General features: G+C 35.4%; 9 protein-coding genes across 17 annotated transcripts; 4 read left to right on the forward strand and 5 right to left on the reverse strand.

The window, feature by feature from the left end:
• The first annotated feature begins 10116 nt into the window (after window positions 1–10116).
• On the forward strand, window positions 10117–25833 carry LOC121425214 (exonuclease mut-7 homolog). Of its 3 annotated transcripts, none has more exons than XM_041621220.1 (15): window positions 10117–10242; window positions 11095–11526; window positions 12411–12584; window positions 13746–13799; window positions 14437–14576; window positions 15882–16059; window positions 18377–18576; window positions 19120–19285; window positions 19842–19906; window positions 20639–20775; window positions 21294–21403; window positions 21896–22049; window positions 22509–22696; window positions 23281–23610; window positions 25064–25832. In XM_041621220.1, the coding sequence occupies exons 2-15, from the start codon at window positions 11191–11193 to the stop codon at window positions 25730–25732; spliced, it is 2901 nt and encodes a 966-aa protein (XP_041477154.1). In that variant the 5' UTR covers window positions 10117–10242; window positions 11095–11190; the 3' UTR covers window positions 25733–25832. The 3 variants fall into 3 exon arrangements, with proteins under 3 accessions (XP_041477154.1, XP_041477155.1, XP_041477156.1); XM_041621221.1 differs by lacking the exon at window positions 10117–10242 and adding an exon at window positions 10327–10453 and having other exon boundaries at window positions 25064–25833; XM_041621222.1 differs by lacking the exon at window positions 10117–10242 and adding an exon at window positions 10706–10725 and having other exon boundaries at window positions 25064–25833.
• A 6689-nt stretch (window positions 25834–32522) lies between these two features.
• Window positions 32523–42828, reverse strand: LOC121425104 (neuroguidin-like). Its single transcript, XM_041621081.1, has 12 exons — window positions 42700–42828; window positions 40146–40202; window positions 39338–39450; window positions 38361–38595; window positions 37946–38048; window positions 36808–36900; window positions 36352–36383; window positions 35657–35712; window positions 35029–35077; window positions 34597–34712; window positions 33950–33968; window positions 32523–32729 (listed from the first exon to the last, which is right to left on the reverse strand). The coding sequence occupies exons 1-12, from the start codon at window positions 42727–42729 to the stop codon at window positions 32667–32669; spliced, it is 966 nt and encodes a 321-aa protein (XP_041477015.1). The 5' UTR covers window positions 42730–42828; the 3' UTR covers window positions 32523–32666.
• Window positions 42829–60194: 17366 nt separating this feature from the next.
• On the forward strand, window positions 60195–69972 carry LOC121425516. 2 transcript variants are annotated; one of them, XM_041621591.1, is made up of 9 exons: window positions 60195–60745; window positions 62768–62851; window positions 64117–64239; window positions 64782–64877; window positions 65274–65360; window positions 65838–65966; window positions 66452–66628; window positions 67562–67645; window positions 68634–69972. In XM_041621591.1, exons 1-9 carry the CDS (start codon window positions 60704–60706, stop codon window positions 68679–68681), a joined length of 870 nt encoding a protein of 289 aa, XP_041477525.1. In that variant the 5' UTR covers window positions 60195–60703; the 3' UTR covers window positions 68682–69972. The 2 variants fall into 2 exon arrangements, with proteins under 2 accessions (XP_041477525.1, XP_041477526.1); XM_041621592.1 differs by lacking the exon at window positions 67562–67645 and having other exon boundaries at window positions 60201–60745.
• A 3211-nt stretch (window positions 69973–73183) lies between these two features.
• Window positions 73184–94682, reverse strand: LOC121424789 (pantothenate kinase 3-like). The gene is made up of 8 exons (XM_041620565.1): window positions 94547–94682; window positions 90950–91181; window positions 83578–83942; window positions 82953–83203; window positions 81218–81394; window positions 80704–80827; window positions 78221–78346; window positions 73184–77824 (listed from the first exon to the last, which is right to left on the reverse strand). The coding sequence occupies exons 2-8, from the start codon at window positions 91062–91064 to the stop codon at window positions 77633–77635; spliced, it is 1350 nt and encodes a 449-aa protein (XP_041476499.1). The 5' UTR covers window positions 91065–91181; window positions 94547–94682; the 3' UTR covers window positions 73184–77632.
• A 2173-nt stretch (window positions 94683–96855) lies between these two features.
• On the forward strand, window positions 96856–108168 carry LOC121425562 (pyridoxal phosphate homeostasis protein-like). Its single transcript, XM_041621647.1, has 7 exons — window positions 96856–97025; window positions 102564–102671; window positions 102958–103069; window positions 103529–103663; window positions 104243–104385; window positions 105067–105165; window positions 105795–108168. The coding sequence occupies exons 1-7, from the start codon at window positions 96930–96932 to the stop codon at window positions 105903–105905; spliced, it is 804 nt and encodes a 267-aa protein (XP_041477581.1). The 5' UTR covers window positions 96856–96929; the 3' UTR covers window positions 105906–108168.
• Window positions 108169–111150: 2982 nt separating this feature from the next.
• LOC100134945 (mortalin) lies at window positions 111151–127703 on the reverse strand. Of its 2 annotated transcripts, XM_041620664.1 has the most exons (13): window positions 127428–127703; window positions 126077–126411; window positions 124930–125128; window positions 123776–123882; window positions 120462–120624; window positions 119957–120049; window positions 119305–119514; window positions 118515–118742; window positions 117498–117602; window positions 116523–116640; window positions 113966–114060; window positions 113080–113313; window positions 111151–112557 (listed from the first exon to the last, which is right to left on the reverse strand). In XM_041620664.1, exons 1-13 carry the CDS (start codon window positions 127527–127529, stop codon window positions 112453–112455), a joined length of 2094 nt encoding a protein of 697 aa, XP_041476598.1. In that variant the 5' UTR covers window positions 127530–127703; the 3' UTR covers window positions 111151–112452. The 2 variants fall into 2 exon arrangements, with proteins under 2 accessions (XP_041476598.1, XP_041476599.1); XM_041620665.1 differs by lacking the exons at window positions 124930–125128; window positions 126077–126411; window positions 127428–127703 and adding an exon at window positions 124510–124572.
• A 2555-nt stretch (window positions 127704–130258) lies between these two features.
• LOC121424849 (ras-related protein Rab-24-like) lies at window positions 130259–149140 on the reverse strand. Of its 4 annotated transcripts, none has more exons than XM_041620668.1 (9): window positions 148643–149140; window positions 147893–148219; window positions 143516–143584; window positions 141796–141874; window positions 140586–140653; window positions 139748–139847; window positions 137660–137710; window positions 136333–136392; window positions 130259–135092 (listed from the first exon to the last, which is right to left on the reverse strand). In XM_041620668.1, the coding sequence occupies exons 2-9, from the start codon at window positions 148016–148018 to the stop codon at window positions 135028–135030; spliced, it is 618 nt and encodes a 205-aa protein (XP_041476602.1). In that variant the 5' UTR covers window positions 148019–148219; window positions 148643–149140; the 3' UTR covers window positions 130259–135027. The 4 variants fall into 4 exon arrangements, with proteins under 4 accessions (XP_041476602.1, XP_041476601.1, XP_041476603.1 ...); XM_041620667.1 differs by having other exon boundaries at window positions 148637–149140; XM_041620669.1 differs by having other exon boundaries at window positions 147899–149140.
• Window positions 149141–155433: 6293 nt separating this feature from the next.
• LOC121425419 (casein kinase I-like) lies at window positions 155434–185583 on the forward strand. The gene is made up of 7 exons (XM_041621465.1): window positions 155434–155887; window positions 159544–159650; window positions 162531–162657; window positions 166746–166844; window positions 167148–167287; window positions 182043–182196; window positions 182556–185583. The coding sequence occupies exons 1-7, from the start codon at window positions 155717–155719 to the stop codon at window positions 182808–182810; spliced, it is 1053 nt and encodes a 350-aa protein (XP_041477399.1). The 5' UTR covers window positions 155434–155716; the 3' UTR covers window positions 182811–185583.
• Window positions 185584–191832: 6249 nt separating this feature from the next.
• On the reverse strand, window positions 191833–213822 carry LOC121425105 (ATP-dependent RNA helicase SUPV3L1, mitochondrial-like). 2 transcript variants are annotated; one of them, XM_041621083.1, is made up of 15 exons: window positions 213306–213822; window positions 212593–212670; window positions 211326–211548; window positions 210591–210759; window positions 209701–209812; window positions 207961–208038; window positions 202521–202664; window positions 201407–201535; window positions 200861–200954; window positions 199741–199831; window positions 198480–198689; window positions 196553–196729; window positions 195718–195866; window positions 193735–193925; window positions 191833–192650 (listed from the first exon to the last, which is right to left on the reverse strand). In XM_041621083.1, the coding sequence occupies exons 1-15, from the start codon at window positions 213679–213681 to the stop codon at window positions 192280–192282; spliced, it is 2592 nt and encodes an 863-aa protein (XP_041477017.1). In that variant the 5' UTR covers window positions 213682–213822; the 3' UTR covers window positions 191833–192279. The 2 variants fall into 2 exon arrangements, with proteins under 2 accessions (XP_041477017.1, XP_041477016.1); XM_041621082.1 differs by having other exon boundaries at window positions 191833–192653; window positions 213306–213821.
• Window positions 213823–220856: the final 7034 nt, after the last annotated feature.

Raw genomic sequence — 220856 nt, forward strand, 5'->3', positions numbered from 1 at the left:
AAAACAAAAGAAATAGTGAGTGACGGACATCAAGTTGATTCTCTCATTTGCATGTGACTAAATCGTGCATAGTACAGTATACCTATTGTAACTTTTTTTATTTTACATCTGATTTTGATGAAATTTTCAAAAATATGCTTGTTTGATTTTTCTCTATTGACTCAAATCAACATTTTTCTGAGGTGGACTTGATCTTTAAGCAATATTTTGTGAAATTGATTATGAGTCATATGCAGATACGCACGTCATGGCGGCCGGGGGGGGGGGCAAGAGCCAAAAAGTTTCCCGGTCATATCATTGTACCCGAGCAAAAAAGGAGAAGCTTCAATGCGTGATATGGGCATAGCACGGCGCGCGCGGCAAAAAGTCCTGAGCGAGCGAAGCGAGCAAGAAAAATTCACATTTTCCTGAGAATCTAACTCAGGCTGAGATTGAATTTTACAAAAGGTATTCAGAAAATAACATCATGTCTTACTTTTTTTTTCTCGGTTTTAGAACTTTATTTGGGGGCCAATTAGGCTATGAGTGAATTGAGTCAAGCTAGGGCAGTGGCGGCGCCAGGATTTTTAACTCTTTTTTAACCTAGGGAGAGGCAAAAGAACATTGAGGGGCGGGGGGGGGGGGGCAAATCGAGCGAAAATCGATGCACCCTGCATACTTAAAGGTAGATCAAGTCCACCTCAGAAAAATGTTGAATCAATAGAGAAAATCAGACAATGCTGAAAATTTCATCAAAATCGGATGTAAAATAAGAAAGTTACGACATTTTAAAGTTTTGCTTATTTTTCAGAAAATATTTATGTACGATTTAGTCACATGCAAATGAAAGAATCAATGATGTCCGTCATTCACTAGGCCTATTTCTTTTGTTTTTATTGTTTGAATTAGACAATATTTCAATTTTTGCAGATTTGACAATAAAGGGATGGTCCGGGCTGAAAGTATTTATAACTCAATAAATAGAGTAGAATTCACTAAGCAAAATGCCAAAAATTTCAACAAAATCGGATGACAAATAACAAAGTTATTGAATTTTAAAGTTTAGCAACATTTTGTGAAAACAGGTGGGCTGATGACGTCACATCCCCACTTGTTCTTTTATATTTTATTACAGGAAATTAGGTTTATTCAATATTTTCCCCCAAGAACTAGAAAAATTGGATTGACAACTGATTTAGTGCATTAAATATTCATTGCTGCAACTTGTTTCATATAAGGGAGACATATTATTCACACAAGTATGAAACAATGAAAAAGTTATGATTTTATGTAATAACATAAGAAAACGGAAAGTGGGGATGTGACATCATCAGCAGGGGCCGCGAAACGGGGGGCTGGGGGGGGGGCTTCAGCCCCCACTTTTTTCCAAAACCGTGTACAAAAACGTAAAATTGACAATATGATTGTGATTTTTAGCATGGTCAGCCCCCCCCCCCCACTCTGAAAACTGTTCCGCGGCCCCTGTCATCAGCCCACCTAATGAATATTCACGACGACTGTTTTTACAAAATATTGCTAAACTTGAAACTTCAATAACTTTATTATTTGTTTTCCGATTTTGATGAAATTTTCGGCATTTTGCTCAGTGAATTCTACTCTGTTTTAATAATATTTAAACCTGACTGAACCATAAAATGTTAAACAATGGTAATTCCACATGTTCAGGGCGAAATAAAACTTGGTTTCACTTTACAATGAGGAGAAAATTCGACTATTTCATGTTTCATATGCATTTAATGAAATACAATAGAAATAGTGAGTGATATGAGTTCCCTCATTTGCATAATGACCGGGATGTCATATAACTATTCTGTGAAATTAAGCAAAACTTGAAAGTGTCATAACTTTTTATTTTACACCCGATTTTGATGAAATTTTCAGTGTTGTGCTTGCTTTATTTTTCTCTTTTTATTCAAATCCATTTTTTGTTGGGGTGGACTTGTCCTTTAAAAAAGGTTGAGATTGAGGTCTAAACCTTTGAAAGCTATTTAAGAATGGTATATGCCAGGAGGAAGATCCTCCCTGCGCAGAGCATTGAAACTCTCGTCTCTAATTCGATTGATTTTCTAAGATTATTGAACTTCATTACTATGAAAAATCATCGGAGCGCAAAAAGTTGAAACTTCTGTGATCTATTGAAATTACATACATAATGATCAGTGTATAATTTCCTCGACTCATCCTGAAGCGCTTCAAATTAAGTGTCACAGTTTTATACTGCAGGGCGCAAACACCGGAGATGAGTGTGCAGGGATATGACACAAAGTTAAATATGACACAAAGTTTTTCATTGAATTTGATAGAAATGTAGGATGGTTATTTTGTCATTTTGCTATTTTGTTTATTTCCTTTATTCTTCAGCCGTTGTACATTTCTGTTCTGTCTAGACTTTAGTTCATTTGCATTTCTTTTCAGTACTGCCCTTGCAGTCTGAACTTAGGTTATTTGAGTTTAATGATATTCAGATGTTGTTTGAAGGTTTGCATGGTGGCATGTACAATTGCTGATGTAGTTTACGGTACACCATGTGGAGTGTTATAGAAGCAGTGGATAGAAGAAGAGAAGGAAGTGGATAGGCGAGAAAGTGGAGGTTTGAGAATAGAGTATTCTTTCTTGAGAATAGTCCTGAAAAGGACTGTAAACCAGAAGGAATGTTGAGTGAGAACAGCTTGAGTAGTAGAGCTGATGAGGAGATGCTGGCTTGCGTCGGCGAGTAGAGATGATGAGTAGTAGAGAGACTCGACGTTTCGGACAGGTTGACTGTCCGTCTTCAGGAGTGAGTGTTCGCTCGGCGTGCGGCGGTACTTATGGCGTGCGTGCGGACGTGGGGGAAAGCTCTGGGCCGGCGGTCACGGCGGGCTGACGTCGTAGGTGGCGCTCTGTGTGTGGGTCGGCGGTTTACATTGGGGAAACCGGCCGAGACTTCGACACCAGACTCAAGGAACACAAGACCCACCACCGACGCAGCGACTGGGACCGATCCGCCATCGTCAAGCACGCACAACAAGAGAATCACCGCATAGAATGGGAAAGGAGCCACCTAATCACCAACATCCGGCACTGGAATACCAGAAGGGTCAGGGAAGCCATTGAGATACATCAACACAACACTGTGCCTCAAGACCCTGGCCTCCACATCAACAGCATCTGGCACCCAATCCTACGTCACCATCAAACTTCTAACCAATCCACAAACAACCAGCCGTCCACCGTCACTCCACCGAGCCCTCCTACCCAACACAGCAGTCTGATTGCATCACCAACTCAACCACGAACTCCGCCGACACACACACCACCGCCGCCGACACCTCGCTACAACCTCCGCCGACGACCCAACACCTCATCCGTACACCAGGCCACCCACTCACTCCCGCCGAAGCTCACCCGACGAGTCCGCCGGCCAACACGCACAGAACGCCACCATTGATGTACACACCGCCGACTCACACACACGCCGCCGTAACTCACGCCGCCCTCTACTCACCACGTCCGCATACGACGCCCACTCGTTTCCCGCCAAAACCGCCGACCCACACACAGAGCGCCACCTACGACGTCAACCCGCCGTGACCGCCGGCCCAGAGCTTTCCCCCACGTCCGCACGAACGCCATAAGTACCGCCGCACGCCAAGCGAACACTCACTCCTGAAGACGGACAGTCAACCTGTCCGAAACGTCGAGTCTCTCTACTACTCATCATCTCTACTCGCCGACGCAAGCCAGCATCTCCTCATCAGCTCTACTACTCAAGCTGTTCTCACTCAACATTCCTTCTGGTTTACAGTCCTTTTCAGGACTATTCTCAAGAAAGAATACTCTATTCTCAAATCTCCACTTTCTCGCCTATCCACTTCCTTCTCTTCTTCTATCCACTGCTTCTATAACACTCCACATGGTGTACCGTAAACTACATCAGCAATAATGATATTCAGTTGTCATTCATTCATTCTTTGAATGCCTTTCCTCCAATTCTCTTTTGTCATCTTCATTCCTTCTCTATTCTCTCTTCAGGTGTTCCACTCATTTTTTCCCTCACCTGACTCCTTAGTTCTACTTCCATTATTACATAATCACCAGACATCTTTGTCATCTCATCTCATTCCTTATTGGTTTATCTTATGAATTGGGTTCTTACATTTTAGTTCGATCCTTCCATTTTCTTTACTTTGATTGGTTGTTATTTCTGATTTAAATATTTATGTAAATTATAGAATGATTTGATTTTAGCTGAGGCAAAGCAGCCCAGATATTAAACAGTGCACTACCAGACTTCTTCGGTTACAGTTCTATTTATTTGCGTCTTAGTTTCACTATTTCCCCTTCAGTTTGATAATTGAGTTTGCTGACTTAGAACTTTATTTTCAACTCCAAATTTATAATTTTCTCAACCTTACAACTGGTGGCAGCGGTGGGATTCGAACCCACGCCATCGAAATGACTGGTGTCATTTTGCTATTTTGTTTATTTCCTTTATTCTTCAGCCGTTGTACATTTCTGTTCTGTCTAGACTTTAGTTCATTTGCATTTCTTTTCAGTACTGCCCTTGCAGTCTGAACTTAGGTTATTTGAGTTTAATGATATTCAGTTGTTTGCTGACTTAGAACTTTATTTTCTACCTCCATACTTATAATTTTTTCAACCTTACAACTGGTGGCAGCGTTGGTTCGACATCTTCACACCATTTTTCAACTTTCCTCGGTTCCACAATTCAGTTTTGTCTGCATACTCATCTTTATCATCTGCTTTGGGAATAAACTTTTGCGTACCTCGTCTGTCTTTTTGGTCTACCCGGTGCTATCCAACAGCCAATCGTCTTTCTGCTCAACTTACCTGGTGAGTGACGACTCCTGTTTAGTCCTGAGTATATAAACCTACAGTACCTGGTCGAAGTGAAACCGCAATCATCTCTGAACTATATCCCGAATACCTATATTTGTCTGCTACTGCCTCTTTCTTCAGCCTGAAGACTCTCTTCACACCTTTAAGAGACTCTTCCCTCCTTTCCGACTGAACTTTTATTTTGCCACCCTATCCATTTGCTGTGATTCTATCATGTCACGCAACTATTCTTTGGACACTAATGCCTTGCTATCACGTATCGATAGTTTGGAACGAGCCCTTCAACATCTTCAAGGCAATGTTACCCAACTTCAGGCAATGTTGTCCACATCTGCCCGATCATCTCCAAATAATGTTGCCGCAACGATGTGCAACAAGACGACACAGACGGAGCCTTCTCACGTGTCTGCGCCAATGGACCTTGATACTCTCAACCACCAAGTAAGTGAATTTCAGAATGAGGACAGAAATATTTCAATGCTGAAATACTTCCTAGAACATGACATTAAACCTAAAACCAAGGAGATTGCTGATTTTGAGCCCCAAATGCGTCGACTCCTCTGGCAATACCAACGTTTCTTCCTGAAGGACGGCAAACTCTTCCGCAAACGAATGGCCTCTGATCGCACTACTGAACAGCACCAACTCGTCGTTCCAGCAAACATGGTTCCTGATGTCCTGATCGCTTTCCATCCGCTTGATAATCACACAACGTTAGAATGCTCAATTTCCACCATCTCTGAGCACTTCTTCTGGCCTAGCATGAAGCAAGACGCCACTCAATTTGCCACAACATGCAGCGCTTGTCAACTCGCACAAAGCCACGAATCATCAGCCAAACTGGACCAGATGCCAGCATCAGCCATCCACACTGCAGTTTGCGCCATAACTGAACTAACGAAAGATTTCATCAGACGCACAGATCCACCTAGAAGTTTGAGACGGAAACAACATCGAAAGAATCGGCACAACTTTCGCAAACCACCAGCAGATCTCCAGCCACCATGTTCACCTCCGAGAGTTCACCATCCGCCATCACCAGAGAACCCCTGGAAAGATTTCTCTCGCATGCGCTCTTATTTCGCTCATCAAGATCACAGTACATCCTCATCGCCAAGAGACTACCGTTCGCGATCACCTCATACAAGGGACCATCACCACTATCATTCGCCACCAAGATACCGAGATTACTCACCTTCAAGAGAACTGTATCCTGAGAACCATGCCATCAACTCACCTGATAGAACTAGAGACTCATCTTCCATGCAGGTATACCTATCGTCATTCCTTTCATGAACATTCCCCAGTTTGAACAATTACTCTTGAAATGAGAAACTCTTTGAACTCGGTGCTCTTATGCCATTTGCAAACTTTTTAAAAGTCTTAATGATCTTTGGTATGATTTCGGAACTATATATGTGCAATTTCAAAAGAAAACCTATTGCTTAAGAACCTTTTCAGAAGGTGCCAAGCATTTCATGTGCGTTTATGTGTGTTTTACTCTGAACGCAAATATACATGTATCTTGAGTGTATTTTTTTAATGTTCTCAAAATGCTTCAATAAAACCTTTTACAAGGGCATCATTTAAAAAAAAAAAAACTTTAACAGAGAATTTCAACTTTGTGATACAGTACAGTCATTACAAAGTTTTGAATTTGTCCCCCCCAAAAAAGGGACATAAAAAAAATTGTTTTATTGTCAAAATTACTATCGTCTATTTTTACCTTCATTACAGCTCATTAAACAAGTTTATTGAAGCATTCACTTTTGAAAAGTTTAGAAAACATTTGTGCTTATACATGTATCTCAAAGTTACAAAATTCTCAATTGTCTTTTAAAAGTAAAATTGGTAAAGTAAACATAATTACATATTTGCCACACCCACTCTGTTATCTATATGAATTTTTATTCTGCAGTAATTTTAGTTTATTTGATCAACTTCAATGTCAAATTTCAGTATTTTATCTTGTACTTTTTGATATTCATTGTTCATTTGAGCTGTCACAATTATTTCATTTGTCTTGTGCTCTCATATATTTTTTTTCCCATTTTTTTCATAAGTCCAGGAGACATGATTTTTTTTTCAAGTTGGCAAGACATGCATAATTTTATTTAACCAAAGAGGAAATTTTAGATTAAATTTGAAATATATATATTCATTGATTATAACAAATTTATCTTTTCTGAAATAAAACAAAATGTTATTTTTTTCCTTAAAACAGTATTTCATTTCATTGCATGCAAGTAAAGATACATTGAAATTATTTGCATGTTCATTTATTTTTTTTACTGAAGCATGTAGTAATTTTTTTAATGAAGTTAAGCATATCATGCCAAAAATGAAAAGGTCAAAATTTTACTAGATTATTTTTTTCTTCAAATTCTCTCATTCTCTCCTGGTTTTGTATTTATGTATTGTAAATATTGAATTTTATTGTGTGATTTTTGTTTCAATATTATGTAAATAATGTTAAATGTTAAAGTTGTTATTCTGGTCTTGCCGAAACTGATAATTATTTTACTTTTGATTTTTAAAAATTGAGGACAATTTTTTGTAAGGAGAAAGTTTATGTAGGATGGTTATTTTGTCATTTTGCTATTTTGTTTATTTCCTTTATTCTTCAGCTGTTGTACATTTCTGTTCTGTCTAGACTTTAGTTCATTTGCATTTCTTTTCAGTACTGCCCTTGCAGTCTGAACTTAGGTTATTTGAGTTTAATGATATTCAGTTGTCATTCATTCATTCTTTGAATGCCTTTCCTCCAATTCTCTTTTGTCATCTTCATTCCTTCTCTATTCTCTCTTCAGGTGTTCCACTCATTCCATCCCTCACCTGACTCCTTAGTTCTACTTCCATTATTACATAATCACCAGACATCTTTGTCATCTCATCTCATTCCTTATTGGTTTATCTTATGAATTGGGTTATATACATTTTAGTTCGATCCTTCCATTTTCTTTACTTTGATTGGTTGTTATTTCTGATTTAAATATTTATGTAAATTATAGAATGATTTGATTTTAGCTGAGGCAAAGCAGCCCAGATATTAAACAGTGCACTACCAGACTTCTTCGGTTACAGTTCTATTTATTTGCGTCTTAGTTTCACTATTTCCCCTTCAGTTTGATAATTGAGTTTGCTGACTTAGAACTTTATTTTCAACTCCAAATTTATAATTTTCTCAACCTTACAGAAATATTGTACTTTTTTATTAAATACGACACGAATTTTGAACCTTCCTCTTTTTAAATGAGGAACCTGTTTGCTCATGGTTGTCTATAGCCCGGTTGTTTATAGTATGAGCTGAAAAACGGAAGAAGTTGCCTATATAGGCCTATATGACAGCAGAAATTAGTATATAGATTTTACCCGCCCGGTAGGTAATATTGTAACTCCTTTTATTACAATGATTTAAAACATTGGAATTCTCTTCCCAATGATATAAAGGAAATACGAAAATTTTTGCATTTTAAGAGGAAATTGAAAGAATATCTTTCACTTGAGAATCAATTAGAGAAGATGGAACTGAAATGTTATATGGTTGATTTAGCCTGAATACTGACCACGATCTTTTCTCTTTTCTACCAGGTATTATTATTTATTTTACGTAGTTTGATTGAAGTTTTTCTATCGATATGTCCTTTCTTCTATTCTTTCTATTTCTTTGCTCTCTTCCTTCTATTCTCCTCTTCGTGTTGTTATCATTTTCGCTGTTTGCTATATTGTATCCTTATTCTTTTTCTTCCTCATCCTTTTTCTTTCGTAATTCTCCTTCTCTCCCCCGGGGGGGGGGAGGCAGTCAAATATATTGCTGTATACACACGCGTGACCAAGGAATTTCCAAACACCCCCTAAACGAGATTTTCTCTGTTTTTCGCGGTCTTTATTCGCACATTTTGGCCCCTAGCTAAACAAGTTGTCGCCAAAATATGACCTCGGGGAAAAGCTTGGCAGAAAAAAAACATACCCTAAACACATTTGGCTATATAGTCTTAGAAAAAAAAGCTTTGGGGGAAAAACCATACCCTACGTTTGACCCCGCGATTGACCATTGACCAGTCTATCAAAGCCACCCTTTTTCTTGAAAATTTGTGTATTTTATATAACGAGTCCACGCGCGGACCGCGTCCAAAACTGAAAAACATCCATTTTAACGCGTCTTTTGGTCATGCATGTGTACAGCAATGGTTGGGCCTTTCACCTGAGAAGGATCCGTTTATGCTGTTAGCAATTAGTGCCTGTTAGCAATTAGTACCCCCCCCCCCCCCGCTTCTGCGGCCCCTGTATATTATCTCTATATCTTATTTATTGGTAAAAGTAAATTCTGAATTTTTTCTTCGTTTTTTAATATGTAAATAGTATAATTTTACCATTTTATTATCTTAATTCTATAGGCCTATGTCGAGGACCCCTCTAGAAATAAGCTTCCGAGCTTTCGTGGATCATCATATGCAAGCCTGCTGTTTTTAATGCTACTGTATAGGTTATGATGACTTACCAAATAAAAATCAATCAATGAAATCGTGCTGACCCACGTACGGAAATAAAAGGAAGTGCGGAAATCATTGTTGCGTGATCAATTTGAAGAAAAAAAAGAAGAGAGATGACTTATATACTCTACATACATTAGGGCATGGAATGATTCCATGCTCTAATATACATTAACTTTAACTGGCAAGAAATATTAGTCCTATCAGCCGAGATAAAGCTATCTTTTTTCCCTTTCCTCCCTTCGCTCATTCCCTTTCTCCTCTCATCTTTTTTTTTCTTTTTGGGGATGTTTGGAGGAGCCGGGCGACCGCCCCCATGGCGGCCCCCTGGCTACGCGCCTGTGCCCCCACACAATTCGGACTACGTTTTGGGTTATGAAGTTTGCATGATTTGGTAGTATTATTCCAAAGAATGTTTGTAAAATATTCATTAAAATTATTTGTAAGACAAACTTGGTCAAATCTTAATCTGCAGGCTGGTTTTATTTCTACTATAGCTGTAATCTACCCGTTCGTGGCTTGACTCTCAGAATTTAATATTTCTACCACTGCCTGCGATTACTAAAACTTTTTTATTCACTGGTGCTAAACATTTAACCTAGCTGAAAATCTGTGATGGGTCACAGGCTTGATGTAGAACTGTTAGAAGCTTGAAAACAAATTTGAAGAGAAGGAAATTCCCGAGAGATTAAGCAAGCTTCATTTTCTTGCTTCATTTCATGAAGCAAGCATCATGAAGCAAGCTTCATTTCCCGATTCTTTTTTAAATTGAAATTGAGGATACCATGCACGAAGCTCGTATTATAATGGAGGAAGTGGGACTCTGCGACGATTTCGCATCTCTATGTCTAACTAACTAAGACCAGAGATTGATCAGGACGAGATGCCTAATTAGCTAAAAGATCTTCCCGTAAGCTCAAATACTCCAGTGTCTTTTTTTTAGGACTAGGTGTTCTTTTGATTTAGCAGAAATATAACGATTCTAACTTCTAAGCTCTTGCGTTAGCTCTGCGAGTGCGACTGCGAGGCTAGCCCGTGATGACACCGCGCTGTCCACGTCCAATTTGTATAGCATGCAACTTGGGGAGATTGTGTTGCAACACTTGCTCGATCACTCGCAGGTATTACGCAATCAGCTCATCCTCGTAATCAAGCAATAAATAGCCAGCAGTTTATATATAGTAGGAATAGTAGATGGAAATCATGAACTAGCACTAGCAGGCAACTGAAGGCATTATCGTGATATTGGGAACCACCATTCACTTCATACAGCAGCGCTTTATTCAGTCACACGCACGGTTCCCTATTTCCACCTCCATTCACTTTGTACACAAGTGCGTGTACACAAATCTACGAGTGGTTCCCAAAACCACGATTTGGCCCAACTGAACTGGTAAGCAATCCCCAGGCCGGCAGTAAAGGTAGCAGATTGTTGAATTACAATTTTACATTTGCAGATCTGTTATGGGTTTTAATTAAGGCGCGTAGATCTACTGGTACCATAGTCAAGTAATAGATGTTTTACTTTAGTCAGATAGTCTATATCTAACGTTAGATATGAATATTTATGCCTACATGATCTAGCTAAGTTAGACTGGGCTATAGAGTCATGAGAGTATTTTTATTTACATAAAAATCAAATGAATAGGCCTAGACCTCGGTATAGATCTAAATCATTTACCAATACCATGTTTTGCAATGATTTAGGTTAGAACTTTTGATTGGTTTTCAGACTTCTCTACGTGTTGCTCTATTTTTGCAGTTAGATGTTACCAAAATTGAAGCAAGAAAAAACAACTAGGCCTATGGTTTCATCCACGTCCACCCTGAACTCAACAATATAGAACAAAAAGCAACAATGATGAGTGATCCAAAAGGTAGTAGAACTAAAGGTAGCAGAGTATCCGATTCTTCAGGTAAAGCCTGGGTTCCAAGAGCACCAAAGGATGAGAAGCCAAGGTTTGAAGTTTGGCTGGAGCCAATGGAAGACCTTTGGGAGGAGCAGAAGAAGCCTCAAGTATGCAGGATGTTCCATGAAGCACTATCATCAATGGAACAGAGGGTACACCATTCGTTTGTCTTAGACCTGATAGATCACAGTCGGGATTTACGCAAGAGAAAGCCGGATACACTTGCACTTTTCATCTTGAAGGAGTTTGATGCCATGCTCAATATCAAGAAAATGGCTAAAGAGGTGACTATTGAAGCTGCTAGTTTTTGTAAGCGGATATTTTTTTAAGCATAATGGTACACCCCTTTAAATCTGTGGAGCTGCACCAATCCTCCAGATTTTGAACCTTGATCTTCTTAATGTTGTTTTGAAAACTAACTATTCTTAGCTTGTGTGCACTGATTCAGACTGTTTGCAATTTGAGGGAGTTTCTCAGGCTATGAATTCTCATTTTACAGGTAGTAAGTGCCTGTTTTTTTTCTATAAAATTGTGTTTTTAATCATTTTGATTTATATTTGCTTTTAAAGTTGAAATAAACATGAAATCCCTGTAGATCAAATTCTCGTTCAGAAGCATTTCAAGACAGATTTGGTATAACTTTGAATTGGGTTCACATATTGAGGAGATTTAATGATTTTGAAAGCAATTTATTAGAAAAACGGAAAGTTTTAGCACACGCACATACCAATTTGTAACTGCACTATAATATGTCATGCATAATTAATTTAACAGGATTATCATTTGCATAGATATTTCATTACAATAGTTTTAGTACAAGTAGCAGCAGCACATATTTGTTGTTGCTAGATATTTTGTTTTACAGATACATGTAAATTATCAAATTAATAATTTTATATTTTTTCAAACATCAATTTAAAAAATAATTTAAAAAAAAGATATATTTTAAGTGTTTAATGTAATTATTATTATTATTAGTTATTTATTGTAAAGCGCTTTGATCATATTTTTGGTAAAGCGCTATATAAGTACCTGTTATGTATGTATGTAAATTACTTTTAAATTACATTGTGAAATTCTGTATTTCAAATCAGGTAAACATTGCTAACAAACAGAACACATAGACCTTGGAAGTCATGATTGATTTTCTGACCTGTTATTTCTAAAGGAATTGACAAGAATCCTGACACCGGAGCTGAGGATGCATGCCTTTCACCTGGCAGCCAGTTCTCATTCTAATGTCTTTGATATCCTGTCTAGACTCTACAATCTGCAAGGACCTGATAACTCTTTCTTGGTTTCTAGAGTAAGGGTCATGCTTGCAAGGCAACAGTTCAAAGAAGTAAGTGTAACTTCAGCAGTATTCTGTTTTACTACAGGCAGTATACTGCACAACTAATTTGAATAGCATTTGCTTGAATCCTGAACTATGCAATCTGGGCCCTGTCTTACAAAGAGTTACGATTGATCCTATCAATCAACTATGGACAGCCAGCAACATCAACATCTAAAACACATGTTTGTTTGAAATATTTTTCAGATATGATTTTCATACATTCATAGTTTTCTTGAAAATTCATTGTTCTCTCTTTGTTGACCAAGGACATTGTGCAAATTTCCTGAAGAAAAAAATTGATGGATTTCCATATACTTGAGATTGATTGGATCAATCGTAACTCTTTTGTAAGATGGGCCCCAGTTCTTGATTCCTTTTTAATACCAGAATGTTTAATTTCATGATGTTGTCATATACAGTGGTGCTCAAAAATTAGTGAGCCCACTAGAAAATGAAGCTATTTAAAGTGTTCAATTGCTGCCATGTTGTAGCTATTTGATTGTGACGTCAGGTGATATAATATTACATTCAATAAATTTTGTTTCTCTGCGCTCACTGAACATTGTAGTGTTGTCTACATTCAACACTCAGCATGAAGGAGTGCATTTTTGTTGGGGTTCACTCACTTTTGAGCGCAACTGTAGTATATATATATATTCCCACAACAGTAGAATGATAAAAAAAAAAAACTAATGACATAAATATGTTGGCAATGAACAAGGAGATTGGAATTCTGTTTAAAACAACCATATTTTCTGAAATACATTATAATTTATTAATAGTTCATATTTTACATTACATTTTTTTGTTTTGTTTTATAAAGTGGTCAATATCAAGGTAAATATTCCTACAGGTACAGGTCTTGAGATTTATAGTCTCAGCGTTCTGATTTTACAAATTTTGATAACTGTCTTTTTATTGTTCTATTGCTTTTAACCAGAACTTCTCCTAAGACACAAATCCATATTCTCACCTAAGTTTGATTCCTCTATACATACTAGAAGGTGTTAATACTTGGACAGGTTCTAGAAATAAAGCAAGGAGTAGGAGGAAGGGAGGGAAAGAAATGATAAGTGCCCCATTTATTTCCTCTCCTAGATAAGTTGTAGGTTCTTTGTTAATAGCAATTAATCTGATATTTTACCTATTTCTCTTTCTCTTTTACAGGCTGCAACGTGTGTGACAAAAGTGAATCTTCATGACTGCTTTTCTTTGGAAGATGTAAGTTTGTTTGTTACAAGGGAAAATATTTTGTAACAGTCTTTTGAAGGACATGTCTTTGGGGACTTTGGGGTAGAAGTCTTTGCCATTAAAAATTGCCACTATGTTTTCATTTTGTGATCTCTAGCCTTTGAGGCTGCCTAATTTTTGAATGAATTTCTCTACCAGTTTGTCTCAGCTCAGCTAACTACATCAAAAAATACTTCTTGATCAGATTCATTGCATTCATTTTTTCTGTAGTTTATGAAGAGGTATTGTTTGTGGAAGGACCACTTTGGATTTTTTTTACTGTGAAATATGAAAAATATAAAAATGTCAGCTTTGAGCCACTTGTGCAATGCTTTATAGCATTCGGGTGGCTTGTTATATACTGAGCCATCCCAGGGGTTGTTACACTTAAGTTTGTATTTTTATTTCAAATCTTTCTTGCTCTCCATTTTCTCAGTTCTGCTTGTCTTTCTATTTTTTGTTTCTTTTTCTTCATCCCCCTTTTCCTTCTCTTTTTTTTTTGGGGGGGGGTGAAGTTGTTTATTGTTTTATTGTGGTATATCTTCAATTTATTCTTCAATGCTTCATATTTTATTGATCCACATTCCTATTCCTCTATCTCTTTTATTTTCTTTCTTTTTATCTTCAGATCTGCCTGCCTCTTATTTTCCAAGACAAAGCCAACATGGTAGAGAAGTACATTCAAGGTCATCCTGAATTGCAAGAGGCTCTTATACGAAAACTGGATGTTTTCTGTGAGCAAGGGTACGACATTAATGCATATCTCAGGTTAGTATTTGTACAGACTTCAAGTAAGCAAATCTCCTACAATGCATTTATCTAATCAGCACTAGGTCACAGAAAACTATGATGTAATGAAAAATCTGCTTGCTCAAGTCAAACTTCTATGCAACTCAAGATGTTATACAGAAATATGCTCTTTTTCTGTTAAAATCATGTAATTGAAGAATCATGTATTGGCACACTTTAAAATTCTCATTTGTAGAAGACTGATACTTTCTATAGGGCACATTTGTGTATTATAATGCAAACTGAAAATGAGTTTAAAAGGGCACTGTTAATTCCAAGTTCAAGGAAATGGACATTGAGACCAATCAAATTGGAATACAACGTTATGACCTTGAATCAAATTGAACCTTGGAAGCTAGTTTTGATTTTTGCGGTCCCAAATTATGGAATAGTTTACCAATTCACCTTCGATCATGTACCGGTATTTCTGTTGAATCGTTTAAAAGACATTTGAAAACATATTTATTTTTACTAAATAGGTTCATTATTGCAGATTGAAATAATCGCTAGAGGGTATTCATTTGTCTCGCAATCTACTATGGTCAACAAGGAAATTCGTGATCACTCTCGCAAAAAGTGTTCACTGGCTTTCTAGGAAATTCGTGATCACTCTCGCAAAAAGTGTTCACTAGCTTACAAGTTCACGAGCTTTCGAGTGCCGCTGCAACTCTTTATCAAGTGACACGGATTATCCGATATCGTACTGTATTTATACTAACCTCCAAGACCCTACGCACAACACATTTTTGTTGTAGTGTAACTGTAATATTGGAGAGCAATTTGTACAAAGCGCATAGAGCAATTTCAATTGATTATGCGCTATGTAAGTACCAATGTATTATTATTATCAAATTGCACAATTTTTGTATGATCACAGTCGCTCTTTTCACTGTTAATAATAAGTAACATTTATGAGGCGCCGATTACCTAGCTGCCTATTTAGTGATGTACTAAATTTCCGTGGCTTTATGGGTACCCTGCTGGGTACCCATTCACCTCACCTGGGTTCAGTGCAGCACAAAGTAGATAAATTTCTTGCTGAAGGAAAACCCACCGTGGTTGTGATTCAAACCAACGTTTCTCTGATTGAAAGATGACAGTCATTACCACTAGATAATGATGCCCTCTTCAAATAGTTATTTTTCATATTCCCATAAGATCACTTACAACAGACATCTACCGTATATTTTGTTAAACTAATGAATAGTTGTATGTATTATTTGCAGATAATCAGATTGAAAATGTTTATTTGTAAACTTCTACATGCATTATTGAACCTTGTAGTGAGATGGATGTTCCTGTGCCAGGGGTTAGGGTTGAGAAACTGAGAAGACGTCACTTGTCCAAACTGATCCTTCGACTGGTCAAGATGTTCAAACTAGACATGTCCATCTGTCCCAACACTTCAAAGTCCAAAGATATCGGTGCAATCAAGTACCTCATCCATAAGAGGTATATCGAGGTAACTTTGACCAAGTATTTTGTGATGTACAGTACACTTTAAAGAAATAGGCATGATTAGTTTCATTTGCTGGATATATGCCTTAAAAAGAGATTTTCATTTGGCATTTTTGTACTGGAATTGTGGAAAATTCACATGGGGGCTCGGGGCGAATTTTCCCCAGAAAATCCAGTTTCACTGCAGTGTTATAGCTTATCTAGTGTTGCAGATTTTAGTGGGTTGTGAAAGTAGCCCCCCCCCACAAAAAAATAATGATAAAAATAAATAAATAAATAAATAAATAAATAAATGAATGAATGAATGAATGAATGAATAAATAAATAAAGATTTCACGAAAATTGATAAAAAATAACAATTATGCCTGTTGTTGACCTTTTGGTGTTCGTGTTAGGAAGATGTGTTAATCAGCACAGCACCAAACTTTCATAGAATGAAGCTAGTTCTTGATGAATCTCTAGGATGAATCAGTAGGTGTTGAGATATAAGAATGTGATCTGATTACCTGCATGAAGGTAAAGGAAGGCAATCTGAATTGTGCTTCCTACATCAACACCATCGCCAATACTGAACTTGAAATCAATCATTGTTATACATAAGGGATTGTAAAGAAGCAGAGTATTCCTTGTCTCACCTGCATAGCAGAGTGAGACTATAAGCGCCGCTTTTCCGACGGTGGCGGCGTCAACACCAAATCTTAACCGAAGGTTAGGTTTTTGTCTCACCTGCGAAGCAACATCAAATCTTAACCTGAGGTTAAGTTTTTGAAATGACGTCATAACTTAGAAAGTATATGGACCTAGTTAATAAAACTTGGCCATAAGGTTAATCAAGTATTACTGAACATCCTATTAGAGTTTCATGTCACATGACCAAGGTCAAAGGTCATTTAGGGTCAATGAACTTAGACCATGTTGGAGGAATCAACATTGAAATCTTAACCTGATGTTAAGTTTTTGAAATGTCATCATAACTTAGAAAATATATGAACCTAGTTCATGAAACTTGGACATAAGGTTAATCAAGTATCACTGAACATCCTGCATGAGTTTCACGTCACATGACCAAGGTCAAAGGTCATTTAGGGTCAATGAACTTTGGCCGAATTGGGGATATCTGTTGAATTCCCATCATAACTTTGAAAGTTTATGGATCTGATTCATGAAACTTGGACATAATAGTAATCAAGCATCACTGAAAATTTTGTGCAAGTTTCAGGTCTCATGATTAAGGTCAAAGGTCATTTAGGGTCAATGAACTTTGTATAACTTTGAAAGTTTATTGGTCTAGTTCATTAAACTTGGACATTAGAGTAATCAAGTATCACTGAACATCCTGTGCGCATTTCAGGTCACATGACCAAGGTCAAAGGTCAATGAACTTTGGCCGAATTGGGTGTATCTGTTGAATTACCATCATAACTTTGAAAGTTTATGGATCTGATTCATGAAATTTGTACATAAGAGTAATCAAGTATCACTGAACATCCTGTTCGAGTTTCAGGTCACATGATCAAGGTCAAAGGTCATGTAAGGTCAATGAACTTTGGCAATGTTGGGGTTTTTTGTTAAATAACCATCATATCTCTGTAAGTTTGTTGGTCTAGTTCATAAAAAGTGGACATAAGAGTAACCATGTATCACTGAACATCTTGTGCGAGTTAGAGTAGTATTCAAAGTCAGCACTGCTGCTATATTGAACCGCGTGATGCAGGTGAGACGGCCAGAGGCATTCCACTTGTTTAATAAAAGCATAACTTAAAAAGTACATGGACCTAGTTCATGAAACTTGGCCATAAGGTTAATCAAGTATTACTGAACATCTTGCTTGAGTTTCATGTCACATGACCAAGGTCAAAGGTCATTTAGGGTCAATGAACTTAGACCATATTGGGGGAATCAACACCAAAATCTTAACCTAAGGTTAAGTTTTTGAAATGTCATCATAACTTAGAAAATGTATGGACCTAGTTCATGAAACTTGGACATAAGGTTAATCAAGTATCACTGAATATCCTACATGAGTTTCATGTCACATGACCAAGGTCAAAGGTCATGTGAGGTCAATGAACTTTGGCCACGTTGGGGGGTATTTGTTGAATTACCATCATATCTCTGTAAGTGTATTGGTCCGGTTCATAAAATGTGGAAATAGAGTAACCAAGTATCACTGCACAACTTGTGCGAGTTTTAGTAGTTTTCAAAGTCAGCACTGCTGCTATATTGAATTGCGTGATGCAGGTGAGACCGCCAGAGGCATTCCACTTGTTTCATCATTCATTCTTCTTTACCTTTTTTGAAAAAAAACTTTAAATCTCTAGGAGTCAATGCCACAAGACACTTGGGAAGATCTGATAGTCTCAACCATAGGAGACAACAAGTCCGTCCAATCTGATTTCATTGACCAGCTTGTATGGTACAATGATATCCCTGCAGCCGCCCGATGGGCAGTGCATTATGGGATTGATATCAATGAACTGCCTGATGCAGTTGTCCAAGAACTGCAGAACTCTGAAACCAGGTATATATTGTTGCAGCCTTGATGTCACTTTGATGATGGTGAAGATGATAGTGGTGGTGGTGATGATGATGATGATGGTGATATTAATGATGGTGATGATGATGATGGTGATATTAATGATGGTGATGATAATGATGATTATTATTAGTAATATGGTGGTGGTGGTGGTGGTGATGATGGTGGTGGTGGTTATGATGATGATGGTGGTGGTGGTGGGATGATGATGGAGATGATGATGATGATGATGATGATGGTGGTGATGATGATGGTGGTGGTGGTGGTGGTGATGGTGATGATGATGATGATGGTGGTGGTGGTGATGATGATGGTGATGATGATGATGATGGAGATGATGATGATGGTGATGGTGATTATGATGGTGGTGATGGTGGTGCTGCTGATATTACTGGAGGAGGAGGTTAAACCCTGGAAGATGGAATAAGTAGAATTTATATATTTGTGATAATTTATTGAAACAGATTTGAAATTATTATAAATTATGGCTTTGTCATGTATTTAGCATTATTCCTATTTTTACTGAAGCAATGCAGCTATCGGAATACAAGATGGAGCAGAAGAGAACTGGGATGATGAGGTAGATGATACTCCTACTGTTGATTACTACCCCCTTAATCTTCCTGATGATAGGATACTGATCGTCTCTACGTCTACTGATTTACAACATTGCCTTGCTGACCTTACTAGTAAGGTAAATAATTCAATCATTGACTCGATAATGACTGGATTCTTTGATTCTATTCTAGAAGTGTTACCGTTGTAGGAAAGATGGAATTAATCATAGTCAGCTATCAAATTCTTCCCATTATGTGGTCTACAATTATGTATGATAATAATAATAATAATACATGAGATTTGTATAGCGCAGCTTCCATCTTGATTAGATGCTCAAGGCGCTTAAGAGCATAACAACAAAAACTATTTACATATAATACATGTCTGAGCAATAAGTCAATGTCTATCAAAAAACACTCTTATACAGGTATGTATTCAGGTTGCCCTTGAAGGTGGTCACTGAAGTCTGGGTTTTCAAATGCTGTGGAAGAGAATTCCACAGGCTAGGCCCTGCATGAGCAAAGGCCTGTTCCCTGCATGATTTCTTAGCAACTTATGATGACACATGCTTAAGTTTGAATGTTATAATAGATTTATTTGAGGGTTGCTCTTGGATAGGTACATGTAAGTGTCAGGAATGTCTTGTCATTTCTTACGTCATGTTTTTTTTTTATTTCTTCCTCTCTCGACAGCCTAATAGAATAGTAGGAATAGACATGGAATGGAGACCATCATTCACCCCAACACAGAAATCAAAGTAAGCATAAAGAGACAGGATTCATGTCTTCATACATTGTCATGCCTCCACCCACTGTGGTTGCAAAAAGACATTTGGGTGGTTTTCCATCCAACTTTTCTTCCCATTATGGTTTTCGCAATAACGAAAGAATCATTTTTAACTCGGTAAAGCTGTACATACATAAAAGAGTGATAATTCTATTTCTAATAAGAAATTTGGATCATGTTGTCAAATTTTAAAAGGCAAAGAGGTCATTTTATACCCAGAAATATCTCATTATTGTGATAACTAAAGAACAGCTTGAGGGATCATCTTCAACTTGGCTCATGTACATGTATGTTTATGTGAATGAAAGTGATCTGGGGAGTGTTTCATCAACATTTTCATCCGACAAGTTGTCAGATCTGACATCTTTCTCTGATGTTGATTGGCTGAGAGGTACAGTTACTATGGTAACTGTCGGATGAAATGGGACTTGTCGGATAAAACGTCCGATAAGTACTTTCATGAAACGCCCCCCAGATCAGATGTTACGGTTAAAGGTCACAGAGTTCATTATTTGACATCGTTACAAGGAGGTGTACAATATAGCTCTTGACCTAGCGATGATGGAGGTATACATACTGCAGTTCAGAATCCTTGTTTAAATTTAAAATGATAGATCAGTATGTTGTCTCTACTGCCAATTTTTGTTGATATTGAAATATGTGAATCAACTTTGTTATTTCAAACCTTTCTCTTTTTTTTTAGGGTAGCCTTATGTCAGATAGCAACCGAAGATACAGCGTACCTACTGGACATGCCAGCCCTGTGGGTAGAAGAAAGCAAAGATATCGTCAAGCATTTCTTTCAACAGTTATTACAGTCTGAAGACATCCTTAAACTTGGTAAGGAAACTCAAAGATATCTGTTCCAGTATTAAGTTATTTCTCTCCAAGATTTTAAGGTTAATGTTGCTCTCTTAAATCTGATAGAGCTTAAGATACACCAAGCATTGTTTATGCTTTCTTTCATAGAGCCAGGGTAATGTATAGTACACTATCGAATAGGCAACTAAGTAATCGGCTCTTAATTCTTTTGAGCCAGTTGAAGCACTGTTAAAATGACTTTGCTGACATAGTTATGCAAGCCCGCATGACACAAGCAAATTACTGTAAAAACAACATTCTTGATAGTCCTATGCAAAGCCGATTCTTTCAAAAGCTTTTTACCACAGCATCATAAAGACAGATTTTTTTTAGAATTAAAGAGTTAAGATTATAGACTTCTGTAGTATCTGACTATAGAAAGAAAGGCAAGGTACATACTAGGTACTTTAACATTAAAGATGTTAGAGACAGAATATACTGGTGCCGTGTTAGTGCCTATCGATATGATAATTCTATTTCTGTTGTTATTTTTGTAGGTTTTGAGATATCTGGTGATTACAGGATGTTGGGTCAGTCCTACCCAGAACTCCAGGAAACACTGAAGGGAGAGAAAAGAACAGTAGATCTCAATGGATTAGGCAAACAGGTATGCTACATATCTTACTGAGGTTCTCATCATTTATCAGTCAATCAAAACTACATCATGAGGCAGTTATGCATAACATTGTGTCATGGATATGACTTGCTATTGATTTCTTCATGAGTAATCAATAGTTGTATACTCTTGGTTATTACTTGTTTCACATAGCCTGAATGGGTAGGTGAGCTTATGGCTTGACATCGGTTGTCCGGAGCGGAAATGCTTCTACTTCACCACCACGTCTTGTCCAATATCATTACTGTTGCACTGTTTGCATTGTATAATAGCATTTGGTAGGGGCTTTTGAAATTGTACACAAGTATTCTTAACACTCAAATATTCAAAGTTATGTATTGTTATTTTAAAAATACACAAATGCTGCTCCTCCTTTCCATTTCAATCAAGTTTGATTGCAGCTATTGTAGGGATTCATTATTTTAAGAAATCTTTATTGTCAATGGCTAAATCTTTGCTGTTTTTTCATATTTCTCATTGTAGATCCTGAAGGAAATTCCAAACCATGGGATCAGACTCAGCTCTCTTGGATTGACTGACTTGGTTCACTTCTGTTTCAACAAGTACCTTGATAAGAAAGATAGAATATCTGACTGGGCACGTCGTCCTCTACGGCCGGCTCAAATCACATATGCTGGTAAGTCTAATGGTTCTGAAAGAGAGCAGGTATGATTAACCCCTCCAAGAATTAGCATCGGGTCTGAATATATCTCTTCAGTGAAAGTGACTGTCATTTAAGATAATGGTATCATCGTGAAGCACTTCTTGTCCCCTTAATAATTTTAGTCAATTGTTTGTCATTTTATTCAATAATGGATCTGTACTTATGCAGTGTAACTGGTCTGAATATATGCCCAAGTGAATTTTAATGCAGAACATATTCCTAGTCATTTCAAACATATTATACCTCCAGACTAATAAGGAAGTGTAAGTTTATACCCTAAAATATTTCACTTTTACTCAAAGCTATAGCAGAGCTTAAGCACAGATCTGTCCTTAATCCACTTTTTTCAGCAATAGATATATTCTCTAATTTTTAAAGAAATTTTGTTTTATATTATCATAAATATACTTCATTTTATTTCATCCCCCCCAGCCTTAGATGCTTTCTGTTTGCTAGAGGTTTATGCCCATCTTAAAGAGATTGTATCATACCACGGTCTACAGATGAACATGGAACCATGGTACTCCAGTAAAACAAACAAGAAATCAAAATCAAAGTCTAAACCAAAACCAAACAAAACACCCAAAGAGAAGCCTTCATTTGAAGAAGCACTCAATCAGGTTTGTTTTGTATCTATATATTTGATCTATTCAATCACTGTTTAATGTCTGTCTTGCACTACAATATGATATGAATGAGTGCCGATGAAGTCTCCTGTTATGGGTTTAACTGTTTTGTGAAAATAAGTGAAAATTTAAAACGACATCCCTATTTTACATCCAATTTTGATGACATTGTCAGCATTACTCTCTTCTTCTTCTCTCTCCCTCTTCCCCTTTGCTTATTTTACTCTTTCTCAAACTTCTATATTATCTTTTAATTGGATATAGGTCTTGACGTAGAATACTGTAATTACGTCTTTATTCATTTGCTTTGTTATATTTGTATATTGTACATCATGAATTTTTGTAAATTGGCCCTTTCAGCTTGTGCTGCTGGTCAATTTTTAAGTGCATATATACCAATAAATAAATAGATTATGCTTGTTTTTTCTGTTTATGCAAATCGTTTTTTTTTGGGGGGGATGAATTTCCCTTTTCAGTAAATTTTTGGGCTGCCCTTGACATATTTTAAAGAATTCATCAGCCTTGGGTTCCATAATGCACAGGGAGAATTATTCAATACTTTTCTGTATCATTTGTAGCCCCCTAGAGGTCCACCTATATCACCGGGTCAACTCGCCGTTATATGCGACAACATGCTGCAAGGATTAGGGCGCCATCTAAGGTCATGTGGAGTAGATGTTAAGATCCTTGATAACGATGATGAACATGAGGAGGCCGTGCAGATTGCGCTCAAAGAAGGACGTGCGATTCTGACAGCTGGATCACCATATATCATGTTAAAGTCTCGAGTGGACGATGGTCAAATCATGTGTGTTGAAACTAACAGGAAAGCCAAGCATCAGGTTCAAGATGTTCTAGACTTCTTCAACGTGACGGTCACTCCCTCAGATATCTTCAGTCGATGTCAGGTGAGATGAAAATAGATATCTATGTGTAGGGGTACTTAAAGTAAATACACTTGCAACATACCTTTGTTCTGACAGCACTATTATTTGATAAAGAAATTCACACTTATTATGCAAAAGGGAAAAATTGTCATGATATAATAATTTCTCATTTGTCAGGTATCGTGATTATGTTCCCAAGGGGGCTGTTTCATAAAGCCGTTTGTAAGTTAAGAGCGACTTTAAGAACGACTTGTGATCCTTTCTTATGTGCTAAACCATAGCCATTGAATCTACCATTTACAACATGAAAGGATCACCAGTCAGTCTTAACCCTAAAAAGACTGGGGGGGGCTGATTCAGCCCCCCCCTCGACATTTTTCGCGATAAATCCGCCGCACAAAATTTTTTGACCGCGTCGCTCACTGACTTTTTACTTTCAAGTCTCGCGCAACTTTTGAGACCAAAATTGTGACCCCCGGGTACGCGGTTCGGAAATTACGCAACATTTCGTAAGTGCATGCAAACCCAAAATTACTCAAAAACGTGAATTTGTGTACAAATCCAATGCAAATAGTGTTTTTAACCAAAATTCATAAATGTATCATTATTTTTCCTTTTACTGCTTAAAATCAATTAATTTTATCTTTTTTATGGTCCAAATAAAATCCCCGACAATTACCATTGAAAAAACAATAAAAAACAAAAAGTCGAAAAACAAAGAAATACATAAGAAATTTAGAAAACAATAGAATACATAAGAAAATAAATGTGATGTTGAAATTTTTTTAAAATAAATTTGATCAGATGCCTATCTAGAGTATGTGAAACAAAAATTAGCATTTCAGGGGCATCATTTTATTAATTACAGCAAACTTATGATTTTACGCATAAATTAGCATAATTAATGAAACATGAGATTTTTGCAGAATTTGATGTTACAGTTTTGTAGATAATGCCATGGGTAACGCGTGTGCCAATTTTCGTCGCGATCGCGCGATCGACAGCCGAGATCATAAGGGGGGCTGAATCAGCCCCTCCCCAGTATTTTTAGGCGTCGCAATAGCCCAGTCTATTTAGGGTTAAAGTCGGTCTTAACTTACGAACAGCTTTATGAAATGGCCCCCTGGTAGTGTAGAAAGTGCATAAACCGGGAATAAACTGTGTTGGCATGATAGAATCCCTTGACTGGGATATCAGTAAAAGTGCTTACATACCTTATTGCAATATACTAAACAATGAAAGTGGATTTTTTTAAATATAATTTATGATAATTATGTGTAATCCCTAGCTGGTGTGTTTAGTGTACAAATGATTGATAGTTTTTATGTTATTACTCTTGTAATGATCATCGCATCTGGAGAGACTGTGTCTACATTTAAATGTAGTCTGAATCAGATGACTTGTTTTAGACATCTGCAAAGTGTTTAAGATCATATTATTTTATATTTAATCCATCCTGTCTTTGTTTGTGTAGGTATGCAATGGCAATGTGTATGCCAAAGTAACCAACCCTGATATGAGAAGGCTGTGGCTCCACAAGCAAACCCTCCTGGGCAAGTCGCGCTACAACGACGACGATGATGACGTCTGTGGAAACTATGATGATGAAATGATAAGTGGGTATGACGATTACGAAGATGAGGAAGATGAACTGCGTTTGATGCGCCCTGTAAAGCAATCTTCAAACTCTGGACAGGCAGCGACAAAGGATCCGGTGCAGGATGGTGCAAGCCAGCTCTGCGTGGTAGGAAATCCATACGGATACCTGACATCACATGCCAGCAACAAAGACAGATCCACAACCTCGGTAGATTCTCCCTCAGACTTTGATCCTGCATCTGTATGCTCTGCTTCGGAGGCATCCCTTGGAGCTTCAGGATACATGAACAACTCACCGGTGGTCTACCTGGAAGATGCTTTGGACTTCAGCAATGTCAAGATAGGAAAGTCTGTTGACCTCCAAGTGGACTTGGTTCCGGAAGGGATCTTGAATCAGATAGATCATTTCTTTTGTTGTGCAATGTGTGGTAAGGTTTACTGGGAAGGCAAGCACTTTGTGAAGGTCTGTAACCAGTTTTCTCATGTCTTGGATCGGGGAGAGGATAGGCAAGGCAGGTTACATGATGGAAATACACAAGTTTAAATGTGTTTGTCATGATTTTAAATATTACACTTCAACAGATTTGTCCTGAGTTTCAGACATGGGGTTATGCTTTGATCATTTGCACAATAAATTTGTCTCAAAACACAAGTCCTTTTCAGGAATGATAAGAGATAAAAGGGAACAGGTTAGCATTCTGTAATGGCAGATCCCCTGCAGACTGAGAGGCAGATTCTTCACTAACATCCTACTCACTTTGGTTATTATGTATCATCCAATTAACGTATGAGGTGGGTGTTTCATAAAGCTGTACGTAAGATACGAATGACTTTACACATGACTGGTGATCCTTTCTTGTGCTAAGTGATATTTCTATTTCATTGAGCTATGAACATGTTCCAGTCATGTGCAAAGTCGTTTGTAACTTCACGAACAGCTTTATGAAACACCCAGCAGACTTGGTATCAATTCACATTGATATAACATAGAAATATTACAAGAACCTTTTTTTTTTTTTGGTAGGGCACACTATAGAGTTAACCTAATTGAACTAGCAATCCAAATTACAGCCCACAGATGCAGAGTAGACATTAAACCGAAGAGAGTAATTTTACTGCAATCTTTTTCCTGCTGGCTATATATTTTAAGTTTGTTTTCTGCAACTTTATTAAAGAGAATTCAACAGAATTAGATGCTTATTCTTTGCAGTATGACAAATTATGTTTTACCATATTTTGTCATCATTAAGAAATATAATATTTTTCACAAGAAATGAGACCCAATATATCGCTCTTTTTTTAAGTTTAATTTTGTGTAATCTTCTATTTTTTATATCACCTTTATACCAATAGAAAACACTCATGTGTAATCTATTAAAGTGCTTATTTCTGTATCTCTTTTAAGGCCAGTCTATTATGCACTGTATGAATGCTTGTTCAGCAAGGTACAACAAGCAAATGAAAGAAGCTCAGCAACATTGTAGTATCAGGACATAGTTTGATTAAATCATGTGACCTATAGGCCTTGTCACGTATTTAAATTAACAAGCATCAAAGGGGTACTCTGGGCTAAATAGAAACTGGTTTGAAATAAGTAAATGATGAAAAAATGCAAATCACTGAAAATTTCATTAAAATTGGATATAGAGTTGAGAAATTTGTAAAAAAAAAATTGTGTCCACATGAATGTGTAATGAGTGAGCTGAATTCCCCCCCCCCCCCCCCTTTGTACTTATGCATATTTTCATACTGTGTAAACTTGAAAAAAAATAAAGCTTCAAGGAAAGATTGACCGTTGAATCAATTTTGTAAGACTGTCATCGCTGTAACCTTTTTTCTTTGATTGCAAATGGTTGCAAGGGAGATTATGTTTTAAACATGTACAAAAAAATAAAGGAATACAAATTTGTAAGATTTCATATTACACTAAAAAAAATGGAAAGGGAAGTGTGTACATGACATCAATAGTTCATTCATTGCATATTCTTAATGACATATATAGAACTGTTTCAATAGAATGATTTTCAAAATGATAAAAATCCTTATTTTTTTTTAATCTGACTATGATGAATTTTCAATGATAATGATATGCTAGTTTGAGAATACTTTTTTTTAATTGAGTTATATTAGTGTTGAAATTCAAAATCCCTTTGATGTTTAACTCAGGTATGTCTTTCTAAACTAAACAGCGAGTAATCAGGACACATTTTATACTAACTTTCATGAAAAGTAAATTGTCTAGCTTGTTTTCAGCAAGGCAGCACAAAAATGTCTCCTATCTCTGCAATAATCTTTATTGCCCGATATCCAATTGACACTTGTATTTAAACCAGTTTTTATTAAGCTTTTTTTCATAATGTGTTCTACCATAACTGAACAAGCCATAGGTATTGAATTGAATTCATTTATTTTTCATAAAAAACATGCAAAATCAAGAATATACAAACATTACAAAGTATGAAAATAAGACATTATACAAATAATGTATCATACTTTAAAAATCAATGCAAAACTAGAGATGCAAATAATTTGTTTATATATATATACATATTAGGAAAATTAGATGCCCATGAAAGCAGTATGCTTATAGGGTTGGGTCACCCTGAATATATGTGAATCGGTATGATTGATACATTCCATTTGCATATTTTCTTTACCTAGAAAGTATTTCAAAGTTTCACTGCCTGACTGAGGCTGAACTGTAAGTTAGTATGATGAAATTTTCCTGCCACTTTAACATGTAATTTTGTATTGAACTTTTCCCTTTGATATGAAGTGTGTTTATTTGTTTGTATATTGTGTATCACTACCCTATTCAATGTTTATGCAATTGAGGATTGAAAAAATAATCATACTCATTTTACTTCCTCAATCATGTAGGCATTTTTATTATTGTTATTCAGGGCATTAGTCAATATGATCATCAAATTATGTCATTTTAAGAAAAAGTCTTTTTTTTTTAACTGTACAAGTTGTCAAAATGGGGCCAAGCTACTTGTCAAATTTACAAAACAATGACAGTCATTGCGATTAGTAGGAGAAAGATCTATATTTAAAATCATCGACCTCAGAATTATAGTGCAAGCAAAAAAACATCATTGAGCTATGAGTAGCTATGTGAAGCTTTAATTGATTTATAAGTACATCTTGTACATTATACATTTTCACAAGTTTTCTGTTGGTCTCTATATATGAATCATAAAAGTTATATGCCTATTATCTAATGTAATATTTTTTATATGTTTTTACAATACATATAAAATGAAAATACATGTGCTTTTTTAATTTAGTCATTAAAACTTATTGTATTTGGAACGCATATAATCTTCTGAACTCATTCAGCGAACAAGAAGTGATTAACTGAAAATGTATGCAACATCATTATTGTCCAGTTATGAAACTTTAGGTGTTTGAATAATGGAAGTATATTAATTTAGATTTGATGTCTCAACTTGTTAATGCAGTTTTCTCTTGATTAGAAAAAAAAATGTATAAATCATACACAATATATCTGCAAATCCTATGCCATCATATTACATTATATTAACCCTTTGAACCCGATAGGCCAAAATACCGGCCTGAAGCCATGTGACTTAAAAACATCCATTTCTAAATGACAGGTGATCTTTTAAAAATGATGTCATCTTTATAGTATGTGTAGGAATATTTGGTTGATAATGCTTTTGATTTCATAGGTTTAGAATCCAACATGGCCAAAATATGGAAACATGCAGTAATACACGTACACGGTGTAATACGCAGCGAGTCACCTGTTGACTATAGGGGAAGCTATTGATAAATCTGACTTTAGTAGTGATTTGAAGCCTAAAGCAGACACTAAAGAAAATAAGTCTGTTGATAGACTAGGTCTACAAAACTCTACAAGAAGCTTCACCACAACTTCAGCTGAGTTGGGCTGGTGTAGGGGTGAATGTGGAGCGTTGTGGCCCAGTGGATAAGTCTTCTGACTTTGAAACAGAGGGTCGTGGGTTCGAATCCCAGCCATGGCGTAATTTCCTTCAGCAAGAAATTTATCCACATTGTGTTGCACTAGACCCAGGTGAGGTGAATGGGTACTCGGTAGGAATTCCTTGAATGCATGAGCGCTGAGAGGCAGCTCGAGCTAAAGCCGGGGTAATAATAATAACAATGCGCCTTGGAATAGAATATTTCTAGATAGATGGCGCTATATAAATGCCTATTATTATTATTAATGTGGTTCCACCGGTGGATACTGTACCCGCTGTCAGATATTTTTCATAACGGCAGGTATCATTCATACTTGGAACCATATCCACCAGGTTTGAAACAGTTTGATGTTTGCAGATTCGATTCCTTGGCGGATTAGGTTCAGATTGACTACGTGTATTCATTATGACTCGGCAGCGCATGCGCGGCTCTGGCAATATTGGGGAGAGGGGAGCCTAGCGAGTTCGTGCGCCGCGGTCACGTACCACATGACGTATACGTACATACTGTACATGCATGAACGATAGCAAGAACGATATCTGCTGAAGAGAAATTGCGGGAGAAATTGATACTGAATCTGCCGGACGTGGAACACTATCCGCCAGTAGATTGTGTTGACGAATACCGTATCTGCCAGTCTCCAGATTTGCCGCTACACCGGGTACCAGCGGGGGGAAGATGCTGCTGGAGCTAGAAACATTCGAATGTGTAAATATGTGCAAGTAATTCACGGTGTGGGTCACGGCCACCCCTAATAATTTAGGGTGCAAAGGGTTAATAGAGATGAAAGTCCTGGTCATTGTGCCTTTAAAATATGTGTGTGTGAAGTATGCTATTTTCTGCTTCTGTATAACTGGACTGGTTTGAAGTGATGTTTACTGTGACATTTAACCAGCTAGTCATAAGCATGCATTTCATTTTGAATATGTGTATTTTTGCTTCCATTGTCTATCTAGCACCCCAATGTAATCATTAAGAAAGTATTTATTGCAACATATTGCTGCCATCTATGTGGCCATCTTCAATTCATTTTTCTCCAAAAATTGAATTTCTCATTGCAGTATTGGTTTTATTTATTATTATACAACTGAAAGTCATATCTTTTCTGCTCTTGCCAATATTTTTGCATAAATATGAAATAATAATTTTGCTATCTTGTTATGATCTTCCCGAATCCTCGTACTTTAATACTTTTTCATTGTTTAAAGGGTACTTGTTAAAAACGTAATTTGTGATATACCAGCTTGGCGTTGGTACAGCAGAAAGCTGCTTGGAGTTCCTACAGTAGTTATTTCAAAAGAATCACACATTCTGAAATTAACAATAGCATGCAGCAAGGCTTTTAAGCAATGGACATTCACAATACTCATTTCTGCGATCTAGTCAGGGGGGGCAGTTATAAATTTGGGGGTAAATCAAAATATGCACATTCACACATGGCAAAGCACTTTTCAGCAGAAACATGTATTATAAATGTGTCTCTCACTGTAGATTATTTCAGACCAAAATTTGTTTCTCATATGAATGGCATGTATCTGAATGAGAATTATTCATAATGGAAAGTTCTCATTTCAAAGACTGTTATTTTTCATTGATTACTATTGTGTCTGTAATATCAGCTGTACAGGTTCATTTTGTATGAAACTCATTCTCGTATATTTTTAAAAGAGCCAAATGTCATTTAATATTTCTACACTATAATTTTGGGCATAGGATTTTATTTTCTCACAACGTGAAGTTGCAAATAAAAAATAATAATACATGAATGATGTACTGTGTGAGGAGCTTTTGTTTTCAAATATCTTGTAGAGTAGTAATTCTGTTTATGCATGTGTTGTAAAGAAAGTATTAAATTATAGATATATATTTATGAACTTATGGAAAATATGCAATAGGTAGGCCTGTGCAATTTCATGTTTTAATTTAACCAATTTATTCATGCTGGAAGGGCTGAAAAAATAACTGTGTGACAATATTGATTACTGTTTTATAATATTGAGATTTACTTGTAACCTTTGACAAGACCTCAAATATTCACACGCTTTTCAAATATTGCAATATTCTATTGTATGTTGTATGTGATAATCAGATTTGTCGTGACTGTTTCTTCAGAATGTATAAGCTTACACCTAACGAGAATAACTTCAATTGAATCAAGTGTTCAATTGGCAATTATTTAGAAAATTTTACATATAACACCATCACCATCATGGCAACATCACCATCATCATCATCACCATCATGGCATCATCACCATCAATATCATCATCACCATCATGGCATCATCACCATCAATATCATCATCACCATCATGGCATCACCATCATCATCCATATCATCATCATCACCATCATCAATATCATCATCACCATCATGGCATCATCACCATCATCATCATCAATATCATCACCATCATGGCATCATCACCATCATGGCATCATCACCATCATGGCATCATCATCACCATCATGGCATCATCATCACCATTACCATCATCATCATCACCATCATGGCATCATCATCACCATCATGGCATCATCATCACCATCATCATCAATATCATCGCCATCATGGCATCATCATCACCATCATGGCATCATCATCACCATCAATATCACCATCATGGCATCATCATCAATATCACCATCATGGCATCATCATCACCATCATCATCAATATCACCATCATGGCATCACCATCATGGCACTATCACCAATATTATCTAGTTACAACACAATATAAACAAATGAATTTGCAGGGTATTATTTAGGCCCCAACTTGCAATACAATTTATTTCCAAATAAAAAACATATGCAACTGTAAAACATAGTTTTACAAACTTTCTTACATCAGTGTTTACTGCAACTACATTCACTGATCTCGAAGAGTTAAATTTTTTATCTGAATGCAGCACTTAAAATTACAAATTTGCTTCAGGACCATCAGATGTAGTAAAGCTTAATTTCTGGTTTTACCAATCTAATACCAGGGAAGTGGAAGAGAAATTTATAAAATCTATACGTTTTTTTTTTTTCAATAGATTAATAATATGAAATTACCAAAGGAATGAGGGAATGAAACTTAACCCTAATGAGACGGGGGGGGGGGGGCTTATTCATCCATCCCCTGCAACATTTTTCCTTATTTTTAAAAGTACATTTTATCAGAATCCTATTACGAGTCGGTTAACAAAAAAAAATGCATTTTAGGGGCAGTAATTAGAAATAAGATTTTTCAATGAATTCGATCATACATATTTGTACATTATGCCATGATGCATGTGCCAAATTTTCTCGCGATCACATGATCGATTGCTGGGATCATAAGGAGAGCTGAATCAGCCCCCCCCCCCCAATCTTTTTAGGGTCAAATATTAAACATTGTTTATTTATATTTCTACATTAAATTCAGCACCTAAATCTGATCTGAACATTGAAATGAAAAACTACATATAATAATCCAGAATGTTCATTCTGATATTCTTTGCAATGACAACCAAGAAAGTAACTTTAAAACTTTTTCTTTCTCCTCTTCAATGCTTTCGCAGCTTTCCTCTTGTTGGCCTTTCGAAGCTGAAATAAAGGAACAGAAAAGTTTTTAAAGCATGATTTAGAAATGAGGATTAGTGTAGGGCAAATTAAATAAGAAACTATTTGTCTTTCTTTCTCTACATACATGTATGTTACAAAGGTGTTTTAAACATTCAGGCAATACAGGTCTTCAGTATAATCATGAAATATTGTGACAATTAGAAAAAAAAGAATCACAGAAAAATCAAATATTGGAAGAAATACAAAGAGAACCCCAGAAAAGCTTAGGGTCCCCTTTGCATCATACAAAAATTCATACAAACCTATTTTTTAATTTCCAATACCAAGCGGAACAGTAATTCCTAGTTTTAACCAGTATTATTACTTGATTCAATGAGAAATCATTTCAGGAGGAAACTTCAAGGAGAAAATAAGGCTTAGAATTTGAAGTTCGCTCAAATTATAAGGCATGCTTGATAAACAAAACCCAGTGAAACTCTGTCGTCTGTGGTTTAAAGGGGAAGTTCACCCTGACAAAAAGTTTATTGTAAAAAAAGCAGAAAAAAAAAATATATTGCTGAAGGTTTGGGAAAAATTCATCAAATAATTAAAAAGTTATTAGAATTTCAATTATTTGATTTGTGACGTCATATGCGAGCAGCATTCCTACATAGCGAATGGTAAAAAATCAATGAAATGTCATTTTCTCAGAAAATTGAAAATGGTTTTCACTGTAACTTTTGTATATCAATAGACAAATCATTTCACACCCGATCATGAAAAGAAAAAAAATTAAGTCATCAGGAACCATACAAAATTTGAAATTCATACATTTTATATTACATAACACATGGGGCAGCTGCTCGTTTATGACGTCACAAATCCCAAATTTTGAACTTTAATAACTTTCTTACTCTTTAACAGATTTTCCTCAAACCTTCACCAATATTTTTTACTATTTTTTCTGCTATTTTTACAACAAAGTTTTCTTCAGGGTGAACTTCCCCTTTAACAGGAATGTTTTATCATCGTTTTGCTTATAAGTTACCACTTCATATTTTACTACTGTTGATTGATATCCCTGCCTCATACAGTGTAGCAATTTTCTCTTATACTGATAACACTCTTCCATGGTGTGCTGTCTACACAAACATTCCTACAAAAACTTCACAAGCAAAATTTATGACTGAAGTGTCTCATCAAATAATAACCATGCAGACTATTGAAGTACAATCAATGTCCAAATAAAATAGATATCTTACCTTGCTTGACAACTTTCCCCTGAAAAAGAAAAGATGGAATGATAAAGAGAATACATGATACCTGTCAGTAAAAGCATTGGAATTTTCTTTGCTATACAGATAAGAAGTGTGTAAACCAGTCATAGTTTACAACAGCAATGACATGTGTTAGGAAATAAAAAAATATTACTATTTCTGCTGTCCTAATCTACCGTAGCATTCAATAATTCATATCTGCTATTATTTAATTATTCAGTTTTACTTGGCACCATATGTACAAGACTACACTACAGGAGGTACAGCACATTTTCTCATTTCACAACAAACAACTGTGTTACTATCAACAACTTTAAAATCACATGCAACTTGTTTTATGGTAACAAGAAAAGATCAATGTAAATTACAATAGGTTTCAAGTGTTTTCATTGCCTTTGAAAATGTAAATTCAATTTTCATTTTTGATCTTTCACATACATCAGCTAACTTGCTCAATATCTATATACATGTAGCATTCACGTATTGTATTAAAAAGATCCAAAATTTTGCTTGTTTCACTCGCTCGCAGCTTTCCAGACATTTTGCCCCATACGCCACTGTGTAGGGGTTATAATATTTCCTTCATAGTTCATTAACATTTTCATAATTATGATATAAGATATTTGTCTTACTTCTTTCTTGGTGGTCCATCCATGTCTCCCTCTATGTCTCTATCCAACACACTGATGTTATCAAACCTTGTCAAAGCATCTAGACTCGCCATGGTCGTCATATTACGCTCTCTTTGCTGTGGAAAAAATGTGTATATGAGAGTTTATAACAAGGGTGACACTAGGATATTTTGATAAGGGAAAGGGGGAGGGGGCAAGATGACCAAAAAGTGACACCATTTCCCCCCCCTTTTATTTGAATGACAGCGGTCATCATATACATTAAGACTAACACCTTTTTTAAAACCATTTTTCTTCCCCATTATCTCCATTCTTTTCTCACTATAAAAAGTAATAAATACAGGGGCATGGCAGTGGCCCCTCCCTGCCTTTTTTTTAAATTGACAGGTAAGTATTACAAATAATGACAGTGATAATAAGAAGCATACATACCTTGTCTTTCTTGGTTACAGGAAGTCTCATGAAATTCTCTTCCTCAAACCTAAAATGTAAAATGGCAATGGGAAAGATGGTGATCATTATTTACAGCATAGTTTGGCAGTATTCATCAATTAAAATTCAGTCATAATGCATGTTTTATCATCTCTTTTCTGGGTTAGAACAAGGTGAGATGTCAGGTCCTTTTTATATTAAGCAGAGTGTTTTGATCCATGGTTCAAAAAGCCTGTTTGAATGCTTGTTTTCTAACTTGTGATGAGGTGATGAATTCAAAAAATGTTGTGTAAACTTTTTTGTAAATGCATCTGATAAAGGGCAGAGAACATGTTTGTAAGTGGTGAAAGTTGATTTACAAGCCATAAGTGCAGGCAAAACTGAAAAAAAAGGTTGAGAAACATTAGTGAAGTTTGGAGGTGATCCAGAAGAAATGTAGGGATAAAGGTTGGTGATGATTAATCTCTCTCAACTTCCATCAGGACTACTTGACAAGAATAAGCTCAAAATGTATAAAGAATATAAAGCTTTTTCTCAATCTAATCAAGTGACAATGTATTAAGAAATTTTTGTATAGACCTATCCCAGAGAACACAAACAAGATATCTGTGCCTTGCTATCAACTTACTCATTTTTCTCTCTTGCTTCTTTATCTTCCTTGAGCCTGTGCAAGCTCCTAGATTCCTGGAGATAGCAAATATGAATGACATCAAGAGATACAACATCTATCAGTCAGAAGACAACTCCTTGAAAGCTGTCAGTCAACACTGACACAGACAACTGCGCTCCTCAGCCAATCAAAGCAAAGGAAAGACGTCAGATCTGACAACCATTCAGACAATAAATGTTGATGAAATGCCTCCCAAATTTCCATTATCATCAAAGGTATCAATACTGTCATAAATTTAAATCATAGCATTCAAATGGTCTGCAAACTTGAAGTTTTACGACTTCCCTCCCCTGATTTTCTTTTTGGCCTAATAAAACTGAAAGTCTAATCTTAAAAATATTTATTTGATGGAATGGGATGGAATTTCTTTATGGCAATGCTCAATAATTATTTCAATCATCACAATCTGCTAGATTTGTCATGTGACATACATTCATTCAGCATTCATTTCACCAGACCTGAAATTTGCATGACTCTGGTACACGATCAAAAAGTTCATTTAGTCTCTAATTCTTATAATTGAAGATATGCATCATTGTAATCATAACGAAAGAATGAGATCAGTTGTAAAATGTGACAATTGATTCCTTCCAAGTCAATAACAGTTGATGTCCCTACTGTATACACAAATTATAAATAGATAATCAACATACCCGAACTTCTTCAGGGCCATCATAGTACTCGGCTGCGAGGAAAGGAAAAAAATGTTTTAATTATTCTATATAAGTGAATATCATTTAGCATAATGCAATTAAATGAAGTTAAAAATACTCCAACAGATAGAGACAATTTCATAACCTTACAATCAGTCTTCATTTATTTTTTATAAGGGAATTATGTACTCATAGTGTTTGGGTAACATTGTTGTGTTAAAGGTCTGCTTGTAAATCTTAAGAAATACTAAACAAATTAGCAAAACAATCTCTCAATTACATCCTATGAATATTCAAGAACTTTGATAAATCTACACCCACACCTAGTACATGAAAAGCAATCATCCCCAAATGTTTTTCAGTTGCCTCTGCAACTATACTTCTTCATGCCCTATGCTTCATTTACATACAGCTGAGCCTTGGTGGACATCATGTCCGTACAACCATCATACTAACCTCTAAGTTCTCTAATCATCTCACTACTGAGGGCTCTCTTCTTAGCTTTCTCAAGTTGACGTTCCCTTCTCTCCTTCTGTGTCTCATCACCGTCTGTGATCAAAGTTAGATAATATTCAAGATAAATGGCATCATTCTTAGATTAACGGTAGGTACTGGGGCATCAATGAATTTTGATACCATGGTATGTTTGTTATCATCTAGATATCTTTCATATTTAAATACTGTTGACTTTTGTTAAATTGTTATGTAGTCATTGTTTATATATATTACAGAGTATATATAGTAGGCTCAAGATAGTTCATTCTTAAAAGCATGTTTCTATCTAGACTAGTAGGGGCCATACTTGACTAGCATTCATGCTATTTTCTGGTTCCTATTATCCTTGCTTTTCTATGTATTCATAACTTGTAAATTGGATAATAAATTCATTCATTCATTCCCATTACATATAAATCATAACAGTGAATGTTCAAGAATCAACTTTTGGTTGCTACCATAGATAAATCCCATCAAGTATCACATTCCACTTTAGCATTTTGGAGCTGCAAGAGGAATTATCGCATCAAGTATCAAGTATATATAAATGTAATAGCCTGTGTCAGTACACGATAGTCCCCTGCCTAATCTTAATTGTGGAACATTGTGGCCCAGTGGATTGGGAGAGTCATGGGTTTGAATCAAAGCAATGGGATAATTTCCTCAGCAATATATTGATCCACATTGTGTTGCACTCAACACAGGTGAGGTACATGGGTACCTGGCAAGGATTTAGAAAAGGCGTGATAGCAGTCTGTAGAGCGGTGGTTTCAGATACCAATGACCCGGCTTCGATTCCCACTTGGTGCCCTTTAGGTCCCTTGGAAATGACCTCAAGCTGTCAGTCTCCTGGTTGCACGCTTACAAGCATTCATGCTTTCTTAGCAATCAGATTTTAAAACTATCACCACCATTTATTCTTTGAAACACTGAGCGCCCAATACATGTAGTAGCTCTGCTCAAACCAGGGTACTTATGCCGCATGTATGCTACAGCACATTTACAGGCTTATGATAAAGAGCTAATAGGCAAGATATAAGCAAGTATGATTATCATTAAGTTAAATAGTACTATTACGATACCAGTTAATTAGACCTACCGTAGTACATAGCAGCAACTTTGGGAGGAACATATTTCTTGGGTTTCTCAATCTTTTCCTCTTCATCTTCATCACTATCTTCCTCTCCTTCCTCATCTTGTAACTATAGATGGAAAATAAAAGACTCCAATTTTCATACTTGGAATAACTACCACTCATCATATGTGATTGGTAGTGCATGGATATCGATATGACTTGCTCACAGAATTGATTTAAAAAATATTCTTTCTATCAACATGAATAGAAATATGTGAATATGTTGCATCGTATTTCAATATTACTCTTTAGCCAACTTCTCGTTACTTATAATATTGTGACATTTGTGTATTCCTTGTGCCCCAAGTGGGGTCAACGGAAAGTCCCAAATCAAAGTTCAAAGCTCTGAAAATTCAAAGAAACATGAAAGTTGACTTACCTTACTAATGAGTCCATCAGGGTTGGGTTTGAATCGTAATGGATCATTAGCTGCTGGGACACCTGTGGATGCAGTCTTGATCAGTTTGTCTATCTGATACGTAAGCTTCTGATCTATAGGTCTCATCTTCTCCAGGACGGTACGATTCTCAGCTAGACGCAAGACGGCAGGGTCGCCATTGATGGACTGACCTTTGACCTTCTGCAGCATGATGTAGGTCAGGTCCATTATGTAGCTGTTTGGTGAAAGTTGAAAATATAAAATTAAATCTGAGAATACTTCATGAAGATTATTATTCATTTTCTACAAGTTTAAATTATATAACAGAGTTACAAATCACATTAAACATCAGATCAGAACTTTGATTCAAATAGCATTAACTGTTTTGTCTAATTTAAAGTTAGGCTGTACTGTCTATCCACTTTATCTAATATCCACCTGGTCTAACACCACTCAGTATATCATTAGATGTAGTTCAAGTATGAAACAAATTTTTATTTCACAAAGTTAAAAATAATAACCAAACAAAGTACAAAATAGACCATCCGGGTATACTACTTATACCATGGTCACATTTGTTCTACGGCGGCCGTACGGCGAGTTGAAAACAGCCGTTTTAACAATTTTTTGTCCAACTACATATAGGTGGTTTGAATCAAAATTAATAAAACGGCTGTTTCCGACTCGCCATACGGCCGCCGTAGAGCAAATCTGACCAAGGTATTAATGACAGACCAAATGATAGACCATTTGTGTTTGGCCCATGAAGTAAACCAAGTAAATATAAATTGTCATCACTCGCGTATCCAGCCTCAACCATGACAAAGAACTGTATGGGCCCATGTACAAGCATGATAGAGTCACTATTGTCCTCAGACAATTGGGCCTATGTAATGCTTTGTAGGATCTGATGCTGGATACGCGCTTGGTTGCAATGTAGCAGCTTTTGCTCATGAGAACAACTCGATTAAACAAACCTTAATAACAAGTGATGTTTGACCTCTAAAAAGCTGACCCCTTTAGCCGTACATGTAACTCCATCTTCAACTTTCTTCTGGATCCCTTTCACTGATTTAGTTACTCCAGATACCTGTCAATTGTGAAATAATATGAAACTAATACTATAACAACAAAACCAGAGTGCCCATATTTTGCATACATTCCTGTAGCTCAAAAAGAAATTACCATGTTATGTCATTTTCTATAAGACTATGAAAAATATTTGAAAAACCTTTATCAATTTTGTTGTCTGTGCTGCATTCATTCAAAAACTGAACTTTTACATCAAGCAATTAGTATAAAATTGATGATTTGCAAGCAGATTTCAACAAAAAAAAAAAACATTTGAAAAATACCAACCAAACCTATAGTAGTTTGACTTTCATAAGATATTATCCTCCTACTATGATTGCTGACATTAATTCTTGCAAAATTCTCATCTATGAAATATGTTTAATAAGTTTATTGATGCCATTGGTCAATTAGTTACCCTGACCCATCAGTGGTTGAAATATGGAAATCAATTAAAAATAGTTTTAAAGAATTCAAGGAATTTCACAATGTATAAAATGGATTCTAACAAAACATGTCTGACAAATAACTAAAATGAACAAGAATGACAATAAAATGATCAATAAAAAATTGAACACTGAAAATTAAATGGCTTAACCTTTTATTATTTTCTACATCAGATAGAATAGTAATTTCAGATTTGATACCTGCCACCAAAAAACACCACAAGGGCCCATGGTTATTAAGAAGGTCTGGAAGTCTTCTTATACTTACTTGTTCAAGAAGACCTTTAAGAAGTGTCTTGAACTGAAGCAATTCAGCTTCTGGTACCTGCAAGTAAAGATGGAGTAAAATTCAATCACAGAAATTTGATGTAGTCTTTCTTTCAATTATTGTCAGCTTTGGAATCATCAAAATGTTGAGATTCTAAATCCAGTGAAATCTGTGTAGAAGCTTGGAAAAAAAGTAGCAACCCTTACATAACATGGTAAGGTCCCCCACGTCTGCACAGTCCCCCTTGTCTGCGCACACACGTGTTTACATAGACCAAAAAGCTTCATTCTATGTTATATTGGTTGTTCCACTGAACTCTGTTGGCTCCACTCACCAATAACAGAGACGGAAGTTCTAACTCGATCTGTACAGGGACTTAATGGCCATACGTTTATGTACTAAGTTCGGATAAACCAGGGAAGTGAAGTTGCGTGACAGCCAAAGTATGTCACTGTTTTTTGTCCTTTTAACTTTTTTTTCCTGTTTTGGTGCATTTCAGGCCAAAATGGAATAATAACTTAATATTATTCTGAATGATCTATATTTTGGTCCAGTTCCTTTTAGGCCAAGTAAAAAAAGGAAGTAGTTGATCGTCCGGGTTTTTTGAGAGGGAGGTCCTTACTATTTGCTATCTTACTATATTTTTTAAGAACAAGGAGGCATTTTCTCGGCCCGTTTTTTGACATCAGTGATGAGGAAGGTCTTTACTATTTTTTTTTGCTATTTTTTATTCAAATGGTTGTCAGGCCATGTCAAGCTTGAATTATGTGATCGGTGCATGCTCAATATTAACAATAAATGAGTAGAAATGTATATATATATATATAATCTAAGGAAAATGTATTATGCGATAAAAATCTATTGATGTATTTATACTGATGTATACCGGTACTGTATTGTTGTAAAACAAAATGTTCATGTCAAGTGAATTATTTAAACATTATTCTATATCAATATATTTATGTAAAGGTAAAAAATGCAGGGGGGTGGGGTCATTTTTATTATCATGGAGCCATGTTTATTTTTCCAGAGCCAATCTCTTTCTTAGCTCTGGACACGGTTTCACATCACAGTTTTCCAGCTGCTTGTATATTCATTTACATGTTGTTTAATACTGTTCAATTTTTATTCATTTTTTAATTGATATGAAATGTTAAATGATGATTGAATTAATTGTTAATTGTTCACACAATGTTTATTATTTCATGTTTGTAACTGTTAGATCAATTTACTAACTAATTTTTACAATTTTCCATCAAATTGAATTGCTCAAGGAAGAATTTTGAACAGAATTGGCACTTCTTGGAATCCCATTAATGATTTTCAATCTTGATAATGAATAACCCACTTGAAATTAATTTTTTGAATATTCAATGCACTGCCTGCTGACGTTAGAAAACTCGCTAGAAAATTCAATTCATTTAACAAATTCACATGTTGCGCCAGCACAGTCAATAACATCATCCCAGCGCTGCATTAACCCAACACAGTCACAAACACAGTCAATCACCGTAACACGCATTCGAAGTACAGTTGCTATCACTCACCAAAAAACCCGCCGAAATACAAATTTACGTCATTAAAATTTATTTTTCTGGTCCAAAGCACGCGATGAATTAGTTCAGATTCAGGAAGCGGATCCCCAAAATGCACTAAAAATGAAGAAATCTGTGATCTTTCCCGAGTTTGCAAACTTTATTTTCTCGCTAATTTATGATGGTATCTTCAAAATTCCAATGGAAAACCAAATCAGAATTTTCTTTCTTGCAGTTACGGCGATATCGGACTTTGCAATTGTTTTTTTAAGTTGCAAGAGAGATCCCAAAGCACATGAGAGCAAATCGCTCGCCAATTTTGTGATTTCTTGCGCTATCAGCAGCCATGAAAATAGTAAATATCAAGAAAATTGATGATGCATGCTGCAATGAAAAAGGGAACATCACAATTTTTTTTTTTTCCTTAGCCAATTTTTAAAAGTAGTAAATAGCAAAAATGTTCATGCGGCAGCCAAAATAGAGCGCGAGAGGACGATCAACTTTCTTTTTTTACTTGGCCTTATAGACAAAAATCGATGAGCCCCATCCAAGTTAACCCCCCAATCTGCACAATTTCGAGCCGTCTGTGTACGACTACGACTACAAGGTCAAGGAGACATTTTTTTTATGTTTTAAAAACTCAAAGCAGATGGCATGGCTGCCAAAAAAAATGCCAGCTGTCGACAATCACACAAAAACAGTGCCAAAAAAAGTCTAGCATTTGCATTTGTCCCAAAGAAAAAGAGAAAATAAGCCAAACATTGCCAAACTTATTTTGCCACACATGGAGGACTAGTAAGAACAAGGTTATATTCATAGAGATATATATCAAATTATCATAACCTTGTTCATTTGAATGAGTACGAGTGAGCGCTCCACGTCCACGGCCATGTTCACCCCTCATAACTGAATGAGTGGGACTAAATTCAAATTTCTTACGACTAGAAATTGACATAAGGAGTTAAATGCAAGTTAAAGAAGGATATACTCAAAATCCAGAATCTGATATTCGGACTTACATTCAATGAACCTCCATCGTCGGAATTCATCACTTAGATCTTCGCTTCTCAGGAATTACGTAACAAGAAAATTAGACAGTCGGATCGCGGAGAGTAAAACGTGTTGCTTCCACCTTAACTCAACACTAAATTTATGGGAAGCCAAAATTGTCAAAATTTTTACTTACATCGCATGATTATTGTACTCTTTTCTAACTCATCATGGTAGAGAAAGTTATCTTAGTTATCCTTCCAAACCAGTTAAGAATGATTTGAGAGAAAATGAGCTGATACATTGAAATCATACTGTTATAGATTTATGACACTATTGGCTATCCATACTACTAGCTCAAACCACAATTTTAAAGGACAAGTCGACCATTAAAAAAAATGTTACGCCACTGCACACCACTGATCTTGAGAGATCAGGGGCCTGTTGCATGACGAGATGAGCGATACGTAGGAACGTCCTAGGACCATTCTTCCGAGATAGGAAGATTGGCGACAAATCAGCGCTTTCCGTTTCACGAAGGCAATTTTGTCTTCCAAGTCCGCGACATCGTTTGACATCGATATTATCGGAAAAATATTTAGTCTTCATCGTCACCTGAACCTTTTATTTCGGAATGACGACTTTTCATAAAATCATTTATTTCAATAAAAGGAGATCAAATGATGTTTTATTTATTACTGATTGTAGAATTGATGTATGGAGCTTACTTTATGAGGTAAAAAGAGAAAAAACCTCAAAGATTCACAAACATAACTGAATAAAATCGAATTTTTCATTATTTCCCTTATTTAGAACACGATGTCCTTTTAGAGACACCTTTCATTGATATTTCAACGAAAGAGACCCTTGTCCGGTATAAAATTGATTTGACGAAGTAATTTCAACATTTTATGAGTTCAATATTTTGTATTTTTATAGAATACTTACATTTAATTGTAATTTTGCAAATTATGCGTTAATATGTTATTTGTTGAGGTAAATATAGGGCTTGAATGGAGTAAACAATATCAACAGTGTCTGATTGTACGAGACTAAAAGGGAAAATATGAGAGGCTGCGTGTGAAAAATCTAATTTATTTATTTGATTTGTCAGATATAACGCAAGAAATACGAGTGTTTATAGAGTACCTCAGATGCATGAAGAGTAACCGAAGACAAGGAAAATATGAAAATTGCTGCAAACATGGCCAAGTAAATAAAGTAGTGCTTTGCAATAATAACTAAAACATAGAAAAAGTTGTGCAATCCACAATGGAGAAAATAGTATTAACAGGAACAATGCTAAAAATTACAACGATCATATTAACGTTGGTCATATCTAAAGTTGATCACTTAATTTTTTTGAAGTTTATATAAGGTTTAAGAATATACAAAATATATATGTACAATATTTCAAAGTTAAGTAAGGGAGGAGTAGAGACTACCGTGATCCTTTTAACATGACATAGGAGCCGAAAGGGGCCACCCTACGATTTAAAATGTGCTTCTTTGTATGGATTTTCCATAATATTTTATTTGATGAACTTATCTTCATTAATTTTTGTAGCGATTGTGATGGATTCGTGAGCTAAGCCTAATCTGTATCTTAGAATGAGCTATTTTGATACTGCAGATTTTTGTTTTGTGTCACTGTTTCACATCTCAAGTTATCCCAAATCCAAGAATTAATTTTCATTGATTAAAATTAATCTCATCAAAAAATAATGTTTAACATCTTAGTTTTGTATCGTTTTTTTTTCTTTGTTTTTTGCTTAGCGCTATAAACATGCCCTTTTTCCTTATATTATTTCTTTTAAGGAAGTTTGTTTTCATGTTGTTGAATTATTTATGAGAAAGCATGAGGGGTCAGAGAGATAGTGTCGCCCATTTCGATAGTTCAAGTTTATTTTTTTTATGGAAAAGGGGTGGGGATATAGGACAGAGGGAGAATAAAAGAAAACATATTTAAAAAATATTTGGGCCTACATTACCCCGGAGAAGTTAAAATGACATCCGTTTTTGGTCGTCTAGTCGACGTGAAATTGACGACAACTAGCCCCCATATAAAAGATAACTTGGCGCCATCCCAGATAAAATCCATCATCAACCCCCTAAAAATATGTTTAAAGGTGATATGTCAGAGTGGCTTGCCGTAAACGCGTTTTCTCTCAATGCCGACGGTGGCGGGCGGTGTGCAAAGAAGATCATGCCTACGTAGGACATGTCTGGAGGTGTCTTTCCAAGGACCATTCTTCGTATCGCTCAAATCGGCTTTGTGAAACAGTTGAGCGATATCTCGTTCTTACGTAGAATGGTTCCACGAAAGACCATTTCATGCAACAGGCCCCAGTGCTGCACACACGTCAAGCCAAGGGGTATCGGGATCATGTCGGGGATCATGTCTTGTTAGGCGATAGATCCCCCAGAATCTAGTCTGCTGTGCAAATTAACTCTTAGATAGATAGATAGATTTTATTTTCACATGGTTAAAAACCCCAACAGATACAGAGTCTGATTTACATTGGGGCCGTGCCATGAATAAAATGTACAAAGTAAAAGGAACCCAATCTTAGTATACATGAATAAATACATAAAACATGATAATCGTAATTATATTACCAGGTGATAATACAAAAAGTTAAGTTTATAAAAAATAATAACGAATTGTAATCAAATGATAAGTTGGAAATATACACAATATCTTCAATATGAATGCATAATACAGAAAAAATAACATTATTATAGGGTGAAATATTACTGAGATACATAATTATAAATGGATTAATTTGAATTATTGAGAAAAAAAACTCTGTCTAACAACACTGCACACTCACCCTTACATACAAACAGATACACACCCAGGGGCAGATCCAGCTTTCGCCAATAGGGGGGGCGAAAAATATTTTCATCAACATTTTTCTTGATTGGCCGCTATAATCTGATTTTTGTTGTTGGTTTTTCAGGGGTTAGTCCTAACTAAAGACTGAAGTTCAGTTTTTATTTTTTATAAACAAGATAAGGTATCTCATGTGGTCTTAATATGTTTATTTCATTTTATTTTATTTTATTTATTTCTGCATTCAAGATAATATATGCAACATAACATCAAGGTGATACATTTAAGTTTTACAAAGCAATAAAGCAATAGTCATAATAAAGCAATGAAAAATAAATATCAACAAGAAGCAATATTCAATCAAAAGAAAATAACAGTTTAAATGAATGCAGGAGACCGCCATCGTGAGCGGTTAAGCTTGAAAATGATGGCGGCCTCGAATATAATATGCGAGTGCGAAGCGCGAGCTCAAATTCTTTGATATTTTATGTCCTTAGACCTGAAGATTCTGAGCAGTTTTTATAATCATGAACAAAGATAAGTATCCAACTAAACAAATCGAGCGCGAAACGCGAGCCGAAATTTTAATATAGTAACGTAAAAAGAGACTCAGTTAGGACTGTTTTTAGTGATTAATGAAGAGGATACAAATATCACCAATTAAATAATGAGAGTGCGAAGCGCGAGCTCAAAATTGTTGATATTCCGACCTGAAAACTGGACAGTCTAAGCGCGTTTTTATCTAAATAAAGAGCAAGCTGTGTGTCTCAAACAATTAAATGCGAGCGCGAAGCACGAGCTTAAACTTTTACTGACATGATAAAGGGGCATTTCAAGAAACTTTGGTGAGAATTTCCAAAGAAGATAGGTATCTCACAAAATCAAATAATGCAAGCGCGCAGCGCGAGCTGAAAATTTTTATGTAGATTAACAATTTGTGTAAATCAAACAAAATAATGAAGCTTGATGTGCGAGCTAAAATAATATTGTGTGCAAATTGATTTCAGAACTGGATAGAGTAAGTGCAATTAAATCCTCTTGAATGAGATTCTTTACACTGGCAATGCGAGCGCGAAGCGCGAGCGAAAATTTCAATATTTTCCAATTCTTCCCCTCACCCTTTTCTTGTTTCCTATCGGGTCGGGTCGGCCGTTACGAGGCTGTAAATTACACATCAACCTCTTTCTTACTTTTCTTTCTGTTTTTTTCATAGTTTCTATCAAGTTAAAGAGTGCACTTTATTTCTGCAGGTTGTCAAATAGGGGGGCCGGGGCCGGCTCGGCCCCCTCCTGGATCCGCGCCTGCCACCTACAACCTTCCAAACACCCGTCATCATTAAGCGGCATCCCTATGACATAACGCATACAGGCAAAGTGGGTAAAAATCGTGTAAAACATTAAAAAGGGCGACATACCCCCCCCCCAACCTATCCCTTTGTGATTCATTTCCTTAAATTAGCTAAAGCCCTTTTGAAACTGGTAGTGGTATTAGATTGTTGCATTTGAATTGGTAGTGAGTTCCAGCATTGAGCCCCCCTGAACGTAAAAGTTTTCTTACCAGATTCGGATTTTGCTTGGGGGATATTTAAAGTTATTGGACCTGACCGTGTATTATAATGTATGCCTATAAAATGAATTAAATATGTCGGTGCCTGTCCTGTCATATGTTGAAAATATCAAAAAGTACTGGTTTAGATTTGATACCTGCAAGATTTTTAAAAGATGGGGCAAGAAATTTGTACAAACCTTTGAATTATGTTATTAATTTATCTCTTATGTCTTCTACCTTTCCTGATGATATGAAATTCGCAAAAGTTACCCCGCTTCATAAAAAGAAAGATAAAACTGACGTTAGTAATTATAGGCCTATAAGTGTATTAAGTGTAGTGTCGAAAACTTTGGAAAAATCTGTTCATGCTCAAGTGGAGAAATACTTCCAAGAAACCAAGCTAAAATATGAATTTCAGTCCGGCTTTCGTAACGGATATTCCACTGAAACTTGTTTACTACATTTAACAGATTTTATCAGGAATGAAATTTCACATGGGCGCATATGGTTGGAATGGTTCTCCTAGACTTACAAAAAGCCTTTGATACTGTAAATCATAACATACTTTTGAAGAAATTAGAAGTGATGGGTTTAGACTCTGCATGTGTGACATGGTTTAGATCATATTTATCTAACCGTCATCAGGTATAGTTACAATGCAGACGGTTCTTTCTGATTCACTGCCTATTAAATGCGGAGTCCTTCAAGGAAGCATTTTAAGCCCCATTCTTTTTATGTCTTACATCAATGATATGTGTACTTGTATTAACGAATCTAAATTAATTTATATATTGATGAAAGTGTCTTGCTATATTCAGATACAAATCCCAAGATAATTGATAAAAAAAAACTTAGTGCAGATTTGGCAAATTGCATCGAATGGATGTCTGACAACAATCTAACCTTACACGTTGGGAAAACGGAAAGCATTTTATTTTGTTCGAAACGAACAGAATACACACGATTTCAAGGTTTCATATAATAATCAGGTAATTGAAAAAAAGAATTCAGTAAAATATTTGGGGATTAATATAACAAGTAACCTATCATGGACGAGTTTGGTAGACTCAATCGCAAAAAAGGCAAATTCACGCTTGAAAGTTTTGTATAGATATCAAACCTGTTTGAATATGAAGTCTAGACGTATTTTATGATTTGCTTTAATACAATGTTTATTCGACTACTATAGTGACTGCACTTCGGAGTGCTGATTTGTCTAGTTCAAATTTGAACGAGAAAAATCAGCACTCCGAAGTGCAGTCACTATACACGCTCTTTAAGAGCTGAATTAGCACTTCATTTTTAGAGTGTATGCTAATGCGGCTAATTGGTACAGTAGTCTGGGTGTTACGGATAAGAAAAGGCTAAGAATAATCCAAAATGAAACTGTGAGATACATAAATGTTTTAGGACCAAGAGCACATGTCGGATGTAATGAACTTGAAAAGGCAGGATTGTTTTATGTAGATCACAGGTCACAACAATTAGTATTACACCACGTGCATAAAATATTCTATTCGGATAAATTAGATCATTATAATTTTTTAGCAAATAATTTCACCCGTGTATCAAATATCCATAGGTACGATACTCGAAATAGTAATTTTAATTTCGTATTACCAAAACGTGAAGGACATATTGGAAACACATTTTATTTTAATGGCATCCAATCTTGGAATGCTCTTCCTGATAAAATAAAAGCCGTTAATTTTTTGTCAATTTAAGAGTGCATTAAAGAATCACCTAAAACTGGAAGCTGCTCGAGAACAGCATTACCAGTAAAAAATAACACATTTTGCACAGTTGGTTTCTAGTATTGTAGATAATGTATACATTAGGGTATGTTAAAGTATATGTTTGCTTCAGATGTTTGCAAATTATTTGACTGATGGATATGTTTGTATGTATTTTATTTTATTTCTTTTCTATTTTTTCCCATATTCCAGTACTTGTCGTAGTTTATACTTTTTGTTACAATATGTAAACGTTTTATAGTAACTATAGGACCCCATTGGAAATAAGCCTTTCGGCTTTCATGGGCTATCCTGTCAAGGTATTCTTCAATTTCATTGTAATCTCCTGTGATATTCTTGACGAATAAAATCAATCAATCAATATCTTAAACATCATTATAGCAATGTTGTCTCTTCTGTTTTCTTGTAGCGTTACCTATTTTAATTTATTTAAATTTTCTTTGGAAGATTGGAGATCGATTTATTATTCGGGCAGCCCTATTTTGTAGCTTTTGAAGAACTTTCTGATTAATCTACCCGCAGTTACCCCATACAGCATCACAATAGTTAAAATGTGACATTATCAGGGAATTATAAACAATAAACAGATCATTTTCGTCGACGAAGTTCTTCAAAGACTTTAACATGAATAAACCACCATTTACTTTCTTCTGAATATGATTAATATGGTTTTGCCATGTTAAATTAGAATCAAGAATAACACCTAAATATTTACATTCATCTACCTTACGTAATGGAGTACTATCAATAGTATATAAAACATAGCATTTTCAATTTTACAGAGCCTTTGTTTGGTACCTAGTACAATGTACTCGGTTTTATCGATGTTTAAATGTAGTTTATTTTTTAATCAGCCATTTTCTTATGTTTTCTAGGTCTTCATTAATCTTACAACATATTTCAGTTGGGCTTTTGTCTGAGCAATAAATCATCGTATCATCTGCATACAAGCTAACTTTACAATGTTTTAAAATAGATAGTAGATCATTAACAAATATAATGAATATGATATGATCGAGTTAAGGGTCTGAATTAATGTGCAGCCATACCTCGTGTATGTACTGAACATTGATCTCTCCACTAACTCTCTCAGCAAGTTTTGCATGTGATATAGTGTTTGCCGCGGGTCTTTGCGTGGAGACACACTTGTTAATCAAAGTTTCAATCGGTTTCAATCAGGGTCTGTGCCTGCAGACTACCCAGAATCCGCCTCTTATTTATTTATTTATTCATTTATTTATTTATTAATCTATTTATTTATTTATTTATTAATCTATTTATCTATTTATTTATTTTACATTATTAATGGCAAATCTTTATCCAGAGTAGCTGCTCAGTGTTATACAAAAAAAATATGTGAAATTACACAATACATGTATATACAATTAAAACGTTCATTAAAAATCACGTGTCTTCCACATGCAGGGTTTTGCATTATTATCTACTTATCTGCCTATTATCAAGAAACCCCTAAAATAGTAATGTAGGTGGTATTGAAAATGGTGCAGTATAATTATAGCTACGTTAGTTTTAATATTTGCTATGGGGGTCAGTCGATCGCTACCTCCCCCATCCCCCATTTATTCTGTGACCAAGATCGTTGGGCAACCAAGAATTTGATCATTATTCCATGGTGGGTTATTTCTTCCAGTTTGCACGAAAACAGTCGAGTCGAGGCACCATCATCGATATTATGATATTATTTAGGGCCGGGGAACAACCTTTTTTTACTCAGATACAGTCTAGTTCCTCCCCTTTCCCTCTTTATCTTTTTCCCCCTCGATCCCCCACTCGCCGCGATGCTGCTCCTAAATACAGGCGCAGTTTTAGGGGGAAGGGGAGGGGGAGGGGGGCTTTAGGGACTGAAGTCCCCCCCAAAAAAAAAAAAATGCTCAAGCCCCCCAAAAAATTTCGAACACAAAGAAAAAAAGATATACAGTTTATCCCACCAAAAACGAAAACCGAGATGGTTTATCATAACTTAATCACAAATAAAATAGACAAAATGATCACAGACTGTAAGCTTCTAGTTTCCTCTTTCATCTGAAATAACTTACATTATACCTCATTCATGCACGAGTGAGCTAAAATAATTTGAAGGAAGGATACCAAAAAGTCATTTGGCGAGCGGTATCTTAATTTCATAAAGAAAATCACATCATTTTGAAAAGTTTGATATCAGCTGTTTAATTTGATATCTCAATCACAGAGAATGGTCAAGAAATTGCATATTTCTGTTTATTTGAAATAAGGCTTGAATTTCAATAATTTCATAAAATTACGAGGTTTTACAAGCTAGCTTTCAGATTTGCTTGACACCTCTCGACACTCCATTTTGTTGACGATCAAACATTTTTGCATGGAGTCTTTTGTTAACCATGCGATAGCTTCGGTTGGAAACCGTTGAAAACTCGTTAAATTATGGAAATGCAAGCATTGTTTTGAAGGAGCAGAACTTTGTTATTTCTTGACCATTTTCTGTGTTTGAGGTATCAAAATAATGCAAGAGCAGATATTGAAGTTTTAAAAATGCCTTTGTTTTAAAACTTAGATACCGCCCGCCAAGTGACTTTTGGGTATCCTTTCTTCGAATTGTTTTTGCTCACTCATGCGTGAATGAGGAATCTCTTATGTTGTAACAGATGAAAAGGGAGACTCTAAGCTTTACAATGATAGGTCGATTTTATTTGTAATTAAGCTATGATAAATCATCGCTAAATCTCGGTTTCGTTTTTTGTGGGACGCACTGTATATATAGGTCCTATATGCATGTATTGATTAATGCAGTATTCCATTCAGTCCTGATTCCATTCATGTTGTCAAGTGCTCTAAAATCAAAGTTTTTACCACTCATATTCGAGAATTTTCTCGCTAAACGCTCCCTCGCAAGATAGCATCTAAATGCAGAATACACTAGGATATCCTGCAATATTGTAGACTGCCTTGTATTTTTTTTTCAGATTAACCTCCCTATTTACCCACCACGAATATAACAATACTACCGCCATAAAATTAAAGTTCTAACTCTGAATTCTTATTGTTGGAAATTGCTCTGCCGCTATATACTCCACGATTGAGGCTAAACTAATAAAAAATATATAGTTTAGAGTCTGGAATCTCCCTTCATGTTTTGTGTGGCGGGAGGGGGTAAAGACAATACCACAAACTTTTGGCGCGCTCTGCGCGCAAAGTTATTTTGCACGTGACGCACACACATACATACAAAAAAAATACAATTTGATAGCTTTAATGCTATTTTTATGTCAAGTTTGATGGTTTTATATCGCTTCATCAGATGTTTTTCAAATTTTAAGTTCATAAAGTGCTCCTCATGCAAGGTTTCACTTCAAACATGTTCTCACGGGTAATATTTTTAAAAGGTGTCATTGGCATTAAAACCCCATCTCTTGCCATGTTCTATTATACCTTTTTACGTTCAAAGTCTCTAAATTTTGAGAATAAACGCCTGGAGAGAGTAGCAACACAAACCCATTTCCTGATAACCAGTCCAACCTCATACATAAACCCATCAGACCCCGAAGCATGTTAGATGAAAAATTTCTCAAGAATTTTACACTCGGTCGCTACGCTCCCTCGCATGATATTAGAAATATGTTTATACTGGGAGGGCCGGGCTAGCTGCTTGGTCAGAATAAGGCTACCCACAATAGACCATTTTGATTGTATTAAAATAAACCAACGTCGAAAAATTTTCCAGCCACCAGAAACCGCGCCTGCCTAATATAGTAAAATTAACCGCCTCGAAAAAAAATGACATGCATGCAATTGAAGTAGGCTGACACCTGTCTAGCAGTTTATATCTATTGCATGTTCATGAATATAATTATGTCCCTTTTAATAGGTGAAATACTGATGGAGCGATCCCAGGAGCAATCATGGTCACATTTTGAAGAAGCATATCGACCCCCCCCCCTCCATATCATCAAGGGATCCACCACTGATCAATGTATTATAAAGCAAAGAGACCTTGAAATTTCAGAATGATAAAATGGTCATTAATTACAGGCGAATAAGAGGGCCATTATTCCACTCGAATTATGTACATAAAAATAAAAGCGCGCAGCGGCACATACAAGTAAACAAATGAATTGCATATCGAATGGTTACCACGCAAAGTTAACAACCACTTAAGGCATGATAGGGGTCGAAAATTACTGCGCATTTAAGGAACATATATACTATTGCAATCCTTCATCTTAAGGATTCACTGGGGAGCAATAATGGAAGATCTACAAAGGAAGGGGATGAGCCCCCCCAAAAAAGAAAAAAAAAGAAAAAAGGGCAAACAATTAAACAGCGCGACGTAACTATTATGTCTCCTTTACCCATGCTAGTTATTATAATGGCAACTTGTTACCAAAAACACTTAATTACATCAGCGAGGATCCTGATGAGATGATAAACAAAATAAAGTGTTGCATGTCAAAATCGGTTACAGAGATGTGGCATTTATATTAACATATAAGTTTAATTTCAAAATGCACCTTAACGCTAATAAGTGATATAAACGGAAACGACTCCAGACCGATCAAAGCTATTACTTTTTATTTTGTAGTAATCTTTATTATTCATTCAAATAAAATTCATATACATACGTCATACATGATGGAAAAAAAATATTACGTTATTTCGTTTTGGAATCTGCTTCTTTTTTTGTGGGTGTGACTGTAATGGGACTTTGACAGTTACTGTATACATGTATACTCATTTGATGAGACTGATGTATACGTGTGATTTGTATCGAGGGTGATAATGTGCAATTCATTTGTGAGATAGGTGTTATATTTGTTCCCCGCGTGTCGGTAGCATGATGTCGACAGAAATAGAATAAATACGAATTCACACACATGCGAAAATTCAATTAGAAACCTACAAACCTATATTTATCCCATGCATGTTTGTTGAATCGCGCTATCATTGTGGCAATGGCAGCATGCTTGGAAGATTTTTTTTTTTACCTTTTTAACTTGTTTCCTTACTTACCTAGGATTTGGGTGGCAAAGTTGTTTAAGAGTGTTAAAATTAATGCATCCGTACCGTGTTAAAAAAATGGGAATGGGAAATTTATGAGAAATGTTTCGCAGGGTCAGTATTATTTCGCCTTCCCCCTTGACACAGAGTAAACACAAGCATTTCTGTTCAAACAAATTTCTGTGAGCATTCCAAAAATGGACATTGCTCACTCAAGTGTACATTCTCTTTTATTTCAATTGGCTAAAGATGCAAAATAAATGTTAGAGAAAAATCGGCATTTCCGCGCAAACCAATTTCAGTGCGGTTTACAAAAAAAGGACAGTGTAATATTCTATCAAAATTTTACTTTCATTTGATAGATGAGACCTAAACCCAAGAATAAAAGAAATATCCACATGTTGTATATTTTTCAATTCCCAGGACTCTTTAAAAGTGTAAACTTTTTATTGATATGCACGTACTGTATAGTATATGTTTTTTGTTTTGTTTTACATTTGTCGAGGAGCAAGGTGACCTAAAATGGCGTTAATTTTTTCTCAAATTGAATCATGGGGGTAAAATACTTCAAAGATCAAAACCTCTGTTTTAATATCTTCTTTTCATTTTCATAATTTTCCCTTCTCTATTTATGTTGCACTAATAGAAAGTGGGGGCGGCTGACCATGCAAGCAATCACAAGCAGATGGTATTTTTTTCGTTTTTATATGGTTTGGGAAAAACGGAGGGCTGAAGCCTCCAGCCCCTAAATAGGAGGTTCAACCCCTGCGATCCTACATAGCGCAAACCCTGAATGTCAGCAGACCGATAATATTTTGGCCGCTTGCTGTCATTACGGAGCTCAAACAAACAATGAAAAATATATCGTTTGTTAGCCCCTGCCACCCTCCCGTTTTCCCTACCCCTTCCCCGGTATTGTCATAATATTGTGGCTATAAAGATATTTTAGAATGAGATTTGCTGGAATTAAGGTGATAAATCTGTGCATATTTCCCGTGCAGCTGCAAACATCCAACGAATAATCAACGATAGACTTTCATACTCTAGGTATACACCTATCTTGTCATTCGTAATTTTTTTCCCGTGGAATCATCTCTTATAACATTCTGATACCAACATTCCAACAATCATTATTTTTTCTTTAAAACAAAATGGGTTTTGCTGATGAGAAACAAATTCATTTACAGTACCTATTGGAAACGTTTATTGAATAGGATAAGTTTATATAGAGCTCGAGTATGCCTGTCTTATTCGGTAAGAAAGTGAGACATCAATTATGGTATTATTCATTTTTTGATAGATTTTTAGACATTTCATTTGATTTGCTATTCCCGTAACTGGAGTTTGATGCAATTAAACATAATCTGCTCTGATTCAAGTGAGTGCGGCATGTATAATTCAATTCTCATTCATCTGGAAAAAAAATCACAGTATTGCATAATAATTTATGTATCGTTTTTCTTACCAACTGAGTACATTTCAAGGAATAATTTCAAAAGCCAATAACAAAGTTGAAAATGTTCTTCAGGCATGTCCTCTGAAATCAACCTCCAATAATCAACGATGTCGATCCATTTTCTTTGGATAGGGAGGGAAGGAAACATTTCCAAAAGTTTCGACAAGCTCCAGAGCAAAATGATATAGGTTAAGTTTGGAGAGAATGAAAAGAAGGACTATGATCATAATCATGATTTCCAGCGCTGATCATGCTGGTCAGCGTTGGAAATCAAGAAAATAGAATGTATTTTGTTGTTGAGATTTGAGCATGATTAATTGGTATCAGAAGATGCCGCATCCCACCTCCCCGTCGTTTAGGTGCCGAAAAGAACATGGGGGAATCATGTTTCAATATACAGTGCGTATAAAAAAGGACAGATTTGAAGTCTATAAATTTTTTGTTTCAAATTATGAGCTCTATATGTTGGTGTCAATAGGTGCTTTGAGGTCTTATCCTTCAAATGCCATCAAAATAATTTAGTTTCGTTCATGCTTGAGCGAACACGGAATGTTTTTGTCTGGGGATAAAAAGGAGACTTGCGCCAAAATGGCATAAAATCATAAATATGATGGTCTTGCTAATCAGCAGACTTCCTCTTAACCTTTTCATTATCTTTGCCATAATTTTCGAATTATGAGGTCAAAATTTGTTTCCAAATCTACTTAATTACTTGAATAGTTCTGTTGTTGTTCGTTTTTAATCTGTTGACTTTCAGGTTTGAATAATCCTTCTCTGAGCAAAAACAATTTTTTTTCAGCCGAAGTATGGGAGAGCGTCATTTTTCCCCCAAATCCTTTCATTGTGTGCTACAAAGGTTATGGTGCCTTTGTACAGTGGCATACTGAGTGGGGGATCGGGGTGCCCACCCCCCCAAGCAAAGTTCTGTTGTTGTTCGTTTTAAAAAAATCATGCATGTCCAAGAAAAAAAGTGAAAAGGAAAATAACAGAAAACATAGAACAGGTAGAAAGTGAAATATGATATCATTTTTTGAATATTATGTCAAAATCACAAAATTGGATATTTTAATTAAAAAAGTGGAAATGTTTTGCTTGCTTCGCAAATTTTTATTACATTTTACCCGATCTGCCTTATCTTGCTCCTTCAAAGTCGACTCAATAGGCTACACCAATGCCATTGAAAGACATGAATCCTTTCCTGTCCGTCCTGCCAAGCACATAATTAAACTTGAAGGATTCAATAACCCCTTGAAAATAGGATTCATGTCTTTTATAGGTACCATAACATAATTTGTTTCACATAATAAAATGATTTGAATAATTAAAAATTCTCCCAATTAATAATGCAAATATTCTTACTTGGGTTGACAAAAAGTCTTCTTTTCTTACTTATGAAGGAAAATTCAAAGGTAAAAGAAGTTTAGATGAAAAACAAAATAATTCAGGTAAATAGATAATTTTGTAAATGAAATTTTAACAGCATAATTTGATAATTATGGCAAAGATAATGAAAAGATTAATAGGAAGTCTGCTGATTGGCCAAAAGTCTAATCATCAAGTTTCTCATTTTTGCCATTTTGGCGCAAGCCTCCTTTTGAACCCCCAACAAAAACTTCCAATGTTCGCTCAAGCATGAACAAAATACATTTTTTAAAATTGCATTTCAAAGATGAGATATCAGAGCATCTATTAATATCAAAATATAGATAAAATAACCTGAAACAAATTTTTTATAGACTTTTCAAAACTGTCCCGGTTTTTTTATACGCACTGTATAGTTGTTAAAACGTCACCATACAAGTTTTTATTTCCCTACCAGATGACATGACGATGAAAACATGACCGAAATATCGCATCGATTGACAACAAGATAGTGAAAGACTGCGTCATCAAGACCGTATATAATCACTAATACGTACGAGCAATTAATGACGATTACAGATTCGATTAATGAAAAAATATCAATACGATTCCTTGCTATCGCGAGATTAAAAGCGTTCACTACAGCATATCGATTGTATGCAGTAATTTCAACTCCGTAATTATGAGTTGTATTATTATCTTGTATCATAACCAATATTTTTTTTAATCATCGTAAAACGAAGGCGCCGAAATTTTGTACGCATGGCTCAATTTAGATAATTTTTTCCTCATCACCGTTCAGCATCTTTTGTAAGAGATAATAGACCGACTCGTTTCATTTTATACCAAGCGTGAATTATTTCGGTGATATATTAAATTTCTGTGTTTTGATGCTTGGAGGATATCATACTGGCTTAGCAACACTGACGTAGTATGGATATTATGTTGGTCCATGCAAAACTGAACCCATAGTGATTTCTTACATGACATTCTATCTGTCATTTGATCATATTAAATGTTATCAGTGATTTGAATGTTTTATCATTTTGCCTCTAACTCGAATATTCTTGGTATAATTTTTTTTATATAATTCCAATTGAATGTAGGCCTATACTCAATGAAATGACGCCATAAGCTTATAAACCTGACAGAATGACATGTGCACTTACTTTTGGTTTAATTTGAAGGTTACAAAATTGTAATTTCCTTTTATTTATGTGTCATTATTTCGCATTAATTGATTATCAAATCTGTTTTGGTATATGTATCTACATGACGAAACGTGTGGTGTACTAATAAGCATCAGTTTAACGATTTTTAGAGATTCTGTTACTGACGAACGAGAGAAATATCTTATATGGTTTCAGCTTCACAAAACATACAAAACGGGGAATAATACTACCTTTCCTTCACACGTAACAGCAAATAGAACAAAGTGCTTTAGCGTTACCCGTAGCTTAGCAATACGAGAATACAAAAGTTATATTTACATTTTAACCTTATAGGTCTCACAGGTCAGCTTCGCGGGGAAACAAAGTTGAATTTCACAACGTAGTTTCGTAATACATAGAGCATAGCCGATGATAATGCCGAAACGGGAACTCATCACTATATATACTCTAATGGCGGGTAATATTTATCTGTTTACTCGGATGGCCTTTTATCTGTAGGGGAAGGCCGTGCATGATTAATAAATGATACTGATGTCGTTATTACATTAGGATCATCAAAAAGCGGGGATACGATTGTTGGATGAATGACAAGTCGGGTTTGCTCAGTGTTTGCTGCAGTCCAAATCGGAGTTCATTAACGTCGTGCTAATCAAGAGGATATGTCGCCCATAAGAGCTTGTTCATTATAATGGCATCTTCATTATGATTTTGTAAGTACATAGAGGCCGTATAGGCGGCATATCGTAGATTATAATTAATAATGATTTTATGGTTGATATGAAAATTTCTGTAGTTAAAATGAATGGAAATTTCAAACTAGTTTTCTTTTTTATAAAAAAAAACATATTGACTCTGCATGATAATCATGTATTAACTGTTTCATGGACATGATGGAAATGTCTTTGTATTAATTTTCAGAAACTAAAATGCATGCTCTAAGTTATAGATTTGGTTGATTGCTTTTATTTGCGATTGGTTTATATATCACGACAACAACGAACTAAGTCCTAAATGGGAAAATTATATTAATATCATTATTGCAATATTGACCTGTATGGAAGTATAGGCCTAAGTCAATTGTTTATATCATTTATTGCAAATATGTTTTGATATTGATTTGTGTAAGATTTTTATATTTTATCATTGATTTCTTCTGCATTCATATCATTCGTATGATACAATTTTCTTAACTTAAAACCATGGTATGTTTATTACCGCTTTTGGCTTGAAAAATCTGAAAATAATATTCGTCATAACCGTTGGATATATAGGTCTACGGACAATTAATGCATGCTCTTGGTGCCTTTAGTCCCAGTAAACAATATACACTAAGTGACTATATTGAAATAACAAAACGGTGGGCAAATTAGAATATTGTGACGTAACAATGATTGTTTTAATTCTTTTATACTCTTACTGAGGTTCATTATATTTTGTATATAGGTATTATAACACCGATAGAGGCCGGCATGAGTTCGCAAAAATTAGAAGACACGAGCGCTAAGTCTTAATTACTCATCACCATTTCGTGTCTTCCGAGCATATATACCTGTAATCACGGTCGTTTTGCTAAATATTTTTATCATATATATATATATATGTATGTATGTATGTATAATCCAGAAATATATTTCATTTCATTTTACTCACTGGTTTTTGCAACATTTTTAAATATTTTTTATTATTCTTAGTAAGGAATTTTGGGTGTTTTTTTAAGGGTTGATTGAATTACAGTCATTTTTCTTTTGCGTTTACGTAACGCAAATGCCACTCATTATATAAAACTATTATTGATATTTATCTGACGAGCAAGAATAATAAAATCGTACGGGGTGGGGGTGTCTCCTGCATGGCTAAGATGTTAATCCTGGAGATGTCTCCAAAAATGAATGTCATACCTTTATACACTGTATATAGGACGAGCCAGTCGTCAGACAGGTGATCGTTCTGTACCTGAGAAGACCATATCCTTTATACAGTTTGACGGAAATGTACGGAAACTTTTATTTGAAATAATCAGTATGTGTAAACATAATAAACACCCCCACCCCTCCAAAAAAAAGAGAAAATGTGAAATTGCTTTTTCAACTAATTATAAAGATCATCTCGGCTTTTATCCGTATGTCGTTTTGAAAACAAATTTTACGATGCGATGAAGTGCTAATGGCATTCCTGACGTCGTTTTTTTTTCATCAATAGAACAATAGGTGTGTGATATACTCCTTTTCCTCGGGGCATTTCTTTCATCCTGTTTTATTTTTGCTTCTTTTTACACATTTTTACCAGTTTTGACATTTGAACAATCATAGGGGATTGTCGCTCCCTGCCCCCCCCCTTGGATCTGCATTATAAATTTAATCATAATTCTGTCACTATACAGTAAATCTGCATGCAGGATGTCAAATGACGGGTATCTGATTGAATTAACATCTATTTGAATGTATCATCATGCAGTTCAGGCACGTGAGACGACACGCTTCGTTACGTAACATCGCCTCTTCGCTTGATTGAACATCTGACAACATCAACCGAGTAATCAATACTCTATACATCAACGAACATTGCGAAAGAAAAACATATTATAGATACGAATTGCATCCGTCAATCCAACACAGCCATTTAGCATAAGTATTTTATTTTATCTATTCTGGGTCTAAGGCCATATACATCATTCTTGAACCCATCTGTTGAGCGATCTCCGACCTTAACGGAGGAAGGATACAAGAGAAAGAGATGTCGTATATGCCTTATGGATTTGTGCAACTTCAAGATGTTATTTTATGAACATTATATCGCCTATTTAGAAGGACATGACTGGATGATATAACTTTTCAGTATCGGTTAATGATAGGAAACTTTTGACTTGAATACCTGGGACATTTACTGGATTTATTTCTTCTGGACTAAAGCATCATGGAGCCCCTGGATGACCAGACAAATAAAGAGAAAATAAGGGTAAGATTTCATTTTCTATGAAAAGCATTTTAATAAATCTTTATCTCACTTTCTACATGTTACTTTGTATGAGAGACATTTCGAAATAAAAACTTGGGTTTAATTTTATTGGTATCAAAGCACTGATATGCATGGGGACGAAAAACATGGATACAGAATAAGTTTATTGGTCCATGGATGCTTTATAGGCATGTATTTAGATTCCAATTGCTATCGACATATTCAAATAGATAAGAAGGTGGATATAGATAAAAGGTCGAAAATAGGTGAGAGCACTGTAATATATAATTTTGCAGAAACAAATTACTTTCTATCCTTCAAATCATTATTCATTGGAATTGTATTTTCAAGTCTGTGATAAAACTTTAATCAACAGTTATCGGGGATAAATATGTATCGGAGTTATATTCATTCTTTTAGTAACCATGATACGATGACAAATCGTCTGTATGGTGCATATTATCAATGAACCGAGACATAAATCGATACATACACGACGTCCCGACAAAGAAGATACACCTGTCTGTAAACAATACCAACAAAACACGATAGATTCACTCAAAAGGATCAATGAGATTTTAACAACGTGGGGGCTCTAGTCAACGACGCTCATTGGTACAATAAAACCACCACTTGAATTGAGATACGGCTACATTGTTTAAGAATGGGAAGCCCTCTTTACCCCTTAATTTTTCTGCACTCAGAGGCATTAATCCCGGGGCTGGGGGACACGTGCCCCCACCCCCCCAAAAAAAAAAATCGAGGATGTGGGACACAATCAGGCGTGCCTCTTTCAACAATGTTTTGAAGTCTTCTATAGTACAATGGGTTTATTTACTCAAGAGTTATTTCACATTTGTAATTTAATTGATTTGGGATTTAGTTTCATATTTAGTTTTCCTGTTAATGTCAGTTCCGGATGATGATCGGAAATAAAAGGTCGAAAATTTAAAACTCACGAATTATGGCTCTACTCGGAGTTTCCTTTTTGTCATTTTATTTGATAATATGTGGCAAAAATGGATTGAGAATGGGTTCGAATTTACATTCTGCTCGTTTTTAATTTGTTTCTCACTCCATGTGATCGCTTGTAAATAATACTTTAGGATAATTTCAGGATTGTTCCAGCAGCTGGATACCGATTATTATATTTTGAAAAAAATGGTGGCTAAGTTTCTGATGATTAAAATGATTGCACAACGATTTATTTTTGTTTTAAAATTTAAACAAGTAGTTTTAAGTTTTACACAAGTTGTTTTAAAGTTTAAACAAGTTGTTCAATTTTTACACAAGCTGTTTTAAAGTATATATATATATATATAAACAACTTGCTGTTAAAGTGATAGGCTTAGTCAACATGCTTGAAATTTTAAACACCATCTTTAGCAGATTAACATGTTTATTATCTAACCATCTTTCATTGACAATAAGCTATACTTTTTAAAACAATTTTTATTTGTTTGATTGTTTTACAATGGCTTTATTAAAGTTCAAGACATAGATAATATAAGACAAATATAATCATTTACATAAAAAGACCAGGTCCATCGCTTCATGTCAAACGAATGACAGGTCAAAGCATTAACATGGGTTACAAAACAAAACATTTATTGAAACTGAGGTATACCAATACATAATTATCTGGAGAATTATAAATGCAGGAAATTAAAATTAGAATGGGGTATATGTGTAGAATAAATTTGCCATTGCATATAAACTAAAAATGTTCAGCGAATATATAATGGGATAAGACGATGGTGGTCATCCATTTCCTTCTACGGTACCATCTTAATTATTATTTTAATTTGAATTTATTTATAATATACAGACACAATATAGTTTGTGAGTTCAGATAAACCTGGTTAGGTTCTGACATTGCAAAGTCGTGAAAGTGATAAATAATAAGGTACATTTGGCTTAAACTAAAAAGTATGATTTAGTTAATTAACATGGGGATTTTTACGAGTCTTAGTGTGGTAATATATCTAAGGCTAATTGATTGCAATCCTAATCAATTTACAGCATCTATGTGCGGCAGTACAAGCTGGTCAGCTATCGGAGATTGAGGCATTACTCCAAGAAGGGATGTATATAAACGTAGACGAGGTAAGAAAATACGCTTATTTGAAAGTGGTACCAGTTCCCTCCAAAATAATTGATTCGCTAATTAATTCGCTTAGGCTGCTGAAACTCCAAGATATCAACAAACTTCAACATTGTATGTTTATGTAGATCTATAAACTCCCAACTTCCATCCAAATATAGTGATAATTTGTGTACCAATTTTAAATGTAAATTTGTTGATACTCGCTCTAGAAATAATTTGTATATTCCGAAATACAAACTAAAAAAAGCATGATATCTACAAATGAATTTTAATGTTTTCAATAGTACATGTAAAACTGGTTGTATATTATACACAATTGTTGTTGCTTCTTTGTAATTGTATCAAGAATGCGTGCTGTATTTTAATCATGTGTCATGCCAAGTTCTTACTTGCTTGTTCGCCTCTCAATGCTCTTTTCTTCTCCCCTTTTTAGCCCTTTCTTTTTTAAGTGACACAAGCACCTGCTTTCTGGGGTTTTTACACCTTCTTCCATGTACATAATTTACACTGAAAGAAAACCCGGTGTTGATTTAACACCAGCCGGAATCTATATATGTCAACACCAGAGAAGTGTTAAACAATACCAGTTTGGTTTTGGTCTAAACCAGATATGAGTTTATACAACACCAGTTAGTATAAAAACAGTTTGATTCCAAACTGATGTTATTTCAACACTTCTCTGGTGTGGACATGTATAGATCCCGGGCTGGTGTTAAATCAACACCAGAGTTTTTGCAGTGTACATATTGTATTTTACGTTATTGTTTTTGTACTATATTGGTTTGTATATTCTACATGAAAAATACTTGAAATGTCAATCGGAAGAAAATTAATGTTTAATTGAATTGAATTGAATTTTATTTTTAATTCAGACTTTTGAGTATTTGTGACATATTTCAATTGCATTTCGACACTTTTACAAGACTATCTCTTAACTTTATCAGTTTACCACTCTCTGAATGCGTATATAGTGTTAAATAAATAAAGAACAAGCTGCTCAATTTATAGAAAAAAGAGTGTTACATCAGACGTGCATCTTCTTTTTCTTTTCCTTCTTCTTCTACATCTTGTTATTTTTTTCTTCTTCTTCGTGGGAGCAGCAGCAACAGCAGCAGCAGCAGCAGCAGCAGCAGCAGTAGTAGTAGTAGTAGTAGTAGTAGTAGTAGTAGTAGTAGTAGTAGTGGTAGTAGTAGTATAGTAGAGGTAGTAGTATAGTAGAGGGTTATCACAATATAATTGAGCTTCATCTTTTTTTTCATTCTAGGGTGGGAACATGTTGGCCAAGTCCTTATATCGTAATCTTCTGATGTTAGCTATTGATTCAGTCCAAGTCGAGGCGGCTAAACTGCTAATTGAGAAGGGCATTGATGTCAACCATAAAACATGGGTAAAAACTACGCTCTAACATCATTAAATCCAAATGAAGATAATCAGATGCACATAAAACGAGCTAACGAACCATTCCTGTCCTAAATTACTCTTTTACGTCACACATTTTACAGCAAAAGAATGTTGAAGCTCCTATTTAATATAAAATCATTATTGTCTACTTAAAAAGCAAATTGTATATTCCAACTATTTTCTTGCCTTGTACATGATTTGGTATTTAACTTGAATCATGAGGATGGACATAACAATCACGATGTTGATTTATAATTCTTTATGAAATAAAGAATTGAATTAAAATTAGTAACACTAATTTCAGATCCGCGGACGTGATTTTTTTCTATAAAGCATTAATTTTTGGCAAAACATTACATTATGCATGTTATGGTGTGCTTAAAACTATGCATCTTGTGCACTGACTTTCTGAAATCATATGATATTTTTATGTTTGTCAACTAAAAAGATACTAAGTGTTAAGAATCCTTTGTTAAGTATTTCAAACAACACATTTATCATATGTTATCGGTTTCTCCATTTCTACAGGGTGTAAATGGCAAACAGGGAGCCAGAGACATGGCACAAGAGTCTGGGCTTCTTGAGATTGTTGATAAGATTGACTGCAGGTTACCAGTGTCAAAGGTGATAAACTTTGATCGGTTTGTAGTTCTTATCGTGTCCAAATCAGTATACTCGAATATGATTATTTAATGCCATTTCTTTCAATAAAAATGTTTTTTTTTAAATATATATATATAGCCCGTATTCTGATTTAACTTACAGCATATGGTGCCATTCGGTATTCACTCTTGGTGTGTATGTGTGTGGGGGGGGGGGGTCAGTGGCGAGGAATGATACCAGAATTTTGAAGAGGCCATGACATGGCAAATGGGTAGAACTCTCGAGCGAGCGAAGCGAGACGTTTTGATACAAAAATCTATGATTTTCATGTTTGCCATGTATACGCCTTCCCCCAATAAATACAATTATCAGAGAATAACATACCTAATTTATTTTCATGATTTCTTTTATTTACAGCGTTTATTTCATGCAGTGGTTGATGGTCAGCAAGATAAAGTAAATAATCTTTTACGGCACATCGACGCTGATATGAACATGAAAGTGGTAAGATTGTATGAGCACTTACTTTTCAGGTATAAAGATTAATTCAGTGATGACCCCCTGGCCCGTTTCGTTCGGGAACTTTCATTACCTGTCATATTTAATTTCCCGGGGAGCGATTTATATATATATATATATATATATATATATATATATATATATATATATATATATATATATTTACAATTCATGATTAAAACCAACCACTTGTTTGTCCGAATCCCGCCTTTCTTTCTTGTATGAAATCCTGGATCCGCCTAAGTTGATTTACATGCTTAAATTTGGGCTAGAAATAATATCTCAGTCTAAAAATTGTTTATCTTAACGTTTTGGTGGAAAAAAATCTCATCAGTTTATACGTTAAAATTGAATTTCAGAAATTTATCATATAAATGATATAAAATAGTAATTTGTTGTCGATAACTTGAATGTCTAGCTGATCTATGGCATGAAATTATTCTCCCTTCTTGTGTCATACAGGATTTACACGGTGACAAAGCAGCTGGATGTAGCGCGTATACTCTTCTCATGATCGCACTGAAGAACGGCCATGTTGAGATCGCCAACGAGCTCATTGATCACGGCATCGATCTAGACTTCGAACATCAGGTAATGAACTAGTAGCAAAAACAAGAAAGCACTTCGAATGAAGAATCCTGATGCATTTCATCCCTATGATATGAGTTCTTTTTAACATATTAAACTAGAGAAGACTTTTGAAAATCATTAAAACTGAATTATGAATAGGCCCCTTTGAGTTTTGCAATGTTTCATGGCTGGGCTCTTAATTCATCAATCTTATTCGACAATATTATAATAAGCTCACTTTTTCTTTTTCAAGATAAGTATCATCTAATATTTCTTTTTGTTCAATCATCATGTTTAAATCAGATAATCGCATAGGCATACTGTATATAGCTAAAATAAAAATCAAGCTACTTGAAGATTGAGTCAAGTTGAAGAAGAATATTTAGAGCATTTGAAGTGCTCATGAAATAACAAACGACTTTACAATACATCAAACGTTAATCCCTGCTGGAAACATTTTTAAGCAAATAATTCATAAACCTACTATGAATTCCATCTATTCTTAGGAATGGGATCGCCCAGATGATACCAGTGATGAAATCATGGTTGAGTCTTATGACGCAAGAAAACTTGCTATGGATACGGGTATGGTAGGCGTGGCTAAAGCTATTGATAAACGAAAAGGAGCAGTAGCCAATGGTCATGAACCAGTGTCACCGTCAAATGGAATCAATCATAAGGAGGTAGGCATGAAGAAAAGAATCGTTTTCATTTTATGTTATTTTATACAGATTTGAATTAGTCAAATTTGCATACTGACACCTCTAATGTACGGTTAACAATACTAAACACAATCATGATAATACTCGTTCAATATTCGATATCCCTCTCTCGGGCCCTCTCTCCATGTCTCTTCCTCCCTCCCTTTCTTCCTTTCTTACTCCCTCCGTTTGCCTCTCCCTTTATTCTTTTCATACATTAGTTATCTTTGTTTTGCACTATTTATTGATTTAACCAATTGGCACCTAACATTATATTTTTCAATTGATATATAATATTTTTAATTCTACAAATCTGTTTTGCTATCATCACGATAACAATCCCAGGCTACCGCATGACGTTACGTTCGTTTCGATTCATTGCGTTCAGGAGCACGGGCTACACCATAAAATTGTTTAAAATTAAAGCACGTTGTCTAAGCCCGTCGCTCTATGCTCTATTGTTCAAACTTTTATATATTAGTTGTTTGAATTTTTTTAAAGAACTTATGTAAAAGTTTAAACAACTTGTTGAACATTTGGTCAATAATTGTTAGCGTGGTGGACTTAAAACTTTTTAAACGGCATTTTACTGCAGTAAGGTCAAATCACCTGGTGGGTGTTTCATAAAGCTGTTCGTAAAGTTACGAACGACTTTACGCACGACTGGAACATGTTCTTATGTCATAACTCAATTACATATAGAGATATCACATAGCATAAGGATCACCAGTCGTGCGTAAAGTCATTCGTAACTTACGAACAGCTTCATGAAACGGGCCCCAGGTGGGCCCTACCTTTAATATAGGAAACCGAGTTCAAGAAATATTTTCTGTTGTATATAAATTATGGCAAATTACAATCTGTCGTATATATGGCAAAGTGATGATATCAACTTCTTCACATACTTTCATTTAGCAATCTGATGTGGAGGTGAATTCTAACCATGCTAACACTAATACAACTCAATCACAGATGCCTACTAACACCCAGAAAACAACTGTAAGCATTCCCATAAAAAAACATCCAAAAGTCTGTCCATGTTTGAGCATTTAGATGTACTAATTTTTGTCTTACTATCATCTTAATATGTTTCCTTAAAATGCACAAATTTTCTAATCAATTATTTTATTCCAGATAGTGGATAAGAATAAAAGTAAAGCTTCGGACAAACATGAAATGTTTCACATATTCCATCATTGGCAATAAACCATTCTACCTAATCACAGTCATGGGGCCCGTTGCAAAAAAGTTGCAATCAATCGCAACTCTAAAAATCTTGCGCAACTTGATTTTCAACCAATCAACAGCGCGCATTTGGGACTTGCGATTGATTTTTTGACTTGCGTTTAAACGCAACACTTTCTGCAACGGGCCCCTGATGACGTATGTTTTAGTAAATGAATAAACAAACAAAATCTTGAGGTCAATTCTGCATAAATTACTTGTTGCAAAAGGGCAAGAATTAACAAACTTTCATGTCATTTTTAACATCCTGTCTGAAAATAACCGAATGTGCCGTTGTAGAAAGAGTTGCGTTTAAACGCAAGTCAAAAAATCAATCGCAAGTCCGAAATGCGCGCTGTTGATTGGTTGAAAATCAAGTTGTGCATGATTTTTGAGTTGCGATTGGTTGTAACTCTTTCTGCAACGGGCCCCAGGTCCCATGATCTTTGTTTGAATAATGAGTTGTATTATAAATAGATAAATTTCTTGCCATGATTTCGTCTTCATATTATCGCTTTTGTTTCATTACACTTCTAACAAAATGTTGACCATAATAACTCTGAAAGAGCCAACGTGTGCTCATATTAAAGGAGTAATATAGAATTCATTGTCATCAGTATGTAGGCCGGAATATAATGGGTTTTTTTTTAACTAGTTTAATGCCGTTTCAGCTTTTCCCCATATTTTTGTTTAGATACTGGAATAGATTATTTTGTGCTATAGGCTTAACGTAATAAATATGGCCAATTTTTTCTCTTTCCAGGCACCAACTCAAGTTAAAGCCTCCGGATGTGCATGTGTCATTTCTTGATGATGGCATCATTCAGCGAGGAAAACTCTTTTAAAAAGAGGGGCATCGAAATGATTATATGAACACTTTCATTCATTGTTCATCTCTTTCAAGAACATGGAACCCGTGTTCAATCGTATATTCAAACACGATGACATTCTCCGACGGATAAGAAAAAAATAAATAGTTTAAATTTCCATCTGGGGGAAAAAGTCATAGACGTTTGATGAACTATATTAAAAAAAATCATCGGTTTACATCTTCCACAGAAGTGATACAACTCTGTTAATGGCACAACTCTATAGTTCGAGACAATATTGTTTGCTCGTGTGTTTTATTTTGCATTTTCAACCGCAGTTATCCAAGTAAAGTATGCGATCTGTCAATCAATCTTTCTATATTTCCATTCATTCGTAAATCCATCTATATATCAATTAATCAATCGAGAATAAAATAAACCAGATAATTGCCTTTTTATTATTCAAACGATTATTGCCCATTGATCATTTTTTAATGGTCACTTCTAAAGAACGGATGCAAATACTGTATTAGCTAATACAATACAATATGAATGAAATGTTAATGAAAATTATTTCTGGGAAATTCATGGAAATAATATAGAGTGTAATTTGGACAAGAATTTCAGCAACTTGCTCCATCACGATAAAGTCACGTGATGGTGCTGATGATAGTGCAATATGAGATGTAATCTCCATTGGCAAAATTCTATGATCGGTTAATCATCTCATTTTTATTATGTAAATCAGTATTTTAATGATTACATTACTAATTTATTCAATATGCGAACACTACAGAGGTTTGTGTGATTATATACTAGTGAGTGTTGATCGTATGAAAATGATTTGTCTAAAATTGTGTTCAATTTGTGTCCTTTTTCAATTACTCTTCCTTCCTTTTCACCCTTTATTTAAATCTTCATCTACTATTCCCTTAACTTCTCCTCATTCTCCTCTTTTTCTACTTCTCTCCTCCTCCCCATTCAAAAATCCTTTCTAACCATCCTTCTTCTTTTACTCCTCCTCTTAACTATTCAAATACTTCTGCTTCTCCCCTTCTTTTTATTCATCTAATAACCATGCACCCCCCCCCCTCCTTTCCTTCTTCTTCTACTCGGTTGACAGTTAATTGTCCTTTGAATTTTCGATAGTGCAACCATATCGTGTTCAGGCCTATGACTTTGTATAAATAATGATGTATATAACTGATACTTGTACAGAATTATGATCCTGTGTATTTATATATATATTGATCAGATCACCAAAGAAAATAAATATAGATTACACGAAAAGTTAAGGTGCTTGAAAATTTGTTTCGTAAGAAGATTGGATTGAAGAAGGGTTGGAATGAACGAGAGTGTATGGGTCAACACGTCAATTGATAATAACGATACTATGATTGAAGTGATTGTAATGATCATGCCAATACTGCTGCTAGTGATGATGATGGTGGTGGTGGTGATGATGATGGTGATGATGATGAAGAAGATGATGGTGTTGATGAAGATGGTGGTGGTGGAAGTGGTGTTGATGATGGTGATGAAAGAGATGATGTTGATGATGGTGATGATGATGATAGTGATGATGATGATGATGATAGTCATGATGTGGTTGATGATGATGAAAGAGATGTTGATGTTGATGATTGATGGTGATGATGATGATGATGAAAGAGATGATGATGTTGATGATGGTGGTGATAATGATGATAGCGATGATGAGGTTGATGATGATGATGATGGTGATGATGATGATGATAGTGATGAGGTTGATGATGATAATGATGTTGATGATGATGGTGGAGGTGGTGGTAGTGGTGTTGATTTTTGATGAAATATTTTTTTACATATAAGTGAATTTCATGCCTGAAAAGATGCCTTAAACGGAATTTCCTTCCTCTATTTTTTCTTGCATATTGTGCAAAACTTAATGTTTTCGGCACAAATACTAATTATGTCAAGGAGCTACAGCTCAAACTTTCTTAAAATGTCACCCTTGATACATGGCCTCTTTTAGATGGCTCACTATTTTTCCATCACGATACAAGACGAGATTTCTGAAATTTCTAAGTAGCATAAAATCAAGAGTTCTGATTGGCCGCGCTGTTTTCAAAACAACAGGCGCGGGTAATTTGAAGAGATAACCACATGGTGTGAGTGACCTTGTATATATAGTGACCTAGTGTGGAAACTGTTGGAATTTGGGTGGGTGTGTGGTCTCTATGACCAATCAGAGCGCAGTATTCTTGTTTTTAAGCTGCTTAATGTACTTGGCCTATGAAAAGCTGGATGCTGACCCATCTAAAATACATCTTCTTATAAAAAATTATATCCTATTAAAGCTTAGTTCTTTTTTGAGCCCAACCAAAAATTAAGTGTAAAAAAAAAACTTATGTCGCATGAAAATAATCATTTTGTATCATGATTTAGATCAAAAGTTTCACCGATAATACAAAATCTTTTTAAAAATCCAGACATATGATCTGAAAGAATGATTTTTCTTCTTTATAACAATACCAAGAACATGAAATTTGGTAAATATTCAGAGCAGCAATGGCCAAATAAAGAGGCGTTTTCGTCCGTACCAAGCTCATTACATATACATAAGCCTTCTTGTCATGCATATCACTTGGATCATGGACCTATTAGGTCCATGCTTGGATACAAGAAGCTACTTTACCTGTCAACTGACTGTAACCCCTGTTGATTACAAAACCTACTTACTATTCCATTTATTATTTTAAAGCAGGTCAATGCACACTATGGCCTGTATTCTGAACTTGGGTTTAAGTTAAACTCAAGTTTGAAGTTGTGGTTTAAGTATGGGAAGCCAAAAGTATTAATTTGTTATTAAGTTGTATGTTTCTTATGTTTATTGTGCTCTTTCCTGATTCATCGATGGTGAAGCCAATAATCTTTTTATACTTCCTAGACAATTATGAATGATTTGAGAGCCAAATGAGCTGAAGCATGATATCTCTACTGTGAGTGCTTTATGCAACAATTGGCTCGCCATACTTGAACCACAACTTTAAACCTGAGTTTAAGTTAAACCGGACTTCAGAATACGGGCCTGTATCTCTAAACTACAAGGAATCACATCTCAGACAGAATTGCTAGAGATTCAACTCAAGAGGGCCAGGTGGCATTTCATGAACTGTTGTAAGTGATGCATAGCTGGAACCTACTACTTACGGGTATAATTGCACAAGAACATATAACCAATAGTGCGTAAAATTAACTTACAAACATATTTTTTTAAACGACCACTGGGACAGATGGTATTGGTTACACTATAAAGTGGTTATAAGATGGCCCCTTTTCTTACAAACAAATTCTGCATGACTACAATGTTCATAACACAATGGAGAAGATTCAAAACAAATTTACATATTAATTGAAATTTTATTTCATCCTTGTATCCAATATGTACATAAACATTCATTATATGATGAGTGCTACATTATCACAATCTTATTCAGAATACAAAATAAACCATAAAAATCAATTTGAGCCTGAAATGGCAATTGCTTATCCACATTGTACAGAATCAAACTTCATATGTATGTCTTTACAAACCACTGGGTTCAAAAGTGTACCAAAATTTTATATACAAAATATACAAATGGGACTTGAAGGGGAAGTTCACCCAAGTCAAGTTGATTTTGATAAGAGATGAAAAAGAGAGAGAAAAGTTCTAAGACAAAGAATTTACAAAATCCATTAAATAACAGAGCCTTTGTAATTTTTCATTTCATGATGTCACGTACAAGCAGCTGCCACAATGACATGTTATATCAATTCAGAGTCCGAGTCATTCGTGATGACTGAAAATATATTTCTTGCAGAATCATCCCTGAAATAATGTGTGTAATGACACTGAATGTACATGTAAGATCAATGAATATAGAGGGCAGCAACACCAGCAATGTTCCTGAAAAGTGTTGAAGCCCTCTACGTTCGTTGTGTAAAGTGGTAAACTTTTTTCTGAAGCTGGAATATTATAGTGTCAAATAACATATTGGGGAACTGGTTGAATGTGACCTTACATAACAATGAGCATATAGGCCCGAATTAAAAAAGGTGGTTTTGAAAATCCACGGTTGAATCCATGGTATATGCAGATTTCCTGTATAAATTACGCTTAATTTAGCGCGTGTATAAAAAATGTCCAATGCTGATGCATGCTTGATGCCTGTTACCATGGTTAAGTACGCTATTTCATTCATGAGTCCACTGTTTGAAGAGTGGACTCATGAGTAAAATAGCATGGAAAACCACGGCAACAGGCGTTAAATTTGCGCACTGTGACAAAAGCGCTCATCAGCATTGGACATTTTTTTAATATACGCGGTAAAATAAGCGTAATCCATAACGGAAAGCTGAATAAGCCATGGACTCAACCGTGGGTTTTCAAAACCACCTTTGTGAATTCGGGCCATAAAGATAAACTCATTATTCTTTGATGGATTCTTATCAAACCTTCATTTTTCTCTTCTTTTTCAACTTTTAGAAAAACCAGCATTAATTTAGGGTGAAGTTCTCCTTCGAACAAACATCTGGAAGAATTTCATTATCATTTACAAATTATCATAATGGTGTATTATACGTTTATAACACATATTGCTGTAATAACATTTTGTACTTGTCAATTGGCTGTTTTCATAACATCACCATATTCAATACTCATCTTTCTGCAATGTCTGGATATGTCTTTGTAATTCAAGAAAGAATTTCATCTTGATAAAAATTATTAAAAAGCAACAGTTTACAACTCAGTAGGAGCAACAACCTGGATTTTCTATCAAAACCATGAGAACATAGAATTCCTGTCCTTTCTGATGAACTACAATCAATCATGATGAAAGAAATATGATTACTTGCATCCACACACTTCACAAAGACTGAACACAACCATGACATTCGGAAACTACTACAATACATGTAAATGGCTTTTTTTCTTATTCTGGGATCAACATCAGGGGCCCATTTCATATAACTTATAATATGACAAATTTGAAATAACAGTTAAAAAGCTACTGAAATCCACCAATTTTAATTGGCTGATTGCAAATTTGTTGTAGAAATAATGCATTTGTTATTATAACAAGTCTTTAGGAAACAGAACCCAGTGCAATGGGTAGCTGTAGGCACAAGACAGAGTAATTGGTTTGCAAGTGATGTTTCAATAACGATCCATAATAGAGCCTAGGTCAGAATCACACAAGTAATACCATTAGTTTGGTGCTATCTCAATAGATGATCCCAACAATGGACTCCCACTGTGGAAATGCCCATACATATGACTACTTGTATGATAATAATAATAAAGTCTAGTTTTTGTGTGTTTGTTTTGGTGCACTTGCCATGGTTTGAAAATATGAAGGAAGGGAATCAAGAGCTAGCTACCAGACTTCAAGAAAATAACTCACACACTTGGCAAGATAGTACTTGAAAAATAATTTCTAAAAGTTGTTCTCAACAAAAACTTTGAAAGATGTCTTACAAACATCTACAGAAAAGCTCCATGCTCTCCCGTATTATGTTAATGATGTATGCAGTGCATGTTCTGATATGTAGCAGTCACAAGAAGTATTGGCATTGTGGAACATAACATAGTTTGCTATGCAATTTTTTTTTTAAATAAACCATCAAATACGTAAAGTAATCTCTCAATAGGACAATTTTGAAAGCCTTTGGGCTACTTAAGTAATTTACAAAACTGGATTCAACATAAAGTCAGTAATGGTTTTCCCAATTTTCTGATGTTGTATAGAAGAATAATGTCACCCATTCTACCTAGGCAAGTAATCTCAGAACATGAGGGATAGATCGATGAATAAAAAAAAAAAATTTTAGATTGATGAAAATCAAATGAAATTGAGGAAAACTCAATGACCTTAAACCCTGTTAAACACTATTAAAATTAAAATGTGTCAATATATAAAACATAGTATACAAAACAACAACAAATATAGATACATGAATGTATAAAATAAAACTAAGAGTTAAAACTCTGTATATGTACTGCTGAAACTCAAACATAAATTTAAATAATTTAGCGTATCATTCATATACATCATAATGATGGTACATATCATTTAATGATTAATAAATATTTATGCTTTCATTATAAACATTTCTTGAAACTTCAGAGCTGAAAGAATATAAACATTCACCTAGATTCCCATCATAATGACAGATCACTAGAAAAATGAATATGCTTTGAAATATGGCATGCAGTGCATTGTTGTAGTAAAGTGTGCAAAACTAGGCCTTAGAAGGTAATAATTAGGTCCCTCAAAGAACATTCTAAAATGCATCAATATATTTGTGCAAATTTGAAAGAAGAAATCAAAATCATTTTGAATTATGACGATGAAACAAAAAAGCATTAACTATGCATAAAAATACTGTCATTGACACCTATATGGAGAATTCACTTAGAAATTTTGGATGTACCTTTTGCGAAAGGACTTATAGAAATAAACAATGCATCTCCTCAAATGTTGAAGATCAGCTGTCAATAAGTAGCTGGGCTTAACTTCTATTAATATATTATATACTATATTTAGTTACTTTTATTTCCAAGAATACAATGACACTCATAGAACCATTCAACAGAATGAAAGGCTTATGTTTTTATACAATAATCGTTAATAAAGATTGTCACAAGACATGACACCTAAAAGGAAGGGGGTGGGGATAACAAGGCAGTACAACGGACTTAGTCCAATATGTCATGAATCCACAATCGGTCCATTAGCTCAATCTTAAATACAATCATAAATACATGTAATAGACAGGAAGTGATTGGAGTAGGGCCTGAACACCAGAAGTCTACATTACACAAACTGGCAGTTTTGTCATGATTTGAGCAAGTGACTACATTTATAGTCTATTTCAAATTCAGACTATTTCAAAGATTTCGGATGAAAGATACAATGTACACTCCAAAACACCATATGGACTCAATCATCATGGACTCTGTTACTTTAGTCAGTAAGTACAACTTCAAAGCAAAATCTTAATTCTTAACATCACTGAATGGATGGTGATGTTCACATATAGCAGCATTTAGAGTAAGAAATAAAAAATGAGCATGCAAGCCAATCGCTGACAGTGTCAGTGTCTTTGTGTCTGATAATTCCTTCCATCATGAATGATGATTCAGTGGAAATATTGCTTCAAAAATATACTTACATGTTGGAATGTCCAGGTCATTCTTTATGAATAAGCTACAGGATACTATATTATATAGAGACTGAATGATTTCTGAGCAATGCACAAAGAATTAGTTTGCAAGATGAATTTAACCTACTTCCTACTTTCACCACAGAAAATAAATTAAATTGCAATTTGCACAAATATTTATGAATAGAATACTTGAAAAAAGGGTTTCTGTCATTACAACATTTAGTTTTATACTGTTGTACAAATGTAAGGAACAGAACATTGACTGCACAATGGATTACAACTAAATTTTACAAAAAAGATCACAATTGTTTTTTTTTTTTTTTACTTTGGATGGAAGAGGAAGAATTTCTTCTGAAGCCCATAAATCTTTGGTCAAGATACAATGTTATCATCACTCAAGTATCAACTTTCTGATCTTACAAAAGCAAAGTGGCTGTTAATTTTTTTTTTCATCCTGGTATCTAACATTAAGGCAATCTGTTGGTAAAAATTCTTCTTTTTCTTATTTTACATTTATATCCTCCACATCCTAACTGTTTTATTAAAGTAAAAAAATATTCAAAGAATCTGGTAATTAATTCTATTTCTGTTTCTGGTAACTCCTGTAGGAACTCGGCAGGACAGCTTTTTGCTGGTAATTAAATGCCAAGCTGGTATATAACCAATTACATACATGTGGGAAACATTTTAGGTGTAAGTTAATCAGATATATTGGCTGACCTTATGGACGACAGATATTACTTTCGGGTCTTGTTATCAAAGTGGAGACAATGGCAGAGTGGGAATTCGAACTCACAACCTTGCGATTATGCTCTAACCACTAGACCACACAACCTTGTCCACATGACAAGACAATAACTACAGCTCAAGGACAAGCTGATAAAATCATTTTGATAATTCTTAAAATTGGGAATTTGTAAACCTAACACTCCACTCTGCTCTGAAGTACAATGATAATGGTTCATCAAATGACATTCAATGATACCATCATCATTAAAGATGAAATACAAATAATTTTACTCACTAAAATTGAATTTACAATAACCACCTTACTGTGAGTTGATAATTATTTCAATATTAATCTTTAATTCATCTTATTTTTAAGTCATTGACTACATCTTTTTAAAAATTCATTTTTCGTTAAATAATATTATTTACAATTTAGCTTGGCTAATGATGCAGAAACACAGAACTGTATTATTACAACATGCAATCATTGAATTCATATCAATTAAATAATGTGTGTGAAATTTGTTACATTTTCTTTTTTTATATTCATTTGCCCAAGATTGTTTGAAATTGACATGAAAATAATACTAACTTGCTATGAACGAGTTGCGACTGTGTTATATTGCTCTCATTAGATTCATGTCACCCTCGGCAGCATCTCAGTCAATATGATAAAATTTGGGCAATATTTTATATGCTGTACCTCTATTGAGGCCAGTACACAAACTATGAAATTTCCCTTTTGAATAATATCTTTCACATTCACTTGCCAACTATTCTCATATTTCCATCCTTCACATGACTATATCTCCACCCAATCTACCTGAAGTATCTCAAGACCAGTTACCATGGAAACACCACACCCAAATCTTCCATTTATCCATCCTGAAATCAAATCATAAATCAGCTTCACTGAACACTACTGGCACCTTGCGAACATGGACAAAAACATCAGCTCAGGCGCTAAATATCCCTGATTTCATACTGGAATTACACGAAGGTCACTGATCTCAGGTCACAGGGTCAAAGGTCAAAGAGAGACGTCCTCTGCTGTGCTTGCTTCTATATGGTTCTCTGCACTGCCATTGGCTAGCTGCTCCTTGCTGGTTGACTCTGAGATAACAGGGGTCTTGGTCTGTTTGCGTTCCATGTCAGGACTAGGACTCCTATCGTCCGTGTAGCCAACATTCTCTAAGAAAGCACCAACAGCACCAAAATAGCCCTGGAATATGGAAGGTAGACTAGAATTAAGACATGAAACTATCCAGGAATCTCAATCACAAGTGTGATAAAGGTGATGTCTTAATTGAGTGCACACATCGTCCGAAGACGCTCGAGACACTAGCCCATCAACAGTTCCTTTGAATTTATATAGAAAAACTACATATATATGTTAACGAAGTCAACAAACAGATACTACAAATACAAGAGAACATAATTTACAAAAAAAGTAGTTAACCTTTATATCAAATTTTTCTGCTGGTGAATATTTGTTCTTTTTAAAAAGTGTATTAACAAGCATTATCCACACACAACATGCCTCCTCAGCAACTACAAAAAATGAAAAAATTAAAACAGAAGCATTCAGAATCAATAAATTTCTGGTCTGCTGTTTTACCTCGTGTTGCAAGAAAAGAGCCTTCTTTGTTCCTTTGGTCCAATACTCCATAGCATAGGCTAACATTTTCTGTGCAATTGAGTTGGTCCGAAGGAAGTTTCCAGCAAACACTATTCGTTCTATACCCTATGTATAATGAAAAGATATCAATCAATTACGATCCAGTACATTAATCCATTAATCACAAAGTGCAATGTACATTTGAATTATTTAACCAATTAAGTGTTTTGTTGGAAGCAACAAAATTAGTCTAACATTGAAACAAAGTGATATGCTTCTGCAGATCACCATTGTAGCAACTGAAAGAAAAAATGTGAACTTGATTCCAGAAAACTCAATTCAATTCAAAGTGGTTTATTTATATTAAAAAACTTAAAGGTAAATGCTAGTTTTGGTAACGATATCAAAATGAGTTCGTACAGAATCCAATGAAATGACCACTAAAGTGTCTGTTTGTATAAATAAAACGCATGTGCCGAAGGATTCTGGAAGAAATTGTGTAATTGCTGAGAAATCAGCAAATAAGCACGGGATTCGGGTAGGGCGTCGGGCCCGACGCCCTAAGCAATAATTATACATTGTCCCACGTGCGCTTATCTGTGTTGGGGATTTTCGGTGTGAACATTTTTCAGCGTAGATTTCAAGATTTCACAAAGTCCAGTTAATGTAACTGTACCAGATCTAGATCCTCGATGATATACTGGCAATTAAGCTTTGTTTTACAGACTTTCTCATGAAATCAGTGTTAACTGCAACTACTGGAATTTCTCTTTAAATCACGAATACAAAAGTTTTGACAATACACTGATATTGATAGGACATATCATAGTGTACAATATAACACAGCTTTCATAATATGCCAAGCTATCTGAGTAATGAAATTGAAAAATTTATACACCAAAATATTTACTTACAAATACAGTATTTATCTTGTCCTTTTAGCTAATCATACTAACAATGATCACACCTGCAGTGTGTTGCATAAAACATTTTAACCAGAGAAAACTCTGGTAAAAACTGAAAACTAAGGTTAGTTTGATTTCTGCCATTGACTTTAACACAGGGCAAAAACTCATGTAAAAAATACCTGAATTTTCTCAGGTAAAAAGTTTTATGCAACACTCAACTGCTCTGAGTCTGTAATCACCCAAATCTAATGAAATGAATTATCAGCATATACAATGCGTTATCATGAGATATGTAATCTGCATTGTTGATTAAGTCTCTAGGCCCAAATTCACAATGCAAAAATTTTGTGTGCAATTGCACTTAGCACCATTTGCAAAAAGTGCACATATATTATTGGACACTGCTGAGTGTACAAATTAACTCTTAACATGCCACGCACACTACTAAGCCAATGCCACAGTGCTAATCCGATGCTAATCCCCTGTGCCAGCCACAAAACCCCCCTGTGCCACATTGATTTTGGGATCGCGAGTCGTATTCACTCCTTCCATTAGTCATGATTACAATTGCTTCTAACTCTCTAACGATTAGTTTATCCACAAAATATTGTGTAGTAAAGTTGTAGGAAATTTCATACCCCTTATAATGATGTCCTCAATATGTGGATTGGTTATTATCTTTACCGCTAAAATATGAGTTGTATCAAGTAGTTCCATTTTGTGGAGTGTTTTGTATGGATCAAAAACCTAGGTCTCTTCTCTCTCAGAGGCGGAGCCATATCTTGTAAAAAATGTAGAAATACTCGAAAAAGTCTAATGTAAACCGCATGAGTAAGTTTATCTGTCAGAAAGCAGAGTTCACACTGCACACAATAGTGCTAATTACGGCGTGCATGCGATGCGCAATACAATGCAAAACGGCGTAACAATGATTGTTATTCCGAATGTGCGCAGTCATGCACGAAGCAGGCGAGGGTAGGAAACAATGCAAGCACAAAGCAATCAATAGTAGGCGTGCGAGCACGAGTGTGGCATGTTATAGTAGGATGCGTAGCGTGCACGAAGCACTCAATGAGTTAAGTGCATTTACAGTAAGTACCAAAAACCTGCAGATATCGTAGATTTTAACTTCAAATATTGTAATTATAAATTGGCTTATTGAGCTAGTGGGTGTTTCACCAAGCTATTTGTAAGTTACTAGTGAATCTACCACAGCTGGTGATCCCTTCTTAGGAGCTTGATCCAAACCTATAAAAATTTGGTGCGCATAATTTACTTACAAGAATGGATCACCTTTTGTTCCTAAAGTCTCTTGTAAATTACAAACAGCTTTTAAAAAAGACCTACCGGGGGGGGGGGGGGAGGGGGGGTGTTTCACAAATATTTTAACATGACTACGAGTCGCGCTTTATATGCCCCGGCACTGCTGCGTATTGATCAATAAGTACAGGTTGCATGTAATGTACGCGTCTGAATATAAGTGTGACTCTAAGTCATACTTAAATCTTTATGAAACAACCCCCAGGTGTGTTTTCCATTAAAAATCATACCAAAAAAAATGTTAAAGAGTCTTACCTCTCTCATAGCAGCCATCATTGCTATAGACCCAATATTATTAGTAATAGTTACTAGAGTTGCTCTTGCTAAGTCACACTTGCATGCATCCTCCCTCTTCTCTTTGATATGCATATTACCAAAACTGAAATAAAAAGAAAGATAAATATGAGGATTTACTCCCTTCCTTTATGTGTTTAAATTATCATATTCATTCAATCATCCATGATTCATTCGCTCATTTATTTATTCGGTTTTTTGTTTGTTTTTGTGTTTTAAAAATGTTTCCAAGATAGAACTTTGCCAATTTGCATAGAAATACAGAGATTTAGACACAAAAATCATGTTGCCAATTTAAGAACTTTAATGATAATAATATTTTCAAAAACTTTTTTTTAATCAAACAAAAATGCAATACAAATGGGAACATTTTTCATCTCATGCCCTTTGTAGATTTTAAGTGCTCTTCATCAAAATTTATTTGGCTTTGAATTTATCACTCAATCCGACTTGAACAGAGACAAGAAATATTTACCTGCTGGCGATTGTGGATCCAGGAAGACCAAATCTTTCATAATCACCTCCATAGATGTCTCTAACTAGTTTGTCTGCTTTAGTGTTATCTCCTTTAGCAGCCATATCAAGAGCCTCTTCAAATGATTCACAACCAGTTAGTAAGCAACATAGACCTAGGAAAGTACCTCCACCAAGACTGATGGTGGTAGACAAAGACACAGATAATTAATTTTAAGTTCCAATGGGTATTTCAAAAATATCTTTATAAAAGTCATGCTTAAGAACCTACCCACACATGAAATTTAATGTATAATCTCATTGACTTGATACCTTCACGTGCAGAGCCAACCACAAAGTATTGAAATGGACCCATACATAGGCCTTATTAAGGTTGTTCAACTGGGGAATTATTATCATTATTGTTCTTGTTGTTATTGTTATCATTGTTATTATTAGTGTTTATTATCACTATTATTATTATCATCATCATCATCATCATTATTATTATTATCATTATTATACAGACTTAGATTCATTTGCAGATAGACTTTACTGTTCAAATACAGATTGCATGGTATCTAATTTTAAATCTGTTGTACTCTCAATTAGATCCAAGATTGAATGAATTTATAATTGTCTAGATATCTAATCTGGTAATTTTTTCTTGAGAAAACAAGTCCAGCTTTGATGATATTTCATTTAGACCCTAGTAATGAAAATCAGAAGAATCTTTTGTCCAATTGCAGATGAAATAAAGCTGGCAAAGTAAATTCCTCTTGGATGTTATTTTAATTAGACCCTAGGAACGGACTAATCAAACTATCATTTAAATGTGGGTCATGGTAGAACTCATAATCACTAATACTGATGTATTAATCAACCTCGTCTCCTGAAGGACTATCTATTATTCAGCCTTCATAAAACCAAAATGACAGGATGTACCTTGGAAAACTGAAGGTTAATCTCCTACCACTTTTTCTACAGCCTAATATGTTGTCTCATTCTGAATGGTCTAATCCCAATGTCTATCAGGAGTCTCATGAGTAATGAGTCTATCTTTTAATCTTTATTTATACATTTATTTCATTAATTTATTTATTCATTTATTTCATTTCCAGGCAAGAAAGCATGACAGAAATAGAAACATTACAAAAGAAATGTAAAATTTAGCACCAGCCGATGCATGGGGATCACCTAAAAGAATTGAAAATTCTGTCGAGAGGTTCTCCACAATGGCTAGTGCCTACATGGAATAACACAAAATAGCAATAAATTCAAACATGTAATTACAATACTTCTGTATAAATTAACCTTCATTGTAATATGAAGAGAGAAACAAAAAACAAGGTTATCGAATTAATACTTTAAGAAAAAATGTAGATTGGGTCAAATCAGGAATTAGTCATTTATCACACTAGAGACAGAGATGGTAGGTCAATTTTAATTGTCACTTCGTTTATGCTGGGCAGTGTAGTGTAGAACACACTGATAGTAGACCAAGTGGATTGAGCCTATGAATTAGGGTGACAAGAAAATCACTCCGGGCTTTAGTTCGTCGAAGATATAGGGTTAGGGTCGCAATATGGTTTTGTTGTACATAAATTTAGGGTAAGGTTTAGGATAGGGTACAGTGTTACATCCAGGGTTGAAGTTGGTCAATCCATTAGTGTGTGGAATTTACAGCGGAGCAATTGTCATGGAACCGGAAGTAGACTATCTGAGAAGCATCAAAACCAATTGAATGTAAACCCTACCTTGTTCCTGTGACTCTTTCAAAGTCATTATGCGAACGGACGGCCAGCATGCTGACCCCTGACCCAACATTGACCACCAGATATGGGTACGGGTTCTTAAAATCATAAGGGACCTTCTCACTGGCCTCATTGTCTAAGGGATCGGGATGGTTCCAGTAGTAGCATTCATTGGGAAGTAATCGGTCAATGAAGTGGATCCCTCGTATTAGGCAATTGAATTCATCAGCTTTCATTAGTTGCATATTGACAGTCTGGAGAAGAAAGTGAAAAAAAAGTCTCAGAGATTAGATCTTGAATATATTTAAATAGAATTGAGTTTATATAAAATTCTGTTATTACTAAAATCTGGTTGTTATTACTAAAATCTGGCATTTATTCGCCAAACAAGCAATAAAGTTACATGTTTTAGTGAGTTTTTGACAAAGATAGAGGCTATCCTCCTATTTGTAAGACAGATACTGACAAAGGAAGTTATATACATGTAGCTTGGATGATTTTCTAAATTGTCATCACTTGAACTGTCATGAGCTTACTCACTCTTATTGAATAGTAAATCATGGTTTAAAGATGAAAATAAAAATAAATTCCACCCAATGTAAAAAAGTTAAATGATGTGTCTTCTTACCTCTAAGATATCTCTTTCAAATTTATAAGCCCCGCCCCCTGTTGCATGGAGAGTATTTGACACACTAGAAAGATTCTTGTCTTTAACAAGGTCCAAAAACTGAGACATGTTGTACGTTGGGAAACGTATAAAATGTATTGTCCCATGATGGCCTAGCACTGGTACATTCTCAATCTGCAAGTGGGCATCCCGTACACCGGTCTCTCCGTAAGCCACCGTCGACGTCAGGTAGCGCTGGATTTTATCTAGGGTTCCTGGCTCTACGCTTGCATCAGTCGGAGTGTTTGAGTTCTCTATGTCGGTCGGTTCAAAGTAAACAAGTTTCACCAAGGTACCACCGATGTCCACTCCGCACCATGGCATAGCTGAAAGACAAAAGAAAAAGGAAAATTAATCGAAGGATACTTAATATCAATCAAATACCAATGGGAAATTAAAGTATTAAAAATAAGCTCAAAAAATTTGTTTTCTAAAAAAAGATATCCCCTTATTATTTTCTTGGACAGAAGAATTTCCTTTTTTTGGTCATATCATTGTAAGTGCTTTGTGCATGTTCAATGGAAAAGCGGCAAAGCGCAATATAAATATTTAATGTACATATGCACAAGACACCGTTCTCACTACGTTCCTAAAACTAGTTCAGTGGAAACCAGTTTAGTGGAAACTAGTTTAGCCCGTAGTGAGAATGGTCAAAGCGATCTTCCAAACCAGTTTGGGAAACCACCTCGTGATGTAGTTTTCAAGAGCGCTTCGCCTCTGGTTTTAGACTTTTAGCGCAATTGAGGACACAACCGTTCTTCGCACATTTTGAGCACACTACTCCACACAACAGGTGTAGAATTTCGCACGAAACGTGTCCCCCCACTGAGAGCGTTTCCAAGAGCAACAAGATCACTTTACGTGAAGTGATTTTGAAAACCACTTTTGGGAATGCTAGCAAAGCGATCTTACAAACTGGTTTCCAGTATTAGTTTTAGAAAGAGAGAACGGTGTCCAATGCATGTTAAGGTTTAAGTCAAAGTTCCTGTATTAGCAATTGCCGTTATTAGGCATAACAAATCTACAAGTAGAAGTACATGTATGTACATGTAGGGCCCGGGGGGGGGGGGGGGCCACTTCCATTCACGAGTGGATACCATGCGCGACCATGGGGTCTTGAAAAGCACCCTAAACACGTAATTTCCATATTCTGAAAATGCACCCCTTAACAAGCATTGGCGTGTGAAACCCTACCCTTAATAAGTATAAGAAGTTACAAAACGATACTCTTTATGGCAAATATTCCCTGAAATGAACCCCTAAACAAGTGCAGGAATTTTTTTATTGTTACGGGTCCTTCGGTCGTCGGCTTTACCTTATTTGGTTTAGTACGACCCCACCTTCTAAACCTCGCACAAATCGGACTCTAAACACATAGTGTTGGGGCAAAAAGGACATCCTTTATATATCAGTTTAATTTTGTTTTTTCATTTCCGCAAAATCGACCCTAAACATGTAATTTTCCTATCAAAATAGATACCCTTTTTTCATTATTTTTTGTGTTTTTGACACCCTTATCACATTACATACGTAACGTGCCCTATCGTGAAAAAGACATCCTTTTTACGTGTTTTTTTGGTCGCGCATGGTATCCACTCGTCAATGTAAGTGGCCCCCCCGGGATGTAGGGTTGTTTAATTTCATAAATTCTTCAATCTAGAATGGAATTATTTTCTCAAATTTGATTAGGCAACAGCATTTCTGGTTGTAATGTTAGTGTAAAGTTTTCACCTAGGTTGTGTACAGTCTAGAGTTGGAAAGGCAATCTTGTGTAGCACTTAAAGTATTATGAAGCAATGTGCAATGCGGTACCAGGAAAAATCATTTCCTGTCTAGAATTAAATATAACTTTAATGCTTTAATACTAGACAAGTTTTGGATTAAGGAAATGTGTAAATTAATTATGACCAATTACCGGTATTACTTTTTTTTTTACAATAGATGTACAATGTACATATCTGACCATGCTAGATGTGTATTTATTAGTTACATATAAATCATTTCCAAGAAGCTTTTTTACAATGTACATACACATGTATCAACCAGGAAATTTGTTTAACTCTCCAAATTGCAAATCCCACACTAAGAACAATATTTCTAGGAAATTTCTAAATGAAAATACTGATTATAAAAACAAACAAAAACACTGCTACATTTACTATAGTCATACCCCAAATGGTTCATTCACATTTAAGATCCCATGTACATGGCCAGGGGGTGTTTCACAAAGATTTAATATTAAGACTTAGAGTCGCACTTAAATGCCGATGCATATATGATATGCAACACGCAATCTAATTGATTAATACGCAGAAATACTCATCCTCTTGGCATGATCTGTCCAATGCAATTATGCCTTTAATAACACACGCAACTAAATTATAATTAAGCCTTAAGTGCGGCTCTAAGTCACACTTTAATAAATCTTTGTGAAAGTGGTGAAACATCCCAGGAAAAAAAAAGAAGCATGTGCCATATAGTTTCTACAGTGTACCAGCACAAAATTCAAATGCTATAAATTTTACATGTAGATTGAATATTAAATTCAGTGAGTTGAAAATGCAGAATTTGTATTGGAGTTGTCTGGAAAGCCAATCATAGAAGTGTGTATGGCTAATGAAACAAGTTCTACATGTACATGTACATTGTATTAAACTCCATTTCTTCAGAAATTAATTAAACACTGAAATGTAGGCTGTGTCTTGTATCAATCCTTCAATACACAGATCTACAGTACAGTATTCAAATATTCAATCTTATGTGTAAATGCAAAAAATATGAATAATGGAGAACAACTGTGGCCTCAAAAAACAAATTCAATACTACTATCAAATGGAAATGCAGTATTATGGGGTCTACAACTTCAACCATGTTGGATGCCCGGCAGTTAAAGGAAAAATGATTGACACTTATCCCTGACATCATCATAGATTAGATGTGCTCTATTCGCACCATTAATTTTTTTTTGGGTGTGAGGTAAGCTCATTCTGAATTCACATCTCACTGCTGAGTACATGTTCTGATCAAACACTAATACGGTATTCTATTTACAAATCAAATACGGTACATTAACAAGCACAATAGATTCACGTCATATACCAGGTGAACAAACAAATGATTTCTAACCATGAACATCACGGGTAAATCATACGTCATGTACTGTACATGTTCATGTTGAAGTAGATGTCTTCCCACATCACCATTAAAAAAAGAAAAGAAAATACAAATCGATTACATGTACTCATTTTATCCAGAATCAAATCCCCATCACACACAAACAGTAGGCTTTGTTGCTCTTTATGTACAATTTTTTGACAGTTCTTTCTTTATTATTTTAGTATGATTTTTCCTCACAATTCACCTTTTTTTCTTGAAAAGTTGCAGTGGGAAATGTGGAAGAGCTGCTATATGTAGAAAGTTAGTGTGAAAAATGCTGTGTAGGATTGCTGGTAAAAGTCAGACTTTTAGTAGTTTAAAAATCTTGTCAAGCTTCGAATAACGATGGCCATGAGGAATGATGGTACAAGTACTTTGAATGTTTGCTTAAAATCAAACGAATTGGAGAGCACTTCATGAAACAAAAATAATGTTGTTATATTAGTTAATAGAATCCATTCCTTGCATCTGATTGGCTCAGAGCTACTTCGTCAGCCATCATCACTATTTGCTTAAATACGAAAACATTTCCCTGAACTGAAGTGAACTCCACTGATCATGGCTATTATGATAAAGTTGCATGCCCTCCTCGTGAGCAGAGTCTTTATTCAGCCTTTTCACATGAGTGTGATTTAATGTGTTCACATTCTATACAGCTGTACAAGTGTGCACACTTGATCTACATGTAAACTAATCCACAAATTGTCAAACTCTGGCTAAACTCAACAGCCTGAAATCATATGCCATGGTTTGAATCTGTAGTCCAAAACCGTGGTTTATGTATGCATATATTCTAAAAGCAGTAATTCTGCACTAGTGCCTATTCTACACACATATTGAGGAAGACTCAAAGAATTGAAAATACCATTCAGATATATTTTTTTTCCCTTTGTCCATGGGGAAAATGTACATACATTGCCCGTAGTATATTACATTGGGTCTGTGAGAAATTGAGTTGTGGTTTGGACAGGCACTGGCCACTGCAGTGACAACACTGTTGACTACATTGTACTTTGCTTCTCTTACAAGTTTCCTTTAAACAATTTTCAAAGATTTGTCTTCACGGCTCTTGTAAATCAAAAGCCACAGGTAATTTGAATTTCAATTGTTGGGAATCACGCTCATGTGAAAGCACTTTATTAGCTCAGGAATTGGTGAAATTGAGGGTACCGGTATTTTAAAGAACTTCCTGTGCAGTTTTAACAGCTGCTGGTATGGCCTGGTATTCTACATGTACATGTAGCCTTATACTTATCCTCAATTCCTCATCCATATCTCAGAGTGCTAATCAATGATCACCAAACAAAAAAGATACATGTATATTTCTTTGATTGTTAACATTACAAGTACATATTTACATATGTTATTCCAGTAAAATTGTAGGCTACAATCTAGCACTCATGGTATCAAGGCACCTTAAAAGTCAGAGGTGCACTTGCAGGAATCCTGCGAATCTGCAAGCATCTTTTTTTATCACTTCTCTTCACATTCTGTAGACAAAACAATAAGGATTGCAGAGAAAGACACTTTTTAAAAAGACAAAACATTTGAGGTGCTATGCACTATGCATCTTTTTTGGCAACTTTTCAGCAAATGTTTCACAATATTTTGACTATCATGAATGTGAGAATTAGTGATAAAAAGACACTTGATTCTTGCATGATACACAGCTTTCACTTATTATGCTGGGTGCATATGGGAATTCTCTTGAAATTTAGTCAGCCCAGAATTAGTGGAATATTGTCCCCAGACTCCCCACCCCCTCCCTGAGTTGCTTGTTAGATTTTACGAAGGTAATTTATCCTTTTTAAGAGAAAATTACCTTGGGGGAGGGGCTGTCATTGAATTTACAAGGAGTCAGTAAACTTTCTCTGCAACCTAATAAAGTTTTATGTTATCCTAGATCTGTTCCTACATAGCCTTTAGTATTCAGAAATAGCAGCTGATGTGAAATATAATTATAAATATCACATTTTGAGACTGAATATTACTGTCCCAACCAAACAATTTTGCAGATAATAATGTTTTCTTATCTCAGTTTTGATAGAGAAAATGTACAAAAATAATCTTGTTGAGTACAGGTACATAATATCAACAATCAACACTTGATTAAAGTTTAAAATTGAGAACCCACTTGAACACTTAAGCACTGGATAATCACGATTTGCTCTATAAATAATACTTATCTGATAATAAAATAAAAACAATTCTACGTTTATATTCTAAGTTAAGCCTGAGTCATATCGATTATTTTGAAAACCGGTGTTCGACAGCTTTAATTCGATCGAACATCGAATCATCGATGCATCGAATATTGATGGCGGGGAATGTTGCTCCGGCCGCGTCGCGTCGATGCGCTATGCATGCACTGACGGTGTGTGCGCTGGCCGGGTGAGCGTTGCACTAGCAGATGACAGAGCAAAGTTCGTTTGTATTTTCCATGATCACAAAACACAAAAAAAGGCCGGGGACCAATGCAGAATTCTTCCCAAAATATCTTCAACAATGATATTTGCAGATGACATCATATAAGTTTAAAACGAAACATTAATAAAGACATGAATCACGCAGAGTCGATCCGAATGATTTTCGGTCAACTAGCATTCGCAGTCCAGACTCGCATTCACCAGCCCCGTCCGCAGCCCTGCACACTCACTCTCCCGAAACGACATTTGCTCTAATTTTACTATAAACGCTGTGAGACTTGTATTGGTGCAACTCTTATCATACAGCAACAGTAAACTAAAAATATTTATGTACTTGTTTTACAATACATGTTCACGTGCATGTACATGTAGTACCTACAAGTAATAAAATACATAACATTGTATTGCATTAACTAGCATTCATTGGCACAGACTCTAAATCTAAAATCTAATCATTATTGTGTCAGTATAAGAATGGATCATTTTATGGCAATCAATGATAACTTTCCTTGATTTTGTTATAAATTTCATAAAAATTACTATATTTATCATTTTCTTAACAGAATTGGCATTAATGAAGAATAAATTATTTTATCTAGGCCTACTTGTTTGAGACTTTGAGTTTGAAAGAATCTTCACGGTACAGAGCTTCAATTCTATTTGTACAATAGAATTAGGAGCAAATATTTTCACAATAACTACATGTTTGACTTGAAGGGAGGTCAGCCATCATTCCAAAATTATGGTTTTACTGACTGTGACGAAAAATAGGCCTCAACATGACACAATATTCAGATTTCAGTCTTTATTGAAACACTGCATTCATGACGTAGCGCTGCATAATCTATAAGTGTTTTATGGAAGCTAGACAATCCAGACTAAAATTGTGATACACATGATAAACTTTACTGAATAAGTTTTCATGCATGATAAATGTGCCATTCAGGCAGATTTCAAAAGTAAAGATTTGTTCTTATAATACATGTATGCCAAGGTCAATCTTTATTCCTTAGTTTGAAAACACCCTCCTATTCAGACCCATTACTATCAGCTTAAATGAGAAAAGAAATAGAAACAGATCATTCACAAGCCTAAGCCAAACTCTGCATCAATCAGTAATCATGCAAGTCAATGAACCAGTACTGGGGCCGTTTCATAAAGAGTTACAACTGTTGTAACTTTGCCATTATGGCAACTACCATGGCAACCTTGATTTTGATTGGCTGCTGAGCCCTGTTACCATGGTACATGTAGTTGCCATAATGGCAAAGTTACAACAGTTACAAGTCCTTTATGAAACGGGTCCCAGTACATGCATATCCAACCATGAACGTTTTTGCGTACACCCCTCTATATTGCACATACTCCACTCGACATCCACCAATTAGAACTTGTGTTAAAGCATTCTCTAAAATTTGTTAAGTCCACAGCAAACACATCCTACCATGTAAAGATGGATATGATTTCTCACACAAGTTAGCAAAGTCTCATTTTCAATATAACACCATCCAGGGAAAACACTACTTGTGGACTCACGGCAAGGTCACCCAAAGAAAGATGCAAAGCTTTGGAAATCAAAAGAGAGACCCCATGAAATTTCAATAGGATCCAATATAAACAGTAATATGATGTAGCAAACTGGGGCTGGTGAGCTAAAAAGTAGCCCCCTGAAAATAACAATAATTTTCCCTGGCCCCATCAGCCACCATGCAAAGGAAAACTGATCAAAGATGAAAGAACGATTCACTTACGGGGTACTTTTGCCTCTTTCTGGCCCAACTCGGCCTCTGCCTGCTGTTCCAATGCTTCTGCCATTCTCTCAATCAGACAGGCAGTATCCTTCTTCTCCTCCTCTACACCAGACATACTCTGATCCCTAGCTCAAATCTTTGCTGATACCGGGCTTGATATCTGCGTGCAGGTTGCTTGTAGGCGGAGACCGGGCCAACCAGCAGTGTTTGCGCACACAGGGCACAGTTCAATCTACGATAGCAAAGGCATGATACAAAATTAGAAAATAAGAGCTGAAATGCATGTCAATACAGATATGATGTTTGCAAATTTATCAGTGTGTTGAGAAAACAATGTAGAATTTAAAGATCATGCTGTAATATGTTGATACAGGAGATTTGTGCATATACACACACAGGTACAATGTAGTATTCTAAAGAAAAGGATATGACCAAAAAATGTGTATCCTATAAAGTCCCTTGATGTCTTGGAAACTGATTGTGTTTAGGTGAGCTGATTTTGATAAGTCACAATATCCCTGGATATACATTGCTATATTAAAAAGTTAAAACCCCATTTTTGTCTACTTTCAGAACACTGAAGTAATAGAACAGCCAACTATCAACAAAAATTGAATTAAGTTGCTACATGTAAATGTACAATGTAGGTAACCGGGTGGTTGTTTCAAAAAGCTGTTCGTAAGTTACGAATGACTTCACTAATGACTGGTGACTCTTTCTGGTGCTAGGCAGCTACAAAATACATCCCTTTTGTAGATGACTTAACACATATTGTTCACATTGTCTGTAAAGTTGTGTGTACACATGTAGCTCTACGAATGTCAGCTTTATGAAACACCTACCAGTTGTTCTGAAGGATAATATTAACTGGCACAATTATAAAGTGGTTAAAACCTTGAAACCAAATGAATCATAGAGGTTGAGCGAATCATCAAGGAATTTATGAAACCTTTTCATGAATCACTAATCGAACAACACCTCCAGGCTCATGCCCATGTGTATATGTATTACAATAATCCAGCTTACCCTATTACCCAGTAGTTTCAAATTATTATTATTTTTTTTTTTTGGGGGGGGGGGTAATTATGACATTTACAATTTGGCATACATGAATGTAACACAACACTCTCAATCCATTCCCGGAGGGCTCAGCAGGATTCTTTTATGAAGTATCCTAATTGTAAGAAGGGAATATTATATATAACTTTGATTTTCACCTTTTCAAAAAATAGATTCGGGACAGTTTCTAGCCACACCAGTCATAATCTGCGTTTGCAAATGCTAAAGAAGAGGATAAATATTAAATAATATCAAGTCACAAAGTTCTCCAATTCTTATGTGGTTTTCTCTGATTTCTCTAAATATTTCACTTATTTGCTTCATTTTGCACGATATAAGTTAGGATCAAACCCTTTTATCAAATTATACGTATATGACTTGTACAGTGAATGACTGCATTAATTACCTGCCAGCACTATATTACTGTGTACAATTGTAAATGCAACATTTTAGCATATGATTGGAATTCATGTATAATTTCAAAAGGAAGACAGCAAAAAGAAACATGTACATTTTTGCACCTTTATCAAGTCTATGTTTTCTCCAAATAAAAGAAAATTAAAATAGCTTATCTGAGATTATTGTTGGGCCAAATAGTGCTGTTATCGATAACCAATCTAGAGCTAGTCTTGTTGGTAAATCACTTGTTTTTTTGCCACTAAGTGATATTGATAACCCTTCTCTCATTGTCCATAATACCCGCTATTATGTAGGGACATGACAGTGATTTTCAGGCTTTCAGCGATTTCACCGAATTCATGGAAACAGCCTTTGAAAGTGGCTTTTCAAATGGAAAATCACAGAAAAACATATTTTTCCTCAAAATGCACAGAACAGCAACAGAAATTACTCCAAAATCTCAACAAAATATGACTAGCCATAAAACATGATCTCATCCCCACTTTGCTATAATCATGACAATCCAAACATCACGACTGCACTCAATTCGATTTGATCAAATCGAAAACGCGTATGAACAGATATATTGTTACCACCATACATTTTATACTGTTTACTACTATCAGCACAAAACTTCATTACCAGTATTTGGCAAAGTTCAATCAAAATTTTAAAAAGTAAAAACAATTTGGACTTCATTCCACACATACAATGTATCATCATGATGCACATCTCTGATTACTTTAAATAAAGTAGAAATAGTAATAAACATCATTTATATAGTATCACATATAAACCCTTAATTTGTATTTCTAATTCTATTTCTAAGTTTAATATTCTAATCCACTATACATAGCTAGCCACTAAAAAAAATCATACCTCAGTCATATAGTGACGTATTGTATTACCGGACACTATCATATTTCCGGACGCGCATATAACTGCGTAGGAAATCAATTTCGTACCGTAAGACTTCCGCAGTTCAATATCACAGATCAATTCAAAGAACGAGATTGCAAAAACAAGGCGAAAATATAACTTTTACCTTATTTTTCTCTAAAAATGACAGAAAATGCTTGAAATAACATATAACACAGTTTTGGCATTAACAATTGATCCCAATTGATCTATTTTCTGATTGAAATACGGACCTGATTTGCCGAATTTCAATCTCGTACGCTCCATCGATTAAATCGTCGACGGCTAGTTCTCAATGTTCCCGGTACCCCGGCCGTGCGCGAGGTTTACCGTGTTGGAGAGCCGTCAATGATCGACAGCGCATCGATAGAACTTAACTTGATGACTGAGTCTTACGATATGAACGAGCATCATTAATTGGAAGTGCAATATCGAACGCGCAATTAAAAAAAAAAAAGGAATAGCAAACGCAAATTTATAACAAAGATCTGATCAGAATCGTTATAAGAAAGCAAACAAAAACTTAGAATTTACTCATGAGATGATTAATCTCGAAAAAATCACACCAATTCTTTCTTACATCATTATAATCAAGAATATTTTTACCCGTCCGGCGCGCGTCCGGAATTACAATATAATTTGTCACGCACGAAAATAATTGTTTTTCGCGGAGGGGTATGCGGCAAGTGCGGTGCAAAGAAAATGGTTGGAAAATATAAAATAATTTCATCCTATTCATGATTTTCAGAATATTTGGAATAGCAAGTGATAATTTTTCGTGATTGTATTTCCTCTAGTTGTCATTTTTAAAGCACTGAAATGAAAGTGTCCGGCAATAGGATACACTGCCATACTACAACTGTTACCGCCCACTACACACAATGCATGCAGGTTTAAACAAACACACACACACACACCCTCGCCTAGCCTGCCTTTGCATTGCACACACCGATCAGACCATTTATCAGCCGATTGACGACTCATGCGTGACACCCATGCCATGCGGCAGCTACACACACAGCTCAAGAACACAGCGGCCTAGTACTAGACAGTGCATGCATGCAACAGAGCTATAGCGCTACGCCTTGAGTTACCGTACACGTGATTATTGCGATACCGGTACACAATCGCCAACAAGTAAGACAAATGTTTAAGTTTGAATTTAGACGGGATTTAAATGAAAAATAAAACTGAAATTTTTCAGTATTGACAAGAACTGACCGTAAAATAGATCTGTAGAATTCCCTGAAAACAAAGATTTTCCTTCACTGTCGACCAAAGCAATAATCGGAGATTCTCGTGACTCCTTCGCTCACGATCACTTTGCAGCCAAACAAATTGTTTACGATAATTATTCTGACGTCACAAACTCGGAAGCGACGTCACGATCGACGCAGTGAACAAGGGGTGGGGCTAGCTTTCTTTAGCTTTCTTGATATGATACCCACCCCCTCCCCCCAAAAAAATGCTTAGTTTGAGCCCCTTATGTGTTGCAATTTATAATTTCCGAGACCTTGCACACAGCCGCCCAAACCTTTTTCAGTAAACAAACTTAATACAAAAGGGTAGAGATTACCATCGAATTATTAATATAGCATCGGGACATTACCTTGCAGCTAGCCACCTGCATACCATTCCCCGTTCACCATGCAGGCCTGCCTCTCACCCCCTCCCCCTTTCAAAATCGTTCCACGAACATATAGGACCATACCCTGTATATGATTTGAGATTTTTCAAACCAAACAATTTTTTTAATTAAAAAAAAAGATGCCTATATGAATGTACAATATTAGTGTATCGCCGTGCACACACTCAATAATTTAGATTTCTCTGTTGATACATATCCATTTGCCCTGGCCCCCAATAATATAATTTCAAAATCTTTAAAATTTCTATGCAATGTTGGAAATCTAGAAAGGACTGGGAAGCGCTATATAACCATTAAACCTAATTGGCATAAAAGTATGAAACGTAATTTTTCGGACCGAGTGCAAAATGAGTGTCTTTTCGAGAGCTTGTTGACAATTTTTTCCCCCACCGTTGTCCCCAGGCAATCCCCAATCAGATATGGACCAACGCCCCTGCCCCTGTCCTGTGCATATATTATCTACAATACCATATTGTGTAGGCAGTGCAGGGCAATAATCACGATTCTTTGCTAATTCAGACTTGAAAAAGGTTATAGGCATACCGCCTAGAAAAATCGTTTAAAAAAAATCCCCATTTGTTTTTTTGATGATTAGTTCTTAGTCTTTAAATCGAAAATTTGTTTTATTCACAACTTTAAATTGAAAATTATATATAGATACCAAATCAAGCATATATAAAGCCCCGAATACAATGAACACACGTTCAAAAATGGCTACAAGGCCGGCTATATTGTATATAAAGCCTCCGTTTGATTATATTGTTATATTATAAGTATAATCAATATAGACAAATCGGTATAAATCAGCTGAGGGAAAGGTTGGATAAAGCTAATTGGTCAGATTTGTAAAATTTTAATTGCATGCGTAAAAATAAAAGCTTTGATGACTTCAGACTTTCGATACAAGTTTGGAAAAAGCTGAGTTGACTAACCCTTGAAATTTAGAACAAATGCATCTAGTATATGAATAACTTGAAAATTTACCTTTTCGACTTATTCTTCGCTATATAGGGCCTATTGAACTCCTGATAGGCAGCTGATGATAGTGATAGTTTTGAAATATGCCCCCGGAGGGGCCACTTACATTGACGAGTGGATACCATGCGCGACCAAAAAAACACGTAAAAAGGATGTCTTTTTCACGATAGGACACGTTACGTACGTAACGTGATAAGGGTGTCAAAAACACAAAAATAATGAAAAAAAAGGGTATCTATTTCGCTCGGAAAATTACGTGTTTAGGGTCGAATTTGCGGGGATGATAAAACAAAATTAAAATGTTTTATAAAGGATGTCCTTTTTGCCCCAACACTTCGTGTTTAGAGTCCGATTTGCGCGAGGTGTAGAAGATGGGGTCGTACTAAACCAAATAAGGTAAAGCCGACGACCGAAGGACCCGTAACAATAAAACATTCCTGTACTTGTTTAGGGGTTCATTTCAGGGAATATTTGCCAAGAGTATCGTTTTGTTTCCAATACTTGTTAAGGGTAGGGTTTCACACGCCAATACTTGTTAAGGGGTGCATTTTCAGAATATGGAAATTACGTGTTTAGGGTGCTTTTCGAGACCCCATGGTCGCGCATGGTATCCACTTGTGAATGGAAGTGGCCCCCCCGGGAATATGCCTATAATCAAAATTCGTAAAAAATATTTAAACGAGTAATAAGGCCAGAGGAATTCCTATGGTATGTTTAGCAAAATAGCAATAATTCTCAAGATGCCATATTATAAACAACGTGAATATGCACTTTAAAAAAAAAATCAAAAATAATCCTATTTGACTGTTGCCAAACTACAAAAATCCCCCTTTCTTTGAAATTTGATTTGCGAACCAAGGACGCCGTACATGAATGATTGTGTAATTCAGAATGTTGTGAAGTTCGAGAGAAGACGACAAAAAGTGTACTTTGAAATTTCTATTTTAAAATTAATGTTTTTTAAAAAGAAATTGTGGAATGCAAAGGATCATAATGACTGCTGAAAATAGTGTGGCCAAGGCACTGAGATCTGTAGGTGAAAGGATTCAAGCAGCCTCCGTGCAAAGAACCTCGGTAAGTTCGCCAGCACGACCGGTACCCTGTGCTATGCCATGCCACCGGCCTCCGCCTCCGCGGAACTGACGCCTTGTCTGATCCCTGGCCGTGGCCGGTTGCCGCTCTCAAGCTGTAGTGTATGCTCTAAATTAGTGAGTTCACTTCAAGTTCAAGTTTGGGAACCCATGATAAACAGTGTTTACACTGGCGTAAAGATGGAGGGGGGGGGGCTCTTGCCACCCAATATTTTTTCACGACCAAGAAAAAGAGAGAGAGAGAGAGAAGGAAAGAAAAAGAAAGACAAAGAGAGAAGCACATGATGAAATGAATCCAGTAATACTATGAAGGGGGGTTGATATCAATTACTGAATATTATTATGGATTATGATCTGTCCTATCACAAAATTTGATTTTTATAATAAAAAGGTCAGAATCTTTGCTCGCTCACTCGCAACTTTTTATCAGTTTTACGTGATATACCATATGTAGCTCTAGCCCCCGCAAAATTATTTCACCACTGCCCATAAAAATTAAGTATAGTTTGTGAAAGAGCCCCTGGCTTTGCGGCGCTAATTCAGTTTTGCACCGGCCAACTTCGCGCAAATTTCCCCACCATAAATTGTTCGCAAAGACATTTACGAACAATGTCTGGTGCACCACTAGCACTAAGGATGTTTTTTTGTTTTCCCCTCTTCATTATTGTCTCACCTGCATAGCAGAGTGAGACTATAGGCGCCGCTTTTCCGACGGCGACGGCGGCGTCAACATCAAATCTTAACCTGAGGTTAAGTTTTTTAAATGACATCATAACTTAGAAAGTATATGGACCTAGCTCATGAAACTTGGCCATAAGGTTAATCAAGTATTACTGAACATCCTATTAGAGTTTCATGTCACATGACCAAGGTCAAAGGTCATTTAGGGTCAATGAACTTAGACCATGTTGGGGGAATCAACATCAAAATCTTAACCTGAGGTTAAGTTTTTGAAATGTCATCATAACTTAGAAAATATATGGACCTAGTTCATTAAACTTGGACATAAGGTTAATCAAGTATCACCAAACATCCTGCATGAGTTTCATTTAGGGTCAATGAACTTTGGCCGATTTGGGGGTATCTGTTGAATTACAATCAAAACTTTAAAAGTTTTTGGATCTGATTCATGAAACTTGGACATAATAGTAATCAAGTATCACTGAACATCCTGTGCAAGTTTCAGGTCACATGATCAAGGTCAAAGGTCATTTAGGGTGAATAAACTTTGGCCGAATGGGGGTATTTGTTGAATTACCATCATAACTTTGAAAGTATGTTGGTCTAGTTCATAAAACTTGGACATAAGAGTAATCAAGTATCACTGAACATCCTGTGCGCATTTTAGGTCACATGACCAAGGTCAAAGGTCAATGAACTTTGGCCATAATGGGGTATCTGTTGAATTACCATTATAACTTCGCAAGTTTATTGATCTGACTTTTGAAACTTGGACATAAGAGTAATAAAGTATCACTGAATATCCTGTGCAAGTTTCAGGTCACATGATCAAGGTCAAAGGTCATGTGAGGTCAATGAACTTTGGCCACATTGGGGGTATTTGTTGAATTACCATCCTATCTCTGTAAAGTGTATTGGTCTAGTTCATAAAATGTGGAAATAAGAGTAACCAAGTATCACTGAACATCTTGTGCGAGTTATAGTAGTTTTCAAAGTCAGCACTGCTGCTATGTTGAATCGCGTGATGCAGGTGAGACGGCCAGAGGCATTCCACTTGTTATATAAGGTAATCACATTTTAAAGACAATATCAGGGCCCCCATTGCATATACTGTAAGTTACCATTAGAGTAAATTTGCCATCCAATGGTAACTGATGTGGTCACAATGCTCGTCAGCCAATCAGAAACAAGGATTTCAGCGAAGTTTCTGTTGGATAGCAAAGTTATGATATAATAGAAACTTTTATGCAACAAGGCCCAGTAATGGTGCAACAAGGTCCAGATCTTGTTTTGTAAATGTCTATTTTTCTTGCTGATTACATATCATTTGTCTTCTATATGATGAAAAAGATTTGCAAGATGGTGCATATTAGTGCTGCAAGTCAGGCGGCATGTTCGGGTTCGGTTCGGTTCGGCAGGGTTCGGCAATTTTTTTCCGAACTTTGGTTCGGTTCGGGGTTCGGCAATAAATGCCAAATTATATTTAACATATAAAAAAATAAAGATCGCCGACCCACAAACAAGTGATCTCCAGCATGATCTGACATATTTATAATAAATTTTGTTTCTAAAAAGAATAGTTATGAAAATTGTTGAACTTTCTTTTGTTTCAATCTTTAAACAAAAAATAAGTCATTTCTACTTTCTTTTTTAAAATGAAAATTAAAAAAAAAGAAAAATATTCATAATGAGAGAATCAGGACAGAAACAGAATTACAAAGATCAGAATATTTTTTTCATGATTATTTCAAGTAGCTATGATCATGATCGATTACGATTAGGCCTGGGAGTAAACATCGATTGATCGAATGGTTCGATTGGCATGCCGCCAATCACCAATCGAAAACAAAAATTAAAAAAATTTACACTAATCGAAAGTTCGGTAGATCCTGATTATGACATTGGGATAACTCGAATACCCAAGTAATAATAACAAAAACAAGAAAACAACGATGACAACGGTTTTTGAATACTTCATACAGGTTTAAAAATTATGTTACCGAGGTAATTTTTCAAAAATTATCAATGATTGTATCACATTCACAGTTACACACCAACATGAAAGCGCTCCGAAAATTTTAATCCCACCCGACCTTGCCGTCGATACACAAAATAAGTCATTGTCTGCGTGCACAAAACAATAAGTAAACACACAACCAGCTCACTTGAGCTGATTGGACCTTCGGATAGCCAATGAAACTTTGGGAAACAAAGAAGAAGGCACGTGGTTCCCTTATCAGGAAAGGTCATGACTTCAGAAATGAATTGACCCCTCCCCCATCTGTGTGTGTGTGTGTGTGTGAGGGACAGAGAGAGAGAAAGATAGGGTGGGAGCCGGACAATTCCTTTCATGTTTCAAAACAATGCAACCTTTTTATATCCCCCTCACACAATGAAAACGACATTCCAACATGCGCCCGTCTTCCCCAGTACTTTCTCGACTAGTCTCCAAAAATAGACCCAGTTATACATGTAGGTTCAAATGATAAAAAATCGTAATTTTGAAGGTATTTCAAATGAAATATTTTGCAAAATATATTTTTTTTAAATACATGTGTAGCATCGTGGACAGTGCCACAAGTGGGGGCGGAGACATGGTGTGGGCAAGGGATGAAATTTTTCAAGTGAAATGCTCGACCTGGGGTCAATCTCAAAGAATAATGAATGAGTTGTTTACGTCTTTGGGCTGATCTGGGCTGATTCATTCATATGAAGGGGTGTGGCACTTGGAGGGATGTATGCATGATGCCAGAGTAACAGCATTGATTTAGGAAAGATTATCATTGGAACAATATACTGAAAGATTTAATCTCATTTCATGTAGTTTCTTTTGATATAAAAATCATGGAAAAGGGGGAAAAGGGCCTACTTTCATTTATGCTAAACATGTGACTTTGATGGAGATTTCTTCATGGGGGGGGGGTCACCATAAATTAGGTCACCTATTGTGACTTAAAAGACGTGATTCCCCAACGAACAATCGAATCATTCGATTATTTTTTCAGGAAATAATCGAATGGTGAAAATGACAATCGTCCCAGGCCTAATTACGATGTCATTGCCAACGCAGCTTCTCAAATTGGAAAGTGTTGATCGGGAATGTCGAAACAGTAGACATACAACCTCCACTCAACTGTTATTATACCGGTAAAATTCACATTCCAAAGAATATGAGTGTTTTAGAAAGTCCCTATTTTCAAAAGTGGTGAAATCTGGTCAATGAATTACTTTAAAAAGATAAAATATCAGTCCATTCTTTGTCCAGAAAGATCGACGCTACGTGACTTCAAACATATTTCCAACACGAAAATGAGTACATGGGACTACACTGTATTTTAGTGTTGTGAAATCACCCGGCGTTGATCGTCAGAACTAAGACGGAACTGATAATTTATCATTTCATTTTCAGTAATTGACCAGATTAAACCACTTTTAAGAAAATATTGACAATGGAAAAACGTTTCAAGTTCGGAATACGAATTTTACCTGTATAATAGCAACCGAGAGCAGGTTGTTTGGACTTCCTGTTTCAACTTTCCTTACCAACCATTTCCGGAACATCGATCAGGGAACATGCGTTGATTTGGTTTGAATTTTTATATTTTCTGTTTTTTCACCCTCATTCCTTCATCTCTTATTTATTTACCTTTTATATTAATATGGAAATTTCAGAAGGTGGAATATATACTTTACCATTACTTTGTCAGTCACAAGGAATTAATTTGTCTTGTCTTTTTCTTTTTTTTAAATACAAAACAATTAAATGTACGTCCGATTACAGCAATACGTAATTCAACTACACTTTTTAACTGAGTTAAGCTTAAAATGTCCCCACATTTTATAAGGAAAAAAAATATATTCATGTTTATAAAAAAAATTGAAAATGATAAAAATTTAATCAAACACGAGACCGAAACTGTCATACTTTGTCATTTACGAGGAATGAATTTATGTCTGGTTCTTTTTCTGTATTAAATACAAAATGATTAGGTCCGATTACGATCACGATCGATTATGGCAATACGTAATTACACCACACTTTTATACCGAGTTAAGCTTCAAAATGTCCCCTCATTTTATCAAGAAAAATATTTATGTTAATAAAATATTCTTAAGTTGATAACAGTTCAATCAAAGACGTGATGGGAGCTATCATAGTGGATTTAAAAAATATATTGAGTGGAATTCTCTTTGTGCACAATCACTAACCAATATTTTTTTGTTTAATTTTATAGTTAAATCTAGTATGTAGTCATCGCACTTACGCATTGCATGTTAACATTTTTTTTTACCGAACTTCCGAACCAGGCCTTTGTGTTCGGTTCGGTCCGGTTCGGAAGTGCCAAGTTCGGCGAACTTCCGTTCGGTTCGGCGGTTCGGTTGCAGCACTAGTGCATATGCACAAACATCAGATGAAATGGAAGTCTGATCATAACTGATAATGTGTTTTGTTTTGTTTCTACCCAAATCATTTTGGAGAACTTGGAACAGGCAATATGCTCCGTTTATTTGGAAAAATTTAGTTTAAAAATAACTCGTGTCATAAACAAGAGGTTGGTAAACAAGTCACTTGTGAGTAGCTCTCCATGCTTGTATGTCTTGTAGAATAATTTCCATAAATCAAAATTTCTCACAAATATGCGGTGATCTACCTGTTAATAATTATGGCTTCATTACTTCTTGATCACTGGATGTTTTCTTACGAAAACCAACACTGAGCAATTCAAACAATCATGTAAATTTCCCATTTCTCAGACATTGATTGTCAAATGTGGCTGTAATAACTGTCCCCTTTCTAAAAAAACTTTCTACATTTATGATTTTTCTTTTCTCCTTCCAGACCATACCCAGTGTGGAACCAAGACTAGTAGCAGTGAGTAAAACCAAACCAGTATCTATGATCCTTGAGGCTTATCAGACAGGACAGCGCAACTTTGGTGAAAACTATGTAAGGACTAACTTCCTTTGAAAAATACAAATAATCAAATAATTAGAATTTACTTTCTTGTCATTTTGGAAAATGTTGAAGACTAGTAAGTGAAAAAAGTACACAAAGATTGAGAGCTATTTAGCCCCTTTTGAATTACTATTTGTTTAAACAATATTGGTTCAGTTGATGTAAGATGTCATTTTGAATAAATAGTGGCAGGAATAATGGCCCCAATACAGATGTAACAGGTAGCTGTTTCAGCCTTTTTTGTAGATGAATTTTATTTTATTTTCTTTGCATTCAGGTACAAGAGCTAGTTGACAAATCTCATGATGCCACAATAAGAGAACAGTGTACAGATATCAGGTGGCATTATATTGGTCATCTTCAGAGTAATAAGGTCAAGAAACTTCTCAGTGAGTATCAGATTTTCTATTGAATGAGGATGAATTCTTTTGGATCAAGTTAGTTTAGTTTGTATGAAAACAGAAAAATTAATTATATTGAAAAGTTATTAGGGGGTTCTACAACTGTGAAATAACACATGTTAGTCACATTGCCAATGAGAGGATGCCCACATTATTAGTGATCTCAACATCCAAATTCCCATAACTTGCTTATTATTTGTAAAAAAAAATTCCCCAAACTGTCACTGAATTGTTTGATTTTTCTGTTTTCACTCGAGCTAACTTGTACCAAGAGTTTCATTCTCCTTTAAGATCCCAATGCATATAAACCTACTATTTAAATTTTAACTTCAATTGATTGAAACATAACTGATATGACATGCTACCTTGCTAGGTTGTTTTTTCTTCTTATTTTGGTACAATGCTTTTAAAACCACAATTCAATTGTTTATCTATTTTCTTATGTAGGCTCTCCTAATCTGTACATGGTGGAGACTGTTGATTCCAGGAAGTTAGCATCAGAGCTTGAGAAACATTGGAGCAAAGAGACAGACAGAGGAACTCTCAGGGTCTTTGTGCAAGTCAACACAAGTGGAGAAGCAAGTAGGAAATTTATATTAGTTTATTTTTTTCTTTTCTTCATGATTATTCAATTAATGGCACGTAATGCCTGAGCGATAGACTGTAAATTCCTGGAAATATTTATGTAAATGTATGTACATTTGGACATGCTGAAAACTCCAAACTCGGTTGTTTATGATCAGTCTTATGACTGATAAGTGAAATAAAAGGCAAAATATGTTTTTATGACTCTAAAGTCATTAAAAGAACTTGGTTGTACCTGTTTAATTCTGGCTCACCGCCTGTATTCTCGAAAGAGGTTTCAATTGTACCATGGTATAAAACCATGGACTATGCAGATTTGTGTACACATTCACGCTTATTTCATTGTTTACACTTGGGAAAATCCAATGATAAATGCATGCTTTTGGCAAAGGAGGCCTAATTAAAGTGTGATAATACCAGATACTTGCATGTAGTCTTTGGTTTTGTACCATTGTACAATCGAAATACTGTGCATTGTATCTGTATCAACTGTATAGTGTTCAGTTCTATATTGGTATCATGTGTTATTATCATGAAACATTTGAAAGAATTGAAATTTACTATTTCCATTTCCAGATAAGAGTGGTGTGTCACCTGAAGAGTGTAGTGGAGTAGTAAGACATCTCTTTGATAACTGTCCTAGCTTAGAGTTTGCTGGTCTCATGACAATCGGATCATTTGATCACAGCCTTGACGATGGTCCTAATCCTGATTTTCAGGTATGTACAATTACTCAAAAATACATTTTCAATCAGTAGTTTACCTTGCCCCATCAAGTCCACTGATAGAAATGTTTGATTATGACCAGGAAAAGACATTATGGGATTTCAAGTTTGGTGTTGGTGTTAAAAGCACAATTTAGATTGCTTTCTTTAGCTAACATTGAATATGAGTTTACAAAATGATCCAAATAATTTTGATGCCCTGCTCATGTAATAATTTAGTCAAAACCAAACTAAACCATTTATTAATTTTAATTGACATACATCTATGTAACAAATATATCTCACAGATGCATTAGTTGCTGTTGCATTCTGTCTGTCTTTCCATATTTCTTGTAATTGTTCTCAGGATAGCTTTAAAGCATTTGATGGATCAACTTCAAACTTGGCACATGTAGTTTTATTGGGGTGACAATGGCCTGATCATATTTGAGGGTCACAGAGTCAAATGTCATTTCTGTCCATCACTAATATGGTTCCTTCATTTAATAACTTTTCAAAATAAAATTTTTAACTATGCATTTGCAGATCAGATTTTAAAAGTATTTGATGGTTTAGAAATTTAATATGTAAAATATTATAGCTCTGTCTATAGTGGAGGCATAAATGTTGACTTACTACATTGAGTAAAAGATGCATCTATCTTTACACTTTGTATTTTGTATTGTTTTATGACAGTGTCTAATCAGATGTAGAGAAGATGTATGTAAGGAATGCAGTCTGGATATTGACAAGGTAGAGCTTAGTATGGGCATGTCACATGACTTTGAACATGCAGTGAGTATTCCTCTTTCAGTGATAAAAAGTTATCATTGTATAGCAATTTGATGTGGTGATAATCATAATAATCTGCAATTTTCTTGACATGCAATTTTCAGTAATAGTTGGCACATATGCTGCTTAAGCAGGTCTTCAGGCCCAAAGTGCTTATAAATTGTTCATGGGTTCAATTCAAAATGTAATTTGGCATGAATAAAACTAAGAAAAAAAGAAAACTAAAGAAAGTCTTTAAATCCTAATACTCCTTTTTTGAACTGTCTTTATTTCAAACTTAAAATGTTTTAGAATAAAAAAAAATTGTCTCGATTCGAAATATTGAAAAAAAGTTATTTTGGGTCCCCCTTTTTTCTGTTGAGAACTGAAGAATATACATTTTCTAATTCCTGGCTACAAACTATTTAAATGTAGACATTTATTTGTATGTATGGTTTAGCTCCTTCAGGAACTCGACTGCATGGTAATTACACAGGATTTTGAGAATTCATGTTGTGTAGGTGTGCTTCACAGATGTATCCAGATGTAAGCATGAATATCAAATTATGAAAGTGAGCAGCAAGTATAATGACCCAGTTCTAATGAATTTAAAAAATAATTAATATGACGTTTACTCTCCATTTGTGTTACAGATATCTGTAGGGAGTACAAACGTCAGGGTTGGAAGTACTATATTTGGAGCTAGAGAGAAAGCTAAAAGTAAAAGTGAACCACCTGTGAAGAACAAGGAGGAACCAGCGTAAAGCTCTGTTTGAATCAGTGAACTGAATTTAATAGTACTCCACCATGAATATATCAGTTGGACTAACTTAGACTGATATAACTCGGTCTTCTATGAAGTCTATGTTAACTGCTTTATTATATTTGCAATATGAATGTAACAATGAATAACAATCATGACAATAGGATGATATGAAACATGTACTGCTTGTTCAATAATAAGTTGATTTGTGACATTAAAGGGAATACTCACAAAGGTTGAGGTACATTGCTTTTGGAAAATTCTTGAATTATGTAAACTTTAATAAAATGTATTCATTGTAAGGTTTCTGAGCAGTATTTCTAATCTTAAATGAAGATGGTTGATAAATTTCACAGAGGTTTGAACACTCAATAACCAGCAAATATAAGAGTGAGGATGTCCCAGGCAACAATATTACATGTAGGTAGTCTTGGGTTTAGGCTGTACAAGATTTTCATTTTGTCTACCTGTATTTGGACAGCCATCTTGAAATTGCCCGAGACATCTTGTAGCATATGTTGTGGAGATAAATTACACATTATATTTGTCTGCCTGTCAACTTAAGTGTGCTGAACCCAGGGGTCTTGGTGAAATAAAAAGATACATTTTAATCCATATTTGTTCCAATTTATCCCCACATTTTTTATTTCAATTGTAAATGTGAGAAGATTCTGTTAATGGGGGGGTGGGGGATTACATTAGATTTGTGTTGACCATGTACTTGCCAGCATATTCGAAGAGAATAGAATATAAGTGCTCATGTAATTCAGGCAAATCCGTAAAGTAATCAACCTTTTGTCGGTCCAACTCCAGGGTTCCCAGCCAATCAGGGGAAATTATTTTACTTTTACCAGTTAGGGATAAATCAGGGAATTTAATTTTAAAAAAATACCTCAAATCAGAGAAAAACAGACTCTTATATTTTGTTGCTTATCGAAACAACATCTATTGAATGACTGGTTATGGTGGTACTAGTTAATTATACATTGTTGTTTTTATGTTGAAAATACATGTAATTAACTGCAACAACCTAGAAAACATGCGAAAATGGGAATGGGTTTAAATGATTTTCAGGGAATTTTTAAACTTTATCGGGGGAAAATCAGGGAATTTTGTGTCCGTAAAAACTGGGAAACCTGAAGTCCCAGTTTCTGCTAACCCTACTTCACTTCATTCATGAACTACTCAAGCTATGATAATTTCAGAGCAGTATTGAATATCTCATAAGAACTAGAAAACAGACATATTATTTCAGGAGGGTCTTACATATACAGGGTTGCATGTCATTAACCTTTCACAATTTGTAGATTTGAGTTGGTCAACATGGTACATGTGTTACCACTCAATTACATTGCTGTGACCTTAAATTTTGTTTTTTTCAATAATTTGTTATCAAGATATTTAAATTCAAAAGTACTTAACTTAACCTACTCACAGTGCTATCATCTTTCAGATATTATTTTTTAATTGGGGACACTTTTTTTTTTTTAATTTTCAAACTGTTGATGAATATATTTATAATTAGGGTTGTTCTGTTGCATGATCATTCTATCTTTTTTCTTTTTGACCCCCACCCCCTTTCAGATCTCGGCCGCAAAATGTCTGATCAACGTTAAATATTCCTCAGATGTTAAGACACCTGTTAAGGGTGCCACTGTTAATTTTTTTTTTTTGCAGATGAAATCGTTTTTGTATTTCATAATAGTGGATTATGGAAAAAAGATTGGTGTTATACCAAATATTTTGCAAAAAATTGGTGAAAAGCACCGTGTACAAAAAAATGTTCAAACATATTCTTTTATTACTAATTGTTGTGTTAATTCCATATGTATTCAATTGTTTTAATGATTGTGTTCCAGAATCTAATTTTGATTCATTTGAAATTAGGAAGTATGGTTCAAATGGCTTAGAATGTGAAATTAATAGTGTTCTGTGCAATTTATGAAATCAGTATTTCCAATTCATTTGTACAGAAGTTCCTGAAAAGTGCATTTTTTTAGCTTACAAGCAATTACAGAATCACTAGTGACCCTGTAATCTGGGAAACGAGAGATACAAACGTTTTTATTAATTATTAAAGTAGGTCCCAACTTGTTTAGAATAATGTATAGCATTCATGAGGTGCTGTTGCCTATTCAATGGCGCAATACATGTATATATTTCCTCAGCTATAAGCTCCAGTTGCTAAAAACGCTTGGTGCATGATAATATTAATGAAAGTTTTTGTAAAGCGCATAACACATTATGAGTAACGTCTCTATGCGCTTTCAAAGGATTTGGATATTATTACCCCGGCTGTAGCTCAAGCAGCTTTCATGTGCTCGGCATTTCAAGGAATGAAATCCTGCCAGGTACCCATTCACCTCACATGGGTGAGTGCAGCACAATGTAGGTAAATTTCTTGCTAAAGGAAAACATGCCATGGCTGGGATTTGAACCCATGTCCCTGTGATTAAAAGACAGAGTAGTAACCACTAGACCATGCACCCCACCGATACACTGTAATTCTAATGGAATACACTAGTCCAGAGCGAGTTCAACATTTGATCCCAAGTGGAGTTTATAGGAACATTAATGACAAAAGAAATCTATATTAAAATCACTCATTTAGGCCACATGTCTGTATGCTTGTGAGCAAATTGGCAAGATTTATCCGGATCATCCTCCCCACAAAATCTCATGAATTGCGAGATTTTCTTTTGCAAGAAATTTAACCTCTGGCAAAATGCAATCTTATTGTACCATTGGAAAGAGTAAATTTCACACCTTTATGCCTGAAAAGATGCTTCAATATAATTTTCTGTTTTCTATTTATGATTGTGCAAAAAAGTAGAAATTGAAAGCCCTAATAATGTTTACATCATCACAAGTTTGAAAGTCTACTTACTATGCCATACTTGATAATGCATTTACTTTTAATCTGGTGAAGATCAGTCTCTCACTGCCAAGGTACAGAACAAGATTTCTTAAATTGTTTGAAGAGCAACCTATCATCTCTATATGTTATAGAGAATACTAGCATTTCATAAATTATCAAACAAGAAGGGCTTGAATGGGGTCATAACACTTATAATTAATTTTTCAAATTGCATTCTCAAACATCCTATATGGAAATGATTAGACATGCAACCTCAAGTATGAGAAAAATAGGCTTGCCAGGCTTGGTATTGGGCATGACTCATTTGGGCTACCTTTAACTTTAATCTTGCTTATCCATGCATACAGATGGTATGTACATGTATTTTTTTAGCACTGGACATATGGTTGTGTTTAGGCAACTTTTGTATATATTTTGCAAATTTAAATGTGGATGCAGCTGTATAGGTGCAGTTGACTTGGGACAGTTTTGTGTGTGAAATCATTTGATTTATTTCCTATAGTACAGGCATAATTATGCTTTTAGCCCTTACTGTTTTGAGGATCTATCTGACTAAACTTGTTGAAGAGGCCTCAGAACCCTCGCTGCCTGGAGCTAAGCCAGACACAAACTACATGATCTGTTGCAATCATATTTTGAAGAAATCGTAATATCATTCGATATGAACATTCCAACAAGAGAATCTTCATGATCAGTGTTCCAAATTCTGTAACAAACACTAAAATCAAAATTCCAGTCTACTTCTAGCTTCTTGGAGGAATAAAAGCAAATTCCAAATCGTAATGACATCATCAACTGAGAACTGAAGCCGATTTAGACTTTACTCTAACCACAGGGCTTGCAAGGCAGAATTCTGATTTTAATATTTCTAGCATTATGCTGAAGTTCAAATCAATTTACTTCTTGGAAACTTCATATTTAAATGCAAAATGTGATTTTTAAAAATTAGGTCGTAGTTGGATCATGTAGTGTACAGCGGGCTTTAGAGAGGCTAAAAAGCCTAGGCTTTCTTGATACACAAGAATGTTAATTAGTTCCATAGACATTTCACTAGTCTATATCAACGTGTGTATATTTATGAATGGATTGTCCGATAATAAATTACCAATATTTTCTTATTAAATGTAACTTTATGCACAATGTTTTGATTTTTTTAAAATGTCAGTTCAGATATCAAGTGGATGAGAGATTAAGAGAGTGGGTAGAGAAAGGCTACCAAACTATTTTGTTTGTGTCAATTCTGAGAAGAAAAGGAACAGTTTCATTTCATTGCCCTTTCGCCCCAAAAGAGGAACTTCTTGACGAATTGCTAAATCTTTCACTCTTTCAAACTAAAATCAGCACCGTATGCAACATTTATTGACATTTGAAAATACTCGTCAGCAAAGTCACCAAACATGCATTCATGAGCACTATTTTCGAGGAATGTAAGATCGAAAATTTTAGAAATTCCTGCTTCTCCATAGGCAAACAGATGTGGGTTGGACTTGTATCAGGAAAAATTATGAATACGAAACAAATGCCTACATTCTATAAGTGTCAGTAATTTGTAATTGTACATTAGTTTCTGTATTCAAATATATAGAGGCTCATTCAAACAATGTGCAAGAAATCACTTCAACAAAGCCAAGGAAACCTTACTAATACATGGTGCAACTAATCTGCTGATATAAATGTAATATGAACTTGTATGTCAGTCACCTGCTCAAAGGAAAGTCTTTTGTCAAATACTGCACTTTGCACTCAAACCTATGATTTGGTCATTTTTTTTTCGAGGGATGAATAAAAATTAAAAAACTTCAGTACTCCCCTTTTTGTAATCTCATACCCGATTGGCTTTGTACAGAGCTTTGTTACCAAGGTTTCTGCACAATGATTGAACAAGCCTTTTATATGGGCAGTTTCATAAAATGGTCTTTGCAACATTATACTGGACATTGTTATGAGGCACCTGTATCTCCACTCCATGCCACAAGAGTGTGCTGGTTTCAAGGTATACCATGTGTTTTTTCATGGGCATATGTTAGTCCTGAAAAGGACCAGCCAAACTCAACATTCCATACCACAAAATTATCTCATATTAATAATTTGTATGAATGAAAAATTGTGGAAGACTTCTAATAAACATGCTTTACCAAAGATGGTCTAATGAAAAGATCCTTTCATGAAACTGCACCCACACCATGAGATTTATCCTCTTGTCTTTTCACACTTAAAACTGGCTTCCTTTTTTTTGGTTGCATTTGATAACAAAGTTTTACGTATCAGCTGTAGAATTCCACAAAATGGTAATCTAAGCACCGAGGCAATTATTCCTTCAATCATTTACTAAGCTGGGAAAGGGATATTCTCAACACAAATAACTATACAATTTGTAGTAATTACATTTATTTACCACAGCAATGGAAGTACCAAATTACAATGAAATAATGATCTTTCATTATTGATTTGTACATGTTTAATTTCATATTAAATTTTAAGGATGGGCAACCATTATACAGCCATGTATATAGTAAATTATAAATCAAAATACTTCTGAGACATATTAACCTGTGGACTACTGAATCTTCTCATTGCAATAGACTTTGTACAGGGATCACCTGCTTTCTGTAGCTAACAGGTTAAGCAAAGCCTTTGCAAGAAGTGACTAAAAATTGATTAAAGTGAATACATAATGATCTAAGATAATTATCTCATAGAAGTACATACAAAAAAGGAGCTTCTTGGACTTTGTCTGTATGAGGACCCCTGTAACACAGATTAGTGATTGATCATATGACTGATTTGTAAGATGGATCACATTTATCATTATGTGCAATGAAGCATACATATAACTGTACAATCAATTACTGAACATAGTGTTACAGGCCCCTGGATATAAAATCAATAGGATTGTCCTGGATGGGATTAATCTAGTTGATCAATTAGAATTCAGTCTTTATTAATACCATACTATCACATATAAATTACTGTCTGAATTCATAATATCACTATGAATTGAAATATAAGGATCTGCTTTCTATTCATGTTTGCCAATGTATAATAATTTCCTGTCTCGATCTTGAGACAAATAAAGTTATGACACTTACAGAGTAAATATATCAGATAAGGTGAAGAAAGAGCAAAACGATACTAATCGTCCGTTGATAAGAAGCAAAGACGTGAAAGGTCAATGGGAGAAATATTCATGTAGCAGCCTTACCTTTAGAAGAGTTATACTCATACCATCAAATTCATATAATCAATAAAGTACTTGCTGACAACATAAATGTAATTTTAATTTTCTTCAGAAGCAGCATGTTGTCAGTGATAAAGACGATCCATAAGAAATGCTCATTTCAAACTGTACACAAAGGTGTTGTCTTGTACTTTTTTCTAATACTGGTCCATATGACACGATCTTCATTTCAAGTCAATTTCAATTGATAAGCACTGCACTGTGTATGTAAATCATTTACAGATTTGTAGGCAATCTAAGTCATACTTAATTGTAAACAAATATCAAGATTCAGACACATTCTTCTCTCAGAATATCATCTCAATTACAAGGGCAATGTCTTCTTAAAAAAAATTCAATACATTTACTTGAGTGGGTATACAATACACAAAGACGAGTAGACGCACCTATTATTATTTATATATCTTAGAATCTGTACAAGGTTTAGTCCTTCTAGTTTTCTTTCTTTTCTTGGTCTTGACTCCCTGAATCCGAGGTTGAATCTGAGCTTGAGTCAGAGCTTGATGATCCTCCAGATGATTCACGCTCTGATGCCATCTATAAATAAATATATAAAGAGGGGGAATAAATCAATTTAGGGGTCTACTCTGTGTTTTTATTCATGTTAGGTCTACCTTAGTTGAATTTCTATAACTATAATAATTAGATTTATGGAAGTAATTTTAATTTTAACAAGACATGCAAGCATGTATTATTTCTATATCTCTCATTTCAAAATAACAATCAAGTCCAACATTGCCATCATCACTAACACCATTATAGTCCTCACAACCATCAACACCATTATAGCCCTCATCATCCCTACCATCACCCTGCCCACCACCACCATCAACATCACCTAAACTTACTGGTTCGGGTTCAAGCCGGGTTTTCTTCCTGGGTCCCAAGGTTATCACCATTACATCATCAAGATCACTACCACCACCATCATCCCTACCAATCATCACCACTACCACCATTGCCACCATCATCATCATCACCACCACTATCACCATCCCACCACAACCAACATTACTACAAACATCACTACCTCCACAAACACCACCATCTTCCACTCACCTTCTTATAAGCCATCTCGAAGAGCTTAAGTGATGCCTGTTGTAAAGCAGATGAAGCTTCCCTGATGTCTTTGGGACTCTTGTTGTCCTTGTCGGCTAAGACTTCCTTGACATTGGCAATCTGTTCTTTGAGTTTACTACATTCCTCTTCCGGTAACTGATCCTTGAACTCCTCCATCTTGGTCTCAGTGTCATGGATGATGTTTTCAGCTGAGTTCACAATCTCAACACGCTCCTAAGATATTCCAACAACAGCAGAATTAACAAAGTTCAAGCTCATGTTTTGAAGTCTATCATTCTTTGACAATTATCCATAACTATTTTGTCTTACTATGAAAACTACTCTTTTGTTACAAATTCAATAAGGGTCACAAAGTTTCAAGCCTCGAAGAAACCAAGAAATAATGAAGCAAAAATTTCACTGCACCCACATGTATCATCAGAGGTATTCACAGTGACTTGTAGAAACTATCACAGATGCAAATATGAATACAACCATTGACGTTCAAAACAAACATTCAGACACTTTACAAATAACTTTGCAAAATCAATGAATAATATTCTGTTTAAAATTGAGGTGATCCTCGTTTCATTTTTCTTTGCTTCCTAGCTCTCATCTTTTCTCATCATGCTCAGAATATGATTCTCCACATACCTCAATCAGGTTGTGCGGTTGACGAAAAATTAGTTTTTGTACCATCATTGCATGACAATATAATCTTAATTACAATATACGTACAAGTAAATATTCACGCTCTCTACAATTCATTTCCTTTAAACTTGGAATTAATTAGCCAAATGGATACAGAAGAGTGTGTTGGCTACAAGAGATTATCATATAGTATACTGGCATTCATGAGCGACAAAGCGACAATCTTTTAACAAACCTTCTTGATTTTGTCCTCGGCAGCAAATTTCTCTGCAGCTCTAACCATGTTCTCGATCTCATCATTGCTAAGACCCCCAGATGACTGGATTACAACTGAATGAGAAAAACAGGAACACAACCTTATTAAAAACTGAATCAGAGATATAAAATCTAGGGTCATATAAGTTCATATCCCATCAGAAAGTATTTTGCAATTGAAAATGATAAGGCGAATTAAGTGAAATGTACACCCCCCCACAGCAATCATCCTATATCCCTTTCTCTACGTTGCCTGATTCTTTGCACCTTCCATCCTCAAACAAACCCTAAATTGAATATTCGTACCACTGATTATATAGCCATGGAATATCAATACCAAGTACATTTTGAAAATACATGCCTAAGGCCCATATTCTGAAGTCCATTTAACTTTGACCATGGTCTAACTCTGTGCTAAAATTATTGAAGGAAGACAATGTTGAATTCCTTTAACATTGTATATGTCTTAAGTTTATTCCTAAGGCTTCATGGTTATAAACAAAAGATTATTCCCAGACTGGTTTAAAAGATATTAGTCTCAATGAGGTGATATATTGATCCAGCACTGTTAAAGGTTTGTGTTACAGACCAAATTTCTAATTAAACCAGGATATGTATATATTGTACTGTATTCTGTAATACCATCTTTACACCGTTTGTATTGCTCTTTTTATTAAGTGTGGAAATAAATGAATCAATCAATGAATTGTTAATTGATTTTAATTGAAATAGTTTATTAAGAAAACTTCATTGCAGCCGAAGGCTGAATTGCAAAATTCTGCACAAGGTAAAATACAAAATATATACAATAACAATGACTATAACAAAATGACATGTAAAAGTAATAAAATAAATGTTATATGTTGAAATTTAAGAAAGGAGAAGAGTAAAATAATTGTATACATGGGATAACAGTAATCTTGGATAATTGTAACCACAGTATTATTCTGTGAAATAAAGTCAGTAAGTAATATGCTTGCATGAATAAAATAACAGAAATTATAAATAAATGGTACACATGGTACATGTATTTCTTTAAAGAATTGAAGATGAAATATAACTGTGCCGGAATAGGGGAGAAAATGAAAAGGATGTCGATAAGGTTGGTAAAACTCCTCAAAGGGATTTTGTCAATAGGCGGTGCTGCACCATCCCGAGTTTGCTCAATCTCGAGATTTTAGCCCGATCAGCCCTCTTTGCGATTAATCTCGAGATTCAAGAAACCCCGTCTCCACCATCGCACGAAGAGCGATTCTTGCTCGAGCGAGGCAACAAGCCCGATATTCCGAGCATGCGCACTTTCGATCTTGGAGTTTCAACGGCCCGCGCTTTTGAATAACTTCCCGCGATATGCAATCAAGTCCATGTACTCTTTCGCCGAATTCGACCGTTGTTATGCAACAATCCTCTCAGCTCAGCCGCGCTATAATTATAAGCGAGTGAAGTATTCTTCGTTTAATATGATGGCGGACTCCGAGGCAACGACAGAGGGGGAGAGGGAGAGAGGGGAGGAAAGACATGAAAGAAATGCTATTTGCTCACATTTTGCGAAGGAATAAGACGACAATGCTGTCAGTATTGTTATTGACTATGACCATCGTCGATAATGAGCGCCTCCCCCATCGGTCTGGTCTCTCCCAAAATCCATTCACGGGGGGCTTGACACCATCGTTGCTGATTGGGGAATTGATGAACGCTATGATAAAGTTGACTTTCGCATGCGTTCGGTATAATCGCTGTTTATGTTTTACCAAGGCGGAAATGGAACGCGAATTGCATTATGGACTGAAGGTCATGAATAAATTAACCCGAGTCCAAACCCGAGTGCGTCTGCACCTACGAATTAGCGCGATAATTCGTAAATAGCGCGCTATTTTGCAAATAAACCCGAGTTGACTTGGGATTGCAATCTCGAGATTAATCCTACGAACTAGCGCGATAATTGCGTCTGCATTACAAACAATCTCGAGATTTTTCAGATCGGGATAATTTGCCGGATCAGAAATAGCGCGCTAATTTGAAAACTCGGGATGGTGCAGACGGCCCTAATAAGTGTATTTTTTACCTGGCTTGCATGGAAATAAAGAGATATCATAAATCTAATGATTGATTAAATATTTTCTGGTTGTACATGTATGAACATGGAATTGTATATTAAACAATTATACGAAGATGGGATAAATAATCAATATGGGCCTTCATTCATTGGCCCATATTCTGAAGTCTGGTTTAACTTAAACTCAGGTTTAAAGTTTTGGTTAAGTATGGGAAGCCAAAAGTATCAAAATTTTTTATGTTGTATGTTTCTTATGTTTACTGTGCTATTTCCTGAGTCATCGATGGTGAAGACAATCATCTATTTATACTTCCTAGACAAATATGAATGATTTGAGAGTTAAATGAGTTCAAAAATGATAACTCTACTGTCAGTGATTTATGTAACAATCGGCTGTCCATAATTAACCACAACTTAAAACTTGAGTTTAAGTTAAACCCGACTTTGGAATACAGGCCTTTCAATCTAAGATGTAACTTACTCTGTTGTTCCTTTCCAGTTCCCTTATCCCTTGCAGATACATTCACAATACCATTAGCATCAATATCAAAGGTCACTTCAATCTGGGGTACTCCACGAGGGGCAGGAGGGATACCAACCTGTACAAAGCAAAGAATATCATTTTCTTGGTTTAATCAAAGGTTTCTACTGCTTACGGATAACTTTAATTTTTTTTTCAATTTTGAGATACAAGGTTTCATCTGGCCCAGCCAAAGTATGCATCAAATAATCAGATGGATACTGCTTTTTCCATATAATGGATGTAAAGACCACCGCACACCTTACGACTGTTCGCGATCTGATTTTGGAACAAATTGCATTTTGCTCATTTTCTGAAGATGTGAATGGATTATATAACTTTACGTGAGGTTAAAATTAATTGAAATAATAATATCATAACCATTTTGAAAGATTGCAAGCCCTTATTTTGGAGTAAAGTCCAATAAGTTTCAATTCCTAGCCAATCTTACAACTGCTATGACGTCATTACGCCTAGATATTAAATTCGCTTTTATTCGAGGAGGGATGATACCATAGTCACAAATTTGATCATAGGTATTTGTACAATGATTTAGAAAATTACACTGTAAGATATTCCAAGTCTCCATATTAGCATCAAATTCTACTATATTCTATTCTGAAATCGGGTAGCAGACCAGTCGTAAGGTGTGCCATCGCCTTAAGACTATTAAAAAATCATATCTCTGGCACTATGATAGTGACACTGGCAACCATGCCTTTTCTTTATATGTTTGTCAAACACAAGTGTCTCATGAAATTCTCAGAGCCATATTCCTGACCACTTCATGAAATCCCAGGACATGTTTGCTTCAGTCAATCAAAATTCTGTAGCTTTTGAAGAGTAGCTTTTAATTCATATTAAAGGGTACTTACGATTCTCATCTCTTTATTATCATAAAATTTGACCTCTGAGGTTGAAAGCAATTCTGCTTACCAATTGAAACTGTCCAAGAGTCTTATTATCTAGTGCCATCTCTCTTTCTCCCTGACATACTTTGATCTCTACCTGAGTCTGGCCATCAGCAGCTGTTGAGAATACCTACAACAGAAAAGAGAATACATCTCATAATAATAATAATAAATGGCATTTGGATAGCACACATATCCATCTTATTAAATGTTCAAGGCACTCACATATTACCCAGCTAAGCTGGTTTACCAATACCAGTGCTCACAGCTTTTAGCTTTTTGAGAAATTACTTCCTTCCAGAAATCCATTTACCTCACCTGTTGGTGGGTTGTTTGTAGCTGGTGCCCTAAGCCTGAAAAATATTTGATATGATTGCTATATGCATCATGCTCAGATAAGTATTTCTCCACATACCCTTTGGGGGTAATGCGGTTGACGAAAAATTTGTACATGTACCATCATTGCATGATTGCTGAATGAGAAAGATCTTCAAAGAGGGATTGATCTCATGACACTGGTCTAACTTAAATTGGATCACCCCCTCCATCCCCCATTTGCTTGAACTTACATATAGTACGCCATTGAACAAGAAAATAGATAATTGGCGCCTCATAAATGCTAAATATTTTATTAACTTGACCTCACTTACACTAGGCTGATTTTAATCAATCAATCATGATTTCCTGCAAAAGGGCAACATCAAACAGGGTTAAGTTAATGACAAAATAGTGTGAAAAAAGGCAGGTCCATATAATAACCAACTTGTCTATGTCCACCCCTTCTCCATTCCTACTTCGCATCAATAACTGCTCAAGCCATGACAGCATTACAATTTTTCATTGAACTAGAAAGCAAAGAAAAGTCATTTCAGAATGGTCTCACATGTCGGGGGTCAGGTTTACATCCTTTTCATTTATCTTCACTTTTTGTAAGTCAATATTGGAAAACTCATGTTGCCTTTATCCAGAGAGAGTTTCAAGAAATATGGAACATTTCCAGCTTCAAAGTCAACACATTCTCAAATGATCCTGCTATCCATACCTGAGCTTTCTTGGTTGGGATGGTTGTATTCCTGTTGATGAGTTTGGTGAAGACTCCACCCAATGTCTCGATACCAAGGGATAGTGGAGTGACATCCAAGAGAAGAACATCAGTGACATCACCAGCAAGGACACCACCTTGGATAGCAGCACCTACTGCAACCGCTTCATCAGGATTCACCGACTTACTAGGTTGACGACCAAACAAATCCTGCACTAGCTGTTGAACCTGTTGTATAAAAATACAAAAGAGAGAGGATTTACCTACAAGAGCAACAATAATAGCATCCATGATATTTGGGTATCTAAATATGTCAACTATAAAAATGTGACAAGGTGATGCATCATCCAAAATGAACAATTTCTTCCAGAATCATTGGCATATATTTTTTATTTGTACAGACACTTCAGTGGTCATATTACTACATTTTGTACAAACTCATTTTGAAATCATTACCGAAACTGGCATTTATCTATGACCATCTGCTTTACTCTTACCAACAATGAGAAATGAGGGGCTTCATGACAGCAATGTACAATAATATGTATTAGTAGTAGTCGTTGTAGGCATGATCTACATGTACCTCGCTTATGAATTATAATCATCATTGTACATTTATACTGCGCAATTTCAATATGTATACACTCAAATGCGCATAACATTCTACCTACCAGGATTGCAGAACTGATTATACACTCGATGCAATTGATTATTATGGGCAATCAAATACATGTACAAGTTTATGATCAATCAACATGCGTTAGATTACATAGCCAGGATTTATACATACCTTGGGCATCCTTGACATTCCACCAACCAGAAGAACCTCCTTGATATCTGATTTGTTGATCTCAGCATCCTGAATGGCTTTCTTACATGGTTCTACAGTCCTCTTGATCAAATGCTCTGTCAGAGATTCAAACTTTGCTCTGGAGAGTTTCAGGTTCATGTGTTTAGGCCCCGACTGATCCATTGTCAGGTATGGTAAGTTGATATCAGTCTAAAAACATGAAATAGGATTTTCTTAGATACAGCTCAACATTTTTCCCGCATCATCGTCATCAAATTTAAAAAATAATGCCCATATCAACCAAAATGTTACAAGACATTCAATTTCAGTTTATCTTTAAAGACATGCTTTTGAAAATATAATATGGAGGGATACTGAATAAATTATATTTTACAGATTTTTCTAATAATTCTCTTGTTTTTTACTTATTTTTTTCCCCCTATGAAGTGTCTGAAGATTTTCAGAAATCAAATTAGTGCCAGAAACTGGTACTGCTGCATTGAAACAAACAAAATATGAACATTTTGAATACACCTATCATCTCTTCAAGTTGTGTTAGATTATTGCATTTCATATAGGTTTATCCACCCTTTTCTCTTTGTCCACTATCTACTAATAACTACACAATAGAATTTCTTTTTTTTTAAATTACCTGGAGAGAGCTGGAGAGTTCAATCTTGGCCTTCTCAGCTGCTTCTCTGACTCTCTGTAATGCCATGTTGTCTTTGGTCACATCAATGCCAGACTAGATAGAAAACATAAAGGAGATGATTATTTATACATGCTGAAATAAAATTCAGAAAATGAAAATCATTTGTTCAACTTCATTTTTTTAATTGAACACAATTTCAGTAGCACAACTGATTGAACTGTCTTCAGACGATTTTATATATATATATTCACAATGAATGCTTTTATCAGTCAACGAAAATGCATCATTCCAATTTCATTTAGGCAAGAAACTGAGTATAATTACATAAGTGGACTATGCTTTTAAAATAGTGTAATGTGTCAACATTCAGCAACGGTCTTGAATGCTACAACAAATGTAAATCATCAACTTTGGGGGGGGGATGTCTACATCTATGGGACAAGATGAGAATATCTAAATTACTACAAATTCTTGCATTTTTACATTTACTTTACATTATACTCACATCTTTCTTGAATTCTTTCACAAGGAAGTTAACAAGCGCATTGTCAAAGTCCTCTCCACCCAGGAATGTATCTCCATTGGTTGATTTCACTTCAAATACTCCCTTTTGGATCTCAAGCACAGACACATCAAAAGTTCCACCACCAAGATCGTATACAACAATGCTGTAATAGAGAGATTAAAGGTATTGTTTAACTTTGTGAGCAGCCGATTTAAAAAATTCTCAAACCAAGATGAAACATGTGTACAAGTGCAAGTATTAGAACTAATAAACCCTGAAAAAAAAAACATTATTGAGAATGAAAAGCTAAAACTACAAGGCAAACCCCGATTTTGTAAATACCGGTAGGCGTCTTACAGACACCCAAATAGTACACCTAAGTGTATGGGATGAAATTTTTTGAAGCACTAAATAATTATTTTCGAACGCAATTTTTTCTGGGCTTCATTTTTGTAACATATCACAGACACAGGTGACAAGTGTGACTTTCTAGCTCATATTTTTTAAAAGTCAAACCAATGTTAACAAATCACTTTAAGTTCACAGTTACATCGTACAGATTCCCTGAACATATTACCATTGCATATACATGGTTAATCAAGACAGTTAAAATCCTGCCAGCAAAATTATTCACTGAATAAAAAGTACTTTTCTGTTGTGCACAGCTTACAGCATAGAGATAATACAAAATGGCTTCCATAATGGCATCTGATTCTTGTCACTTGCAGCTACATACAAAACATTAAAAATTAAATATTCGATTTTAGTTTAAATTACTTTGGGGCAAAATAGGAATCATTCTATTTACAACATGGAAACAGAGAGACTTTGAAATCCTCTATGCCACACATACTAGTGCCAGTAATACACCCTGCCTCTTAATAATTTAATTACTTAGCAGCTCTAGAAGGCTGCAAGTAAATTTCTCTTGCCAAAGTGGTACACAGAAAATCAGCCTAGAATGTGTTTTTCAAATATAATGCATGTACAAATAAGTTTCTCAGATGGTATTAAAAGCTGGCTTGTGACAGGGTATTTCTAGTTGAAAAACCAATGGTCTTTAGGAATTGATGGATGTCTAATGCAGGCCTCGAAATAATCGACGGCCATCGACGGCCATGGCCGTCGATGCCCCCATTACTGGCCGTCATGCCCTTCTTCTTTTTGCTAAAAGTTACGGCCACTAAAAATGTGCCCTTTTTTATATGGCCGTGGTGCCCTTTTTCTCATAAATGTGCCCTTTTTCTGATATATAATGTGCCCCTTTTGAAAGTCTGCACCTTTTTTTCTGAGCGAGGAAAACTTTTCTCCGATCTCAAAAAGTATCCAATACCTTAGCTTTACCAGCAACGTCCAGTGCATGTATGCAGTCTAGTCCGAAGCCGCGCCGAACGATATGAGCTAGCTATACACCGCTAGCGGCCGGCCGGCCAGCCGCTAGCGCGCTTTACATATGCTATGTAAGCTGCAGCATAAGAATGGACGAGCCCTCGATACACAAAATGAGTTCATTGTCTGCGTGCACAAAACAATAAGAAAACACACAACCAAGCTCACTTGAGCTGATTGGACCTTCGGATAGCCAATGAAACTTTTGGGGAAACAAAGAAGAAGGCACGTGGTTCCCTTATCAGGAGAGGTCATGACTTCAGAAATAAATTGACCCCTCCCCATCTGTGTGTGTGTGTGTGTGTGTGAGGGAGAGAGAAAGATAAGGGTGGGAGCCAGAGAATTCCTTTCATGTTTCAAAACAATAATGCAACCTTTTTTCTATCCCCCTCACACAATGAAAACTACATTCCAACATGCGCCCGTCTTCACTGGTACTTTCTCGACTAGTCTCCAAAAATAGACCCAGTTATACATGTAGGTTCAAATGATAAAAAAATCGTAATTTTAAAAGGTATTTCAAATTAAATATTTTGCAAAACATTTTTTTGAAATACATGTGTAGAATCGTGGGCAGTGCCACAAGTGGGGGCGGGGACATGGTGTGGGCAAGGGATGTAATTGTTCAAGAAATGCTCCACCTGGGGTCAGTCTCAAAGAATAGTTCATGAATGAGTTGTTTACATCTTTGGGCTTTGGACTTTGAACTCTGATCTGGGCTGATTCATTCATATGCAGGGGTGTGGCACTTGGAGGGATGCATGCATAATACCAGAGTACCAGCATGGATTTAGGAAGGATTTTCATTGGAACAATAAACTGAAAGTTTTAATCTCATTTCATGTAGTTTCTTTTGATATAAATATCATGGAGAAGGGGAAAAGGTCCTACTTTCATTTATTCTAAACATGTGACTTTGATGGAGATTTCTTCATGGGGTGGGGGTAACCATAAAGTAGGTCAACTATTGTGACCTAAAAGACCTGATTCCCGACGAACAATCGAATCATTCGATTATTTTTTTCAGGAAATTATTGAATGGTAAAAATGACAATCGTCCCAGGCCTTATCCATGCACCATAGCGGTCACGCACAGTTCTCAAGTCCTTTGCTATTCGTTCATTGTGTGCAGAGAGGGCGGGATAAAATGACAAACACAGTACAACTCCTTTGCTATTCGTTCATTGTGTGTATAGAGGGCGGGATAAATGACAAACACAGTACAAGTACATGTTCCTTGTATACAATGCATTTATTCCAAGTTCCACTCCCATCATATCAGCCCATATCAATAAGCGCAGCTACCGGTAGGTCATGGAAGTAGGTCAATTTTTGAGTGCGTGATTTCTGATATTCCAGGAATCTCGATTAATCGAACTAATCGATTGTTTCCTCTGGCGAACAATCAAATGGCAAAAAAGGTATTCGTCCCAGGCCTACTTGGCATGCCATGAGGTAATTTGGATAAAGAATTAGATGAAATTAATTTACTTCTACCAGAGGTACTTTTACTTGATTTGTTAATATGTACATGTTACATGTTGGATGTCAAATTCAAGACTCAAAGCAATGCAATGATGTGTTATCCTGTCCTGAAGTGATTCTGAAGAATAATGAAACTTTCTTTTAAAACCTTATACAGTGAGTGTTGTCAGACTATTAAAGTTCATTTTTTCTTAAGTAAATAATGTGGTTTGGTAATGAATCTGATGTATAACATCGACTATGGAAAGCCCCCCCCCCCACGCCGCGAAACTGTAACACCTACAAATAATTTATTACATGCCCCTTAAAAAGTGGCCTTGGTGCCCCTCTGTATGGCCTTGGTGCCCTCTGCTGCCTGGCCTCAGTGAAAAAGTGCCCCTCAAAAAAGTGGCCTTGCCCCCCAAAAATCCTATTTCGAGGCCTGCTAATGCACTACTTACATGCTATCTCCTGATTTATCCATACCATAGGCAAGAGCTGCAGCAGTAGGTTCATTAATAACTCTCAAAACATTCAATCCAGCAATCTGACCTGCATCTTTAGTCGCCTAAAATGATAAAGTTAACATACATGTAAGAACATGTGAACTTCTTCAAAATCACTAATCACTCTGTACACGGCGCACAAAAATGCTGGAGCACTAACAGACCACTAATAGTAAGCCAAGTCAAATCTTTTGGATTGTGGCATGAAACGTTAATCCAAGATGTACATAATACATTGTGTCAATAGACATCACTGCAACATTATCGGTGTGGCCGGTACTAATCAATTATGGTCACCCAGTAGAGGGAAAACATTCAAAAGAATAACTGAGAAAGATCTCTCATGGCTTTAAGAATAACCTCCAGTCAAGATATACCAAACATTATTGGAATAAACAATGCAGTGACTATACATAGTTGCTTTAGCAGTGTTTCAGGAAGCCATTAAAAAGTAATGAATGACTTGTGAACTCTGATTCTCCTAAATTTCTGAAAAAAAACTGATATTTGTTTTCCCATTGCTAAAACCCATTTGAGTGGAAAATATCACTTTTAGAAGACTGCCTCAAGAATTGGGATATGTAATGTATCTACCATTTAGCACAAGAAAAGGTCACCAGTTGTGGGTATATAGTTGTGTGTAAGTTATCCTATCAAACAGCTTCATGAAACCCAGCCCCTGTGCTTACCTGTCTTTGTGAATCATTGAAATAAGTTATCCTATCAAACAGCTTCATGAAACCCAGCCCCTGTGCTTACCTGTCTTTGTGAATCATTGAAATAAGTTATCCTATCAAACAGCTTCATGAAACCCAGCCCCTGTGCTTACCTGTCTTTGTGAATCATTGAAATAAGTTATCCTATCAAACAGCTTCATGAAACCCAGCCCCTGTGCTTACCTGTCTTTGTGAATCATTGAAATAAGTTATCCTATCAAACAGCTTCATGAAACCCAGCCCCTGTGCTTACCTGTCTTTGTGAATCATTGAAATAAGTTATCCTATCAAACAGCTTCATGAAACCCAGCCCCTGTGCTTACCTGTCTTTGTGAATCATTGAAATAAGTTATCCTATCAAACAGCTTCATGAAACCCAGCCCCTGTGCTTACCTGTCTTTGTGAATCATTGAAATAAGCTGGAACTGTGACAACTGCATTCTTGGCTGGAGTTCCCAGGTAGTTCTCTGCAGTTTCCTTCATCTTAGTAAGAACAAATGCACCGACTTGACTAGGAGAGTAGACCTTGTCATTGGCTTTCACCCAGGCATCTCCATTGGAAGCTTTGACTATTTCATATGATACGGTTCCACTGCATGGAGAGAGAGAGATGAAGAGAAACAGATAGAGAGATAGGAAAGAAAGAGGATGCTTATTTTTTTAATTACAAGCACAATACCATCAAACCCTTTTCCAAAGTCAGTTTTTTTATGTCAATTATTATACCCCATTGTCTAAACCTTGAATTGAATAAAACTTCATTAACTTGATGTGAAAATTTTAATGTAACATGTTGTAAAAGAATTACAATCCTCATCTCCAATCCAAAAGATAAAGAACCACACATATCGTTCTCCAACAAAGTTGATCACTTCTCCAGGACATGTAATGTCATGCTGATAACTATTTGTTACATAAGAACATACAAAAAAGGAGACATACGAGAGTAAGAGACTTCTTATGACTTTCTTCGATTCAGCCAGTATGTATGTGTCAGGATTTCCAACAGCTAATAATCAGCTTCTTACATTTTTTCATCTCATTGAAAATCAAAGATACAAGTCCTGGTGCCCCCCCCAAAAAAAAAATGAGCTGAATAAAGAACATAAAAAAAATCATAACACTGGAATTTCATCAATTACATACATCATGAACTTTTCAGTGCTATACTTGTCAGATTTTTATCTAGGGCGTATTTGTTTTAATCATCTCGCAGTAAAAATGTATTCGGCCTTCTTTTTTTTCTTCAATTTTTACATCACCTGGGGCCTGTTGCATAAAACTTTATACCTGAGAAAACTCTGGTAAAAACTGAAAACTAAGGTTAGTCCGATTTCTGACATTGACTTTATCACAAGGCAAAAACTCCGGTAAAAACAACCTGAGTTTTCTCAGGTAAAAAGTTTTATGCAACGGGCTCCTGGAAGTGGCAATCATTCTCTTTTCCTTCAGCAGTCGCGCATGCCCCAGGCTGTGGTACATTTTACCACATAGCATCAAAGACTAGTTCAACTTGCAACTGCCTTTTCTCTCAACTTACATGTCCTTCTGTGTTTCAGGATCATCAAATCTTCTTCCAATCAGACGTTTTGTGGCATATAGAGTGTTCTGTGCATTTGTGACAGCCTGTCTCTTGGCTGGCATACCAACAAGTCTCTCATCATCCTTTGTGAAAGCCACCACTGAGGGCGTCGTTCTTGCTCCTTCTGCATTCTCCAGTACCTTTGGAGTTTTTCCTTCCATGATTGCAACGCAGGAGTTTGTCGTTCCAAGATCTATACCGATGACGGCTCCTCTGACAGTTTCTGAAGCGTAACATCTTGAAGGATGTCTCTGATGATGCCTGGCATCTGAGTTTAATACGCTGCATGAGCTCTGAAAAGATACAATTGATAAATCATAATACAAGTTTTGGAGTTTATAATTAACGCACGCATCCGTAATGTTGGGGAAGAACAATAGATAGGAAACAAGATGGCGGCGATGGCGACATCATAATATGTAAAAAATCATTTACTACGTATGCTTTTGTTGAGCAACAAAAGCATACATAGTAAATTATTTTTACTGCTATGCGCACGTTCGCGGAAGTCCTGACCACACGGACGGGGTGAATGGCGGAATTTCCAGTCGAATCAATGGTAAGATTTTGCATATTATTAATCATTAGGCCTATTTTAATTTTAAGTTCAGGACTCCAGCCGGAGCAGAATTCAATGATGGCAACATGTTGCCAATATTTACTAATAGTTGGCATGTATTCACCATTAAATATTTTACAATATTATACCTAGGATACCTAGGGAAGTTTCTGAATGTAGGCATGTTATGCCTCTGTATTCAGTTCTAGGTTTTTCCTCCTCAAGATGGCTGGCTCACTTCCAAGAACAGGGCTTTCGTAGTCATATTTTATTGGCTCATTTTTCCAGCATCTATCCAGGGCAGCTTCAAAACTGTGCACACCTGCACTTGGGGCAGTGACAACCATGACATCATTATTATGATGTCCAACTACCGTCATGACCGTGGTTGCATTTGCTGCCCCCACAGAAATGAAAAACTAGAGACATTTTCCTTGCCCATCCCATACGGATACCCATGATACTATTACTAGTACTAGGCCTACTACTAGTAGTAGTAGGTGGGTCTATTTTATTTCCCCTTCACCATGTTCACGATCACAGTCTGCAAACTTTTCAGTCACACATTTTACACACCACAGGCACAGCTACACTCTGCAACTTGTACGTAACTAGCTAGAGACAGATTCTAAATCTAAGTTGATAAATAAGAAAATAAACTGAACATAAATCTAGTCTAACTCTAAGTCACATATTTTCAATGTCATTTTCGATTGGATTTTCATTTGACTTGACGTTGAGCTGACTTACCGATCTTAAAATGCTGGAAAAATGTCTCTGTTGTGATATCTGCTTCACACAACCTGATGTGCCTCGAAGACAATTAGTTGCTATTCTCGCTGCCGTCAACATATTTGAATTTGTGACCTTTTTCAGGTTAGAAAGGGGAGATATTTTAGCACAGAAATTATCCGTGCGGTGTCCAACCAATTCAACGCTACCGAACGTCTACACGCAATGTTAATGCACGTGTTTCGCAATGCATTCAATTCAATGGGCATTTAACCGGAGCGTCACACATGCACACCGCATGCATGATGTAATGGAGGCCAAAAGTTACTAACACGCATGCGCAATTGATTTGTCTACCACCGCTGCATACAGGACCAAGGAACATTCTGGGGCCCCGCATTGAGCTCAACGCTCAACGATTGATCGCGGGACCGATTTCTGATATTGTCTTGTCTTGTCTTTCCGTTGTTGCCCACAATCAAAGTGTTCATTATTATGGCAAAGGATATGGCACATTTTACACGGGATCATATAATCTAAGCCCGGGGGGCCACTTACATTGACGAGTGGATACCATGCGCGACCCCCCAAAAAACACGTAAAAAGGATGTCTTTTTCACGTTACATGTTTTTTCTCGATAAGAAGAAAATGCTATATGCCTTGGAGCGGCCCGGAGCGGCTTTCTTTGTTCTTTTTCTCAACAAGGCAAAAATGCTATGCCTTGGAACGGAAATTTGAGTGTGAAAATGGGGGTCCCCTCCGCGGCACATACCCATTATGCATTATATACTGAGTGCCCCCCCCCCCGGGGCCAAGGGTATCTATTTCACTAGGAAAGCTACGTATTTAGGGTCAATTTTCGGGGATGATAAAACAAAATTAAAATGTTTGATAAAGGATGTCCTTTTTGCCCCAACACTACGTATTTAGAGTCCGATTTGCGCGAGTTGTGGAATGTGGGGCCGGGGGCCGTACGAAACCAAATCATGGTGTGTAAAGGTAAAACCGACGACCGACGGACCCGTACGTGACATTATATCGCTGTACTTGTTTAGGGGTTCATTTCAGGGATTACTTGCCAAGAGTATCATTTTGTTTTCAATACTTGTTAAGGGTATAGGGTTTGAGACGCCAATACTTGTTAAGGGGTGCATTTTCAGAATATGGAAATTACGTGTTTAGGGTGCTTTTCGAGACACCATGGTCGCGCATGGTATCCACTCGTCAATGGAAGTGCCCCCCCCCCCGGGGAATCTAAGCAATAAATCGTTTAAAGGTCAAGTCCACCTCAGAAAAATGTTGATATGAATCAATAGAAAAAAAATCAGACAAGCACAATGCTGAAAATTTCATCAAAATCGGATGTAAAATAAGAAAGTTATGACATTTCAAAGTTTCGCTTATTTTTAACAAGATAGTTATATGAACGAGCCAGTTACATCCAAATGAGAGAGTCGATGATGTCACTCACTCACTATTTCTTTTGTTTTTTTTTGTTTGAATTATACAATATTTCAATTTTTACGAATTTGATGATTAGGACCTCCTTGCCTGAAGCACAAAATGTTAAAATAATGGAATTCCACGTGTTCAGGGAGGAATGAAACTTCATTTCATATGACAATGACGAGAAAATAAAAATATTTCATATTTCATATAATAAAATACAAAAGAAATAGTGAGTGAGTGATGTCATCAGTTCCTATTTGCATACCGATCGAGATGTGCATATAACTGTTTTGTGAAATGAAGCGAAACTTTGAAATGTCATAATTAACTTTCTTATTTTACATCCGATTTTGATGAAATTTTCGGTGTTATGTTTGTTGGGTTTTTCTCTTTTTATTCAAATCAACTTTTTGCTGGGGTGGACTTGTCCTTTAAGTACCCTACGAGCGAAGGCTTGTGTTAGCAGCCCTGGGCTGTTTCCATTAATCAAGATTTGCACCCAAATTGAATGTAAAAGTCCTGAAGGGGGGTAATATCATTAAAACGTATTATAGTCAGTTTTGAATATGTCTCTATGCACTTCAAAAAAATACCATCATATAATGATAATAACATGCATTTAGGCCTATCAAATCTTCAAGTTAACCCAAATATTTTGGGTTCAGTAAATTAAATCTTCAAATTAATTAACTCAAATATTTTGGGTTAATTCAAAGATTCAATAGGCCTATAGAATTTTCACTAAATATCATGTGTTAAATCTTGAGCATTTAATACTACGATCACTGCCAATATAGGAGATTTCCAATCAGGAAATAAAGGGCATAATAGGGTCTCTTGTAAGATTTTTTATGATAGGATCGATGTGGTAATGAGCCTCAAATTTAGAGGGGGCAAAACATAATGTAGGCTTAGAGAGCAAAATTTTTATGAACAAAAAGTGAACAAAATTTTGACCCTTTTAATTTGGCAATGTATAGAGAATATTGTATTCTTTTATATATTGCTTTGCTCTAGCGTTTTAGTCATTCATGCGGCGATTTTACTCCGATGAGTGCATGCATGTCAAAAAGCTTCAGCATGTCCAGTTTTAAGGCTATATTACGAATATTACATTCCTCCCTTTCTTTTCCTTCACATTTTTATTTTTCTCATATTTTTAGCAGACCATGGTCCCAAACCCAACCTTATCTTTATGACAGTGGACAGGATAAATAGTTATGAAGATTTGGCAGAGTCTGCAATGTATGGGTTGTTTGGAATATAAAGTACATGTACATGTAGGTAGATGTCAAATATTGAATCCAACCTACTGTATATCAATTTCACCACGTTCAAGTAAATAAATATACATTCAGCAACACATAAAATTGAAGAAAAAAATGACCAAAATGTAATACATTTATGATATCCAATATATAATTTTGAAAGTTTATTGAGCATAAAGTAACATAATAGAGAGGAAAGATTTGATAATTTATCCTGTTAAAGACCTAAAGCAGATGATACTGTGACAAAAGAAAATAACAATCATATATGTAACTACATTGATATTTTGAAAAATAAAGTAAATAATGTTATTTAAAAGAAAATTAATTGCACATATACATTATAAAATTATTTTGTAAGAGATCTTAGAGTAATTCAAAGTTGATAGAGAAATATATTCTTTACCAAGATGCTCACTATTGGCAACTTTAATGAGCAGATATCTATACACTTCATGAACAATAGCATATAAAAACAAAACATGTTATCATTGAATTAAACAAATGCATGTTCAACAAAAATCTTTCTCTCTCTCTCAATAATCATTCCATCATACATATGCAAGCATGAAATAATTGATTGAGAGGATTATGCAAGCATATCAAACATCAAAGACATAAGAGTAATGCCATTCCAAATGTCATTACAAAATTTGACACACCTTACAACCTCTCTTCAGATGCTCAGAGCTCAAGCTAAATACTGGAAATCCACTTAACCTCCTAATTACACTTATAGGAAATGTCAATTCAAATAGTTCTAAGGCATTTGCTCTTGCGACAATTGCTCCTACTAAAAATGCACTCAGTTTTAAGCCAAACATAAACCTGGGTTCCGTTGCATCAAAGTTACCATGGTAACCACCATGGTAACAATGGTAAGCAGCCAATCAAAAGCAAGGATTCCATGAAAGATACTTTTAAACAACAAATTAACATAATAGTAACTGTTATGCAACAGGGTCCAGCTTCAAACCTTACCTCAACATCAATCCTAATCCTAACATGATTCTGAACAAAAAAACCTAGCACAACCCTTAATCTCATGTTCAGAGGAACTAGCGGAGTAGCAATTGTCGTAAGAGCAAAGTTCGTGTTATCCTTCAAACAATGTACTTCATCATCAGCAGCACTTAAGATGAACAAATTTCATGAATAAAGTGCACAGAGCAAGAAGGAAATATGGTTACACATGTTAGAGTATTTTGGTGATGTGAATATATTATAAAACAGTGGAAAGCCTCTGGCAGTCTCATCTGCATTTTGCAATCCTATGTAGCTGCAGTGCCGATTTTAAAAGCAACTTTGATGAAAAAAAATTATTATATGACACTCTGTTTGTTGACCTCATTTGAATTTTGGCACATAATGTGACCTAAAACTCATGCAAAATGATCAGTGAACCTTGATTAACCATATGTTCAATTTTCATGGAATAAATCCATTTACTTTCAAAGATACAACATTTCAAAAACTTTACCTTGGTTAAGATTTTATTAAGAATAGACATTATGGCATCATTATGAACCTCTTTGTTCTTAACAGCTATAATTTTTAAAAATCAAAATCGTATTGAACCTCACTGAATCACTGAGTATTTACTTAAAACATAAAGAGATTTACAATCAGGATGCATATATAATTCATATATACACAAGTTCATTCCAAATGATCAATAATATGAATTTTCAAAATTGAACAATTATTTAATTTATTATAGGAGTAAGACATCAATTGCCAATCTAAATCCACTAGACCCCTGCCACCTGAAAGCTATTTCCTTGAATCCAAAGCATAATAATTTCTATTCACGATAATATTATTACCAGTGTATGTAATTTAAATGGAAGCATCAATTAAGAAGGAAAGAAAATCAATCTTAATTATAAAGAAAAGTAAAAAGCATGACATAGACATATTTTTTAGTATGGCATGTACCCAATGCAATGGACTGTTTCCTCTCCTTTCTTCCTTTCCAAATATCAATGGTCATCTTTTTCTACTTCCTATTTCTTATCCTCTTTCTCTGCATCTTCCTATACAGTGTGGCAGCAAAATATTCAGAGAACCTTGGGAATGCACAATTGTGCAAAACAAATTTTTTTGAGGATTTCCGTTTCTGATTTCTGTTTCGAACAGCAAAATATGGATTTTTCGGATACAGCTGTTTGATAGTTTAGCATGTTCTTGCGCTAAATGATATACCCCAAAATTTCCCCTGGTGTTTACTGAAAGAGAGTGAATTTCCAATAACCATATTCAAATTTTAAAAATTTTAAACTCTGCGCTTATTTGCTTGGTATCATTGAGATTATAATCTGCAAAGATCGTCATTCAATAGTAGCAAATGGGAATCATAATGACTGATAACCTGATTTAGCACTTAAAACATACTCAAGTTGATTGTAAAGTCATGCATAATTTACAAACAGCTTTATGAAACAGCCCTATGGTGACCCCCCCCCCTCCATCCCATGACATGTATACTAAAATTTCAGGCATATACAAAACATGTGATATGAACACCGCATTTAATACCACTGGTACAAAAAGATAGCAACTCTTCATTGATTTTCTTTTCAAATTCGATTGAAAACATTTAAAACAATTGGAACATAGACAGGAAGACTGAAGAAATGAAGAAAACATAATTCATTTCAATTACATTTTTTATGACTCAATATACTGCTGCTACTACTACAATAAACAATTTAACAGTACATATTTCAATTGAATATGTGGTTCCACGATCGGAAGGGGGTGGTGAGAGTAGGAATGTGTGTTACTGTCCTCCACAACACTCCCTTCAATTATTTTCACAATTTAAATAGCAGGAAAGATGAAAGAAGAATCAAAGAGTGTATAAAGAGATGGCCTGGGACTAGTAAAACAAATATTAGTAATAAATCAAAAATATGAAAGAATGATTCTGATTGGTTCATGATAAGGGTTTCATCTGCAACGATCATCTTGATTGGCCATTAACGATCTATTACCAACCTATGTGATACAGATCCATGGTCATATACAATACAACATTCAAACACAACTGATCAATCAATATATTTTCCCTTTTCAACCACTTTTTTTTTTCAAGAGCTAGAATAACATCACTTTTTGTAGAATGGCAAGGTTATTGATACATTTCTGGAATAGAATATAAATGATTTACTAATCCACATATTGTTAATGAAATTCATTTTTTTTCATTCTAATTACCAAAAATGTAGTGTTGGATGCAAATTAAACAAGAGTGTCACTAAGGCGAGCACATAATACGCCCGCCTGTAACGCCGAAAATGGAGTTATTGGTCAAGCAAGAAAAGTGGAAGGTGGCGACTTCACCTTTGACTTTCTGACCTCAATATCAATAGAATTGCTGGGATCTATGCTAGCATCATACACATCAAATTACATGAGCCTAGGTTAAGTTAAACTGAAGTTATCGCACAAGGACTGCAAAAGGGTAAGATGAAAACATGTCACTGTGACCTTGACCTTTGGACCTCAAAATCAATAGGCTTCCTGGGATCCATGCTAGTATCATATACACCAAATTATATGAGCATCGGATAAGTCAAACTGAAGTTATCGCGTTTACAAGGAAAAATTAATGGACAGACAGACGGACGGACACCGAGCATACCATAAAACGTCCCGCCTAGGACGGGCGTATAAAAATGGATCACAGACTTTACTTTGTTGAACCAACAGCTGAATAATTCTAATTCAAGAAACAGATTAATTGGCATGTAATTATGTTTGCATATTTCTAAACATACCAAACCCAGATATCTTATGAAATGAATCTTCATGTGGGTTTCTTTCAAGGCCCAAGAAACTTCATGTCATGAATCATTAGCTTCAAGCATTTCATGACATGTGCAAACATTCCATCTGCACAAAGACCAATGACTATTATTGTACAAATTTCCTTTCTTTCTTTGATAAAAACAAGCAAACACATATTGTCTTTCTTTCAAATGAAAATACAGAGGGGAAATGGTCTGTAGTGGTAGGGCTGATTTACTATTTACTAGAAGCAAGTTAACTACGAACAAAACTTTCTTGCTTCAGTTTAATACCTCCCGTCTTTTGGCAGCTTGGCATTTATCTTACATTTGCCACTCTCCACCCAGGTGTAGTAAATGGTGCCCGGTAGAAAGAAATTTCTCGAATAATTGAGGACCCGATCAAGTTAGCTGTCCTAAAGACAGGATAATAATGACATCATAAAACAGGGTCTGCTGGGAGAACAGTAAATTAAAGTGGCTACCCTGGGTAAAATATGACAATATTATTATTGTTGTTATTATAATCAATGGAGATTAAATCAAAATTAAGTAGAGCACATATGAGGGTAACATTTATCTAGACTCTGACTAAAGAATGCAGATGACACTTGCATACATGTGCACTGAAGCAGCAACTAATCTTGATATTGATCATTTGGTCCATGAAGCTTGCTACAAGAGAACATTCTCAACCGTCGTGGGTTAGCCACAAAATCAACATGGGGTCTGAAATCCTAAACTAAGCATTTCCAAGACGATGATCAATCAGAATATGACATGGGTATATGGCATCAAATCCACGACATTGCTTTTCAACTAATGAATAATCTGAGTTTGCATGTCTGCAGACTACTTTTTCATATGCAGTTCCGGTAGCTTCTCCTGGCAACTTGGCACGAATTGTGACTTCATCAAACATCAAAATAGAACTGTTTTCGCAGACTAAATACTGTTAAATTCAAGTGGTAGTTATAAGTCATTTCACTTTTATACTTTAGTCCGACAAAATCATGTTGAATTGAAATCAAGATGATCCAATTTGTCACATGATTAAATGTCCAAATGAATGAATCAAGATTGCAGAAAGGCCTTGGATTCTCATGGTGTCAACATGGGCATGATTTCTTCTGACTGTTTTCTGCTAGCTTCAGTGTATTAGGCGATTCCTCTCCTATAAAATATTAGAAAAATAATGTAAAGATATAAACCAGAGGATGCTACATGTAAATATCAATATTGTGAGGGAGTGTTAACGGGAATGGCTGTGCCCCAACCAGATATTCCCATACAATGACAATGAAATATTTTTTAGCACGTCTGGTGAAACAAAATTTCAATAGCATAATGGATTACAGACATACACTGAAAGAGTAATTTGCGCATTATACTTCCCCTTTCTCCTTTGTCATATGCTGCTTCCATTCACTTACAAAGAACGGGTAAATAACCAATCATGGTAAAACTACCAGATCATTTTCATCTTTATAAGTACAACTTTTGGTTATTCATGACCATAAAAACTGCAGCATAACATAATGTCCCTTCCTATCCAATCTCAAAGTTTTGGAAAAAAAATATGCCTCAACTGGAAGCTGAAAGTCACTTTCCCTGTCACAGACGGATCCAGGGGGAGGCCCATTGGTGGAGCAAAACAAAACAAAACAAAAAAAACAAGAAGGGAAATGAGAGGAGAAAAAAAAGAATAAACATATCAGTAGACGAAGGAATAAAACAAAATGAAAGGAAGACATCTTAAAAAATCTTTCCTGTCACTACGAGCGGCTGATCAGGGAATAGGTGGCTGAAAAAATTCTGGGGCCCCCCCTCCCCCTATTGGCGAAGGCTAAATCCGCCCCTGCTTGTGCTAGACCCATCTCTTAATCAAAGAGCCAAATATGGTCTGTATTTAAAATATAGGACTGGCAAAAGGATGAGGTGGTTATATTAAAAATATTGTCTACATATTTCATTTTCATTATATTATCATTATCATCACTATTATCATCATTATTTCATTGGGGGGAGGGGTATGGGAGAAACTAGAAATCAAATATCATTTGTGTTGCAAACAATGGCCTGTATTCTGAAGTCGGGTTTAACTTAAACTCAGATTTTAAGTTGTGGTTTAAGTATGGGAAGCCAAAAGTATCATAATTTTCACTAAGTTGTATGTTTCTTATGTTTACTGTGCTCTTTCCTGATTCATCGATGGTGAAGACAATCATCTATTTATACTTCCTAGACAAATATGAATGATTTAAGAGCCAAATAAGCTTAAATATGATGTCTGTACTGTTAGTGATTTATGTTAGAGATTTATTGGCTATCCATACTTAAACCACAAATTTAAGCCTGAGTTTAATTTAAACCTGACTTCAGAATACAGGCCACTGAGTCTAATGATGACTTACCATTTTCATTATTTTTCGGATCATCCACAAAATCTTTGGCTATCTTGAAGAAAAGTTCCTCTGACAAAAATATAAGACGTAAAAACAAATGACCACATTAATATGTATAAAATATTGCATTATAAATTATAATCATTAATATGTAGTATGAATTGATAGATTGATCACTCATATTGAAGTAATCACTTATCTTCAATTACTTCACGATTTCTACTTTTTAAAATCAATTTCAACAACCATGAAACCTTTGTACTTCGGCAAATTATTAAAATTAATGAAAAAAATGAGAATGAGACACCATGAGATCCCTAATTTATTTGATTCTAAAATGACCAATAAAATATGTGAATAATGACATAACAATATCAATAATTATTCCACTTCCTGTGTATAAACAAAATATTTTTTTCTCTTTTATACTGAGTTCTGTTCTACCTCTGTGCAAAAGTCGCAAAGGCATACATGTTGTATCTTTTGGAACCACAAAAAATCTTCAACTTGTAGAAGATATTTAACACATATAATCTGGTCTAAATACTGCTTCAACTTTAGGAATGTCTACTTTAATATGCAGAGTTAAAGGGATGGTTCAGGCTGGAAATATTTATGTCTCAATAAATAGAGTAAAATTCACAGAGCATAACGCTAAAAATTTGATCCAAATTGGGTAACAAATAAAGAAGTTATTGAACTTTAAATATTTGCATTTTTCCCGTGAAACAGTTGTTTTTATGAATATTCATTAGGCCGATGATGTCATATCCCCACTTGTTCTCTTTATTTTATTGTATGAAATTAGGTTTATTCAAAATTTTTCTATCAAGAACTAAAACAATTGGATTGACAACTGATTAAGTGCATTAGTTATTTATTGCTGCAAAAATATATGAAAACAATGAAACATTTATAATTTCATGTAATAACATAATAAAAAGGAAAGTAGTGATGTGACATCAGCCCACCTAATGAATATTCATAACCATGTGCATGTAACTGTTCACAAAATATTGATAAACTTTAAAATTCAATAACTTAATTATTTGTTATCCGATTTTGGTGAAATTTTCATCATTTTGCTATGTGAATTTTACTCTGTTTATTTAGATATAAATATTTTCAGCCTGGAGCATCCCTTTGAATATACATTTTTAAGGGTTTGTCACAGCAAGAAGTTTATACATTGTATGCTGACATACATAATGCAAGCAATCTTATTGTTTAATCCTCCTTTTTTATATCTAGGCCTTTTAAGAATACCCATTACAGTAAAATGCATGGTGCTTATTATTCAACATTTCTACCACACAAAATAATATCTGAAACTTACTTATATTATATCCTGTTTTACTTGATGTTTCAAAGACCTGGGCACGTATTTCTGTGGATCAATAGAAAAATCATAAAATATTACAAATAGAATATACAAACATTTAAATGAAATATGAAAACATGTTATTGAGCCTCAGGATTTGATCCATCAATCAATAAATGATAAATTGCGAATAAAAATTGAAATTTTGTTACTAAAAAATAAACTAAAGGCTTTATCAGTCGAATAGAACTCAGAAACAGACTGTGTATTTTACAAATTTTTCAAAAATACCTGACTTTCTTTCCATAACATTCCAAACTACAAAAATGTTGAAAATTACACAATTTATTGATCACAGGTACATACATGTATCATGCACAAGGATTCACTTGTAAATGTGTCAAGAAATCTGCAGCTCAATAGGATTTATGTGTGTTATTTGGTGTGGATTGGCAACTCCAGCATGCAAAGAGTTAACCAGTGCAATGAACAAAAGTAAAAACTGAAATTTATTCTCAGGAGGTTGGTTAAAGTTAAAGGACAAGTCCACCCCAACAAAAACTTGATTTGAATAAAAAGAGAAAAATTCAACAAGCATAACAATGAAAATTTCATCAAAATTGGATGTAAAATAAGAAAGTTATGGCATTTTAAAGTTTCGCTTATTTTCAACAAAATAATTACATGAACGAGCCAGTTACATCAAAATGAGAGAGTTGATGACATCACTCAATATTTCTTTTGTAATTTATTATATGAAATATTTTTATTTTCTCGTCATTGTCATGTGATATGAAGTTTCATTCCTCACTGAACACATGTAATTCCATTATTTTAACATTTTGTGCTTCAGGCAAGGAGGTCCTAATCGTCAAATTCGTAAAAATTGAAATATTGTATAATTCAAACAATAAAAAACAAAAGAAATAGTGAGTAACTTTCTTATTTTCAGCATTGTGCTTGTCTGATTTTTCTCCATTGATTCAAATCCACATTTCTCTGAGGTGGACTTGACCTTTAAACATAAGGGCCCGAATTCACAAAGGTGGTTTTGAAACCCCTGGTTGAATCCATGGTTTATGCAGATTTCCTGTTTTACGCTTAATTTAGAGCGTATTGGGCGCGTGTATCAAAAATGTCCAATGCTGATGCACGTTTTTGTCATAGTACGCCAAACTGACGCCTGCTACCATGGTAAGATACTCTATTTTATTCATGAGTCCACTGTTTGAAAAGTGGACTCATGAATAAAAACAGTGGACTCATGAATAAAAACAGTGGACTCATGAATAAAATAGCGTGGATAACCACGGCAACAGGCGTCAATTTGGCGCACTTTGACAAAAGCACTCATCAGTATTGGACATGTTTTATACACGCGCCCGATACGCGCTAAATTAAGCGTAATTTATACAGGAAATCTGCATAAACCATGGACTCAACCGTGGTTTTCAAAACCACATTTGTGAATTCCGGCCAAGGTGTTCATGGCAATTATGTAATTAATTTCAAATAAGAAATTTTTCAAAACGACTTTACCCAAAACCCCAGTTTTTTTTTCTACTCACGCTTCTAATTTTATTTATCATATTCTTGGTCTATCTAAAATGTCCTTACATGAACATGATCTACAGAGGGAATCAGAATCAGTTACATTCAAAGATAAATACTAGTTGTGGTAACAATCTCAAAATGAGTTCGAACAGAAACCAATCAAATTGTGTAAAGAAAAAATATGTGCTAAATAGCTCTGGAAGAAAATACGTCATTCCTGAGAAATTAGCAAAATTTCATCAAATGTCAGATATATTTCGAAACAATATTAATACATTGTCAAACTTATGCTTTTCTGTGTTAGTGATCACCACAATAATTGATTTTGAGCTAAGATTTCACGATTTTACAAAGATAAGTTTACATTTATGTACTAGATCAAGATGAATGATAATATTTTTCACAATCAACCTTCATCTAAAATACTTTCTCATGAAATAATTGTTTGCTGCAACTACTTTCTTTTTCCTCAATAAGAAGTGATTGTTGATTGAATTTGGAGTCACATCAGAAATTTTTTAACAGATTGAAGATTATAGTCGTACATACCATCAGCATAATCTGTTGTTGCATGATAATCGACTTTTCTACTCTTCTTGTCATCCTGTACAAGATCGATTTTGGTCCCACATAAATAGATTTTGCAGTGCTGAAACAACAGAAGAATAATAAACAAGTAAAACTCTAGGCCCGATTGCTCAGTCAGAAGAGCAGGGGATGTGTATATACATATGGGGGGAAATGAGAGGAGTTTGGGAGAGAGCACATGGGAGCACTGTTGATGTAATTCCAACTTTTCTTTCCCAGAAACCTCAAAGATATATTCATTTCTAATTTAAAAAAAGAAATTCGAAGAAAAAAAATCTCAAAGTGTCAAAATTTTAATTTAAATTCCTATGTTAATACTTTATATTGCTTTTTGTATTGTAATTGTTTTAATCTGTAATTCATGTTCATTTCAGTTTTTACTGCGAGACATGTTTTTAATAAAATCCATTTATCTATCTATCTATCTATCTATCTATAGTCTCTATTCCTTAACCCCTCTACCATTACCCTCAAATGTTTTGTACACAATCCAAAATGGTGATATGCGACTGTCTACATACTCAACGATGTAGGGCACTCTTCCCGAGCGTTTCATTACACATTCCATTAACTGTGTCCAGTCTTCTCCTTGTAGTGTCTTTGATGCATATGTTAATTGAAACTGCATGAAAAACAGGTACTTGTCTTAAGACAAATAAGCTTTGTGTGTTTGGAGTTTCTTATCATTTAAAAAAATGAGTATGAATGAAGCACAACTCACAGAATGGTTAAGAATGAATATCCTTTCTACTGAATTTCATTAGGTGTATGCAAGTGATTGTCTCCAGTTTATAATTACCTCTTCATTCTTTAACAATTCATCTACCCAAAATCTTGCTTTTGAAAAGCTTTGATCATCTGTTAAATCTGCAGAAAGAAAAAAACAAAAACAAACAAATGAATTTGAGATTTAGGCACTTATTAGGAGATCTTACCAAAAACCCAATAAGTTGGTGATTTTGATTAGTTTTGATCAATATAATACATTTATGAACTTAGAGGCCAAGTCCATCCATAAAATTGGTTAGAAAAAAAAGGAAAAAAATCATAACATAGAAAATTCATCAATTCAGATGTGAAATATTATATTTAAAGGTTTACATATTTCAACAAAAAGGAGGGAGTTGATGGTTTCACAAACTATTTCTTTATTCTTGTACTGACTGACTCATAATAAACTGAATGACAGTATATCAAATGAAAAATCAATTCAAGATTTACATTATTGAAGGTACATGTAGATATTAAAATTTGTTATACCTGGAATGATATAAAGACAAGTGTTTGCGACATCTCGTTTGCATACTGCAAATGATTTCCATAAAAGTTTTGTGAAAATGAGGGAAAATCTAAAATATTATAAGTTTCATATTCTGCTTGTTTAATTTTTCTCTTTTTATTCATCTCAACTATTGGAGGAATGGACTTGACCTTTAAAAAACTCATGACAAAACAAATATAGTTTATATACTACAATCCTACATATCCTAATTATCATATCCATTTTACAATTATTATTAATCTGAATCCTCATCTATATACATGTAGTTGAGCATCATTATTTGTTCCATATATACAACAAAAATGTCATTCTTCAGATGCAATAGGGGAAAATATTAAATCCATTCTCACACACAATGCGCTTAGTTCTTTTTTGTGTTCTGTTACATAAAGAAACAAACAAACTTAATCTTTGTACTTTTGACCTGAACCACAAGCATAGTCTAATGAGCATGTGATGCAGTTCTTTTCCATGTGCACGCCTACATATAATAGTTCTATGAACCCATTCAATACAATACATTATAATGTACCTCTTGTATTTGGCCTTTTAGGTATTTTATCACACAAAGTGACAAATTCAGAAAAATGTTCATATCCTCAATGTACGCATTGCTGCCTGTATGTATAAAATAGGCACTCTCTGCTTGAACGATTTCTCACTTCTGGCACTGGTTTCATTTGGACTTGTAATTATTAAATGGATGTAATCATATAAATGTTCTTACCATAACAAACAATTGCAGCTTTGGCCCCTCTATAATATATCCTGCTCATGGCTTCATATCTCTCTGATCCAGCAGTGTCCTAATTGGGTGAAATTAAATCATTAGTATTATACAATGCACCTCTCTCAAAATATCAGTCATTCACTGTTTTACATAAATTGACATACAGCACTCTTTTAGTGTTGTTAAAAGGGTACTCCAATATCAGATCAAGTAGACTTGGGTATCAGTATTTAAAAATTGAATAAAAAGTTAATCACAGAGGATCCCTGTAAAACTCATATTCTGAAAGCAATGTTGAGAAATACATACATGTAATTTAAAAATTATTTTATGAAACACTAACACAAACTTCATAAATTTCTTTCTTTTATACATTTCATTCCATAAAATTCAATATTTTTTTCTTCATATGCTGTATATAGAAATTACGAAGTGTTTATGAACCAAATTTCCATTTGCCAAGTGAAAAAAAGTATGTTTAAAAAAAATAGTCAAAGTGTAAATTAGAAAAAAATGGGCATTAGAATAAATGACAGACCAAGTGATGGGTGGATCAAATAGAAATTTACAAGTACAATAAACTGGTAAGTAGACCAATAACCATATCAATAGATTATCTGATCATTAGAGTCCATCTGCTAGTATACCGAGATACAAATCAAACCATACCTGAATGCTAGTTGGATATTTGCCCCTAAAAGAGCGGAAACAATAATTTTACACAACCCCTTACACAAAGATTTACATGTACCATTATACATTTGACCTCAACAACCGTATTATATAAAAGACCATGGGCCAGTTGTATAAAAGTTACTATTATGGTATCTTTGCCATGAAATAGTAACTTTCTAGAAACCTCTGATTCTGATTGGATGTTGACTATATGAATGTTGATGAGTGCAATGGACAGAATATTTCATGGGTTGAAAGATGAAATGGTCCAACAAGGAGTAGCCAAGTTGAATGGATCATTTCATCTTTCACCCTATGAAATTATGAAGTAATCTGTTCATAGCACAAATGAATAAAAAATATAGTTTTGTATGACACCTTAAAATAGATCCTTGTCATTTGACATGCAAGTGCATGCAGCTGAGCGAGCACTGTCTTGCACATACATACGTGTAACAGTAATGGATGCAGCAAACACAAATATTTTTACTTGCAGTACCGGTGGTCTCGGGCTATCAAAAAAAATAAGATGTCCAAAATTGTATATTCTTTCTTTTATCCTGTTCTTCTTCTAGGTCAGACCACTTATAAATCTTTTCATATTGTGAGCCATTGTAGTTTACTCCTTTAGAAATAATTTTTATGCATTGTATATATTTTGTGTGTGTTGTCAGGACCATGATGTAAAACAGCCTCGGCTGATCATGTTTTACCTTTATCCTGATTAAATATGTTACAATATATAAAATAAAATAAATAAATAAATTAATGATGACTTCTTTGTAAAATAGGCTGAATGATATCAAAACAACCAATCAAACATAAAGATCTATCTAGGTGTCATAAAACAACTTTTATGCAACAGGCCCAATGAGATGATCATGGATGTGTTAGAACTGAACACACGAGTTTGCTTCTATGGATAAAATACTCAGACAAGATTTAGTTTATAATATTTAATAAAGTGGAATCAAATATTCTACTGAACTGAGCCCACAGAACCACTATCCATAGAGGTACATATGAGGGACAATTGTCTTACCCATACGCCCATTGTGACTGTCCGATCATACACATCAACCTTCTTGGCACCGAATGCAGCTCCTATAGTCTGAAATATAAAATGAAGAAGACATTTTGTAAATCAATGTTACCAATTAACACCTGGTATGTTGTGTTTCTAGAATGAAGACAGGCAACTATTCTTTCTTCGTGGACATCGTAGAGGGAAAATCTATCATAACAATGTTGCTTGATGCAAATAGAAAATAAAAACAGTTCACTTTGAATTGTAGAACAGTTGGACAGTGAAATGATTGTTTTTTCAAATACATTTTAAACGGAATATCTATACATACAGGAATATTCATTTTACAGACTATTTCATTCAATCAATCAATTGCTAATACTTTCAAATTGAATCACATTATCCTTTCAAAAGTGATGAATTTGCTTTCAAAAAGTTTTTACCTGTTTTAAAATTTAATGTCAGTCGCAATCTCAAAATTGCCTACAATTGTTTATAACTTCAGGATTGACATCAAATGAAATTTAGATTGTTTACTCACTCCCCTGCATAGGCTACAAAATGCATAACTGTACAGTGCATGCATTTTATGTATAAGTACTTGTAGATGTTTCTACACAGTTTCATTCAGATTCAACAAGATGTTTTTCCTTTCATCACAAGTACATCTATACCGTATATCAAATTTCACACTATATTAAAGGCAAACAAGCAAGGAAAGGAAACAAAGTCCGGGAAATAACTTTCAAACCTTGGGTATCAGGATTACTTCCTGTAGATCATAATTCAGGATGAATTGTGGAGATTTCCTGAGCAGGAATCACTAGGGCCGTCTGCACCATCCCGAGTTTTCAAATTAGCGCGCTTTTTCTGATCCAGCAAATTATCTGGATCTGAACAATATCGAGATTATTTGCAATGGAGACGCAATTATCGTGCTAGTTTGTACGATTAATCTCAATATTGCAATCCCACGTCAACTTGGGATTATTTGCAAAATAGCGCGCTATTTTACGAATAATCGCGCTAATTCGTAGGTGCAGACGCACTCGGGATTATTTATTCACGGCATCAGACCATAATGCATCGATGCCTCGCTCGAGCTCGAGCAGGAATCGCTCCTCTTGCGATGGTGGAGACGGGGTTTCTTGAATCTCGAGATTAATCGCGAAGAGGGCCGATCGGGCTAAAATCTCGAGATTGAGCAAACTCAGGATGGTGCAGCACCGTCTTCAGCGATAAATCGCTATCAATAACCATGATTCACACATACATGTATGCAGCCTATACATCCTATATAAAGCATTAAACAATCAATACAGTGATGTTTATGGGCTGAAAAAAAGTAGGGGAGACCGGGGTTAGTTGGAACATGGGGTAATATAAGTTGCAACATTGTAATTTTCTTTAAAGCCTGTAAAATAAATTTATGCAATACTGCCCTCAAATATATTGCTATTAATAATACAAGTGTTGAATTATTATTGCAATAAATTGAGGGCAGTATTGCAACTTACCCCAGGCCATGTTCCACCTAACCCCGGTCTCCCCTATCTATAGAAAAAAAACAATGAAGCAAAGAAATGAATTGACTAGAAAAAAGGAAATAAATTCAGATGATACATAATGGACATAATGGAAGTTTTAGGATCAATAGGTTGCTTATGTCTTGCTGATAACAGTTATAAATTGCATGTCATCATGAATAAGCAATGAGCAAGCTATGATGTCCTTACTTGCCTTCACGTACCTCATAATTCATATAATGAAATAAGAAAACAGAAAGTGGGAAATGACATCATCTGCTTGCACATTGCATATTTTCATAACTTGCATGCAACTGTAACTGTTTCACTGAAAATAAATTGGGGGGGGGGGAGGTCACCGCCATTGAAGAGTACGAGGGTGATTTTGTCAGGGAAGGCCGCAAGAACATTCTTAACACAAATTCTGTGCAGCTGTCCCCGCAAGATTCCCAGATTCGGACAGATACTTGTGCCGATATCCCAGATGTGCAAATTGACCAAATTACATACTCTTCTATTTATCATGATTTAGGGCTCCTTTTCTCTGTTTTTTTTCCCGTTTTTGACACTCGATTTGTAATTCGCACCTATCAGCCCCCCGTCTTTCTCATGGATGCTGATCATGCTGTCCACTCTCCAATGGCACTGATTCTAGAAATAAATGCAAAACTGTGTTTTGTCTCCCATTGGCTGCATGTTATAAATCGGTAGTCTTGAAATATATTTTCAGATAACCATTAGTAATATAGAAGAATAAATTTGCTAATATTTGTGGGAAAAACTAAAATGCATCGAGAGAAAAGATACCTGTTTTACAACCTGGTAACATAATTATTGAGATACTGTATGAATGTTTTGAGTAGTGAGACTATATTACAAGACTACATTTATTCAGAATGTTGCATTATGGTAATAAACCTAGCCAGATATGAGAAGTTTAGAACGTGAGGTGGGGCTCTAAGGCACTTGGTTTTAGTGATTGGTTAACATTGGTTTGACTTTTAAAAAATCTGAGCTAGAAGGTCACACTTGTCACCTGTGTCTGAGATATGTTACAAAAATGAAGCCCAGAAAAAATTGTGTTCGAAAGTAATAAGTTAGTGCTTCAAAAATTGAAATATAAAGTGACCGGAAACACCATCTTAATTTCATCCCATACACTTACATGTATGTGTACTATTTAGGTGTCTATAAGACGCCTATTTACAAAATCGGGGTTTGCCCTATATAGTTTTAGCTTTTCATTCTCAATAATGGTTGTTTTCAGGGATTATTAGTTCTAATACATGCACTTGTACACATGTTTCATCTTGGTTTGATAATTTTTTAAATCAGCTGCTCACAAAGTTAAACAATACCTTTAATATTCAATATCTTTAAATATATATTCTTTTCCTGATTTGACAAACTTGTTGCTTGTTAAACTTCATTCTTAGAATAATATTATTATTAAACAGCACTAAAGAAAATCTTTCATAATCTAGCCTCGTTCACATTTGCACAATAGTGAAGGGTCAGCTCAAGACATAGTCAGCGCCCTTTTCACTTAATTTTCAAAATAAACAAATCTATGATGTAGATGTAGGTTAATTTAAGAATGGTGCACATTCTCAACTTTGAAGGAACTACGTAATCTTCTTAGAAATTAGAAAATTATCGTTTTTTGATGTCTTGTCTATTCTTTTTACAGTGAAAATATATTAGCTTTGATAAATAAAAAAAAATCATTATTCAATTTTCTGAGCATGTTCAATACAGTAAAATCATGTTCCTTTTCATTCATTCATTCTTAGAGAAATGGACATGTTCATCTAAAGATGAGTGCTATACATGTATTAGATTTGAAATGTCTATATTATAATATATATATATATATATATATAAAATTATTGAATTTTCTGAGCATGCTTAATACATTACAGTAAAATCATGTTCCTTTTCATTCATTCTTAGAAAATGGACATGCTTATCGAAAGAACACTTTTTTCCCTTTTATCATAACACACCAATGAAAACATCTGTATTTTAGAGAGTTTTCAAATTGTAGAAAAAAACAGGTCTATTTGATGATAACCAAGTCATAATGTCATCCCTGAATTTTTAAACATCCCAATATTTGTGATGTGATTACGACTTGAGAAAACTTTAACAGTTCAAGTGTGTTTGATCAATTTTAAATGATTCTCTCATTTCAAAAAATAGAGAAAGTATTGGCCATTGAATTAATATGAAAATGGATTACTGGCTTTTCAAACTATATATTCAAACATACTACAGCCTGCACCAGTCGGTGGACTGTACTTTATCATCAGAAGATGGTATGCCAATGCAGTACACAGCACACACTTAAAAAGTTAATTAAAAATCACTTTTGTACCAAAAATACTCATTTCCACACAGTTGCATTTTTTTTTTCAATTTGTAACCTTGGGATCATTTTTTTTTATTCCAGAGCGCTCAAAAACTTGGATTTTTTTAAAACATTTTTTTGTATGTCTCTATTGGTGGAAAGTAAAATTGCAAGAAAATTGTCTTCTTTCAATCTCTATATTTGATTAAGAAAAATAATTTTTGAAATTAAATTTACTGAAGAGCTACCGTAAGTTATAAGATGAATAGCTGTAATGGAATCTGACAGTGTCAAAAAATCAAGCATTTGTCCCCAAGAACAAGAGAAAATATGGTTAGCCAAACAATGCCAACCTATTTCCTCACACAGGGAGTAGTAAACAGAGAACAAGGTTACTACATATAACCTTGTTCATTGAATGAGTGATGATAAGATTGAAAACCAACTTCGTCACAAATTAATGCAATTCTTAAAATTAGCCAAAGTACATGAAAAACTTATTTAAGATCTACTCACACTCACATTTTGGTATGGAACATCACCATGAAACCTGTCATGGAGATAACGTTCCACAAGACTAGTCTTTCCACCATACTCCTTGCCAAGGAGCACAACTTTGAGATCCACTCTACTTCCACTCATTGTGTTATTAATTTGATCCGTTTCCTTCAAGTCTGTGCATGTCCCTTAACAATTGTCTTCTTTGTTCTCGAGACTCGACGACTTAAACTACCGGTAGTCTATTCATCAAAACGCATTTTACTCCTCAGAACTTGCACCACATTTCTTGTAGTATCACTGCACTTATTGATTTGTTTCTCTCTGAGTCTCTTCTAGGGGTTTCTGCACCAAAAAGTGGAGTAATTAGTGGAGCAAAAGTCAATATTGTGAATACGTTTTTCTCTCTCAACAGGTATTTTGCCAATGATGTTTAGGGTTTTGAAATAAATCAATGATGAAAATTCACTGCCATTAAATCAGAACTTTCAAACTTTATCATAAATGTTGATTAAGAAAAGTCAATACAATCATCAGCATCTACTAAGATTTAGTAACACAAGCAGTCATGATTGACAGTTTATCATTAGATCTACTTTAAATTTTTGACAGCAAATAAATTGTTCCCACGTTTCTTCTGTCCCTTGCTGTCTGCAATACAGCAGGAGTGCATGCAACATGTATCTCAAACTTTATAAAAGTGCTTGCTAATCAAATTAAACTTCATTAAAAAGGAATAGCACTATTTTGGTAACGGTGTACCCTCACTCATAATTTGTAAAGTTGAATTCTGTCTAATAATATCCCGCTGTGGATGAACTTGCAGTGTCTCATTTTGCTGAAAAATGACACTCCTCTAGATCTTGGTCATCAATGATCTTGATTCTTGGCTCTGCACACAATCACAGCCTGCAGTCGGCTCAATGACACGTATGGAACGGTAATACGAGTTATCAACCTCGGCGCAGCCTCTATCTCCCCGGCTGCAGCCCTTTCAATGTGGCTTCTGTCCCTGGCGGCGCTGGTATTGCCCAGCATGCACGGCAAATCGTTGTCTGGTGGCCGTTCACTGTTCCAGGACTTCCAAAAAGTTATCCAGAAAACACGTTCATATTAAGCGTTTCGTTATGATTAGTAGAATCCCTAAGCTATTTTCTTTCAGGCTACATGGGGCTATATAGACTGTTGATTGCCTTTCACACAATTGTTGATGCGGAAACTCCCTCTCGCTCGTTGATCACATCGCGATCGCGCTCACAGCATAGCGCTAGCTACCGTACATGCATGCACTGCACTGAGCTCGTGATGAGTCCATTTCCAAGTTGAAAGGTCACAAGCACATCAGCAGAGTGTTTCCACAGCTCCAATTCATAGATATTTCCTGGAATTTTCAAGTTTGATTTTAAACGAAAATCGGTCAATAATATAGCGAGTCTAAATTCGGCCTAGGTGGCAAAAATCAAGGAATTTGTATGTTTTTTTTGTGAAAATGCGAGCGCGGAGCGCGAGCGGAAGATTTTGAGCTACGAATAGATATAAAACATTATCAAAATGTAACGTAACTTGAATATTGATAGTTTCTACGTTTAATTGTTGTTTGTCATTTTCGGATTTCCCGAAATTTCCTGGAATTTTTTCATTTCCCAAACCTTTCCTGGAAAAAGTCAAAATTTCCTAAAATTTCCCGAATTTCGGGAAGAGTGGAAACACTGCGATCAGCATCATTATGCATACCGAATATCACAGGCGTGACAGGCCGTCTGAATTTTCGCTTCAATTTTATTTTACTATACTGGGGGGGGGGCATAGGTAGATTGCGTCCAGAAGACTGTAGCCCCCACACCACCAGGATATAATCAGTCGCGCCCCCACCCCTCCCCCATTTCGGAGGATCGAAGTGACCAGGGGCGGCTGATCGAGGGGCATCTTTTCTTTCGAAAAGGGCACCACCTTAAATATATGGCCATATGCAGAAATTTTGGGGGGCAGTTTTACAAGCATTTGGAACAGAATCAAAAGTGAGGCCGGGAGCGAAGCGACCAAGCTTATCATTGAGGCGCTTTTGCATTTTGAAGTGAAATTGATTGATTGACTGATACGGCACCATAAGAAGGCAGAGGCACATGCTAACAGCATAAAACAGATCCTTCTCGGGTGAAAGGGGCACGTACGTACACGTTCATGGGGGGGCACTTTTTATAGGTAAAACTGGGGGCACATGCTAACAGCATAAAACGGATCTTTCTCAAGTGAAAGGCCCAGCCATTGCTGTACACATGCGCGACCAACGCGGGCCGTGTGTGGACTCATTGATTTTTTTTTTTTTAGTGGTTTTGAAAGACTGGTCAATGGTCAATATAGCGAGGTCAAACGTATTGAGGGTATTTTTCCCCCAAAGCTAGGGTCATATTTGGTCATGCACGTGTACAGCAATACATTTTTTCTGCCCCCGGGTGAAAGGGCAAAAGACATGTTCGTGAAGGGCACTTTTCTTGGGAGAAAAATGGGCACTGATACGAGAAAGCGCACCTAAAAGATGACAAATCTTAAAGGGCACTTGCTTATGGCATAAAACGGATCCCTCCGAGGTGAAAGGGGCACAGGACTTGTTTGTGAGGGGCACTTTTCTTGGGTAAAAAGGTGTACTGATTCAAGAAAGATCACTTAAAAGAAGGCAAGGTGGCACTCGTTAACATATAAAACGGGTCCTTCTCAGCTAAAGGGGCACAGGACTGCCGTGTAGGGCACTTTACTTATATAGGCGGTAAAAGGGGGCGCTGATTCGAGAAAGGGCATTTAAAGGCAAAAGGGCACTTGCTAATGGCATAAAACGGATTCTTCTGCATGAGGTATACAAAGGGGAACAAGACCTTTCATGGGGGCACTTTTCTCGGGAAAAGGGGGGCACTAATTCGAGAAAGGGCACTTACAATAAGGCAAGGGAGCAATTGCAGGTGAAAGGGGCACAGAACACGTTCGTGAGCTAGGGGATTTTGGGGGTAAAATTTGGCACTTGCTAACACATAAAAGAGGTCCTTCTCAGGTGAAAAAGGCACAGAGCACGTCCGTTAGGGGCAATTTTTGAGAAAAAATGTACTTATACGAAAACGGACAATTGGTATACTAAATCGGTCCTCTTCCGATGAAAGGGACACAGTACACATTCGTGAGGGGCATTTTTCTTGCGTAAAAAGGGCACTTTTCAATAAGTCAGGGAACTTTGCCCCCAGGATCGCTGCCCTTAGAAGTGACAATATCTATTAAATATAAAAGATGAAAATAAAAAACAAAAAGGGGAAAAGGTCAAAGGTCTACCAGGGAAAGACAGGAAAAATGAAAAAGGTTATACAGATAGATAGATAGATAGAGATATTAGATGGATAGCTATCAAGCTATTTTCACTGCCTGCATAATCATCATTACGTTTCTTTCGTTAAACTTTAGACATTTTATTACCAATGATAATGACATTGATGATGATTATGATGATGATCATCATCATGATACAGTCTGGACCAGCAATAGATGGCGGCATAACACATATCGCATTGTGAGATATTGCTGTCCTCATTGTTTATGCTCATGAATAATAATTTGCCTTTGCAGAATCTTGAAAGCTGCATGAACTATAACTATAATTTCGGGGGTTCTTGAAATAATCTGCTTTTTCAATGTTTTCACTTTCATTTACTTCATTTGAAATCAATCGCAAGAAAAAAAAAACATTTTTTAAGGTTTTCTTTCTTATTTTTCGTTGTTAAAAAGGTACTCAGTGACGAAAAAGAAATAAATCTTCCTTTGCAAAGTGATATTGTTGTTTGTGATGCATAATATCATAGTGGTCGTTGATTCTTTATTGTTTGTGATCAGGCGCTGATCCTTGTGCTTTTCAAAAGGGATTCATTTGTCCAATATAGGGGGGGGGGGTCGTCATAAAAAATGAATGGTCTTTGGTCTCCATGATTAATGACGATAAAAAAGGCGGACTACTCCCAATGAAGGCATCTTATTTTTTGGGTTCTTCTCTCTCTCTCTCTTTGTTGCAATTTTGCATTGCGTCCGCAAATCTGTATGGTAATAAATCCCCCTCCCCAATGTCATATCATAGGAGGGCAAAACGATTCATGACCAAGAAAAAGGGAGATAGGGAAAAGGAAAATGGTGAAATGTATATTTTTTCAAAGTTCTCAAAATTTATATGCCAAATATCATATATTAACATGCATAAATTATCCATTTTAAAATCAGAATATAAAAATTTTCTGCTCGCGCTTCGGGCTGGCATTGTTTAGTTATTTTACCTATCCTGTTCATGATTAGATAAAAATGCTTAGAATGTCAATTTCTTTAGGTCGGAATTAAAAAAAAATCAGCTCGCACTTCACGCTTGCATTATTTGATTGTTGAAATATGTAGGGCCGATCCTCTTCATATTTAAAATTTTTGCTAGCGCTTCACGCTCACAGTAATCATTTAGTTACATATGCATCTTGTTCAAGGTCACAAACATTGCCCAGAATAAATTTTCATGACAAAATACATGAAATTTCCCAAAATTTTAGCTCGCACTTCGCGCTCGGAGTATTTAAAAAGGGCTTAGCAGATTAGCTAAAATTATAGGACTAAGCCTTAAAAGAAACAAACAAAAGTCAACATTAAGCGGCCAATCGGGGAAAATATGGGTGAAAAATTCCCCCCCCCCCCGGCCCCCATTGGCAAAAGCTGGATCCGCCTCGGGTAACCACTATAGCTAGACCAAGACGTCTTCAGGTGACAAGAAAACACTTGTCGAAATTTCGAGCTTGGGTGGTCCTTTTCAGGACAATATTTGCCCAAGAATGATACATGGACAGTGCACCGTATGTGAACCAAAACGGGAAACAATTACATATTAGCCCAGGTGATAGACAAACATCATACAGTGCAACCTAAAATGCAGGGGCGGATCCAGCCCTCGCCAATAGGGGGGGGGCGGAATTTTTTTTCAGCCATATTTTCCCCGATCGGCCACTCGAATATGATATTTGCCGGGATTTTTGGTTTCTTTAAAGGGGTAGTCCTTTTAGTCACTTCTTTGCTTTATTCTTATGAATTAACATAGATATATAATACCATAATCCTTATTTATGTAATGCGAGCGCGAAGCGCAAGCTATTTTTTGGGGGGAATTTTATGTACTTTTTCTAAAAGTTTTGAACATTCTGGCCAATCCTGAAAAAAAATATGTGTATGCAAGTGAATAATCATTACAAACGTGAAGCGCGAGCAGAAATGAACTGATGGAAAAAGTACTGTTAAGGACTTGCTTGCAGTTAGCCATGAAGACGTTACATATTTTTTAAAAAAATCAAATAATGCGAGCGCGAAGCGCGAGCTGAAATTTTTTTGACATTTTTACCTAAGGAATGGAAATTCTAAGCACTTTTTGTAACTTAACAGAATAGGTATTTATAACTAAACGATTGGTGCGAGCGCGAAGCGTGAGCAAAAAAATTCGAGATTTAGACCTATAATGAACGAGACACTCTATTCAAGTTTTGTAAATCATGAAAAGGATGAGGAAGTGGGGATCTTCCTTACATTAATATTGCGAGCGCAAAGCGCGAGCGGAATATTTTTATATATGTTTTGAGCTGATCGAAAATGTATCTGTTATGGACTGCTTGAACTTGGCCATGAAGACGTTATATATTTCAACATTCAAATATAGCGAGCGCGAAGCGCGAGCTGATTTTTTTTGAAATTTTAAGCACTTTTTGTAATCGTGGAAAGGATAAGACAAAAACTGAACATTATTGATGCGAGCGCGAAGCGCGAGCTGAAAAATTCTGGACACTCTATTCATGTTTTGTAAATCATGAAAAGGTTAAGCTATTGGAAATTTTCATACATTAATAATGCGAGCACAAAGCGCGAGCAGACAATTTTTTTATATTGTTTTCTGAAACTGGATAATTATTTAAATGGAGAACAAGCTGTGTATCTGAATAAACGTGTGTTTCAGATATCGACCTAGAATTTGGGTATTCTAAATACCTTTTTTACCATGAAAATCAATAATTTCGAGCGCAAAGCGCGAGCTAAAAAAATATATGATATTCAGATCTGAAAAGGGGTCACTTTAAGCTCTGTATTGCAAGCACTTTGTGGAAAAATTGTGAGGTGAAAAAGGATCACAGTTAAAACAGAGCTGATATTTTTCATTATTGTTACTTTGACATAGGACCGGGATATTCTATAAGGACATTATGTCATCATAAGAAAATGATGACTATCTTCCTATTTCTCTTCCTAAGTATGAGAGCGCGAAATCTATTAATATTATGGCCTGAAAACTGGACATTTAAAGCACTTTTGTAATTATGCATAAGATGCATGAATTCAATATCTATCAATGCGAGCGCAAATCGCGAGCAGAAATTTATGATTAATTGTCATCAAAATTTTAAGTAGTTTGTTTTAGAATTGATATTGAGATATACACAACTCACTAATCAAAATGCGAGCGTGCAGCGCTAGCTGATACGTTTTGACAATCTGACCCAAATAGGGGTATTTTGAGAACTTCATGGAATACAGGAAAATAATAGGTACCTGACAAATCAAAATTTGCGAGCGCGCAGCGCAAGCAGAAATTGTTAATATTCAGACCATAAAACAGAAAATTTGTAAATAAAACAAAATAATGAAAGTTCAATTTCCCAGCTGAAATATGTTTTGTATATTGAATTCAGAATTTGATATTTTAAGGTCCATATTGAGCAAGATATCACCTAAAAGGCAATGCGAGCGCAAAGCGCGAGTGATATTTTATATCCCGACATGAAAGATTAAAAAAATATATTTTCCAAGTCTTCCCCTTATCTTATTTTATTCACTCATCTTCCTCCTCTTATATGCTTGCCTTCCTTCTTTTCTCCTCTCTTTTCCTTTTTTCTTTTTTTCCTTTCTTTTCCCCTTTTTCCCCCTTTTTTTTGGCTCCGCTAATAGGGGGGGCCCGGGCCCCTCGGCCCCCCTGGATCCGCCTATGAAATGAATGTTATGTACATAAACAAGAGATAATATGCACATGGATTATAACGAGTAAATTAATTCGATTCTAAATTATTATTATTATTATTGTCATTATTATTATCATTATTATCAATATTATTAATTTTATCATCATCATCATCATCATCATCATCATTATCGCCATCATCATCACCATCATCATCATCATCATCATCAGTAGTAGTAGTAGTAGTATCATCATTATTACTACAACTACTACTATTATTATTGCTGATGTTGTTGTTATTGTTGCCGGAGTAAGAAATCCTATAAGAAATGATGTATATACTATACGTATGAACCAAATTAGCTATTTAATAACAATGAAATTACCCAAAAGGGTGTCGGCCTGTTGCTCTGGCAACATAGGCAATGAGCTCACTTTATCCGGCGAGGCCGCGCCCCTCATGCATTTCGGATTGTTTTTGTGATCATGTCAGGTCAAAGTTCAATCTCTTTGTCCGTACGTACGTCCGTAGGAGCTTTTTGCGCGCGCACACAACACAAATATATGCCTTCCGCGCGCGCACACGCACGGTTGATCTTCGTTCGTGAAATTTTTACTGGAAAAAATTGTGAATTGGGACCTTTTGGAAGCAAAATTAACACAAAGGAATGCATCCTTACACAGAGGAAATGACTTTGACGAATTAGAAATGGAACGTGCCGTCAATTCGCAATGAAATCGAATGAATTAGTATCCATTCTATGCTTTTCATTTCGATATTCTTGTAGATAGTTCAATCATTTCTGATCTTCGCCGTAGGCCGCAGGCATTTGTCCACAAACATGTCGGCTGCGCCTTCAGCTGCGGGCATGCATGGGCATGGAAGTCAAGGTGGAACTCGGAGTGGAGAGTTCATTGTTGGCAGCGACAAATACAAATATCGCTTGGTGAGAAAGATAGGCAGTGGATCTTTTGGAGATATATATCTTGGAATTCACGTTCTAAATGGAGAGGCAAGTATTGTAATCAGAGGCCAGCCCAGATTTATTGTTTTTTTCAGATATTTTTAGACTGAAATTTAGAATAGACAAAAAAAAGAGAGAATTTTTTTTGGTCTTTGTCAAACTTTTTTCATTGGATTTGGAAAGTCGCTCATGTAAAAACTAAAATTCAGTTGAAGTATTGAGCAAAGTCGAAAAAAAAAAAATCAAAAGATGAATTTGACAAATTGACAATAAGATTGATCGGAATCAGATCTCGCTTAACTCTCATAGTCATAGGCCTAGGCCTACTCGATTTCTTCGACACTGGGGTCTAGATTTTTTTAGATTATCATACTAGGCAGGCCTATTTTATGTTATGTAATGGACGCTAGTCTAGCATGTCGAGAGGATCTATAAATAAACATGATAAATGTTTCAAAGTCATACGTCATTTGATTTTGAATATTTTTTGTCATACTTAATGGTAGATCTAGCTCAGAAACGTACAACGTAGTCCAAAAAATCAGACTATTTCAGTCAGGATTAGACAGCTGGTAACCCAGGGAACTCCCGCCCGCATAGCGGGCGGGAGCCCAGGACCTTACGTGTAAGGCATATTCACCTGACAAGCGTGAACGTACCGTGAAGTATGGTCAAAATAATTCTCCGAATAAATAGTTAAAACAGAAATCAAGCACTTACCACGATTATATGGATGAAGGTCTAACGAGTGGCAGTTTCCTGACATCTGGGCACCAACTGGAACCTCAAAAAAACGAGAAGTTTTCTCCTTCTACCCCCGTCTCGATCGGCCATTTTTGTTATCAATCGTAACAAAATGGCCGAGCGAGATTGGGGTAGGAGACAACTTTTCTTTTTTTTTTTTAGGTTCCAGTTTGTGCCCAGATGTCAGGAAACTGCCACTCGTTAGACCTTCATCCATATAATCGTGGTAAGTGCTTGATTTCTGTTTTAACTATTTATTCGGAGAATTATTTTGACCATACTTCACGCTTGTCAGGTGAGTATGCCAAATTACATGTAAGGTCCTGGGCTCCCGCCCGCGTAGTGGGCGGGAGTTCCCTTGGTTAGACAGCTGTAATTAGACAGCTGGCAGCTGTGTGTTTTAACATTTTTATGTTTTTTAAATTACTCCTCATCATACACACTGACAGACGGCTCGTGATCGTGTAGCCACCATTATGCCAATTGAGGGGGTTAACGATAGTGCCGTACTATTTACCGTGCTAGCCTACTTTGCTAAAACGTAGTGTGAAAACGAAGCTTAACCCCGGGAAATTGGTGGGGCTAAGACCCCCCCCTTATCCCCACCAATTTAGGACAAAAAATACAGTGTGAAAAGCATATTATGGGCCCCATCTTACAAAGCATTGCAATTGATTCAATATGATGTATATTTGCTTCTCTTTGTTTACAAAGGACCATGTGGAAAAATTATGACAATGTTGGATTTTTATTTCATAAAGTTGAGAATTGAGATCAATTGGCTCAACAATCATAGCTCTTTGTAAGATGGGGCTCAGGTCTGTAAGAACTAAGAAGGGCAATAAAGCAGTTTTGAAGCATGCCAAATTGCCAATTTTAGTTAGAATTTCTAACTAAAATTGGCAATTTGGCATGCCTCAAAACTGCTTTATTGCACACTTACAATGTACATGTAGAATAGTCTCAAGCAAAATACTCAGCTGACAAGCAGTGAAAATGCATAAATATTGTTTTGTTTGTAGCTGATACCTTGGTCACATTTACTCTACAGCGGCCGTACGGCAAGTCGAAAACAGTTGTTTTAACATGTTTTTGTACCAGCTACATGTATATAGGTGGTTTGAATAAAAATGAATAAAACGGCTGTTTTTGACTCGCCGTACAGCCGGCGTAGATCAAATGTGACCGTGGTATTATGAGCTTTCAGTTGGTATGGTATGATTTGTCAATTCGATTTTTCGCTCCAGTTGGGCCTTCAATACAGGAATGACATCTTTCATGTAATTTGTACAGAACCCTCCCTCATCCACCCTCAAAATTTATTCTCATACAATGTCATTAGATCAGTAAATCATTAGATTTTTTTACAGACCTGAAATACTTGCTTCTTTATTTGATAATTTTATTTGAATACCGGTAATACATGTACAATTCTACTTTGCCAAATTTTAAATGATATTCTATAATTTTAGAGATTACACTTTTGCAAACTTGACGTGAGGGTTTGATAGTAATTTTAAGCAGCTAATATTATAGGGTATTTATATTGCGCACATATCCACCTTGTTAGGTGCTCAAGGCACTCCTATATTACCTATAATGATAGCATTAGATTATTTTGTAATGTGCTAGTATTTATCAGAAGATGCTCATGTTGCAGTATTAAGAAAATGGAGAAATGGGGAAAAATATTTAAGAGGGGAAGAGTACATACATGTGTACGCCTGTAAGCTTGTATGAATAAAACTGGGGCAGTATTTTCTATTTTCTATCTTTATTTCTTTTCAGCTTTAAAATGAAATTGGTACACATGTATCTCTCTAATGAAGTATGAAATTGTATCTGAGATGGATTTTTATATAGTGTACATGTATGTACACTATATGTAGGGGAGACCTGGGTTAGTTGGAACATTGGGTAAGTTAAAACATTGTAATTTTCTTTAAAGCCTGTAAAATAAATTTATGCAATACTACCCTCAGTTTATTGCTATTAATAATACAACAGTGTTGAATCATTATTGCAATAAATTGAGGGCAGTATTGCATAAATTTATTTTACAGGCATTAAAGAAAAGTACAATGTTTCAACTTACCCCATGTTCCAACTAACCCCGGTCTCCCCTACTATATACTATGTACACTGGTGTGTTGGCTCAGTTGGTAGAGCGTCCGTCTCACAACCGGGAGGTCGGGGGTTCAAACCCCAGCCGCGTCAGACCAAAAGACCAAAAAGGGAGTTGCTGCTACCCTGTTTGGCGTTCAACAATTTAAATGGGATAGAGCCTCGTTGATCTGGCGCTGCACGGTGGCTGCCGGGCCCACGATCAATTGGGCAAAGCAAATTTTTGGAGCATTTCATGTCTATTTTGAACAATAAATTATGGATTTTCATGTAACAGAGTAATGCTGGTATAGACATACTGTACAGTCTGTATTCAAAATCTAACAATGCAGATGATGTGCTTGTGTCTGTGCCTTTGAAGAAAATATAAAATAAAAATAGAGTAGGCAAAGGGCAATTTTATCTCTGCATTATCAATTTCAGCAATATTTCTCAGTAATCTTCTTAAAAAATTTAAATGAAAATGAGGGAAATGGCATAATCATTGACAATAATACACTCACATTATTTTAGATTGATAAAATATTTCTAAATACTTTTGTCAGGCCTGCTTTTGTCGACATGTATTGTCTTTGAAATCATCATGCATGAAATTTTCCCCCAATGTTGCTATGCATGAGAATATGTATTGCATATCCTCTTAAAAATGATACAGAGTACAGACTTCAGGTACATGTACAATGTACTTTATGAAGTCTGTCTAGGCCCTGTGGACAGCGAGAAATATTTTAATGATGAGTGTGATAATGTACACAATTAACAACATTGTACATATTGCACTTCACAATATGATAATTCAATTATCTATTCATGTTGTCTGTGTCCTCTTTCTGTAGGAGGTAGCTGTCAAATTAGAGTCGGAGAAAGCGAAGCATCCACAGCTTTTGTATGAGAGCAAGCTGTATAAGATTCTACATGGAGGACCAGGGATTCCACAAATGAAGTAAGTGAAATCAAGAATTATTCATCTCATCTGCCAAGTCTATGTGGGTGTGTGTGTGTATCATTCAGATATAATTATTTACATAGACCTTTAATGTCGGTACAGTTTTGTCACCATCTGGAAGACTTGACCCAGGGCCCAAAGCTCCTTATAAATTGGGTTTTTCATCCATGTAGCTTTAATTACAGACACAAGCTGCAATGCTCAGACCATCCTAAATGTAATCTCAAGTTGATATGAATATAAACTAGATTAATATTTTACAACAGCAAAGTTTTGAAAATTTTGAATCAGATACATGTATGCATGTCTTTACCTACATGTAATAGAGTGTATCGTTCTTGAAACTTCACTTTCCCCTCCCAAAGTGCATGTACATGAAGGTGTAATAGGTCCATAGTAAAACTATATGTAGAAAAATACTGGTAACATTGCTTATAGTACATGTACATGTAGGAACAGTGAATGTCATCAGCTCTTGCCATTTTGTATCTGAAATCACATGCTCAGGATACTAGGTACATTTTGAATGTACCGGTACTACATGTAGGTCATTGCTCAAAATGGCTTTCCCCATTTAAAACAAAAACCCCATACTTATTTAGGGGTTCTTATTTTAGCTTGTTGAATGATAATAATCAAGTGTTGAGAGCTGTCAGACTAGAGCTATGTGTAATTGACCAAGGCAGTGCAAATCCGGCATTGCCGATGGTTTTTTATCCACTACCACAACTCAGATGAGTCATCATGACTATCGAAATAAAGACTCATTACTCGTCATGCCAAGGTATAGGTATGCAATGTATGCGAATGCAATGAATTTTAAATACTTTTTTTTCTGTAGAGTCCCAGCAGAATATACATGTAGATGACTCAAAGCTTTCATCTTGACAACAAATCAGCTGATTTTGTTGACACTTAATTGATCACTTTGAAAAGAATTGAATATACATGTAATTATTTCAAAATCAGTATATATGTACTATGATCTGAATCATGTGATAGAATGCATATTGCCTGGACATGGAGATGTCAGTGTAAAGCTCTTTGGTATAGTACATGCATGTACAAATTATGTTTACAGACTCAGTACATGTACAAGTATTCAGTATATGGTATCATAATCAGTAGATGAGTCTCGTCTACTGAATAGATCCAGGACATTTGATGATGTGAATGTACATGTATGTGTAGGGGAAGGCGGGGTAAGTTGTGACACTTGACTTTTTACATTTTGCATGTTAGAATTGATATGACTAATAATATTGTAGAAATAAGAACATTGGCTTTAAATTTGATTCTTGGGAAATATTTTTCACCTATGTAAAACTTTCTACCCCCACACTGAAATTCATTGTGACCTTTGAAAAAAAAAAACGATGTCTAATGGCTCAACTTGTCCCAAATGTGGGGTAAGTTGTGCCACCTTCTGGGGTAAGTTGAGCCACAAAAACTATGTACAAAATGTATGCGGGAAGAAGCAGCATGTCATTTTTTTTATTTCTAGTATTTTCACTTGCTAATTCTCTATAAATGCTAACATCCTCTAATTAAGTAAAAGAACTGTCATGTGAATTTACACCTTTCTGCCTGCATATCAATGGCTTTTCATTCTTATTACCATAAGAATTTATGGCTCAACTTGCCCCATGTTGGCTGGCTCAAAGTACCCCAGTCCGAATTTAATGCGATATATTCACATCCACACATTTCTTATGCATCCATCATTTAAAAGACTATGACAAGAATGAAGATCCATACCTGGACTAACAATATTGTTCTTATTTCTTTATTATATTTAAAGACATGTGTGGGTAAAAAGCACTCCTCCATTTTACATCCTTTTTTACTTTTTTGGGCTGAAATTTGTATTTTCCGTCTAAAAAGTACTTTTTGTTTCAAAGTCGAAAACAATATGGTTGGGTAAAGGGTTATGTAATGGGTCATCAATACATGACACCACCACAATGTCTGACTCATTCATTATTGGCCTGGGGGTGGTGGCTCAACTTGCCCCTATGCTCAACTTACCCCCCCCCCTCCCCTACCCGTACATGTAGACCATATTACCTGTTTATGTGCATGTACCTGTAGCTTGTACTATTGTGGGGTGCAGACCATGTTACATGTACTTTGCAATGTGTGGTGTGTATGTTTGTGGTTAGCTGATGCATCAAGCTCCATGAAACATGTTCATTATTTTTTTTTTATGTACAGTGTTCATTTAATATAAGCATAAATGTTTATTTGAAAGAAGAGAAATTATTCGGTGCACGTAGATGCATTTCTACCTATACAATATATCTCAAGGACTAAATAAAAACTCATTTTCTTTCTTTGTCTCTCCCTCTTCCTGTCCTTGTTTTCATTTTCATTCATTTTCTCCCTCCTTGTCTTCCAATCTACCTGTACCTTCACATGTTATCCACCTCCCTCCTCCATTCCCCTCTTTCTTCACCCCTCTCTACTTCCTTCACTCTTTCCCCTCATCTGTCTGCCCCTCTTCCTCCACCCTTCCTATACTCCCTCCTTTCTTTACCCTTCCTCTTCCATTCCTCCTTTTGACCCTCCACCTCTCCCTTCACCTCCCCATCCTTCATCACCATCCCTCCTTTCTTCACTGTCTCTCTTTCCTTCACTGTCTCTCCTTCAACCCCCTTCCTTCATTCTTCTTTCACCCGTCCGTCTCTTCACCCTCCCTCCTTCATTCACCCTTCCCCTCTCGACCGTCACCCTTCTCTTTCTGCACCCTCTTCCTTCATCCCTCTCTGTCTTCACCACTCCCTCCTCTCATCACTCCTTCCTCCCCTCACCACTCCTTCCTCCCTTCTTGGTTCCTCCTCTTCATACCCTGTTCCTTGCCTTCCATTCATATTTTAGGTGGTTTGGGCAAGGTCATGATTACAACATCATGGTAATGGAGCTCCTTGGGCCCAGTCTTGAAGATCTCTTCAACTTTTGTTCAAGGAAGTTCACCATGAAGACAGTTCTTATGCTGGCTGATCAGGTTTGTTCTCCACATTTTATTTATGATAGTGCAGCAGAAAGAAAAATCTTGGGCGCTGATTTATTTTCTGATTATAATAAACATCTAGGCCTACATGTACAGGTAGGCCAAATATTCAGGACTTGAAATGTGATAATAGCTGTCAAATAATTTCAATTAAAAAAAGAAGAAATTATTAGTGAACATTTAAGCTGAGCAAATACACCCAGTACAGAAGTACAATACATGTAGACATGATTTTTCCCTGTTATTATTACATGTGTGTTGTAATTTGTGAGCATTTACATTTACATGTATTGGTGCATATAATCAGCATTATCTTTTACCAAATTTTTATAAAGCAGTAAATAATTTGACTTTGGTTCATATTTTACATGTAACTAGCAGGGGTTTTTTTATCAAAGGGGAAAATGCTTTGTCAGTGTTCTGTACAGTCTTACATAATACCAGTTAAGATAAATACCAGTTGTGGTGACAATCTTAAAATGAGTTCAAACAGAATCCAATAAAATGACTGCCCAAGTGTAAATAAAAAATATGTGCCAAAAAACTGCCAAATGACTCTGGAAAAACATTGTACATTTGTACTCGCTGAAAAATTATCAAAATAAGTACAGGTATTTTTTCATATTAATTCATTGTCCCATATATGCCTTTTGTGTTAGTGATCATATTTTTTTGGATTTTCAGCCAAGATTTCATGATTTCACAAATATATTTTTATTTCAGTGTACCATAATTAGATATTTGATAATATGGTGGCATTTAACCTTGATTTTAAAGACTTTCTCATGACTTGATTATTTGTTGCAACTATTTTCTTTTAGGCTTTAAGAAATAAACTTGCTATATTGTGTGGCATTAATTACTTACGAGGGATAATACGTTGGTTAATACTGAAAATCAGTTGTGGTTCTGTGATTGCCCGTTGCTTGCATGTTCACAGTATGACAAGTTCTATGTTTCCTGGAAGGCAAATACAGCAAAGAAAGTGTTCTTTGGATATGAGTCATTTTAACCATTGGCCTCCTTCATGTTTACTCAGCTTTAAAGAGTTCCTTTGTTTGTATAATCCCTACAATGTTGGAATCACCACCACAGCCAACAATGCCCCTTATCCAACCAATGGCATGGACATGTGCTTCCCCCTCCCCAACCTTTGGAATATATAGGGTATATCAGCATGATACCGGTAACTTCTTTTTGGTCTGTCACCAGTTGTACGATAATACTTGAAAAATATATAAGGGCGATTCCAAGCAAAAGCGGACATTTACCGAAAATGTATATTGGCTTTATTTGAAATCTGGATCAAAATTTTCTATCAAAACTCATATATGGAAATTCATAAATACAAAGGTTGATCATATACTTGTAATAGCCCTAAAAAAATCTTATGCATCACCTTATAGGAGAATCCAAATCATACAAATAATTATATACATGGGACTACATATATATTTTTTTACTTTATTTCAGTTTAAAAGAAAACTATTGTCTGTTGTAAAATTTTTAAATGGATAATCTGAAGATCATCGTTTTACATCATATTAAAAGAAAATTTTCGAATATAAGTTGTGAGAAAGGTTAAAAATGTAAAATTTGTGGTTCCTTACAAAGTGACTGACTGTAATGCAACTGACTGGAGTTTTTGTATCCACAAAAGAAACTTGAAGTTGTTTCCCAAATTTAAGAAATTCAGACGCAAGGTCTGATGAATTTTCAGTGTTATGCTTTTTGAATTTTTTCTCTTTTTATTCAAATCAACTTTTTGTTGAGGTGGACTTGTCCTTTAAAGGGGAATCCAACCCAAATAAAAACTTGTTTTTATAAGAAAAAGAAAAATCAGACAAGTTGATAGGTGAAAGTTTGAACAATATTGGACAAACAACAAGAAAGTTATGAATTTTTAAAAGTTGTAAATATTGGTAATCACTATACCCATGGAGACTTCAAATTGGCCGCATATGGGATGTCATAGTGATGTAAGGCAAGGACTACTCTTCCATGTACTCCAATACATATTATGGCTAAACTGTCATTTTTCCCAAAAGTTTTATTTCAAATTATATTTTTCTTTCATGAGGACATACTACAATATACTACCTGGGCTATATTTAGATTACTGCCCCAGGGGAATGGGTACTTAGGAGAAAACCACAAATCCCTGATAATAAAGTACACGGCCTATGGGAAAGTTGTCCTTGCCCCTTGTCATAATTTACTTACACAGTTGCCAATTTGAAATCTACATAGTATTAGTGATCTCAATTTTAAAGCAGCTATAACTTTCTCATTGCTTGTCCGATTTCTTTCAAACTTTCACCATTCTGTTTAATTTATTTTTCTCCTTCCCAACATAACATTTTATGGCCAAGGCTGGATTCCCCTTTAAAGTAAAATACAGTGTTGGAATATTGTGTCAAAGAATGGTTATATTTGTGATAGACTATTACATGTATAATAGGAGATTATTATCTTTAAATTAGCCATTTTTATGGGAAGTTCAGGCAGATAAATGTTGCTTTGTTATACAATCTAATAATATTTCATTCTCCATGTCCATTTTTTTTTACACATTATAATTATACATGTACATGTATGTGTATACAGTACGGTATGTACATGTATGCTATATATATTGGGGAATGGGGGTTAACTTTACAATAAGAATCAATTCCTCTGCATACATATAGACCATGGCTGCAATGTGGAAAATAATGATGCGTCCCTTTACATGTAAATGTACATGTACATCACAACACAAATATTTTGTAAATATTAAACAACATTGTGAAGGAAGCAAGAGTCTTTGTGAATTTTCATACAAAGAAGTGTTGTACTCTGTGGTGAAATCATACAATTTCCTGTAAAACTGTCATGTGGGTTACTATAGTCATACTCTTGTGAGTACAGGAAGCGAAATCAGGAACAGTTATCCACACATTGATGAACAGAAGCTCACCTTTAAATGATCCCATTTATAGTCTTTCCTTTCAAACGAATGCAGGGTCTTAAGTCTACAAAGGCATTGAACCGTTCATTTTCCCATCAGTATGCTCCAGATTTGTATAAAGAATGGTAGTTTGATGTAATTGAATATTAGTACAGTATCAATGTATTAGGGCGGGGGAGCAATTGGAGGAAGATGCTTAAAAGGAAATGAAACCTTTGGCTTGTGTCGAAACAGAAAAATCAAAGAGTAAGACTAAGAACTAAGAAAGTTTGAGAAAAATCGGACAAACAATAAGAAAGTTATGAGCATTTGAATATTGCAATCACTAATGCTATGGAGATCCTCCCATTGGCAATGCGACAAGGATGTGTGATGTCACATGTGAACAAGTTTCCCTTTGATGGACATACCGGTACCCTCAAAATGTCTCTTTTGCTTTTTCTTATGGTGATACAAACTCTTTATCCATGATGTATTCTTTAAAAATCTGTATTACATACCTTTCTATAGAAAGAACACATAATTTACTGATAGATGTGATAAAAGAGACAATTTAAGGGAAATGTATATACTAAATTAATGGGGAGAGTTGTTCACAAGTGACATCACACATCTTTGTAGCATTGCCAATTTGAGGATCTCCATAGCATTAGTGATCACAATATTCAAATGCTCATAACTTTCTCATTATTGGTCCGATTTTTCTCAAACTTTCGTTGATCTATTTCTTTGATTTTTTTCTGTTTTCACACAAGCTATCTTGTTCCAAAGGTTTCATTCTCCTTTAAGTTAATAGATGATTTTTTAATTTCTCTTTATATAAGATACAGAAATAGCTAAGCCCAATAATTTAATTGTTCTCTTACCTATTTTCCAGTATATGATTGTGTGTCTTTGTGGTATGTATAAGTACATGTATTTATTTATTGTCCATAATTGGAAATTCTTCTTGTTTACATGCACATGTAAAATGACACTAAGTTACCACTCATAAACTTTTGTTTTATTCATTCAGTTTTCTCCGAGTATCAAAATCTTGTACTACATGCATGTACATGTATGAGTCATTTCATGCTATGAGTTCCATAAAAAGATTTTTCTTTTCTTGTTTGCTTTTTGCACTCCACTGTAGATGATAGCGAGGATTGAATACGTCCATCTAAAGAACTTCATCCACAGAGACATCAAACCAGACAATTTCCTTATGGGTATAGGAAGACACTGCAATCAAGTATGTTAATGATTATTTCAAACTTGTTCTTTATTATTGCATTGTTTGAATGTGCTGAGGGATTTGATTTACCCTCTTTCAGAAGAGGCTGTGACCAAGACACATGGGGGGGGGGGGGAGAAGTGAATAATAAGAAATTATGTTTGATCTTTTTTGTTTACCAATATTGCCTTATTAATTTTCGTTTTCATTTTTTATATTGCCTTATCTGTTGAATTAAAAATCTACACCTACATAAAATATAGTCACATTCATGTCAGTACACTTTCATTGTAATTTTTTTTCTCTTTGAATATCATTTAGCTTTTCCTGATAGACTTTGGTCTAGCAAAGAAATTCAAGGATTCAAGAAGCAAGCAACATATACAGTACAGAGAAGACAAGAACCTTACTGGTACAGCAAGATACGCCAGTATCAATGCACATCTTGGTATTGAGCAGAGGTGAGTAAACCTCTTTTGTACAGCTCCAGGGTGTGTTCAATGTCAATTTTCAAATTTAAACAGCAGCATGAATCATGATTCAAAAAGAAATTACAAAAACACAGATATCAAGAGAAAACAAAGGGTGTGCTCAGTAGGTGGTTTCAAACCGCCTCGATCACAAGAATCCCTGTTAAATTACGAGAACTTTTTTAGGCTGAAAAATACCCGTTAATTATTCCTGCATTCACACCGCCCCGAAACACATCCTTCGGGATAAGTTCCCGAAGTTACGAGCATGCGCAGTGTGGTCTGATAAGCAGGCAAGGCGGGAGATTCAAAATCACTAGCCCAGCAGCCACCCACGCCGCCGCGCCCAACGACACGCTGGGATAAAAGTTCCCGTAATTTGCTTTCACATCGCCAAAATACCTGCGACCTTGGAAAATCCCCACGAAAGTTCTCGTAATTTCGCCAAGTACCTACTATTTAGCGGATATTTTCTGTCGGGGAAACTACGCGTAGTTTGCTTTCACATTACCAAAGTACCTGGGGCGGTATTCTGAAAACGTTCTTATCTTAATTTTGTTCTTATCTACGTCACTTTCTTAAATTGGTATTCTGAAAACGTTCTTATCTTTTTCTTATCTTTTGTTCTTATCTTTGTTCTTATCTTGCTTTCCATCCAATGCTGAGCGCGTAAATTTACAACTCGCGCATATAATACCAAAGCGCGCTAAAAGATAAGAACAAAATTAGGATAAGTGGTATTCTGAAAACGTTCTTATCTTTTTTCTTTCTTATCTTTCACGATATTTAAGATAATATTTAAGATAGCTTGAAGGTTATCACATCTCACGATGTCCGCGTTTTTTCTTGCTCAAAATCGATGGCCTCTAGTAGTAACAAATACCCACAAGTATTCCTCCCACCATTTCTTTAATTCACCCTTTATTTTGCCCGTCTCTTTTTTCTACCCCTTCTTTCTTTTCCTTTTTTTTCTTCCTTCCTTCCTTTCTATCTGTCTGTCTTTCTTCCTTTCTATCGGTCTGTCTTTCTTCTATTCTTTCATTCTTCATTTATATATTTTCTTTTGTTCTGTTTGAATCTTTTAATTTCTTTTTTTTTCTTTTGCTTTGTTTCATTTATACTTCATCTTTCTTCCTTTTTTATTTTCCCTTTTCGTTTTATCCCTTTCTTTTTTTTCTATAATGAGTATTTTGTCTATACTTTTCCCCCGTTTCTCTTCCTTTTCTTTCTTTCTTCCTTCACTTGTTTGTAATCTTTTTATTTTTTTTCCCTTATTTTTCTTCCATTCTTTCGTTTTTATACATGCTTTTCCTTTTTTAATCATTCATTTTATTTTTCCCCCTTTTTCTTTCTTCCCTTTAATAATTTTTAACTTTTTCTTTCTCATTTTTTTTTATTTATGCTTTCTGACACTTTTGTGTCTTTTTTTTACTTACTTTCTTTTTTTCCTTATTTTGCTCATTTTTTTTCGTTCGTTCTTTACTCTTTTTCTTTACTTTCTTTCTTCTCTCTGTCTTTCTTCTATTAACTATTTTCTTTATTCTTTCCATTGATTTTTTTTTCGTTTTCTTTTCCCAACTTAATATTTTCCCTTTTCGTTTTCTTTTTCTTTCTTTCTTTCTTTCTTTCTTTGAATTTACCTTTCTTTCCTTTATCTTTTTGTAGTCTTCATATTTGCCTTAATTTTCCTTTCATTATTTTTCTCTCATCTTTATTTCTTTGTTTAATTTTCTTTTTTTTTCTCTTCCTTCACTTTTTACATTTTTATTCCCTTTTTTCTCTTTTTTTTCTTTCTAACTTTCTTTAATTCGTTCTTTTTTTAGACTTTTTTTTCTTTTTCGGTTCCTTGTTACTTTATTTTATCTTATTAATTTGACCTTTTTCTATTTTTGTGTGTATTCATTTTAGTTAATCCTTTTTTTCCTTCATTTTTGTTCCTTCACTTTATCATTGATAATTGTTCTATTTCTCTCTTCCGTTTCCTTCTTTTATTCATTCTATTTTCTTTCTTTTTTAATTTTTAAGTTCTTTTTGCTTGCTTTCTTTCGTTTTCTCTTTATTTTTTCATTATTTCTGCTTTGTCCCTTTCATCTTTTTTTTCTGCCTCATTCTGACCCTTTTCTGTCTTCTTACTTTCATACCTACTTACTTTCTTTCTTCATATTTGTTATTTATTCGTACCTGCTTCATTTCCTTTTCTTTCTTTTTTTGTGCACGTGGACGTCTCGAAATGATAAAATGAGTCATTGCGTATAAAATGCCTATTTCGCGCAATGCGCCAGAAAGAGTGAACGCGCAGCGCCCATGATATTCTCTTCACATAAGGAACGCTTCTATTGGTTAAACTGCCAATATAAAGCGCATTTTGATTGGTAAAATCTTAAAAATGGGCGTGTTGGAGATAAGAAGGGGGCAGTCCTTACAGAGATAAGAACGCGTTAAGAAGATTTTCAGAATACCGATTTACAATGATTTTAGCGTCTTCTTATCTCAGTGAGATAAGATAAAAGATAAGAACAAAGATAAGAACGTTTTCAGAATACCACCCCAGGTATTTTCTGATCGGGGTAAATTTCCCGAACAGAGAATACTTGGAACTGACGAACTTTGAGGTGGTCTGAAACCACCTAATGTCCCCCATTCCTGGGGAGTATTTCATCAACATTTTCGTCCGACAAGCTGTCAGATCTGACAATTTTCCTTGATAATGATTGGCTGAAAGTCACTGTTACCATAGTAAAAGAGGACTCGTCGGATAAAACGTCCGACAAGTCCTTTCATGAAACACTCCCCTGGTTGTAAAATGTCTTTCAGATCTTGACTTTTTTTTTTTTTGGGGGGGGGGGGGAATTTAAATGCCCCAAAAGATGTGTTTTGAAAGACGATCAGCATCACAAATGCAACAAAATGCATCGGACACTATAAACACAATTGAGTTTGTTGTGATTGATAATTGTAATGAAAATACTATTTGTATGTAGGTGAAAGTTTGATATATCCTTGCATTTTTTTTCCTTATGCTCTGCTTGTTTACTTTTTGCTATTTATCAAAATCAACTCTTTATAGATGGACTTGACCTTTGAAAAAAATCCCAAATAATGTTGGTCACTATTCAATATTATTTGTGTTAGGTACTAAAACTTTTAGTGGTATGAAACAAAAATGTGTTTTCATGGATGTCCTTTACAATTTTAAGGATACTTCATTTTCAATAGGCTGGCTCAATCCTGGGGGCCGTTTCATAAAGCTGTTCGTAAGTTAAGAGCGACTTTAAGAACGACTGGTGAATCTTTCTTAGGCGCTAAAAAAATCACCAATTTATTTTACCATTTATCACAAGAAAGGATCACCAGTCGTTCTTTAAGTCGCTCATCGTACGAACAGCTTTATGAAACACCCACCTGGCCAAAATAAAAATTACCATGCACAATTGTTGTTTTTTTGGTATAGAACCATATCTCATTCATGGAATGAGTTTATGCTGAAGTGAAAATTGCATGATTTAATCCTTGTAGCATGGATAAATACATGTAAGGGTGCTAACAATCACAGGACTTTTGTAAGATTGGGATGTTACATGATATATTGAAGAAAAAAACCCATCACATTACATGTAACCTTTGCCAAAGCTTTCGTCAGGCTCAAGTTCAATTTTACAGTTGTAGCTAAAAGTTTCTTGGAGAAGAGGATATGCTAATTCGCTTTCTAATTTTCATTTTACAATTTGTAACCATTATTAAAACAAAGAATTACTGCAGGTAAATGTATATTAAAGCAAATCTTGATCAGGGGAGTGTTTCATGAAAAGGACTTGTGTGACACTTTTATCTGACAGTTACCATAGTAACAGTGCTTCTCAGCCAGTCAAAATCGAGGAATGTTGTTAGATCAACAACTTGTCTGACATGAATGTTGATGAAGCACTGTACTAGAGGTAGAATATCCCTTTAAATTTTTTTTCAATGTAAAAAACAATTTATGTGAGTGACTGGTCACTGGTACTAATGAAACAATTGATACTGAATGGTTTACATCAATGCAAAAATTGAGTGATGAATGTTGGTGTCAAAGACAGGTCTGTAAACAAAGTTCTTTCTGTATGAATAAGACGTGTGGGTAGTTAACAGATGCCATATTGATTACACATTGAAGACATGAAGCAGACAATGATAGTGCATTCTTTGCATGCCAAGAAATCCATTGCTAGCCCTCACACAAGGTCATTTATGTAACCCCTTCTCCAGTGGTACCAATGAACTTGAAAGGTCAAAGGTGAAGTTCTACAGTGCATCGGGTGCTGGTGTTAGTGTTAGGCAGTGTCAGCCCAGCTTCTGAACTAAGTTCTATCACTGATTAATGATCAGTCCTAACACCAACCTCACTTCAAATTAGGTTTTGGGGGTTTTAGTGCTGTCTTGAACAAAAACACCAGCTTACGACACCAAACTTGTTATCACCCACTGATTCCAGAGTTACAATGGGACTTTGGATGTCACAACAAAGGAACTTCATATAGACCTTCAGTATATATTGTGGTTCATTGTACTTGTATTTTGTTGATATTGATTGTCTCTGGACATATGCTACACCTACACCCTATCAATCATCTTGAGATCATCTTCTGAATGGTATATAGGCCTACATAAACTGTTGATGATGGTCCAGTCAATACTTCATGCTGTGCTTTCAATATGCTTCTTTTGCCACTTCAATAATGCAGATCTATGTCAACATTATACTTTAGTTTTTTAACCACATGACTTGGTCATAAATGAATACAGAACTGGAGCAGAACAATTGAGTTTGTTTGCTAGAGCCGCTACAGCCATCCAACTACTGTACATTTGACCAAACTTCCAAATTTATGGACACAATTGAAAAAATAAAAAAGTGATGAGGAATAGAGATTACTGCAGTGTGTCTAGCTTTTTCTTTAATTTTAAAGGTAAATACTAGTTTTGGTAATGATATCAAAATAAGTTTGTACAGAATCCAATGAAATGACCACCAAAGTGTCTGTTTGTATAAATAAAGAATATGTGCCAAAGGATTCTTGAAGAAATTGTGTAATTGCTGAGAAATTAGCAATAAGCTTAGGATTCGGGTCAAGCGTCATGCACGACAATCAAAGCAATAATAATACACTGTCCCACGTGCGCTTATCTGTGTTGGTGATCTTCAGTGAGAAAACTTTTCAGCGTAGATTTCAAGATTTCACAAAGTTCAGTTTATGTGACGGTACCAGATCTTGATCCTCTATGATATTCTGACAATTAAGCCTGGTTTTACAGATTGTCTCATGAAATCATTGTTTACTGCAACTACTGGCATTTCTCTTCAAAGAAGATACAATGAAAATCAAGAATATTAAGTCTGTAATCCCGGAAAAATGTAAAAATATATAGACTTTCTTTCTGGAATTAATTGTTTAAAAAAATGAACAAAACAACAATTCCCAGGATCATCTACATGTAGGCCTATATGGCTATGAAGAAGATTTTTAAAAAACATCGGTTTGATAACGTGACTAGACATTAAAATATGAATTGTAATGATAAACAACATGATTTTCAAAGTTTTGGTATGAAATTCAACAGCAAACGGGACATTGATCTTCCACTCAAAATGCATTGTAATATTTGTAGGGATATTGAACAGTAATGAGACAACATTAGTATGTACAGTACAATGTATGTTAAAGGACAAGTCTATCCCAACCAAAAGTTGATAAGAATGAAATTAAAAAATTCCAACAACAAAATATCCCAGCAAGCATAAAACTGAAAATTTCATCAAAATCGGATAAGTTGTGTCATTTTAAATTTTCGCTAAATTTCTAAAAACAGTTTTGTACCGGTATGCACATTTACATGCAAATTAGGATACCGATGATGTCATCCACTCACTATTTCTGTTTTATTTCATTAAATGAAATATAGAATATTCTCATTTTTTCCTTTTTCTTTAGTTATTATGTTTTGTTTGGTTACGTATGCAACATGCCCTATCTAGAAAAAGGGATCCTTTTTACATGTTTTGGGGGGTCACGCATGGCATCCACTTGTCAATGGAAGTCCCCCCCCCACCGGACCGGGTTGAACCTTTTTGAGGGAATTGAAATGTAAAGTTTTATGGCTTAGCTTTATCAAGATATAGGGACCTCATTGATGTCACAGAATGGTATGGATTTATCCATGATCTTGATGTTCTACTTCTTTCACGTTTCACCATGGAAATTTTAGCAATGCCCTGAATACAATAAATAGTTGTATGAATTTGTGCTGGTACGCAGCAATACTTACCATACAGTACTGTATGTAGGTTTGGGCCTACAGATACCTGTGCACACAGAATATCATTTCTTATATAAAGCAGAACAGTGCACAATATACTTGACATTGTACATATACTGCACCTCCGCCTCCCCCTTTCTATAGATTTATTGAATAATTTTTTCATTTTGCACAATCACAAAGATTATAGTGATATGATGGATGATTATTTTATACAGAAAATATTACATATGAAAACACTTCATTCATAATAAATAACGTGCATGGTCTTGCACCATGAGCTGATGCTTGATTTTTTCAAAGCCCTTTTTTGTACTTTAATATGAAGTACATTCTACATGTGAGTGAAACAAAAGCATCCAACTTTTATGTTGATATGTACTCTAGTTTTTAACCTACATATTTTTCAAGTACTGGTACACTTAACTTTTGTATGGTCAATAGTATACTGTATGATGCACCGGCCATCACGAGTTTTATGAATGATGTACAATAGTCACTAGTGATCAAATAAAAACAGGAATAGGAAAGTAGCTAAGTTCTGTACTGCTTGTAGTTTCTCTCTCGGCTAATAAATGGGATGATGATCAAACTTCTCTAAATCTCTCCTGCTGATAATTCATGGAACACTTGGCCTGATTTCAAACCAGTGTCGTCCATGTTGGTAGCTTCAACCTAGTCTGCAGGCACAGACCCTGATTGAAACTTTGATCAACATTTGTGTCTCCATGCAAAGACTAGCCCATACAAAACTTGCTGTTCCAATTCCTGAGCGAAAGGGTCTTCAGTAGGCAAGGCATGAGTAGGCTACACATTCAGACCCTCAACTTGAATGAAGGGTTTGCACAGCAGACTAACTTCAACCATCCCTGCTGGTACATTCCGCCAGTCTTCCCATCATGCACTAGTAGTCTAGTAGTCCATTTAATCACGTGTCAATATCGGCCAAGCCAAGTTTTTTTTACAGGCAACTCATGCAATAGCAATCAGCTGATATGATTATTTACATTTGGAAACTGTAATCATTTGTTCCTAAAAACCATACATGTAGTAGATGATCAAAACAAGAATTTCATGTACATGTATTTGTTTGCTTCAAGCTTATCCTTACAGTATATAGGGGGGGGGGGGGCCCTTCACACAATATTTTTGCAATAAAAGAAGCCACCTATCTCTCACATTTTTTGAGACCAAATTTACTATTTACTGGCAGGCAGTGAAATAAATTTATGCATCATTTTCTATTTGACTTGCATGCATGTTGGATCATGTTTGAAATAAAAAATGCTTGAAAAAATAGTTTTGCAAATAAATTTCATCGAAAATATTCAGATAAAGTAAGAAAATAAAGAGAGAAATACATGTACATTAGGAATATAAAACAATTTATATCGAATCTCATACTTGCATACACTTTACATCATAGTGGGGCATTGTGGGAAGCTACATCATCATCAGGGCTGCGTACAACTGGATTCCAATGTACAGTGTACAATACATGTTGGCCTACAGGATATTGGTAATGACTTCCATGCCCCTCGGTTTTTTTTTTACTGCACACAGAATTTACTGAAAGGTGAAGTTGTATGCCAACAATACCAACAAACTTTTTTTTTTTTTATTTATTCATTTTTTGTAATGCCTTTTTTTCCCCTCATTTCCAGCTCCTTGATCAGTAACAAAAAGTGTCAGTAGAAGTTACACACGTCTGACCTACATTCTAGATATTGTACTAGATACTACATGTACATGTAGATAGTGAAATTCAATGTACATGTACACTGTACAGTGGGGCATGGACATATATTTTGGTACATTGTAGAAAAGTTGCATGTTCAGATTTATTACGGTATGTCAAATGTGTTTTTAGGCAACCCTGAACTATATTTCATTCCATTGGCCATAATCTGTCATTGACCAGTTTGCATAGAAACAGCAGATCATCATAGGTCCTACCTTCTTAAAAATTACCCACATTATATCATGACCATTGCTTCTTTGATAGTGATATTTTCAAACCCTACAACAAATACAGACCTACATGTACATATTAACTTTGCGTGTATTCCCTTGGGCTAGACCCTTGTCTCTCTGTTTTTTGTTGTTGTTTTTTTACTTCATGGATCTACATTCTACATATTGTAGACTTGTCAGTGTCAGTTTTCTTTTGATTTGTTCTTTGCCCAAGTTACTATGTATCTGAAATCAATTGAATGGTACCCACAGGAAAACGGCTTATTTCGAAAGGGTGGGTGCTGTCGCGTTAGGGTGCGTCAACGCGAACGCGAAGATTCGTCCAAAGCCCCCCCCGGTTTGGCCGAAAGGGTGCGTTGGGAGCGCCACGTCGCGTCGCGTTCACTGGAACGCGCCCTTTCGTCGAAAGCCCCCCCGGTTTGGACGAAAGGGTGTGTTTAATAATAATGAATAAATAAATACAAATATTTATAAGAAAGCTGAATATAAGGTATTTTGTCAAACATTGTCAATTTGCACGTAAAATAGTGGATTTTCAATCATTTAAAGCATTGACAATTTGAGGAAAAGAAAGAAAAGTTCAACTAAGAATAATAATGATAATAATAATAATAATAATGATAATAATGATAATAATAATGATAATAATAATAATAAAATCAGATACCCACCCTTGCAATAAGCCACTTGGCGCCAATTTTTCACTCCAAATTCATTTCCATAAATTCACTCTTTGGGGTGAAAATTATTATTATTATCATTATTATAAGTATTATTATTATTATTGTTATTATTTTTATTATCATAAGTATTATTATTATTATTATTATTATACAAACAACACGCACATATTATTATTATTATACACACAACACGCACACATACACAACAGATACATCTCACAAAATATATAGCGGCAGGGTCTCAAGTGTAAAATATAGTAACGTAGGGTCTGAAGAGTTAAACGTTGTGAATGCTGACCCGACATCAATTTTGGCCTTGCCCTTCCAGGACACATCTGCCGTAAGTTTTATAATTTGGGGGACACCAAATATCTCCAGGTATACGAATGTTTTCCTTTGTAATAAATACACACCTGCAAAGTATAAAATTGAAGGTAAGTTACTTTTTTTTATTTGAAAGAACCTTGAAATCAGTCATAATTTTTACATGTATCAATATTACACCATAAAACATTTCCACCGAAAAATCCTCAAGCAGCATGCCGTGTTTGTTTTTTTTTACCTTAAAAAGAATGTTTGTGCCATATGATGATTTATGTTCCTATGCAAATTTCACATATCACTCGTCTTTTTTGTTTGTTCAGCTTTCTTATAAATATTTGTATTTATTTATTCATTATTATTAAACACACCCTTTCGTCCAAACCGGGGGGGCTTTGGACGAAAGGGCGCGTTCCAGTGAACGCGACGCGACGTGGCGCTCCCAACGCACCCTTTCGGCCAAACCGGGGGGGCTTTGGACGAATCTTCGCGTTCGCGTTGACGCACCCTAACGCGACAGCACCCACCCTTCCGAAATAAGCCCAGGAAAACAAATGTCAGAGTCAGACTTGAAAATTGATTTCTGTAATATGATCAGAATCTCTTATTTTTTATTTGTGTGAGGATAAAAATACATACATACATGTATATCTCCACCAAAAGAGTACAATGAGATTTAGATCACATTTCATGTGCATTGTAAGGCCTACACATGTACATGCAATACAATTTATTTGCTTGAAGTTTTATGTGATGAAAACTTGTCTGTGTAGCTGTAGGTCTACTTTGTGTACATGTATGTATATATATCCCAGAAAAGTGGTGGGAAATATTGAACTTGTAATTGTTATAGTAGTCACTTTGTCATATTGGTAATAAAAACACTCAAGATGATGACTTTGGAAAATATTTTAAATATTTGTTGGGTTTTTTTTTGAAAGCTTAATACAAAATAAAGATTCACACATTTGTATTCCAGTTCACCTCATAATTTATGTACATGTACTGTACATGCAGGCTTATAGGACACCTTACAAGTTACAATGTGCATTGCATATTCAGCTGATTAAATTCTCTGGGTGTGGGTGTGGCTATTTTATCAACGACAAATTCTACCTAGAATGGTTCTGTTGATGATTTTCTTGTCAGATACAATAAGCCCAATGGCAAAATTGAGCTGTATGTTTGTCAATTGGACTTGCTGTGATATCTTGCAAATAAATGAGGCTAATGGAATAGGTTTTATCACTGATGTATTAAATCAAGCAGTCCATTCAGTTTACATAAAGAGTTAGTGAGACCATGGACCTGGTAGGTCCGTGGTGAGACTACTCTTTGTAGATGTACATCAACAGCATTTTGTGTTGTAAGAACAATCGAGATACATTGTAAATACTTTTTCAACATGCTGTTATTCATCATATCACTCTTATCTTGCAGTTAACCATCCAAATAAACTGTAAAACGAATCAGTTTTGGTACCTACAGTAATATACATGTATATAAAAAGCTTGAAACAATAAATCTGGAATGAAAAGGACCATCAAATCTTGATTTTCTGAAGTCAACCTTTGAAACCTAGCCTATATGTGCACTGTACATGTACATCACAGTCAGATAACACCTATCCAAATTAGGAAAAATACCCATTAAAAACTTGCAAGAATTGATTTGAACAGCTTTAAAATAAACCCACCCCCATCCCCTTAACACCTATTTATCAAAATGAAGTTTCCCTTTTTGTATACCAAGCTATTCTCAGTAACTTTTAGATAGAAATTTGCTTTGTAGAAGTATCTTGGGGTTTAAATTATATATTGGATTTTATTGCAATAAAGACTATCAAAATACAATCACAAGCAGTCAAAGACTGAAATGTGTGTACAAATAGAAATATAACAAAATATAAAGTAATCATTATAAATAAATATTTAATTACAATTCATTCATGTAGGCCTACAAATGATTTTCCTTTTTCATATTGACAGTATTCCCCCGGGGCCATAGAGAAATTGCTGCAAAGATATTTATTATTTTGCAAAGTGCCTTCATACAATGAATTTGCAGGATGTGTAGAAGTAATCTGCATTCACATACCAAGTGTCTATCCTGTTGAAGAAGGTGTGAATGTTCCTTGTTTAAAGGTGCAGTCTGCGCCCGGGGGGGCCACTTACATTGACGAGTGGATACCATGCGCGACCAAAAAAACACGTAAAAAGGATGTCCTTTTCACGATAGGGCACGTTACGTACGTAACGTGATAAGGGTGTCAAAAACACAAAAATAATGAAAAAAGGGTATCTATTTCGCTCGGAAAATTATGTGTTTAGGGTCGAATTTGCGGGGATGATAAAACAAAATTAGAATGTTTTATAAAGGATGTCCTTTTTGCCCCAACACTACGTGTTTAGAGTCCTATTTGCGCGAGGTGTAGAAGGTGGGGTCGCACTAAACCAAATAAGGTAAAGCCGACGACCGAAGGACACGTAACAATAAAACATTCCTGTACTTGTTTAGGGGTTCATTTCAGGGAATATTTGCCAAGAGTATCGTTTTGTTTCCAATACTTGTTAAGGGTAGGGTTTCACACGCCAATACTTGTTAAGGGGTGCATTTTTAGAATATGGAAATTACGTGTTTAGGGTGCTTTTCGAGACCCCATGGTCGCGCATGGTATCCACTCGTGAATGGAAGTGGCCCCCCCGGGAGTCTGCGTTTGACATGTCATGTGATTGTACCATGTTTATCATGTTTATACCGGTCAGAGGGGATGGGAAAATGCGGAAAACATATTGAAGGGGAGAATAAGGGGTAATGGGATTTAGAGAAGGAAAAATCAAAAGGTGAATTTGATATACATGTACAATTGTACATGTAGGCCTACATGTATGAGGGAGAAAAGGTAACAATGATGGAACTATGTCTTTAAAGAGAAATGAATGTCAGGTTTGGGGGATGTTATAAGGAAGGCCTTAATTACTGCCTGGGTGGAAAATAGAAGAGAGAAGAAAGTGCAGAAATAAATTCAAAGTGACATGTATGTACTGTGAATATACTGTACATGTATGCCAATGCACATGTACATTCTTGAAGAGGGAGAGAAGGGATGGTAAGAAAGAGAGGAAGAGGTAGACAAAGGATGAAAGAAAGATAGAACCCCGTTTAATCACCTCTCTTGAACTACATCATCCCTTGCTGACTCACGGACCATACCCCCACTCGCTCTGACAACAAAGCAAGCTTCAATCTATCGCTAATGTATCAGACACTACACAGGGGCTTTGTAATAGCACTTGGTGCAAATTGTGTATACACCCTAAGTACACACGCCGGTTTCTCAATTATGTACAAGAAATACAATCTTCAGCTGACTAGGCATGTTTATGCAGTATAGAGAAGTCATGTTTGTGAAATAGAATATTCATGATTTGATTCCATTTATATATCAAGCTGATGTCTGAACGTGTCAATGCTAAAATGTAGGAATTGTCATAAATGCCTACATGCATGCACATGTTCATGTAGGCCGATAGAGACATTGAAAAAAACACACACTGCATTTATGATGTACATTACAATGTAAAAGTTGTTTTTTTTTTACTTTTCAATATTAGATATCTGCATCGGTGTTTTATATGTTTTATATTAACTGATGGCTATCTTGTCTTAATACATGTAGAAAAACATAATTTAATGTACATGTACATAGTTTTTTTCAATGTGTGTATGGATTGTTTCCTGCCCCCTATGTTGTAAACTTTTTTAAATATAAATCAATCATTCTAATTTATGTGTAAATCATACTTTTTGCTCTAATTCACAAAAAACCCTCTTAGAATGCTAATTTTTGGTGTAAATGTTTGTTGTACATTGCTTACAATTAAAAATAAAAAAAACTCATTTGTGGTTTAATGTTTTTTATAGTAATTAGAGTGGTGAATGTATATTTGAACTTCATTTGGGTGTAACTTCCCTGTTATGAAGTTGAGTTTAGTCTCACACTCCCCGAAGTCACAATGGTTGCCTGTACAGTTTGATGCCCTCACTGACCATATACACTTTACCTGTAGGCCTAGTCAATTTGCTGGGATTGTACATAATACATATAAGTAGGCTCCATGTACATGTATGTATGTAGTTTTTGCAATTACATGTAAAAGATGTGTTTTACCACAGTTAAATCTGCATACCGGTACATACAATATACATAATGCAGTAATGTGATTGGTCAATGAGACACCATGGTCCGTATTCTGAAGTCGGGTTTAACTTGGACCACGGTCTAACTCTGTGCTAAAATTATGGGGAGCCAAAAATTCAAAAAATCTGTTTATATTTCTTATGTTTACTGTTTTGTTTCATTTCATTTTCATAACGAAGAAAAATACTTCAGTTATCATTCCCAGACAATGACGAACAATTTGGGTGTCATATGAGCTAATAAATTGACTGTTTACTGTTAGGGATTTGTGCCCCAGTTGGCTGTCCATAGGTTAACCACAACTTTAAACCAGGGTTTGATTTAAACCCGAGTTTAGAATACGGGCCCATGTACCCAGTGCATATGCATTGCGATGCGATTGCACTAGGATCCGATTGCAATAAAGTTGCCAATCACATCTCATGGCAATCGCATCACATGCCAGGGCGCACACATTGCAACAGTCCTACAGCGCGCTGCTTTATAATCATGGCACCTCTTATTTTGCGTACTTGTCTTTGTGGCAGCAGCGCAGCAAATTTGCCATGACGTCATCGTCTAAGAAGACAAGGATAATACAAATTTTCATACAAATAATTGATATCAAGGCTTGATCCTTGTGTTATTCTCACATACATGTACCTGAGCAGTGTGATATGATCATGCCAATGATAAACCATACAATATTGAAGTGGTCAGTTGATGAACCAGGGAAGTGGGAGTAGCTTATAGGCCTACATGTTGTCTGCTTCATATAACAGCTGTACACAAGTGCAGGCTTGTAAACAGTCATGTCAAGTTGCTCTTTGAACAAAGAGGGTGTGTACAATGGTGGATGACTTCTTGGTATTACTATGGTGTACATACAGTAAATGGTATTTTATTTCAGTGCATACATGTACGATGCACATGCAACACTGTGGATAAAACTTTGATGAAACTATCTTCTCTTATTACTCAGCCGTTAAAGCCAACAATCAAACTGCATAAAATCCATTGTTCTTTTTCTTTATAAATACAAGTATTTTACCATAATTCTAGGAAATGTTAGGACATACATGTATGTGTGCATGTACATTGTACTAGTGGAATAGTGAACAACAGTGATATTTACCAAAACTACACTACACTGTATTTTATTCATATCACACAGTACTTTCGTTGTACATGTAATACTTTGTTCATCATATACTTCACTTTATGAAATGGCCAGGGAAAACAAATGACAGATAATTAAGCATATATGCTATGTTTGTTTGTTTTTTCTTTTCAGTCGGAGGGATGACTTGGAATCACTTGGGTACGTGTTGATGTACTTTAACAGAACAAGTTTGCCATGGCAAGGAATGAAGGCAATGACAAAGAAACAGAAATATGAAAAGATCAGTGAGAAAAAGATGTCAACACCGGTTGAAGTACTCTGCAAGGTAAGAGCATCAGCCCCTCCCCCCCCAAAAAAAAAGAAACACTTAAATTGCAATAATCCGATTGACTCTGGTAAATGTGATGTCTTTAATTCAAATTACCCCCCCCCCCAAAAAAAAGAAAATAAAAAACTTGTCCTATGTAACATGACAGACATTGAAACCTGCCAACTTTTCTTTACATTAAAATGGAAATTTAAGTGTCATTTTCATCGTACTCAACTCTTCTTGAAACTCCCCTTTGAATAGGGTGAGTAATTTGATTCACATGTTTTAAAAGTGGACTATTTCAAGTTTACCTTTATGTAAAATCTAATTAGCTCAGTGAAATTTCATGTATTTTCTTCATCTTTTCTTAACAGGGATTCCCAGCAGAATTTGCCATGTACCTCAACTTCGCCCGCGGCCTGCGCTTCGACGAGAACCCCGACTACGTGTACCTGAGGCAACTGTTCCGCATCCTGTTCCGTACCCTCAATCACCAGTACGACTTTACCTTTGACTGGACGCTACTCAAACAGAAGGTCTCCCAGCAATCGGCGCAGACCAGCGTCTCTAACGGTGTCAATCCAGGCACGGCCAAACACTCTGAGAGCAGGAGTAAAAGCAAGCGCTGAGCAATACACCTATCTTGCAACTCTGTCTAATTGAAACTTGAGCGTATCCCCTGCCCCGCAGAATTGGACATGGCTACTTCTGTATCAACAGTGACCTCTCTCATCGTAAGGAAGCATGGACAAGCAGCAGTCTTGATGAATAGTAATTGTGAAAGAAACAATGATGCTAATAACCAAAGCCCATTGCTATCTACTGAACAAAGATCAATGAGCTTTAGGACAATGAGGAATTGCCATGCTATAAGCACATCAAGACAAAGAACAGTAACATTTTAGAGCAATCTCTGCTATATGAATGAATGTATGATATATTACAGAAGAATGTGATTGAACTTATGTGGGGAAATCACAGCAGGGGACGATGCTATTATTATTGATATTTACATGAAAGGTAAAGAGCAAGTTAAAGAAATTTGTTGTATGCAGTCATATTTGTCTGCAGTTATGTTTTTGCATCCTACACGTACCTTTCTCTTAATCACACTTATATTGTTCAATCTCAATGTTTCAATTTTGTGTAGCTGTCGATATGTTATTTGTTCAATCATTTATTTTAAGACACCATGATTGTGAAGTTTATGATGATAATTTTGTGTACATGATATTGATCTAGGTTGCAGAGAGTTTGGAAATTCTTGTGGAGGACTTCAAAACGGTCCCTGCCCATTATTAAGTTTTAGAAGAATTTCATTTCATAACCAGGGACAGTTTTGCAGTATCCCCCCAAGAAACCCAAACGTTTCATGTTTTCAAGAATTTCACAATATATATCATTTTATGCAGAATCATCTAGTATAAACAGATTCATAGCTCAGTCATTTGTATAAATATAAACCGAGATTCTATTTGTAAATTTACAAAACAATGACATCCTTTCATTTGGTGACCAAATTCGGCTTTGGCCAGAAATAATTCACATGAAAGTGGTTGCCAACGGTATGTTTATAAACGTATGCAGATCCAATCTTTTTGTCAGGATATGTGTGGAAAGACATTTGTATTGTAAATAGAAGTGGAGTTTATGTCTTAACTATCCTGACGAGAAGGAGAAGTAATTTTTTTTCTTTTATTTTTTTTAAAATCCTATCCCACTATTCAATGTATTGCATGTCAATGTTGTCTTTTGTGATATCCTAATTGTACATACTGTAATTGTAGATTATATGTGGACAAAGTAAAGAAAATACACATCCAAAATATATGCACTGACATGCAATACATAGTTATATCAACTTGTTGTATGTGAACGTACATGAATTCAATGTTTACTTTTGCACTTTGTATGGAACCGAAACTAAAGGTTTGTACATGTTTGACTAAGTGAGTTGAAATGAGATAGTTTGGTTGGGCAATTACACCTGTGATGTATAGTGAGACAGAATGATCATAATAGATACAAACCAAGAGTAGTTGAGCCTTTTTTAATTATTGTCCTGCCCTGCCTCCTTTTAATAGATAGTTACTAGATTCTTCTTGCCGAACAAGGTTTACACAAGGAACCCATTTCATTACAAGTTTCATACAAACTCCAGATTCAAAGAGAATTGATCAGTCGCATTTTTAATTTGAAAACCTGGATAATCAAAGTAATGCTAGACTGATATTTGTAACATGAATTAACATTTAAACCTTGCCCCTTTTCATACAACTTCTGATCAAAGAGAAATGGTAGAATTCGAGTCTGAATTTGCCATCCACTAGTCATATGGCTCTTATTTTTGTACTTCATATTACATTATAAAGATAACTTTGATTTGTTATTGATGACAAGTTTGGTGTAATGGATCCCGGGTGGACCAGAGTTTGTTTGTGTGGAGTTATATCATAGAGATTGAAACCAAGATATTGATAGCACATATTCAAATTAAATTAAGATTAGTTGAAGAACCAAGAGGTTCTGTGAATCTTTGTTTAGTTTGGTTTGCTTGATGAATCGCTCCTGAATTTGCCAAATCTTGTTTTTTCTTTTTTTTAATGCATACTCTTTGTCACATGAAACTTTGAATCGTTCATCATATCTGAACAGGGGATTGTGTAATGTTGGGTTCATAAGTCACTAAAACTATCACAAGATATTGTCTTGCCTAGACTTATTGCGTACGTTTTGGTCTAGGTGAGAGAAGATATCAAATATCCATTCATTTAATCCCTGTTGCCTTGTATGTAGTATATTACCTGTATACAAACAACTCTTGGGCAGGTGGAAAAAAAAGGGTTGTATGAAGCTACTACTCTCATGGAGACAATTCACGCGGTTTAATATGAGATCAAAAGGAGATTTTCATTTAAAACATAGTTGATAAACTAGACATTTTAGACCTTTTATTTCAAAACTTAAGTTCTATTGTTTGCATCATTTTTATCTTCATCAATAGTTATGTTCTCCTACACATATTTGACTCATAATGCCTTCCTATGTATATGTGCTTAAATTTGTCAATTTTACACAGATATTTTTGTTTCATTTGTTATATTTCTTATCGTATTGTACAAGTCATTTTTATTTGGGTAGATCATAGAAGCCGTCACAGTTCCTCTGCCCATCTTTATCAATGTATGGTAGGATATAGAGACATCCACGGATGACATGTTATCCTATTAATTCTATTTCTCAAGCATGTAATTTAAATATTTATTTGTACTCTTTTGTGTATATTTTTCAATCTAATTCCTGATGGGATATGAGCCTTCTTAATTGCAGAGTAAACTTGGCTTAATCTCTGTTGGAACTGATGTGTAACTCAAATTTGATACTGTCATTGTCCATGTGTCATTTATATTATTATTATTATGTACATCTGCGGTTCTCTCTTATACTCCTTGTACAGAGTAAAAAATGAAATGAAGTTTGGTATTGATTTCCCAGTCTTTTTTGTAGGCTTGGTTTATTACCCCCAAGTCAACTGTAATGTATGTAATCGTTGAGAGGAGGGAAATGTGCACTATCATGGTGCGTCTATTGTACAGCATACTGTGACTGTTATTGGTACAGTAAATAAAGAGAATTAGGCATTAACTGCTGTGATGTACATAAAAAACACTTGAATTCAATTGTCTTCTTTTATGTCTTCCTTACAATCTCACTGCATGTGTTTTAATCATTCAGGTCAAGGGAGTATACCAGAGTCCCATTAGACTTGATATAATACCAAATGTACAGCTTCTATTACAAGTTTACTTATCAACCAATCAATTTGAATGTTTTCAATAGCTTTAAAATGTTGCTGCAACTTTGTTATTTTAACAAGTTTTATGAAACGGGACTCTGGATTGTCAGGGTCATGTCATCATCATTGTCATTACCATCATCGTCACCATCATTGTCATCACCATCATGACCATCACCATCATCTCCATCGTCATCATCATCTCCATCACCATCATTGTCATCACCACCATCATCGTCACCATTATTGTCATCACCAACATCATCATCGTCACCATCATTATCATCATCGTCGCCGTCATTGTCACCATCATAGTCGCCATCATTGTCATCACCATCACCTCCATTGTCATCACCACCATCATTGTCATCATCAACATCGTCACCATCATTGTCATCACCATCATCGTTGCCGTCATTGTCACCATCATCACCATCATCATTGTCACCATCATAATCATCATCGTCACCATCATCACTATCATCACTTTCATTGTCACCATTATCACCGTCATCACTATCATTGTCGTCACCATCATCACCATCATGTTCATTACCATCAGTTTATCATCTATTCAGCAATAATAAATCAGGATTCATGGCATAAAATTCCTGAAGAATAGTAGAAATAAGTTGAAATGAAAATGAGAAGTGTAAAAAAATTGCACAAGCCAGGGCTCACAAAGACGGCAAAGACAATAACACTATAACTTCAACTATGTTCCCATTTTTCTTAGGGTTCAGAAATCAGAACAGAGAAGTATACTTTTGCTTTAGTGTACATGGTTACATAAACTTGTTAACAAATTGTCCTGGCAGTATATCTTGAGTATAATGTAACAGCTGAAGGATCCTCACACCAAGGAGACTTACTATAGTTTCCTAATCATTTTATCTTCCCAAAGGACATGTCAAGAGGTAAAATAATACAGCAATGAGACCAGGAAATGGGTCAATATCTGATATATTACAGCTGAATACATGTAGTTTTGGCAAACAATGATATCATGAGAAAATCTTAAAGGTCAAGTCCACCCCAGAAAAATGTCGATTTAAATGAAACTAGCACAAGTTTCAAAGTTTCATCAAAATTGGATGTGAAGTAAGAAAGTAATGGCATTTTAAAGTTTCGCTTATTTTGCACAAAAGTGATATGCACTACTCAGTGACATGCAAATGAGACAGACGATGTCCCTCACTATATCTTTTTTTATTGGTTGAATTATACAATATTTCATTTTTGACAGATTCTGCAATAAGGACCAACTTAACTGAACCATATAGTCGTAAACAATGCTAATTCCACATGTTCAGGGAGGATTAATCATTAATTCACTTGGCAATGAGGAGAAATTTGAATATTTCATATTTCATATGATGAAATACAAATAGTGAGTGGATGACGTCATCAGTCTCCTCATTTGCAGACCGACCAGGATGTGCATATAACTGTTTTGTGAAATTAAGCGTCATAACTTTCTTATTTTACATCCGATTTTAATGAAATTTTCACTGTTATGCTTTTTTGATTTGTCTCTTTTTATTAAAATTAACTTTTTGTTTGGGTAGACTTGTCCTTTAAATAAAGGTTAATAATAACAATAACGGCATATTTACCCAGAGTAGCCACTTCAGTCCGAAAACTGTTATCCCAGGGGCCCTGCTATTATGTCACCATGTCACCATATCATAGATCAGGATCATGTTTCATAAACCTTGTGACAATGACAAATTTACAATAACAGTTAAAAGCTACTGAAATCCTTTAATCTGATTGGCTGATGATGACTTTGTTACGAGAACAAGTCTTTATGAAACGGGTCTCAGGTGGGTGTTTCATAAAGCTGTTCATAAGTTACAAGCGACTTAATGAAAGAATGGTGATCCTTTCTTGTGCTAAACAAATGCAAACCAAGTTTCCATTGATGTTGATTAAAGGTATTGTTTAACTTTGTGAGCAGCTGATTTAAAAAAATTCTCAAACCAAGATGAAACATGCGTACAAGTGCATGTATTAGAACTAATAAACCCTGAAAACCATTATTGAGAATGAAAAGCTAAAACTACAAGGCAAACCCCGATTTTGTAAATAGGCGTCTTATAGACACCTAAATAGTACACATAAGTGTATTAGATGAAATTAAGATGGTGTTTCCGGTCACTTTATATTTCAATTTTTGAAGCACTAAATATTTCCGAACGCAATTTTTTCTGGGCTTCATTTTTGTAACATATCACAGACACAGGTGACAAGTGTGACCTTCCAGCTCAGATTTCTTAAAAGTCAAACCAATAACCAATCACTTTAAGGTCCTAAAAAAGGGTCACCACTGGTTGGTAAAGTTGCTCATAAATTACAATCAGCTTTATGAAACACCCACCTTAATTTACTATGCAATCATGAACCTTCCTCATCAAAACCATAAAGTGTGGGTAATAAAATGAATGGATGCAAAGACATGGGGTACCATTGTTTTCCCTCTAAAAATAATAAGTGTTATTTTTTGTCTAAGATTTATTTAAGATTTCCAGTGTTTTGCTTGTATGATATTTTCCTATTCACCCAAATTAACTTATTGCATTGGACCTGGCCTCTGTTTTGATTTCTCCTGTTTTCCTCATAGAAGATTATAAACACCTGTTTGTTCTCATTTTCTGCCCTCTTTATGACATTTTCGAAGTCTGTCATATTACTGCTACTAAATATAAACCCGGATATAAACTTGTAAAAATAGAACACAATGTCACGATGCTCAGTAAAGAGAGGTTCTGAGAGGATCTAATTATAATGATGGTGTATCCTTTTATTTTCCATTTTCAATTAAATGATGACGGTGCTTTCAGTTAGGTGAATAAATAAACAAACAGATCATAAAGCAATTGACAAAGACCTAAATCAATACCATAAGAAATTGAAATGTTGAAAGTGAAACATATTTCTAAATCTGATCATTCTCGTTATTCAAAACTTGATTACATTTAGAAAATTTTCAGAGGGAGACGGAGAGGCTCAATCATGCACTCCTAGCGTGTGAATATAAATGTCTTCTCGGGGCCTGTAACTCACACTTTAGCGATTGATCATACAGTTGATTTGTAGGCTTGATTGCAAGTGATGATCAATGTAATCAAACAGAAAAATTGGCCCTTCAATCATGTGCTATTAGTTTTGTGTTACTTGGCACTGAACAATTTATATTCCATGGCCCGTCTTCTGAACTCTGGTTCAGCTTAGACTGTGGTCGAATTCTGAGCTAAAATTATGGGAAGCCAAACATGTCAGAATTTGTTCACATGGTATGTTTCTTATGATCATTGTGCTCTTTCCTAATTCTTTAATGGTGAAGACAATTATCTTATTTATCCTTCCCAGACAATTCGGAATGATTTGAGAGTCAAATGAGCCAATAACCTCTACTGTTAAAAATTTATGTCACAATTGGCTATCCATAGTTAAACTACGACTGAAATCAGAATACAAGCCCACGTATCAGAAAAAAGACACTCAACTTTTAATCGTTTTCCCCATATGAAATCAATTACAATTAAGTTCTTTCCTGAAAGCACATCTTATTAATGATATGCAAATATTCCAGGTTTTAAGTAAGTATAGCGGGAATTATTTGACCGAGGTTGGACTGGCGTTACAAGGTTTCATGACCATGCATTACTGGACACCATCTTTCTGAAAGTATGCAAAATGGTAAGTTTCTCGCTTGCATGCTTAAGACATCACACAAAATAAGCAGAAGAAAGCAAAATAAACAAAACTCAGCAGTCGTTCCAATTTCATAATCTGTTATTGTTATTAACCTTCTGCTCAAAACTAAGGTTAGTCTGATTTCTGCCATTGACTTTAACACAGGGCAAAAACTCTGGGCAAAAACAACCCGAGTTTTCTCAGGTAAAAAGTTTTATGCAACAGGCCCAGGGGAGCGTTTTATCCGACAAGTCAGATCTGACATCTTTCCTTGATGTTAATTGGCTGGGAGGCACTGTTACTATGGTTACTGTCAGATAACACATGACTTGTCGGATAAAACATCCAACAAGTCCTTTCATGAAACGTTCCCCAGAACAATTCAAACACATAAAAACACTGCTTTCTTGAAGCAATGTTGATACCAAAATGTTATAATTGCATTATTCAATGCAAAAACAAAACAAAAAGAAAACTGACAATGATGAACTACCTGCAACTGTGCACTGTTTAAAAAAAGTAGTGTTCAACAATGCATGGCCCTAGAAACATGACCAAGGTGTTCCAAATTCAATAAATCTCCTTAGAATAGTAATAGATTCTGAATATCATTTTATTTTTATACAGCCAGTAGTTAGACATTCAAAGAATGACACATAACACACACAGGGTCTAGAATTGCATAATATAATTAATATCTTCTTTGAAATGAATAGTAAAATATCTCATTTCAATAGACTGACATGATTTACAATCATTTTCCTTTTCAAACAGTGTAATCATTTGAATCACTAAATATGAGTATGAAATATTTTTTCATGTGAAATACATACTGCAATGATGGCGTGGTAGTCAACACAATGCACAACAGACATAATCCCTGCTTTCAAACAGTGAATACATGTATAATCAATTTCAATTATTACTCTTTTCCTTTTTTATTTCTGGGGCCCATTTCATAGAGAGTTAAAACTGTTGTAACTTTACCATTCTGACAACTACCATGGTAACAGAGCTCAGCAGCCAATCATAATCAAGGTTTCCATGGTAGTTACCATAATGACAAAGTTACAATAGGCCCCCAGGTCATATTTTTTTGTCTTAAAGAATTCAATTCCAATATGCGGGGGGGGGGGTACTTCAGCAACAAATTTGAGTAGCTAGTACTTCATGGTCTCACCTTCAAAATAATTTCCTCGTACTTACATCTTCCATCCCCCTGAATCATGAATATATCTAAGCAATTGTTTTGACAGATCCATGAATGAAATTCCTCAATGTGTTGACAATGATTCACTAGACTTGTGATCGTGAGTTATAATCCATTGTATAAACTTGGATAAAAATTGAACAGAGAGCAATATCTGTCTATAAGGTCAGCCACAATGCCTGATTATAGGTTATGTACCAGCTTGGTATTATACCAGTAGAAAGATGTTCAGCAGAGCTCCTACAGGAGTTACCATAACAGAAACAGAGCAGAAATATCATCCATAGTGAGTATAAAAATATAGGCAATCCAAATCTGGAGAATTTTTTATAAAAACTTTGATTTATCAATTTGAATAACCTGGATAGAAAAAACAATTAAGTTTTCTTCTGATGCATTAATTATACCCCTGACACATCACATGACTGAAAATATCATTCTTAAGACAACAGATTCAGATTGATTTTTTTTTGAAAAATTGGTAGTAGAGTAAATGTAACTGATGTCTCACAGTAATTCAGGAAGGAAAACCAACTTCTTCAGGCTTGCAATCACTAATGTAGCCTATCAAATGGCCATTAAGTTCCAAGGTTCTATTCATAAAATATGTCAACTCAGGCATCAGTGATAGTTTGAATCTAAGTCTTATTTGTCAAAACTTGGAAAATTGAAAATTGGTACCCGTTGCCTTGAAAATTGATTTAATGAGTCATGCATTATGTCAGAGATACATGTAAGGTATCATTGAAAAGTTGTGGAGCGTTGTGGCCCAGTGGATTAGTCTTCGGACTTTGAAACAGAGGGTCGTGGGTTCGAATCCCAGACATGGCGTAATTTCCTTCAGCAAGAAACTGATCCACGATGTGCTGCACTCGACCCAGGTGAAGTAAATGGGTACCGGTAGGAAGTAACTCCTTAAGAAGCTGTGTGCGCTATGAACGCCTAGCTTAGCCGGGTAATATAGGAGCGCCTTGAGCACCTAACAAGGTGGAAATGTGCGCAATATAAATACCCTATATCATTATTCTATTTTATACTCAAAAGGACGAATTATTAGATTAATTACCTTTTTGATAGCACCCCTCTAAATATGGGTTACCTTGCAATAAAATGTAATTCTCAAGTGAAAATGTTTAAGTGCTTCAGATTGTCAATCATATTTTAATGAACAATAGAAAAGGTTAGAATAAGGCTTCAAGGATGCAAATTGCTCTTAAATACACCAGGTGGACACCAACTGTTATGATTCTATCTCACCTAAAGATTTTATCATAAATTACGAGAATTAATATAACCCCAAATTCTATAAAGTGACATTACATAAATTCAAATGAGCAGCGCATTGATACTCTGTTAAGTCCAAGAGAAAAGAATGGCATTACATCAGAATTCATCATTTCTTCCGTTTAGTCTGTTTCCTCCTTGACCTACCACTAGACCTTCCAGGGCTTTCACTCCCGCTGCCATCATCAAAATCCTCCCTATCAAAGTCCAATCTTGTCTTGCGGCTCGCTTCCTTCCATTCCGCTTGTAGCTTCTCCAGCATGTCCTCGGACAGTAAACCTTGTTTGACCAGCTCCTGGCTCAATCGTCCAGACAGTCCACCAAGCTTCTGAGACAGGTCATCTCTCGACTGACCTTCCCCGTCCATGGTATGGGGTCTTTGACGAGGCTTGGTGTGGCTACCTTTGTAGGAATCTCTTGATTTCCTGTGACCAGTGACACTGTCTGCTCCTCCTTCAGAATGGTCTTTTGATGCAGCCACTTCTAGAGGTAAAAGAATGAAGAAATTCAAATAAGCGTCCATCACTAATACAGCAGTGCAGTTGAAACATGAAGGGCAATTTCAGTAAATATTACAAAGTAACCACCTTGTAGTCTCACCCCAACTTTCCTCATTCATACCTCACTATACAAACTTGTCAAGCCATATAAATTCGAATTTACCAACAGCTCTATGCAGAGGTTCCACATAAAAATTGATACATGAGTCTGAAAGTCATCTGTAAATGAGGCATTTTGTATGCAATAAATGTCTTTAAACTTGGGTCTGAAATCAGACATCCCTGTTTGTGAAACCCACCCAGGTAACCAGTCAGGTGTACAGTCCTATAACTTACACCATCCAAATGTCTCTTCATAAAGAGTTACAACTATGGTTACTTTGACAATATTTTGGCAACTAACACGGAAACCTTTTTAATTGATTGTTGAGCCATGTTACCATGGTATTTACTATAATGTCAAAGTTATCATAATTGAAACTCTTCATAAAAAACCACCTAGTTTTGAGAGTTTTGGTAACACTCATCACAACCTATCTTTCCAAGGCCTGGAAATGTATTGTTTGGGCTAGAAGTCATGCCTTGAGGCCACCGCACACCTTACAACCCGACTGGTCGCCAACTGGCTTGCGACTGAGTGTGGGGAGATGTGACGTCACAGCTCTTGTCAGCTTCAGAGTCGCGAACCAGTCAGAGACAAGTCACAAGAAAAATTGGAAGGATTTGACATGTCGAATCCTTATGACTGGATCGCAAGCTCAATCCAACTTCCAGCCAATCGGACGGCAGAGTTGCATGACACGTATATGATAAAGCGCATACGAAGTAGTAAGTGCACTTTCTCAGTTGCTATGCCAAAAAGCGCATGCGTGAGTCGCAGATCGGATCGCAAGGTGTGCGATGTCGAAGCTTATGACTACCTTGCGATTCATCTCCCCTCTCTCAGTCGCAAGCCAGTCGCCGACCAGTCAGGTCGTAAGGTGTGCGGTGGCCTTTAGACTGAAAACTGGGATCCCTTTCTAACAAAACGCCACCCAGGTTTGAGAGTACTAAGAAACACTGACCACCGATCTTTCCATGGGTCTTTTTCTGTTCTATATCAGGATCTGGTAATGACGTCATCCCGTTAGACCTGGTCTCACTGGCTCTGATTAACTTGGTGATATTAATCACACCCATCTGAATGATATCATCTAGCTCGGCTTGGACGTCCTGTATGAGGGCGGTGTCTGGGAACATGTCCATGAATCGATAGCTGAAAGGGTAAGAGAGTAATCAAAGACTGAGATATTGAGCAACCTATGTGACAGTTTGGTTGTAATTTTACATAAATTTTGTTTTCTTCACAGAACCACATTCATCCACTAAAAACCTAACCCTTCATAGACCTGTGAAGAATTTGTAATGTACATGTCACATTGATCGCCTGATTAAATAAATGATATTAATAAGAAATAGGGCTGCACAGCTTGACAATAACATCAAAATATTGTGACATTGAAACTTAAATGAATAGTTGATTTTGGGTCTATGATATACCGCAAATCAGAGTTTTGTAAATAATAGAGTTTCAAAGGTGCATTAGACTAAATTTTTGTAATTCCTCCCATCCAACACACCAGAAGGGCCGTTTCATAAAGCTGTTTGTAAATTAAGAGCCACTTTAAGAACGACTGGTGATCTTTTCTTACGCACTAAATGAATCGCCAATAAATATACCATTTACCACAAGAAAGGATCACCAGTCGTTCTTAAAGTCGCTCTTAACTTACGAACAGCTTTACGAAACACCCACCAGGACCTTTAACCACTAGTTTATTCCCAATCTCCATTCTGTTAGCCTTTACTAGCTGAAAGTATGTGAGAATGACTTGACAATAATGTTTGAAGATTTGCATGGTGGTATGAATAATCGCGGAAGTGGTTTATGGTACACCATGTGAAGACTCCTGAAGACAGACACTCATCCTGCCTGAAATGTTAAGTCTTCTCTCACACTCCTACTCTACACTCATCAAATCAAGTCAGCCCGTTTTACCCACTCAAGCCTCTTTTACCTCTTCAACTCAACCAGTCTTCTATTCATGCCTCTCATCCTGTCTACTACTCTAGGGCTTCACTCAATTCCAAAAGATAGTCTACTTCCCAACCTCCACTTTCTCACCTTTCCATTTTACTTCTACCTCTATCCATTTTTATCTCAGTCCTTCCCAGGACTTTACACATGGTGTACCGTAAAACCATTTATGCGATGACTTGACATATTCATTCATTGAGGATGATATATTGCCATATCATGGTTTATACAAATGAAGATTGTATACCCTAATATGGAATATCATGCTGCCCTAATAATAATCTGGTGGGTGTTTCATAAACCTGTTGATAAGTTAAGAGCGACTTTAAGAACGACCGGTGATCCTTTCAAACATGCTAAATAATCACCAATGAAAATTTAATGTTGAATATCATTTACCACAAGAAAGGATCACCATGCTGCCCTAATAATAATCTGGGGCCGGTAACACAAAGCTGAGCAATGATCGTTGAACATTTTTCAACGATTGCTTCCATTGGCTACAATGTACAATCAATCGTGAAAATCAAGCGTACAATCAATCGCTAACCTTTGTGTAACAGGACCTAGGGCTCTGTAACACAAATATTAGCGATCAATCGCTAAATGAAGTGACCAATCAATATCAATGTTACACACGCATTAGGTTTAAAATACTGACCAGGGACCAATCAGTGCGGTACTTTCATATTTGCAATTTATCGCAAACCTTTGTGTTACGGAGCCCAGGTCTCCTCTCAGGAGTGTTGCAGAGCTGCCAACCTGAACAAGAACATTTCAGTATTTTCAAGGCTGAAAATCAGTATTTTGGTGAGGAAATTAGTATTTTCACAGGAATACCATAGGACAACACACAAACTGAAACTTTAGAAATCAGTATTTTGCATGAAACCATCAGTATTCTTCTCTATTTTCAGTACTAAATACAGAAAATCAGTACTTCTTGGAAGCTCTGTGTTTGCAGCATTACCTTAACCATAGATATAGATCCATGACATCATGAACTGCTTCTAGATGCATCAGATCACGGATGTTCTTAGGGACTGCTAGAGGCCATCCAACGGATCGACAGAACCAGTCAAAGGTGATAGGTTGGTTTCTACTATACTGTCTTGCAAACTAATATCATGAAAACAAGGGTATATCATGAGTATAGCATAGTGATATATTGTATTATTCTTTTATACTGTATCTTGGTGTATGAATCTACTGTATGTTGTAATGCATGAAACTAGCCTGAACCCTATCACAAAAAGTTAACAAATTGATAAAGAGGATTTTTTTTTAATTGATTGCATTCACCATATCATAAAAATAAACCATATAACAATTTTTATGATTGCAATGTCCACAATATACAATCTATCATAAAAATTAATCATAGATTTTTTTTTAGATTCAATGACATTGACCACAATATTTTCAATAAATCATGAACAAATCAATCATTCAATCTTGCACAAAGCTTTGTATTAAAGGACCCTGACTATTCATCTTTGGCACTACTAATTTACTCTGACTTTGAATGTGTTTATGCTTCCATTGCAAGGACAGAATCAGCGTTTTCAACGCCATATCAGAAAGCCGATCGTAAACGTGGTTCTGGGAGCGCTGTTTATGCTAACATGCCCTTTGAAGCATATCACTCTATTTCAGTTAAAATTCGGTGTTCATTCAAACTTCAATCTGAACGTTCCAGTGCCAGTGGGTCAGATGGTTTATTCTTTATAAAGTTGCTTAAAAATGAAGAAAAAAACATTGATATTGTTATTTCAAATTTCAAAAGTGTGAAATTGAGGGTGTACCTTGAGGAACATTGTACAGATGAAAGGTAGTTTCCTGTTGATAGGGGCACAGCAGAAGACGTATCTGGCTCGTAGATGAAGAGGAACATGTTGAATCATATCAGCTAAAAACTTGAAGTCATCTACATTGCATACAAAGTAATTCTTCTCTACTTGAGATAGAGTGATGAAGATATCCTGATACACGAGGAAAAGAAGAAAGAAAGGTGTATACAATCATTGGATCTACATACATAAATATGTGAGGTGAAGTGAATGGATACCCAGTAGGAAGAAATTCCTTGAATGCTTTGAGCACCTAGGCAGCCCAGCTAAAGCTGGGGTAATAATAATAGCAGGGCCCACTGGGAGAACAGTTTTCAGAACTGAAGTGACTTCCCTGGGTAAATATACCTATATTATTATTATTATAATGCATACAAAAGTGGTACCTCCAGGCTTGAGCCAAAGCATGGGTAATAATACTTGTGCTTTGTATCCTCAGGCAAATAATACCATATCAATTCAGCTATAACTATTTTTATCATTATTACATATCAAACCAAATAAAGACAATTCAAAATATCACAGTGAAAAATGAACAGTGCATCCATGGAAGGGAATGTTTACAATGTAGAAGTACTATCCTGGAAGTTCTGTGGTCAAGTGTTTCTGAGTCTCTCCTTTCAATCAGAGAGTTGTGGATTCAAATCCTACTTCTGGCATTTCCTTCAGCAAGAAATCCATCCAGATTGTGCTACTATCAACTCAGGTGAGGTGAACGGGGGACCCAGTATTGACTAATTCATTAAAGGGGAATGAAACCTTTGGAACAAGATACTTTGTGTGAAAACAGAAAAATCAAAGAAACAGATCAACGAAAGTTTGAGAAAAATCAGACAAATAATGAGAAAGTTATGAGCATTTGAATATAGGGATCACTAATGCTATGGAGATCCTCAAATTGGCCATGTGACAAAGAAGTATGATGTCGCTTGTGAACAACTCTCCCCATTATTTTAGTATATATTTCACTTGAATTGCCTCTTTTATCACATCTATCAGTAGATCATTTCTTTCTATAGGAGGGCATGTAATACAGATTTTTAAAGAATACATCATGGATAAAGTGTTTGTATCACCATTATAAAAAGCAAAAAGAGACATTTTGAGGGTATTTTATAGTCCATCAAAGGGAAAGTTGTTCATATATGACATCACACATCCTTGTCGCATTGCCAATGGGAGGATCTCCATAGCATAAGTGATTGCAATATTCAAATGCTCATAACTTTCTCATTATTTGTCCAATTTTTCTCAAACTTTCTTTTTTATTATTCTTTGATTTTTCTGTTTTGACACAAGCCTACTTGTCTCAAAGTTTCCATTCCCATTTAAATACTTGTGCAACAAAGTACAGGTAAGTCAACCTTTCATTATTCAAATATTCGCCCAAATCGAATTAATTTGTTTGAGACCAGATTATGAAAAATCTATCTTTAAACATATCTCTTCACATTCAAATTTCTCTTCAGACTAACAGATTTCTGAGATCCCAAAAGATTCAACTAACGCAAAATTACCTGCATTTGCATGTAGTAACTCAGAACTGTGCTATTATGATTGGACTAATTATAATTTCCAGGTCTAGATATCAAACCCACTAGATAAACTGAATTAAAATAATTTGAAATGGACACTGAAATTATGAATACAGGTACGTATATATCATGGATCCTGTTTCATAAAAAGTTGATATAATAGCAACCCATGCTGGAATATCACCAATCATGGCAACTAAGAAAATTTTGCATAATGATTGGCTTTTCCAATGAAGGTTGATATTCAAGCAAGCATTACTAACATAGCATTTTATAAAAGAAATAGGCCCCTGATAAACTTATCCATCAAATTATTCATAAAAGGAAAGTGATAATGTCCAACTTACAATGAGATTTGATAGAGTTGCATCAGGTAGATGATAGGCGAAGAGTTCAATCTGTTCAGCTGTAGGGTGTAGACCACCTGCTTCTATCTTCTCGACAGGACAAGCTAGAATCTCTTTGAGGAGGGGTAAATCATCAGCATGGAAGGTGGTAGCTTCCCCTTCCTCAAACTGAGTACCATATCTCCCTGCTCTACCAGCTATCTGAAGCGCCTGGGAAGAGAAAACCAGTTTTAAGTTGGTTAAACGAATGGTTTGGGCTAAAAGTATTTATAGCTTAATAAATAGAGATAAATTCATTGAGCAAAATGCAGTCATCATGAATATTTATTAGGTGGCCTGATGATGTCACATCCTCACTTGTTCTTTTGTATTTTATTAGGGTATATTAAATTAGGTTTATTCAATTTTTTTCCTCCATGAACTAGAAAAATTGAATTGGCAACTGTTTTAGTGCATTAGATATTTATTGCTATTGTTATTTTATTATATGGGAGACACATTATTCACACAAGTATGAAATAATGAAAAATCATGATTTTATGAAATAACATAGGAAAACGGAAAGTGGAGATGTGACACCATCAGCCCACCTAATGAATATTCATGATGACTTTTTTCACAAAATATTGCTAAACATTCAACTTCAATAACTTTATTATTTGTTATCCGATATGGATTGAAATTTTCAATATTTTGCTCAGTGAATTCTACTCTATGTATGAAGATATAAATATTTTCAGCCCAGACCCATCCCTTTAAATCTCAAAATCTAAACATTATTAGGATAGTTCAAAACACCTTCATTTTAGATATCATTGCAATGGTGGCAACTTCATAATGTCTGATAACAATATTCTAATTCCTGTGGAGAAGTTGCAGAAAGTGTAGGTAAAAGAAGGTTGATACTTATATAACATAACAATGGAATGGAACTTTATTAAGGCTATCCTAAAATGTTTAAGTTGTGAGGAATAAAGTTTTTACGGCCCACCAACGATAAGCATTTTGTAGGTTTGATTTGAACAATCATAACAATCATAAGGTATTGTAATATCATTTGACTTGGATATGACAATAGTAGTGATGAACAGCTTTTGTAAAGCATCATTTATCTGCAAAATAATCTATACAATATCTTTCTAAAGATTTGAATCACTGGATTGTGGTATTTGGATACTGAATAATTGTGAATTTCAATGATCATTTTTCTCTGTTGTTGGATGTAATTTGTTTCTCTCTAAGCCCCAGTATGATCTCTCACCTGTGATGTAGTCAGTCTATCCATCTCTTTCTCTCCTTTCTCATTAATGTATGGCCTGATTAGACTGTTAAAGATAACTCTCTTAATACTCCTGACAGGTTCAAAATATAACAAAAGAAAAGTACAAAATAGAACCATTTCAAAGACATCAAGTTTGTTGTTAATAACTTAAATATATAAAAAAAAGTTTGTTGTTAAATATGAATTTGTATAATCACAAACATAAAGACATGTGTAGAGTATCATGGTCATGGTAACATTACCTCTTTTAGTAGAAATGATAATTTTATCAATCAATCACACAGATCCACTAACAGGTTCTCTCTTGCATTTCCCGTCCTTCATCAGATTGAAAATTTCTAGCTTTTCATTGAGACCAGTGTTCATTCGTAGTGATACATCCTATGTCCCCCTGGGTCTCCCCCTTATGTGCTTTTCCATGGAAATGCTCCCACAAGTTTTTTTTTGCTCATTACATGTGACGAAAATCAATTAGGTAGATAACTTGAAAATTAAACTACTACCTTTGCTCACTGAACAAAGAAGACTGGATAACCCCGCCCCCTTAACTTGCCATAAACACATATCTGTGCATCCACTGGAGTGCCATGAACACATTTTTGTGCAATGGTCATACAGCTATTGTTATGCCTATTGCATTTTGAGGAGTGCATTGCATGCACCAGTGATTCCATTATTCAGTTCAGCTTATGGTCAAGAGGTTTAACATTATTGTCTCAGGAGTGATTCCCTTTTTTATGAATAAAACAATTAAATATAGACTCTGAAAAAAATGGCTCTCGCTGATTACATTGAATGGTACAGTTTAAAACCCCACAAAACACAGACCATTGTAAGCAAGTAAGGAAAATCCCTTTGACTTTGCTACACTGCAGGACCTTCCAATTTTGTAATTTTCAAACTGTGGTGCAGATTTTCACTAATTTTCCACCAAATGGTCATAGCTGTTAAGCGTCCACTCATTAAGTGGATAGACTGGGCCACACATTGAATAAACAAATCATACTATTTACTTCCTATACTTGTTTTCCTAAGAATCCAACAAAAATAAGAAAACACATTGAAGAAAGAAATATACTATAATACAACTTCCACTCACAGATTGAGCCCCATTCCAATAGCATCGGTGGCAACCAGTATCTTACAGGGGTCATCAGGGTCATTGAACTTTGCTGCTTGACTCAGTTTGGCACCTGTAACACAAATTAAGTGTTCATATTTCAAGATTCTAACAAAAAATATGAAAAAGTAATAAAACAGGGTATCATATTAGCATTATGGTTCATTTCACTCATTATTCAATATAGTTTTTTCAAACCTTTAGGAATCTTTATAAAATGGCATACTGCTTAAGACAAAAAACACATTTGAGGTACAAGGTTATGACATAATGCCAATTTGGCCTTATTCTAAACGAAACACTTGTAATTATTGCAAATTTATATATTAACATTCTCATAATTACTTCAAACTCAAATATGATAATCTTATTTGTTTATATTTTTAGAACAATATAGACAATGTGATTTGTTTCAAAATCAGATTGTAGACAAGTAAGACAACAGCATTTCAGCTTTAGGGCATTGGAGTAGAGGGGGGGGGGGAATCCCCAGAGCCCCCTTCACACCATGTCAAAAAACCTCACCTGGTGGTAATGATCCATAGATAACAGCACACTCCTTTCCCATAGCTTCTAACTGTCTACTGATTGAATATAAATCATTCTTACTGAATGCAACAATACAATCACCTGGTTTCACATTCTCAAGGTTTCCTGTAATGAGAGAACATTGAAATTTATTTCATTTCATGAATTCTATACATGTATGTTACTTTCAACCATACATATTCAAATCTATCATTGTTGGCATCATTTCATATTATATACACTTGAAAACAATACTTGGTAGTGTATCTTAGATAATAACATTAATACTTCAGATTACATCTCATATTTTCATTTGCTCAATCGCAAATATTAAAATGTCAAGATCTCCATTTTAGCCCTCAATGAACAAATGAACACTCAAGCATTAAAGAAGCCCAGCTTTAATAGCATATAAACTATTGATAAACTATGTGCATATATATTTAATTCTGGTTACAAACATTACATTGACAATTTAAAACATCATTCTTTCATTTGTACAAGTTTTTGCAAGTTTCATTGAAGCAAGGATTTTTACTGACATGTGAACACTCAAGGCAGCATGTATTTATCTTACTGACCCCTATTCTATTCCAGCAGGAGTTAACTAGAACCCTTGCATTATTTTAGTTGTTGGTGCTTTAATCAAAAGCTGCTTACTAAGCCTTATTTGTTTACCTTGACAGTCAATCAGAGCTCACCATTTAGCAACCAATGTTTTTTTCTATGTATATTGCTTTACTGTAGTATTCTGTTCATGAAATTTTACTCTGATGAGTACATGTCATAAAAAGCTTCAATATTTCTGTTTTTAATTCTGTTTTCGGTCTTTCATTTGAGTAAAATATTACGTTTCAACTGCAGTTGAAAGAACGTTTGTGTGAAAAGATAATTCCAATGGATGCATTCCAGTGACATATTTTGTTACAGTTCGATAAAAATATAATTATCTCTCCAGAAAACCTAATATCTGTTTCCGCAAACGCATCCATTATTCCTAAAATTTCACAAACTATCTTTCCAAGAAAATAATATTTGCCTGCAAAGACTCTAGTAGATCCCTCCCTTTTCCTCAAGCAAAAGAGGCATAGTATTTTCAAGCATTGCCTACCTAATGGTTGATCCAAGATTTGTAGCGATGTCAGCCTTTTGTAATGTCGTATCTCAAGCTCATCACCCGTTGATAGAGTGAGTTCTTTGACAAGATCAATAGCGGCTGGCTCTCCGCATAGATGAATCTCCTTGGCATTAACTCCTGGGTTTTATTTATTAATCAAAAAGGAACAAACTCTTCATAAGAAAAAAATAACAATAGCATTATCATTGAAGGGGATTGACGAACCCGTCCATCAATTCAAGGAGGCAATTGGCAATGAAGATATTGGCCCGTATTCTGATAGCAGGTTTAACTTAAATTCAGGTTTAAAGTTGTGGTTTAAGTATGGATAGCCAATTGTTACATAAATCACTAACAGTAGAGATATCATACTTCAGCTCATTCGGCTCTCAAATCATTCATAATTGTCTAGGAAGTATAAATAGATGATTGTCTTCACCATTGATGAATCAGGAAAGAGCACAGTAAACATAACAAACATACATCTTAATAAAAATTTTGATACTTTTTGCTTCCCATACTTAAACTGAAACTTTAAATCTGAGTTTAAGTAAAACCTGCTATCAGAATACAGGCCTATGGGTTCAATACCGACTTCGGAGATTACTGGTCACTGGTCACTGGATAGATTACGTGACAAGTTTTCTGTTTTTCAGTGGTTTATCTTCAACCTGGTGCACTATTTCTGTTATAATCTGCTGATTAACACTTCATAGTAAAGACTGGTCACGAAATATCTGCAGAAAAGTAAGCTAAAATTGTGATTTTCAATGAGATTTATGAAGTGAATTTGTGTTATCTGTACTACGATATACGTAAGCCCATATGCAACACGTTGTACGGTACGTTGCATTCACGGCTTAGTACAGTTCATGCCCGTTATAGCAACATGGGTGCATTTGCATATGAATGGTAAACATTTCGAACAAGTATGATGATGGTGTCTTGGAAGCGTCCATGGCCGTGGAGCTTACATATTGCATGTTTCATGCTCTACATTGGCTTGTCAATAACTATTTGCAATAATTCAGATGGATTTCTTGCTCCAAAACCTAAAGCTCGATACTCCAATCTCTACATCCAGAAAGGATACTTGAAATCTCGTATCCCATATTATAGTAACGCTATCGCTAGTCTCAACATTAGGATCATCTGCTGTGGTGACGTGAATCCTAATCCAGGCCCATGTGTTAGATCACGTCTCTCTGATAAAACTCAAATTCGATCAACTAGTAAGCAATTGAGTTGCATTCTGCTAAATGCCAGAAGTCTACGTCAGAAAGTACCCGAGTTCGAATCATATATTTGCACTTCCCGACCAGACATCATATGTATTAATGAAACATGGTTGAATGATGATGTTTACGATGCCTCCTTGGGTATTCCACAAGATTACCTTATATTTCGTCGTGATCGCCCTGATAATCGGCGTGGAGGTGGCGTCTTGCTTGCTATAAAGCAGTACCTGATACCGGAACGGAAGGTAAACAACAGCTGTCTTGAAATCATCTGGGCCTCCTTCAAGAATGGTTCTGACTCATGGCTGATTGGTGTATTATATAGACCTCCTAATAGCAACACATCTTATTGGGATAGGTTGCAAGCTGAATTAGATTTGATCAAACCTGATGATTATGATGGATGTCTCCTTCTAGGTGACTTCAATGTTGATATGTCGCCAAATGTTAATTCTTCAAATCGGATTCACTTGTCATCAATGATGAATGAGCTTGATCTGATTCAGATGGTATCCTCTCCAACTAGATTGTCGAATGGATCTTCCACTGAGGGATCAATCATCGATCTTGTCTTTACCAACCGTCAATACGCTCTTCTGGATGTTAATACCATGGCTAATCCTGTGGAGTCTGACCACCTAGCAGTAAGTGTTCGCCTGCGATCACCGAAGCCTGCTCCGACGCCCTCAGTTCTCCGATCGTTTCTTCATTTGAAACAGGCAGACTTTGGTCATCTTCGGCATACTCTACACCTATTACCATGGAATTCTCTATTGGATCCGGCTGACATTGAGGAAAGCTACGAACTATTTCTTGACCTGTTTCATGCTGCCGTCAATGATGCTATCCCACGTACCTTGAAGAAGAAGTCTAAATGTTCACCTTGGATCTCAACAGAACTAAAGAAACTTGTCTTGCTGAAACATTCTTTGTTTAGAAACGCTAGACGGTCTAAAAGACCTGACGATTGGACTGCTTACAAAGCTCTTAGAAATAAGGTAAAGAACGAAACTAGGAAATCTTACTGGACTTATGTGAACTCTCTCTTTACTTGTAAAGATAACAGGCGTAAATTCTGGTCATTTATACGTAATAAAAAGCATGCTGTACCACCTCCTAAATTCAAGTTAAATGATATTAACATGTGTAAACCTTGCGACATTGCTAATGCTTTCAGCACTTATTTTTCTTCCGTTTTTGGTCCTTCTTTACCTCTTCCCAAGGCTCCTTCTTTATGTACTTTGCCTATCCCTTCTCTCTCTGACCTGTCCGTCTCCACCTCTGATATTCATTCTGCTCTTCTTCGCCTATCCAAGAACAAACCACCGGGACCTGACGGCTTGTTACCCAGTGTACTCAGTAACATTGCCCTTGAAATTTCACATCCTCTATCTATTTTGTTTAATGCTTCTCTCCACAGTGGAACTGTGCCTTCTTCTTGGAAACGAGCCCATATTACCCCTGTTTTTAAGAAAGGTGAAACATCCGACATTACTAATTACCGGCCTGTTGCCCTAACATCTGTGTTGTGCAGAGTGCTTGAGAAGATGATCGTGAAGGCTATTGATAACCATGTCGAATCGTTTGGTCTCCTTAATAGAAACCAGCATGGTTTTACGAGAGGGAAGAGTTGTGTTACTCAGCTGGTGAATGTGCTCCATAGATGGGCGACTGTCTTGGATAAGAGATCCCCACCACGAATCGACGCAGTTTTTCTAGACATGTCGAAAGCTTTCGACAAAATGCCTCACAATGCTCTTCTTGCCAAGCTATCCTCTCAATTCAACATTCAGGGTAACCTGTGGAGATGGATTTGTTCTTTCCTTTCTAACCGCTATCAGTCTGTTCTCTTTCAGGGTTCAACCTCTCCTTTGATTCATGTTCCTTCCGGAATTCCGCAGGGAGTGTTCTGGGACCCAAGCTATTCAATCTCTTCATTAACGACATCTCCATCTCCCTTTCTTCTGAAGCTGTTCTCTTTGCAGATGATCTTCTCTTATTCCGTGTTATTTCTTCTGATGCTGACGAAACCATAGTCCAAAATGACTTAGATAGCTTGATAGAGTGGACTGCCAGCAATGGTATGTCCTTTAATGCACACAAGACTAAAGTTATGCATGTGAACCAGGAAGAAAAGAATCCAAACTCCTCATTACTATTTAGGAAACGTAGGAAATGCATATCATCCGTATCTTCATTCTTGTACTTGGGTATTACAATTAGTTCAGACCTATCATGGAACCCACACATTGATTCAATTGTCTCTAGGTCGAACCGTCTGCTTGGTTTTATCCGAGTTGTTGCACGTGGTGCCTCTACCAATGCCATATTTGCATTATATAAAGCTCTCATCTTGCCAATCCTCGAATATGGCATTCCTGCCTGGCACCCGACGACCTTAACTCAATCTAGGAAAATTGAAAAGATTCAGCGAGCAGCAACCCGCTTAGCTCTCAAGCAGAGGCGAGGCGAAATGCCGTATGATGAAAGACTTCTGGCACTTAACTGGTCATCACTCACATCTCGTAGGGACTACTTGTTATGCTCATTTGCATACAAGTGCCTGTCGGGTTTATGTGACTGTAAATCTCTTCTTGAAAACATACTCATTAACCCCCGTCATATGGAAGTTCTTTCCTTTCGACATCTTTCTTCTAGGACACAATCCCTCTTCTGCACCCCCTCCAGAAGACTACCTCGACTGTGGGACACACTACCCAACGACATCAAGGATGTTGCTGTTCTTTCTCCTTCTACTTTCCTCAGTTCTGTAAAGCAAGCAATTCTATTTCCTGATTAAGACTTTTATGCTTTTCTACTTTTCCTGCTTAATACAATGATTCTGGTTCTGCCTTGGAGACATTTTCTTTTCATTATCTCTGCCTCTCTCTCTCTCTCTTTTCTCCTTTTTACTTTGTATAAATTATATCTTTCTCTCCTATCAAAATTATGCAATTATACATTATGCACTTAATGCATGCTTTTCTCTAGATTTTATCTTGTATTTTATCTTGTAAATTACCTTAATTATTTTAAGGCTAGTACAGTGATATTCTTATCCTTTCTCTTTATCTTCTCGATTCGTTAATCCAATGCTTTCTTATCCCAATTTCCTATCCTGATGAGTTTTATCATGTTATCATGTTTTTTCACTGTACATGTATCGTTATGATAAATCAAGTGATTATATCCTGAAAAAGTTTTCGATATTAATTACATTTTACTTTGGACTTTTACCCCCCTTATTTTTTCAGATCTCCAGTTACACCAGATCTGATAATCATACATATTTGAATTTCCAATTGCAAGTTTATTTTAAAAATACCCCTTTCATTACTGTTCAGCACCGAGGTGTTATTTTCTACTATGTTATATTTTTCCAATTTTGCAGTGGTATTTTTTTATGCATCTCAATATTATTTTGGCACCCTTTTCAGTATTCCCTTTTTAAACGTGCAATATTTTGTGTAATAGTATTTATATATTTTTATTTATGTCTTGGGAGCGGCATGTGTGGGGGCTCATGCCTTCGGGCAACAGTGATGAATTTCGCTTTTGTGCCCCCTGACCCACATGCCGTTCCCGCATTCTTTGCATGTTAATGTACTGTAAATTTTCTAAAGTAATGTGTATGTACTTTTTTATATTGGTCAAATAAATAATAATAATAATAATAATATTTTACCATTTTTGGTATCACACTTTCCATTCTATAAGGTTATTTTTTGGAAATATCTAGATTTTCAAACCAAATCAATCGATAAACCATTCAAACAGGCAACTGCATTAACTATATATTCAAAATGATTCTACTGATAGACCTTTATTACTGTCAATCTTCTCCAGTAGGCACTAATCACACAGATATTAAAATACCATATTTTGCCATCAAGCTCTTATTATGAAGCTTCACAACAGTAGCACAAAATTTTCTTTAAAAATCCTTCATGACTTTAATTTATTACTGTTTTATGTTGTTGTCATTTGTTTCTTCTCATAAATATTTTCCCTTCCAGAGATGTAGAGAACCACAGATTTGCCCCTGAACTTTTTATCTTATTCTATAACATTATTTTCCACAAAGGCTCTGATTTTTTTTAATAAAAACCAAAACCCAAAAGATCACAAATTTGATACTAGTAATTATCTTGTTTCTCTTGGGTGATCTGTAATGATGTACAGATAGTGTGACTCACCAAGTAAAGCTCTTGTCCATGCCCAACCTCTGGAAGGGTCTCTTAACATCTGGATTTCATCAATGACTGCTATCTCATCTAGGAAAAAATAAAGAGAGGATGATTTTCACGTACATATAAAACTGATGATCATTTTTCACAAACAAAAAAAGATGAAACTTATGAACTTTTAATGTACCAGATTGTGTGCAGCTTCTTATGGAATAATAATGTTTAATCTGGAATCAATCATTAGCTTCTTTAAAGGACAAGTCCACCCCAACAAAAACTTGATTTGAATAAAAAGAGAAAAAATCAACAAGCATAACACTGAAAATTTCATCAAAATCAGATGTAAAATAAGAAAGTTATGGCCTTTTAAAGTTTCGCTTCATTTCACAAAACAGTTATATGCACATCTCGGTTGGTATGCAAATGAGGAACTGATGACATCACTCACTCACTATTTCTTTTGTATTTTATTATATGAAATATTTTCATTTTCTCATCATTGTCATGTGAAGTGAAGTTTCATTCCTCCTTGAACACGTGGAACACGTGGAATTCCATTATTTTAACATTTTGTGCTTCAGGCAAGGAGGTCCTAATTGTCAAATTTGTAAAAATTGAAATAATGTATAATTCAAACAATAAAAAACAAAACAAATAGAGAGTGAGTGACATCCTCGACTCTCTCATTTGGATGTAACTGGCTCATTCATATAACTATTTTGTTAAAAATAAGCGAAACTTTGAAATGTCATTACTTTCTTATTTTACATCCAATTTTGATGAAATTTTCAGCATTGTGCTTGTCTGATTTTTCTCTATTGATTCAAATCAACATTTTTCTGAAGTGGACTTGACCTTTAAGATGATGCATGGAGAACTCCACCTAGATCTACTAAAATATGCCTCAAAGAAGGAAACACAACTCATGATGATCAATTCAAGGTCAAGTCAGCCTTCATATCAACAACACAATTAAACTCCTTCTTCCCCGAAACAATCACCCATTGGAACAATCTTACTACAGAAATTATCACCTCAAAAGCTCTGAAATCTTCCAAAACAAACTCCGAAGGCCCTCCCAAAACCCAAACCCCTCAAATTTTATTACCACTCTCGTCAGCCTCCTGGAGGAGGACTTCGGGGAAAACGACTGTAGGACTTGAATTTTGACATTTGGTTTCTTTGATAGTTATTTATAGTTCAAGCTTTGGTATTTAGTTCAGCTTTGTTTACATTCTTGATGCTTTTGTTGTCATCCATTTACATTTGACTTTCAACCTACTTCTCCAGTCATTCCTTTCCTATTCAGATGTGTTCTTTCATTACATTCTCACATCTGATTCTTTTGTTCAACATTCTTAATATGTAATCATCCCAATATCTTATTCATCTCCATCCTCTCTCTCTTATTGGTTATTTTTATGAATTAGACTTTTACACTTTCAGTTGGCTCCTTCATTCTCTTTATTTTCATTGGTTGATATGCTAATTTTGTAATGCAATTATGAGTTTTACTGAGGCAAGGAATCCCAGCAAATAAAGCAGTGCACAACCAGACTTCATCGAGTTAAGTTCAATTTTGTTTCTGTGACTTCAGAGTTAAGTTCCATCTTCTCCTCTCCGTTTGCTTCTGTTTGATGTGTATGCTTGAGCTTCTGTCCCATCTTCAGTTGAACATTTTATTTTTCCCTTAAGACTTGTATTATTTTCAACCCCACACGACTACAAGGTACAAGGGTGCATACTTACATGGTTGGGAAACACTGGTCATCTCTACTGTACATGCCACATGAGGTGAAGGAATCGAGTCTGGGTGAGCATACTTCCTCTCCTCTCCTGTTACCAAGTCACACATGATACCCTGAAACAAGAGATGGAATAATGAAATTATACCGAATTCATATGATAATAGGTATACTCATGACATTACAGTCCAAAGATATACCATTAAAATTCTATGAAACATACATCTTAAAGCTTTGCATTGCCAAAAATTGAATGAACGATAGTAATGAAAGCAAGTACGAAGTGGCTTTCTATAATGAACTAGAGACAACATAAAATAAATAATGCACACATCTCTTACCATATTTTATACTTATCATCCAATGCTTTCTATGCTCCCATTTCCTCTTTTCTTTTCACTTCTTCATATTTTATATTGAACTTATAAAATTTGAAGTAGGAAGGTGGAGTTTTGGAGATGGGTTTCAACTTAACAATAGAATTTTGAACAGTTTTAGAACTTTTAATACTTCAAAATAACCCTTTTCCTTACAATATTAGGACTGATCCTGTTCATACCGATTATCAATACCACTATAGAACACTTCATCAAAATTTTTGTCAGACAAGTTGTCAGATCTGACAACTTTCCTTGATTTTGATTGACTGAGAAGCACAGTTCTTATGGTAATTGTCAAACAATATATATTTTGTCAGATTTATCTGACAGCTAAAATAGTAACAGTCAAATTTCTTTGCTTCTGAGCAAATCAAATCACGGGCAGTTGTCAGATAAGGTCATTTGTCAGAGTATTCCATCAACTCTAATGGTTAATGAAATACTCTCCTGGTACCTTATATCATTTGGAAATTTATTCCCCGGCCCAGAGCTGATCTTAAATCTATTATCTTACCCTATCATTAGTCTTCTTGTGTACTTCACTGGCCAGCAGCTTCAGTGGACCACAGTAGACTCCAGACTTTGCGTTGCTGAATCTCTCTAAGGCATGGTATGTCTTACCACTGTTAGTAGGTCCTGCATGGAATACAACCTTCCTTTCAATAGCTCTAGCCTCAGGGTACCTTGGTATGGAAGCAATTAATGTAACAGGGAGATAAAAATGGTAAACACCATGTGCTTAAGCACAGCAAACATGGTAGTTTCTATACATGTAGATTGTAACAGGCTGTGAGATGGGCTCTAATGACTATCTAATCTGGAACATATAAGCAAGAACAGCTTATAGCACAATGTTACGAAGAAAATGAGTGAAAAACATCCTGTCGATTATTAGCTAAGAATCATCATCGTTAATATTCTCTATGTTTCTTCAGCTATTCCAAACTACATTCTATGTAGGTATAGTTACAAAATCTCTCTCTCTTTTCCATTTTATTCCTGAAATTTTGACTCCTAAACTTTGTAAACATGCAAAATTGACATTGTTTCATGCTGATCTCAAATGATTTAGTTTTAAATAGCAGCTTTTTCATAAATTCTTAAAGATTTTTTTGAATACTAGTAGTTGATAAGTTTAGTGAACTCTCCACTCCAGCATTACAGATCTTTTATAGATCTTTGATTGTTTTTCTGGATTATTGCCCACAGGATGCTGTGCAAAATAGTGGAAACACAGATCAACACTCACCATTGGGCTGGGTCTGTGAGGTCACTGATCTTTTTTAGATCGTCCATGCAGTCCAGGGCAGGGAAGATCTGGCGGGCATGGCGTATGAAGTAAGGAAAGATGTCATCTATATGCCCCGCCCCTACCAGAATGTCACTAAGAATAATATGCAGATCAGGCTCCAGAGACTCCACCTCTGTGATGTATTTCCTGAAGCTCATGAAACTTTGATGAAAGAGGTTATCTGAGAAAGGATACCAAAACATGAGATAAGCAGGACATCAAGCTCTTCATTCTTTCTTTCTCTTTTGTGTTTCTTTATCAAAGGCAGCATTTTCCATATCCCTCATCATCAGGGGGTGTGTCATGAAGTATTCAGAACTAACTAAATTATCAGCAGTGATAATTTTAGTGAAATCCATGTTTGGAGTGACTAAAAAGCATTGATCTGATTGTTACTATAGTAACTATCAGAGACTGACAAGTTGTCAGTGCTGACAAGCTTAATGAAATGGTGACCAGAATGAAACTTATCCAGAATGAATGCACATTTGCAATTCACTTGGGAGTAGATTATGAGCACCATGGTATCTCAAACACTTAGGCCTATGTTCTGAAGTCAGGTTTAATTTAGATCATGGTCTAACTCTGTGCTAAAATTAATGAAAGCAAAGAATGTCACCATTTAAGTTACATTGTTTGTTTCTTAAGTTTACTGTGCTCTTACCTAACTCATGAATGATGAAATAAACTTTCTTATTTATCCTTTTAAAATTATTAAAAATGATTTGAGAGAACAATGAGCTGATGCATTGAAATTACACTGTTAGAGATTAATTGCACTTTTGGTCATTCATAGTTTATTCATAACTTTAAACCAGAGTTTACTTTAGATTAAACCCAACATGAGAATACAGGCCTAAACTATGCTGATTTGTGCTGGGTAAGCAAAAGGGGGGTAAAATGTAGATTAACGTCTTCCCAGAGGACTATTAACTAAAAGACTGAAAATAATTGACAATGATCCAGACAGGAGTCCACTTAGTAACACCATGATACCATCCATGGTAGTTTTTATTATTATTATTTTTTTTTTTTGGGGGGGTACATGATGAAACAATGATGAAACAAATTCATATAAGTAGCATGTCCAAGCATTCTTGTTACTAATACATTCTATTTCCTCTCATCTTAACAAAAAAAGGACAGTTGTGCCTCTTTGAGTGCCACTATCCTAATACATGGTGCTGCATATGTGCCTATGACCAATCATAAGAGATCATCTTACCATCTAATCCTTCTTCTTCAGCAAGCCTCTGGATAGTTGGCCTTTTTGAAAACTTTGTGAGAATCTTCATCAATTCATCTGTAAAGAAAATGAAAAAAACAAATACAAAATTAATATGCATGGATATAAAATCACTGATTTAGATCGTACCCGATCTTCGGATCAGCAGCTGATAATGATCTAAACAAGGCTGATCCGCTGTTTCACGCCGTTCATACATGTATCGGTATGATCGGTGGCAATCTGAAATACCTCTTGCCGCAATATTTTAACAGTTTCAAAGTCAAAGTAATTTCAAAACACTTCCTGAGAGATCGTGCAATCAATTTGATAATCGTCATGACATCTATTAATGTTTATTTTCCTTTCTGACAAAAATGTTAGGAAAATGCATGCGTCCTTTATATTTCTTTTTGCAGAACGGGAGATCATAACGAAATGTATAATACATAAATCTAAGCCGTTAGTACCAAAAACAATTTTAAAACATTCCCAATCGATCGTTCATTAACGAATCTGAGATGTTTGTAACTACTGTTCTATTTCATTTTCCTCACAAAGAATGAATATAGGCTATAGCTACCACATTGCATTACATCATAATTTACAAAAAGGCCTATACTACAGACCCCTAAAGTAGAAAAAGTAAATAACAAGCATACGCAGGCCTGTTATTTAAGATGGTTAAGTTAATTTAAACATGATTTTCATACCTTTCTTATTCTTCAAATTTGCACCAAGCTCTTCGCCGATGTTAATGTCATCTGGATTATTAGCAGGTTTAACAGGAACAGGAATAAACAATGCTCTAACATTCTTGTCATCCTTGTCTGAAAAACTCCGACATATCCCAGGCGAAGGTGTAAACGCCGGTCGCCGGCTCTCCAGACAAGCTCCTCCCGAATTCGCCGCGAATAAAAATGATCGACGACGGACGGAGTGGATCCCTGACCCCGGAGTTGCGGCATGGTGAGAGTCCAACGTTCCGTTCAAAATCGTTCGTGGTACTGCTGGAAGTGTTCGTTGAGCACAAGACAAACAACGAAATGTCCTGACAATGGAATATGGCCGACCATATTTACTAGACATTATAAAACAAATATATACTACTTGACATCAAGGAAAAAATGAAATACCTGCTCCAATTGCTATTTCAATTGAGTTCCTCCGAACTTAATTTCCACACGGGAATATTAAAGTTACACATGTTGTTAACAAGTTTGTAACGTAGAGGGCCATATTAATCACCACAACTTTTTTGTGAGAGGGGTGTGGCGTTTCTGACCTTCTAGAGCAGTTATTTCATTCATTTAAAGCTTTATTCACATACACATGAAACATATTTTTGTTTTTCCTTGTTTGCACTTTGCTAGCACTTGTAATATATCAAACATAATGTTTTATTTCAAAATGAAATGCACGGTGAATAAATTGAATGGGGAGTCCCAATTCCACTCCGACATCAAGTTGCGGAAAATATGAGAAACACACTTCACGAAAGTTTGACAGAAATCCATCAAAAAATAACTTTGGAGATATGAATTTTTGTGACACCATCTGCGAGTAGCTGTATAGTCTCCATTCATATTTTTTTATATATTGAAATGATTGAAAATATTTTATTGCAAGGATCTGTGTCTGATAGCAAGAAACAACAGGTAAAATTAATTTTCATTTTTTTTAGAATTTTGCTCTTTAAGGAACTTATATCTCACAACAATCAGAGAGCTGCCAGCATGTGGCATCACGAAATAAACTTAGATTATTTCTCAATGTGTTCTTTGATGCATTTTCATGAAATGACATGAAATTTTGCTTTAGGCTGTAGTGAACCCCCCCCCCCTCCTTCAGAGGCAACAAGACTTTCTCTTTGCTTTTATTAACATCTCTCTCTTTCCCTTGTTTGTTCTTAAGCTCTGTCTCTCCTCCCCCTCTCCTTCTCTCTCTCCCACCCCCCCCCCCCTCATACACTCACCTGAAATGTGAAGTTTGTGTGTAACTCCTTGGTTGCAAGAAGTTGCCATTATGGGTTAAGTGGCATGAGTGCATACTACACACAATTAAACTCACTCAATTATTGTGTTCTTTTCTTTTGTTTATGCAGTGGTTATCATTTAGTCACTCGTATGAATATTTCCACTGTGTCCCTTCCACTGATGGTTTTCTCACCATTTCAACCTCTTTTCAGGTACTTTCAAGCAATAAAAAAGAATGCTAAAAACTTTAAATGATGTACAGTATTCTTCATTTCTTTTTCAAGCTATCATCTAATTCACATCATCATTTGTTCTCAGAACAGAACAAATAAATAAATAAGCTTCATTACTGCTCACTTAAAACCATACATTATTATCTACAAATTTAAGAGGGAAATTTTGTAACACAAGCATATGTTTACTGCACCTGAAATCTCAAACTCCATTCCACTGAATTGATTTCAAGATGATATAAATGAGAGTTGATGATGTCACACATTCAATATTTTGTTTTTAAGTTATTAAATGATATACAGACCAGTTCAGGTTTTGTAGATTTGATCACAATTTTTGGGGGGAATGATTTGTAGAAGTTATAGATAGATCCAGAATTTACCAGGGGTGGGGCAATTCCCCCCCCCTTTGTTTTGAGGAAGAAAAAAAAACATGATCGTCACTCTGCACAGTGGGCATTTTTCAATACAATGTAAACATATGATTTGGGGGAGGCCAGCTTGCCCCCCCCCCCCCCCATTATTTTAGTCTAGGTCATTTAACATGTACAAGCCATAGAGTCAAAGTCATATCATGGTTTACAAATATGAGAAGGAAACACATGAAAAATAAAAATTTTCATTAAAAGAAATTAAATGCAGTTAACGCAAGACAGCAACTGTGCTTCGAATTTGTATTTCACCCCTGATATATATATTGTAAAATCAAGCAAAACTTTTGACTGATTTTGATGAAATTGCAAGCATCATGCCTGTTTGATTTTCACTATCTATTTACAATGTAAATCAACTTGATGTTGTTTTCAATGCCTCCTAACTTACATAATGACACTGACAAGTTTAACTTAACAGTATACATTTTTTAGAACAAAATCAAGAACTGAAAATGCTTTAAAAAACAAATAAATAGGATAAGCAAAATAATACTATATCTGAAAATCAATATTGACTGAATATTTCTGACGACCATGGCAGGCTAATATGAAGTACTCTACAGAAAGAAATTAAAATAAGACCTTCTTCTATTTTTTGAATTTATCTCCTTGTTGTATAATTGCAATCCTGAAATTACAGCATGAACATGAGACAACAAAAAATGAATGTGGTTTACAAATCTAAAGGGGAAAAATGAAACAGCTCTACTTTACTTTTTTTTCTATGCATTATAGTTAGTTTCATTGAAGATACCCAAGGTAAAACTACACTCAAAACTGAAAATGTTTCACTGACAAATGCATAGGACAACGAAATAAAATGTCATATTGACATTCAAACTTCAGGACAGGTTTTAAAAAGAATGGCAAATAACTGCATAAAGTAAAGAACATAGGCATCTTTAAGTCATTATATCTGTTTTAAATCAATAATCTACTACTGGGTGTATCAGAACAAAGGAAGGATTCTTGAAAAAATATCAAAGATCATAAACCTTATCATAGTTTGAATGGTACGGTACCTAGACGATTCAATGACCACACATTATTGAACACCGCTGTTTTGAAATATTGCACAGCAACTGGACAAAAGAAACAATCACTTAGAAAACAATTGTACTTCTTCCCATCTCATAATTTAGGTTTACTTTGCTACATGTGGGGGTGATATGCTTCCTAGCAACAGCTATTTCATATGCTTTTATCATCCCTGACCAGCATGTAGCACTACTCCATTTTGTATTGTTTGTTTTACCATGTATAATATCATCTATGTTTGTATCATGATTTGGTCAAATAAATAATTATAAGAACCTTCTGCTGCATACAGATTCAACATGCCTTGGAAGTGAATCACCCGCTGTTTGCATTCTTGCAATGCATTGTCATATAAACATAATTCCCTACTTATCTAGCCCATTTGTAGTTGTTACATGTCTACAACTGTATTTGTTTCTTTGCTGTATTGTATCTGTGTTTTTTAGAATTGGTCAAGTAAATAACATTTTTGATTGAGTTTTACTTGCTAATGATGGATATGCACTGATATCAGAAGTTGAATGTTTCAATGACCGCAGCCTCATAATTGTTTCAACTCATACAGTGATGTGATTAGACCATGAAACATGGTAATTTACAAAATGAGTTAAAAATGACAATGCATTTTTCCAGAAAAAGTATCATTGCAGTGGAACAATTTTCATGGGGGCGGGGCACTCTCCATCCCCCTCCCATGTTCCATGACACCTGCTAAGGCAATGTCCATTGATCTCAGAATCCACTCATTTCTTGAGACTGCTGTAACCTTTCTGCTATCTCCTGCTCCTGGACCTTGTCCTGTGCATCTTTCTGCATCTTCTCCATCTTCTCTAGTGTCACTGACTTCAGTGGAAGAAGTTTTGGTTTGCAAAGGACCAAGGTTGGTTGCTCCTCCTGATAGACAAGTCCTTGCTTCGGGAGCACCTCCTTGAATTGGTTCTTGTTGTCCGGCATATCTGATGAGGATTTGGAACACCGAGGATCACAGTGAGTAGGCTACAGCCGCTGTCAGGATAGGGAGACAAAGTCTGATGTAGAGATTTGATGAGGGGTTGATGGGCGTGTCCACGTCAATCTGGTTTCATTCCATGTAAATGCTGTTCCTGAATGCACAAAAAATAATAAAAGACAACTGTGAACCAAAATCGACCTAGAATTTCACTTTCCTATATTTTATATGAATTATAAAAAGGCATTCTCGGAGGATCTATTTTCTGACCGATAGCACCCAGGTAAGTGAATTTCGATTACTTCTTGCTTTTCAGTCAAAATCTTACGAATTAACGTCGATATGGCATCGTGTTCGTTGGAGTTTGTATAGTCTATCGCAATGTGTACAAAGTCAATTTATTCCCGGGTTTCGGAGCGTAACGTGGATATGCATGAAATTGCCAAGACTCGATAATTTTTGATCGATACTGGAGCAATCTGATCACGAACCATGACCATTTCCCGCATAGACAATGTGACCGGATATCGTTATCGCTATCCATACTTTCGCACACAATCCGAATGAATAATTTTGGTGACACGTACATGTAGTCATGATGTGATCTGCGCGATTCACTGAGCCGAGACGGTCTATCCGTTGTACACAGTCTATGGACAAATTACCACTGCTGTGCGAAGATCGAAGGTGCACTGCATGCAGTGGTATACCGTATGCACGTAGTAAGTGTGTAAATAAACCTTTGCTGCCCTGCGATGATTTGGAACTCGTAATTTCGTAAAGTAATGATTTTCTTTTTAAATAATGAAATTTTCATGCTGGCAGTGGACGCAAATCTAAAACTTTCATTCTCTTGGCCTTACTATGTTATCGATAGCAAATAGAGTATCTGGCTGGCATGAATAATACTGACACTATTGGATCATTCATAAAGGAAAATAACCCCAAAAAAATATTTTCAAAATAAAAGTGAAATTAGATTTTGAAGACGAAAAGTCTGGGATTTTTTTAGAAAAAAAAATTAAAAAATAAAACTGATCCATTTATACCATTGTTAATTTGTCAAGAGGTCTGGCTTGATTATGACAGCAACACTCAGTGCAAGGCGGTTGTGTTATTCATTGATCGTCCTTAGTGAACTTGCCATAATAATCAATTTATACGATTGTGTTCACGAATGAGAAGACAAGACAATGAATGCAAGGTTATTGGGTCGGCTTTCGACGTCGTAAACATTAACAACCAGCACAAATGTAAGTAGGTGGGACAACGCTTTACAACGAAGATCAATTGCTGCTGCATGCTGTGATATTTGGTAATTAAAACGTTGTCATGTGAGCTGGGGTTATCGACATCAAAATAAATATCAAAATAATTAATTCTTACCTCTACTTCCCTCCTGAAAATGCAAGATACCGTATATGATATCTTCAAACGAACGTCAAGCAGAACAAAAAATATTCCAGGGACGTCGTGTCGTTGTCAAGAAAAACAAAATATGTACCGGTACTGTTATGAAGAGCCAAATGTGTGTTTGCAGACTTTCCACAGTTCCAAAACAAATTTCCCGAAACTGAATCCCACATTTCCCGAAATTCATAGGCATTTCCTGGCATTTTCAAGTTTAATTTTTAACTAAAATCAGACGATAATACAGCGAGCCTAAATTTGGTCCAAGTGTCCAAAATCAATAAATTTAACATTTTTTTTTTCACGCCCTCTTCAAAAATAGGAACAAAAAAAGGAATTACGAAATTCGAGCGCGGACCACGGCGCGAGCGGAAAATTTTGAGCTATACACTACGTATCACTTTAATTGTAATTTTCAGATTTCCCGAAATTTCCTTAACCTCTCCCAGAAAAAGTCAAAAGTTTCCCGGATTTCGTGAAGAGTGGAATGTACATTTAAATGACAAATTCATCCAAACAAAAAGTTGATTTGAATAAAAAGAAAAAACAAAACAAAGAAGCTAAAATCGGATATGAAATTTAAAAGAAAATTATGATATTTTAAATTTTCGTTTAATTTCATAAAACAGTTAGATTTTGTTTTATAACATGTTTTCATTGTCTTCTCTCAAATCAAATATTCATAAGCAAATTATACAATCACTATTAGTATCACAGAATTATAGGCCTAAAATTGTACAACGGTCATTGAGAATGAAAAAGAATATGATAATGATAACCTAGAGCATTGCAACTTGTCTCTAATACAGATTTGAAATTCATAAAAATCTAAATTAAAAGAGAGAAAAACAAAGATAAAAATACAAATGATATCCCCGAACCCTGAGCATCCCCTATAAATCAAAATCTTGCTTCCTTTTTTTTCCTTCTGTTTTCTTTTGCTTTTTGAAAAACTAAATTATAACTTCTTCATAAAAAAACAGATAGGGCCTATATTAATTTAAATGACATAGCATACAATTAGTTCGTAAATCATTTATTTTTATTCTACTAGATATAGGGTGAAAGTGAAATATAGCTGACAAAAACTAAACGAATCATTTTTTTTTACTCTTATTCATAATCTAAATGAAAGTATATAATCCATAATATTGACGGTGTAATTTTAATAATTGTATCTAAAACAAAGCTTAAAAATAAAACATCTCTACAATACACTTTCTATTCAAACTGTTGAATACCGATGTATATATTTTTTAAGGAGTTTGAAAAAAAGGAAAGCAGCAAGCATTAAAAAAACAGACAGAAGCAAAGCAAAATAAAAAAACAAAACACAAAACTCCTCCCAACCCCACGGTATGTTTGTGCCCCCCTTCCCTTCTTTTTCGATTGGCAAATGAGGTCGATATGCAAATGATAATGAGAGATGATATGATATGTGGAATATACTGTTTTTCCTATAATAATAATAATAATAATACCAATCTTAATAATGACGATGATGATGATGATGATAATAATAATGATAATATAATAATAATAATAACAATATAATAATAATGATGATAATAATAATAATAATATTAATAATGATAATAGTAATAATAATGATAATAATAATAGCAATAATAATAGACCCTTAATATCCCCCATGCACTCTTTTTCCCGCTTTTCGTTTTTATCATCATTTTCCCCTTCTCCCTTAATATTCTGTCGTATTCTTTCTTTGTGGTCCCCCACCTCATTCATCTTGTTCAGTCACTTGATTTTTTTTATCATCATTACCATAATCCATTTAACATCACTGAAATCAAATTTCTGCTTACACTCCCCAAAATCTCCCTTTGATCATTTTCGCTTTTCGTTCTGTTTGAAAGATCAGTGCCACAAGCCTCGCTTCTCAGCTGGTCTCCCTTTTTTCACTTCTTTTCTTTCTTTTTAGCATACATAGACAACCATTTATATACTTTACTAACTTTTTAGAAGGTTTTGATGGTTTTGATTTATCAGTGATATTTGTTAATCACATATCGTTTGTATGGAAGTGTATAAGCTTGATTGATTTGTATATGGATTTATGTAATTTTTCTTGTATTTATATTTAGATTTTTTTATATGTATGTTTAGTGAAAATTGTGAAATAAAATAAATAAGTTCAATTCAATATTAAAATAGCAAGTTTGATATGGTCTAGTCTTGGCGTGGAGACCCACTTGTTGATCAA

This window comes from Lytechinus variegatus, chromosome 12 (assembly GCF_018143015.1).
Source record: "Lytechinus variegatus isolate NC3 chromosome 12, Lvar_3.0, whole genome shotgun sequence".
NCBI classification, from domain to species: domain Eukaryota; kingdom Metazoa; phylum Echinodermata; class Echinoidea; order Temnopleuroida; family Toxopneustidae; genus Lytechinus; species Lytechinus variegatus.

What these genes read in the sequence shown, in the direction of transcription:
- LOC121425105 (XM_041621082.1), bottom strand. Translation starts at nt 213,681, where the DNA reads ATGTCTAGTAAATATGGTCGGCCATATTCCATTGTCAGGACATTTCGT. An exon ending in AAATTTGAAGAATAAGAAAG is followed by an intron (nt 212,671 to 213,305) that starts GTATGAAAATCA and finishes TTTTCTTTACAG; the next exon opens with ATGAATTGATGAAGATTCTC. An exon ending in AATCTTGGATCAACCATTAG is followed by an intron (nt 201,536 to 202,520) that starts GTAGGCAATGCT and finishes CTCTCATTACAG; the next exon opens with GAAACCTTGAGAATGTGAAA.
- LOC121425562 (XM_041621647.1), top strand. Translation starts at nt 96,930, where the DNA reads ATGCAAAGGATCATAATGACTGCTGAAAATAGTGTGGCCAAGGCACTG. An exon ending in TAAGGTCAAGAAACTTCTCA is followed by an intron (nt 103,070 to 103,528) that starts GTGAGTATCAGA and finishes TTTCTTATGTAG; the next exon opens with GCTCTCCTAATCTGTACATG. An exon ending in CACATGACTTTGAACATGCA is followed by an intron (nt 105,166 to 105,794) that starts GTGAGTATTCCT and finishes TTTGTGTTACAG; the next exon opens with ATATCTGTAGGGAGTACAAA.
- LOC121425214 (XM_041621220.1), top strand. Translation starts at nt 11,191, where the DNA reads ATGATGAGTGATCCAAAAGGTAGTAGAACTAAAGGTAGCAGAGTATCC. An exon ending in ACTGCTTTTCTTTGGAAGAT is followed by an intron (nt 13,800 to 14,436) that starts GTAAGTTTGTTT and finishes TTTTATCTTCAG; the next exon opens with ATCTGCCTGCCTCTTATTTT. An exon ending in TGAAGACATCCTTAAACTTG is followed by an intron (nt 20,776 to 21,293) that starts GTAAGGAAACTC and finishes TTATTTTTGTAG; the next exon opens with GTTTTGAGATATCTGGTGAT.
- LOC121425104 (XM_041621081.1), bottom strand. Translation starts at nt 42,729, where the DNA reads ATGAATTCCGACGATGGAGGTTCATTGAAT. An exon ending in CTGATGGACTCATTAGTAAG is followed by an intron (nt 38,049 to 38,360) that starts GTAAGTCAACTT and finishes TTCCATCTATAG; the next exon opens with TTACAAGATGAGGAAGGAGA. An exon ending in GAAGCAAGAGAGAAAAATGA is followed by an intron (nt 35,078 to 35,656) that starts GTAAGTTGATAG and finishes TTTACATTTTAG; the next exon opens with GTTTGAGGAAGAGAATTTCA.
- LOC121424789 (XM_041620565.1), bottom strand. Translation starts at nt 91,064, where the DNA reads ATGTCTGGTGTAGAGGAGGAGAAGAAGGATACTGCCTGTCTGATTGAG. An exon ending in TGATGGCTGCTATGAGAGAG is followed by an intron (nt 78,347 to 80,703) that starts GTAAGACTCTTT and finishes CATTATACATAG; the next exon opens with GGTATAGAACGAATAGTGTT. An exon ending in CTCTTTTCTTGCAACACGAG is followed by an intron (nt 77,825 to 78,220) that starts GTAAAACAGCAG and finishes TCCATATTCCAG; the next exon opens with GGCTATTTTGGTGCTGTTGG.
- LOC121425419 (XM_041621465.1), top strand. Translation starts at nt 155,717, where the DNA reads ATGTCGGCTGCGCCTTCAGCTGCGGGCATGCATGGGCATGGAAGTCAA. An exon ending in TAGGAAGACACTGCAATCAA is followed by an intron (nt 166,845 to 167,147) that starts GTATGTTAATGA and finishes AATATCATTTAG; the next exon opens with CTTTTCCTGATAGACTTTGG. An exon ending in CGGTTGAAGTACTCTGCAAG is followed by an intron (nt 182,197 to 182,555) that starts GTAAGAGCATCA and finishes TTTTCTTAACAG; the next exon opens with GGATTCCCAGCAGAATTTGC.
- LOC121424849 (XM_041620668.1), bottom strand. Translation starts at nt 148,018, where the DNA reads ATGAGTGGAAGTAGAGTGGATCTCAAAGTTGTGCTCCTTGGCAAGGAG. An exon ending in AATTGTTAAAGAATGAAGAG is followed by an intron (nt 139,848 to 140,585) that starts GTAATTATAAAC and finishes CTGTTGTTTCAG; the next exon opens with CACTGCAAAATCTATTTATG. An exon ending in AACAACAGATTATGCTGATG is followed by an intron (nt 137,711 to 139,747) that starts GTATGTACGACT and finishes ATTGATCCACAG; the next exon opens with AAATACGTGCCCAGGTCTTT.
- LOC100134945 (XM_041620664.1), bottom strand. Translation starts at nt 127,529, where the DNA reads ATGTTGACGGCAGCGAGAATAGCAACTAATTGTCTTCGAGGCACATCA. An exon ending in TGAAAGAATTCAAGAAAGAT is followed by an intron (nt 120,050 to 120,461) that starts GTGAGTATAATG and finishes TTTTCTATCTAG; the next exon opens with TCTGGCATTGATGTGACCAA. An exon ending in CTCTTGGACAGTTTCAATTG is followed by an intron (nt 116,641 to 117,497) that starts GTAAGCAGAATT and finishes TGCTTTGTACAG; the next exon opens with GTTGGTATCCCTCCTGCCCC.
- LOC121425516 (XM_041621591.1), top strand. Translation starts at nt 60,704, where the DNA reads ATGGAGCCCCTGGATGACCAGACAAATAAAGAGAAAATAAGG. An exon ending in CAAATAAAGAGAAAATAAGG is followed by an intron (nt 60,746 to 62,767) that starts GTAAGATTTCAT and finishes ATCAATTTACAG; the next exon opens with CATCTATGTGCGGCAGTACA. An exon ending in CTAACACCCAGAAAACAACT is followed by an intron (nt 67,646 to 68,633) that starts GTAAGCATTCCC and finishes TTCTCTTTCCAG; the next exon opens with GCACCAACTCAAGTTAAAGC.